We start from the raw sequence: 232,578 nt of genomic DNA, 5'->3' as shown, positions 1-232,578 counted from the left end.
TGAATAATACTGCTGTGAGCATCTGTATACACATTTTTGTGTGGACATAGGTTTAGGTTTTCATTTCTCTTGGGTTCATACCTAGGGGTGAAATTGGTGATACATGGTAACCTATGCTTAGCATTTTGAGAAACTGCCAAATTGTTTTCCAAAGCACTGAATCATTTTACATTCCTACCAGCAATATATGAGGGATCCAATTTAGGAGATTAGATTTTATACTACTAATGAGCTATTACATAGAATCGCAGTGGAAAAATGGCTGAAATTTTTGGATTAGATTGCTGCTTCTCCAGTATGGTTCAGGGCACATGCTAGGTCAGAAGGCTTTTCCTGATGAGTGACACTAAAATGCAAGTTATTTTCTTATTTCTTAAGGGCTACTATTTCATGTTCATAGTCTTTGATTTTTGTGAGCCCATTTTGCTCTTTTGCAACTGTTGCATGTATAATTCTTCATCATGGAGTTATTTTTCTTTTGGAAAATGGAAGCAGGTACTTAGGTTGGGTCTCTTGTGCCACTTAGGTGGGCCATGGTTAGAATAGTTTGAAAATAATGGAATACATAATGGAAGGATTATTTCCCACTCTAAAATTGTAAATTTGAATACATTTTTAAAAGTGGGACTTAGTGTATTTATAATTAAGAGCCTTAGCTATGGTACACCTGGGTACCTCAGTTGGTTAAGCGTCTGCCTTCAGCTCTGGTCATGATCCCAGGGTCCTCAGTTCAACCCCCCACATTGGGCTCTCTGCTTAGCTGGGAGTCTGCTTCTCTCTCTCCCTCTGCCTGCCACTCTGCCTTCTTGTGCTCACTTGCTCTCTCTCTCTCTCTCTCTCTCTGTCAAGTAAATAAATAAAATCTTTAAAAAAAAATAAAGACTTAGCTGTGGAATACATGAATCCTCTGTATTGGCTTTAGAGGTCTAAAACCTTAGGAATTGTATGCCACATTTTGTGCATTTGTGTTTTTTCCAGAAAGAGCAACTATAAGTTTGCCAGATTTTTAAGTCCATGGCTCCTCAAAATGAAAAAACTCAGATTGGTGAAGAGAATTTGTAAATTTATGTTTTCGAAGTATTTGGGGGAAGCAAGACCTTGTTTGGGTTAGGTATTAATGTTCAGAGATATTTTCTGGACACACTGTTGGTTTTGGTGGAAATAATTCCATAATAAGGTATCTCTGTCTTGCTTTGTGTTAGTTTTTCTCCCTCTCAGAGCTTGGAGTTTGCTTTTAAAATCCTCATTCCAGGGACACCCAGGTGGCTCAGCGGTTAAGCACCTGCCTTCGGCTTTGGGCATGATCCTGGAGTCCTGGGATCAGGTTCCACATCGGGCTCCTTGCATGGAGCTTGCTTCTCCCTCTGCCTGTGTCTCTGTCTCTCTTTCTGTGTGTCTCATGAGTAAATAAATAAAATCTTTAAAAAATAAAATAAAATCCTCATTCCACATTTGTTATTTTATATTTGCTTCCTCAGTGGATTGGGATGTTCTATTTAAGAGCATTCTTTTTGCTGCAGTGATAGTATATTTTCCAGTAATTGAAACATACTGATATTTTTAAAAACCCACCTTAAATTGGACTGATAGAATAGGAAAATAGATGGATGCTTTTGTACCCATCGGCTACTGGTTTCATTTTCTTTACTCTCTTGTTCTGTTTGTATTGGGTTAAGGTTGGAAACTACCTGTTGCAGATGGACTTTCTGTGTGTGGTGTTGGTTTCAGATGCCAGTCTCTTTAGGCCTCTGTAGTAGGATGTGTGTGGAAGAGTGTACTTTTTTCTCTGTAACGCTAGCACTAGATGTAGCATGGTAGGGTTTGAGAGGAGATTGATAATTTTAGTTAAATGTTTCTGTAAAACAGATTTGTTACTTAATATTGTTTATAATAGACTAAAATATAGACAAAGGCAAGGCTCTGGTTATATTTGCTATTGTGTTAAAATTAAGAGTGTGTAGTAGAATACAAAAATATATATGGTCTTGGTCCCTAGTTCCTGTCCTCCTAAAATTTTTGGAATTTCCTGAGTGGTAGAAGTGTCTTTTATTCATAGTAAGCCCTTTCCCATTATACCTGAGGTATGCTAATGAGGTGGCTTAGAGTGTTACCCCTATATAGCCTGAGGATTAGGATACCTTTCACCCCACCTGCCAACCTTCAGGAAGAGGAGATGGGCACTGGAGATTGAGCTCTATAAAAGCTCTAGAACATTGATATTCAGAGAGCATCCAGATTGGTGAATGCATTGAGGTGCTGGGAGGATGATATGCCTGGAGAGGGCATGGAAGCTCCATGCCCTGTCCCCCATACCTTGCCCAGTGTGTCTCTTCCATTTGGCTGTTCCTGAATTGTATCCTTTATATTAAAACAGTAAATGTAAGTAATTTTTTTCCTAAGTTCTGAGAGCTTTCCTAGCAAATTATCAACCCAAGGAGGGGATCATGGGAATCCCTGATTTGTAGCTGGCTGGTCAGAAGATGGCCCAGGACTAGTGACCAGTGCCTGAAATAGAGGCAGTCTCATGGGACTAAGGCCTAACCTGTGGGGACCACTTAACTCTAGATAGGTAGTGTCAGAATTGAATTGTTGGACATCCAATTGATGTCCAGAGAAAAACCCCCATAGAAGGCATTGCTCATTTTTTAAGACAAATAAATTTACCAATAGACTTCTCTTCTTTGAATTACTAAAGTCATAATATTTGTCTGTTTTTATTTTGATTTTTTTCTGTTTTATAGATCTAGTAACATTTATTTTTTTTTACATATTTTTAAATTTAAATTAAGTTAGTTAACATATAATGTATTATTAGTTGAGAGGTAGAGGTCAGGAATTCATCAGTCTTATATAACACCTAGTGCTCATTGTATCATGTGCCCTCCTTAATGCCCATCACCTAGTTACCCCATCCCCCCACCCCCTACCCCTGCCCCTCGATTAACCCTCAGTTTGTTTCCTGTAATTAAGTCTCTTATGGTTTGTCTCACTCTCTGATTTTATCGTTTTATTTTTTCTTCTCTTCCCCAATGATCCTGTTTTGTTTCTTAAATTCCACATGGATGAGACCAGATGATAATTGTCTTTCTCTGATTGACTTATTTCACTTAGCATAATACCCTCTAGTTCTATCCACGTCATTGCAAATGGCAAATTTTATTTTTTTAATAGCTGAGTAGTAGTCCAAATTTGTCTGTTTTTAGTTACTTCACATTTTGGTATATGTGTTTTATAGAGATTTTTAAAAAATAACAAAATTTGGAAAATAAAAAATTCTTCCAACTTAAGTCAACTACTTTTACATACTAATGCTTTTTTTTAAAAAAGTATTTATTTATTTTAGAGAACATGAGCATGAGCAGGAGGGGGAGAGGGAGAAGATCCTTTCCCTTAAGAGGTTTTCTTCTAATCCTTGACATGTGCATATATAATTTTTTTTAAAGATTTTATTTATTCATGAGAGAGAGAGAGAGAGACAGGCAGAGACAGAGGGAGAAGCAGGCTCCATGCAGGGAGCCTGACGTGGGACTCATGGGACCTGAGGCCTGACGTGGGTCTCCAGGATCATGCCCTGGGCCAAAGTCAGCGCTAAACCACTGAGCCACCCGGGCTGCCCACATATATAATTTTGAATATTGGCATCCATATTCTAGAATTGTGTATTTTTTTAAAATTTACTTTATACCACAAACATTACCTATCTACTACAGCCTGGAAATTATGATTTGTAATACACATGTAGTATTCTGAAATTTATTTTCTTGATTCTTTCTCTATTGAATGAATTAATCTAATTTGTGTACTCAGTAGTCAGAAAAAATTGACAAATTTTCATATGAAAATAAGGTGATATAGTAAAAGATGCCTTCAAATTGAAAGGCAATAAGCTGGATGAAAAGCATTTATGACACATGTTAAGAGTTTGGGAGAGTGAGGGAAAGAAGTGTGAAATGGTCATGGAGGGGCCAGGAGAAGGGGAGCAGATGGGCTAGGGAAACATGGACTTGTCAGGCTGGCAGGAGTTAGTGTTCAGGAGTTTAAAATGATGTCTGTCAGTCAACACCTTCATTCATGTGCCCATGGAATAGCAGTAGGGTTTTACCAGATGCATAGTATACAAGAAGAGGGGAGAGTGAACTTGAGGGTGTATACAATTACTTATTTACGATAGTGGACTGCGATACTTAATTTGGGTAAGGAGGGATATTAGGACCTAAGGAAGAGGATGTTAGGACATAAGGAAAAATAAGGGACAGTGACAAATTGCAACGACCATTATTTTGTAGGTCCTGGCAGAGTTCGAGAATTGCTGGAGTCTGGGAACTAGAAAGAGTGGGCTGTTGAATGAGACTCTGGTGAAGGGAGGCTTGAAGTGGGTTACGGAGGAGTACAGTCATCATGATAACAAGGCCTAGGGTGGGACCTGGAAGTGCCTGGCTAAGATAAGATGGAGGATAAGACATTTGGAATATATCAGGGTTCAGACTTGGAGGCCAGGATGTGAGCAGGTTCGTTTGTGTGGATATTGACTTCACCAAGAAGTATGGGAATAATGGTGGAAAGGGGATGGTGAGGTAGGTGTGAAAGCAGTTGAGGAACTGCCATGTTGATTCTAGGGAACAACTGAGGAAGAGCCAGTGGTCAAGTCAGATACACTAGGTGTCTTTTTCAACTTTTATTTATGAAGAACGTCAAACATATGAAAAGTGAAAGCAATCACTTATTTTCTATTTACCTTCATTTACCCATCTACTTTTTAATTTAACGTGTTTGTATTTTTGCAGGAGCTTTAATTCTTTTTGGAAAAAGGCAGGCTAAATAAGTCCATTTCCAGATTCCTTTCCAGAAAAGTTATTGTGCTGATTTACATTTTTATCAGCTAGGTATCAATATAATACTTATTTTTACACTATTGTTCTAGTTCCTTGCATTGTTAAGCTCTTCGACATTTCATGTGAATAAACCACCACCTATTTTCCCAGAACACGCTCTTCACTCTGTTTTTGCACATATTACCTTGGCCTAGAATGTTTTTTTCCCCACACTCAGCCATGTAACAAATGTATTTGTAAGGCGTAGCTAGGTGACCACGAGCTGAAATGCGCATACCTGGTTGATTCATGGGAACACTTGCATGCTACCTTCTCTTGTTACTTGAGAAATTTGTGCTTAGGTACCTGGGGACCCAAGAGATTGAAGTTTGTTTTCAGCCCTGCCCTTTGGACTCTCTGGGCCCAAAGAAAAGAGAGAAAAAAAAGAGTTGCAAAGAAAAGCTGTACTTACTTAACTCCTTTTCCCTCTGCTTCCAAACTTAAATATGTCTTTACTCATCCTTAACTATCTTTTTTGTCCTATATTCTCAGAGCCAGAAATATGTGCCCCATGTTCTAGCTTTATACTCTAGAGCTGTCTACTTTCTCTGGACTCTAGCTTTCATTATTAGGTAACCGTTTTTCCTTCTCCTTTTGGAAATTAAATCTCTTCCTCTTTCTCTAAAAATAGTTTTGTTCTCCCATCTAAAAGGAAAGTCTTATAACCTTGCCTCTTTCCTAAAGCCTCTTATCTCTCCTCCCACCCTTTTTCTGTCTTTTAATAACATACTTCTTGAGTCACCTACACTTCACTCCCAATTACTGCTTGGTCTACTTTATTTTGACTTTTACAGCCAGTTCCTGTACAGATTGCCAAAACTAATAATGGCTTAGTCTTGACTTCTGTGATATTTGATAATTATGACCATCATCTCCTTGAAATGCTTTTCTTTAACCTGTATTCTGATTTTTCCTTTTTTTCAACCTCTGTTCTGATTGTTCTTCTCCTGTTTCCTGTGCATGCTTTTTGTGGAATGTCATTCCCTGGTAACTACCAAATTTGGATCTGCAGCTTGGACAGAATCCTTACCATCTCATAACGTTTCCACCTGGATGTCTTTATAGGTGCATCAGATTAGGTAACCTGAAAAGTGAACATTTTGTATCCTCCAAATCTAGTATCCAAATTTCTACTTTCTTAGAGCTTCTGTCTTGGTTAATATTACAATTCTACAGTCACCCAAGATAGAAACTTATCTTAATGCTCTTCTTATATCAGCAGCATTTAGCTAATCAGAAAATGCTGTCCGTTCTAGCTCAGAAATGTCTCTTCTCTATTGTCCAAGTTCAGATCTTACCATCTGGATTATACCACTTACTCATAACTGGTGTCCCTATCTCAAGATACTCAAATCCGGTTCAGTTCCTATATTGTTTGTCAGAATTCTCTTCCTCTGCCCTTAAAAGATGAGGTTCTTCTTTCTTATATATGCTGTTCCTATATTGTTTGTCAGAATTCTCTTCCTCTGCCCTTAAAAGATGAGGTTCTTCTTTCTTATATATGCTTTCCCTAGATAAAGCCACTCACTGATATGATGACAGCTATTTCCAGTCCCTAGTGACTACCAAATCTGGGTGTCTATCTTGAATAAATACTGGCTCTCCATGTCATGCACAGGGAAATGCAAATCATTAGCATGACATACTTTGTTCCTTAAATTGTGTGATCTTGGCAAGTTACTTAATCTCTTTGGCTTCTCTTTAGTTTCTAAAATGAAGGGGATGGAATTCAGTATGCTATTTAACTCTCTTTTAAAAAATCATCACATAAAATATTATAGAGAAGCCTCAGTATGTAAAATACAAAAGCAGAGCTACTTTCATTGAAATTGATATCTTCTCCCAACCCCTCCATTCCTCTTCCCTACCCAACCTCTCTTGTATCTCTTTGAGATTTCTAGAACAGCAGGGAGCAAAATTTAAAACTATTGGGTTTCTTAAGGTCTCTTTTCACACTTAAGATTAAGTGAGCTCTTTGAAATCACATGGCTCTCAAATCACACCATCTTTGAATAGGAAAGGCTCTACTATGATACTGGCTGTATACTTTCCTTTTAACCAGTCCTTCCCTCAGATTCAGGTACTTTTCCTTTCTCTGTATCGGTGCCTATCCACACACCTATACAGCGTCTCTCACTCTGAGGATGCATGGAACCCATTTACTTTGCCACTGACCTCATGTTAGATCGTTCTCTTTTTTAAAGATTTCATGTATTCATGAGAGAGAGACAGAGAGTGAGAGAGACAGGCAGAGGGAGAAGCAGGCCCCATGCAGGGAGACTGACTTGGGACCTGATCCCGGGTCTCCAGGATCAGGCCCTGGGCTGAAGGCATTGCTAAACCACTGAGCCATCCAGGCTGCTCATAGATCGTTCTTACACAAATGTTACCTCTTTTGTGATATGTGCCTTAGTTTAACTTACCTCCCATATAGTGGTAGTTCTGTCCTCTGGGTTCTCATAACATTCTCCAAAGTCTTTTATTATAGTGATTATTCATGTTTGATAAATAAGCAAATGGATGAATAAAAGAAGGGATGGATAGGTAGGGAAGAGGTATAGAGAATATATGTACTCTGTAAATTTCATCTTCTTGGAGAAACTGTAAAGAAGTAGGTAATTTTGCTTTGGTCATTTTCTCATGCGACTGACCTTGGTCTCCTTAGGAATCAGTTGAGGAAGGAACATTTTCTCCAACTAATCAGTAAGTTTGGAGAGTTGGCTTTGTGTACATAGCACATGAAGTGGAGGAGGTACTGGAGAAAGTTTTATAAGATATGCCCTCAGGAACTTGGTTATCTTGCTTTTGAATGTCAGACCTTCAGTCAAATTTATTTAACAATGTTTAATGAACATGATGCAAAGTATAACTGAAAAACCCAAGTCTTTCTATCCCAATATAAAAGCTTCAGAATTCAACAGGCAATATACTTTCTCTAAAAATATACTTAAAAAGTAACAAGTTATGGAAGGGCCACTTGCAAAGGATAGTTGGTCTATAATCCTTAGCTCCTGATGCCTGCAGGGTTTTGAGGAAGTCGTTTGGAGTTTCTTTTCTGTATATTCAGTTCCATAGTGCCTCACTCCATGCTTCCTTTGCTTCATTTTTGTTTATCTTACCCAACTATTCATTTATTCATCTATCCAGCAAATGATACAGTATAATAAATGAAGTTACTATGGGATGAACAAGTGTCGTGGACAACGTAGGTCACCATGATTAACTGAGAGGAGAGGACACAAGTCTTTCAGATAAGAGGTCCATTGAGTTGGGAGTTGAAGAATGAGAAGAATGTGATAAATGTGACAAAGCAATTATAAGCATTTCTGCACGTAATTACAGACCATCAAAATATATGAAGTAAAAACTGACAGAATTAGGGACGCCTGGGTGGGCTCAGTGGTTGAGAGTCTGCCTTTTGCTCAGGGCATGATCCCGGAGTTCTGGGATCGAGTCCCACATCGGGCTCCCTGCATGGAGCCTGCTTCTCCTTCTGCCAGTGTCTCTGCCTCTCTCTTTGTGTCTCTCATAAATAAATACATACATACATACAGGTTTGGGATTTGCATCCTGGCTTCGTCACTCAGTATTGGCAAGTAATTTAGCCTTTCTGTTTCTTCATCTGTGAAGTGAGTACAGTATCATCTGCCTTGCAGGGATATTGTGAATGTTATTAGCACTATCTAGGTGTCTAGCAGTATCTGGCACCCGGAAGCCTATTCTACAAGTTCCTCTGTTTCTTTGAAGCTCCTTGTATATAACCTGGAACATATTAGATTCTCAGTACTAAGCATGACACATAGTAGATGATTAATAGAAGTGAATTGCATTAATAGTAAGCACATAATAAATTGTAGCTAGTATGATTATATAAAGTAAAGCAGTTGATTTTTTTAAGTATAAAGTGTCTTGAATTTTTCAAAATTTCTATTTCTTTGTACAAGTACTGTTCTGCAAGTAGAGTAGTAGAATTATTAAGCATGAGGTAATTATTTGACAACAGGTTAGAGAGAATTAATATAAATGTAGCAGATATAAAATAGTATGCTTTAAAAGCTTACTGGTTTCAACAAATTGGGCTACCATAGTCAGATGTTACATGTTACATCCATGTAATAATATGGTACCCGCATGCATGGCTGGCTAAATCCATGTATCAGGTGAAGAAAGTAATTCTAGTACCTTCAGCTTCCCTGAAGGGATTTGCCCTCCCTTCTCATATTATTTGATTCATTCTTTGGTTTTATCACAGAATTATACCTGTGATTACTGAGCATCTATTATGTAGCATTCTGCTGTATTATTCATAAAATATATAATGACTAAGCAGAAATCCTAGATAGATAATCTTTAAGTTTTAGATCTAGATCTAACTGATTAAGGCTTTGAGACTCTGGGATCCTATTCTTTGTCTTTTGGAAGTGCATGCTTTCTCTTCAAACTGTCTTTGGTAATTCACATGCTTCTGTGTACTTACACAATGTGTTGCATGTAATACTTTTGAAGGATTTTTCTCTTAACAGTTTGAAACTCAGTCTTAAGAGACCTAATAAAATAGGTCTTTGCTACTGCATATCCCTAGGTGAACAGTTTCTTTGCAGGCACGTGAGTTATTTTGATTTAACATTACTGATGACAATTTAAAATTGGAGAAGTAAAAGTTACACTTTCTTGGAGAATTTCTGTATTGAGGAAGTATCAGTCATAATTTATGAGACTTCTTCTATGTTCACTTTTTCTTAAAATGGTGACACTGCAGTTCACCCAGTCTCACAAATTCTGGGAGTCATTGCTTTGATTCCTTTTACTTCATAATCCTTCATATCTAAAGAGTTCATGAGTTCTACCTGTTTTAAACCCTTAGTTATTTTTCCAGCTCATCCCATCTGCTCTGTTCCAACTGCGTTATTTTAGTTCAGGTGCCAGTTACTGTTCTCATCTCTTCTTTAACTGATCTCCCTGGGGCAGCTGTGGCTCTTTCTTCACCGTTGATTGTCTTGAGTGAAATCTATGTCCCTCTCCTTAAAGTCTTTTAACACTCGTTGTGAACTACAAGTTCAAATCCAATGTTCTTAACATTACAATTCTTACCCTTTGTGCTCTTAACTACCCTACCATAGTTTAGATATCATTTTTCTGTGTAGTACACAGCTCCAATACCTGAACTTTATATTATCTTTTGAGAAAGGAGTGAAGAAAAAACCAACTCATACATAGGTGAAATTTACTCTTACCTAGGAGGAGTATTAGCAAGTAAAGTCTAAGTGTGGTAACAGGTTTAAAGCTCCATTGCAGGGGATCCCTGGGTGGCGCAGCGGTTTGGCGCCTGCCTTTGGCCCAGGGCGCGATCCTGGAGACCCGGGATCGAATCCCACGTCGGGCTCCCGGTGCATGGAGCCTGCTTCTCCCTCTGCCTGTGTCTCTGCCTCTCTCTCTCTCTCTGTCTGTGTGTGTGACTATCATAAATAAAGAAAAAAAAATTATTAAAGCTCCATTGCAATAAAGCTTTTTTTTTTTTTAATTCTATAGTTAACACAGTGTTATATTAGTTTCAGGTGTACCACAAAGTGATTCACCATAATAATTATACTCTTAATCCCTTTCACCTAGTTTACCCATTCCCCACCACCATCTCCACTCTGGTAGCCATCAGTTCTCATAGTTAAGTGTCTGTTTTTCTGGTTTGTCTTTTTTCTTTGTTTTGTTTCTTAAATTCCACAAATGAATAAAATCATATACTGTTTGTCTTTCTCTGACTTATTCACTTAGCATTATACCCTCTAGATCCATCCATGTTGTTGCAAATGGCAAGATTTCATTCTTTTTTTTTTTTTTATGGCTGAGTAATAGACCCTTCTATATGTATACCACATTTTCTTTATCCATTATCTGCCAGTGGACATTTGGGGTACTTTCATAACTTGGCTATTGTAAATAATACAGCAATAAACATAAGTGTGCATCTATCTTTTCAAATTAGTGTTTTCACATTCTTTGGGTAAATACCCAGTGGTGGAATTAATGGATCATATGGTAATTCTATTTTTTTTTTCGGTAATTCTATTTTTAATTTTTTGAGGAACCTGCATACTGTTTTCCACAGTGGCTATACCGGTTCTTATTCTTACCAGTAGTGCACGAGAGTTCCTTTTTTTTTTTTTTTTTTTACACATCCTCTACAACACTTGTTTCTTGTGTTTTTGATTTTAGCCATTCTGGCAGGTGTGAGTGATATCTCATTGTGATTTTGATTTGCATTTCCCTGATGATTAGTGATATTGAGCGTCTTTTCATGAGTCTGTTGACATCTGCATGTCTTTTTTTTTTTTTAATTATTTTTTTTTATTTTTCTTTTATTTATGATAGGCACACAGTGAGAGAGAGAGAGGCAGAGACACAGGCAGAGGGAGAAGCAGGCTCCATGCACCGGGAGCCCGATGTGGGATTCGATCCCAGGTCTCCAGGATCGCGCCCTAGGCCAAAGGCAGGCGCCAAACCGCTGCGCCACCCAGGGATCCCCTGCATGTCTTTTTTAAAGAAATTTCTTTCTGTCTTTTTAAAATGGATTATTTGTTTTTGGGTTGTTGAGTTTTATATGTTCTTTATATATTTTGGATACTAACCCTTAATCAGGTCATTCGTAAATATCTTCTCCCATTCAGTAGATTGTCTTTTAGTTTGCTAATGGTTTTCTTTGCTGTGCATAAACTGCACTAAAGCTTATTAATAACATTGAAAGAAAGAGTATACACTTTAAGAGGAAGGATGGTATATAGTAGTAGCATACAGAAAAGTTGGGAGTCAGAAGAGTAAAGTTGGCAGTGTCACTCAAAGCATTATTGGAGGTTTAACAAACCATCCCTATTGTGCAGCACTCTGCTTATTTTTGTTTGTAGATAAATGTATCTGTCAATGCCTGATACCATTAAGCATTCTAATCACTGGTAACTCCCTACCCTCACTACACAATGATCTGGTTGAAATTTAGTAGATGTTATAGTTTGCCTTATAAAGAAGAAAAGCTACTATTCATTTTCTTGGCTGTTAAATTTCTCTTTGTATATCAATAAATTGGATGTATATACCAGTCTTTTGTTGGTGTGACTAATTTTTGATGGTTTTACTGATACAGTTGTATTTCTCTTTGAGCACACTAAATTCACTAAGATCCAGTGCCTTATAGCACTTCTTGGCAACTGGTTAGCCAGCTCCTCTGGTGCCACTTTCCACCACGATATGGAACTCTTCTTTATGCCTTCTTTGTTCAAATGGCTTGTGCAAACGTTTTTCCTTGGGCTTCTAAAAATGTTAATATTTAAATGATTTGTGTAAATAGATGAACTACTGAATGGTCTTTTTCTCTTGTTTCTCTTGTGCAAGTGTTTCTCTTGCATTGTTTTAATTCACAGCTTTAATTACTAAGTATATTATTATAAGTTTGCTACGTCTTCACTCTCACTACTGGTCTTATCCTCAAGATTTGTGGAATAAATTTTGAATTTATTCATAGTGAAATAATGAATTTAGGGTTCAAAATTATATTGCGTTCTAACAGCCATTTATCAAAAACTCATTATGTGTCAGGCAGTATACTGGAGTATGCTTAATACTTTTAAAAATGCTCCTGCAAAGTATTTTTTACAGATGAGGAATCTGAGACTCAGGAAGGTTAAATAACTCTCCCATTGTCGTAGCTAGGAAAATAGCAGAGTTGGGATTTAAATCACAGCTGCTAGTTTCCAAAGTTGCTTTTCTTCCTAGTGCAGGGTACTTACCCAGCATATTTAGTTATGTTTAAATAAACATATATTTTAATAATTCTGGACAATTTTTATAAGCCTGCAGAACTCTGAGCCACATTTATTTTGGATATTTTTCTCATTTAGGGATTTTTTTTTTTTTTAAGAAAAAAGTGTTATGGATTTCCATGTTATTATACACTTAATTTATACAGTTGATTTCTCTGAAATAACATCTTGCCTAGTTAGAACAACCTCCCTCTCTCCCAAGTTAATTTCTACAAAATTGATTCATGCCAAGTGTTTCTGTATTCAGTATTTGCTATGAAATATGGGCCTGTTTTTCTTATAACTTTCTATTTTAAAGGCAGCACCATTACCCGACTAAGTCTCTTACCCTTCCCCAAATGTAAATCCTGCCTCTTCAGCAGCAGCAGAAGCTCTGCATTGTTTCTGTTGGAAGTGTGAGCTCAAGGGGACAGACATTCCCACTGCTTAGCTGGTGCACTAAAGCTGTGATCTGCCCTTGTTGTATTATTAATGGCACAATGTTTTTATGTTGCAGATGGCTGAGAGCTAGCCAGGAAAATTCAGTACCATGATGGCTCAGTTTCCCACAGCTATGAATGGTAAGCCGCTTTGTGCTTATGGCAAGTTAAAGAGGTTATGGGGGGGTTTTGGCTAGAGGTTATAAAATATTCATTTTGATATTTTTCCTTAAGCTTATAAATGCAAAACTTAAAGTATTCTTATTGAAAATGTTAGTTTACTTTAAAACTCTGAATATATCTTCTGTTAGAATATTATGCAGTAAATCTTGCAACTCAGTTTAAGCATGTTCTGCACTATCTAGAATGTGTGCTTCCTTGCCTTTGAGCAGTTATGAATAACCTAAAGGATTTATTGTTTGATGCATAAAATGGGAGGACAAAAAGCAGAGTGCTGTAAGTGAAGAACATTAAAGATATTTTCAATTGTTTGGAATGACTGTGAACTGATTAAGCCAATAAAGATTCATTTAGTAATATACATATAAAATTAAGTTATCCTTTTATAAAGGATTATATATGCCTATACACACAGTTGTTTAATATGAAACATTTTTAAAGAAAGTGTTGAGGTAACTTCAGTAACAAAATTTTTAAAGCATCTTTTCTGATTCTAGTTGTAATTCTTTTCCCAAATACAAATTAAGTACCCTTAATAAGTATTAAGTTACCGTGTATGTCATTTAGAATTAATTGAGAAAATGCATTATATTTTTTAATTGCTAAAGAAGTCTAAGATGGAACTTCTTAAATATGTGGTAAATTTCATTAGCCAATTATAAATAGAAGGGAATAGAGAGTCTAGTTGGTCATTCTTAACATTTAAATTGAAAGCAGTAATATTAAAGAACATTAGAGGGAAAAAGAAGCATCATGAATAATTCTACCACTTTCAAACCGCAATTCTGTTTCAATGTTACCATCTAGTATTTGATCAAGTACATCGTTTTTAAAAATATATTTTAAGTCATTGGGCCAAATTAAGCACATTGTTAATACAAAAATACATGTTGTATATCTAAAATGTTAAGACTCAAGATTGACCTTGTGAGATTTAAGGGAGTTTTGGGAAAATGAATTATTTGTGTAAAACTAAATTCTGTGTGCTAGAATTCTATGTCATATAGGGATGGACTTGAGATAAGAGTTTTGTTTTGCTTTTTGCCTTTTCAGAACTCTTATTTAAAGATTCAGCATGAGCATTGCTGGAAATGGTGTGGGATTATGAAGATTATTAGATGCTGCAGACTATTTTTAAAAATTAAAAATGGTTTTTTCCTCATAATGAGTGATAAAAGTTTAGAATCGGTAATAATTGTAGTAGTAATGTGCTCTACCCAAATTTGAGGATTTCTGCGCACCATGCAAAGGAATTTGCATTAAACACATAGTTTAGTTTCAAACTTCAACAAAATGTTAAGAAGGTTTACAAACAAAATGAACATAAATGCAAGCAGTATAGGCCTAGTCTTTCTTCATTCTGTTTCTTCCATTCCCTTAGCATTTGTGTATCTACTTTGTAGCTCACTGCATTACTTATGAAAGAACAATATTGGACAAAATGTTGGATAATTATTTTAGGAGTGATAGATAGGAACCTAGGTAGTAAAAAAAAAAAAATAGAAGTAGTAATTTTTTAAAACCTCTGAAGTACTGATAGCAAATGTAGACTGGGGTACCCCTCTACTTAGTTTAAAATATAGCTGAAGATTAAAGATAATCTTGTATATATCTAATTCAGGTCCAGTTCAGAGTTTAACATCTTATTGGAAGAGGCATTCACATATAGCACAAAACCTTCAAAAATAGTGTTTACTCTTAGTAAATGCTCAATTATAGATGGTGTTTAAATCTTTTCAATGCCTAGTACTGTTGGAACTTGTCTATAAGTGCCCTAGACCAAGCTGTGTGTCTAAATGCTTCTAATGTATTTCTCACATTTTGCCATGTCTATTTCATCATCCCAAGCCTAACCATGGATTAGATTTCTTTGGTTCTCACAGAGCTGTGCTGCCTTATATAGTAGCCATTAGCTACATGTGACGATTTCAACTTAACTTTAAATTAATAAAAAATAAATTCAATCTCTGAGTCATACAGCCAGCCACATTTCAAACTCTCAAAGCCACATGTGGCCAGTGGCCATTGTATTGGACAATGCAGATACAGAACATTTACATCATCTCAGAAAGTTCTATTGAGCAGATATTCTTTTCTTAGTCTCTTTGCTTCACTTCCCATCTCCTCAACAGAGCAAAAAAGATCAGTGCGTCATATTTTTACCACTCGTGACTCTAATTCTGGTGTCTTCTGCACCAGCAGAATCATCCTTGCCAGAGTCTTCTTTGATCATGGTAGGTTTGCTTTCTGCTTTTCAAAAATGTAATGAAATTGTAAACACAGAGAACCTGATATTTCAGTCATCAGGTGATAAGCAAGAGGCTACTTCCAATTCATGCTGCTGCCTGTTTGTAGTGTACTGTGGCTTGTTCCAGCCTTAAAACTGGGGTGGGTACTGAAAACTGGTTAAAGGAGTAAGAAGTTCTAAAGCCCATGACGATGGCTATATCCAAACTATGGAAATGGGGAGAAGGAGGGGGAGGGAGAGAACAGTTAATGGCTTTAGGAGGGGAAAAAAAATGCCATTTTAGAGTTTTATTACCTTTTCAGAATTTTAGAGTTCACTAGTTTTTTTCATCTGTGTAATTAGGAAATTGTTAAACATTGGATCTGCAGAATCAGATGTGGTATGATACTGCATTTATAATAGCCCAAGCATTTATTATTCAAGTCCCAGTTAAGGCTTTAGTTCTATCTAGACCAGTATTCTTAGTTGTGTTTTAGAGATAGAAGTTTGTACTGGGTTGACATATATCATTTGGCTATTATTTTGAACTGGACCCAGAAATAGTCTTCAGTTAATATCACAGCATACAAACCGGGTATAACATGTTTGAATCGTGTACCTTCAGAACTGTGTGTTAGAATACTACTGTGCTACTATTCAGCTGTGTTGACTTAATCTTGTGGAACGTGTGTGTGTGTGTGTGGGTGTGTGTACACCTGTATGTACATATACACATGTGTGTGTATGTCTATATATGTAAAACAGGGATGACACTATTTACTGCATGGGATTTAGCATATAGTAGACATTCTGTAAATGTCTCTTTTTCCTTCTACATAGACCATAAGTACGTTTTTGACAGAGCCAGTAGGTGACAAGATGAGAATAAGCAACAGAAATCTTTGTGAAAATACCACATTCTCAATTTAGTGATGAGTGGGGGAAATGAATAGAATTTTAATACATTTCTAAAGTGATTAGACAATGTAAAAGGTTGTTAGTTTTTCAAGGAAATATTAAACATCAACCTCAAAACAGGTTTTCCTGACTTTCTGTAAGGCTTATGAATAAATACAGAGAAAGATTGGGAAATGTTTTACTGGAAATTTAAAATAATGAACTGTTAACTCTTGGAAAGGTTCTGTTAGTACATATTCTAAGAAAGCCAGAATTGGATCAACTTTTTTTTTTTTAATATTTTATTTATTTATTTATTTATTTATTTATTTATTTATTTATTTATTTATTTATTTATTTTCGTGGGAGAGGAGGGGACAGGAAGGGAGAAGACAGCATAGGAGGAAGGGCAGAGGGAGAGGGAGAATCTTAAGCAGACTCCTTGCCCAGCCCGATCTCATAACCCTGAGATGATGACCTGAACCAAAATCAAGAGTCAGACTCCTAATTGACTGAGACACCCCAGGTGCCCTTGATCAACTATTTTTAAATGGTTTTGAAATACATGTATTCCTAGTTTTCTTATTTCTGTGTAACTTTTCCTTTTTGTAAAATTCTTAGTGCCTTAACTTCTCGTGTGTTAATGTCATTCTTTTGAGGTGTCCAGATTTAAAGATTATTTAAATATTACTTAAAAATTATCCCTTGTCATTACGCTTCAGACATTTTTTTCTATAAGTGACATTCATCATGATAATATTGAGTCATGGCTAAAGGAGTATGTGAGTTCCTTTAAAGCACATTTTATTTATCTTTTTACCCCTAGTCTTTGTACACAGTGGTGCCCCATAAGTGTTTTTTGACCGAATGTTTATGAAGGCGTCAAGGTTGCTGGAACTAAGCAAGAAACCTTATCAGATAGTTGGCCACTGTTAAGACAGATAACTAAGGATAGGTAAGGTGATAGTAGGACATAAGGAAGCACTGTCCTTCGGATGCACTGTCCTTTGGATGCCACGGAGGCCTCTGCAGTCTTAGGAAGCAGTTTGCCACTCCCTGAGGATGTACTCTTTCTGGGGTTGTGTGAGAGCAGCTTAAGCCTTCCTAACCAGACTCTCCAGATTTAAAATAGTCTTAAGGTTTCTGACTAAAAAAGCCTCACTCTCCGTATTTTCTGGCAAGGTACCTTTACCAGAAGGGGAAGAGCCTGAGAAAGATTTTAATGCTCTGACTTCTCCTTAATTATATTGTTTCCTGGGATTGGGTTGAGTAAAGAAACTAATTTATTGAATGGCCTCCATGTGGCAGGCATATATTAAATGGTATATTTTTATTTTGTTTTATTTTTAAGTTGGGTTTATTGGGGTATAATTTACCCTTCTTAAGTATATAGTTTGATGAGTTTTAACAAATGTATAAAGCCATATAAATTACGATATGAAACATTTCCATTATCCAAAAGATTCCCTCATATCCCTATACCCCACCCTTAGCCATTGGCAACCATTGATCAGATTTCTATCCCTACAGTTTTTCCAAAATGTCATATGAGTGAAATACATATACCTATTTGTGTCTGGCTTCTTTCACCTAACAAAATATTTTTGCAACCTATCCGTGTCTTTGTATATATCTTTCTATTTCATTGCTGAGAGTAGAATTCCATTGGATAAATGTGTACCACAAGTTGTTTAACCATTCATCTGTAGAAAACATATGGGTTATATCCAGGTCTCGGTGTCTAAACCAAAATGTCTAAAGCTGCTGTAATCATCAAAGGACAGATTTTTATCTGGAAAAAAGTCTTCATTTCTCATGGTAAATACCTATGAGTTTATTGCTGGGTTGCATGAAAAATGCATATTTAACTTCAGAAGTTGCCAGACAGACTCTTTTTTCTAAATTGTCTCCGTTTTCTTCTCTACCAGTAGATGTGAGAGTTTGAGTTGCTCAGCATCCTTGCAGCGGTTTTCGAAAAACTTTAGACATTCTGTAGGCATGGAGTAATATGTTACCTGTAGTTTTATTTTTTTTTTAAGATTTTGTTTATTTATTCATGAGAGAGAGAGAGGCAGAGACGTAGGCAAAGGGAAAAGCAGGCTCCCTGCATGGAGCCTAATGTGGGACTCGATCCCTGGACCCCAGGATCACAAGCTGAGCCAAAGGCAGATGCTCAACCACTGAGCCACCCAGGGGCCCTGTTACTCTAGTTTTGATATTCATTTCCCTCATGATCAGTGACATTGAACATCTTGTCACATGCTTATTTGCCATCTGGATATCTTTAATATGTCTGTTCAAATCTTTTGCCCATTTTTTTGGGTGGGGGAGGAGCAGGGATTGTATTAATGAGTTGAATAGTTTTTATATATGCTGGATGCATGTCCTTTATTATGTTTTGCAAATATTTTCTCCCAGTCTGTAACTTGTCTTTTCCTTTTTTTTAAAAAAAAAGATTTATTTATTTATTTATTTTAGAGAAAGCGAGAAAGCAGGTGCACATACAAGCATGAATGGGGGCAGGGGTGGAGGGAGAGAATCTCAAGCAGACTCCCTGCTGAGCACAGAGCCAGATTTGGGGCTTGATTTCCTGACCCATGAGATCGTGGCCTGAGCTGAAATCACAAGTCTGATATTTAACCAGTTGAGCCACCCAGGTGCCCCAATGTCTTTTTACTTTCTTAACAGTGTCTTTAAGAAAGAAGTCCAGCTTATCAAAAAATTTTAATAATTTGCATGTTTTGTGTCCTAAAATCATTTCCTAATCCAGTCACAAAGATTTTCTTCTTTGTTTTCTTCAAGAAGTTTTATAGATTGGCTCCTGTGTTTAATTTTGTAATCCACTTAGAGATAATTTTTTGTATGTGGTGCAGGATTGAGTGGTTTGGTTTTTGTTGTTGTTGTTCATGTACATGTCTACTCTTTCAGCTTGTTTCAATGAAGAGTTATCCTTTCCCCATTGAATTATCTTGACCTCTTTGTTGAAATCAACTGACAATGTATTTGTAGGTTTATTTCTTTTTAATTATCCTCAGGGCAGATAGTTTAAGATCCTCAGTTAAGTCTGTGGATTCTGATCTTGTCTTCAACACTTACCAGCTCTGGTACCTTGTGCAAATTATTTAATCTCTCCATGCCTCTGTTTCCTCCTCTGTAAAACAATGATACCAGTAATAGTTACCTCATGGAATTCTTGCGACTGTTTAGAAACAGTACACATAAAGCTCTTAGAGAAATACCTAACACGTGGCACATTAAATGCTAGCTATTATTATTTTACCAATCTAATAGATGAAGAATTATATTTAGTGTTATTTTTAGAGTAGATACACTATCTATTACATACAGTCTTCACAACAACCCTGTAAAGTTATATAATCTTCCTAATTTTTGGAGGTGACAGCTGAGGTATAGAGAACATAAGCATTTTATCCATAAATATTGAGAGACAATGTAGCACAGAGTTCAGAGTACCTGGGTTCTAATCTCAGCACTGCCACTAATTAGTTGGGTGACCACCATAAGTTTTGGTTTCCTTACCTGTGTCAGGGGTATAATAGTAGTATCTAATGTACAGGGTAGTGGTGGGGAGTCAGTGAGTTACGGCATAAAAAGTCCCTGACATAGGGTCCAGGCTCAGTAAAAGTGAGCTGCTTCCTTCTTTGTCATCCTTTGTTGTTGTCGTTGTTTTCTGTTGTCATCATCAGTTTTCCAGATTCCTATGGTAGTAAAGCAGTCTACATCCACACTCCTAGTCACAGGAATCATGACAGATTAATTTGTTCACTGATAAACCAAGTAGGTGTCTACTTTGTATGTGGTATTTATTTAGAAAGCGTATAGATGTAGGTGTTTTAGGAACTTCTTCAGTATATCTGTTTCTGTATTTTTAACTTTAATCTTAAAACTTATCTTTAAAAGAGGATGTTTCAGTAATCCATTCATTTAAGGCTAAGAAATATTTATTAAATCAGATCTATCTTAGTGTTTCAAAGTATAGTGGGAACCTACTTTTCAATGATAGTCATTCTTGGAAACAACTCTGTAGGCAGATTTTTATACCATAAACAGCAAACATGTATGAGTTTATGTATCTAAACATTTTTGGTTTCTTATTAGTGAAAGTTGGGTAAACTGAAAAGGTAGTCAGAAGTGAAGTATAGATGGTTATTAGCTATGTTGATTGTGTAAAGAGGATGGGAATAATATTTTATTAATCTTCTTATTTCTGGAATTTAGCCTATTGCCTGTATCTATTGAGTGGTATACAGTAATTATTCTATAGATGTTAATTGGTTGAATGAGCGAAGAACTTCAGGGCTGTGCCATATATATAGTCATGAGAGCTCTACTCTGTGTCATGCAGGATAGAGTACTGTCACTAAATGGACACCTGTGATCATATTTACATTTTAGAAGTATTTTGAGCATTCTCGTGTGTGTGTGTGTGTGTGTGTGTGTGTGTGTATGTATACTATAATTTCTTTGTCTTTTACTTATGGTTTAGGAGGGCCAAACATGTGGGCTATTACCTCTGAAGAACGGACTAAGCATGACAAGCAATTTGATAACCTCAAACCCTCAGGAGGTTATATAACAGGTTTGTATTTATATTTTATTTGTGAGTTATGTCCCTTTTCATTTAATGTCTTAGAATTAGTTTTAATTCGATTACCATCAAATTTGTATTACTAAGTGATAAAATTCCTGCCATTCAGAATTCATGAATTAAAAAAAAAAAATAGTGGCTTTCTTATTTTATCTGGAACTGTCTAAATTTGTTTTGGATTTGGCTTATGGAAGATCTTTTCCTAATTCTAAATTATAACCAAGAATGCTGTCTAGTTTCCCACTGTAACATTCTTTCTAGAACATTTTCAATTTATTTCTTAAGGCCGTTGGGACTTTTTTCCAAATGTATTAATATTATCCTAATAGGTTGTGCCAGTTCCCTGTATAACAGTCAGTATTACTAAGTCTAGAAGAAGTGTGCATCAGGCCCATTTCCTTGAAAATAATCTAGAATTTCGTTCCTACAATCTGTTTTTATGATGCTAGTCCTCTGTTTTTGAGAGGTGATCCCAAGTGTTGATTGTTGGCACTAATCCTTGTTTTGCAAGATGACCTCCAGAACCTAAGGAGGATTAATTTTGGTGTGCTTTCAAATTTTTTTCTATCAGTTAAACTTTTTTTCTATGCCAAAGCACCTGAGTGCTTTATTTACAGTAATAGTAACTATAAGGACTAATATTTACCAAATCACTGTATTTCAGATGCTGTACTTAAGTACATTATCTCATTTAATCTTGCAACAACATAGTAAAGTAGCTACTGTTGTCTGTATTTCAGAGTGTTGGTGTTGATCTGGGCTTTGAAACTTTTCAGTCTGATTTTGGAATCCGTCCTCTTAGCCATTATAGTTTAATGTGATTTGTACTTCTATAATAATAGCCACCTTTCCTGGTATCAGGGCTGGGATTTGATTACCCTACTTGCAAGTTAATAACGTAGTCTGTTGCTGTCACCTGGATTCGGCACAAGACCCAGGGTTCCTGAGACAGAGACCAAGGACTTTGTTAGAAATGGCACAGCTAGCAGCATGAGCATCAGCATGTTCCTATAGGTTTCTGTGTCCCCTAAGTTCCACGGGGTGATGCAGAGAGCCCAAAAGGATATTAAACATGCAGCGGGTGTTTTATAGGACAGGAACACTGAGCCTGAGGGAACCCACCATTTTTAGCAAGCAGGCTTGTTTTTTGGCCCAGGGAGAAACATTACCTAATCATGCCTCAAGAATGCTCACTGCAAACCCGACTGAGAAACCGCTCAGGTAGAGAGCAGTTAGGGTCTTTCATTCTTGGCACGCACAGCAGGACATAGGAGGATTGTGAGAGACCCATGGGGGACTAACCTTCCCAACATCTGGTATTTTTTATTTTAGAACTCTTCTAGGGAATACTGTTTTTAATTATAAATTTTATTAAATGGAAATATTATCAAATAATACCCCAGTTATTATAGGAAACCTAAGATGAATAATGTAATCTTTCATCATTGATTAATGCATATAACTTAATTTGTGGCTTTTTTGTTTTAAAACTGCTCAATCTTATTAATGTAACATAAATAATTTTGTGTATTTCTGTTCTTTAGTGACTGAAATTAAAATGACAAATCAATAGCATTATTATATTGCCCATTATTATTATTCATAGGCATTGGAGGAATTCTATCTACTAATGTGCTATTTGACTTTTGCTTTTATTACCTTCAGGGGATCAAGCCCGTACCTTTTTCTTACAGTCAGGCCTGCCGGCTCCTGTTTTAGCTGAAATATGGTAAGGTATTCTCTTTTCTAGATGAACTTAAATTTCTGATAGTCTGGTTTTGTTTTGTTTTTCTTTAAAGGTTTTATTTATTTATTCATGAGAGACAGAGAGAGGCAGAGACAAAGGCAGAGGGAGAAGCAGGCTTTCTTCAGGGAGCCTGATATGGGACTCGATCCTAGATCCTGGGATCACGCCCTGAGCTGAAGGCCGACACTCAAATGCTAAGCCATCCAGACATCCCTGTTTTTGTTTTTGATACAGTGTTAATATAAAGTTATTTTTACTCATAGTCTGCTCTTGCTAAGTATTTCTTCAGCTTTTAGGAAAATAAATTTTACTGAGTAAATGACTAAAAATAATTGAGATTTTGTTCTATTGGACAATTTTTTTTTTTTAAGATTTTACTTATTTGAGTGAGCAAACAGATCAGTAGCGAGGGGGTGGAGTGTGCAGAGAGGGAGGGGCAGAGGGAGAAAGCAGACTCTGGGTGCTCCATCCCAGCACCCTAGGCTCATGACCTGAGCTGAAGGCAGATGCTTACCAACTGAGCCACCCATATGTCCCTCTATTGGACAAATTATTAATGTCCTTTGAATTTTTCAGGAAAAATGGAAGCATCACCATTGAAAAATGTTTCTTTATAATTTGGCAGACTCTCAAAATCTTCTTTCTGTTACTTTGTAGTTATTTATCTCTTTCATCATCTATAAGCCCAAAATTAGCTCTCCCTTTTCCTGCTCCTCTCTTAATCAAAATTGTTCTTCATATTATCTAGAGTTTTGTTTTTTAATGCATTTATAATAGATACCAATCCCTACCCCATCTTTCTTTCCACTTGGAATATTCCCATACCTGGCAGAGTACTGGACACATAACAAACTTCCAGTAAATATTTGAGCAAATTAATAAATTAAATTTAGAATGATTATACTCTTGAAAGTTTCTTTCTGTCCACACTGGGGGTATCATCCCAAAGGTCTCATAGCTTCTCTACACATGGATTTCATGTAGACTGGCAATATTTCATTAGATGCTATCTTTGGTCAGTATTTCTTAATGTACAGGTTTTAACTTTGCTTGTTTATATATATGTGCTTATTAAGTATTGATCTGTGTGTGAATGCTGTGTCATTTTTTTCCATTTTATCATCCTCAAAAATACTAACCTTACATACCAATCTACCCACCTCATGGTCCTTCTAGGGCTTTATCAGACCTGAACAAGGATGGGAAGATGGATCAGCAGGAGTTCTCCATAGCAATGAAACTCATCAAACTAAAGCTGCAAGGCCAACAGTTGCCCGTAGTCCTCCCTCCTATTATGAAACAACCTCCTATGTTCTCTCCTTTAATTTCTGCTCGTTTTGGTAGGTATTTATTAAATGACAGTTAAACTTGATTCCTAGACATAATATTTAGGGATTAAAAAAGGGTTTGTTAGCCTAAAACAATAATTCTCAGACTCCACGTTAGTTCTCATGTTTGAGATAAGATATGAAACTGACTGTCATAGAAGGGGTGTCCTTGTGTCCCAGTTTTCCAGGGACAGTTCTGATTTATGCCTGTTGTCCTGGCCTCAAGTCTGGTTAGTGTTCTCTTTCACAATTCCCAGTTGGATGATAAATTATATGATCCTCCCTAGTTAGAGCTGATCTTAAATACTATTCTTAGTTTCCTCTCTACTCTGTATGAATAACAGAAAAAAATGTGAACAATTTTAAACTCACTTGAAGTGATTTAAGTTGGGAAGTAATTTAAAATTATTCCTAAGTAGAAATTTTTCTAATTTAAAGGTTAATTACCCAGCTAAATTTAGGGCTAAAAGTTGCAGACTTTGTGCTCCTTAATTTACCATATTCATCAGAGAAAATCCGTTTTCTGTTAATTTTGATTAGCCAATTTCTTATTAATTATATATGAGAAACACTCATTGGGATGGAACATTCAATTAGGTATCTCTGTGTATCTGAAGCTTGTTCTTTCATTCCAGATGTTAGATCTTAAAATACTGAATTCTTACAATGAGCTCTAGAGATAAATACCAGATCATTGTGTGACAACCATACTTATTAGTGTACCTAGTAATCTGCAGTTAGTAAATGAATAAAAGTCATCATTTTATTCCTTTTAAAGAATTGTTCTTAAATCTATGGATGTGTTACTTATAAGAAAAGTGAAATATGTGGCATACTTCTTCTTAAAAATAATGCATATGCATAAATGGGTCTACTAAAGTATCTAGTAACTAGAATATCTTTTGGGGGGAGGGGACATTGGGGGAATATGTATGTATATGTGTTGAGTAACTCAACAGGACTATATTTATTATCCTTACACAAAATCCTACATTTAATCAGGTGATACAGTCTTTCTTTGAGAATACTAACATTTAATTGGAAAAGCCTGCTTAGTTTTCATCATGGTGCTAGAAGAGAGTCTTTAACTCCTTAGTAGGCATTCCCGTAGTTCACATAGGTCAGAATATTGATATTAAAAGCAATGGTGTAATTGCTAAGTCAAAGCTGCTTTAGTGAACTTTTTAACTAAGATTGTTTGTCCGTAGTGTCTCTATAAACCTGGATGTGCCTCACTTGTACTGTCAGTTTGTTTTCTGGCATGTGTTTTATAGTCAATTGCTAGCACTGGGAAATGTGTTCTGTTTTGTGTCTAGGAATGGGAAGCATGCCCAATCTGTCCATTCCTCACTCATTGCCTCCAGTTGCACCTATGACAACCCCCTTATCCTCTGCGACTTCAGGGACCACCCTTCCTCCCGTAATGATGCCGGCTCCCCTAGTGCCTTCTGTTAGCACATCATCACTACCAAATGGAACTCCTGGCCTCATTCAGCCTTTATCCATTCCTTACTCTTCTTCAAGTAAGTAGCTAATGAGTCAGAAACTGTTGGAGAAAGAACTGTTGTGTCCTGGTTGATACAGATTTTATACCTTGTGATATTGTTTAGTGTTAACCTTTTTCTTCATTTCTTTCTTTTCTTAGCATTGCCTCATACATCATCTTACAGTCTCATGATGGGAGGACTCGGCGGTGCTAGTTTACAGAAAGCCCAGTCTCTGATTGATTTAGGATCTAGTAGGTATGAAGGCTTAAAACCTACAACTTTTTATGCTTTCAATAAGGAGTATTTAACAAAAGATTTCTTTTTTTTTTTTTTTTGGAAGCTCTGAGCTTATCCAGGTTTTACTTTATAATGCCCAAATGTAAAAGTGCTTAAGGTAAATTTACTACTTATAACTAATAGAAAATAATTTTTTATTTTTAGAATCAGTAAATGTTTGAAAAAATGTTTCACATAAACTAAAAACGTTCTATCTTTTTTTTTTAAGGTTTTTATTTATTTATTCATGAGAGACACACAGAGGCAAAGACATAGGAAGAGGGAGGAGAAGCAGGCTCCATGCAGAGAGCCCAATGCAGGACTCGATCCCCAAACTCTGGGATCACGCCCCAAGCCAAAGGCAGATGCTCAACCACTGAGCCACCCAGGCGTCCCTTCTGCTATCTTTTTAATTAGTCCGGTTTTTGCCCCAAATTATATACTCTATCAAAAAGTCTCACAAACATGGTATATTATTACTTTTTTCTTGAGCAAAGATTTTATTTATTTATTCATGATAGACAGAGAGAGGCAGAGACACAGGCAGAGGGAGAAGCAGGCTCCACGCAGGGAGCCCGATGAGGGACTGGATCCTGGGACTCCAGGATTGTGCCCTGGGCCAAAGGCAGGCACTAAATCGCTGAGCCACCCAGGGATCCCCTGACCTTGTTTTTCATAACATTACTGAGCCATAGTTTGCCCATCGAGAAGGTGGGGACAGTAATACCTTTTGAGATTGTCATGGGGATTAGAAATAGTATTTGTAAAGGCCCTAACACAGTACTCAGCCTGGCATAATGTTCTGTACTTTGTATGGTACTTGTTTTCCTAAGAGTGAGGTTAAATTATTTAAATTTTTAAAATATCAAGCACAAAAGCAATTACTGTTGTACTATAGAAGGTACAATTCTTAATGTCTCTGCCTTATAAGGTTTAACAAAATGTATTTTATTTAGTAACATAAAGATTTTAAATTAATTTTGTTACAGCTCAACGTCCTCAACTGCTTCACTATCTGGGAACTCGCCCAAGACTGGGACCTCAGAGTGGGCAGTTCCTCAGCCTTCAAGATTAAAATATCGGCAAAAATTTAATAGTCTTGACAAAAGCATGAGTGGGTACCTCTCAGGTAAGTGATATGCGGTGTTTAAGAATATGAGAGAGTTAAAGTTTTTTTATATGAATTTCTACTAAAGAACATTTATTTGAGTTTGTACTCTGTAGTTCACCTAAAATTTTAACATCCAAAAAATTTAGCAGCCATTTGATAAATACAAATATTTTAAGTTGTGTGAGAGTTCAAAATGAGATACAACCTCATTGATTTCTTCAAAGTTCTTACAGTGAAGATGAGCACACAGGTAGACAGCCAACTTTTTGGAAAAAAAGACCTCTGTTTTGAGAAGATTAAGCCTCACCCTCCAGTGCGGTAAAAGGAGAACTTCCCATGACAAGGACCAGCATGTGGCTCCTAGCCCTCCGCTTTTTCCCTGCAGTACCCTTCCTCATTGAATCTTTCTGTACTTGCCCTTACTAAAACCCCCATGAGCATTGCCTGCCCTTTAATGTTCCAACCCAGATGTGCCCATAAGACTCAATCTTAGGTCCTTACAGAACATTGGAGTCCATGCTAGAACATTATCCAAACTTTTCTAATTAAGGATAGTGAAGGGGATATAAACAGAGGATAATAGGCAAGTAGAATTCCTACCTTCTAACTTTCACCCTCTCTCTTCACTCAACAAGTAATTTGCAGTTTAGACAGAGTAATAAAATAAGTGTTTTAAAATAATAGAGCTTTAAAGTTCTAGAGAACATAAAATGGGAGATGGTAATAGTAAAAGGATCAGACAAAAATGTAGGAAGAGAGAGAGCATTTAAGCTCCATCATGAAAGGAAGAGTTAGAGTTTGGACCGATAGAGATTGAAGCTGAGAGCATTTGAGGGTGACAGAAGAACTCTTAAGAGCAAAAAGTACACAGCATGTTTGGAGAGTTTGAAAAGTAGTCTATGGAATTATGAGTATGGGGTCTGTAGTTGTGCATTGGGGCAGGGGAGCAAGAAGGCTTTCGAATTGATTGGACAAGCAAAAATACACAGTGTTTTCTTTAAAGGTATATAACTGTGAAAAAAAAACTTAATAAAAAAGCAAAGTAGGGGGTGATTGGGCCTTGGGTTGGACTGCTCCTTTCTATACACATTAGCTCACCCTGTTTGCCTCTGAGGTCATGTATATCAAAGTCACTAGAAATTGAAGGAAGAAAAAGAAAGACAAGAGAATTATGCACACAAAATTCAGGATAGTAGTTCCCCTCTCCTGGAGGAGGTGTGAAGATAAAGTTGTGGAACATAGTTTCAAAGCATTTGGTGATTTAATTTTCTTCCTCTTCCCTTCCCGCTAAACTCTTGTGATTTATTTAGATTAATTCATTGACTCGTAGTTTCTGAGCCACATATCTTTTGGGCACTCTGTGATGCACTGGAGTGCACGGAGTTGGGAAGATATGGTCCGTATCTTTGAGGAGTCCATAGTATTTAGATCACATAATCATAGTCTTTGATTAGTGGTTTAAAAATGCTGTGATTGGGACACCTGGAGGGCTAAGTCAGTTAAGCATCTGACTCCTGATTTCAGCTCAGGTCATGATCTTAGGATTGTGAGATCAAGCCCTGCATTGGGCTCCACGCTCAGCAGCAAGTCTGATTGTCCATCTCCTTTCCTCCCTGCTCACTTGCTCACTCATTCTTTTAATTTTAATAAATTAAAATCCTTAAAAGTAATAATAAAAATGCTGTGATTAATATAGACGAGAAAGTGACTGATGCTGAGGCTATGAGAGAATTTCACAGAAGAGATGACATCTGAGCTGGACCGTGTAGGATGAGTAGTCCACTAGGGAGAGAAGGAGAGACTAGCATTATAGGCATAGGAAATAAGATATCCAAAGGACTGGTGGTAGACCAACAGTGTAGAAGTTCATGTGAGCTTTTTGTAGTAGAGGACCCTGATGGCCCTCTGTAGCCCTTTGTATTATTTACACTTGCACATATTTTAGCCTTTCACCAGTAGGTTTTTAATCATTTACCTTCCTTCCTTCCTTCCTCTTGTTTACTCTGTTACCTAATGCTAAGGGATCTACTTTCAGTTGTTTTTGAGCAAAAGCTGAGACATTAGTTATTAGACCTTTTTTTTTTTTTCAGTTTGAAATAACCTTCCATTTCTTTTTATTAGAAAAGTCCTCCTTTTAACATAAAGATCTCAAATTTCACTTATGTGAGATCTACTAAGGACTAATTATTTGGGAGATGGTAGAAGCTATTTCCTGTGTTTTTTCCATATGTGATTTCTGTCAAATCACCAGGGTTTTTTTTTTTTTAAAAGACTGAAAAAGATTTTTAAGTTATATAACATAAATATCCAATTGCATGTTATAATTTCTGATGTATCTGTGTTTGTTTCATATAGTATAAATAGTCTTGATAACCCAGACCTCACGTTCAAAGCCCAGTGAAACGATGGGTTAGCAACGTTCATGCTGGCTCTGTAGTGGGAGCTGTTGCTGAGGAAGAGTGGGTGGATGTACTCTTTTCTGTGCAGGGTGGTCCTTGACTCAGGCAAAACCCTGAGTAGGGTCTGACTCTTCCAGTACCCATGGCTCAGTCATCACTGGGGAGTGGGAGGTGAGATACCTGCTTCACTGACTAGGACACCTTCCCTAGAGAAGTCATGTTATTTATCATGATCAGAAAGTCACATGCTTGCCCACCAGACATGAATGCTCCTATGAATCAGACAGGACTTTCTGTTCTAAATGAATTCCTGGAATTTTCTGTGTGACCATTATCCTGACATGAAAATGCAGGTAAAGAAGCCTGTCAAACATACTTTTGATTACTGAGGGGGAGAAAAGAAGTTGGAACAGTTTATTACATATGGTAAGCATTCAGTGAATGCTGTTCTTATTCTCAGACCCTATCCCATAAGTCCCCACTGCACCTTAGAGAATTTAGGATTACAACATTATTCGTCACTTTAGCAAATATTTATTAGGCATGTGTGTACCTGGGACTGGGTGTACAGTATGTTAGTAAATAAGGGAGTCAAGGCTTTTGTCTCCATAGAACTTAGTAGGATAGTAGAAACAGACAATAAACAGGTAAACAGGAAGCTAAATATTACATTACAGATTGTGATGAGAGCTGTGAAGGAAACAAGCAGAAGGTATGTTGGATCATAGGGTGGACAGAAAAGGCATTTCTGAGAAGGTGGCATTAAATTGGTACTTACAGGGGGAGAAGGACCCAGACATGCAGTGATGTTGGATTATAGAACGTGATGTTGGATATGGGTGTACATGAGACAGAGGGATCAAGGGTGACTTTCTGCTTTCTGGCTTGAGCCACTGGAGAAGCAGTGATGCCACTCAGAGAGAGGGGAAGGCTGAAGGTAAATGGTTTGGGTGAAGATTAGGAAGAAGGGTGTGAATGGGGATTGAGAGAGTCATTTTGTACATATTCGGTTTGAGATGCCTGTAAAATACTTCAGAAGTTTTTTTAGTTGGATATAGATGTCTAAACCAGAGCAAAGGTTTGAGCTAGGGTGTACATTTGTGAATTATCTAAATGCTATTTAAAGTCACAGATAGAAATGTGAACACACAAAGAGAACAGAGAGCCCAGGACAGAGCCTTGGGGAATGCCAGGATTTACAGGTCATTTGGAAGAGGGAGATTAGAGACAGAGGAAAGATCAGAGAGAGATCAGAAAGTCAGAAGATGCTAAGAAAGCAGTGCTTCAAGGTACACAGGGAGAACGAGGAGGCCAGAGAGCTCAGCAGCCTCCAGTACTTTCTGTGGCAGCACATGGTCCTCCGTTTTGGTCAGTGGTGTGTACTGTTATTTTCTGAAACAACATGGGGGAATGCTTGAGTTACCAATTCTTGATTTTAAATTCCTTTGGGCAACGACTGTGTTTTGGTTACTGCTGAATGCTCAGCACCTCTTTGGTAAAACCTTTTTGATGTTAAAAGTTCCCAGGATAGCAGCAGTATTATTTTATAGAATACAGTTATTTGGGTTTGCATGACTTTAAAGAGGCTAAAGAATTTTGTTTCTTTCTTTTCTGGTTTTCCCCACTCAATCAGGTTTTCAAGCTAGAAATGCCCTTCTTCAGTCAAATCTTTCTCAAACTCAGCTAGCTACTATTTGGTGAGTTTGTCCACTAATTCATGATTTTTAACGATATATCCTTTGTTGTAAGAAAAATACTGTTTCTGTAAAAGTTTGTGACTCAAAGATGTTCCATAAAAGCAGCCATTTGAAGGTTAATGCAACCTTGAAAGCCAGTAAAACTGTACAAATTGTTATTCTTGACAATGTGGCATTTAATTATTTTGCAAGTAAAACTAGTTTGCCTTTTCATAATGGCAACTATGGAAAGTTAGAGAATATCTCATTTGTTATTTAGAGCTAAATGTGATTTGAAAGGTGAATTATCCATGAAATGGAGACAAGCCACCTTTTCAGAAGGAATCTTTCCTTTTCTGTTTCAAAGTTTCTCCCCACCCTTGGGTGAGAGGACAATAAAGGGTAAAAATAAACTCTTTTCCCTATATACTTAGATTTTACTAAAATATATTAACCCAACTGCTTTACTGTCATTATTCTCATTTTAAAATTAAATATTAAACTTTTGAAAATACTTTAAGTAGACTTTGTTTATAAGCTGGTGAGCGTTCACATTTGCTTTAGGACTCTGGCTGATATTGATGGGGACGGACAGCTGAAAGCTGAAGAATTCATCCTTGCAATGCACCTCACTGACATGGCCAAAGCTGGACAGCCGTTGCCACTGACGTTACCTCCTGAGCTTGTCCCTCCGTCTTTCAGGTGGGCATTTCTTGAGATGAAGAGGCATGGTTTTGATTCCTGGGCAGACATGATTACTACATTGTGATCTCCTAAGGCCTCTGCTCTAGTTGAGTGAGAAGTTAAATATTTACAATCCATTTGATTTTGGTATTTAATGAGTTACACCAGGAAGGAATAAAAATAGGTGTGTTTCCACCACATTATAGATAAGGAAACTGACAACTACAAGATTAAGAGCAAACATGCTCATGGCCAATAATCAGTAAATGGCAATGGAAATCTAAATCTCTCTAGCTAGATAGTCCATATCCTGCTGTACACTGTGACTTTAGACCTTCTTGCATTCTAAATGTCTTTAATACTGCATTCTAAATATTAAATGGCTCAAGTCATTGGTAGTCTAGCTGTATATACAGTCTAGAAATTCCCAGACTGCATGTTGTTAAATTTGTTGTCTGCTTTTCTTAGAGGAGGAAAGCAGATTGATTCTATTAATGGAACTCTGCCTTCATATCAGAAAATGCAAGAAGAGGAACCTCAGAAAAAATTACCAGGTAACATGGAGTGTCTAAGTTGTGTATCTATAGTGGGTTCTCTTAAATTTTACTGTAAGATGTAAATGAGTATTTAGAATTTTCACATTCTTAATATTTTATATGCTATAAGAGAAAATTATTTCATAAGTTGGGTTGGATTTTGATATCAATAAAATTAAGATAGTTAAAAATGAGAAGTGTATTTAGGAAGAAGAGATAGTGTATGTATTTGGCAAGAATGTGTATATTAGACAACTTAATTAAAATGTTTATCCCACTTAAGAAAAATCACTATAGCAAGCTTTGTGATGAAATCTTCAGCTATAAATGAAAGTTTAAATATTGATTGAAGAAGCACGTGGGTAGATATTTTAAAGTATTAAGATGTTAATGAAATATATCAAATAAAACAAGTATATAGCCATATAGCTTTGTTTGTCCTTGAAGAAAATACTGAGAAAAAAGTGGCAGGAATAGTAAAATTATTTTTCTCTCTCAGATGGATTCAAACTTAGAAATTTGTTTTCCAAAAATGAATATTCTTAGATGAAAGTAAATACTATTTACATTTGAGTTAAAATTGTCCTTAGAAGAACTATCCAGAGAGAAACAGCACTCAAATGATCACAAGGCATGAGTGTGTTGAAACTGGAATCCACGTTCTTGGGCTCTTCATGTGAGAGTGCTTACAATATACTTTATTTAGTTACTTTCGAGGACAAGCGGAAGGCCAACTACGAGCGAGGGAATGTGGAACTGGAGAAGCGGCGCCAAGCCTTGATGGAGCAGCAGCAGAGGGAGGCAGAACGTAAAGCCCAGAAAGAAAAGGAAGAGTGGGAGCGAAAACAGAGAGAATTACAGGAGCAAGAATGGAAGAAACAACTCGAATTAGAAAAACGCTTGGAGAAGCAAAGGGAATTGGAGAGACAGCGGGAGGAAGAAAGGAGAAAAGAGATAGAAAGACGAGAGGTTATTTTTAAGTTATTTTTGTTTCCTAAGAAAATGATTATATTTAATAAGTGGCTCCACTCCATTTGATTTAAAAATGGGTATTTTTCTTGTGCCTCTTTCTCTGCATCATTCATTCTTACCCTCTCCAACTCTGAACCTTCCTTCCCTTGCTGAGAGGAGGAGGGCCCTTGCTTGTGAAAGGTTTTTAGGGTTGGTAACTGGTAGCAAAGGCATGTCTGCAAATGATATGTCACTCAGAGGAGTACTGATTGCAAAGCTGAGATGAGCAAAGAGCTGAGGTTAGTGAGCCAGAGGAAGGAGTCCCTCCAGGCAGATCATGAATGAAAGGGAGCTTTGGATCCAGAGTAAGAAGCCACAGAATTAGAGCAGCAGAAAGCTGCTGAGACCGTGGGGCCGAAGGTCTGGAGGGGAAACACAAGGGTGAGCTTGCACAGGTCCTTGGGATAAATGCTGTTGTGTGGTGTCCCCAGAAGAACTGGCTTTGTTTTAAGGGGCTTGGGATGGAGCACAGTAAATCATAATGACACTGAAGTAATGTCAGTAGAAGGTGTTTCTTCTCTGACACCAGAATAAAGGTACAACAGTTCCTATTAACGTTTTTATTTCTGGAATTGTCCTTTTGTTTAAGATAAAAGTTAACTACAAACAAGAAGATGGTCCCATGAAACAATCAAAAAGTCTAACGGGTAATGTTGCTTTTGTGGAAGTCTGTAGGGGTTAGGCCCACTGATAAAACTGGGTTTGCTCAGAGACCCTTAGGCTAAAGCCCACTAAGTGCTAAAGGCTGCCTCACCTTTATCTTGGTCATCCCATCAGTTTTTGAATGATGCAAAATTGTTAAGTTAAAAATATTATTCATTATTTTCAGGCAGCAAAACAGGAACTTGAAAGACAACGTCGTTTAGAATGGGAGAGGATTCGTCGACAAGAGCTTCTCAATCAAAGGAATAGAGAACAGGAAGAAATTGTCAGGTTAAACTCTAAAAAGAAGAGTCTTCATCTTGAGCTGGAAGCACTGGTATGGCTAAAGTTTAAGTGAAATTTCTCTGAATGATGCTGGAGTTACCTGTTGAAAATGTCATTTTTTTTTTTTTTAAGATTTATTTGTGAAAGAGAGCAAGCAAGCACAAGGTGGGGGGATGGGCAGAGGAGAGGGAGAGGTGGACTCACCAGGGACCCTGACTATGTGGGACTCTCAGGGTCCTGGGATCAAGACCTGAGCTGAAGACAGATGCTTAATGGAGTGAGCCACCATGTATAGCCATGTTGTAGAGCCAAGCTTAGTTCTTCTTTAATTGGAGCCTAACATTTTATTTGGTTGATGACTTGAAATTAAAATTTTTAAAAATCACATTTACAGTCAGAAAGGTACTATTTTATGCCTTCAAATGGATATAAAAGCATATCACAATTATTATTCATGCTATAGTACTAAAAATCGTTTACTTCTTTGTGTAGCTACTTAGATTTCTGTCTAAACCATTATTTTGACTATATTTGTCCTTAAAAGTATAATAGGAGGGAACCTTAAGATTTAGTTTTTTTTCCCCCCAAGAACCTGGATTACATACCAAGCAGTAGCATAGATTAATGTGCAGTCTGGAAGGTCTAGAGCCTAAAAATGCTGAAGATAGTCACATGAACTTGAGGGTGAACATAGCATATTCCTTTTAGCATGTATTTCTCAAATATAAAATATACTTTTCAGTAAAAGCTTTAATTATCAGCGATTTTTAAGCTTCATTTCTCCTCCTTACCTTGCTGTATTAGTCTGCTAGAGCTGCCATAACAAAATACCACAGACTGTTATTTTGCTAGACTGCTGTATTTTGCCATAACAAAATACAACAGAAATTAATTTTCTCACAATTTTGGAGGCTGGAATCCAAGATCAAGATGTCAGCAGGCTTGGTTACTTCTGAGACCTCTCTCCTTCCCTCACAGATGGCTGCCTTCTTGCTGTGACCTCACATGGCCTCTCCTCTGCCTGTGCATCTCTGGTGTCTGTTTTGTGTCCACATTTTCTTATGTCATAAATCAGATTATATTAGGGCCCATCCATATAACCATATTTAACCTATGATCTCTTTAAAGACCTGTCTCGAACATGAGAGACTCCTAACTCTGGGAAATGAACGAGGGGTGGTGGAAAGGGAGGTGGGTGAGGGGTGGGGGTGACTGGGTGACGGGCACTGAGGGGGGCACTTGATGGGATGAGCACTGGGTGTTATTCTATATGTTGGCAAATTGAACACCAATAAAAAGTAAATTTATTAAAAAAAAAAAAAAAGACCTGTCTCCAAATACAGTCACATTCTGAAGTCCTGGGGATTAGGACTTCAACATAATAAATTTGGGGGGAATACACTTCAGCCTATAACACTTTACCCTTCTCCTTAGCCTCCATTAAGAATCTCTGCTGGTTTTTTTTTTTTTTTTTCACCTACTTCTCAGAAGAAAAGAAAAGGAATATTTGATGTAGGAGAATAGAATTGTGGCCAAAAAGGTCCTCCTGGACCCTGTTTAATTAGAGGAAATTAGATGAAAACATGGGTAGAAACAGAAGTTTAGAGAAGGTAATGCTAAAAGTCACATGTAGATGTTTATTTCTCATTGTTCTTTGAGGCTGTCTTTATTTTAGTACTATAAATTAATGCCTAATTGTTGAATTCAGAAAAAATTCAGTGTGCTATGTTTATGCTTGCTCATCTTAACATCTGGGCTTTTAGGCTGTGAGAATGGTACATTTCCTGCTAATAATAACTGGAGTTAACAGATACAACTCTAGAACACATTCCACCTAGTTTTATTTATTTATTTGTTTTTAGGTAGGCTCCATGCCCAATGTGGGGTTGAACAACCCCCAGATTAAGAGTCACATGCTCTACAGACTGAGACAGCCAAGTACTTCATACCTAGTTTTACATATTTATCTAGACTGAGTATAAATGATAAATAACATTTAAAAGTTTTTTTTAATTTTTTTTAATTTTTTTATTTATTTATGATAGGCACACAGTGAGAGAGACAGGCAGAGACACAGGCAGAGGAAGAAGCAGGCTCCATGCACCGGGAGCCTGACGTGGGATTCGATCCCGGGTCTCCAGGATCACGCCCTGGGCCAAAGGCAGGCGCTAAACCGCTGCGCCACCCAGGGATCCCAACATTTAAAAGTTTAAATAAGAATATGATTCTCCTGATAAGAGCTCTTCTTATTAGCATTTTATGTTACTGTATATTTATATGCTCTTCCTATAGAATGGCAAACATCAGCAGATCTCAGGCAGACTTCAAGATGTCCGACTCCGAAAACAAACTCAAAAGACTGAGCTGGAAGTTCTGGATAAGCAGTGTGACCTGGAAATTATGGAAATCAAGCAACTCCAACAAGAACTTCAGGTTAGTCCTTTGCTACTGAATTGTCCATAAACATGAGCAGTTGTTAATAATTTTTACTAATAGAATAGTTTTCGCTTTTGGGGTGATGAACCTCTTTGATAGGCTTCATTCCTAGAAGGATGTAAATATACACCATCTTGTATATAATACCAGGAAACTCATATGCTACTCTACATCTGGTTAAATTCTGCTTCATATTTATACATAAATGGATGTTTATCACTTTGGTTTTCAAGTCTTTAATAAATGTATAGATATACATTGTTTATTGCTACTGCTTTCAGGAAATTTTGACTTAATGTTATTCCTTCACAGTTATGGTGAGAGTGTTGAATGTGTATGTCCCTCGGGGACTTAGTAATCTTCTTTACTTATGTAGTAGGGTCTAGGTCAGTTACTGTGGTTTGCAGAATAGGGACTCTGAAAGCATTCTGCATCTTTAGAGTCCTCCTCTCACCAAATCTCTGTTTCTGAATGGACTGGCAGTTAATTAACAGTCTTCTTACTGTGTTACAGCAGGTACAGATAGAGGCCAAATAACATTTCTTGTCTGATTTAAACCTGCTTCCCTAGTTAACTCCTGCATTTTAAGTATCTGTTTGATATTCATCCTGCAGTGTCAAGACTTGCTTACAAATACTGTCTAGTGCAAATAGCAAAGGCACCTTTCACCTTGTGCCTGCTGACATCCAGCAGTACACTGAAAATTTTAAGACTTCTAGACACACCCCATTAACAAAGATTTTCTTCACCAAACCTTTTCTTTCCAGTCAATTGTTCATAAATGGATTTATGTTTAAATATTTGTATTTTGGGATCCCTGGGTGGCGCAGCGGTTTGGCGCCTGCCTTTGGCCCAGGGTGCGATCCTGGAGACCCGGGATCGAATCCCACGTCGGGCTCCCGGTGCATGGAGCCTGCTTCTCCCTCTGCCTGTGTCTCTGCCTCTTTCTCTTTCTCTCTCTGTGACTATCATAAATAAATAAAAATTAAAAAATTAAAAAATAATAATAAATAAATAAATATTTGTATTTTAAATCATGCAGAATTCCATTCTGATTTACTCATAAGTTGTAAGCAGTTTACAGCTATGAATTATTCCTATACTTAAGTTTTTAGAGTGATTAAATCATATTTTTAAGTTTTCAAAAAATTCTCAGCATGACAGATTTTTAATTAGAGACTACTTTTTTTTTAACAAGGATTATCAAAATAAGCTTATCTATTTGGTACCTGAGAAGCAATTATTAAATGAAAGAATTAAGAACATGCAACTTGGTAACACACCTGGTAAGTCTCTAAGGTTTGTTTTACCTCTTTTGTCCTTCTCTGAATGATCATGAGTCATACTCTGTTACTTGTTAAAAGTAACTTGAAAAACTTGAAAAAAATCACAGATGTTAGAGCATTTTTAGTGATAAAAAGTAAATAAAAATGAAATAAGTAGTCATTGTGATTTGCCTTCCTATCTTGATAATATTTTATTTATATGTTTCAAGTATTAATGTTAGACTACAATTAAATCTAAGTTTGACTCTAACACAAGACTGTAAGTGCATTTTGGCAAAACTCTACACTAATGGTAAAGAACTACTGAGATTTTACCAAGCCTGTGAGATTCTGGGTGATAGTGTACAGCAGTATTAATTCCTAAGCAGAACGGAATGCCTTTCCAGACATTTCATATTGCCTGATTCATATAAAGACTTTTATAACCTTGGCCCTCTGACACCTTTGGAACAAGATATTCCAAGTAATTTGTGTGAATGTAACATTTTTCTTGATCCAGGTCTCAACCAAGATCTTAAAAAAAAGATCTCTAAATTGGATAGCATGCCAGTAATGACATAGCAGAAGAAAGGTTTATTTAAAAAAAGTAAATCTGCAAATACCATGTTAGAAAGTCAAGTATCCTAAATGTCTTCCTTTGAGTATCTATCAATCTTTCAATTCCAGGGCTCTTTATTATACTTTTGGTTCTTTAGGAAGTCCAGTAAATAGCATCCCTCATCTTTGCCCAATTCTGAACAAACAGAGAAATAAAAGCAAAGGAATAAGACACACAAGAGATCAAAATATTGCCTCATTTTTGGTAAAGCTGATATTGGACAGCTTGGCTTAGCTGTGAGGACGACAACCACCCCTGTAAAACTGGGTGTACAATGAAGTAGAACAGGTTTTCCATGGGCAGTTCAGTCTCAAGAATGCAAGGAATAGGAAGGGTCTAGGCTATGTATGCCCAAGTCCTTACCTTGAGCTCACCAATTACTGAAGGAGTAGAAAGAAGCTGAGAATGTTGTCCCAGTGAAAGGCTGTTTACGGGGAAGAAACACCAAGAATAGAGAATTTTACTTTTGTCAGCTATTTGTGCTGTGTCTCCTACCTTCCAGTGAAACAGTCTGTCTATGTTTCAGACCATCTTTCTTGCACATAATTGTTTTCTTGTCTGTTCAAAGTATATCCACCCCACCTCACCCCTTCACAGGCATTCCAGAGGCGAGATGAGCCAGCCCTCCTGATGTGTGCAGTCGCAGAAAGTATAGCATCACTCTCATTGTTTCAGTATTTGGATTGTGAATGGAATATAGATTATGTCTTATTGGGGACCTGGTAGAGCTAGTCTTTCTCTATAGAACGTGATCCAGGTCACCTGTTGTTATAGTTATCAGTTCAAAATAGGAAGCTCTTGTTTGCAATTTGCAAAGTGCCTTGTATCCCTTATATTCCTTTCTGATCTCTGTTGCCATTGCAGATTACCAGCTATGTGCCAAGCACCATACTAGGCAGTTTTCATGCGCTGTGTCTGTCGCTTAATCTTCACAGCAGCCCTGTGAAGTGGGTATTGCTATTCCCATCGTGCAGCTCACCAAAACACGAGGCTCAGAAAGATTAAGTAGTTGCCTAATATGGAGAAATAGTTATTCTCAAATTCTTGTCTGAGTCCAAAGCCCACTGTGCCACCATGTTGTCTCTCTTGATTTTTAGTTACCTAACATGGTACTCACAGGTATGATCTATTCAAATTCAGTATTAAAACATCCATAATTAGGGATGCCTGGGTGGCTTAGTGGTTGAGGGTCTGCCTTTGGCTCAGGGTGTGATCCCAGAGTCCCAGGATCGAGTCCCATGTCGGGCTCCCTGCATGGAGCCTGCTTCTCCCTCTGTCTGTGTCTGCCTCTCTCTGTGTCTCTCATGAATAAATAAATAAAATATTTTTTAAAATTAAAAAAATACATCCATAATTAGTGATGTTCATTTTGAAGAGTACTAGGAATATAAATTAACTTATTTTTTCCACATTGCTTATCTCCCAGCTTAACTAGACTCTGAACTCCTTGAGGATAGGACCCATGCCTTATCCTTCCTTTTCACCTGCTATTGAGCATAGTACAGTGCCTTGCACATAGATGTGTAATTTAACGATAACATATTTGTTGAAATACTGGAAAGCCATTAGAGAATCATAAGAGAATTTAGCAAGGTGTCTGGATAAAAAGTGAGCATATAAAATTCAGTCAAAAGTACTTAATTAGAAAAATATGAACAAAGGTTCCATTTACATTAGCATTCTCGTTATTATGTATAAAGAAATGTATAGCTATAAAATTTTACTGATAGATATGAAAAATTCCTGGATAAGTAGGTACATGTTATATTCCTGAATGATCCGGCTCAGGATTGTAAAGATGTCAGTTCTCTACTACTTCATCCCATACATTCAGTTCCATTCAGATTTCTTTAAGTGAAACCTGGCAAGAAAATTCACAGATTCACCCAGAAGAGAAAATGTGCAAGATTAGACAAGACTTGAAAAAGAATAACATTAGTGAGGGGAAGACACTTGCTTTACCAGGTATCAAAGCATGTTAGGAAAGCTGTAGTCCCTAAAATAGTGTATTATTGATCAGAAAGAAAACATAGAACATTGGAGCTGAAAAGAAGATCTAGAAACAGGCCTGTGTATGTATGACAATTTATGATATGATAAAGTTGGCATTTAATACAAGTGGGGAAAGGATGGGCTTTCAGTAATCACTGTCACTTAAGTGATTTGGGAGACAGTTGATTTCTCAGAAAGGGAGGTGGGGAAGCTCTTTTCCTCACTGTATGTACAGAAATGAATTCTAAGTAAACTAAGAGGATAAACAAAAAATACTTTCAGAAAAAATGTTAAACAATGGAAAACATTTTTGTAATCTCAGTGTCAGGAAAGTTTCTTCAAACAACCTAGAGCTATGAAGGAAAATATTTACAGATTTGATGTTATAAAAATGAACTTTTTCATGATGAAAGGCATCATAAACAGTAGAGCATTTAAAATACATACAGTACAACAAGAATTTAGAGTTGCTGCAAATCAGAAATGAAGACAACCCAGCAGGAAGAAAAACAGCAGTGGATAGGGGCAAGGCAATCCAAGAGAGTGCCAGTGAGCCAGTAGGTGTTGATTTGATTTCAGTTGTTATCAAGGAAATACTTAAAGTAACAATAAGGTTTCATTTTTTTGCCAATTAGAGAAAATGAAAAAAGATTGATAATATCCATGTTGATGAGGATATGCAGAAACAGATACTTTGGTGTCATTTTATATTAGTGCACCTTTTTGGAAAGACAGTGTGGCAGTTCCTGTCAAAATTCAGAGTGTTTAAGTCCTGTTTTTACATGACAATTCTTTCATCTCTTAGCCATGTAAAATACTTTCATGTGTGCTTTAAAAATGCACGTACAAGAATATTTATTGCAGTATTTTTATATAAATAGTAGAAAATTAGAAACAACCTAATGCCAATCCAAAAGGGGATAGTTATGTAAATTATGAAATAGCCATAATGTAGACTACCATGGAGCAATTTTAAATTTATATCTTTTTTTCCAGTGTTACTGAGATAGCATACACTGAGTTTAAGGTATATAGCATAGGGGTTTGACTTAGATATGACAGTAAAAGTCAACTACCAGTAGTGACATAAGAATTTCTACCAAATGTAAACTATCTGATGTTTGTATTTCAGATTTAGGGATTGGTTTGCTTCATAAAAAATCATTGGAAAAGGAAGAATTATGCCAAAGACTTAAAGAACAATTAGATGCTCTTGAAAAAGAAACTGCATCTAAGCTATCTGAAATGGATTCATTTAACAACCAACTAAAGGTATTTATCTTCTATTATATTCATTTTTAGGTAGCTGCCTTCTTATCCTCCTCATTTTGATTTAGTAGGATGAGTAACTAAAGCTATTATTGTTATATGGAGTATATTTGCATAATTTATCTTATAATTTGAGCTATACCAGGATTACAAGATTCCTTTTAAATGTTCTCTGTAGATATTATAAACATGGTGTTATGTAATGAAACCTACCATTTACCATAGTTCCCAGTTCTTGACTGCTTTTATTGGCATCTGTACATTTTAAGAATAAGTGCCTTTGTCAGTATAGAAAATTGGTCTCAGCCAACATGATCTTAGGCAAAATTCTAAGATGGTAAATATGGAAAACTATTTAAAATACTTGTAATGGTAGAGGCTTTTATAACCTACTAAATTCTTTTTTTCTGTTTCTTTGTTATAATGTAATTAACCTTTGTGAGGTAATGCAATAATCAGTGAAATCCAAAGCATAATCTGGCACTCAAACTTTGCATGAAAAGTAAGTTCATGATTCATTTTTTACTGCGGTGGCAGAGCAGATGTCCAAAATGTCTACTGTATGCTTACCATTCATATGCAGTATTAGTTATATACTGAAGCCATACCTATGAAAGAAGTATTAAAAGGTAAAAACCAGACTGATGACACATCATTCCAGTTTGGGAATAGTCACAGCTCTCTATCTCTTCATGTGACTTTTGCTGACTTATTTGGAATAATATTACACCAACTATAGAGTGAACATTATGAAGAAAAGAGGCATGGTGGCTTCAGTTATAGAGGGGAAGTTTTAGGTGAATAATGTTAATAATAAATTTTACATGAGCAAATATTCTATAGAAAACATTTTAAAGAAAACCAAATAATTTGTCATTGATGGACAGATAAGCCAGCCAAGTTATCTTCCCTACATAATTTTTTTTAAATCTGTACATAGTTTAATTGGCTTTTTATCTGCCTTATCTTACAGTGTGGGAATATGGATGACTCTGTTCTGCAGTGCCTTTTGTCTCTGCTAAGCTGTCTCAACAACCTCTTCCTCTTACTTAAGGTTATTTTCTAATATCTAGCTTCTTTTCTTTGAGTTACTTTACTGTTTTCTTTTCTTAAAAACTAGACTATTCTTTGCATTTATCTGAGTATCTTTGTTTGAAATAACATACACAATGTGGACCTTTTTTCTTTCTGTTTGCTTGAGTAGCCTTCTGCTGTCTAACTGCCTGTTTGAGTCTAATGCCAGAAATTCATAGGGTTGCCTGGAGTAACCTGTCTTATGAGAAGCCCAAGACACTTAGAAATAACTACCTATTTCCCTTATAATATCCCTGTGCATTGAGCTCCTGCTGGGATTATTTCTGATTCAATGAAAAAGAAAGCTAAAGGAATGTGAGATTTAATCATTTACCCATATTACTGAAAATCATTGTTTAAAATAAAATTTACACCTTCTGAAATGTGGGGCAAGGTTATGTCATGTATGTACCAGGCTGCTTCCTAATACTGCTATAAGGGAAAATCTTAGAGAACCAGTAATACAGGAGCAGCTTTAGTTACATCTAGTTACAGGCCTCATGTTGTTAGACATGCTTGCACTTCAGATAAAGATGTTTAAATCATATACATAAGTAGCTCACTTTGTCATTTGTAGCACACAGAGTATTTCAAATACTCAGTGAATTTCTGTTTTAATACAAAGAAAGGTGCTTTGTATTTACCTCTTGCTGACCCTAGATTTTGATTGTGCATTCTACAGCAATAGGGCAGTTGAATATATATGTATATGTCTTCACACACAGTGAAGACAAGAACATGATAAGTACAACTTATTTGTTATTTAAGCAAAGTGTGCAAGTTGGAAAGATGATATCAGCCTTTACTTTATGGTTGTAGCATGAATGGCCAGATCATCTCGTCTTAGAACTTATGCTATAGGTTGCACAGAAATTTCACCCTACATTTCTTCCATCTACAGAATGAGGTTTGACAATGATTGTAGGCTGTACTCACACACAAGTGATTATTTCAGTTAGCATTTGATTCTCCACAGGCCAGCAGATTATTCTTGGCTCTTGTTTTACTTTCTTCCTTCTGCTTCCTGCCTTCCAGCGTTTCACTGCTTGTTGATACTTTCATCAGAGGCAAATTTAGGATTAGAACTAAGAGGGGTTCAAAGTAGTTAGGAGACTGTGTTGTTATGGAAAGCAAGAAGAAAAGAGCCTCATGTAGTCACTCTGCAAAGCACTGCAGAGCAGTCCTTTAACATAGTGCTGAAAATATCTATGGAATTGTCACTGAGACCTTGAAGACCATTCTGAAAGTGCCGTTTTAGTTAAGTGAGCAGAAGCTGAACTGTGGCAGATAAGGAATGAATGGGAGTTGAGGAAGGGCTGAGTGAGTGTGAACAGGCTCGGGAAGGAGAGTGCAAAGAAGGCATGAAGTCAAAGGAAAAGTGTTTTTGTTTTTGTTTTTTTAATTTAAGAAAGACTTGACAAAAAGTTTCAGTTATGCAAAATGGATCAGTTTTGGGATGTGATGTACAGCATGGCTACTCTAGTTAGCAATATCATGTTGTATGCTTGAGATTTGCTAAGATAGGAGAGAAAAATGGTAACTATGTGAGGTAGATAATTGACTTAGTTATGGTGATCGTTTCCCAGTGTGTACCTACCTATATTGAAATATCTCGGTGTACATCTTAAACATATACGATTTGTATTTGTCAATTTTATCTCAAGAAAACTGAGGAGAGAATAATTGAGACCACCCTTGAAGGTGGTATCAGCTTTCTGTGAGACATATGCTTATGTGGGAGAGAGAGAGTTTCTGTCAGGACAGAGGAATGGAAAAGGAGAGACGAGAGCTGGTGAGGTAACTGACCACATCTGTACTGCCTGGCCAAGCCAAATATCTCATTGCTGAATTCCCAGCACCTGTAGGAGTACGTGGAATGTTAGTGGGTGGCAATAAATACTTGTGGAGTTAATGAGCGGTTTTGAATGTTCTCAGAAAATATGCAGCATTTTAGAGTTAACATATAGACTTTATGAAAAAAAGAAAAAGTAGAAAGGAATTAGAAAACAGCAGAGAACCATGGATCCCACATACTAGGAACATTTGTGACTCCGTGTATTTTTTCTGTTAAGGCTATTTCTTAAATGCAAAAAATTGGGGGCACCTGGGTGGCTCAGTCGGTTAAGCAATCTGCCTTAGGCTCAAGTCATGATCCAGCGTCCTGGGATGGAGCCCTGAGTTGGGCTCCCTGCTCAGTGGGGAGCCTGCCTTTCCCTCTCCCTCTGCTGCTTCCCCTACTTGTGCTCTCTCAAGTGCGCATGTGCACTCTCTTTTACTCAAATAAATAAATACAATCTTAAAAAAATACACAAAAAAACTTGAAGGAGATGGAGAGGAAGGAGAGGGAGGAAGGAAGGGAGAGCTTAATGTTGAATATATAAGGTGGCAGTGATTGATAAAACCGAGTCTGAGGGAACCAGATTGAGATATAATCCAGAGCATAGATTTAAGGATTAGATAAAGAGACCTTCAGTGTAACATATGGGGAAAAGATGAGCGTGAATGCAGCTAAATTTGCTTGTGGAGAGTAGGAAGCTGACAGCTTTAAGACTTAAAATCAGAAGCAAATTGGACAATTGCAGGGAATCTTCCTGGGTAGTTGAGGACATGGAATAAGTCCAACCAGACTAGAAGTTGGGTACAGATATAGGAAGTTTTATTGATTTTCAAAATGGAAAGATGAAGGAATTCCAATCTGATGGTTTAATGAGGCAAGATTATTAGCTGGTAGCAAGAAGAATGGATGGAAGATTAAGGAGTTTTGGGAACTCCCAAATTCCCAGATTAGGAAAGATGAGATAGTTTTGTTTCCAGAGAGAGAACTAGGCATGAAATAGACATCTTAGTGGGGATAGGCAGTCCATGTTTGGTAAAGGAAAACAGGTGTGCTGAGCAATGTTGAATGCCTGTGTGAAGTTGGAGGTCATGAATATAAATTGAAAGCAGCATGCCTAATTGTATGATTTTTTTCCCCCACCAAATTTCATCTTCTTAGATAAAAGCACAATGAAGACTGATGAAGTAGGTTCATGGGTTCATACAAGTTTAAGGTTTTAATAGACATGACAACGAGGGAGGCACAAGGGAGTTGCAGATCTTGACATGACAATTACAGTAAAGATAAACTCTGAAATATGGAATGGACATGAAAGAGTGTGAGGAGAGGAAAGGGTGCTGATGAGAGAGTGATGGAGTCAGTGAGTGTACCAAGTATAAGACGAGTTCAGAGGATAAGAACTTATGTTTGAAGAATGGGATATTTAACCAATGATAGTTCTGTTTCTAGGGATGACAAGATTCAAAGTATAAAAATGGAAATGGTGGATTAAGTGGAGTATAAAAAGGAGAGTTGAAGTTTTTATCAAGTCCATATGGATGTCAAAACCTTAGAGAGTAGTGAAGATTAATGAATGAGGATCAGACCAGATGATCAAGAGGTGACAATAAAGAGGAAGAGGAGGGTGGTGTTGCAAGAAGGTATAAGCCTCAGAAAAGCAAGACTTTGTGAGAGGGATGAGAGATAATGGTCTGGAATGGCAATGAAGAGCAAGGAAAATAACTTTAGTTATCCCCTCACCCTGATGTAAATGGAATATGTGGTAAAAAAAAAAAAAAAAAAAAACTGAGAGAGAAATAGAAGAAAAACAGTATCCTGAAGGATTAGCCAAAAGGACTAAAAGGCTAAGGGAATTTTCTTCCACAGAAGCTGTGTAGATATGCCAGGAGCTTCCTAGATCACAAACAGGGAGTTCCTAGGCAGTGGAAGGGTTTGAGGAGAGGAAGGGTGGGTTGGAGATTCGGTCAGATCAAGAGATAAACAGCATTCTAGAGATGAGAATTTGGGTGATAAAGGATGACAAGGAAGGCCAGGTGGGTTGACAGGTGAGAGAGAATTGTCCTTAGTGTTGGAGGAAGACAAGCAATGAGTTCTAATCTGTGGTCTTTGAGACAGAACATCTGGAGTGAGCACTCCTTTAGCCTACTGTGGTAGCTTGCTACTAGCATTGGCATGGTGGTTATGTAAAATATTTAAAATTATTTGAAGGAATTGTGTTCTGGACCCTATAATATTCATATACAGGATTAGTGATAATTTTTACTTTTGATCAAGTCACACCAGGACACATAGCAAAGCCTGTGGGTTCAAAGATGAGACATTTGACAGGCCCTTATTCCTTTAATAAGGACACAGTGTCCTATCTTTAGTAGTGAGTTAACAGTGAGAAAAGTACCGACTTCAGAATCTGAAGAAATGAGTTCTAGTCCTACCCATGCCACTTGCTAGCTGTGTAACTGTCATTTAACTTCCAAATTTTGCTTTCTTCATTTATAAGATGAAGCTGACAATGTCTACTCTGCCTTCTTTATAGAGTCTTAGGGCGAGTTTTGAGATAGCATATATAAGGGCTTTCTGGACTATCATGTGCCATACAAATTTTTTTGTGGTTTTTATTAGGGTAGGAATCACCCTAAATTTCCACAGTACTTTCAGTGCATTGGAAGGTCACCCCTGCTGATTTGAGATAATGACTGAGGAGATACTATTCCTTAGAGAGAAAGTAGAATCTGTAAACACCAGAATTGGGGCTTATCATAGACTTCTATCCTAAACGTTTCCATTGGGACTTTGTCATTCTGGCTTCACTGACTAGTCCTTGGTTACTCTAGACAGTGCTTCTAAAATTGAATTTTACTGAAGGCCCATCTGATTCAGGATAGAGGCAGGTGATCCCTCTTGTTGTTTAACAGGCTCTGGGCATACTAGGGTTGGTTTAGTGGTCATCACGGAGTCTTGATGTTGCCTCCTCTTACTCAGAATGCTGCTTTTGTATTCTTAACTCAGGTACCCCCCTTTAGAATGGACATGAAATACCGTTTGTCAGATCCCTTTAAATCATTTAATCTTAAAAATGTTTCCTACCTAATAAAGATACTTTAGAAATTTAGCTGAAAGTGAATTTAAGTGAAAGTAAATTTAGAATCTGTGGTATGATTTGGAGTTTGAGTGACATAGTGGAGACAGTTCAAAATTAGGCAAATCAATCTTCTCAGCCTCAGAAATGGTCATCATATCTATTTTATAAGAATGATTATCAGATTAAATGTAGGTATTATGTGTAAAAGCACTTTAAAGTGCTAGACAGATGTTCAGGGTTTTTTGTTTTGGAGGCTTTTTGGATGTTTGAGGAGCTAATTTGCATTCTGCTATGATTTTTTTTTTCATGACTAATCAAAATTTTTTATCTTGATTATATCACATTATTCAGCTGAGCTGTATTTTGTAAATTGAATATCTTTTAAGGCCTGGCCTTTGGAAAAAAAACATCACATGCTTTCTTTAAGCAAAATTAGAATATAAAGTTACTTCCTGTCACTATAGGAGGTATTCAGTATTGGTGGTTAAAGTTCAGCGAGTTAAATCTTCCATTTCTACCAGGATGGTAGAATAAGTACTCTGAGCAATGAAAACAATAAAAATAGACAATAAAAATAGATGCTGGATTTAAAAATTTTTGTGAATGCTTTGTTGAGTCATGTTGAGGTACACCCAGGCCTAAAACTAAGTAAACCAGTCTTAACCAAGTGGTCAAATTTAAGATTACCAAGATGGTTAAACCAACATTTTGTGTCTCCTGATACATTGCACTGAAAGAAATACATCACCTCTCTACTATTTTTGCCAAAAATATTTCATCTAAGTGTAAGGAAATAATTAGACACACCCAAATTGTGATTTGGTCTATAAAACAGCTGACTAACCCCACACTTTAAAATTGTGACTCTCATAAAAGATGGAGGAAATCTTCCAGATTTAAGAAGACCAAAGAACCACGACTAAAGGACACTCATGACAGTGAAATGCAGTGTATGACCCTTGATTGGATCATGGATCAGAAAAGAAGCTATTACTGAGGATAATATTTATGCTGTGGGGACATTTTTGAATATGAACTCTGTATTAAGTAATACTTCATGGCTGTGTTAAATGTAGTTTGGTACTGGCATTGGGATGGTAGTTACGTAGAATAGTGATGAAGTATCTGGGGTGAAAGCATCAGTGTCTGCAACTTCTCCCTCTACCTGTGTCTCTGCCCCTCTCTCTCTGTCTTTCTCATGAATAAAGAAATAAAATCTTTAAAAAAAAACAAAAACAAACTACAACAGCTCTGTCCATAGTGCTGTTTAGTTTACTTGTCCTCAGTTAACTCATCTATTGAACCAGGGCCTCCACGAAGCAATGACTTAATCCTGTGAGTCTAGTTGAAAACAATTGCTAAGGGTATTGCAGTCAGGCAGAGGAAGTTTCTGGCAAGCCTTATGGTGCTCTTCAATTCTTATTAATATGTATAGACTTTTTTATGCATTTTCATTCATGTAATAAATACTAATTAAATATCCACACTATACCAAGCCTTCTTGGGTGGGCATACCTTGATGAAAGTCAGCCCTGTTGTCAAGAAACTCATTCCAGTGGAGGAGGTAATCATATAGTCAGAAGACACTGTGGTAGAGGAAGGCACAGGATGCCTTGGGGAGCATGGGAAGCTCATGAACTCAGACATTAGAGGAATGGAGCTGATAAAGGAAGATTTAGAGCAGTATCTTACAGGACAAGTCAGAGTGCTAATCTTGCAGATAAGAAGATCAGGCATTAATTTGGCTCCTTTTAACTGTCCTTTTAAACTTCAATTCTTGGAGCACCTGGGTGGTTAAGCATCAGCTGGTTAATAAGCATCTGCCTTCAGCTCAGGTCATAATCTCACGGTCCTTGGATCGAGTTCTGCATTGGGCTCTCTGTTCAGTGAAGAATCTGCTTCTCCCTCTCTCTCAAATAAATAAATAAAATCTTAAAAAAAGGATAACTTAAAAAAAATAGGATAACTTATAATTCTTTTCCTTTATGACCTTAGCTAATAATAATAGCTAAAATTATTATGAACTTGGTTTGTGCCCTTCACAATTGTAATAAGCACTTTATGGATATTAACCCATTTAATCCTCACAACAACATTGTGAGGCATGTACTATAATTAACTACATTTTACAGATGAGGAAACTGCAAAGTAACTTTCCTAACGTTACTCAGCTTACCCCTGACAGAGCCAGATTCAGACCTATGTTCCCAGAGTCCTTATCACTAAGCCAAACTGCTTCTCCATAGTTTGTAACCACTATATTCTTCTGCTTTTCAGTAGAATTTAGAGAAAGACACAACTAAGAGAACTAACGAAGCTGAGATTTGTGGAAACTTTGCTCTGAGTGCATTATTTGTATTATTATTGGCTTAAGCTGCAAGTGTTGATCTCAGACATTTTGGACATAGTCTTCAGACTTACACCACATTGCACTCAGATCATATCTCTCATTTCAATCAAGTTAAAAGGGTTCACCTGTAAGATATTTCTGAAAAAAATTGAGTTTTTTTTTGTTTTGGAGGATTTTTTGGTTTAGAGTTTTGTTATTGTGTACAGGTAGACACCCAAAAACATTTTTTACCATAACATTCTTCCAAATACATATTCTACCCTTGAACAATATGGGTTAGGGGAGCCAATGCCCAATATAGTTGAAAATCGGTGTACAACTTTTGACTTCCCAAAAATTTACTAATAGCCTACTATTGACCAGACACCTAACCTATAACGTACACAGTGATAAACACAAATTTATGTTATATGTATATTATACTGTATTCTTAAAATTAAGCTAGAGAAAAAATTAAAATCATAAGGAAGAGAAAACACATTTACAGTACTATGCTGTATTTATTTTTAAAAATCTGTGTTAGGTAGACACACACAGTTCAAACCCAGTTATCTGAGGGTCAGCTGTACTGTTGAAGGCTCCACCTCTGCCATGAAACCTCTTGATTACTTTAGGGTTTTTTTTTGGGGGGGGGGGGAGTAGGTTGGTTTTGGGGTATTTTTTTCTCTCTTCCTTACTCCAGCCTTTTTATATTTTCTTGTTTAGGATTCTGTAGATTTCATGTAAAAGAAACTCAGTTCAAAATAGTTAAGTTGGGCAGCCCAGGTGGCTCAGCAGTTTAGCACCGCCTTCAGCCTAGGATGTGATCCTGGAGACCCAGGATTGAGTCCTGCTTCAGGCTCCCTGCATGGAGCCTGCTTCTCTCTCTCTTTGCATCTCTCATGAATGAATAAATAAAATCTTTAAAAACAAACAAAAACAAAATAGTTAAGCTAACGAGAGTAGTTACTGGAGCTTACCAGGACTGCTGAGTCAGTAGAGATGCTACTGGGCAGGTGCAGTTCCTAGGCACAGGAATACAATTGGAGATTCAGTTCCCTAGGCCTTCCTCTCTCTGCCTCTAGTCTTTGCTTCCCTCTTTCCTGCATTGATTTAATTTTTACCCAGGTGGCCTCACTTGGTAGTGGGACAGCTCCAGGGTTACCTTATCCCAGTCTAATGAGTTTTAGAGGAAGAAAGACTTCTTTCTCCTGTCTTCAGTCTATCTGAATCCCAGGAAAGGATTCTGGTCCAGCTTGGAGGGAGGTGGGAGTGCCATGATTGATTGTTAGGCCTGGATTAAATGACTACGCCTGAGGGGGTGTGGGTAGACTCTGACAGATCCTCACAACTGCACAGACTAGGGTTGGGGCAGATGCTGTGGGAAAGATGCTGTTAGAAGATGGAAGGAAAATGCTAAACAAATTACCACGGGTTTCTGCTAAGGTGCTTATCTCTATCCCACATTTTAGTACTTTTCTTTACTTTGATATTTTGAGCTCTTTGAAGGCAAAAACTGCAAACTTGAGAGGAAGAGGGCCCTGGATTTGATCCCCTGCATATCTCTATGGCACTGCATAGAACTAGATGCTCTTAAGCAAATGTTTATTTCAATTCCTGTTTACAATACTTTTCATTATTTTGACTTACTCTAGTCATGATTTTAGGTAGATATTATCTTTTCTGTTTTTAGTTCTAAGTAAATTACTCAATAATTGCTTCTGTGTTTAGTTCAGCATCTTATTGAACAAGTTAGAGGTACTTGGTTAAACTACATATGTAAAAAATATCAAAATTCCTCTTCAAATAATCAGATTGTTTCCCCATATATTTTTTTAAAGATTTATTCATTTATTCTAGAAAGCGTGTGCTAGTGACAGGGAGTGGCAGAGGGAGAAGGAAAGAATCTTAGGCAGACTCCACACCGAGAACGGAACCCAGCACAAGGCTTGATTGAACTACCTTGAGATCATGACCTGAGCTGAAACCAAGAGTCAGATGCTCAACTGACTGAGCCACCCAGGCACCCCTGTTTCCCCATATTTTTAGTAATTGGGGTTTTTTTATTAAAAATAAAGTATCAAATCAAAGATTTGGCTTATGAAATTGGCTTATCTTTGTTCCTTAGAAGTGAATTTGTCCTCAGTGATTACAGGACTTAAATACTTCTATTCAGGATTTTTAAATCATCTACATATTATAAAACTTTTACTCTTTTTACTTGAGTTTAACTTGCTTTCAGATTTTTGTCTCTTAATGAAAATACCACATTAGTATATAAGACAATATTTAAATCAATGGTATATTGACTTATTCTTATTTTCTCCTTAGGAACTGAGAGAAAGCTACAATACACAGCAGTTAGCCCTTGAACAGCTTCACAAGATCAAACGTGACAAGTTGAAGGAAATTGAAAGAAAAAGGTCAGAGCTAATACAGAAAAAGAAACTTGAAGATGAGGCTATAAGGTAATACAGTTGATAAATTTATTATACTATATTACTATTAGAATTCTGATTTTGTTGCCCATATCTTTAGTTTGACTATGAGAATTTAATGGAAATGAAAGGATTATTTTTGATGCTAATTAGATTCTCAATTTGGGAAATTTAGTTCTTCTTTTAGGGACTGAGATTATAGTAATCAATTTTATGTTGCATTAGTGAAAAATAGAGGCTTTGGCATCAGAACTGGATTAGAATTTTTTTTTTTAATTTTATTTATTTATGATAGTCACACAGAGAGAGAGAGAGAGAGAGAGAGAGAGGCAGAGACACAGGCAGAGGGAGAAGCAGGCTCCATGCACCGGGAGCCCAACGTGGGATTCGATCCCGGGTCTCCAGGATCATGCCCTGGGCCAAAGGCAGGCGCCAAACTGCTGCACCACCCAGGGATCCCTGAATTAGATTTCTTGATCTACCACTTACTCTTTGGATGACCTTGGTCAAGTCATTTTACCTTTTGAACCCCAGTTTCTCCATCTGCAAAGTAGAAATATTGATGCATGCTTCTTAGGTAACTGTGAATTAAATAAAAATAATGTAGCTAATGAGCCGAGCACAAATGTCTTACACTCATCCTTTCCATCTCTCCATTATAAATCTATTAATTTACTGAAAGATCACAAAACCAAATACTTTACAGGTAGAATGTGTAATGCCATGTTGATGCAAGTCTCTTTGTACCACTGAGCTTATCAATTGCCTCCATTTATAGCAAGGAGAAGTAAGACAGTCATGGAATCTGAAGCATAGAACCATTTATTTAGAGGCTTAGCATGTTTTGTTTTGTTTTTTTCTGTTGTAAGGTCCTATATCTGATATGTTCCTCAATTCCCCCCCAAGTTTTCTGGTGTCAGAAATCAGTATACTTAATAAATACTAAGGAGCCAACATTCCTTTACCTTGGAGACAAGTAGACAAGTAATGCCCATGAAAGAACTAAGAGTTCCTAGGGAGGCAAGATGTGTTGTACATTACCATATAGCAGACCTCTGTTACCACTCCCAGCAAACTTTGAGTGGTCTCTGTTTGACTGTGATGTAGGGAGACTCTGGTTTTACTTCTTGTTCCTTGAGCTCTTGTCATTCCAGTAGGAGATGGAGACAACTAAACAGATTGCTGTAGTACTCTTTACTCCAAGGCCCCTACTTTTGTGGGCTCTGACAAGAGACACTAGAATAATATAGAAGCAGAAACAGTGAAGACTTCAAATTAAGAAGACTTTTACCTGCCCCTTAACAGTGCCACTGAACATTGCACAAGGAAACTGTGAAGTGACTATGTAGGTAGTCACTGTGTTCAGAATTTTCTCATGACACATTGCAAGTATCTTGATATCTCTTCATCACTGCTCATAATTTTTTTAGCCCAGCAACCCAGATGAGTAATACATATTTTCATTTCATTCATCTTCCTCACATGTTATCCTGCTATAGAAGAGGGAAGAAATCTGAGCAGAAACACATGTAAGATCAGTCCAAAGCTGAGTCTTAGAAATATAACTTGATTTCCTAGCTATTTGCCTAGGAAGGTTCCCTCCTTGTCCCGTGCTATTGGGTTATAGTCAGATTTTTACCCTGGAGATATGGCCTCTTTGCCCTTTGTCCAGCTTCTGAGGTACATTCTGTTTCTGGCCCAGTTTCTCATCTACTAACTCCTACATAAGACAGTATACCAAAATTTAATTTTATATTCTCTTAACTCTCTAGCCTTTCTTTATCCTAGTAAACACGTAAATACTTTGATAGTGTTGTTTATAATCTATGGGAATTCAAATAAAAGCTAGATTAGGTCATTTTAAGTGTGGAAGAATATCAGAAAAGGCTGCCGAGGAACTAACTGGGAAGTGGAGATTAAGAAAGATCTGCAGAGAAGTATGACCCTCAAAGGAGAGCCAAATGTCAGTTACAAAGTGCTAGGGGAAGCACTCTTTGGAGTGAGAAAGGGTATGGGAGGATTTGCAGAGTGTCAAGAGGAAGCTAGTCATAGGGTAATGAACCAGGAGTATGAAGTCTAAGACAGTCCAGGAATGAGGAAGAAAAGGTTGCTGAGTAAGTGGGTCTGCAGTTTTGGGGATTATAGAATTTCCAAATTTCTCCAGGAATTATAGGAATTGAGAAATGGATTTAAGCCAAGATGTCCTCCTTGGTGGGGCATAAATAACCACAACTCTCAGGCTGTATTCAGCCACAAGCTCTGCTGTCCCTGATAGTGTGAGCAGAGGCTTGGAGAAGGTGCTAAATTTAGTGATGACAGCTCCGCTTCCAAGTAAGACCATAAAAATACATGCCAGAAAGAAAACTATGGTGAACATTAGTTTTAATACTGTAATAGCTAAGTCTGACCAGAGACCATCTTGCCCAGCTAAAAACCAAGCTGCAGTTATATCACATCACAAACACATATGCAAGGCATGGACCTAATAATGGAAAAGACTTCCAAGGGACAATGTAGAGAGTAGGTAATCTGCCCAGAAGCATTTCCTATTTCCACAGCAATGACCACATCTTGAAAACAGGGTTTAGCTAGAAGAGTAGGAATAAGAGCTGGAATATAGTCCTTACGAAAAATCTGGGGAGAAAGGAAGAGCATTTAGACACACTTTTTAGATATGTTTTCTGAATAGTTTAGTTTCCCTTCTTGGAATTAGGAGGTTGGCTGACAGGAGGGAATTTGAGGGTTTGGGAAATTGTTGGTCCTACTCCTCAGCTCATCTGTATGTCCAAGGGTGACCTCAAGTAGTTGGTTTTCCCCTTCATCCATGATCCCCACTGTTTTTCCACATCCCCTACTAATATGTCTTTGCTATATAATAAGTATGTAAATATATAAGATTATATATAAGTACATAAGAAATATGTAATGTTTCTATAGTTTGTGAGGAAGAAGATCTGATATTTTGCTTAACAAAAATTTTAGGACATTATACAAACTCTTTTTTTTATGTAAAGGAAAGCAAAGCAAGGAAAAGAAAACTTATGGAGGGAAAGTCTTAGAAAGGAAGAAGAAGAAAAACAAAAGCGACTCCAGGAAGAAAAAGCACAAGAGAAAGTTCAAGAAGAGGAGCAGGAAAGTGGAGGAGAAACAATGTAAGGATAAGGATAAAAATGATAGATTTTATTTTTCTGAGACAGAACAATGAAAGCAATAACAAAAAAGGTTATGATGAGAGGAAAAAAAATTTAAGCAAATGTTAACCTTTGAGTCAGAAAACTTTTTCTAAATTAAACTTGGAGAAATGCATAGGCTTTATTAAAACAGACTGAGGGTAGAAGTCTTAAAACAACATGTAGAAAAGAAGATCATAATCACTGACTAGCTATGAACAGACCCTGACATGGTTTTCATAAGTGAAGTAAACATTTGTAAATAGTTTATTCAACCAGTGTTAACTAAACTGTTTGTTTTCATGAAAAAGCAGTAAAATTTTAAATCTTTGCATATTAAAATTTTCTCATATGCTTTATGATATACCTTAGAGTCCATTCCTGAGATACTTTACATATTGCTGTATCTGTTTTGGATACACAGATATTTGAATCCTTATTAATGATACATGTGTTGAAATTTCTGTAAGCTAAAGCATTTATTCTGCATATAAAATAAAATATTTATAATCTTATTAAGGCTAGTGTATCTGTGAGCTCTTCTGTTTTTCTTTTAGAACCGTCCTGGTAAACCTACAGCTTGCTCTTCACTGAACCCTGTTCACTGCTAACCTCATTTGCAAACTTTCTCTCTGTCTCTTCCCTGGTACATTCTGAGCGCCACAGAACAAACCTTGCTGCTTGGCCGCCTTGCATGGCTTAGTCTGCCACCACTCCTCCACCTTCCCCGGCGTCCCTGAGCGTAGCACACCCTGCAAGTCATGTCTTTGTTTCATTGCCTCCTACTTTACTGAAATTGAACGTCCTTGTTTGCTTTTATATTGATTCTTTGACTATACAAGATATTTAAATCCTAACAAGCCTATATCAAATGCATTTTCATTTTACTGTTTGATATTCAGTTTTTTCCTTTTGATTTTATGAGCTCTTTATATTGAGTCATCACAAAGATGTGTGTGTACATGAAAGTAGCAAATAATGACAATTATCTTCTCTTTAGGTGAGCCAGCTAGTGCTTTGGTGAATTATAAAGCACTGTATCGCTTTGAAGCCAGGAGCCATGATGAGATGAGTTTTAATTCCGGGGATATAATACAGGTAAGAAATAGTTTTTATTGTTCATGAGTAAGCTTAATACAATGTAATATATTACTTTCTTTAATAATAATGACTATCATTTTATATAGCGATTTACCATTTAAAAAGCATATCTTGGGGATCCCTGGGTGGCTCAGTGGTTTAGTACCTGCGTTTAGCCCAGGGTGTGATCCTGGAGTCCTTGGATCGAATCCTGCATCAGGCTCCCTGCATGGAGCCTGCTTCTCCCTCTGCCTGTGTCCCTTTCTCTCTGTGTCTTTCGTGAATAAATAAATAAAATCTTTAAAAAATAAAAAATAAAAGCCTATCTTGAACTTTATCTGATTTGGCCCTGATGACATTCTGCAGAGTAGCATATTATTACTGCCGTATTCTAGGTAAGGAAGCTTAGACTTACAGAAAATGTAATAGCAGGACAGTGCCAGAGTGGGTTGCAAGTACATGCCTTTGATTTCCAAATCCCATGTTCTTTACATCATGCTGTTGCATCACATCATAAGAGGTGATGCTGATTTTGTTATTTTAATAAATTACGGATGAAATTTGAGGAAACTGATCATTTTCTGGCAACCATTAAAAAATCAAAGGAGGTAGATTCTATAGCTCTAACTAGATGCAAGCCTTTGTTCTTTGCAACAAAAGGTCTTTATTATATAGTAACAAACCACATTAAAATGGATGAATAAGAGAAGATGCAGAGAATAGCATTTGATATAACTATTGTGATATAATGGAAAGAATACAGGCTTTAGAAACATACTAACTTGAGTTGTAGTCTCTCCTTCGGTTTTCTTCTTAGTAATTAAGATAATATTACCTAGAATACCTAGCCAGTGCCTGCTTTCTTTTATCCCTGCACGGTCACCAGTTTGGTGTATTTTACCAGTTACAAAGCAGATATTTAGTGATACTTGGCATAGGATTTACCAGAAACATCTGTTCAAACACTCAAGATGGTCCCCAGCTACACATTCCTTCTGTTACCATCGCTACCCCTGACAGTACCACAGTCTGGTGGCCCTCCTGTTCCTCCTCCACCTGTTGGTATGATGAAGTTGTGTTCAAGAATGAGGAGATGCAACCTATCTCTGGGCACATTTGATCAAAAGCCTACTTATATTTTTGGTTATATCTTTTATTTATTCTGTCAACAAATATTTTTTGAGGACTATGCTAGGCTAGGAATATAGTAAATAAGACACAGTCTCTGCACATAATGAGCTGATAGTCTGATGAGAAATATATTCTAATACAGTAGAGGAAGGATGGTAGTGGAAAGCTACCAGCAGACCACCCCCATGTCATCAAGCCAGTCTAGTGGCAGTGACAACAGGAACATTATGTTAGCTGGATATTTATTTCCTTATTCTTGGTAAGATAGGAGGCAAGGTCTGATCAGTTTAATGGATGAAGGAAGCAGAAGAGATTTGATTGAAAGTGAAAAAAGATTAGATATCCCACCGAGCCCTGGTAATATTTTCCATGACAACCTGTTTTTCTAGCGTTCATATGTGTTAATGGTATTTTTGAAGTAATAGTTTACATAAACCTGTGAGAACTTAGGTAAATTTTCTAGTTTAAGTCTACGTAGATTGACAAGTAAAATTTAATTAGGGCTATAAATAACAGATGTGCAGTTGGTTAAAATTGACTCCTCAAAAAGCAAACTTGGTCAAATTCTAAAGATTAAATGAATGGGCCTTTTCTTCTTAGAAAGGTAAAAAATATTAAGAAAAAGTGTTAAAGAAAGTAGGCTTTTAAAAGTTTGTAGGAGGGATCCCTGGGTGGCTCAGCGATTTGGCGCCTGCCTTTGGCCCAGGGTGTGATCCTGGAGATGCGGGATCGAGTCCCACATCGGGCTCCTTGCATGGAGCCTGCTCCTCCCTCTGCCTGTGTCTCTGCCTCTCTCTGTGTGTGTGTCTCTCATGAATAAATAAATAAAATCTTAAAAAAAAAAAAGTTTGTGGGAAAAGGAGGAATTTAGTGTTTGAATGCCAGTATTCATACCTGTCAATGATCCTTGCCTTGAGACCAACGTTTAAATCAGGTATATTTCTGTGCATGCTTACTTTATGTTGCATAATTCCTTGGGGTCTTTTGTGTTCCTCTCTTCATTTTTAGTGCTCTGGCTTGTCTAATTTAAACTTGTCTTGGGCAGCCCCGGTGGCCCAGCAGTTTAGCGCCGCCTTCAGCCTGGGGTCTGATTCTGGAGACCCGAATCGAGTCCCACGTTGGGCTCCCTGCATGGAGCCTGCTTCTCCCTCTACCTGTGTCTCTGCCTCTCTCTCTCTCTCTCTCTGTCATGAATAAATAAATAAAATCTTAAAAAAATAAAATAAATTTAAAAAATAAACTAGTCTTAAACTAGATATACAGGATAATATTTTAGCAGTGATTCCTTTTGTTCTATTTCAGAACACTATTTTATAGTTATTACTTATGCTAGCTCTGATAGTACTAATAAGTGAGTTTAGCAGGGTTGCAGGATAAAAGATCAAAATATAAGACAAATGTTCATAGTTTTATTTGTAATAGCCAAAAACTGGAAACAACTCAAATACCCATTACTAGGTAAGTGTATAAACAAATTGTGGTATATCTATACAATGTAATATTACTCAGCAATAAAAGGGAAAATAAATGAGACTATAAATCACCTATGTGTGTTACCAGTTGAAAAATAGTATTTAGAGGAAGTTTTCTGGTTCAGATCTTAGTTCAAGAAGATTCTGTGATAGGAACAGAAAAAAACTAAGCAAAACAAAAATTAATGATTAACTGTAGGAAAATAACAAGTTTGTAAGAAAGGAAGTGTAATTATTAGAACAGTGCATGATTCAGATGTGAGAATTTATTTACATAGTCATAAAAATGTAAACATTGAATATAATTTAACCAAAAATTTGAGATAGCAGTATTGATAGAATAAGAAGATGCAGTACAAGAGAGTTAAGAATGTTGATTTTTCATAACTAAAAGCCAATAGATAATGTCTAAAATTGAAACATTCAAGAAATAGTAGTGTAGGGGTGCCTGGGTGGCTCAGTCGGTTAAGCATCTGCCTTTAGCTTGGGTCGTGGTCCCAGGGTTCTGAGATCGAGCCCCGGTCTGAGATTGAGTTCAGGGTACTGAGCAGAGAGCCTGCTTCTCTCTCTTTCCCCTTACCACTTCCCCTGCTTTGTGCTCTCCTGCTCTCTCTCTGTCAAATAAATAAAATAATTTTTAAAATAGTAGCATAAATACATTATTTAGAAATAGAGAAGATAATACAGAAAAACAACTAAGAATGGCAAGTTACTATGAGGACTGGAAATCAGGGCATAATGAGTGATGGGGTCTTCCATCATAAGCTATGTAGAATGCTGCTTTTTTTTTGTAAACTATGTATTTAACTTGGATAACATTAAAAATTAAATTTTAAAAAAGCACTTGTCAATCATTAGAGATAGTGATCTATTAATTTATAGAAAATGCGTTAGTTTTTTAGTTACATGGGCTTAATTCTGAAAATGAGGCCACTATATCGTAGTCTACATTTCCTTCCTTTGTAAACTTGTGGCATTATAACCAATATTAACCCTTCTTTTTGTTTCTGTAGGTTGATGAAAAAACCATAGGAGAACCTGGTTGGCTTTATGGTAGTTTTCAAGGAAATTTTGGCTGGTTTCCTTGCAACTATGTAGAAAAAATGCTGTCAGGTGAAAAATCTGTGTCTCCTAAGAAGGCCTTACTTCCCCCTACAGTATCTGTATCTGCTACCTCAACTTCTTCTGAGTAAGTATTCAGCTAACAGTGAGTTTTACATAGCTTTGCAAATGTATAAATACCTAATAGGTATTCATATCAGCCTGCTACTTAATCATATTATAATCTATGCTGGGCTCTTCAAGAGTACCTTTTGTTCCAAATTTCATACTGAAATTTAATAAATAAAAATGTAGATGTTTATGAATTCTTATTTCCACAGTTGTGTTTAAACAAAAAGTAAATTTTATACAAATAGAAAATTTGTAGTACTTCATTAGATTTTAAATGATTAAGTATAATTATGCGAAAATGTTGTGTTTACAGATCACTTTCTTCAAATCAACCAGCATCAGTGACTGATTATCAAAATGTATCTTTTACAAACCTAACTGTTAATACATCATGGCAGAAAAAATCAGCTTTTACTCGTACTGTGTCCCCTGGATCTATATCACCGATTCATGGACAGGTGTGTATCTTTAATTTTTGCTTTATTCTTTCTTTTTTTTTTTAAGATTTACTTATTTATTTTAGAGAGAGAGCACAAGCAGGGGAAGGGGCAAAGGGGAAAAAAACTCAAGCAGACTCCATGCTAAGCACAGAGTTTGACTTGAGGCTCAATCTCACAACCCTGAAATCATGACTTGAGCCAAAATCAAGAGTTACACACTCAACTGACTGAGCTACCCAGATGTCCTTGTGTGTTTTATTCTTGGACATTGCTCGTGTTGACATAAAATAGAATGAAGATTTTATACAAAGGCATCATTTTACTCATTTTACCAGAGTTTGTAGCATTTGGTTTCTGTTCTTATTTATGTGTGATGTATAAATAAATAATTACTTAGAAATTTCTCAACAATTCATTTTCATAGCATCCAGTTGCTATAAGCTAAGGTTTCTAAGCTCAAAATATCATCTTTACAAATCTGGTTGTGTTATTATTAATTTGTAGTTATTGTAAGAAGATATTTGGACTTGGGAGTTTTTTGTTTTTTGTTCCTAAAAGAGTCATTTGTGTGGGAACTCTGTTATATATATATATATATTTAGCTTCTGATTTAGATGTAACCATTTCAGACATTGTTACATTAACATTATTGAAAAGAAATCACAGACTTTATTAGAAAAGAGTCCAGAGATTTTCACCTTCACTCAAAATCATGTTAATTACCTGATTCTATGTTCCAGGAATTTCAATATGTGCTAGAAATTTATTGGAAAAAAAAAATCCCTGCCATTAAGAAGTCGTAATCTAATGAGACAGACACAGAAATAAATAATTGTAGGGTGCCTGGGTGGCTCAATTGTTTAAGCAAGTGCCTTTGGCTCAGGTCATGATCTCAGGGGCCTGGGATCGAGCCCTTCATCTGGCTCCCTGGTCAGTGGGGAGCCTACTTCTCTCTCTCCTCCTGCCCCTCCCCTCCCCCAGCCGCTTGTATTCTCGCTCTCAAATGAATAAATAAAATCATTTAAAAAAAAAAAAAAAGAAACAGTGGTAAAGTGTAAGAAGTATTGTAACAGATTCTACAAAGTCTTGAGATATATAGAGCCGAGAGAGAGATCTCATTCAGTCTGTGGGAATTGGAGCAGAGTTCACAAAAGGCCAAGTATTTGAGCAGGACCTTTGAAGATAAGCAAGATTGTAGCAGAGAAGGAAAGTGAAAAAATAATTTGGGGAGGATCAGTGGGACATGTTAACATAAGGAGTTTATAGGATGAGAATTGTTTATAGTATGGCTAGAGTACAGGATTCATGGAGAAAGGGTCAAGAAATGAATTTAGAGGTTGAAGTTTATTTGTGAAGTGTTTCATATAGTGCCCAGCAACCTGGCAGTGGGCAACCCCTGAAAGTTTCTAAGAGGTGTATATTTTAGAAACCTAACTCCAGCAGTAGTAGAAGGGCCAGATTAGTGGAAGGAAGCAAAGGAGGGAGATCAAGTAAGGAAGGATGTGCCAGTACTAAATAACAAGAGAGGATGATGTGAAACAGTGCCACAATAAAGAAAATGTATAGAAGAGGAAATGGATTTTCCTTCCATACATTTCCAGGGTCTTTAGCTCAAGTAACGAGTAGCATTGTCTTGGGTGGGCATTGCAAGAAGAGGGGATTCGTGGATTCTAAAAATGATATATCTCACATGTGCAACTTCACTGTTTTAAAGACAACCTGGTGAAAAGGCCCAGTGAGCAGTCTGACTTACATGTCTGGAGCTCAGGAGATAAAGTTAAAATTAAGATATATATTTGAGGGGGATCCCTGGGTGGCTCAGTGGTTTAGTGCCTGCCTTCGGCCCAGGGGATGATCCTGGAGTCCTGGGATCGAGTCCCACATCAGGCTCCCTGCATGAGGCCTGCTTCTCCCTCTGCCTGTGTCTCTGCCTCTCTCTCTCTCTCTGTCTCTTATGAATAAATAAATAAAATATTTTTTTAAAAAGATACATATTTGAAAAGGCATAGATATAAATAAGATAATTTAGGGAAATCATGTGAAACAGGAGAGGAAAGGGCCTGGACCAAAGAGAAGACCTGTCAATCACCAGAGAAAGTGAGCTTTCGGAATGGCAGGGGTGCTAAGTGATGTCAGCACTGTTCAGATATCAGAAAATAAGACTTTGGAAGAAGCTTTTTAGGCTTTGATGTTATCAATGACCTTGTCAAGGAGAGGTTCAGTAGTGTGGTGAGTGCAGAACCTCGATTAAAATGGATTGAATTTAACACTATTGTATCTTTAAGGAATTTAGAAGTAGAAGTAGAGAGGTGGAGAGATTGACTATTATAGAGAAGCACTTCACGATGTTACAAAATATTTTTAGAAAATAGAGGGCATAATAGAAGATTCAGAGCATGGGTAGAGAGATTAGCCTTATCAACAAAACACTCCTTCCTCAGAGAGGAGGCAAAGAAAGAAAAATGAGTAAGAATAGGAGGAGGAAGATCAGGGACACAAAGCAGAAAAGTGGTGGGAGACAACACAGCCGCATCTCTACTCCTGGTGGGGTAAGCTCAAGTGACCACAGCAAAGAGCCATTGGTAACTGGGGGAAAGGAAGGGTCTCTTTCCACTTGTTTACGATGTCTGCCTGATGGATTTATGAATACATTTCTTGAGTGCCCAGTATATCTTCCATCCCAGTGATGCTTAATACCAAGCTGTTGCTTTGAATGGTAGGTGTTCAGTCTTTAACTTTTAACACAAAGCTACTCAAATGTTGTCTGTCATATATAATTTTAAATTCATTAATAGGTGAAGGTTAAGTCACCACCACGCCAAATTGGTCCCTGTTTAAACAGTAAGTTATGTATTAGGAAACAGAAATTACCTTTTTTTTTTTCTTTTTTAATTTTGTGGTTTTGTATTCACAGGGACAAGTTGTAGAAAACCTAAAGGCACAGGCCCTTTGTTCTTGGACTGCAAAGAAAGATAACCACTTGAACTTTTCAAAACATGATATTATTACTGTCTTGGAGCAACAAGAAAATTGGTGGTTTGGGGAGGTACATGGAGGAAGAGGATGGTTTCCAAAATCTTATGTCAAAATCATCCCTGGGAGTGAAGTCAAGCGGGAAGAGTAAGCATTTTGTGTTTACATGAGATGTGGATGTTGGTGTTTTCAGTAATGAGTCAGCAGCCATGGAACTACTGGCTGTACCGTAAAATAAAACAATTATGCTTGAGTTTGACTATCAGAAGGGTAATTCCTAGAGTGAAAAAAGCATGCTTCAGATATTTATATCAGTTTTAGAGTATCTTTTATTCTAGTTATTTCAGATTGCTAAAGTTTTCAAAGTGCTTAAAATTTTACATCTGTTGTTTTCTTTGTGTCATCAAGTCAGTTAGAGGAGTTACATTTCATTCCTTTGGAACATTTCTCCCTTGTTTACTGCGCATTGTCGGTATTTAAATGTTCACCGAGAAGCTCTGTCTTTGTCAAAGTGTAGGGTGTGCTGTTTCTGGGCCTCTAGAATACCTTGTGATCAAACCTCTCTTGTTGCTCATAACAGACTGGATTGTAGTTATCCATTTTCTTACCCCTGTCCCTTATGAGATCGTAAGCTCCAGAAGGGTGCGATCCATGTCGTCTTCTTGTTGCTTTTCAGTTTTTCCCTGCCCAGTGTAATTTCATTGCATAATAGCCTCTCCATCATGTTGGTTCAGTGAATACAGAGAGGAGTCATGAACTGTCAGTTGAATCCGTTTTTAAGTGAACAAGTAAAAATTAGACAAGGTCTCTGGCATTTATTTCTCAGTCCATAGAGGAGTGAAATCATCAAACAGTTTAAAGGTGCCTGAGATCTTTAAGATGTTTAAGAAATGGGGAGTCTAGGGACACCTCAGTGGCTCAGAGTGAGTGGCTCAGTTGGTTGCGTGTCTGCCTTCGGCTCAGGGCATGATCCCAGGATACTGGGATTGAGTCCCCTGTCGGGCTCCCTCCAGGGAGCCTGCTTCTCCCTCTGCCTATGTCTCTGCCTCTCTCTCTCTCTGTGTCTCTCATAAATAAATAAATAAATTTTTTTTAAAAAAAGTAAGTACTGTAATGTAGCAATGGGCAATTGTTTCTGGCGTTTTATATGGAAATCGATCTAAATAGAAAAGTTATCTGATTGAATGAAAAAAGTCATTAGAAATCAAGAGGCTTGAGTTCTATTTTTTGTCTGGCTATATGGAACAACCTCCTTCATCTGCAGTTTTCTAATAAGATAAAAAGAGTAATCTTTAAAAACCCTTTCAACGCTGAGACTCTGAATTTTTAGTTGAAATGCAGAAATTTACTTTTCAGACTGACATGGAATTTTAGACTTAGAAGTAAGTGATCATAACAATTCAGAGCTGACATGTGCATATTGGCACTGCGCCAGGCCCTTTCTAGGAATTACCTTACTTAAACACCATAGCACTTTATGGAGTATAAAACTTAAGCACAAAGACAGTAAGTTTAAATGCTTTTTCCCCCTAACTTTTCGTTCAATTACTGATCTTTTCTAACAGATGAGCCATGTAACTTGAAAACCTGCAGTAATGGAGAGTTCGTGCCCTAAACAAGGCAGTCTGTTCAGCTGTGCCATGAGCTGTAGTAAGGTTCCACTCTGTTTCCCTGAGAACTGCCGTATTGTATCATTTCCTTAAGGGTCCTGGAGAATGCATCCTACAGATGTCTAGTTCTTAAATATGACAGTCTTCCAGATTTTTAAAAAATAGTTTCGGGTTAAATTGGAAATTAAAGCTTTACCAATTATGAAAAATAAAGTTTTTATTTTTGTATGTTTAAATGTGTAGTGTGCTCTAAACAGATAGTAAAACGTATACTGTCCTTGTTGCTCCCTATACCAAGCCACGCCCCCTATGAGAATATTTTAGCCTGTGTACTGAGACAATATTTGAATTAACTTTAGAAAGCCCTAGAAGAAAGTACTACAAACACCCACTATATCACCTTTCTTGGTTTTTGCTTGTTGATCTCTTTTTGTTTCATTATTATTTTTTGAAATTTGTTTGTATATTTATTTGACAGACCAGAAACCTTGTATGCAGCTGTAAACAAGAAACCTACCTCTGCAGCCTATACAGTTGGAGAAGGTGAGTTTTTGGCAATTTGTAAATTAAATGGGTGTCAAATTAGCTATTGTCTAATTATCTGACTTCCCACAGTTATTATCCCCTTGCCCCCATTTCTGTGTCTTCATTGTTAAAGTGAGTAGGAGAACCTGCCTCTTATCTATTTCATATGAATACTGAGAATATAGGGGAAAAAAACACTTTTAGAAAATCAGTGCTATAAAAATTCAGCATGGACTTGATAAATAAGATCATAAATTTAAAAATGTAGCAAGATAGCATGAAGGCTTTGTTTCCCTGTTTTTTTTGTTGTTGTTGTTGTGTTTTTTTTTCAAGATTGATTGATTTATTTATTTATTTGATTTATGATAGTCACACAGAGAGAGATGAGAGACAGGCAGAGACACAGGAGGAGGGAGAAGCAGGCTCCATGCACCGGGAGCCCGACGTGGGATTCGATCCCGGGTCTCCAGGATCGCGCCCTGGGCCAAAGGCAGGCGCCAAACCGCTGCGCCACCCAGGGATCCCTGTTTCCCTGTTATTAGATATCTAGGTTATAGATGTTCAGGATAATAATCATTAAGTAGGGTTTGAAATCAAGGTACACTTTATCATAGTTATTACAAAGAAATTTGAGGGGGATTGTTTAATAACTTATTTTTTATTTTAATTTATTAAAAAATGAAAAATTATCTACCCTAAGTTTCAGACATTTGTATTTAACACTTACATAGCTTTATAAAGGAATTATATTTGTCCATTGTAAAATTAGTTGAATAGTAGAAGTCTATTTTGTTTATATTCCTGCTCAAGAAAATCAGTTTAATGGTAAAATAAACGATTTATTCGGTATCTACTATATTAAGGATTCTATGCTAGAACCTGAAAAACACAAGGATGAAATTTCCCAAGTCCTCATAATAGACTGGAGAATATAGGCATACCATTGTAAGAAATTCTATAATGAATAAGTAGAACTTAATTTTGAGTAGGACCTATGAATTTACATGGCAGTGCTAGGAGTAGAGTTTCACATAATGACAACGGAAGAGAAAGCTCTTGTGGACAGAGGGAAAGTCATGAGCCAGAGCATGGCTATGTTAGGGAGCTCAGATCACCAGCAAGGCTGGAACCATAGGTTCACTATGGAATGAGTGCTGTGAAGTGAGCCTGGGAAGGTAGCAAGGAGTGTTTGGGAAAGACCTTGCTTATTGCAGCATACCTAAACCTTGTGGGCATTTTTGGTTTTGTTAAATCACCTAAATTGAGTAATACTGGGAACATGAACAGTAAATAAGTTGTAGTAGATGGTGTTCCTGGTCATTTCTAGTTATGATGTACAGATAAAATTCCATGTTGACAAATAAAAATATTTAGAAAAGAATGAATTAGTTTACAACCAGATCATTGACTGTTTATTCTAAGTAGAATAACTGGGGTGGAAACCAAAGCCAATACATTTTTTTAAAAGTCAGTATGTATTGAGCATCTACTCTGTGCCAAGCACTGTGCTAAGAGCTAGATCACTGTGGTAGAATTTGGCCACTAGTACTGATGTCAGCTGAATGCTGGGCATTTCCATAACTGTATATATTAAAGAATCAAAGAGAAAAGAACTTAGCATATTAAAATATATTTTGTATAAGGAAGTTGAAAAAATACTTTAATATCTTGACTATAGAGATGCTGTGTTTTTGAATTTTTTTATTTTTATTTATTTGTGATAGTCACAGAGAGAGAGAATAAGGAAGTTGAAAAAATACTTTAATATCTTGACTATACTGGAGGGTATTATGCTGAGTGAAGTAAGTCAATCAGAGAAGGACAAACATTATATGTTCTCATTCATTTGGGGAATATAAATAATAGTGAAAGGGAATATAAGGGAAGGGAGAAGAAATGTGTGGGAAATATCAGAAAGGGAGACAGAACATAAAGACTGCTAACTCTGGGAAATGAACTAGGGGTGGTAGAAGGGGAGGAGGGCGGGGGGTAGGAGTGAATGGGTGACGGGCACTGGGGGTTATTCTGTATGTTGGTAAATTGAACACCAATAAAAAATAAATTAAAAAAAATATCTTGACTATAGAGATGCTTCTGTCTATTTGTGTTTTTGAATATTTTTTTATTTTTATTTATTTATGATAGTCACAGAGAGAGAGCGAAAGAGGCAGAGACACAGGCAGAGGGAGAAGCAGGCTCCATGCACCGGGAGCCCGATGTGGGATTCGATCCCAGGTCTCCAGGATTGCGCCCTGGGCCAAAGGCAGGCGCCAAACTGCTGCGCCACCCAGGGGATCCCTATTTGTGTTTTTGGATGTGATAAGACGATGGTGATGATGATGATACAATGAGGAAAAAGAAGAAACCCCATGATAAAGCTTTATGTTAAATCAGATCTTTTTAATTGCTTCATGCTTTTGTCTATTTTAATATGTTTTTACATTAGGTTTCCTTAAATTATAAGGTCTTTTACATTTAATTTACACAAGATTTGGAGATTAACATAATTTTTTCTTTCTATAATCTTATAACCAAAATTAGTTTCTTTTTGCTTTGTTTCCTACAGAGTATATTGCACTTTATTCATATTCAAGTGTAGAACCTGGAGATTTGACTTTCACTGAAGGTGAAGAAATACTGGTGACCCAGAAAGATGGAGAGTGGTGGACAGGAAGTATTGGAGATAGAACTGGAATTTTTCCATCAAATTATGTCAAACCAAAAGATCAAGAGGTAGAGTTATTTTGGTATAGAAACAAAATAATTCCATTTTTCTGTGTTGAGAAGCATACATAAAACAGAGATTCATGTATATATGGTATTGGTCAGGCTTTGGTTTTAAGGAAACCGTTTAAGGTAGCACCAGTAAAATAGACTTTATTATAGGGATCCTATTAGCTAAGAGGGATAGGATTTGATGAAATTTCTAATACTAGGAGCTATAGGGGTAGGGCTGGGCCTCATCTCATGGTAACTGAAGCTGGGAAATAGTCTCAGATCCAGGAACACTTATAAGGGATCACCTTGAAGGAGTCTGTGAAACTTTAAGGCTCTGACATTAATGTAACTCACTCTACACTCTGAGGTCCTGCTTCTTTTCATCCTACCACTAGTATGGTACAGTGCAGTGGTTCTCAAACTTTTTGGCTTCAAGAACTTTTTTACATTCTTAAAAATTATTGGAGACTCCTGGGCACCTGAGTGACTCAGTCAGTTGAGCAGCCGACTCTTGATTTCAGCTCAGGTCATGATCTCATCAGGGTCATGAGATCGAACCCTGCGTCAGACTGAGCCCTATGTCAGGTGCTCTCAGCAGAAAATCTGCTTGAGATTCTTTCCCCTCTGACCCCCTCTCTGCTCACACACACACTCTCTCTCTCTTTCTCTAAAATAAATAAATCTTTAAAAAATTATTGGGGACCCTAAAGAGTTTTTAAAAATATATGGATTTAAAAAATATATATGTATATATAGTTATATTTTCCATATTCAAAATTAAAACTGTGGAATTTTAGAAGTATTTACTCATTTTAAAGTAACAAAAGTAACCCATTACATGATAATGTAAATAACTTACTTCTTATGAAAAATATTTTCAAACCAAAAATGTTTGGTTAAAAGAATGGCATTATTATATATTTTTGCAAATCTCTTTAATGTCTGCCTTAACTTGAAGACAGCTAGATTCTTCTCTGTTTCAGTATTCAGTCTGTTGTGATACATTATTTTGGATGATGTATATGATGAAATTCACCTCACATAGATGTGAGAGAAAACAGAGAAGTATTTTAATAAGATTTTCAGGTATCTGTGGATATTCTTTGATATTACTATACCAAAACATAGTAAGTGTTAAATTGTTATAGGTTAGTTACATATGGAATCTAAAGCCATGTCAGTGAACATTTCTTACTGTTATATTAAAATTCATCACTCTGTTTTGACATTAAATGGAATTTTTACCTATATCTTGGTCATTTGGAAAATATGGAATCACTGAACTATGCAAATATTCCTTGTATTGCACATTTCATTATACAATATCAAAAAGTTATATTTGTTAATATCACCACTGATCTCATAGGAAAATCTTCAAATACTTTGAAACTGTCAAGTTCATGGTGGTAGATACAGGTTTTCCAAAATTTCAGTTTTCTTTTGAAATCTTGAATTTGGTCCTGGGCAATAAATCCTGTCAGCTGTATTCCTTGATGTGACAGGCATACTTTATCTTTGAGAAAATACCTGCTAAATCCCAAGTCTGAATAGTTTGTGATTTAGTCATTCTTTCACGTAACCATGAAAAACTCAGTTTAGCTCACAGTTTAGTCATACAAATGCTTCTCCTTCTCCTTGAGATAGGCATCTTGCTATTTTCATATGCAGCAGAAATGCTGTAGGCTTGCTTACATTTAGTCACTCAGATTTTTTTAAAGATGGTATTTCATTAAGATTTAATAACATTTTTACTGCTTGATCAAGGACATTCTTTTTTAAATTTTTTCTTCAAAGATTTTATTTACTTATTCATGAGAGACACAGAGAGAGAGGCAGAGACACAGGCAGAGGGAGAAGCAGGCTCCCTGTGAGGAACCTGATGCGGGGCTCAATCATTGGACCCTGGGATCATGAACTAAGCCAAAGGCAGATGCTCAACCATTGAGCCACCCAGGCACCCCGATCACCACCCCTCTTAAGTGATATTGATTTTATTTATTCTACTGTTAACACTTGGCTGTGAAGAATACAATGACCGCTTAGTATAATTTGGCACCACTGTCATAATTAGTACTAAGGTATCAGTAGTTTTGCCTATCATTATAAATGTCAACACAGTGAAAGAGGCAAAATAATGTCTTTAACATTGTTGATGAAAAAGGTCTTTATCTTCCAGACCCCCAAAAGGGGCTCAAGACTGTCTCCAGGAATCCACAAACCACACAGTGATAACCATCTAGGTTGACTTCTGGCTCCAGCACTTAGAGGCCAGGGGACCTTGGACAATTATTATTTCACCTTTCTGTACCTCAGTTTCTTTCTCTGTAAAATGGGGATAATCATAATACTTAATAGTGTTTTTGTCAGAATTAAATAAGTGACTGTATATAAAATTCTTATACCAGTAACTGTTACGTTGTTAGTACTCAAAAAATGTTAGCCCTTGACTACCACCAGTTCATCTTCAGTACTTTCACTATAGCTGTGTTCACTGACAGAAAAAAACTTTCTGTTCCTTCCCTTTACTTGTTCAAATTCCTGAAAAAAAGAAAGATGGTTGGCCCAGCTATCCTGTAAAGTCAAACTGAGGTTATAGTTGCTACCCAAGGCATAGATTTTTTTTGTTCTTATGTGAGATTCAGGGGTAACATGCAAAAAATAATTTAAAATATTACCTCCTAGGCAGCAGGAGTAGAAGTCACGTATGCCTTAAGATATGTTGTATGTGGTAGGGCATTGATCCTAACCCAATAAATGAGAGGTATCTGGCCTGGATGATCACGTTTGATACTCAGGAAAGATGCGTTAAACTCTTCTTGTTGAGTCAGTGGATGCCAAGATCAGCCACTTGTATATAATGTCTGTTAGTAGACCAGATCTCCCCATAATTACGTATTGGCTTCTTCACTTACTTGGTTAATATAAAGCTACTATTGATCTTCATTTAAAGAAACAAGAATCTTGGGAATTAGAGATTTCTAATTCCTAATAATCTTTGTATTCTTACATCTGGATTATTAGAAAATGATAAAACAGTATGTCTTGGGCAGCCTGGGTGGCTCAGTGGTTTAGTGCTGCCTTCAGCCCAGGGCCTGATCCTGGAGACCCAGGATTGAGTCCCACGTCAGGCTCCCTGCATGGAGCCTGCTTCTCCCTCTGCCTGTATCTCTGCCCCTCTCTCTCTCTCTCTCTCTCTCTCTCTCTCTGTGTCTCTCATGAATAAATAAATAAAATCTTAAAAAAAAAAAAAAAACACAGTATGTCTTTTCTTTACAGAATTTTGGGAGTGCTAGCAAATCTGGAACGTCAAACAAGAAACCTGGTATGTATAATAATGAAGTTAAAAAATTACTACAGTGTTTAATAATCTTGAATTCATAGTTTCTTGTTTGTCTTCTTTTCCCAGAGATTGCTCAAGTAACTTCAGCATATGTAGCTTCTGGTTCTGAACAACTAAGCCTTGCACCAGGGCAGTTAATATTAATCCTAAAGAAAAATTCAAGTGGATGGTGGCAAGGGGAATTACAGGTAATAACCTTTAAATAACATTTATCATTTTTATTATAAAAGTATGCATGTTCATTAAAAAAATTAATAGAAATTTTAGATCACCCGTAATCATACCACTTAAGAGAGGTAATCAATATTAACATTTTCATGTATTAAGTTTCCCTCTAGTCTTTTCCCTGTTCATTTTTAGTACATTATAAGTAACAATATGAAGAATAATTTTCCCTACAGACATAACTGTTTTAAAGCAGGTAATAAACCACAGGTCACCTTCTTAAAGGAAAGCATAGCATCATTTTTGTCTAGGGTCACCCCAGGCTTGCAGTATAGCCTCTACCTAGGACAAGGAACATGATCCAGACTGCACTGAGAAAATGCTACTCATTGGACTTTCCCCAACATTAGCCTTTTATTTTTGTTTTTGTTTTTGTTTTTTTTGCTTTTTTTTTGTTTTGTTTTTTTGTTTTTTTAGCCTTTTGTTTTTGAAACAGCAGTGCAAGGAAAGGAAATGTAGGTATAAATGAACCTAGTTTTTTTCCCAAGATATTAACAGAGAGAGTTATTGCGTATGTTTTAACACAGAAAGAGAGTTCTTTTCTCCTAAAAGTTCCTTACTAGAAAAACTAAAAGGCATTTTAAGATTAAAAGATAAGAGGTATAATAGCTATATTTTTATGTAAGAGTGATATATGATTATAATGAGGGTAAATACAGCCTCATTCTTGCAATTTCTAAGGAACAGTGGAGGTTCTAAATTCAGTGTCTTGAATAACTCCGTGAAATCCTACCTTCCTGATTTGCTTTAAAGATTGACCCAACTAAATGGCAAGCACAGCTCTCCACAAATTGTATTTGTGATCTCTGTATTATTAGCAAAGCCTCAAGAGGTGTTCATTGTGCACATTTTAAGTGTTGACTTGAACTTACTAGGAGAATTCTAGAAGAATTTTAAGTTTATAAATATTATTTGTGTGAAATATGCAGAGAACTTTGAACCCCAAACACCTCCCAGTAGTCTTCTACAATAGCACTTTCAGCAACACTTTGAGATGCATAATGAGTCTTCCGCTTGTTTGATACTGACCTGGAAGGCCAGTGCAGAATTCGGTGGTTCCCAGGACCCACCCTCAAAGTCAGTAATTTACTAGAAAGACTCATAAGACTGAAAGCTATTCTTCTTATAGTTGCAGTTTATTACAGCAAAATAACTTAGATTAAAACTAGCCAAGAGAAGAGATATATGGGGCTGAGTTCAGGACGGTTCCAAAAACAGAGCTTTCATATTGTACTCTCCCAGTGGATTTGTGGATAGCACTAACTCCTAGCAACAACACATACTGAGTATTGTCAGGCAAAGAAGCTCATTTGAGCCTTGGTATCCAGAGTTTTTATTGGAGCTCCATCATATAGACATGGTTCTGCCCATATGGCTAAACTCAGTCTCCAGTCCCTCTGAAAATTGAGTTTATACTCTGTGACCTAGAACACCCACTGTAAGCCACATTGTTAGACTATCTGGCATGGTCAAGGCCCCCAGAGAAAATCAGACACTTAACATATCAGAGGTTTAGAGATTTCCTCCCAGGTGCCAAAGGTAGAGTCCAGACCTCTTTTGGGCTAAATTCTTTACTACACAGCTATTTTTAGTTTATGTCTCAATAATTGTTTTTAATCTTATCTTTCATATTCCTTCTGCTAATTTTGCAGGCCAGAGGAAAAAAGCGACAAAAAGGATGGTTTCCTGCCAGCCATGTTAAACTTTTGGGTCCAAGTAGCGAAAGAACTACACCTGCCTTTCATCCTGGTATGGCGGGTTAACTTGTATTGCATTTTACAGAAGTTTTGTTGAGACTTAACAACTTCTTAGATTAGCATATGCTTTGAAAATGTTTTTTTCATTAACATTTCAAAGCAATGTTATAATGAGAACTTCCTTTCTAAAAAATTCTATGTAGAAACGGCCAACTGTGCAGTGATACCTGAGCCACTTCATTCCTTGAAATTTTTCAAAGTGGAATTGCTTTGCTCTCATACTTAAAAGTGAAGCAATTCATGTGGATTAACTGTAGCTAGGAGATTGTTTTGTAAAATAAGGAATGGAGGAAAGAGGGTGAGAGAGAGCAGCTCAAGGGAAATTTTAGCCTAACTTTAACATTTAATGTTAGAGTAATTTAAACCCAAAAGCAGTTTTAACATGTGATCTTTGTAGGAATAATTAATTATTTTGTTCTTTTTCTGGTAGTGTGTCAGGTGATTGCTATGTATGACTATGCGGCAAATAATGAGGATGAGCTGAATTTCTCCAAGGGACAACTTATCAATGTTTTGAACAAAGATGATCCTGACTGGTGGCAAGGAGAAATCAACGGGGTGACTGGTCTCTTTCCTTCAAACTATGTTAAGATGACAACAGACTCTGATCCAAGTCAACAGTGTGAGTAATATCAAACTGTTTGTCTCTAAAACTAGTGCAAAAGCTTTAATATGCAGCACTGCACTCATTCTGTCCTGGCATATCTTAAATTCAGCACTCTTAGCAAGTACATATTAGTGATGAAAGCAGTAAGATAAAAAGGGAAATTTTTCACAAAATCAAAAATTATACTGCTTTAAATACTTTTTTATTGGCTTTAGACCTTACTATTAGACTTTATCTGAAAAAAATATATATAATTCTTATATATGTTCTTGGATATAAGCAGTCTACACTTCAACTTCCCTTTACCACCATCCTTTTTTGTCTCTAACAATCTTTTTCTGCTTAATAAAGAGCAGCCAGTGCAGCCAGTAATTACCATATTCACCTACTCAAATTACCCTATACCATGCTATAAAGGTGGTATTTTTGCAACCTTTCATTTAATATGCACATATTTCTACGTCATCCAGGATTAGAAGAAAATTTACAGCTTTTTTTTTTTTTTTTTTTTTTTTTGGTTAGAAAATTTAAAACCTGTTTAAACTGCAAAACTGTTAGGTGATTTTTTTTTTCAAGAGATGAGATACATGAGTCAAGATCTATTTCACTATTTTTAGAAAATGATCTAGATCTCAGTGTGAAATATGGTATTATACAAAATTATCTCTTAGTTGCCTGGCTTGTCTTATAATTAACATACATTGGTAATAGTTAATAAACAGCACTTGGAAATACTTCTTACCTTTATAAAATGTCACTTTACCCTTTTGATTTTGTGGGTTTTGTTTTTTGCTTCTTTACGAAACATATCATGATTCATCATGATTTATATTTTTATCATTCTTGTGAAATTATCCAAAATATTTAGCCTTTCTTTTTAGTTTAGTTTCTGAGAACATATAAATTGTAACACAGTCACACTGAGATATGCTTATGATTCAGTGCAAGTATTACGAATTTATACTATAATTTAAAATATTAGTACAATTATTTTCAACGGAGAACTTGTAGTTCTAAAGATATTTCTGATCCTGGGTGAAGACTTTCCTTTAGATAAAGCAACTAAATATCCCAATTTGAATTTGGGAGGAGTTCAGTTTCTTATGGTTTGAACATTCCCTAAAAATGTGGGCTACCTAAATGACTGTTTTTAAGCTTTGCTGATGGTTTGGCAACTTCCAGTAATTGCCAGTTTATCTAATTAATTAGACATACCTGAGGTGCCTTCTCTGACCCTGAAAAGGGAAGATACTTTTCAGACCTATGGGGTCTGGGAGCTCTTGGACTAGTAGGGGAACCTTGAAGGCACCCAGTAGAGTGGCACATTTGGCTTTTATAGTGCCCAGGATGTGAAGAGATGGTTTCCAAGTACATGGTGGTGGTTTATCTTGTTTTCCAGTGGAGGAACACTTTTTTTCCAATTAAGTCTTACATAATAAGGATATAAAGAATAGATAAAAGCTGTCCTGAAGGAAGAACAGCCAGGAGTGTATGAGTCTGTGAACACTGGTTAAATTTTAGATTATCATTTGTGTTTCTTGGGCCCTTACAATTATTATTTTTATTTTATAATGTGATTAGGATGTTTTTAAAGATGGAGAATTTTATTCAGATTTGTTTAGTTGATGTTGCATGTTACTAGTCAAATTTTTTCTCACCCACTTAATTTGCTTTATGTTCATTTTATTCCTCATTTTTCTTTTTATAGGACCCAATGTTGTCTTCCAGTGTGAAAGCACCCCAGAGACCCACTATCCAAGTTTGACTCTAGCGTGGAGGCAGGGCAGGCAGCCCTGATCAAATATCTCCTACACAATTCATTAACTTCGTTTGAATGTTAGAGCCACTTGTGATTATTTCTTTGTGTTTCTAATTTATAGTTAAAATTTATTTGTAACAAGTTAAAGGATAGTGGGTCTTTGTGTGGCTTTCCCTGCTGTTCACTCTGGCATCCTTTAGCATTTTTCTTCTTTTTTAATTTGGTAATTACAGGTCATTAGCATGCATATTGAGTTTGCCCTTACATGGTGGGAGTTCAAACACACAAAGACCCACTATTTGCACAAACTATTCTCACTGGTTTGGAATGGGCTGCCATGCTTTTCTAATGTTACTGCAACATGTATATTCATTACAATTCAGATAAAACTTGCTTATGTTTTGCTCTTACGTTTGATCTAATCCTAATCACAATGATCTCTCAACTGGTTCAGTATGCGATTTGTTCCCAAATATGCAGTGTTTACTCTGTTACTTTCTTATATGCCACCTGAGTACCAATATTTAAGTTTGTTTAAAGGCTAAAGAACTGGAAATAACCTTTTCTCTATTCTCTGTGTATTTTGGGGTGGGAGCAACAACACTTCTGAGAAGCTTTTCTCAGAAAAGAGGAAAGCAACTTGCCCCAGCAGGATGTGCAGAGTAGGCTGTTTCCTCTGTCTCAGCTGCCCACGAAAGGGCACTGTGGGAGTTCACTTAGGGTCTTTGAGCTCTGGGCTGATGAAGAGCCTGCACCATGTACTGTAGCAGTTGGTTCTTCCTTCTTTATTGGTGGCTTAAAAATGAGTTCTTTTTGAGGAATGAAAGGCTCCCGTCATTGACGGTGAGATATGAAACCTTCCCTAGCTTAGCTTTTATATTTGGAATACATTCTAAAGTCAAAATTTATGATACCTATTTTAATTAGATGACTACCTGTCCCAGATCATAAAAGGACATGCGTTGACACTCTTAATGTATTTAGTAAAAATCATAAGGAATCCTTGAAGAGTTTAAGTGCCCCTGAAGCAGGCATATAAGCTCTATCTAGTCAGGAATGAATTCGAGAGTGGACATTCTTCTGAAACTGCTCTGATGCTAGAAGATTGATTTTACCATCCAGAATTCTCTGGCTGATATTGTCTTCAGATACAAAGGCTACTGTGGCATAGGATTTCACTCCTTTTCCTTGAATGGAAAACACTTTAAAGATAATAAACATTATTATAAACAAGTAAATGATGTGAGAGTACCTAGCTGAAACAAAAAGGAGTTTTAGTAGGCAGTATTAAACTATATTTGAAAATCAATGGGAAGTTTATGCAATTTAAAATGTTTACAAACTGCAGTGCAATCTACTGTTTATGAATGTCAGAGTATTATCAGGAAAAGTGTACATACAATCACAGAGTCTTATTTCCTCACAGAGTTCTTTAAGAAGAGTGAAATATGTTCTTATATCTGAGTTTCAGTTAGAGGCATATTTTGTGCAATATTTATGTTAATGTGCCTATATATTGTGAATGAATAATTTCGGTCATTGCCTAAATCATAACTTTTTCCTTGAGAAAGAATCAACAGTTTAGATAGAACCTTACAAAGTTCAAATGTCTGTGTTTCAAAATGCTTAACATTATTGGAATGTATGATGATGTGTATGTGTGCTCCTTGGGACAGGAATTTCTAGTTATTTAGACCACCTCTATTTTTAGCATTTGACATCATCATGATACTTTTATAAAATATGACAGTAATAGGAAAGCAATAATAACACTTTACAGATGGAATAACAGATTTGCCTGGAGTCACTAAAATAGACAGTGCAAAGACAGTCCTTGTGAATTCACCTGATCTTCCACATTGTACGAATTACTTGGTCTTGCCTTTTATTTTCTGAACTTTTTTGCACTCTTTGATTGGGTTCAGATTAAGGACAGTTACTCTAAATCCATTTTAAACCCCTGAGGGTATAAATCAAACCACTATTAATTAGCTGCACAATTTGGTATAACATTTTCTCTTTATAATTTTGAATTTGGGCTTATCTAATACACTGATAAGTTATTTCGGGGGTAATTTTATAGCTCAAATTGCTTCACTGTAACACTGATAAATATAAGTTATTAAGAATGACATTCAGGTAGAGCTTAGCCTCTGTACTCAATCTGAAAAATAATATATTAATCAGGTGGACTAAATCAAATCACATAATGGCATATATAAGCTGAATGTTGGTCTGGAAAAAAATTTACTGTAGTTCCTGAAATACTACTCTTTGTGTAGGTATTTTGCCATATATTTGAGAGAAAGCTAAAAGTAAAGGAAGTTGAATGACATGGAAGAGTAACCTTAATCCTTCTTAAAAATGCATGCAATCCGTCCTTTGCAGTACCTCCTCTTCGGCCACAAATTTGCTCTCTTCCTCCTTCAGTATGAGAGGCAGCTTTCAGTTAGCTTAGAAAGCAACATTAGAAAGAAAGAGTTTATCAGGAACAGAATTTTAAAATGTGAGTAAATCTGATCCTTGTAGGAAGGATCCAAATACCTGTTTATTTTTAAAAAGAAAACCTATTTGTTTAAAGATTGTAGTATGTGATAATCATTTTTAAAGTATGTGATTAAACCTGATAGGTTTTCCAGTGATGAAAAAAAAATCAGTTCTAAAACCAAAGCTGATTTTTTAGCAAATTTGAAAGTTGAAATCAGTCCCACGCATTGTACAGTTTCCTCTGAAACTTTGAAGAGTCATTTTAAAATAATATAACTATTAAAAATGTAACTGCTATTTTATTTTAAAATACAATAAGAATACTGATAGTTTAAAAGAAAGTAGAGGAAAGAAAAGTAGAGAAAGAAATGCCAATTCCAGTCCAAAGCTTTATTTGCCAAGTTTTCTTAGAATAAATTTTACCAAGTTATAAATTCTTGTAAATAGACTCTATAATGGAAATACTGAGAGACTTTGCCTAAAGTGGCATTATTGGATGCTGCTGTGATGCTACTGTAATAAGTTATTAAATTGTTGCGAAGTGCTGTTTTGCCTTAAATTTTTATTTTGTGTGTCTTGAAACTATAGTATTAAAGATATTGAGATTGTGCAGATGCTGGGCACGCTTGGCATGAGGTCATCTGTTTTTATTTTTACAAAATTGTAATATAACTATGCAAGTGTGTTTATTAAAAGGACACAAACTACATTACTTGTATTGTGTATTTCTTTTGAAGCACCCTTTGAAACATTTTTAATTATATGCAGTTGTGATTGAATTTCTTTGAAATTTCTCTTCCTTAACATAGTCTCTGGGGACAAGCCAACGAATTGTTTTATATCACAGAAGGCAAAAGAAATTTTTAAATGGTCAAGATTGAGATAATTTGATCCAAATAATCATATGTATCTCAAAAACAAAAGAAATTTTGATTTCGATTTGAAAGTAAAAATTGGGATAATAGACTACTATGTTATTTACAGTTTTTACTCCAACTTTTTTCTAAAAAGATTAACGGAACTTACAAGTTGATACTCATTGCAAATGCAGGATAAAACATTCTTTTTTTTTTTTTTTTTTTTTAAAGATTTTATTTATTTATTCATGATAGTCACAGAGAGAGAGAGAGAGAGAGGCAGAGACACAGGCCGAGGCAGAAGCAGGCTCCATGCACCGGGAGCCCGACGTGGGATTCGATCCCGGGTCTCCAGGATCGCGCCCTGGGCCAAAGGCAGGCGCAAAACCGCTGCGCCACCCAGGGATCCCAGGATAAAACATTCTTAGTACAAAACAAGAGTCTATATGAAAGAAACTGCGGTGAATGCTTGTTTGGAGGCATCAGACCTACATAGTTTTAAACTTAAGTAACCAAGTTACTTGGTTTTCACCTTGAATGGAAGAATATGGATCAAAATCTAACCCATCCATCAATGTCTGGCTAAACAATCTCTTTCCAGAAAACATCTCCTCATCTCTGGAATTGAGTATAAGGCCAAACAAAGGACTAACTGCTGAGAATATGATAATGAGTGTCAGATAGTCCCGGGCTCAGGTAGTACGTTGCTCTGAGGGGGTCAGGCACATAGGCAGATAATTCTAGAAGAACGTGCTAATAAGCATGGTGATAGACACTGGGTACCAAGAAAGTTACAGAGGAGGAATACCTCATTCACTGTAGATTGGTGAATTAGAGAAGACCTGGAGGAGGCAACTGCAAGACCAATAAGATAAATAGGAGTAAGCAGATTGAGGTGCAGGAGGTGAAGAGTACGAAAAAGACAAGAAACAGCAGGTGGGAGTGATTTTAGAAGCAGTTCAGTATGGCTGGAGTGGAAGTGTAAAGCCAGGAAGATTGAAAGTTAGGGCTTGAGAAGCAGCCCAAAGGTTAAATCTGAGATTCTCTAGCTTGAATGAGAGATTCATTGGGATCATCTGGGAAGCTTTAAAACTATTGATGTCTGAGTCCTGATTTAAATGGGTCTAAAGAAGCATGGTCTATGTGGTCTTTTTCAGAACTCCCCAGATGATTCTGATATGAAACCCAGGTAGGGGAAAAGTGTGAAACAGCTAAGAACGGTTTCTGTGGGAACATTGGCAGTCGGGGATGAATGGGTTGTGTGGGCAAGTTTGTATCTCAGTGTCAGGTATGACAGTAGGATAGTGATGCAACAGCTACAGGAAGGAATTGGAGTTAGGGGAAGAACGTGAGTTTGGTTTTGACTACAGAGCACCAGCAGATGCTGGTAGACTGGACCAGCAGATGGTCAGGATTGAGGTGCACAGCAGCAGGACGACAGCTGGTGGGATGATGTAGGTTGATGGTGTTGAGCCCATGAAAGGTGAGCTGACTGTCTGAGGGTGTCAGCAGTTGAGGGAGGGACAGTGAAGGTGCCCACAAAGAATGATGAAGCACTGGCTGTACCACCATTGTTCATACCAGTAAAAAGAAAAGAAGGAAGATGCCCTTCTTTGAGCACTTATTAATCTTAGGTACCTTCTGAAGTTCCCAAATGTTTTACCTCATGATTATTTTCTTTTTACAGATATGGAAATTAAAGCAAAAGCTAAAAAAAAGAGAAAGAAAGAAAGAAAGAAAGAGAAAGGAAAGAAAGAAAGAGAAGAGAAGAGAGAAGGAAAGGAAAGGAAAGGGGAAAGGAAAGGAGAAAGGAAAGGAAGAAAAGCAAGCAAAAGCTAAGTAAGTTGTTCAAAGTTACACAGCAAGTGGTAGAGCTGGGTTCAAACCCATATGGTTTGGCTGCAGAGCCCATGCCCTCACCCTCTACCCTAGTGTACAGACACCACCACCCTGTTTATAGCAGTGAGGCTCCTGCAGGACAGCCATCACTGGAACCAGGGAAAAGAAAAGAGGAACAATCAGAGGCTACACAGTGTTTTCTCTTTGTAGAAAGTATACAGAAGGAGGCAGGAGGCAAAGACTGAGTATAATTAGGACAGGAATCTTTTAAGAGTGGTATCTGGAAGGGTAAAGCTGAACATAATCACTTCTTTGAGTAATAGCTTTATTGAGCTATAAATCACATGCCATACAGTTTACCCATTTAAAGCGTACAATTGAATGGTTTTTAGTATATTCAGTGTTGTGCGACTGTCACCAAAGATGGCTAATTCCAGAACATTTTTATCACCGCTAAAAGAAGTCCTGTAACCTTTAACTGTTACCCGACTATCTTGCTGTACAACCCCCACCTCCAGCCTTAAACAACTGCTCATCCCCTACTTTGTCTCCATATGTTTGCCTGTTGTGGACATAATCATATAAACAGAATCATAAAATGTGTGGGTTTTGTGATTAGCTTATTTTTATTCTGCATAATCTTTTTGAGGTATCTCCGTGCTATAGCATGTGTCTGGGCTTTATTCCTTTTTATGACTAGGTTGTATTTTGCTTGTCCATTCTTTAGTTGATGGACATTTGGCTTATTTCTACTTTTTTACTATTATGAACAATGCTGCTACAAACATTTGTGTACAAATTTTTGTATGGATATATGTCTTCATTTCTCTTGAGTATATACCTAGGTAGGAGTGGAATTGCCATACCAAATGGGAATTTTGTGTTTAACTTTTTTTAAGATTTATTTATTGCCCCAGGACAGTAGTAGTGTAATAACAGGGGTGCTTTGTGAGTACTGAAGTATATGGAACAGTCAGTATGAAATTGGCTGTTGGACACAGCTACTCACTGCATGTGTGACAGAGGAGAAGGTATGTAGATACCAGTCGTCATTTAGACACAGAAATGAGTTAAAAGAGAGAACTCTGTTGGCATTTCCAGAAAAGTGCCCTCATTTCCTTTAGAATTCAGTCCAGCAAGCTTTAGACCAGGTCAAGCTTATACACACTATCATGCATGTTTTGCCTCAAGTAGGATGACTGTGTAAGCACCACTTAAAATGGCCTGGCATTTCAAAGTGTAAGACTTGAACTAAGAGGCCTAGATATAGGGATTTAGTAGCTTTAAATTCTGCACTAAGTAGCTTAACCACCAAACTTCAGACTTTTCATACATTTACACAGCAGGGGTCAAAGTGGTATCCGTGGTTCAGAGAGTGGATCAGTGGTTGTAAATCATCATACGCATATTGGTAATGGTTATTCTTATGTTCAGATTAACGGCCATGTGTTGGGCGCACACAAGAACACTGTGTTACGTGACCCCTCTTCATAATGTTCTGTGTCTGAATAGCACATCACTTCCCTCAGTTGGGTCAGTGATAGAACTCTGGCAGTCTAGAAGGTAAAGCACGTATCAATCTGTAATGTATCAACCACTTTCTGAGCCTGAGCCTCAGAGGCACCTCTGTCTACTTACAAGGCCTTTGCTTTCTTTTAGGCTTATGACCTTTCACTGTAGATTCAAAAGTAAAAATAAAACCCATATAATTTTTCTTTGTCCACTTGCATTTATCAGCAGATTTGCTTTGGGAAGTTCTGGAATACTTCCATTTTCTGATAACCAAATAGTTTACTTTCTGATGGTCTGCAGTATTAGGATACAATACTAACTTTTCTTTTTGTGCCTAAAACAACCAATCTAACTCCTGGTGACAAAGAATTGACAGGCATCAAGAAGACATAGAGTTTAAAAGTTTGTTCAGCAATTGCTTACATTTCCAAAAACAAAATCATGAATCTGAGGCTTCATGGTGGGAGCATATTACCTGGTACCTAGTTTGTGTGCCATAATAGTTGCCAAGTGGATAAACTGCTACTCTCTCACAAAATAAGATCTCCAGTAATTTTCTCATGCCCTGACAAAGCTTCTGTTCTATAGGCAGCTTTCAGGGGTGCCTGGGGGGCTCAGTCAGTTGAGTGTCTGACTCTTGATTTCAGCTCAGGTCACAATCTCAGGGTTGTGGGATGCCGTGTGGGGCCCTGTGCTCAGCATCGAGTCTGCTTGTCCCTCTCGCTCCCTCTGCTCCCCCCACACACACTCATGCATACTCTCTCCCTCTCTCTCAAATAAATAAATCCCCTTTTTTTCTAAAGGCAGCCTTCAGAAAATGCACACAGTTTAGTCATCTGGATTTACTGTTGAAAATTGTCTTTTCACTGAGCTTCGAACAGTGAGACTGAAAAAACCATTATGTGATACTCTGGCTGCTAACTCGGGCACAGAGCATAGCGTTGTTCAGCGGCGTTGCTCTTCTCACAGTGGGCAAGCACTTTTCTGGGACTTTATGACGTAATCCCAACAAGCTCTCTTTGTACTGGTCATCACAAACCATCTTTTGTCCTTCACCTTTTGGAGTCTTCCAGAGCTCCCCCCATCCTTTCTTAGGGGTCTCTCTTTTGCTTCTTGCTCTTGTGCACGCTGTAATGTGCAGCCGCCTCCCAGCTCTGGGGGACACAGTTTACATAGCTGCCATTCACTGTGTGTAACTTGGCCATCAGTTTCTGCATCCTCACGCCAGCTGGGGAGGGGGTAGTCTTGTGGTCCTGGGGACTTTGACCTGGTCGTAGTCATGATCTCTTGTTTGTCTTGCATTCTGCTGAAGGAACTTACCAGAAAGTTTTCACCATTCTCTCTGGCCGTCTGTAGTTCACATCGAGGTACCATCTCCCTGCAGTTCAGAGCTTATCTTCATATCACATTCTGTAAATACTCATTGAAGACCTACTATGTGTCAGATACTAGGAATATGGCAGATTATAAAATAGGCAAAAATCCCTCCTCACTTGGAGCTGACATTTAAGTAGGGCAAGACAGAAGACAAACAAAATGAATAAATATGTCATGTCCTGGAAAAGTAAAACAGGTTAGGGAAAGGGAGTGATGGGTTGGTGGGGGAGGGTGGATCCAGGCAGATTTCAGTTTTATTTTCTTTTCTAAAGATTTTATGTATTTATTCATGAGAGAGAGAAGCAGGCTCCCCTCAAGGAGCCCAACTCAATCCCAGGCCCTGGGATCATGAACTGAGCCAAAGGCAGACACTCAACTACTGAACCACCCAGGTGCCCCCAGATTTCAGTTTTAAATGCGGTTCTCAGATAAAGCCTCTCTGAAATGGTGACATGTGAGCAAAGACTTGAAGGATGTGAGGGATGTCTGGAGGGAGCCATGTAAATATCTGGAAGATTATTCTAGGCAGAGGGAAGAGTACATGCCAGGGGCTCAATCAAGAGCATGACTGTAACGCTTGAGGAACAGGATGGAGGCCAGGGTGGCTGGAACGGAGGGAGAAGCAAGAGGAAGAAGTGAGTACAGGGTTAACTGGAGAAATGGGGGAGATTGTTTAGATTCTTGGAGGCTGTTTGTAAGAACTTTGGCTTTTGCTGAGAGTGACAAGAACCCATCAAAGGGCTTTAATCAAAGGAAGGATATGATCTGATGTGCTTTAGCAGGATAGCTCTAGCTTGCTAGATTAAACCAGGGGTCAGTTTGGGGGAAGGGCTCAGAAGCAAGCAGACACATTAGGAGGGTGGTTCAGTAATCCACGTGAACAATGACAATGACATGATCAGCATGATCCAAGTGGACGTAGTGAGAAGTGGTCAGATTATGGGTATATTCTGAAGATAGAGCCAGTAGGTAGATTAAATGTGGAGTGTGAAAAAAAATAAATAAATAAAAAATAAATGTGGAGTGTGAGAAGAAGAGAAGTATCAAGGATATCTCTAAAGATCTTGGCCTGAGCAACCAGAAAGATGGAATTGGCATTAAATGAAGGCACACAGGGGCAGCCCTAGTGGCTCAGTGGTTTAGCGCCACCTTCAGTCCAGGGCGTGGTCCTGGAGACCCGGGATCGAGTCCCATGTCGGGCTCCCTGCATGAAGCCTGCTTCTCCCTCTGCCTGTGTCTCTACCTCTCTCTCTTTCTCTGTGTCTGTCATGAGTAGATAAATAAAATCTTGAAAGAAAAGGGAGAAGAAAGAAAAGAAAAGAAAAAAGAGAAAGAAAGAGAGAAAGAAAGAAAGAGAAAGAAAGAAAGAAAGAAAGAAAGAAAGAAAGAAAGAAAGAAAGAAAGAAAGAAAGAAAGAAAGAAAGAAAGAAGAAGAAAGAAAGAAGAAAAGAAAAGCACACGGTGATGGAGGAAGGGCAGAGAAGATGAATAGGAGTTTGGTTTTGGGTATTACCGTCACTTACCTTTAAGATCGATAAGTGGAAATACTGGGTAGGCAGTAAAACATGGGGAGGTCCAGAGGATATATTCAGGCTGGATTATATGTTTGGGAGTGTGTCAGTGCATAGATGATACTTAAAGCCACGAGACTCAGTGGGACCACCAAGGCTGTATGTGGAGAAGAGTTCGAAGGGTGAGCCTTTGTGTTCCAACATTAAGTCTGTGTGTTGGGGAGGAGCTAGGAATGGAGAGGAGGTGACTGGCCAATGAGGTAGGAGGATATGAGGCGAGCTGGTGACCTAGAAGCCAAGTAAAGACAGATTTTAAAGATGAGGGAGTGATCCACTGTCACAAATGCTAGTGATTGGTCAAGCAAATTGACGTACCTTGTGCTAAAGGAGGGAGCTACATGGAGCTTTTAAGAACCTCTCCTTTAAACTACAACATTTGAGGGGCATCTGGGTGGCTCAGACACTCAACAGTGTCTGCCTTTGGCTCAGGTTGTGATCCCTAGTTCTTGGGATCCCTGCAAGGAGCCTGCCTCTCCCTCTGCCTATGTTTCTGCCTCTCTGTGTCTCTCATGAATAAATAAGTAAAAATCTTTAAAAAATAGTAAACTACAACATTTGAAAATAATTGTAATGTTTAATTTTCCAGCTATAACATTCGGGAAATGTTTTTACACAAACTCTAGTATTTGTTGAAATTAATTCTGTGGATATTCCTTTGCATGTGTGTTCATTATAGTAAGCCTGTTAATAGTATTCAAATCTGTCATGTTTACTAATTTTCATTGAGAGAGATTACAATCCACTACTTTGATTATAGATTTTTCAGATCTTTTTTCTTTCTTTCTTTTATCCACCTTCCCTCCCTTGCTTGCTTTTTTTCTTTCTCTTTTCCATTGGTTATTTTATCAGTTAATTTTACATTTCAAAGCTATCCTGTTAGTTGCAAATGAAATCAGAATCATTATATCATCCTAAATATTTATAATGTTTACACAGATCCATAAGAGCCTATTTTGTCTCTTGCTAATAAAACCTCCCTAGCTGCTTTTTAATATTTTATGAATGTATAGCTTTTTCCAAACCTTTTTCTAACATTTTTGTAACATGATGTTAGATGTCATTGTAAACAGCATCTAGCTGACTTTTTTTAAATTTTGATTCCAGTATAATTAACATGCAGTGTTGTATGAGTTTCAGGTGTACAATATAGTGATTCAATACTTCATGCAACAGCTGGTGCTCATCACAATAAGGATACTCTTAATCCCCATCACCTATTTCTCTCATTCCCACCTACCTCCTCTCTGGTAACCTGCAGTTCTCTATATTTAAGAGTTTTATATTTATATTTAAGAGATTTTTTGTCTCTTTATTTCTTAATTCCATATATGAGTGAATCATACAGTATTTATCTTTCTCTAACTGACTTATTTCATTTACCATTATACTCTCCAGTTCCATCCATGTTGTTGCAAATGGAAAGATTTCATTCATTTTTATGCCATTTTTATTTGAGATCTATATATATCATTTGATATATTATATATATATATATATATCACACATCATCTTTATCCATTGCATAATATGGTTATTGTAAATAGTGCTGCAATACACATAGGGGTGCTCTTGTCCTTTTGAATTAGTGTTTTCATATTCTTTGGGTAAATACCCAGTAGTGGAATTACTGAACTGTTTAGTAATGCTCTTTTTAATTTTTTGGGAAACTTCTATACTGTTTTCCACAGTGACTATACCAGTTTGCATTTCCACTAACAGTGTAGAAGTGTTCCTTTTTCTCCACTTCCTTGCCAACACTTGTTTTTTATGTTTTTTATTTCAGTCGTTCTGAATGTTGTGAGGTGATATGTCATTGTAGTTTTGATTTGCATTTCCCTGATGATGAGTGATATTGAGCATCTTTTTGTATGTCTGTTGGCCATCTGGATATCTTCTTTGGAGAAATGTCTATTCATGTCTCCTGCTCATTTTTAATTAGGTTACTTGGGGCTTTTTAGTCTTGAGTTGTATAAGTTCTTTATATATTTTGGATACTAAACCCTTTATCAGATATATCATTTGCAAATATTCTCTCCCATTCATTAGGTTTTCTTTTTGTTTTGTTGTTTGTTTCTGTTTCTACGCAGAAGCTTTTTATTTTGGTGTAGTCTCAATAGTTTATTCTTGCTTTTGTTTTCCTTGCCTCAGGAGACATACCTAGAAACAACTTGTGTGGGGCACCTGGGTGGCTCAGTCAGTTAAGTGTCTGACTCTTGATTGTAGCTCAGGTCATGATCTCAGGAGTCATGAGACCAAGCCCTGCATCAGGCTTCATGCTCAGCGTGGGTCTACTTAAGATTCTCTCTCTCCTTCTCTCTCTGCCCCTCACCCTGCTCACACTCAGGCTCTCTCTCTCTCTCTCTCTCTCAAATAAATAAAATCTTTAAAAAAAAAAAGAAGAAAAGAAAAAACTTGCTATGGACAATGTTGTCAGAGAAATTACTGCCTGTGCTCTCCTGTAGGATTTTTATGGACTCAAGTCTTATATTTAGGTCTCCAATCCATTTTGAGTTTATTTTTGTATATGATGTAAGAAAGTGGTCCAGTTTCATTCTTTCACATGTAGCTATCCAGTTTTCCCAACATCATTTATTGAAGAGACTATCTTTTCACACTGCATACTCTTGCCTCCTTTGTCAAAGATTAATTGACCATTTAATTATGGGTTTATTTCTGGGCTCTCTATTCTGTTCCATTGATCAGTGTGTATGTTTCTGTGTCAGTACCATACTGTTTAGTTACTACAGATCTATACTTTATCTTGAAATCTAGGATTGTGAAACCTCCAGTTTTGTTCTTTTTCAAGATTGCTTTGGCTGCTTGTGGTCTTTTGTGATTCCATATAAATTTTAGGATTATTCTAGTTCTGTGAAAAAAAATGCTGTTTGCTTTTTGATAAGGATTGTATTAAATCTGTGGATTGCTTTGGGTAGTATAGACATTTTAACAATATTTGTTCTCCTAATCCATGAACATGGAATATATTTCCATTTGTTTGTGTCATCTTCTATTTCTTTCATCAGTGTTTTATAGTTTTAAGAGTACAGGTCTGAAGTGTACTTCTCATTGGTGAAGTTTATTCCTATGTGCTCTCGTGTTGGGTGCACAAATATTTATAATTGTTATATATTCTTGTTGGGTCATTCCCTTTAAGATTATGTGGTGTCCCTTTTTGTCTCTTGTTACAGTCTTTGTTTTAAAATCTATTTTGTCCAATATCAGTATTACTCCTGGGTTTCTTATCATTTCCATTTGCATGATACTTTTCCATCCCTTCACTTTTAATATGCATGGTCTTTAGATCTAAAGTGAGTCTGTTGTAAGCAACATATAGATGGGTCTTGCTTTACTATTCATTATGTCATCCTATATCTTTTGATTGGAGCATTTAGTCCATTTACATTCAAAGTAATTATTAATAAGTACGTATTGCCTTTTTTTTTTTTTTTTTACCTTTTTGTGGTTGTTTTGTAACTTTCCTCTGTTTCTTTCTTCTCTTCTCTTCTCTCACAGTCTGCTGGCTTTCTATACTTGGATTCCTTTTTATTTATTTTCTGCATATCTATTACCAGTTTTTGGGTTTTGGTTACCAGAAGGCTTGTATATAACATCTTATACATATAGCAGTCTATATGAAGTTAACGGTCACTTAAGTTTTTGAACTCATTCTAAAAGCACTAAATTTTTAACCCTTCTCCCCTCATGTTTTAGGTATTGGTGTCATACTTTACATCTTTTTTATTTTGTGAATCCCTTGACTGAGTTTTATTTTTATAGATATACTTAATTTTACTGCTTTTGTGCTTCCTACTTTTCTTAATCCTGCTTATGGTCTTTCCTTTCCATTCAGAGAGTCTCCTTTAACATTACTTTTCAGGCCGGTTTAATGGTCACAAATTCCTTTAACACATTTTTCTGGGAAATTCTTTATTTCTCATTCTATTCTGAATGATAGCCTTGCTGGATAGAGTATTCTTGGCTGCAGATTTTTTTCTTTCAGCCTTTTGAATATATCATACCACTCTTTTCTGGCCTGCAAAGTTTCTGCTGAAGAATCAGCTTATAGCCTTATGGGGTTTCCCTTATATGTAAGTGTTTTCTTTTCCCTTACTGCTTTTTAAATTCTCTCTTTAAAAATAAAAAAAAAGATTTTGTTTATTTGACAGAAAGAGCATGTGCACAAGTAGGCATAGCAGCAAGCAGAGGGAAAGTGAGAGGGAGAAGCAGGCTCCCTGGTGAGCAGAGAGCCCAACATGGGGCTCAATTCCAGGACCCTGGGATCATGACCTGAGCAAAAGGCCGATAGTAACCAATCAAGCCACCCAGGTGCCTCTAAAATTCTCTCTTTATTACTGCTTTTTACCCCTGTAATTGCTATGTGCCTTGTGGACTTCCTTGGGTTGATTGTTGGAGGTTCTCTGTTCCTCTTGGATCTGGATATCTGTTTCCTTTCCCAAATTAAGGAAATTTTCAGCTATTATTTCTTCAAATGAATGTTCTGCCTCCTTTTCTCTCTTTTTTCCCTCCGGGATCCCTATAATGTGAATGTTACCACACTTGATGGTGTTGCTGAGTTCCCTTAATCTATTCTCATTTTTTATTATTTTTTTCTTCTATTCACCTAGAGTGCTTTGCATTACTCTGTCCTCCAGGTCACTGATCCATTCATCTGCTTTCTTTAGTCTATTCTTTATTCCCTCTAGTTCCCTCTGAAATTAAAAATATTCAGTTATTCTTCATCTCTCACTGGTTGTGTGTGTGTATGTGTGTGTGTGTGTGTGTGTGTGTTTTCTATCTCTGTTGAGAGCCTTGTTAAGGTCCCTGACTCAAGTCCATTGGGTCTCTTTATGACCATTACTTTAAATTCTATCAGGCATATTACCTATCTCTGTTTCATTTAACTCTTGCTGTGATTTTGTCCTGTTCTTTCATTTGGGACATATTCCTCTGTCTCCTTGTTTTGTCTAACTCTCTGTGTCTGTTTCTACATGTTAAGAAAGTTAACTGTGTCTCCTGCTCTTGAAAGTAGTGGCATTATGAAGAACAGATCCTGTAGTGCTCTGCAGTGTAATGTCTCAGGTTCACCGGAACCTACTGTTGTAGCTGAGCTGCATTTCCCTTCAGTCCTGGTGTCTATTGTGGCTCTCTCTGCCCGTTGTGGGCAGGGTTTAGTCCCTGTATTGTTAGTAGGCCAATCTGGGGCCATCTTGGGCTTAAGTCAGACCAGTCATTGACCAGAGTTGCTGTAGCACTGAACTGTAGGGCACTGTCCCTGTGTTGTCCCCTGAGAAGCTTTCATTGGTGGGCAGAGCCACGTCAGACCAGATATCTGCCCCAGCTCGCTGCTGTCCAGGCCAAGTTAGAGGGCTGGGTCCACAGGAGAACACAGGGGCAGGGTACTGGTGTTAGCAAGCTAGATGGAGAATGTTTGCAATGCACTGATTTCCACTGTGTTCATGTATTTAGGCTGGGGGTCAGGGAAGAGAACTGGTCCCACCAGCTCCCTTGCTCTAGGAGAAGTCTCCCAAATATCCCTGTCCTCCAACATATGTTCTGAGGTTAGTAAATAAATCTCCTTCTTGTAGATCCCAGGCATTTTTCAAACTGCCACTTCTGTGCTGTTTCTCAGTTAGCCTGTTATGCTGTCTCTTTAAGGGCAGGGCCTCAGTTTCCTAGCACCCTCTGGCTCTGCCACAACTGTGCCCACTGAATTTTAAAGTTCCAGGTATTAGGCCCCACTGATTGTAAGAACTTTCAAAGTTAATCCCCTCTGGCTCTTAAAGCCAAATGTTATGGGAATTTGTTCTCCTGGTGAGAGGCCCCTGTGCCTTGGGTGCCTGGTATAGAGTTTGTTTCTCTCCCTTCTCTATGTCCAGGGTATCCCTACCTCCTAAGGACAGTCCTACAAGTCACTTTGGCTCCCAACTGAGTCTCTGCCCTTCCTACCCTTTCAGTATGGCCTCTTCTCTGCACTTAGCTATGCAGAGTCTGTCCTGCCAGTCTTCCTGTCATTTCCTGGGTTATTTACACTGATGTTGGTGTTATCTAGTTGTATCTATGGGATGAGGTGAGCCTAGGATCCTCCTACTCTTCCACCTTCCCCCAGCATCTAGCTGAATGTTAAAATACAATCCAGAGTCGTCTTATAACTGACAGATTTAAGTAATTTACATCTATTGGAACAATGGAATACTGCTGTTTCTATCCATCTTATTATATATTTTCTATTTACCAGGCTTTTTTTTTTTTTTTAAGATTTTATCTATTTATTCATGAGAGACACAGAGAGAGGCAGAGAGAGAAGCAGGCTCCATGCAGGGAGCGCAATGTGGGACTGGATCCCGGGACTCTAGGATCATGCCCTGGGCTGAGGGCAGATGCTCAACTGCTGAGCCACCCAGGCGTCCCATACCATGTATTTTTTTTTTCTTCTTGTTGTTCTGCCTATACAGTACTTCTGCTGCTTTGATCAAATTTACTTCCTTTATTTCCCTTTACTGGTTTGAAAGTTATGTTTTCTGTTTCTATTCTTTGAGTAGTTACCTTTTCATTTCTAACATATGTGTTTGCCTCCACAGTCTAAATTTGATGTTTATCTTACTTCTTCTGATCAATGCAGGTGGATGCTTTATTTCTAATGAGTCTCCTCCTGCCTCTCATGTTACTGCTTCTTTGTATTAAAAAAAAAAAAAAAGTTCAGGTAAATTTAAAATCCCTCTTAACTTATACCCATCATCATTATTGTTATTTTATTCATCAGTAATTGATTTTTCACATATTTACTAGTATTTTTGTTTATCCTTCCTTCCCTCCTTCCCTTTCTCTCTCTTCATTCCTCTTTCCTACCTTCCTTCTCTTTCTTCACCACTCCTTACATCTCATTTTTCCTTCTTACTCAATTTCCATCTTCCCAAAATACACCTCTTAATAGTTCCATTAGTCAGCCTATTAGTGGTAGTTCTCAAACTTTGCCTGAAAATGTTTCTATTTCTCCCTCATCCATTAATTGTATATAATTAGAATTCTGATTTGACAGTTATTTTTGCTCTATACCCATCATTGTGTTGAGATGTGTGCAGCCAGTGTGATTCCTGTTCCTATGTTGTAGTTTTGCCTTTTCTTTCTTACTGTCTTAATCATTTTTTTTTCTCCTTGGTGTTTTGCAGTTTAGGTATTGGATTCGTATTTATTTTTTCCCTAATCTGGAATCATTATTCCTTTTGAATATATGGAGGTATATCTTTCATCAATTCCAGAAAATTCTCAACCATTATAATCTCAATATTACTTCTTCCCATTTTTTTCTGTTCTCCCTTCCTGGCCTCCCATTGAGATGTATGTTGGACCCTGTCATTCTGTCCTCTGTGTCCCTTAACTTCCATTTTATGTTTTCCATCTTTTTATCTTTCTGGGATGCATTCTTAATTTCTTTATATCTGTCTTCAGATTTACTAATCCTTTCCTCATATGTGTTTGATGTGCTATTTAATTTATTAGTTCCCTGATAATATTTGCCATTTTTATTAGTTTCTTTTTCGAGTCTGCCCATTCTTTTTTATAGACTCTATGGTTTCAAACCCCTCATGTATGTCTTGAGTTATTTTAAATATACATATTTTACCTTTTTTTTTCTTTTTCTTTTTTTTTTTTTAGATTTTGTTCTCTTACTTTATGTTCTTGGGGTTCTTTTTTTTTTTTTTAAGATTTTAAGTAATGTCTACACCCAACATGGGGCTTGAAATCACAACCTCGAGATCAAGAGTTGCACACTGGGGCCACCTGGGTGACTTAGTCATTTAAGCCTTTGCCTTCTTTGGCTCAGGTCATGATCTCAGGGTCCTCAGATCAAACCCTGCTTCAGGCTCCCTGCTCAATGGGAGTCTGCTTCTCCCTCTCCTTCTTGCTGCTTCCCCTGCTTGTGTTCACACTTACACTCTCTGTCTCTTTCTGTCAAATAACTAAAAAATCTTTTTTAAGATTTTATTTATTTATTAGAGACAGAGAGAGAGAGAGAGAGAGAGGCAAAGACACAGAGGGAGAAGCAGGCTCCACGCAGGGAGCCCGACGAGGGACTCGATCCCGGGTCCCCAGGATCATGCCCTGGGCCAAAGGTGGCGCCAAAACGCTAAGCCACCGGGGCTGCCCAATAAATAAAATCTTTAGAAAATAGAAGAATTCCAATTTATACTGACTGAGCCAGCCAGGCACCCCTCTTAAGATTCTTTCTAATCATTGTCTTTTTATTTATGGTGGAGCATTCCTTATTTTTTGTAATTTTTTACTTTGAGCTCATCTTTAGTGAGACTTGGTTTTCCTGGAAATCCTGTGGAACTGAGGTTGTGAAAGAGACCATCTGGACAGTTGTACATTTTTTTTGACCAAGCACCCTGAGAGTATCACCAGCCAGGGACCAGTTTTCTGTTAATTTATCAGTTTGGGAATTCTTGAACTCCAAATTTATATGCAATGCAAACCCAGAAAATTCTTTTCTTTACCCACCAGAGATGTAAAAGCTCTCCTATCTTCTCACTTTTCTGGCATAAGGATTGTTTTCCCAGTTTGCCCTGTAATCTCCTTCCAGGGCCTCCTGTCATTGGCCAAACCTGGGCAGAAGCCAACTAAAATGGGAGCTTATACAGGCAGCCTATGGGATTGGCCTCCCTGCAGTACAGAGCAGAGGAAAGGTGAGAAACAGGTCTGGAGACCAACCCAATAGTCTGCCATTTGGCAAATATTTCCTGACCTCTGTGGTGAAAACACTGTGTTAAATTTGATATTCAAGAACTATGGGAGACACAGTCCCTGACCTCCAGTGGGAGAGACAGACATACTGACTATATACAGATGAACTACAATGCAGGTTACATCGTGTGAAATGTTAAATACTGATGCAAACTACCCTGGAAGCACAAAAAAGAGGCAGTCTGGGGTAAGTGGGACCAGGATGGGGAAGTTTCCCCAGAGTCAGGTCACATGAGCTGTACCTGGAAGAGTTAATAAGATGGCTCTATGTGGAGAAGAGGGCCCCAGGCAGTGCATACAGTGCGTATGGTGCACCATGAGGACTGAGCCTGGACCAGGGTGGCTAGCAGGCAGGCTACATGGTCAATTGTAGGTCATGGGTGGATAATGGAGACTGGAGCCCTGTGCTACTGAGCTAGGACTTTATTCTGCAAATAGCAGAAACCACTAAAACATTCTGTTAGGGAAGAACATAATAAAAAATGTAGCAGCTGACTTAAGCTGTTCAGTAGATATATAATGTAAGTCACAAATGCAGCCCATATGTGATTTAAAGTTTTCCAAAAGCCACATTTTAAAAAGTAAAACATGAAATTAATTTGAATAATTTTTTTTGCTCAGCTCAGTATTATCCAAAATATTACTATTTTAATAGGTAATCGACATAAGAATTATTAACACCTTATTTTACATTCGGGGTTTTTTTTTTGCACTAGGTTTTTTTTTTTTTTTAATTTTATTCATTTATTCATAGAGACACACACAGAGAGAGAGGCAGAGACACAGGCAGAGGGAGAAGTAGGCTCCATGCAGGGAGCCCAATGAGGGACCCGATCCCGGGGCTCCAGGATCACGCCCTGGGCTGGAGGCAGTGCTAAACCCGCTGAGCCACCAGGGCTGCCCTGTACTAGGTCTTTGAAATCTGGTGTGTATTTTACACTTAGAGCACTTTTCTGTTTGGACTGGCCACACTTCAAATGCTCAGTAGCAGGGACCCCTGGGTGGCTCAGCGGTTGAGCGCCGCCTTGAGCCCAGGGCCTGATCCTGGAGACCCGAGATCGAGTCCCACGTCGGGCTCCCTGCGAGGAGCCTGGTTCTCCCTCTGCCTGTGTCTCTGCTGCTCTCTCTTTCTCTCTCTCTCTCTCTCTGTCTCATGAATAAAAAATGCTCAGTAGCCACGTGTTGCTAATGGCCAGCATGTGAGACAGTGTGGGTGGAGAGGATGGCAGGGAGTCAAAAGGAGAAGGTCGGTTAAAGATGCTGGCTTCAGGAAGAAACAGGACCCCCTCATCCCCATACACAGGAAGGAAGTACAGGGCTGAGTGAGCAGGGAAATGAAGGGCTGCCACGCCTCTGTTTCTTTTCCCTGACATCAGAGGTAAGACCCTTGAAAGTGAGGGTTAGGGTCAAGTTAGGAACTTGAAGAGAATAAAAGCTTAAGAGCCATTGTAATGAAATGCAAAGGGATTATTAGAAGTAGAGTATAACAGTCCTCACATTCACTCTGATAAACCTAGTGTCCTGTATGTTGTAGCCTTAGAAATGATTAAGTAGGGGCGCCTGGGTGGCACAGTTGGTTGAGCATCTGACTCTTGGTATCAGCTCAGGTCATGATCTCAGGATTGTGAAATCGAGCCTCATAGCAGGCCCCACACTCAGCACAGAGTCTGCTTGGGTTTCTCTCTCCCTCTCCCTCTGTCCTTCCCCACCCTCTAAAATAAATAAAATATTTTTAAAAGAAATGATAAAATATCTAAGACTTTTCCTATTATTCTAAGATACAGAACAGATAGGCCAATGCTTGTGGGCTTTACTGTAAATAATTGTTTCCCAAAGTGTGATACACATACCCCCATGGTACACAACGTAATAGCACACAAAATAGTATGGAGGACTAGGAGGACTTGTTGGGGTTTATTTGTTTAAAGATTTTATTTGAGAGAGAGAGAGCAAGCACAGAGGGAGAAGGAGAGACTCCCTGCTGAGCAGAGAGCCCAATGGCAGACACTTAACCAACTGAGCCACCCAGGTGCCCCTTTTGTTTGTTTTTTTGAGTAGGCCCCATGCCCAATGTGAAGCCCAGTGCAGTGCTTGAATTCATGACCCTGAGATCTAGTCAGATGCTTCCCCACCTGAGCCACCCAGGCGCCCCATAGGATAACTTGTTTTATTCTAATGGTTGTGTATTTATGTTTGTATTAGGAGAGACATAATCAGTACATAAAATCTGTGATTTCCTACATACTTAACTCACACCTGAGTAAATGTATAGAAGTATTATGTAAAAGTAGAGGAAGAATGTGACTGTGGCAGAATGTGAATGTCAGATTTGTAAAACATGAGTGTGAGAGGCAGGGTAACCTTAGAAACTGTTCTGATAGCTTCCATTAGACTCCACTGGTACCTCTGATCCGTGACCCTGGGTCACACCATGACCAACACCTCACCCCCAGCCCCCTTGTTTCACACAGCCTGGTCAGACAGGCATCTGTATCACCTTTACAGGGTCAGAACACCCTTGGTCTTCCTGCAGTTCTCCCCAGCAGAGCAGAAGACCATATGGTCCTCAGAGAAGTGTGATAATTTTGAACATGACAGTGGCACCATGGCGACTTCTTGAAAGCACCAAAACGAAACCTGCCTTATTCTATTTTTGTTTTACCGTGAGGATAATTTTTTTAAAGAACTGTTGGCAACATGTACAGAAAATAGACCAGTTGTCTTCCTTAGAACTGTTAGCCCAAATCTATACAAAACCTATAAAAACTCAAAGGCAAGCAGAAAGAGAGACCCCCTTGAAACGCCCAGTCTGATGCCTGCGTTTTCTGCCTCTGTGGCTTTATGTGTTTCCAGTGCTGGATGATCACCTCCCCGTGGGGTGCCTCTGCATCTGTCCCCACATGCCCCATCGATGAGGCTGGGGCAGGCTTACACCTTCCCCCTCTGCCTTTCACAGTTACCTCCACCTCCAGGGTCATCCACCCTCCCTCGACTTTCTCTCCCTCAACTTCTAGCTTGCTGGCACCTTCCTGCTATTAATTTTTGTCTGAGGAAGGGCTGCCTGAGGTATTCCCCTATCCCTGTGCATAAAGCAAGCCCTCGGCTACTTACCAAGCAATTCTGGAAATATGTCACTTCACAGTCTGATGTTCATTTCAGCTGCCACGTGCCTATAAATGGATCCAGAGTGAACGCAGTACCACTCACCCTGATATGAAGCTGCTAGGGACCTCCCTCAAGGTCTTCCAGTGTCCCAGAACCAGTTCTTTGTTCTAGTGTGTTAAGGCAGAGGTCTTGTTGGGAACTGCTGGATCCTGGGAATGTCAGGTTTCCTAACCTTAACACTTCACTTTGAGAAATCTAGAGAAATGTTTCTCAAACTGCTTTTTAACAGTAAGAGCTATATTCTACATACCAAACTAAAAGTGTTCACAGAATAATACTTACCAGTACTGTGCGTGATAGTTTGTATTTATTTGTTTTCTAAGGCTTAGCCTGACCCACACTTTTAAAGATTTATTTATGGGATCCCCGGGTGGCGCAGCGGTTTGGTGCCTGCCTTTGGCCCAGGGCGCGATCCTGGAGACCCGGGATCGAATCCCACATCGGGCTCCCGGTGCATGGAGCCTGCTTCTCCCTCTGCCTGTGTCTCTGCCTCTCTCTCTCTCTCTCTCTGTGACTATCATAAATAAAAAAAAAATAAAAATAAAAAAAAATAAAGATTTATTTATTTGGGAGAGAGCACAGAGGGGGAGACAGACTCCCAAGCCGACTCTGTGCTGAGCATGGAGCCCAATGCAGGGCTTGATCTCATGACCCTGAGATCATGACATGAGCTGAAACCAAGAGTCAGAAACTCAACCAACTGAGCCACCCAGGTGCTCCCTAACCCACATTTTTAAAAACAAAATTGATATAAGGATCCATGGATGGCTCATGACCTGCAGTTTGGAAAACACTGGTCTCAAGCATTTGATTCATTTAATCATTTCAATATCTTTGAAAATGTCCTGAGGTGGTGAGAACTGCATAGATTCTTCACAAGTGCAATAGAGTCATGAGCTCTCTGAGGCCATTTCTAAAAGTCCTTCATTCTGGGGACGCCTGGGTGGCTCAGGGGTTGAGCATCTGCCTTCAGCTCAGGTCGTGATCCCAGGGTCCCCGCAGGGAGCCTGCTTCTCCCTCTGCCTGTGTCTCTGCCTCTCTCTGGGTCTCTCATGAATAAATAAATAAAGTATTTTTAAAAATAAGTAAAAGTCCTTCATTTTGTCATTTATTTGGAAAAGAAGTTAGGACCCCAGGGAGATGGTACAGCCGCTGCTAATCTGCTGCTTGGAGTGAGTGGCAGGTGGGCGCCGCTTTACAGAATAGGGCGCTCTTTGGAAAGCTGTGTGGCTTTTTCAGGGCATCATTTGTGGACGCAGCACATCTGCCGATAAATGTCTGTTTCCTACAAAGACTAAAATACTTTTTTGAAACTCTACCCTGTCCTACCCCGTAGGGTGCGCGGATCTCCAGAGCCTGGACACCATGCAGCCAGTGGAGAGGAAGAGGCAGGGCTACATTCACGAGCTGATTCAGACTGAAGAGCGGTACGTGGATGATCTTCAGCTCGTCGTGGAGGTGAGGCCTGGGCCTGCAGGGCTGTGCGCGTGGTCTGGGCTGTGGGAGGCTGCCCGAGGAACTGCAGTCACCTGCCTCCCCCGGAGTGGGTCATGCAGGGTGGAGAGAACGAGATGCCACCGCTGGATGTGGCAGGGGAAGGCCAAGGGTAGAGAGTCAGCAGGAAGGCGCTAAAGGAAACTGTCCACCTCACATTTCAGCCTCTGCTTACTGTGCTCTTCTGACACCTGAGATCTTCACAAACTTTGATATTTACAGAAGGATTGTGAGACAGTGAAACATTCATCTAACGTTTGTGTCAGTTTAGAAAACCGAATAGGACCACATTGTAAAACATTTCCCAGTTACAATATATTTACTGTTTTGTGCCAATTAATGTTGCCAGTCACCCCTAAGCCAATAACAGCTGTTAGAGTAGCACCTAGAAATGATTTGTGTGGAGTAAACAAAATAAGACTCTGTACTTTGTTACACTCTTGTTTCCATGGCCTTTAGTTCCCACAAAATGTGTCAAGGCCCTCAGATGAGAAGCCCAGTTAAATAAACAAGCCACCTGAAGAGAACACGTGTGCCCACACAGGCCCTGCAGATGCCACAGAGGCCCGGCCGTGACCTCACTACAGGCACGGAGTGGAGGCTGCATCCATGCAGCTGCCCCCCAGCAAGACCTGTCCCAATTCATTGTCCCCCTTGTGCAGGCTGGGATCTCCAGACCCAGCACACTTGTTCTGCCCACAGGTACACTCTGCTGCCCTTCTCAGTTGATAAGGCTGTGAGCTCCTGACAGCAGGGACGTGTGTCCTTTATCCCGCATCCCCAGAACTTCGTCTGGTCCTTTGCAGGCCTTCCCATCAGTACTGAAGGAATTATATGTGTTCATGCCTGCACTTCTCTGACCGGGAAGGATGCCCTAGAAGAAAAGCCCCTCTTATTATTAACCCCTCTGAGCATCAGCCCTGCCGCTGGTCGGATTACAGTCCTCCGAGATTGTATATAGCCGTGGAAGTGCATCTCTGGCCCTAGCACAGAGGGTGAACACAGGACGCATGCTTGCCCCACTCATACCAGTCACTTAACCACGTGGGCCTTCGTTATTCCCACTCTGCCCACCTGCCCTCACCTGAAGAGCAGGGAGTCCTGTCAGTGCAGGGGTTTAGGGTGGAAGCACCATTCACAGGCAGGCGTTCTCATCATCGTTCCCACAGAGGTCCCTAGAGGGCCCTGGGGACCCTGGGACTGGCTTCCTCCTCTGCCTACCTCACTGAGGCTGGTAAATGGAATGAATAGACAGAGTGATATGAATTCATCAATGGGTGAAAGAACAGACCACCAGAGGCTTTCCCTCGGCGAGCCCTCAGAGCAGATCCACCACCTTTCCGGGGCTCGCACCTGTAGGAGGATCCCAATGTCTGCAGCCTGATTTTGGAACTGTGGAAACTTTAGAGATGTCCGCTTCACAGCACTGTTGCCTGAATTCTTTGAATCCGTGTTCAGCACAACTCAGTAAATAAACACTAATTGAAAATCTATCATGTACAGAAAGCACGGTGCTGGAGAACAGAGGTAGAAGACAAAGTTCCTGCCCACGAGGAGTTCGCGGTCCTGCAGAGACAGACAGACAGCTATAGTAGCAGGAGGCCGGGGCCGGGAGAGGGAGTCAGGAAGGAAGGACCCTCCCAGTTAGGCTTCAGCCAAGACCAGAAGGACGAGGATGAGTTTTCTGTGCCCGGAAGAGGAAAAGGAAGTGGAAGGGCAATGTGCCAGGGAGTTAGGGTCCTGCATGTGGTTCCATGTGGCTGGAGTGTCAGGTACTCGAGGGCCCGGCTGGTGAAGTTGGCAGGGAACAGATCAGATCACACAGACCTGGTGAACCTCAGCTAGGAGTCCGTGTCTTAACACAGGGCCAGTGAGCGATTTTAACAGGCTGACCTGTCGTGTATCTTGGAAAGATCCCACATGAGAAGAGTTGTCTCTAATAACCTCTCAGTTTCCTTAAGGTTCTTAAAGTCATTCCCTATGAATCCCAGTTGTTCAGTGGAAACTGAACACTCACTGGAGTTTTGGTTCTGGCTCCTCATTGTTCTAGGTTTGTGACCTTGAGCAGATCACTCTCTCAGCCTTTATTTCTTCATGAGTGCCCTGGGAATGATAACACATGATTCACTTTGACCTGCATGATCTGTGAAGTTTGTTCAGAACCCACCCACACCCGCGTGCACACCACACAGGCATGTGCAAATATATACACATCAGCTTTGCAAATCCTTCAGTGTTATGGAATACAGATGTAGGGCATCATTTCCCCTCCAGTCAGCCAGCCTCTGAAATCCACATCTGCTTGGGGAGTGTGTAAGTCATCACTTTTTCTGTTGCTAAGCTTCTCAGAGATTGCCTCAGGACTCTAGGGTGCCCAGCCCTTCAATTCTGCAGCTTTTATAGGGTGCATGTGCTTTATGTCCATGGTTTCATTTAACCTACCTCATCTCCTTAGAGATAAGTATGAGAATTTTGTCTTATTAAAGAGGTTACTAGACTTGATCTTTAAAATTAGCCCTAATGGGGGGCACCTGGCTGGCTCAGTGACTCTTAATCTCAGGGTCATGAGTTCAAGCCCCATGTTGGGAATGAAGCCTACTTTAAAAAAAAAAAAAAAAAAAAAGCCCTAATAACACAAGTAGCAAACTGTAAGGAAATTTGCAATTTAAAATTTAGCAATCAACTGGGTGTTATATGGAAGTGATGAATCATTAAATCCTCCTCCTGAAACCAATATTTACTCTATATGTTAACTAGAATTTAAATAAAAATTTAGGAGAAAAATTTAGCAATCATAAATAAGCTTATTCAAAAACATCATGATTGTATTAGTTTCAGGGTATGAAGATATACTGTTTACTTTAGACCACATAGGCTGTGTAGTCACATCTAAGCTAATTTATTTCTTTTGTGTCTTGAATTTAGGTTTTTCAGAAACGGATGGCAGAGTCAGGGTTTCTCAGTGAAGGAGAGATGGCCTTGATATTTGTAAACTGGAAAGAGCTCATCATGTCTAACACAAAGCTACTGAAGTGAGTTGTGAGCACCCCTTGCCACTGCAGTGGACACCCACAGACCCTAGGAGAGAGACTTTCTCTCTCCCTGCAGGGCTGTTTTGCAAAGGAACTCACAACTCTTTTCTGTTCCTTCAAGCTTTTTATTTTATTGTCATTTAATGAAATGCCCTGTAACTGTAAAATACATAACTATGGAAGTCAAGAAATATATAGCAAAGAAAATACTTTGACGAAACAAAGAAAAAAAGTAAATCATAAAATAAACAAAATTTCAAAATATACTTGTCTGTTCTGGGTAGAGTAGAAGAGAAGCTGCAGCCCGTGACCCAGACGTACTGGCTGGTCTGGCAGGCTCCTCAGGCTCCATGTGAAATTCCACTCCTTGGGGTGATCTCCTCACCACTGCTATGTCTCTGCGCCCCTTAGGGGACAGCAGCTCTCCTGGGGACAGTGCTCACCTCCACCTCCATATCTGACCTTTGTGGGCTCCTGCTCCCTTTCTCCCCCTACAGCATGTGGGAAATTCTTTTCTTGGTTCAGCTGGGAACAAGTTAGAATTTTCTAAAGGAACTTTGCTAAGAAACACAGATGAACCCAAAACAATTCCAAAGACCTAGAAATACCCCAGAGTATGAATTTCATTTCTTACTCTTCTTTGCTAACATTTTACCTAGATTGGCTTGGCCAGTGGAGCATAGGCCCCAGCTGCCTCCTCCTCCTCCTCACTCTCCCCTCACAGTGCCAGGTTTTTAGGTGACTTGCTGGTTGTCCTTATTTTAGTTTCCCATGATATTCATCCTTTATATACCAACTACATCCATTGAAAACAGAGTGTGTCGGTTGCAGGGCCTTGCGGGTACGGAAGAAGACGGGAGGAGAGAAGATGCCTGTGCAGATGATTGGGGATATCCTGGCAGCTGAGCTGTCCCACATGCAGGCTTATATCCGGTTCTGTAGCTGTCAGCTCAATGGAGCAGCTCTGTTACAGCAGAAGACAGATGAAGATGCAGATTTCAAGGAATTTTTAAAGGTAACTCCATCCTGAGATCACAGGCAGGCCCACCCCGTTCCGAGCCTACAGGCGGAGATGTACAGCTGCATTGTCAGGAAGCTCAGGATGGGGAAGGGTACTCCACCAATTTCCAGAGGAAACACCAATATGGCAAAGAATTTTCTGAATATTTGTGTCACCTTCCATGTCAAATTGATTTTTTTTGGCTCTAGGACCATAATTTTGCCCGTCTATTAGTAGAGTATTATTTAGGCCTATTTACTTAAATCAGCTGCTTTATGCTCCAAAATATCCAGAATGTCACTTTATTAAATTTGTAGATGGTGTTTATTTTGTATCCATCTTATTCCAGGAAGAGTATAAAATAGCTTACTCAAATATATAAAAAGCAACAAGATAAAACGTTGTCAGTGGATGAATACAGTGAGACAAAAGGAAATGAGAGGTGATGTAGGACGCTACATAAAATGCATGTGTATGACCCTGTCCATGTGCTGCAGGGGCACCCCTATGTCCTCAAAGCTTCCAGAAACCAGTGAGAAGAGGACACAATCGGTTCTCTGATGCTGTGGTCATAAATTAAGAACAAACATTTGGTAAAGAGAAGTATCGATAAAACAACACTCAGAGACCACTATGTGTAACATATGAATCAGCAACATCCTTCTAGAGATACAACAGTGAGCTTCGGATGGCTGCTGATTATAATAGAATGTCATGTTGTGATAACGCATTTCACTGATGTTGTTCAGGAGTAGAAACTATTACCACACATGTCAAAGTGGTGAGGGAAATGAAAGTCAAATCTGTTTTCTTGCTTTTTTACGTGTCTTCTTGTCTTTTTGGTTTCTGAAACACTACATATTGAGATCTGTATACAGCCACAGTGCCTTAAGGGAGAATGGAGATTTTTAATGTCATTATCAAAAAAGAATGGAAAAAAATAATTAAGCATAAAATATAACATGTTTAGATGGAGGATAAAAATTATAACAGAAAGGGGTTCCTGGGTAGCTCAGTAGGTTGGGTCTCTGCCTTCAGCTCAGGTCATGATCTCAGGGTCCTGCAGTCAAGCCCCACATCAGGCTTCTTGCTCAGTGGGGAGTCTGTTTCTCCCTCTCCCTCTGCCCCTCCACCCAGTCCTGCTCTCTTTCTCTCACTCAAATAAATAAAATATTTTTTTAATTTGATGTTTACATTCTAAAGCATAAGACTTTTAAAATTTTCCAAATAGTAAAAACAATAGCAATGTAAATAGGTTATCAGTGTCATCACAACTGTAACAATAGTAAGAAATAAAAAATGTATAGTCTTATAATGAAAGGCATTGTGTCCATTACATTAAAACAAAATCTGGCAATAAGCCTTGTTGTAAATGTTACTTTTTAAAGTTTTTTTTGTTTGTTTGCTTTTTTAATTTGAGATAGAAAAAGAGTATGAGGAAGAGGAAGAGGGAGGAAGCAAATTCCTCTCTGAGCAGGGAGTCCTACCCAGGACTCTGGGATCCTGACCTGAGCTGAAGGGCATAAGCTGAAGGGCAGACACTTAACTGACAGACCCACCCAGGTGCTCCCTAAATGTTACTTTTTTTAAAGTCTCAGAAAATACAGAAATAAAAAGCATGGAGATGCTTGTTATAGCAACATATATAGATATATCCAAAAACAAAAAGAGGGGGCAGTTTTAATATCCCAAAGCAGGAAATGGTTAGGTAAATTACAGTAAATATGCTTTTTGGTCATTACAAATGGTCATCCAAAAAAAAGGTCATCCAAGAGTACTAGCTACTGTGTTCGGGTACTATATGAATAATATAACTATATTATATTAGCTTATATATTATATATTATATATATTATATTAGCATATATATTGTATGGAGCTAACAGTCTGCAAGGTCACCGAGACACCTCAAACGTGATACCTCTACTTACCTTACCCATTCCAGAGGTGGTGTTATAATAAGGTGGCCATGATTATTGTGGACGCTCCAGAAGGATCACTGAAAAGGAGGGAAGGTGTCAAGAAAGGGGAGGGCCTGACCAAGAGGAAGCATAATCTCAGTCTTCTGAAAGGAGTATGAATTAGCCAAGTGAAGAAAGAGCAGAAGGAACAGTACCAAAGGCCAATGCATTCATTACCTGGCTCGTCGTAGGTGCTCTAAATGGTAGTGATGGTTTCTAATAAAGCAGAGACAACGGGCAGGCAGAGGCAGGGGAAATCAAGAGCTATTTAGAAGCTAGACTGGTGACAAAGGTGACTCCCAGGTGTGTGGAGGGAAGATGGGTGCAGGATGGTTCTGGCAGCTCAGGGATGGAAGTGGAAGAAAAGGCTTTCATGAAGGAAGATGAGGACTTTGGGGTCTGCTGAGGTGCCTGTAGGGGATCGGGGTAGGAGGGAAGGAGAGTGATGCAGCAAGTATGGAGCGCCCAAGAGGGTCTGGGTGACGCTCTGGGCCTCAGCTGTGCGGGGTCTCGGGCAGCACCCACAGTGGACAGCAGGTAGAGGAGAAGAAAGAAGTAAGGATCAGGAAGGGGCCAGCTTGGGAAGACAGCTGTCAGTGGTTCTGGAAGCAAAGGAGGAAGTGATGGCGCAGACTGCCAGATCCAGGTAAGAAGGAAAGGGCTGAAAAGCATCTGCTGGCTTTACCAAATGAGGGGGGAAACTCCTGCTGCTAATCTGATACGTATCATTTTGAATCTTGAGTTTTTAAAAGAAATTAGAAATCTAAAAGGTGGTCAATGTCAGGAGTACAGTCAGTGTTTCCTTTGTCTTCACTGATGCTATGAGTTCCTCATGAGCCTCTCAATTATCTGCAGAAGCTGGCATCTGACCCTCGGTGTAAAGGAATGCCCCTCTCCAGCTTCCTGCTGAAGCCCATGCAGAGGATCACCCGCTACCCTCTCCTCATCAGAAGTGTGAGTGCCCCGGCTGGAACAGGGTCAGGACCCTCTGAGGTCCACAGAGGCCACGCTCAGGGAGCCCCTGCCAGGTGGCCTGATAGACCAGGTGCCACGTGTGTGCGTGCACGGGAACACACACATGCAATCCCCATTAGGCAAATCACAGTCATCCGGTGTCACTGGGGTAGTGACTCCCTTCCCCCAGGAGACTCTGCGGGCCTCTCAGAGTCATGAGTGTGTGTTTCTAAGCAAGGTAAGTGCCCTCCAGGTCTGCAGCCGTGGAGCTTGTCTTGAACCCAGACAGAGGCCATTCTTAGTATGACCTTGGGCTCCAGTCTTTCTGCTGAGATCTGAATTCATCTACCAGCTAGCTAAGCACCATCACCTAGAGGTCTCAGGAGTCCCCAACTCAGCATGCCCCAGCCAGAGCTCATCACCGTCCCCTTGCCGTTCGCATCCCAGCAGTTCTAAAAGTCCATCCATCTTTGAACATAAGCTGTGTGGGCCTCTTCTAAGGAGAAGGCGTATTATAAAGTGTTTTTTCCACAAGTTATCATTGACACAATTGTAATCATCTTACAAAGAAAAATAGCCTAAATAATATGACTGTTACTTTTATTGATTATCCCTTGACCACTGGTCTCTAAGCCATGTTACCTCATTATGGACCTTATGTTACAGTTAATGATACCAAACTGACCCATTAATACACAGTAATCCACAGCCCCTTACCTGAAATATTTTGAGGCAGATGTATTTCAGAATTCAGAATGTAATCTAAATACTGTATATTATATGACATTACAACAAAGCCTGGACATCACCTTTAACCAAACACAGTAATATTCCTACAGTGAAATATATGAATAATCACTTTTAAGTAGAATAAATAAATATATCTCTTCAGTTTAGGTCAGGTTTTGCCACCAAATGAATATTGAAAGAAACTTCAGGGGTGTCTGGGTTGCTCAGTCAGTTGAGTGGCTTTATTTCAGGTCATGACCCCAGAGTCCTGGGATTGAGCCCTAAATCAGGCTCCCTGCTCAGCAGGAAGTCTGTTTCTCCTTGTCCCTCTGCTCCTCCCCCTAATCCTGCTCTCTTTCTCTCTCTCTCAAATAAATAAATAAATAAAATATTTAAAAAGGAAAAGATTCAATAAATAAATAAATAAATAGGAAAAGAAAGAAAGAAACTTTAGACTTTCAGGGCTTTGTCCCATTTTGGAATTGTAAACAAAGAACTGTGACCCCAACATGACTAGAGCCCAGACAGGAGCCATCTGCTGATGGGACCACTAATTTCCAGAGGCTCCACAGAGTTGTACCCCAGCCTCTACTCTTTTGCATTTGTAACATTAGTTTGAAGTCACTTCAGAGTGAACTGAATGTGTTTTCCTATAAGCTGATGACATGATTTGATTGTATTTTCCCTGTAGCAAACAATTCATTGCTTTCTTCATATTTTTTTAAATCAGTGACCCCCAACATACTTATATGTTGCTATCCAGCAAGTTCACGTACTTCTGAGAGCTGCAGCCAGGTTAAACTGTTGGGTTAAATGCACGTGGCTTAAATTACGGGGGGGGGAAGGTAGGGAGACACCCTTTAACACGTGTATTATTACCAAGACCCCCCAGAGAGCCATCAGACGCCCACACGTTTCAGGACACTTGATCCATGTAGCACTTGACACACCCTCTTGTAACTGAATCACCTGTCACCCCCAGAACTCTGGAGCTATGAGCCTCTCGAGGGCAAACAATTATCTTACTGTTGTTTAGCCAGTGCCCAGCACGCAGCACATACAGCAGCCAATAGAACGTCTGGGTGGGTGGGTGGAAGACACTCCACTTCCCAGATGATGCAGCCCACTCTTTTCCAGATTCTGGAGAACACCCTGGAGAATCATGTAGACCATTCCTCCCTAAAGCTGGCTCTTGAGCAAGCAGAGGAGCTTTGTTCCCAAGTTAATGAAGGAGTTCGGGAAAAAGAAAATTCAGACCGACTAGAGTGGATCCAGGCGCACGTCCAGTGTGAAGGTCTTGCAGAGGTGAGGCCTGGGGTGCTGAGCTGGGTGCCACTAGGCAGGCTCTGGGTGGGGAACCAGCTGCAGGCCTTCCCCTACTGTGGCCAGGACATGCCTCAGCCCAGGCCCCGTGGACTCACCATCCTGCCCCTTCTTGGGTTCTCATTTTCCTTTCTTATAGAGAGAAATTTGGTACTTTTGAGTTTTTTGAATTAATTTATAAAACCCCTATTCTGTGGATATAAGTAATCATTTTCACCATGCCAGTTGTTTGAACTCTGAAGGAAAAAAAAAAAAAAAAAAAAAAAAAAAAAGGCAAGGCTCTTTTGTGTCAAGGTGAATGATTACAGCCACATTCTGAACCAGAAGATTGTACCACAGCACCTCAGGTCCAGGGCACCGGCCTCTCAAGGGGCCCGGGGAGGCTTGTGCTGGGACTTATGATGCTACAATTTCTCTTTAAGCAACTTATTTTCAACTCACTCACCAACTGCCTGGGGCCCCGGAAGCTTCTGCACAGTGGGAAATTATACAAAACCAAGAGCAACAAGGAGCTACACGGATTCCTCTTCAACGACTTTCTGCTTCTGACCTACATGGTCAAGCAGTTCGCTGTTTCCTCAGGCTCTGAGAAGCTTTTCAGCTCTAAGTCCAATGCCCAGTTCAAAATGTATAAAACGGTAAGTGTCACGTTCCTGGCCGTTGCATCAGGAGCATAACGAGGTGTTTCCTTCACCTCGAGGACCTCCTTCCCCGTCTCCAGGTGGGTCACTCCTCCATTTCCCAGGGAGGAAGCCCCAGGGTGGTTGAGCCGCATTGCTCCCCCCGCCCCCGACAGCTGGATTCCAGCTGTAGCTGCTGGCCTCCTTCCTGGCAGACGTGACGTGTGATCCCACCTCTGTCCACATTCAGCATCAGGTCTCTTGGAACTGAAGCTGAAGCAGAGTGCTAAGTGTAGGTAGAAGAGGAGAGACCACGTCCTGTGAGCTCCTGTCCCCAGTCCAGTAACCTCTGATCTGCCCAAGATGTTTTCTTCCACAAAATGGACACAGTCTCTTTTTCCCTAAGTAAAAGCCTCAAGAAGTTAGACCCTTCTCTGCTTCTTAACCAGGTTCTTCAGAACAGAAGGAGGGTTCTGGCCCGTCTCACTGCCTGTGTTTTGACCCTCTTTCAGCCCATTTTCCTGAATGAAGTCTTGGTGAAACTGCCCACGGACCCTTCCAGCGATGAGCCGGTCTTCCACATTTCTCACATTGACCGAGTCTACACCCTTCGAACAGACAACATTAACGAGAGGTCAGTCCTGACCACGTGTAACCTACCTGAAGCCTGGACATCTCCCTCTCATAAATCACCTCTGGTCCTGCTAATTCTGCATGTCCAAGCTCCCTAACCAGTCCCACCCCCCTAGTCTACTGGTCAGCCTTGGTGTAGACATGCTGGGTTGCTACGATCACCTCTCCATGTGTCCCTGCCTCCAGGCCCTCCTTAGGATCTTCCAAAATGGGAGATCCAGCATCTTGCTTCCTACTAAAATCCCCTGTGCAGCAGTCCAGGCACCTTCACCCAGTTTCTGAGGCCCCCTGTGTGCATCTCAGCCGCAGTCCCTTCCCCCACCCCACATGACCTGTGCTCCAGCCAGAATATCTGCCCTCCTCCTATGGAGCACCATGCTCCTGCTCTCTGGCCAGCCATGCGTCCTCTGTAGTGGAGCTCAGCACCTCTGTGATGGCAAACGGGGGTGGAGGGGGTGCTCCTCCTTTTCTAGTGCACTTGGTTCTTTGATTTCAGTAGAATGTCCCTCTGTCATGCTGAATTGCCACTGATGGGGCACACTGCATCTTCTATTGGGGGGGGGGGGGCAGGGCAGCACAGTGCAAGTGCCTGGTGTTTTATAAGCAGTAACTGTCTAGAAAGTCTCAGCTTGATCTTCAACTAGCAAATAAGTCTTTCAGTTCAACTAATATTAGGTCTATGATTGGAAACTTGTCAAAGCCAAGGTTAGCACAGGCGTGAAGAAGGAGCATAGAGCTTTGGAGCTCCTGGTTGAGCCTGTGAGGTGTGTGGGAAAGCCGCCCCAAGGCTGTGTTCTGCTTCTCCAGGACTGCCTGGGTCCAGAAGATCAAGGCGGCATCTGAGCAGTACATCGATACGGAAAAGAAGAAACGGGAAAAAGCTTATCAAGGTAGTTGGTGGTGCCTGGGGAGTTGGGAGCAGCTGCCAGGGGACCCCAGGGAGGGGCGAGGTCCCACCCTCAGGACACAAGCTGCTGCTGCCCCTGCAGTGAGGGCACTAAACAGGGACAGCCTGAAAGACCAGACTTGCTGGGGGACCAGACAGCAGAGCCCACTTGGCTGCTGCCGCCCGTGGGAACTCCCTGAGCCCCCTAGCCACTACACGGCGGCGAGGAGCATCCAGTGCCAGCCCCAGGACCTCCCTTCTGTCTGCGGCAAAGGAGGAGGGTCCTCTGCAAAACCACGCCCACTTCTGCTTGGTCCATTTGCTTCACCCAACTTCACGTCTGTGGCCTGTTTGCCTTCAGCTCTGTGCCTTCTCTCTGACCGCAGCCTCTGCCCCAGCCCTCCTCCACATCCACCCATCCTCCCTCTCTGGACAACAGCGCCTGGATCTCAAGGCTCTCCTCCCCATCACCAGCCCTTCATCCCACTTGCTGTCCCTATCCTGTGCAGATGGCTCCCTCACTTGACACCAGTGACCTAACCCAGGGCTTGACTCATCTCCCCTTCTGAGCCCCCTGCACCCAATGGCAGGAAGTCAAGGATCTTCCTCCCATTGTACCTGGAGCTCCGCCCTTGCCTGAGCCTCTCTCTCAATTTCATGAAAGTCCTGCTGGGCTGCTTCCCTGACACCACACTCTACATACACCTCACTTCTCCCGGCCACCTGCTGGGCTTCGCACCTTGGCACCTCCTCCTGAGCAGCTCTGTGGATGGCAGTGTTGTCCTGGCCACATGGACTAGAAGCATCTCTCAGCCCTCATGCTCCACTTCTCAGAGGCTGAGTTGCACACCTTCTATCATTCTCTTCCATGTCCTGGTCCTTTCCTGGTGGCACAGCCCCATTAAGACCCTCCAGTCTCCACCCCAGCACGAGGGGCCCCATCACCCATCCCCTTCATTCCCAGAGTATTCTTATAGGGCTGAATCTCCCTGCTTAAGCATCTTCCTTGTTGCCTCCCAAATTAAGGACAAATTCTTAGCCCAGACTCAGGGTGCATCCTCAGTATTACCTGTTACGCAGCCCCTCTTCTCCTTTTCCCTCTACCTCGCCCATACCACCACTGCCTGACAGAACAAACCGCCTCTGAACCCCTGCCCACACCCACCCCCAGGCCTTCCCTATCCAGTCCTCCCTCTCATGTTCCTGGCTGCTATAGCTGCAACTCTGTTTTTTTTATTCAGGTTTCCCTAATTTTGTTATATACTCTTGAAAGGTATGTGTAAATTGGCCTTTGCTGATTGCATCGTGTTTTAATGGTACTTAAAATGCTTGCTATTGAAAAAATCAACAACTGAATGATTTGTAAAGCATATAATAATCTCTTAATTGGTAAAAGATGTAAATCAGAGTTTTTCTATTAGTTTTGCTTAACATCAATGTCTGTACATACGGTTATGCATTTTCTATGTGTTCAATTCTCTAGACATTTATTACTTACTCTGTGCCAAGCCCTGTGCTAGTCCTAACAGGCCTCTAAAGATGAATACGGCCCCGCCCTGCATTTAAGGGGAACTGGGGCCACTTCTCATAGAGAAAGTTTAGTTGCCCTAGTTTTGAAAAATCAGTAGCTCACCAACCAGCCTTTTTGTTCATTTTTAAACCCTTGAGGGCAAAACCTGCTTCACTTCATATTTACAAGATAATCTGAGTTCACAGACTTCTTTCCCTCCATATGGAAGGTTTTGGAGCACACCCTCAAGTAGAACAAAATCTTAAGTGAAACCGCTTTATAAGCTGACATGTTTACATGTAATTGGAAAGATGGTGGGTGGCTAACAGACTTTAGTACCTGGTGGTGAATTTTTTACCTTGCCACGGATAGCCTCTGTGACACGGGCAGGTTATAGTCCTTTCTCAGCCTCTGTTCTCTGGTGTGTGGAGATGGCAGTTCTAAACAACTACCATATGGCATAAGGTACGGCTTAAATAAAACTTCTGTAGAGGTCTAGCACAGGTGCCTAACACAAAGTATCCAATAAATGTTAACTGCTTTTATTTTTTATTTATTTCTTTAAAGATTTTATTTATTTATTCATGAGAGACCGGGGGGTGGGGGGGGGGGTGGCAGAGGGAGAAGCAGGCTCCATGCAGTGAGCCCGATGTGGGACTCAATCCTGGGTCCCCAGGATCACGCCCTGGACTGAAGGTGGCACAAAAAATGCTGAATGGGTATAATGTATTATTTTATTAGTATTACCATTTGCCAGGCAACCGAGGGTTAATACAAGGCTGCATAAACAACACAAGCTCTGCAGCGGCCTCTCCTGGCAGAGGAGACTGTTAGGACTCAGAATTTCTGAACCTGCAGGCTGCAGGACACTCAAGAGCTGGGGATAATGGATGTGTGGAGAGGGCGGGGGGTGGGGGGGTGAGTTGGGCGTGCATCTTCAAGGCCAGGTAAGGATGCAGACAGGCAGAAACAGTGGACAAGATATCACAGCAGGTGACAGCCTGGGCCAAGACACAGACCAGCCAGATGCTGGGCTGCCAGGCCCGGTGCCACTGCAGGGGACACTGGGGCGTGTTAGGGTTGGTTAGACTGTACCTACAGTGCAGCATCATCAGCGCACCACCTGCATGCTCAGAGAAGAAACTAACAAGACTTGTCCTTCCTCTTTTGTAGCTCGCTCTCAAAAGACCTCAGGCATTGGGCGTCTGATGGTGCAGGTCATCGAAGCTACAGAATTAAAAGCCTGTAAACCAAATGGTAAATGCTTCTCTCATTCAACAGATGTGGTAACTACCCTGTTCTTTGCTGAGGACTCTTCTGGACGTTGAATAATGGGATGCCTTTTTAAAAATCAGTGTTTCAAGTGATGGTTGTTGGACCACTGTGTTTTCCCAATAAGTACTAGTGCCTCCCTCCTCAGTGCTTCTGAGAAGTTGCACTGACACTTGCCCAAGCTCATGGGGAAACAGTTTGGGTGTCAGAGCCCACACAGTTGCTCCCAGGCTTATGAGGCTGTCAGCACTGGGGACACGGAGACCACGAGGCTCCGACAGTGGCTCCTGCTGTCATGGTTTACAGAGAAGCATCCGTTTGGATCCTGCCTCTGCTCAAGGAAGGTCCTGTTGTCATTTATTTTACCTACACATGCCACATGCATCTTTGGTTTGTTTTTGTTCAGGAAAGAGCAATCCATACTGTGAAATCAGCATGGGCTCCCAGAGCTATACCACCAGAACCCTCCCGGACACACTCAATCCCAAATGGAATTTTAACTGCCAGTTCTTTATTAAGGATCTCTACCAAGATGTGCTGTGTCTCACCATGTTTGACAGAGATCAGTTTTCACCAGATGGTAAAGTATAAATTGACCAGGGAATCCAGAGCTTCCCCAATACTCTAAAATTTGGGGTCTAGATCCAGGGTACTTGGCTTTATTTTTACCCCATGACACCTAAGGAAAATGACACAACCCCATGGGCACCCACTGCTCATGTGGGAAGCAGAGCTGGGGGAGGTCCTCTCACGGGTAAAGGTTGGCCTCCAGTGTGTTTCCAGTATGGACCCCAGTCACAACCTACACTCCTAATAGCAGCCCTGCTCCCAGCACCTACTGAGAGGGTGACACATTTTCTGACTGAAGGGCCTTGGATCCCAAAGAGGCAGTTTCAGAAGCAGTTTCCCTCCCAAAGTCCTCTCGTTCTGCATGCATCTATTCACAGTATCGAATAGCCACTAAGCAAAAGAAGTTAATTGTTCTGAATTTGAAAGTTTTAAGAATGTTTTTAGACACTCCTCCTGGGGTAGTTTAACAATTTTTATAAAGAAGAAACTTTGACTCTCACATGTCTATTCACCAGATTTCCTGGGTCGTACTGAAGTTCCAGTGGCAAAAATTCGCACAGAACAGGAAAGCAAAGGCCCCACAACCCGCCGACTGCTGCTGCATGAGGTCCCCACTGGGGAGGTCTGGGTCCGCTTTGACCTGCAGCTTTTTGAGCAAAAAACTCTCCTGTAGGGGCCTCAGGGATCTGCCCAAAAGGCTGGGGCTAGAGCCAGACGGACGGTGCTGCTCTTGGGCCGAAGGAGCACCACACAGCTTCATCCATCACAGGCCACACGCGCCGGGGCTATTTTATTGCACACTAAATTGCTAGCAATCTATGCAAACATGATCTTTCCTATAAATAAACCAAACCCATAGCACAGTGCCTTGTATTAGTGTTAACATCTTTGGCTGTGTTTAGATGCCGGGGTTTCCATTTTCAGGGCTATAAAAAGTATTAAGTGGAAATGAGGCATCAGAACACCAGACACTACCACTTGGTCGAATGTGCCCCGTCAGGTGGTAGCCATTCCACCTGTGCTGGGTCACAGGCGCTCAGGAGGTGGAGGATGGGGGAGAAACACTGCAGCCTGGGCGTGCGCACAGCCTGATAGTGAAGTAGGTCTGCTCGTGCACTGAATGAAGACACAGACTTGATCATTCTATTCCCGGTTAGACTTTGTCATCTCTGCTGAGACAATAGAGTTTGAAATATAAAGGGGAAAGCTTGATTTACTTTAAATACTGTGAACTCTAATGATATGGAAATATTTTTCAACTTTAATTTTCTGAAGTATAAATTATTTATGTAAATTCCTTGTTTTTGCATATTTCATAGGACATGCATCTTTAAGCTTTATCATTGCCAATATGTACAGAAAGAGAATAAAAATATGTTTATGAATGTAACTTCTTTGCAAATTTGATTTACTTTCCACCTAAAAGGCTCTTAAAAGGTAAGTTCAGGGGTTCCTTGTGATGAAACCAATTCCGTTCTGCTGACAGTAGTAAAATCCAAGGACTGGGTGGGGAGGGGGGAGCGCCTAGGAGCCCGGAGCCTCTCTGACTTGCTCTGGACTCTGGGGCTTGGGTTATTTGACCACTAGACTCCTGCGCTCTGTGGGTCCTTCTGCTCACAAGGGTGAGCAGGAAACTCAGAGGTAACTTACGCATCTTCAGCCTCAGCTCCAGCAACACCTCTCCCTCCTATCACCTCTCCTCTCAGAGCTGCTTGCTGGGGCTCTGGATTTGGAGTATGAAATTTGTTTTGAATATTGATAAAAATAAGGTCTTACCCACTAAGTCCCTGGGTTAATGCGTACAGCGGGACAAGGATCTGTCTTTTGGAAAGAACCATGCAGGCTGCAGGAGCCCTGATGCCCAGGGAGTGTGAGGAAAGATTCCGATGTCCCTCACCCCAGCTGCCGTTTCTGTCTCAACATAATCATTGGGCAAAAAAAAAGCTAGAAAACATAACCCAGAATATTCAAGTAAAAAAGAAAAATCCATCATTCCAGGTATTAATCCTGGGCACTGACTTATTAAAATTTAGATGTAAAAGAAATATGGCCCCATTGTCAACAGAAGAGACGCTCACTCAACATCTGAAACCAAAACAACTGGACATATTAAGGTAAAAGTTTGGCCAGTCAGGCACAGCCTCACTGATCTCATACAGGGTCTCCCATAGGGTCTTGGGAAGCAAGTTATGTGTTGGTCTCGGAGGCAGGTATGGGTCGATGTCCATGTCTGCCTCTGACTGGCTGACCTCCAAAGCCTGAGGCCGTTACTGATGGGTCAGGCTGGCTTAAAACCAGCTCTGGGATTACTTGTGACTCGAGCTACAGAATAATCCTTTTCCCAAGACTAGAATTTTCACTGAGCTGAACCGTGGCTAGAGCCATTTCTCCGTGTCTACATATGTCAGGGTTCCATTCAGATTCAGAATAGAGGAGCCTGCAGGATGTAAGTCAGACAACTTCTAGGAAACTTTAGAGCACATTCAATGTCCGTACTCCTAGCAACTCCAGTCACCCACTTTGACCTGGGAATGAAGCTACTGTCCCTTAAGAAACCAAGTTCTCTCCTGAGACGTGAGCCCAATTTTCTGAAGGGTAAGGGAAGGGGGTGTGTCCTTAGCCTACCTGCATCCCCCAGGGAAGGACTGAGGAGACCTGAGGGGTGCCCAGCAAGCGCCAACCCCTCCCTCAGTGCTCTTCAGGATCAGGACACTGTGGCAGACCAGCAAGATAACCACCCTCTGAAAGGGACCCAAATCCTGAGCAGTGTGACTGACATTACAGGGGCGAGGAGGGAGTGTGCTCTGGTGAGCAGCCCAGTGCTTTGGCACCAGAGGGCCTGAACCTGGAATCTAGACTATGCAGCTGACCTTGAACAAGCTGCTGAACCCCCTCTATGCTTCGTGTAATGAGATAATATTACCATCTTGCTGTGAAAACTTTTACATGGAATAAAACACCTCACACAGTTCCCAGTTCACAAGTGCTCACTAAATGGTAACTATTATTATTTGGTTGTTTCTCACATGTCTGGAGAGAGGAAACCTGTTGGCAGCATTTTAGCCATTGCAGACACTACAAACTAAAGCCCAGCGAAGACTTATTGCCAGTGGCCTCCTCACAGCTAGCACGATTCCTGGCAGCCTCGCCTGAGCCCCCAGCAGCCTCCCCAGGACCTCTGCTGTCATCACTCTTATTTCCACAGTCTGTGCCCCCTGCCTCTGCTGGCCTTCCCCAGCCACCCAGGATTGCGGTCTACACTGTCTGGTTCCTCAAACCTATGAACAGAGGGAAAGGCTAAGTGTAGGGTAGGGAAGAGGAACTTACGGGGGCAGGGAGGAAGGCCTCGGAGGATCCTACCCAACACTCAACCCTGAGCTGAGACCTTCCAAGCAGCCTTCCCCTCCCTGCTCCCCTGCTCCTCTGATGTCTTCAACTCCCAGCCAAGGCTTTCCATATCTTTGGACTCCACATGGTACTAACCTTTTACTGGTGGAACAGAGATGACCAGCTATCCACAAAACACTTGCTTTCCCTGCCATTGTGCTGAGAGCAGTGAGGGGCCCTCTTACCTTCTCGGGTTGACAGGAATGATTTCCCCAGGGCAGCCTTGGAATCTGGGCACTGAAGATGACAAAGTTTCCATCAGAGTCCTGAAAGGCTGCATCAAAGAGGAACAGCCTGCCAATCTACCCCATTCTGGTACCTGAGCGAGAAACTTCTCTTGTGTGTAAACCACAGTCCATTTTCTGACTCTCTTGGTAACAGTGGTTAGGTTACCTGCCAGAAGAGCTGAGCTGACTGCGGTCCCATTCAGAACTGACTGAGGGGCTTGGCTCTCAGAATTATTCACAGAGACAACTGCTGAGGAAAGTGGTATGGAAACTTACCATATATAGAGAATCTGTTTCTCTCTGAGAGACTGGGGAAAACAGTGGGATTGGGTAGGACTTAGGTCATAAACTATCTCACAAGATTTTCATGCTATGCAGAAGAACTAGTCCCTCGTCCTCTATGTGCTGGAGGCAAGAGGGGGGCAGCTGGTGAACGCAAAGATCCATTGCACCCCAGACAGTCATGAACCCTTACAGTTCCCAAGTACCTGAAGGCTTCTCTGGAAGTGTCCTCACCCTGGGGCATTAGGATATAGGATGTGGGAGATAAGAGGGTGGAAGGGAAGAGAGAGCAGGAGCTATTCATGTGCCAATCAGATTGTGAGCTTTTAATAAGAAACCTGTGTGTGGATAGGACCCTGGGCGGCTCAGCTGTTGAGCACCTGCCTTCAGCCCAGGGCGTGATCCCAGGGTCCCGGGATCGAGTCCTACATGGGGCTCTCTGCATGGAGCCTGCTTCTCCCTCTGCTTGTGTCTCTGCCTCTGTCTCTCTCTCTGTCTCTCATGAATAAACAAAATCTTTGAAAAAAAAAAAAGAAAGAAAAAGAAAAGCAACCTGTGTGTGGAAAAAGCTTACATATGAAATAACTTTCATGGGGCTGCCTGGGTGGCTCAGTCAGTTAGATACCTACCTTTGGCTCAGATCATGATCCCGGGGTCCTGGCATGGAGCCCTGCATTGGGTTCCCTGCTCAGCAGGGCGCCTGCTTCTCTTCTCTCTGCCCCTCCCCCTGCTCATGCTCACTTTCTGTATCTCTCTCAAAGAAGTAAAATCTTTAAAAAAACAAAAACCTTCATGTATTGAAACTGTCATTTGGCCTAATTTTTCATATAAATTTCATTTCAGAACATCCCCACCTATTATGACTACTAAGGAAAACAAATCTTTTGGTTTGGTTTGGATGTATGAATGCTAGAAAAATGGCAGAAGAGAAAAGAAATCTTAGAGGGCAGAACACTGTGGCCAGGGTTTCTCTCATCTTAAAAGGGCATAGTCTGTCCCCCCCAGCATTCACCAAAATGCTCCTTTTCTGAGTTTCTAGAGCCTCAGGTTCCCTGCCTCGGGCTGCCCATATGCAGCAGCACAGAGTTGAGAAGCAAACCCATCATTGTGCATAAAATAAAGCCTCTTCTGCATCCTCTTTTTCACTCCCTTCTTTGGCTCCTGCCTTCTCTGCCCTGCAGAACCCATGGGAGGAGGGATTTGTCAATGATTCAGATTTCAATATCAGGGTCTGCTATCCTGTGCATGTTGCAAACTCTTGCCACCCACCTGATCTTCCCCCTTGCCCCCAAGATCTCTTCTGCTCACCACACAATTCTTCTCATCCCTTTTATTCGTAGGTCGGTAGTCTTGTTCTCTTTATCAGGCAGATATTTATTTTCTGTATAGGTAAGTTTTTCAGGACTGCAAAGAAAAACATAAAAAAAATAACTCCAGGGATGCCTGGGTGGCTGAGTGGTTGGCGCCTACCTTCGGCTCAGGTCGTAATCCTGGGATCCAGGATCAAGTCCCACATCTGGCTCCCTGCGAGGAGCCTGCTTCTCCCTCTGCCTGTGTCTCTGCCTCTCTCTCTCTCTCTCTCTCTCTCTCTCTCTCTCTCTCTCCCCCTCTCTCTCTCTGCTTCTCATGAATAATTTTTTTAAAAAGTAACTCCATAAAAACAATTGTATTGTTCAATAATTGTCTGAACAGAACATTAATTTTACAAACTCAGTACTCACTTCATGAAAAGGCAGGCCTGAGTAGACATCACTTGGTGGCTGTCCATCAGGCAGCCTGCCCCACCCACACCTGTTGGCACAACCACTAGATGGACCATGAGTCATGTGACCCTTCTCTGCCCATGGCTGAGGTACCTGGTCCAGAGCCTTGGTCCCTACAGTTGTAAGTGGGACCAGGTAACTTCCAGGCAGTCTTGGAGTGCTCACACTAGAAACTCAGGCAGGCCTGGGGCACCCATCTTCCAGTACATGCATAAGAACACAGAGAAAGCCAGTGTGCGGAGAAAGGAAGCAACTTCACAAGGCAGCTCTGATGAAAGGCACAAAGTCCCAAAGAGGAGAGGACATGGCTCTTAGTCCCTTAAGCAGCCTGGCTGTCCTTCTGACTGCCATGGTCCCAACAAATTCATATGTTGAAACCTAACCCCCAGTGTGATGGCATTAGGATGTGGGGCCTTTGGGAGATGAGTAGGTCACAAGGACATGGCCTTCATGAATGAGATGAGTGCCCCTATGAAAGAGGCCCTAGAAAGCTCCCTCGCCCCCCCTACCATATGAGAACACAGCAAGAAGGTGCCACCTAAGGACTACACACTGAATCTGCCAGCACCTTCTCCTGCACTTTCAGCCTCCAGACCTATGAGAAAGTTCTTTTATTTATAAGGCCCCCAGTCTCTGGAGTTCTGTAATAGCAGTCAAATGGGCTGAGACAGTGACCATGGCTCCCATAATAGACCACTGCTTTCTAACCTACCAAGTCTACAAAATTGCCACCCGCTCCCCACTGCCTTTTTTTTTTCTTTTTTTCTTTTTTTTTAATGTAAGAGGGATTCTGCTTTTGGGGCATCTGGGTGGCTCAGTTGGTTAAACACCTGCCTTCGGATCCCTGGGTGGCTCAGCAGTTTAGCGCCTGCCTTCGGCCCAGGGCGCAGTCCCGGAGTCCTGGGATCGAGTGCTGCATCAGGCTCCCTGCATGGAGCCTGCTTCTCCCTCTGCCTGTGTCTCTGCCTCTCTCTCTCTCTCTCTCTCTCTCTCTCTCTCACTCTCTCATGAATTAATAAATAAAATCTTTTTACAAAATAAAAATAAATAATAAATACCTGCCTTTGGCTCAGTTCCTGGGACTGAGTCCTGCATCCAGCAGGGAGCCTGCTTTGCCCTCTCCCACTTCCACTATACATGCACACTCTCTGTCAAATAAATAAAAAATCTTTAAAAACAAAAAAAAGGATTCTGTTTTTCTGTAATTAATTGTAATTAAACTCCAATATAGCCACCTTGTCTTTAAGTCCTTACTTTACTGAGCAGCCATGTGGAGGCACCTCTAGGTGTATCCTCCCTGAGGGTCTCCCCAGGGCTGTCCCATCCCTGCCCTGGGAAGCCCAGGCCTATCACAGCATATAAGCCTCTCCTTCATTCCTCCATTCACTCCTCCATTCCTCCCTTCCTTCCTTCAACAAGCATTTTCTCATCCTCCACTGCATTCCAGCTAAGTGCTGGGAACACCAAGATAAAGACAACACAGTCCCTGCCCTCAGGGGCTTGCTGGGGTAGGAAAAGGCAAATGGAGAGTGTGGCAGTATATCCCCAGGTGATAATTTCCTCTTTTGCCAGGGTTGGGATGGCCAGCAATGCAAAGAAGAGGCAGAGGCATGAACCAGTGTGGCAGTTCAGGCACTTATAACTGTGCTGATCTGACCCTGATTTTTTGTAGTTTCTTTTCTTTAAGAGAAAGGAATTTTTTTTAGATGAAGATAGAAAGGATGGCAGTACCCAGACAGCACCTAATGTGCTATGTTAAAGTCTGGACTTCATTGTAAGGGTTATGGGAAACTTCTGAAGGGTTTTCAGTTAGAGAGGGTTGATCATTTCAGAGAGACTCCTCCAGCTGCAAGGTGAAGAATTCCCCAGAGGATACCAGACTAAAGGGGAGGAAACCATTGAAAGAGCTGAGGAGCAAGAACGGGGGGATGAGGAAATATAGCCTTTGCCTTCCTGGAGGATAATAATCATAATCATAATCATTGATGTTTCAATTAAAATATTAAAATTTATAAAGAAGCCAAGATAGCAGAAATAAAACATAAAACTTCCAAGTCAGAATTGGAAACAGAAAGTAGCATTGTTCATGCCAGCAAAATCCAGGATGAGAGACAAAAAGGAAATATCAAGAGAGCACAACAGGACTTCTACTTTTTGTTTAGGACTTACAAGTTTGCACAGGCCAACACTCCTGCTGCAACAACTAGAAAAACAGAATATTGACTACCACCACCCTTAAAAAAAATTCATAATCTTAAAGTCATTGGACAATTTCAGAGAGGAAAGAGCTTTCTCAGAATGAGCTGGCAATCTCTGACTATCTTCTCTGCTGGGGGAACTTGCCAACCTTGGGTAGCAGGGTATAGACTGACTCCTCCATGGTCCCAGCATATCCTTGGTGGATTTTTTTCTCCCAGGTATGGTTGCTATCTTAGCAGTTGGGTAGTTAACCTTGCTATCTTAGCAGTTGGGTAGTTAACCTTGCTATCTTAGCAGTTGAGTAGTTAACCTTGCTCTCAACACCTCCCTCTCAGTAGTAAGCAAGTCAAACAGTGCGTTGGGATAAGGTCCCTGGTAGGGGATGGAGACCTTCCAGACCCTGAATTCAGACAGCCTTCCCCAAACCTATCTGAAAAGGAATGAAATAAAATGCTAGAACTATAAAAATAACTCCTGAAAATAGCTTACTGATGAGCTTAACAAAAGATTATTAGATACAACTGAAGAGATAATTAGTAAAATATCTAATATCAAGTATAAAGTAACAAAAAAAGATAAAAAATACACACAAAAAGGTGTATCCAAAAAGACAAGATACAGTGAGAAAATCTAAAATATATTTAACTGGAGTACCATAGAGAGTATGGAGAGAATATGGCAAAGGTAATAAACAAAAATAAAATGAGAATGTCCCAGAACTAATTAAAGATATCGATTTACAGGTACAAGAAAACCTACGAATCCCAAGTTGGATAAATAAAAGAAAATTCACATCTAGAAACATCATATGAAACTACAGAAAATTAGACAAGAAAAAATTTAAAGCATCTAGAGAAAGATAGTTTTCTTCAAAGGATCAACAGTGAGACTAGCAGCTGAGTTTTCAACTGAAAGAGTAAAAGACAGTAGGATAGGAGGAAGGAGAACGTGGTGGCAGAGGAAGACCCTAGGCTCACTTTGTCCCACAAATACAACTAGATAACTATCAAATCATCCTAAGTACCCCAAAGTCAACCTTAAGACTGGCAGAACAACCTCCACAAATAAACGTAGAAAAGAGGCCGCATCAAAGAAAGTAGGAAGAGACTCGGTTGGGAAAGAAACAGATTGTGGCCAGTGGGAAGGGAGATGTGGTAGTGGAGAAGGATGAGAGGCAGACTAACAGAGGCCCACAGGGGGAAAACGAATCCCCACAGTAACTGGCTTGGAAAGCAGAAGTGGCCAAATTTCATGATTTAAAGCCTGGAGTTCTAAAAGTCAGCATACTTGGAAAAAAATAAATAAATAAAAGTCAGCATAATTGGCTCTGGGAGAGCTTAGAAGACATTGGGTGTGCTCTTAGAGAGAAGGCAGGGCAACCAGCCTGCAGATATAGGGCATGGAAACAGTGATCTGAAGAGCACCTGGGACACACAGTGGGGAAATTAGTTGTTTATCTCAGAATGTGTCCTAAAGGGGCAGCATTCACAGGCCCCTCCAGGAACAAAGGAACTGGCAAGCACCATTTCCCTCCCCTATCCCTCAGCATGAGCACAGGGCCTCCTGTGAGAACCGTGACACTTGCTACCTAACTTGCTTACACCAACCCCTGCCCCACCCTGTGCTCCAGTGGAACTGCCCTTTCTGAAGTCATGCTTCCCTTAGTCCCAGTGCATCAGGCTTCCTCCTCCACAAGATGGGTCCAAATTTCTGCCCATACCACATTTCCTGACCCAGGAGTTTTTGCAGAGCCTCAGTTCCAGGGGTGGTGGTGACAGGTATCATTTAACAAGCAGACCAGAGCACACCTATAACACACCACATTCAGGCCAGGGACCAAACACTCCCCACAACAGGCAGAGAGCCTCTGGAGATGACTGGCCTGAAGGATAAAGTAGTCATGACAAAAGAGTAGAGCACACAGAGAACACATTGGAGACACTCTTGGAAGTGTCAGGCCCTGGCGAACAGGAAATACTGCACAGCAAGGCATTATAGACCTCTTCTTCATAAGACCATTACCCTCAAGAACAGAAGGTGTAGCTGATTTTTATAACACACAGAAACAAGCATAGAATCTTCTCAAAATGAGAAGACAGAGAAATTTGTCCCAAATGAAAGAATAGGACAAGGCCATAGCCAGAGATCTAAGCAAAAGAGATAAATAATACGGCTAATAGAGAATTTAAAGGAATATTCAAAAGAATACACAATGAACTTGAGAAAACAATGGAGATATCTATGAGATAATTAACACTGAGATAAGGAATAACATAGAGATAACGTGCTCAGTAAACAAAATGAAACACACACTTGATGTAATGAACAACAGGCTGGAACAAACAGAGGAATGAATTAATGAACTAGAATACAGAGTGATGGAAAGTAATTAAGCTGAACAAAACAGAGAAAAAAGAATTATGCAAAACAAGAACAGACTTAGAGAATTCAGTGACTATCAAACATAACAATTGTATTATAGGAGTCCTACTAGAAGAAAAGAGAAAGGAGGGCATAAAATTCATTTGAATAAATAATAGATGAAAACTTCCCTAATCTAGGGCAGGAAACAGATATCTGGATCCAGAAGGCACAGAGAACCCCCAACAAAATCAAAAAAGCAGATCATATTGTCATCAAAATGGCAAAATATAGTAATAAAGAAAAATATTAAAGCAGCAATACCAAAGAAGAAAGTTACATACAAAGGAAACCACATCACTGGATTTTTCAGCAGAAAGCTTCCAAATCAGAAAGAGTGGCATGATATATTCAAAGTGAATGGGAAAAACCTGCAACCAAGAATACTCTATCCAACAAGACTAGGAGGAGAGAGTTTCCCAGACAGGAGTGCCTGGGTGGCTCAGTTGGTTAAGAGTCTGAGTCTTGGGATCCCTGGGTGGCGCAGTGGTTTGGCGCCTGCCTTTGGCCCAGGGCGCGATCCTGGAGACCCGGGATTGAATCCCACATCGGGCTCCCGGTGCATGGAGCCTGCTTCTCCCTCTGCCTGTGTCTCTGCCTCTCTCTCTCTCTCTCTCTGTGACTATCATTAAAAAAAAAAAAAAAAAAGAGTCTGACTCTTGATCTCAGTTCAAGTCTTGATCTCAGGATCATGAGTTCAAGTCCTGGGTTGGACTCCAAGCTGGGCATGGACCCTACTTAAAAATAATGAATAAGCATAAGTTTCCCAGACAAACAAAAACCAAAGGAGTTCATGGCCACTAAGCCAGCCCACCAAGAAGTATTAAAGGAGACTGAATGGAAAAACAACAGGGATGCCTGGGTGACTCAGTGGTCGAGCATTTGCCTTTGGCTCAGGGCATGATCCCAGAGTCCTGGGATCAAGTGCCACATCAGGCTCCCTGCATGGAGCCTACTTATTCCTCTGCCTAAATCTCTGTCTCTGAGTCTCTCATGAATAAATAAATAAAATCTTAAAAAAAAAGAAAAGAAAAACAACAAATGACAGTATGAAGGCAGGAAATACAAAAGCAGTAAAAATGAGTATTTCTGTAAAAAATCAGTCAAGGAACTCACAAAATGAAAGAGTGTAAAATATGACGCCCTATACTTAAAACATGGGGAGGAGACAAACTATTCTAAAAATAGATAAGGAAAAAAACTTCTAAATTCATTCTATGAGGCCAGCATTACACTGATACCAAAATCTGATAAAAATATCACCAAAAAAAAAACTATAGTCCAATATCTCTGATGAACATAAATGCAAAAATCCTCAACAAAATATTAGCAAACCAAATCCAATGATACATTAAAAAAACTATTCACCACAACCAAGAGGGATTTATTCCTGACATACAGATGACCAAGACACATGAAAGATGTTCATCATCAGAATGCAAATCAAAACTACAATGAGCTATCACCTTGGATCTGTCATAGTGGCTAAAATCAACAACAGAAGAAACAACAGGCATTGGCAGGGATGTGAGGGAAAAGGAATCCTCCTACCTTGTTAGTGGGAATGCAAACTGGTACACCACTGTGAAAAACAGCATGGAGGTTCCTCAAATAGAACTACCCTACGATCTGGCAACTGCACTCCTGGGTATTTACCCAAAGATTACAAAAACACTAATTCAATGGGACACGTGTACCCCTACATTTACAGATTTATCGCAGCATTAATTACAACAGCCAAGATATGGAAGCAACTCAAGTGTCCATTGAGAAATGAATGGATAGAGAAGATGTGGTGTGTGTGTGTGTGTGTGTGTGTGTACATGTGTAATGGAATTATTATTCAGCCATAAAAAAAGAATGAAGTCTTGCCACTTGCAACAACATGGGTGAAGCCAGAGAGTATAATGCTAAGTAAAATAAGTCAGAGAAAGACAAATACCTTATGAATTCACTTATATATAGAACTTAAGAATCAAATGAGCAATGGGGGGAAAAGAAAGAAACAGACAACCCAAGAAACAGACTCTTAACTATAGAGAATAAACTGATGGTTACCAGAGGGGAGGCGGGTTAGAGGATGGACTAAATAGGTGATACAGATTAAGGAGTGCACTTGTCATGATGAGCACTGGGTGATTAAAACACTTATAAAAAAATAAAATGTGTGGGAAAAAATCTTTGGAGTGTTATCATAAGAAGAAGACAAATAAATTTGCTACTAGTAACATTCACTGGGAAATTCAGTTAGTACCCTGGGACCAGCTTTTAAAAGTGGGGTGCTATCCTACAAGTGTGAATGGATTTTATCAAGCTCCTATATGTTGATTAAAATCATCTTCTGGGTAGAATTTTTTAAAAATACAGCAGGATACGTGTCAAAGGAAAATAATTGCCAACCAAACATTCTTAATCCTTTGGAAACATCCTTTAAGGATGAAAGTAAAACCTGGAAAAGGCTCTATATATACTGTCTGATTCTACCCATATGACATTCTGTAAAAGGCAAAACTATGGAGAGTGTAAGATTTGTTAGTTAGTGCACCCTTACCTGCATTTTCTATGAGTTTTGCTTGTTTCAGACCTGGCAGAGGCTTAATGCTGCTCTTCTGGAATAACACTATATAGAGTAAAATGAATTGGGGCAGTTTGGCATAAAGCCTGGCCTTCTCTGTCTTTTAAACTCTTTTAATGGGTTATCCCTGGGTGATTCAGTGGTTTAGCGCCTGCCTTTGGCCCAGGGTGCGATCCTGGAGTCCCGGGATTGAGTCCTGCGTCAGACTCCCGGCATGGAGCCTGCTTCTCTCTCTGCCAGTGTCTCTGCCTCTCTCTCTCTCTCTCTCTCTCTGTGTCTATCATGAATAAATCTTTAAAAAAAATAAACTCTTTTAATATATATCGTTTTCCTACAGGAAAATTTAAAAAAAAATCTAAACACTCTTAAAGTCAACTCCAGTCACTCTTGGGGTAAGAAATCACTGGACAATTAGGAATCTCTAAAAAATAAAGCCCAGTGATCACAAAAGTACCTGTCTTATATTAAAAAACAGCTCTCTTCATCCATCTCTTGCTGTCTTCTTGTTTTTTTTTTCTTGTTTTTTTTTTCTTCTTGCTGTCTTCTAAACAGAGGATCACAAACTGATGAGATCATAACCTACAAGAAAAATAACTCTGAGGATCCCAGTACAGTTTGTATTAAGCTAAATCTATCTTAAGCATTCAAGTATGATCCTACTGTACACCAAAGAATAAGGACCATGAATAATGTCAATCCGCAGAGCAGGGAAAGAAATGTCATCTGTCTTACTTCAGGACATTTCACTGAGCCATAAGTGACTGACCTCTATCATCCAGATAAAAGCAACAAACTCTGTCAAGAATCCTACTTCAAAAAAAAAAAAAAGAATCCTACTGCATCACTGTACCAGTCAATACATATTTGCTGACACCATCGTACGCCACATTCCATTGAGCTCCTGTCCTCAAGGACCTCTCAGTCTAGAATAAAAGTCACACACAGTGACAATCTAGTCATGAGAAATATCAGGATGCTTTAGGAACACAAGATGGGGATGCCTGGGTGGCTCAGTGGTTTGGCGTCTGCCTTCAGCCCAGGGCGTGATCCTGGAGACCCAGGACCGAGTCTCACATCGGGCTCCCTGCATGGAGCCTGCTTCTCCCTCTGCCTGTGTCTCTGCCTCTCTCTCTCTCTCTGTGTGTGTCTCTATGAATAAAGAAATAAAATCTTAAAAAAAAAAAAAAAAGGAGCACAAGGCAGTGCTCCTAAGTGGCCTGGGAGTAAGAGTGCTACCGGGAGACCTGACGACCAGTCTTTAAGGGTCCGTGAGAACAGGAGGGCAGGTGAGCCTCAGTATGGATGAGTGTTGAGACACTGGGGTACAGAGATTGCAGATAAAGGTAGCTGTCTCCTCCTCATTCCTCATTATAGGCTTTAGACTAGGGGCCATTTTCCCATTCTTTACTTTCCCCCATACACCTGACCCAATACTGGTCCCCAAAATATGTATGAGGTAAACAGTTCCTGAATAAGTGAGGCAGCAAAATGACTGACCAACATCATATTAGTGAGTCTCTCAGGGCCAAAGAGCCTTCTTATCTTCGTAACAATGATCTGCCTTTGTTTTCTGGAACAAGCAAAACAAAGCACTTCCCTCTTCAGAGCCACACACACATTTTTTTTTAATGACTTATAATACCAGCTGGCTACTTTTGCTACACAGGAGTAAAAAACTGGAACCTTCAACTCAAAATTAATTCCTATATTGGCAAGTTTAAAATGTGTAAATGTATTATAAGCCCAACTACTGGTTCTCTGGGCAGCTTTTCCTGAATCCCTCCTTCTGCCTCCCACAGAAAGAAGCTTTGCCTCTTGGGCCATGGCTCCCTGCCCTGATTCTGTGACACCTGTCACCCCCACTCCACTCGCTGTCCATGTCTTCCTCTCCCTCCTCGTCTTCCAGTTTGCTGAATGTGAGTGGAGAAATGAAAGAACAGAAAGATTATCACACACTTGTAAATTCCTCAGTAGGTGAAATTACTGCGGGTTCCTATTCTAAAACTCAGAGGAAATGCTTTTGTAGATTTTTTAATGAATACAGAGTAATTACAAGACTTCTAAATTGACTAGGTTTCTCCCAAACCTAGAGCTTCTAAGAGTGAATGAATGAATGAATCTCACTTACCTTTCCATAATTTGGGTCCTTTTTTGTCATATAAAAAGGGTTGTATACTTCAGTATCATAAAGGTCTCCAAATACAATTTCCTTTAGAAAGAAAAAATCACACCTAAGAGCAAATCACTGCATACAGACATGTTTTGCAAGATTCAAAGAGCCAAATGCTTTATTCTGTTTTTATATAAAATCATCGATTCAAAGGGTTAGAAGAAACCTCAGAAGTAATTTAGACTCCAATGAGAGCCCATCACCTTTGATGAGAAGTAATCATCAAGCTTTAGTCTGAAGTCATCAACTAGCCATAATCTGAGAACTTTCTGCTCTTTTGGTCATTCTTACCACCAGTCTGTCTATAGGCAGAGCTGAAATCTGCCTTGTCACTGCCAGGAAGAGATACTAGTTCTCTACCCCGAAGCAACGCAAAATTTATCTAATCCATCACCAATATGTCAGCCTTTTAAAGTTTTCATTCTCTCTCCTGTCATCTCTTCCTCAGGCTAAATATCCTATATTCCTTCCTAATCTTCCTCTCATGAAGTGTTGTCAAGCCTCCACCCTCTTCTAAATGGTTCTGCAACTGGTGAAGGTCCCTTCTACAGTGTGAATCAGGAGTGACAAGACAGCAATGGTGAGGGGAAGGGGAGGTTTTGATGCTTCCCACTCTAAGTACCACCTTCCTTAATATAGCCTAAGAGCCCAGATGATTTCTTAGAAGTCAGTCGACTTTACACTGAATTTATTGTCACATAAAACCACTCACACTTAGGGGCACCTGGGTGGCTCAGTCAGTTGAGCATCTGCCTTTGGCTCAGGTCATTATCTCAGGGTCCTGGGATTGAGTCCCGCATCAGGCTCCCTGCTGAGCGGGGAGTCTGCTTCTCCCTCTCCTTCTGCCCCTCCCAACTCCCACTCATGCTCTCTCATGCACGTTTTTTTTTTTTAAGATTTTACCCAGCACTTGTGATGTGACTCCGTTATGGACAATGAGACCTAAGGGGAAATCTGCTAGGAGTTTCTGGGGACTCTTCTTGCTTCCAGATCAAGGGATCAGGTATAAGAAAAGGGTACCCTGGCACCATTCCTTACCCCTTCTTCCTGCCTTGAGCACAGACAGATCTAACACCTGAAGCTGTAAGTAATCAAATGTGCTTACAAATATAAGGGTGATGAGGAAAAACTGAAAATATTAAGATAGCAGAAAAGAATTATAGGAAAAAACATGGGTGATTAATGACATTGTTATGCTGCCAGAACCCACCAGAAAACCACCTACCTCTCAATTTCTTGTTAAGTAAATAATAAATGTCCTTACGGTTTAAGCTGCTCTTCTCTTTACATTTACCTAAAAGCATTCCCGATAAATCTAGTTCCAAATCAATACTTCTATTCTCTCCTTCTGAAACTCCAAGTTTAAAAATGTGTAGGGTGTATCACAATTCCAGGAATTCATCATAAACACAAAAATGTTAGGACTGTTTGAATAACCAGTGAAAATGTTGGCTTGATTCTATAAATTATACTTTATTAAAAAAAAAACCTCACAGTACCCTTTTATTGGTGTGCTTTTAAAAATATTTAAAATTTTCTTTCATTTTTTCCAACCCTCTGTATTAAAATGTCTGTAATTCTCTGCTGAAGAGGCTCTGCAACATTTTCAATCATTTTTTATGTAACATCTCTTTTCTTCTTTCCTTAAAAATATCCAGATGTTGAGAATATGTATCCAATCTCTAATGAAATGATACAAACAAGGAAAACAAATTATTAAGAAGTTTTCCACTTACCCTCATTTGAGTAAGGGGAGGAAACACTTATTTCCACTCCTAAGCTCTCAACATATTCAGGTCACAAGGTCCTCGCATAAGATAACTGAAGAACATAGTAAAGTTCAGGAAGAGAACCTGAGAGCATAGAGGAAGAAGAACCCAGAAAAAGTTCTAAACCAGAGTGTGCCTTCAGATTACACCACATCCAAACTATTTCTAATTCATGAACCTCTTGCTTCTTTTTAAAGATTTCAAAGAGTTCCTATCACCCATTGCATGTCTCCAGCCTCCATCATCAGTAAAGTCTGTGACAAAATTGGTATAATAGAGCATTAGACTTGCTCCAGCAGGGCCTCTCTCTGAATCTACAGGAGAGCAATCCCACCTACCTTTTTTGATGCTCAAATGAGAATATATGTGAACTTCCTTTATAAATTATAAATTACAATACAAATGTTAAAGTATCATTTTAACACTAAACTTCACTCATTAAAATTCCTTAAAAAATTAAATTAAATTAAATTAAAATTCCTTTGGGGCACCTGGGTGGCTCAGTGGGTTAAGCATCTGACTCTTGGTTTTGGCTCAGGTCACAATCTCATAGGTCATGAGATGGAGTCCCTCATAGGGGTCCTCAGGGAGTCTGCTTGAAGTTTCTCTCTCTCTCTGCCCTTCCCCTGACTTACTCTTTCTCTAAAGTAAATGAATATATTATTTAAATTAAAATTCCTTTAAGTTTATTGGGGCATTGAGGTGTCTGAGTCGGTTAAGTGTTTGACTCTTGGGGATCCCTGGGTGACTCAGCGGTTTGGCACCTGCCTTTGGCCCAGGGTGCGATCCTGGAGTCCCAGGATCAAGTCCCACATCGGGCTCCCAGCATGGAGCCCACTTCTCCCTCCTCCTGTGTCTCTGCCTCTCTCTCAAATCTGTGTCTATCATGAATAAATAAATAAGTAAATCTTTAAAAAAAAAAAGTGTTTGACTCTTGTTTTCAGCTCAGGTCATGATCTCAGGGTCATGAAATCAAGCCCAGCATGAGGCTGCAGGCTCAGTGGGGAGTCTGCTTGAGATTCTCTCCCTCTTCCCTTCCCCCCACTCACACTCTCGTTCTCAAACATAAGTAAATCTTTAAAAAAAAAAATCTCCCCCCCCACCTCATACTCCCTCTCTACCTCTCTCCAACAAAAAAAGAAAAAGAAAAAACTCCTTTATTAATTTCATAGTAACTCTCAGTACTAATTAGTCATTACCCTTAAATACTATTTCTGATGGTTTTACATATCTCCATGTGATGTGGGAACAAATGAAAAAGAGGTGAGTTTTAGTCAGAAAGAATTTCTATTCGGTACTAGAACAAATAGGGGAAGCAGTGAGAACAATCTCTCAGATCCCTTACAGCCAGATCTAGGAATCCTGACCTCTCTGTGATCCTGCAAGGAGGTGGTGCAATCTCAGATCTATGCTGTACAAATAAATGAATCAGAAGAGGCTCCTTCTCCCAGCAAAATGAAGCTCTGTGATACAGTAACATCCTCTTGGCCATGCTGCTCTGCAGCACTCTTGCTTACCTAGAACACACTTAGGGTCCACAGTCTGTAGCCAACTCTTACCTTCACAACATAATTTTCTCTAAATAATATCACATGTACAGCTTCATCAATGTCTTCTCTAGCTAATGCCTAAAATTACAGAATTGAATATTAAGACATAAATCCTGAAGAAACCAACCAGAATGACAAAATTCACTGTATTTTACCAGTCATTTTACTGTGTAACTACCACCTGTACCTCAAAGAATATTTTGTAACTTTTTATTAAGGAAATTTTCAAACATGATTCTCTGTGAATCCATCACCCAGGTTCAATAATTATCAATTCAGAGTAAATCTTAGTTCATCTAAATTCCTGTTCACTCTCCCCTGCCCCCCAACCCAGAGTATTCTGAAACAAATGCCTTACATATCAGACCACGAGATCATTTTTTTTAAGTACTAGAAAGCTTACTAACTAAAGGGATCCTCTATCAAATGAATCCTCTTTTCAGGCATTCACTAGTTATGTTGTAAAGGGCTCCTGAAGTTCCTGACTTCTGCTCGGTCTCTTTATAAGTCAAAACCTCTTTTTTAGTCAAGAAAAGACAGTGGCAGTTCCTGGCCAAGGACTAAAATGGACTTACATCTAGTGACGTGCTGTTTCCACTATGGGTTTGGGTACAGCTGATGCACTTAAAATCTCACCTTAGGGCTTTTCACTTGCCACCATCTTCTAGCTTTTATGCTTATAAGGAACAAATGGGGAGGTAATAAAAATCGAGTATCTGGAAGAGAAATGCGATTACCTAAAAGAACTAGTGTAAAAAGATACAGGTTCTTAAAACTATGGTATTCAACCTCTGGCTCTTGTGCAGTTCTGCCACAATAAATGCATCAAAACAAACTGAACCCCAAACTCAAAAAACAAATCTGGGAATAAGAGAGATCTCAAAAAGGAGAGTTGTAGTTTTATCCATACATTTAACACCTTCAAATGAAATCTAAAATAATATTCAGACAGCTATTTGGGTCTTCAAAATAACACTCTTGGTAATATAAGCAGAATCTTGCTTTAAAGCCTTCTTAGACTTATTTTAGGACAGCAATTGAAAAAGTCAATTAAATGTTTTCCACTGATGCCACAAACAGAATAAATCAATAGATTTGGAGAAGTAGAAACATCTACTTTAACAAACATCTTAGATAACTACATTTTTTTTAGTCATCCTATTAACATTATTGGCAAGAGTTATAAATACTATTAGTCAGGCATCTGACTTTTGACCCCCTTTTTTAAGGAAACAGTTTTTGCCTTCGATACCTCCTTCTTCGTGATTTCACCAGAAAACAGTAAGGAAGGTGTTAAGGATTTCTGGCAGCACTTTTGAAACCCACAGCTTTCTGTGCACACACACACAAATACTAAAGGTCTCATCACTTTTTGTGCTAGCACAGCAAAAGGAAGGAAATATCCAAGAGCTTTTCTTTACAGTGCGACACATTATAGGATCACATAAAATAATGAAACTTTCTTTATGAGGATATCATTGTTTTACCCAGACCCTTAAGTATCAGAATTCACTGGCAAGCACAGCCTGGGCTCGGGGACACCTGCCTGAACCTCCTGCAGCCACAGTGGGGGACACTCAGACCACACTTTGAGCCATATTTGATCCTGGATCATTCATTCCCATTCAGTGCATTTTTTCCAGTGTCTAGTCTCCACCAGGCACTGTCCTGGTTCTGTAGTCACTACAACCATGACTGAGACAACATAGTTCTCAAGGGATAGGATTAATGTCCTATCGCCCAAATAACTGACATCCCAAAACCCCACTTTCCTTTACCTCCATGAAAGCAACTGACTGGGGCTCTGGCCATTCTTTTAATTTCTCTGGCCTGAAATGTTCACCGTAGGTGGGCACTTTCTTGGAAGCCACAGGTAATAGAATTCCTGAAGGGAGAGAGTAAACTGAAGAGACTTAGGCAGAAAGGGTTTGAATCCTGGCTCTGCCACGTGGTAGAGTTGCTAAGTAAAATAAACAGAAAGAAATCCTTGGCACCTGGGTTTTGAAAAGGGTCATGATGCTTCCTCCACATGTTGCCATGGGGTCACCTGCCCGGCCTGGGCCACCCTCTACTCCTGCCATGCCACCATTGCACCATGGAGGGCCCCACCCCCACCCTGACTGTCACCCCACACCCCTGGGGCCCCGCAGGTCTCGGTGGAGTGCCTGGCCACTGGGACCTCTATCTAACCCACCACTAACCCACTGCCAGCCAGTGAACCAGTGAACCGAGGATTGTGAGAGAGGAAAAGGGAGTGTCCTTGTAAAACCAGACTAAAGTACTGGGCTGAAACCTGAGCCCCACTTCCCTGGATGCCCCTTAGATCAGGGATCTAAGGGATTAGGGATGTCAAGGGTGGGGGAGGTCATGGAGGAGGAGAGCCCAGGGAGAGGCCGCACCCATGCACATGGAGCTTTAAACTGCCCAATCCAACACCACCCTAGGTTGTTTCAAATAAATGGACATTTTGCAAACGAATACTAGAGATATATGGTTTACCTGTGTGATCTAGGTCTACATACGATTAGGAGAGGGATGACTTTTAGTGTTCTCTTTGCCTAAGGAAAACAAAATTCTGCTCCCCTGTGTTCTAAGCCTTACTGTGTCAGACTCATCATGAGCCAGAGGATGATCTGCAGAATCAGAATCAGCAAGTGGGTAATCATACTCAAAATGAATTCTTAAATTTTCTAGACTGTTAGAAAAACCTGGGGAAAATATGCAGCAGTGGATTTTAAGGGTGCCTGACCAAAAGGGGCACTACCTTGATTTAGGAAAGATCAAGTAAATTGAGATAGGCACTCAGTAAGGTAGCTATCATTATTTTTATTGGATTTTTCAGACAATATTTAACTTCTGGGGAAAATACATTTGCAATAGCTGTCAATACATGGTAGTGTGATTTCTTAATTATCATACAAACACTGAACTCAAAAATGAAGTGTTTACTGCAGGTGCTTGAGTCCCTTCCTTGGTCCTCACCCTGAATAGATCCTGCTGGCAGACGGCTTCCTCTGGAACAGCTTTCTTTTGTGTCCTCTTACCAACCAAGGATCAGAGTGTGTGCTCTTTGGTTGCTAAAACCTTCTGAAGGTGACAGGAAAGAAGAGTTAACATGTGATAGAGGAATGGGGAGCTTATGAGAGCAGAAAGAGTTCCTCAGCCCAGCTGACCTGACCTCCCTGAAGCTTAGTCCTGCCAGAGGTGAGTGACTCCTCTCACAGGCAAAGGCCCCACCTAAACCTGCCTCAGCCTCTGCTCACTCTATCTGGATTCAAAACATGCAGAAATTCTGGGATACAACCAACCCTATCATGGGGGAGGGGAGGGCGGTCACTGATGCGTGATATGAGTTGAAGGACTCCCTATGGGGTCCTCTTTCAGATTGTCAGGATGTCTGGAGTACTAATTTACACTACAATCATTGTGACTTAGAAAAGACTACCTTCCTTTATTCCCTTTTTTCAAACCTCTGAATCTTAATCTTCCACTTTCACTATCAGCTGAAAAATGACCTTCTCACTTCACTGAGAAAATGAGGTAAACAGAAGTAAACAATGTTCCTTCACAAAATTTACCAAGCCATATCCACATACTCTGCCTTCTTTCCTTTTACAATGCATGCATGGCTTGTACTGTACTCCATTTGAGTCCTGAATCCCACCTCTTTACAAGTAAAGGGGGTAGGGAGCATAGGGGAACTATTTTAACAAGAAAAGTTAGAAAAGGCTTCTTCTCTGAGAAGGTATTTGTGCAGAGGTCTGGGTGAACTGAGGGAATGAGACATGGAGAGATCTGGGGAAAGTGTTCCAGGTAGGACTGACAGAAGCAAAAGCCTGAGATGGGAGTGAAGTTGATATGCTCAGAAAACAGAAAAAGGCTGGTGAGGCTGGAGCATAGTGCATGTGAAGAGAAGGCAGGAAGTGAGGTTGGAGGGGAGGCAGGTGCCTAATGGTACAGGGACTTAGAGACCATGGTAAGGAATTAGAATAAAATCCAAAGTGTGAAGGGAAGCCATTCAAAGGTTTTGAGGAGAGGAGAAATCAGGTCTAACAGTTTTAAAAGAATATAGCTTCTGCATGGAGAATGGATTATACAGGGGCAACCGCAGATGCAGGAAAACCAGTTAGGAGGCCAGTGCATTAGGCCAGTTAGGATCACAATGGCTTGAACTGGTGAGAGTGGTAAGAAACCAAAAAGTAAATAAGCAGACAGAGCTCAGTACCTGTTAAGACATGGGAAGGGAGGGAAAGCAAAAATCAAAGACAGCTCATAGATTTTTGTCTTGAAGGGTCCTGATTGTATTATAATCTGATTCCCCTGAATGAGGGGAAATCTGGAGGCAAAGCAGGTTTGGCAGTAAGAGGGACACAAATACAAAAGTAAACACTAATCCTTTGGGGGACTGGTTACATTCAAGATACTCATACCAATCAATATAACATATTTATAAGGTATCAGTATAAATCAACTGTTTTTTTTTTTCCTTGCTGTCCATTTAAATCTGTTCTGTTGGGGTACCTGCATGGCTCAATCAGTTAAGTGGCTGCCTTCAGCTTGGGTCATGATCTTAGGGTCCTGGGATAGAGCCCCACGTTGGGCTTCCTGCTCAGTGGGGAGTCTGCTTCTCCCTCTGCCCCTCCCCCTGCTTGTGCGCGTGAGCGCTCTCTCTCTCTCTCTCTCTCAAATAAATAAAACCTTTAATAAATAAAATAAACCTGTTCTGTTGATGTAGTTCTTCTGCCCCACTACACCTGTTTTATTTTCTTCATTGCATTCATTGCTAGCTCACATATTACATTTATTTGTCTGTTCCCCTTCCCCATCAAAATGTAAGCTCCTCAAGATTAGAGATTTACCTCTTTTGTTTACCAGTATGTCCCTCAAATACTGTCTGGCTCAGAGTAGGTGTTTATTAAAATTCTGAGGAAGAGGGAATCCTTGGTGGCTCAGTCAGCTAACCATCTGCCTTTGGCTCAGGTCATGATCTCAGGGTCCTAGGCTAGAGCCCAATTTGGGGCTCAGTGGGAATCTGCTTGCCCCTCTTCCTCTGTCCCTCCCCCTGTTCATGCTCTCTCTTTCTCTCTCTCAAATAAAATCTTAGAGAGAGAGCAAAAAAAGAGAGACAAAATGCATAGGGATGTGGGAGAGGGAGAGGGAGAAACAGACTACCCCCCTGAGCAGGGAGCCCAACATGGGGCTCAATCCCAGGACCTTGAGATCATGACCTGAGCCGAAGGCAGCTACTTAACTGAGCCACCCAGGCACCCAAAATCTTTAAAAAAATTTTGAGGAAGAAAGTAACAAGCACATGGGAAGATGCTAAAACATGACAGTAAAAGGAGTTAAACTACAAAATAAAATTTTAATAAGACATCCATGTGTGAGTAAAAAAAAGTAGCTCCCTTATCCTTTGTGGGTAGGAATAGGGAAATGGAGAGACAGAAAGGATAAGATAGAACTAACATGCCATTCCTATAATGATTTCTAACCAGGAGATGGGGAAGGTGGGCTGTGACTTCTCCAAATCCACTCCTAAAAGAAGCTCTACTCCAGGTCCTCAGGACACACAAGAGTGGAGAACTGAAGGGGAGAAGTGGCAGGTAGACCTGGAAGCAGTAGACCCAGTCACATGGCTACAAGGTTTAACTGTAGTTACCTTAGGATGAGAAACCTGTGCTGTGTGAACATCTGTATTTCTATACATTTTACATTTTTTAATTTGGGGGCTTTTACTTAAATTTTCCTACACTGGGGTATCCCTGGGTGGCTCAGTGGTTTAGCACCTGCCTTCAGCCCAAGGCATGATCCTGGAGTCCCGGGATCGAGTCCCACATCAGGCTCCCTGCATGGAGCCTGCTTCTCACTCGGCCTGTGTCTCTGCCTCTCTCTCTCTCTGTGTGTGTGTCTCTCATGAAAAAATAAGTAAAATCTAAAAAAAACAAAAATAAATAAATAAATAAATAAATAAATAAATAAATAAATAAATAAATAAGTAAAATCTTAAAAAAATTTTTTCCTACACTGAATTTAGTACACGGTCCTTTTGAAAATTTTCTGCCTGTCTTAGTTGAATTAAGGGGAACAAAATTTGAGGCCTGGCTTGGGCATGATAAGTGGTAAATGGTAAAGATGATGGTGAAACAAAAGAAGGGTTAATAACATTCATAAGAGGGAGGTGGAAAAATCTGATAGCTCACCCACCAGAGGGCATGTCCATTGTGTAATAACTCCCAGGGCAATTCTCCTCATTCCCTCTGAATAAAGGAAGCTGCTTCTCAGTTTCTTCTACCTAATCCCTTGCCTTGTTTGGGGTAAAGGGGTGCAGCCCACTGCCTCCTCTCCTCCTAAAAACCTGTCATACAGAGAAGCTCCCAGCTGCTCAGATTTTGGTATCAGCAATTGCTGCCCGTGTATGGCAAAAATGACCATCCCAGCTCTCACCGCATACTGGGCCCCATCCCTCTCTATCTTCTGCTGAGGGTCAAGGAAGTGACCTTCAGAATTGGCCTCTTTCTTCTTTCTCTCATGAAAACATAGAGGTTCTTTTTCCAGAAGGGATGATCCTTTGTTTCTGTAGGAAGGAACCAGAAAGTATTTTCTTAAATACCCAACTCAATTGTAGCATTTTTTTTTTTTTACTTTGAAGTTGCTGAGTTCAATATGAATCAATCTACACATTTTTATTTAAAAGAAACTCAAATAAATAGCATTATCTTGTTCTAAAAATAGTTTCATTTGCAATCTCTTTGCTGCTTAATCAAACAGCTAACTGAGGCTCTTTCAGAGTACATAACCCCCTCATAGAGCTGTTTGTTGTGTCTTCCTGAGGAAGGTCTAACTGCCAAAGACAAATATGCCTTCTCCACCCCCAACGCCATAACTGGGACATTTCCCTAATTTATAGACAGAGGGTAGCTCATAGACTTAAGCCTCTAGTCTAAAATATAGGCCCTAAAAAAAATAAAAAATAAAAAAATAATAAAAATAAAAATAAAATATAGGTCCTCTGGCACACTAATATGCAATATTCTCCTGATATCTGGGTCCTACTCTGCTAGAGGAGATATTTGAGGACTCCCTTTCTTTTATATCATATATAGAAATTAAATAGGATTCAAATGTTTACTATCCTAACACCTGACCCAAACAGATCCACGAGACTGTGACACTTGAGGGATTGTAGAGAAACTTACTCTTTTGAAACCTAGTATGAAAGAGTGATTTTAACTTATTCTATCTTTTAAAGGCCTTTGGCTACCAAGTGAATAGGGCTTAGTTCCAATACTTCCTATTATCCCTTAATTTCAACTCCCATTCAAAAAGCAGCCAATTGTTTGGGTTTGTTTGTTTTTTTTTTTTTTTAAAGATTTTATTTATTTGTTCATGAGAGACAGAGAGAGAGAGAGAGAGACAGAGGCATGAGAGAGAAGTAGGCTCCATGCAGGGAGCCCGAAAAAAGCAGCCAATTGTTAAACCACACCTCTAGGACACTGAGAAGTCCACAATGTCCAGCCCCATCTCTAATAGTCCTCTGTTTCTAAAATTAGTAATTAATCATTCTCTCTGCTGCCCATGCCAGCATCAAGCATCTCTGAAAGTCCTCTGGCTTCTGCCACACTGCATTTATTCATCAAATTCTGAGCCTATTCAGAAAAAGGAAAGGGTACTGCAGCTTACTTTGGGGCTTTTTTGGAACAGAGAATTGTATGCCAACCTCCTAAACAACATCACCAAAGCTCATTTTTCTTTTGCTTTAGTAGGTTCTTTTTTATTATTATCAACAGTTTTACTAGGTGTAATTTACACACCATAAAATTCACCCGTTTTACATATAGAAGTCAATGATTTTTAGTATATTTAGAGTTGTACAACCATCACCATGACCTAATTTTAGAACATTTCTGTCAGTCTAAAAACCTCATTCTCATTTACAATTACTATCCATTCCCAACCCTAGCCCTAGTCCAACAACAATCCACTTCTTATCTCTATAGATCTGTCTTTCTGGATATTTCCTAGAGATAGAATCATATATGTGGTCTTTTGTGATTGTCTTATTTCATGAAGTATATTAGTTTTTAAGTTCATTCATTTAGTAACATCTATCTGTACTTCTCTTCCTTTTAATCATCAAATACTCCATGTATAGTTATAGCACATTTTTAAATTTTATTTTATTTATTTATTTATTTAAAGATTTATTTATTTTTTATTTATGATAGACACAGAGAGAAGAGAGAAAGAGGCAGAGACACAGGAGGAGGGAGAAGCAGGCTCCATGCCGGGAGCCCGGACCCGGGACTTGATCCCGGGACTCGGGGATCGCACCCTGGGCCAAAGGCAGATGCCAAACCGCTGAGCCACCCAGGGATCCTCTAGCACATTTTTTTTCCCTAGCACATTTTTCAAAAAGATTTTTTTAAAAGCGAGAGACAGCGCAAGAGGAAGAACGGCAGAGGGAGAGGGAGAAGCAGACTCCCCGCTGAGCAAGGAGACCAACATGGGGCTCAATCCTAGGACTCCAGGATCATGACCTGAGCTGAAGGCAGACACTTAACTAAGCACCCAGGCACCCTGGATATAGCATATTTAATTTATCCATTCACTAGCTGATGAATATTTGGGTTGTTTCCACTTTTTGGCTATTGTGAATAATATTGCCAAGATCACTTACGTGTAAGCCTTTATGCGAACCTATGTTGCCATTTCTCCTAGGTAGAAGTTGAATTGCTGGGTCACATGGTCATTTAACTTTTAACGTTTTGAGAAACTGCCAAAGTATTTTCCAAAGTTGCTGCACCATTTTACATTCCCTGCAGCAACTCTGAGGGATCTCATTAGTCGCAATCAGATAGTTAAACATGTAATTATATAGAGAAATCTCTTACTTTAATTCCGTACCTAGGCAATTGAGATGATTCCCTCTGTCACACACTACTACCACTGTTCTCATAACATCTTTTCACTCTGGGTATACCTACTATCCACCAAAATTAGTCCAAAATTCCATTTTGTTTTGATTCCAATTAAAAATCTCCTAACCTTTAACTTTGAGTTGTTAGCAATTTATTTCCTGTGATTATTTCTGAATGTTTTAGCAATTTGTTCTTTAAAACCAGACAAAGTTAAGGAAAGTTGCCACTTCACCCAGTCATGGAGGCAAGAGATGCCTGAGGTCACACCACAAGACTGTGGTATATGCCTCAGTACTGCTCCAGCAACATGAAAGGATGGCAGGGGGTAGAAACACAGCCAAGCATTTTTAATGGAAAAAAAGCAAAGTTATGGAATAACAGACTTACTTGTAAATGACTGCTTTTTTTTCTTGCTGAGATTCCACAGGATGAGAAGCTCTTGTCAAAGGTTTCAAATCAAAACTACAATCATTAAAATTCATTTTCACTTTTAACCTTTAACAAGATAACATCTGTGAGGACACTTTGAAAACAAAACTATCTTACATGTATACAGAAATTATTGTTACACATTGACTGCTATATATATTGTCCAAAAGACCAAAGACCATTATTTCAAACTAGTGTACATTCTTGAGTGTTTAAGAGTTACTGAAACCATGATAGAGATTGGTTACTGAGAACCTAGAACTAGGTAGACAAAGTTGAAAGCACTCCCTCTCTACTAGGAGCTTATACTGTAATGTAAAAAGAAGCCATAGCAATTGTGTCATTTATGAGCATAAACATAAAGTGCTTTCCCAAGGGAGATCTGAAACACTCCAATTCCTATCCTATGTTACCATTTGATTCCTCCAGTCTTACCCCTTCTTGAGAGCTGACTGCAAGAGTGATACTGGCCCTGTGAGGAGCATCTGTTTTGCTGATACAGATTATGTCAGAACTGGTATGGTCCTGAGGCCAGTAGCAAGAAGAAATTTCCTGATCACAGCAGAAATAACATATACCCCTCGGCCAGGGAGTTCTGCATCGTGATTTTGGAACTTGTTTCTGAAACTCAGCCCTGTTTCTTAGGACTTCCCAATTTTTGTAAGCAGTAGAAAGCTTCAATCAATGACTCCTTTTCTAGGGTAGATTCAGTCATTTGAAAGTGAAAGTGTGGGCATTATCCTAACTTTCTCAGTTTATCCAGCATGCAAATATTTGGCCACACAAAGAACTAATGGAAAGGATCAATCTGATCCTGATTTAGTCCGAATGGATTTTCCTAGAGAATGTGAATTTTGAAATATGCTTTGAGAAAAGGAAATAAATGAGTATAGCAAACATCTGGATTAGTGTATAAAATAAAAAGATAAGGGGCTCAGGTCATAATCTCAGGGTCATGGAATTGAGCCCCACATTGGGCTCCATGCTCAGTGCTTAAGTCTGCTTAAGAGTCTCCCTCTGCCTCCCCACCGTACTCTCTCTCTCTCTCAAATAAATAAATATTAAAAAAATAAAAAGATGGAAAGATTTCCTGATCTTTCTTGATATATCTGAGAAGGGCTAATGCATTGGGTCATTTCTCTGCAGGAGCTTTTTCTAAGCAAGCCTTTCCTTAGAATCTTAAGAATGATAATAAATAGTAAAGGAATCCAAGGATAATGAAAACTTTGGAATAGAAGGGTATTATCCAATTAGACCTGATCTCAACTACCTTTCTTTTTCCTTATAGCAAACTCTTCCAACAGTCTATAATACATCTTTACCTGAAAGGACCACCAGTGTATAAAACTCAGTATGAACAAAATTGAACTTATCCACTACCTTTCTGAATCTGTTCCTCTGTGCTCCTCCCTTTTGCTAATGGCATTACCATTTTCCTAGTGACCTACAATTAAATATCAGGATCTTCTTTGACTGCCACCCCTGGTCACTATATCTAATAATTACTTGTTCATGAAGCAAACATTGACTTTGTGCCACCCAATTACTATCCTTAAGGAATTTACACTACATGTAAAGATAGAATATATATGACATGTATATATGTGGAACAAAATATATATATTAATGGCTGACTAGGAGCTCTGAGGCAGTGAACTTAAACAGTTTTGTTTATATACTCTTAAGAATTTTGAAAAATCACATATCCTCTTCTACATTTTATTATTTTTTAAAATTTATTTGACACAGAGAAAGAGACAGAAAGAACACAAGCAGGGAAGAGAGTCAGAGGGAGAAGCAGGCTCTCTGCTGTGCAGAAAGCTTTATGTGGGTTTTGATTCCAGGATCCTGAAATCATGATGTGAGCCAAAGGCAGACGCTTAACCGACTAAGCCACTCAGGCACTGCCTTCCTTGTACATTTTTTTAAAAAGATTTTTTTATTCATGACAGGGGGGCGGGACAGAGACACAGGCAAAGGGAGAAGCAAGCTCCATGCAGGGAATCCTACATAGGACTTGATCCCGGGTCTCTAGGATCACACCCTGGGCCAAAGGCGGTGCTAAACCGCTGAGCCACCAGAGCTGCCCTACCTTGTACATTTTAAAGCTAAAACCTAAAGTTTTCATTGTAAGTTTAAATAAGTTTGTTCTTGTTAAGAGGAAATTTTTAAAATATCAAGTATTTATTGGGATAAAATGAGTGTTGGTCTTACTACGAAACTTTTAGAATATTTATTTGATAAAATAGATTTTAACCATCATATTGATAAAGCACACCAAATCTGAAAGCAATCACATAACACTGTTAGATGAGGATTACAGCCAATGTATTTTGAAAATTTTGGCAGTCACACAAAATATTCCAGTTATATTGAAAAAAAGTATCACTAAATTATCTAACTTTAACTATTCCAAATTCAGAGCAACCCAACAGAGACTAAGTACTCTGGCTTGCTCTTTTTTTTTTTTAGATTTATTTAAGAGAGAGCACAAATGTGCAAGCCAGGAGAGGGACAGAGCAAAAGAGACAGTATCTCAAGTAGACTCCCCACTGAGTGCAGAGCCTGACTTGGGGCTTGATCCCATGACCCTGAGATCATGACCTGAGCTGAAATCAAAAGTCTGATGTTCAATTCACTGAGCCATCCAAGCACCCCTACTACCCTGATTCTAAGGCAAGCCTTTAAATCAGTCAACTAATTAAAGTGAAATAAAATATATATGACAAGGAAATGCAGAAAGACCTGTGGGTTAAATTTCCTTGCTTCATCATTAAAAGAAGTCTCTCTAAAGCCAGTATTTTTATTTATCCCTTTATTTGGTACCCTAGAATTTTTTTCATACCCAGGTTGAAAGGTAGGACTTTCTTTTAAAAGTGGGTTAAGAGGGCAGCCCAGGTGGCTCAGCGGTTTAGCACCGCCTTCAGCCCAAGGCACGATCCTGCAAACCCGGGATTGAGTCTCACGTGGGGCTCCCTGCATGGAGCCTGCTTCTCCCTCTGCCTATGTCTCTGCCTCTCTCTCCCTGTGTGTTTCTCTCAGGAATAAATAAATAAAATCTTTAACAAAAAGAAAAATGTGGGTTAAGAAATAATGTGAATGCAAGCCTGTCCCCAAGTAGATCAATATTTAGAAGGAGAACAAATAGACTTCAGAATCTGGAAATTGAGTCCCTTAAGACTATTAGTGAATATCTACACTATTAGTGAATAGAAGCCCTCACTATATATACTAGTTTGAAATTCACTTCTTTGAGGGAACCCACTCACTCTTTGAGGTTTCACTAATCTCACAAGAAAGAAAAAAGCTCTTTAACACACACACACACACACACACACACACACACACACACAGTAGAGGCCAGGAGTGTGGGAAGCTGGGTCTGTAGTGGGCAGCAAGAATGAGTAGAATACACCTGAAGGCACATGCCAACAACAGACTTAACAAGATACTGAGCCATGTGGGGATGCTAAACTTGAGACTGTCACACTGAGCTTATAAGCCTATGGACTTTTGAAGGGAGCTGATGCCGGCCCAGGTTGATGATATCCCAGCCACCAGCAGAGACAGAAACAAACAAATTCTCCCCCTGTTTGGGCCAATTAGATACCCAAAGATAAAACTGTATAATTAAATCACAAATAAAATTCACTAAGCAAAGCACACAAGAAGGAAAACCATTATAATTGAGAGTTAGCAGGGAAAAGCAATAGATTTAGCTTCCCCAAAAAATAAAGAATTTGAAATAATCAGATACAGAATATAGTATACCAATGTATTTTATATTTTAAAGAAAGAAATGATCCAGTCATCATGATAACAGTAAGAGCCTATCAGGAATGAACAAGCATATTGGAAGAAGGAAATTTAAGAAATTTAAATGTTAATATTGAACACAGTGAGAAAAGAATTAGTAAATTTGAAAATATATCCAAAGAAATTACCTAAAGAGATGGAAAATGAGAAAGATATTAAGATATAAGAAGATCTGGGGAAAAAAAAAAGATCTGGGGTGCTGGGGTGGCTCAGTTGGTTAAACATTCGACTTTTGATTTGGGCTCAGGTCATGATCTCGGGGTCCTGAGATCCAGCCCCCATAAGGCTCCCTGCTCAGTAGGGAGTCTGTTTCCCTTCTCTCTCCTTCTGCCCCTCTCCCTGCTTGTGCTTGCTCTCTAATAAATAAATCTTTAAAAAAAGATTCTCTCTCCCTCTGCCCCTCCTCCTCAAAAAAATATTTAAAAGTCTAATATATGTCTAATTTGAGAATTAGAATGGAAAGAATGAAGAAAAATCAATAAAGAGATCATTGCTGCAAATTTTCCTGACTGATGAAAACAGAATAGAGAGATACAGGAAGCACAATATATACCAGTAGGTTAAATAAAAAGAAACCCATACATAGACACCTGTAGCAAGAGTGCAAAACACTAAAAACAAAACAAAACAACAAAAAAATTATAAGCAGCCATAGAGAAAGGATGAAAATCAGAATGACAGCAGACTTCTTATAAACAACAGAAACCAAAAACAAGAGAATTATATATTTAAAGCATTAAGAGAAAATAAATATCAACCTAGAATTTTGTATTCAGCAAATTATCTTTAAAGAAGGAGAGTAAAGATATTTCAGGGGATCCCTGGGTGGCTCAGCGGTTTAGCGCCTGCCTTCGGCCCAGGGCGTGATCCTGGAGACCCTGGATCGAATCCCATATCGGGCTCCCTGCATGGAGCCTGCTTCTCCCTCTGCCTTTGTCTCTGTCTCGCTCTCTCTCTCTCATGAATAAATAAATAAAATCTTAAAAAAAAAGATACTTCAGATACACCAGAATTGAACATTAAAGGCTGAACTTCAGAAAAACAAAGTCTCTGAAACTATGGTATAAAATAGAAGCCAGATGACAACCATATGGATTCCATCTTCTATGTAACTGTCTCTAATCTCTACACTCCTACAGATCTGTTAACTTTAGACAGTAAGTTTTCTCCTGGATTCACCCAAACTAGAGATCATTTAAATTAATAAAACTATATAAACCACACACTGAATAATTTCAATAAGAAATTGATGTTTCTCTTCATTTTTAAAAAATTTTTAGAGAGGTAAGGGCAGAGGGAGAGAAGAATCTTAAGCAGGCTCCACACCAGCACAGAGCCTGATACAAGGCTCAATCTCATGACCCTGAGGTCTGACCTGAGCCAAAATCAAAAGTTGAAAGCTTAACTGACTGAGCCACCCAGGAGCTCTTTCATTTTTAAAAAATTTTTATCCAGGATCCTACTTTTATATTTTCTATTGGGCTGCATTAAATATTCCTCCTCTGCTTCCATAATAACCTATGTGTATCAGTATTATCACATCTGCCACTTTGTAATGGAATTCTTTAAATAGCTATCTTCTCTATTGTGAATTCTTTATTTTTTTTCTTAAAGATTTTATTTATTTATTCATGAGAGACACACAGAGAGAGGCAGAGACACAGGGAGAGGGAGAAGCAGGCTCCATGCAGGAAGCCCAACATGGGACTTGATCCCTGGTCTCTAGGATCACACCCTGGGCCGAAGGTGGCACTAAACCACTGAGCCACCTGGGATGCCCTATTGTGAATTCTTTAAAGGCAATTACAGGGATCCCTGGGTGGCGCAGTGGTTTGTCATCTGCCTTTGGCCCAGGGCGCGATCCTGGAGACCTGGGATCGAATCCCACATCGGGCTCCTGGTGCATGGAGCCTGCTTCTCCCTCTGCCTATGTCTCTGCCTCTCTCTCTCTCTGTGTGACTATCATAAATAAATAAAAATTTAAAAATAAATAAATAAAATAAAGGCAATTACAACTCAATACATGATTCTCTGATTGAATTAATTTGATATATGGGTTGAATTGTGTCCCCCAGAAAAAAATATGTTCAAGTCCTAAACTCTGACACTTAGTGTTTAGCACCACCTTCAGCCCAGGGTGTGATCCTGGAGACCAGGGATCGAGTCCCATATCGGGCTCCCTGCATGGAGCCTGCTTCTCCCTCTGCCTGTATCTCTGCCTCTCTCTTTCTCTCTCATAAATAAATAAATAAATAAATAAATAAATAAATAAATAAATAAATAAATAAATAAATAAAATATTTTTTTAAAATGAGGTCATAATGGATTAGGATGGGCTCTAATCTAGTGACAGATATTTTAAGAAGGGAAATAAGAGGAGCACCTAGGTGGCTCAGTCAGTTGAGTGTCTGACTCTTGGTTTCAGCTCTGGTCATGATATCAGGGTCATGGGATCGGACCCTGCATGGATCCCCAAGCTTAGCATGGAGTCTGTTTGTCCCTCTCCCTATCCCCACTTGTACTTTCTCTCTCAAAGAAATAAATGAAACTTTTAAAGAAAAAAAAGGTGGGGGGGATGCCTGGGTAGCTCAGCGGTTGAGCATCTGCCTTTGGCTCAGGGCATGATCCTGGAGTGTCAGGATCGAGTCCCGCATCGGGCTCCCTGCATGGAGCCTGCTTCTCCCTCTGCCTGTGTCTCTGCCTCTCTCTCTGTGTGTGTCTTTCATGAATAAATAAAATCTTTAAAAAAAGAAAAAAAAAGGAGGGAATTTGGATACCGACACAGAGGGAAGAAGACCACATGACAATGGAGGCAGACATTAGAGTGATAAGACTGTAGACCAACTAAAAAGATGGCCAGCAGCCACCAGCAGCTAGGAAAGAGGCAAGGAAGAAGCCTCCCCTAGAGCCTTCATAGAGGGAATGACAATGCTGACCTCTCAATTTTATACTTCCAGCTCCCAGAACCAGGAGAGAATAAACTTCTATTGTTTTAAACTATCCAGTTTGTAGTACTTTGTTACAATTACCTTAGGAAATTAATACATAAAATAACAATTCTCAAAACCAAATTCCTCTCTGACTCTTCCTTTTTCCTGGCCCTCCAAATCTGGCCACCAAAGTCTAAAATTCCTTTGTTTTATCACATCAATCTCTTCATTTCATTCCTTTTGCCACTATACTGAGGCCTATATCAACACAACATAGATCCTTATAAAAACTTCAAAGATCTCCAACTTCCAGGCCTATCTTATCTTTAATCATACACATCATATGCCAGATAAAATTTTCCAGCTTTTTATGCTTTCCTCAACTATCCTCAATGACTCTATATCCACATGATAAAATCTAAATTTTTAAGCTGGCATGGAAGGCTTTTCACAAAATGGCTCCAACCTAGTTTCACGGACACTGAAGAAGAACCAAACTGAGTCTATGAGGAGGCATCGCACATGATGAGATAGCAAACATAACTGACACACATATTTAAGCTGCGTGGAGATCACACGTTCTTATCCTACCAATATGGAAACATCTTTCCTTCCTGGCCAATAGACATGTCTTGTTAAGGAAATTATTTCCTGTTACTATGCTTCTATATCAGTAGGTTGGTCCAGTAATAAATGTGAGACCTTTCAGCTGAGCTGCTGTTGTGTTCTAATCTGTGAAGTACTGAATTCCCCCTCCTGTCAGATCTCATATAGCACTGTCTGATATATGTCTCCAGAGATAAATATGGCCCTTGACAACCAAGTATTTAAAGTGTGGCTAGGGGGTGCCCATGTGGCTCTGTCTGCTAAGCATCTGCCTTTGGCTCAGGTCATGATTCCAAGGTCCTGGAAGGGAGTCTGCTTGTCTCCCCCTCTCTATCCCTCCCTACCCCTGCTCATGTACTCTTTTTGTTTTTTTTAATCTTAAAAAAAAAAAAAAGAGTGAAAGCAATCAATAAAATCACATTTAGAATAACCCTAGCATGGAAACTGAGAATTTTTTTTATTTTAAAGATTTTTATTTATTTATTCATAGAGACACAGCTAGAGAGAGAGGCAGAGACACAGGCAGAGGGAGAAGCAGGCACCATGCAGGGAGCCTGATGTGGGACTCGATCCCAGGTCTCCAGGATCACGCCCTGGGCTGCAGGCGGCGCTAAACCGCTGTGCCACGGGGGCTGCCCAACTATCAGAGAATTTAAAATAACTATGACTAATATGTTAAAGAATCTAGTGGAGGGATCCCTGGGTGGCGCAGCGGTTTAGCGCCTGTCTTTGGCCCAGGGCGCGATCCTGGAGACCCGGGATCGAATCCCACATTGGGCTCCCGGTGCGTGGAGCCTGCTTCTCCCTCTGCCTGTGTCTCTGCCTCTCTCTCTCTCTCTCTCTCTCCCTGTGTGACTATCATAAAAAAATAAACAAATAAATAAATAAATAAATAAATAAATAAATAAATAAATAAATAAAATAAAATAAAATAAAATAAAATAAAATAAAATAAAATCACATTGGAGACAAAGAATTCCTCTGGCAGGCTGATCAAGAGATGAGACTCAGATGAGGAAAGGCTCTGCGAACCTAAAGATAGGTAGTAAAAATTGTGCAACTGAAATACAAGTAGAAAAAAATTTTAACACAAAAGAACAAATTAAGACCTATGGAGCTATGAGACAATATCAAATGGTCTGGGATCCCTGGGTGGCGCAGCAGTTTGGCGCCTGCCTTTGGCCCAGGGCGTGATCCTGGAGACCTGGGATTGAATCTCACGTCGGGCTCCCGGTGCATGGAGCCTGCTTCTCCCTCTGCCTGTGTCTCTGCCTCTCTCTCTCTCTCTCTCTCTCTCTGTGTGTGTGACTATCATAAATAAAATAAAAATGAAAAAAAAAATATATCAAATGGTCTAATATACATATAATTGGAGTCTCAGAAGGAAAAGAAAAACAAAGAATGGGGCATGAGAAATATTTGAAGTGATAAAGGTTCAAATTTTTCAAAAAAAATAAAAAGTAATGAAAGATGTTAAACCACAGATACAAGAACCTCAGAGAACCCTAAGCAGGATCAATAGAAAGGAAAATACGAAGAACAAAAACAACAAAAACCACCTAGACACATCATACTCTAGCTAATGAAAAGCAAAGAGAAAATCTTGAAAGTGCCCAAGAAAAAAGAAACATCAAAAATAGGAACAAAGACAAGAATTATAGAGTTCTCATTGAAAAATGAAATGTTTGGGGGTGCCTGATGGCTCAGTTGGTTAAGCAACTACCTTTGACTCAGGTCATGATCTCAGGGTCCTTGGATCGAGCCCCATATTGGGCTCCCTGCTCAGCAGGAAGTCTGCTTCTCCCTCTCCCTCTGCCCCTCTCCCTCACCCCTTGTGTTCTTTCTCGTTCTCTCTCAAATAAATAAAATCTTTAAAAAAAAAAAAAGAATGAAATTTAAAATAATCAGAACTATGACAAAAATTTATAGTCTCAAGAAGAGTTTTCAAATTCTAAGAGGTTCCATAATTTCTATTATATTAACCATTACCTGCTCCTTTTACAAAATTCACTTTCTATGTAGGTTGTAGGCACCTTAAGCCACTTATTTGGAGTCATAAAATGCCTTGAGTTAGAAATACTTGGGAATCTGGATTGCAGTTTGGCCTTTTCAGTCTCTTTAAATTCTTTCATTGTATATATCTTGCCTGCAGAAAGATTAGTAACCTAAATTAGCACCCTTAAATGCAACTCCCACTGCTCTTAAGTTATGAAATCACGTAACAATTAGGCACTAAGTACCAGTTTTACACTGAAGAAGAGTTCTTTTTTCATCATCTTTGTTATATTGTGCCTTTTTCAAAGGGTCACGAAATGGTGGAATGGTAACCTGCAAGAAAAGCATGTCTTTGAGGACAGGATTGCAGGTCTTTTTCAATCTATCCTAAGCATCTGTGTATGGCTATCATGCCAGAAGAATCAAGAATATGGTATCTACAAACTACTTAAGTAACCATTATACATATTTAACACATTACAAAGAAATGAGGGCACTCCAATACGTCTCTTAGTATGGTCCTCCAGCCATGGTTGGCTCTCTTTTAACAGCTTTTTCAGATCATTTATGGATATTCTTAGACACTATCCCCGAACTCAATAAGTGGTACTTTCTTAAAGGTTATGATGTGGTGGGCTGCCCTGGTGGCTCAGCGGTTTAGCACCCACCTTCAGCCCAGAATGGCATCCTGGAGATCCAGGATCGAGTCCCATGTTGGGCTCCCTGAATGGAGCCTGCTTCTCCCTCTGCCTGTGTCTCTGCCTCTCTCTCTCTGTCTCTCATGAATGAATAATTAAAATCTTAAAAAAAAAAGTTATGTGGAATCTGCAACTATATGAATAAATGATTCAAACTTGTCTACATTAAAATCCATTGGTCTACCTTGAACTTTGAATGGATTTTTGATCTATGTCATGGGTTGCTTATTTGAAAAAAAATTGTATCGCTGAGTTAGGTGAGATCTTCCAAATGTGAATACATTTTATTATGCTATAATCACATTCATCAAAATCATTACCAAGCTCATTAGAAGAGTCTAAGAGAATGGGGAAGCTGTCACACTCATGATATGTTTCCAAAATTCAAAATTTTTGCTTGAAAACTCACATTTTATCATTGGCAACAAATATTGCCAGTTGTTTTTCTTGAAATGACAGACTTACTTTATTAATTTTCCAGAAATTGTCTGCCAAATATCTAATACTTAATAACGAGTTTGTAAGACATTCTTTCAAGTAAAAATAATGTACCATGAAAAAGAAATTTAACCAGTATAGCTCACAATCCAATCAATCATCCTGCATTTCAAGTAGGCATCAGAAATGCTCTTGGCATGCTTCCCATTTCATCACACAGAATATTAAAAAGATGTGTATTCAGGAGTAAGATTTAATAAAATTAATAATTTTTAATGTTTGATCAAGAACATTCTTTTTTTTAAGATTTTATTTATTTGACACAGAAAGAAAGAGAGAGCACAGCAAGGGGAGCAGCAGACTCTCTGCTGAGCAGGGAACCTGATATGGGGCTTGATCCCAGGACCCTGTGGTCATAACCCAAGCGGAAGGCATATACTTAACTGACTGAGTCACCCAGCACCCCTGATCAAGGATATTCTTTTTTTTTAATGTATTCATGAGAGACACAGAAAGAGAGTCAGAGACATAGGCAGAGGGAGAAGCAGGCTCCACGCAGAGAGCCTGATGTGGGACTCAATCCCGGGACTCAGGATCACGCCCCGAGCCAAAGGCAGACACTCAAAGACATGCATCCCTGATCAAAGATATTCTTGGGATCCCTGGGTGGCGCAGCGGTTTGGCGCTTGCCTTTGGCCCAGAGCGTGATCCTGGAAACCCGGGATCGAATCCCACATCGGGCTCCCTGCATGGAGCCTGCTTCTCCCTCTGCCTATGTCTCTGACTCTCTCTCTCTCTCTCTGTGTGACTATCATAAATAAATAAAAATTAAAAAAAAGAAAAAAAAAAGATATTCTTAAATGAAATTGAATTTTACTGTGAGTGCCTGACAATGAAGAATATAACGACAACCAATATGATTTGGTGATACTGACTTAAGCCATTCTAAGATACCAGCAGTTTTACCCACCACTGCTTTTGCACCATCAGAATAAATATCAACAATATGAAAAAGGTAAATGGTATTTGGCACTATTATGAAAATACTTGGCCTAATGGATCCCAAAAGGGTTTCAGGGCTCTCAGAGATCTATATTCCTCACTTAGAGAACTGCTGTTATAATGTCAAAATGCTCAGCTTAACTTAAGAGGCCATCTATCAGCTTCATTTAGAAAGTCAGCATAGTAAAAGAACTGAAATTTTGATACAAAAAGATCTGGTTTCAGGGGCACCTGGGTGACTGTCAGTTAAGCCTTTAACTCTTGATTTCTGCTCAGGTCATGATCTCAGGGCATGAGATCAAGCCCTGAGCTGGGCTCCACACTCAGAGGGTAGTCTGCTTGAGATTCTCTCCCTCTCCCTTTGCCTCTGCCCTTCCTCCTCCACCCCCTAGGGGGTACCCGCTCTCTGTCTCTCTAAAATAAATAAAATAAATCTTTTTAAAAATCTAGTTTCAGGGATCCCTGGGTGGCGCAGCGGTTTGGCGCCTGCCTTTGGCCCAGGGCGCGATCCTGGAGACCTGGGATCGAATCCCGTGTCGGGTTCCCAGTGCATGGAGCCTGCTTCTCCCTCTGCCTGTGTCTCTGCCTCTCTCTCTCTCTCTCTCTCTCTCTCTGTGACTATCATAAAAAAAAAAAAAGTAAAAAATCTAGTTTCAGATCCTAGTTCTGCCCCTTACTAGTTATGTTACTAGCTAGCAGAACTAAAGCTCTGGCTGTTAAACTCTATTTAACTTCTACCTATTAAAATAGGGACAATAACATACACACAACCCAATTTGGGGGGGGGGGGGAGAACAAAAAAACCTACTTTGTCTGCAAATGCCAGCAGTTTAAAATGTCTATGACTCAAGCTAGGTCTATGACTCAAGGATTTTAATTTTGTTTACTAATATCCACTACTAGCAAAAGTGTGGGAAAATGGACTCTCCGGTGGAGGTATAAATTTATACAACCATTCTGGAGGACTATTCAGCAATATGAATCAAAATTATGCATAACCTTTAACTCAGCAATTCTACTTCTAGCAAGTTATCCTAAGGTAAACTTTAAGAAATAAATAGTTAAAGGGAAATTCACCATAATGTCACTTGTAACAGCAACAGGTCAAAAATAAGCTAGATGTTCAAAGTAGGAATATGTTTTAAAAAAAAGATGATGATGCTCTGCTAGTTACAGCTGTGTGACTCTGGAAAACTAACAACCAATTTGTGTCTTATTTGCCTCATCTCTAAATAACCTCATGTGGTCACAATGAAGATTAAAAAAAAAAAAAAGTCCTAACATTTGGTTAAGCCCTCAGTGCAAGTTAGTGATTATTTCTTTTTCTTTTCTTTCTTTCTTTTTTTTTTTTACAGATTATTTGAGAGGAAGAAAACAAGATGAAAGTGAGTGAAGGGAGGGGCAGAGAAAGAGAGAGAGAGAATCTCAAGCAGAATCTACACTGAGCACAGAGCCCTAAGTGGAGCTCAATCTCACAACCCTGAGATCATGACCTGAGCTGAAATCAAGAGATGGAGGCTTAACCAACTGAACCACCCAGATACCAGCTGTTATTAACAGAATACCATGCAATGATTAAAATTACATACTTATATTTATGGATAAAGAAGGAAGCAAACCATAGAACTACTGAGGAAAAAATGCAAATTATAAAACCTAATGTGTTATACCAATTTGTAAAATAAAAATGTATATATACACCTACATATAGAAAGTAGTCTTGGCTATCCAAAAGGATATACAGAAAAATGTTAATGAGTTCATTCTGGGTAATGAAAATTGTAAGTGGTTTTTTAATTCTTTTTTTTTTTTTGTTGTTGTTTTTTTAATTCTTTATTTAAAAACAGATTGAAGGACGCCTGGGTGGCTCAGCGGTTGAGCATCTGCCTTCGGCTCAGGGCGTGATCCAGGAGTCCCTGGATTGAGTCCCACGTCGGGTTCCTCACAGGGAGCCTGAATCTCCCTCTGCCTATGTCTCTGCCTCTCTCTCTGTGTCTCTCATGAATAAATAAAATCTTAAAAAAAAAAAAAAAAAAACGAACAAAAAACGATTTTGGGGGAGCATCTGGGTAGCTCAGTTGGTTAAGTGTCTAACTCTTGATTTCAGCTCAGGTCATGATCTCAGGGTTGTGAGACAGAGTCCTGCATAGGCCTCCATGCTGGATGTGGAACCTGCTTAAGATTCTCTCTCCCTCTCCCCATACCCTTCCCCAACCCCCACCCCAACCCCACCCCCCCACCCCCACCTGTTCTCTCTAAAAAAAAAAATTCATGTATTGTAAAATTTGTAACAAATTTTTAAAGTCTATGAAATTTTTTAATATTACTTGTTATAATTATTACACAATATATTCAAATTTTATAAAAGTTTAATTTACTTTGGACTTTGGCTTTTTTATTCATCTCTAAGATATGGAGATGGGAAACTATTCTTAAGATGTTACTGCATTCTGGGATCCTTGGGTGGCGCAGCAGTTTGGCGCCTGCCTTTGGCCCAGGGCGTGATCCTGGAGACCCGGGATCGAATCCCACATCAGGCTCCCGGTGCATGGAGCCTGCTTCTCCCTCTGCCTATGTCTCTGCCTCTCTCTCCCTCTCTCTCTCTCCTCTATGTGACTATCATAAAAAAAAAAAAAAAAAAAAAAAAAAAAAAGATGTTACTGCATTCTTAGGAAATAACTAAAGGACTACCCATACATTAGGGCTACTCAAAAAAACAACCACATAATACCAAAAATAAGAAATCTATCCTACCTTAAAAAAATTCGGGTCCTCTTTGCTCATATAAAAAGGATCATACTCTTTTGGATCATAATGCTCTATAAATGCATTTCCCTACAGGAAGGAAGCAAAACTATACATGACAAGAGGTACATAATTAATTTTGAGCATAACAAGACTCTAGAGTCACACAGTTCCATTCTTCTGCTTTAAAACAGCACCAAAATAAATAAATAAATAAATAAATAAATAAATAAATAAATAAATAAATAAATAAAAACAGCACCAATGACAACTGCAAAAGGGAAAGCCAAATTTGAAATTAAACTTGATGTAGCCAAGTAATAAATATTATAGTGATAGAAGGAATCTACTTAAAATTTGCAACAATAATGAATGTTGGAACACTAACAGATTTGGGAATTTTGCTCATTAGTCAAATATCTCAGATATCTTAAAAATGTCAAAACAGAAATATTTTATAGCTTTGTAAATAACAAGTTCTAGGAAAAAAAATTTATTATATATATATATATATATATATATATATATATATATATCCATCCTAAATCTAGAGCCTAAATTTCATTAGTATATAAAATTAATAATTACATTAAAAAAGCAAAGAAATATGAATCTAATATGTGCATCTAAATCTAGACCTAACCCTCTTCCCTTCATCCTTTCCACATGCTCTGGACTTAAGAATAGTATAAAAAAAAAAAATAGTATATGCTGGGGATCCCTGGGTGGCTTAGCGGTTTCGCGCCTGCCTTTGGCCCAGGGCACGATCCTGGAGTCCCGGGATCGAGTCCCGTGTCGGGCTCCTGGCATGGAGCCTGCTTCTCCCTCTCCTCTGCCTGTGTCTCTGCCTCTCTCTCTCTCTCTCTATCATAAATAAATAAAAATAAATTTTAAAAAAAGAGAATAGTATATGCTATAACAGAGTAGAGATTATACATATATAGAGTCAGAGGAGCAGGCCGTTTCGATGATTATAATCATAGTTGTGAACCAACTGAAATAAGTATCAAATGAACTCTTTGTACCTTTTTATTTACATGTTTTAAAAAACCATCTAATTCTTCTTGTCTCCTTTTTCTAATCTTCTTGTGTGAACAAACTTTTTCTATAATTTTCTTCTGGAGAGGATGTGCCACATGGTCAGCCCATCTTTTATATAACACCTCTTTTCTTCTTTCATTTAAGAAGTCATGATGTAGTAAATACTTATCTAGTTCCTAATAAACAATGATAGAAAAGACAATTATCTTAAAGCTATCTTGTTCTAAAATTTAAACTCATTTATATTCCTAATAAAAACTCAAAGTCATTCATTAATTCAATCATTTATTTGGCTTCTACTGAGTGACACACACTATACTGGAAATAATGAATAATACATAGATAAATTAGACAACATGCTTGCTCTGCCTGGAGAGACAGACTACAAAACAAATATACAAAACAATAGGAGGAGGGATAATACAGCAGGATACACACTAAAAAAAACAGAGACTCATACATCAACGTTCATAGTAACATCAGTCACAATAACCAAAAGGTGAAAGCACTCCAAGTGTCTATGAACAAATGGATATATAAACAAAATGTGGTATATACACAAAATGGAATATTAGGCAGCCATAAAATGAAGTTCTGACACATGCTACAACATGGATGAGTCTTGAAAACAATATGCTAAGTGAAATAAGCCAGATACAAAAGGACAAATATTGTAGGATCCCACTTAATGGAATTATCTAGAATAAGCAAATTCATAGAAACAAAGAGTAAATTAGAGATTATTAGAGGGACCTCTGGGGGCTGGGGGGATGAGAAGTCATTACTTCATGTGTGTAAAGTTTTGGCTGGGGTGATGAAAGTTTTAGAAATAGATAATGGTGATGGTTTCACAACATCCATCTATTTGGAAATAGTGATGATGGTTGTACAACATGTGAATGTAATTAATGTCACTGAATTGTACACTTAAAAATGGTTAAAAATAGCAAAGTTATATATATTTTACCAAAATGGTAAAAAAAAAAAAAAAATGACTAGTTTTTCTTTTTTAGGGGCACCTAGGGGGCTCAGTCTGTTGGGCATCTGCCTTTGGCTCCGATCATGACCTCAGGATCCTGGGATTGAGCCCTGTGTCAGGCTCCCTGCTGAGTCCCTCCCTCCCTCCTTCTCTCTCCCCCCCTTCCCCTGCTCATGCACTCTCTCTCTCTCAAATAAATAAAATCTTCCAAAAAAATTTTTTTCTTTCTTTTTAATTCCTAGAGTGGGACACCTTTGGAAAGGGCCTTAAAGAATGAACAGTTATCTAGGAAGAGTAGGGATGACCAAATGTGGAAGTATATTCTATGGAGGAAAAAAAAAAATAGAGAGGCACACGCATAGCACAACCTGGATGAAATGGCAAGCAGCCTGTAAAGAAAATGATTTAGACTATCAACTAAAACTTATCCACTTATCTATCTTTCATCTAGCAAATGAAATCATGTGATTCCTACAATCAACATAAAATTCAAAATGAAAAATAAATAAACTAAGAACTTTGAGAGCTTCTCTAGGTTATATCCCTCCCTAGCTTCAGGTCATAGCACTCTCCAACTATTCTTACTGAATAGCTTCTTTCATTTTTAAACAACTCTTAAAGAAAATTTTTCCTTATAGGCTACCCACTCCAATGTTTATTCTACATGGACCTTCATCTTGCCTTATAAATAAGCCCATCCTGTTAGAGTTAAAGCCTTAAAAAAAAAAAAAAAAAAAAAAAAAAAAGCCTTCTTCTTACCTATGCGTACCTGAGTAATAACTGGTCAGCGTCTTCCAAAAATAGCTCTTAAAACTTTTAAGAATACACAGTGACTCTACAGAATCTCCACTAGATGAAAGGAGTTGGGGAAAACTCTTCTATAAAAGTATCTGTGTGGGGTGCTGGGTGGCTCACTCAGTTAAGCATTTGCCTTTGGCTCAAGTCACTACCTCAGGGTCCGGGGATGGAGCCCCACATTGGGCTCCCTGTTCAGCGGGCAGTCTGCCTCCCCCTCTGCCCCTCCCCCTGCTTGTTGTTCTGTTGCTCTCTCTCTCCCTCAGATAAATCTTTTAAAAAATAAAAGTATCTGTGAAAGAATCCCCACAACATATAAAGAGAGGAAGGAAGCGGGCACCTGGCAGTCAGTTAACTGTCTGCCTTCTGCTCAGGTCATGATCCTGAGGTCCTCAGATCAAGCCTTATATAGGGCTCCCTTCTTCTCCCTCTATCTCTGCCCCCCCCCCCATGAGTAAAGAAATATTTTTAAGCAGAGAGAGAGAGAGAAGTCAATTAAAGTCTCAGAGATCTCTTAAGGTTAATCCTAAGAGCTGAGTGTTTTCAATTCTATTTTCTATATTTTCTAAAATTTGTATAATGAGGGGCACCTGGGTGGCTCCATGGGTCTACCTTTGGCTCAGATCATGATCTCAGGGTCCTGGGATCAGGTCCCACATCAGGCTCCCTGTAGGAAACCTGCTTCTCCCTCTGCCTGTGTCTCTAACTCTATCTCTCTCTTTCTCATGAATAAAAAAATTTAAAAATAAATAAATAAAATAAAATTTGTATAATGATGACGCACATCTAAAATGGATAAACAGAATTTTTAATTATGACACATTCTGTAGCCAATTCTTACCTTAATTACATAATTTTCTCTATATAATATTGATTGAATAGCTGTATCAATATCTTCTTTAGCTAATGCCTAAAATGACAAGAATTAAATTTTGAAAATCAAATCTTAAATCAAATTATTGGGGTCCCTGGGTGGCACAGTTGGTTCAGCATCTGACTCCTAGTTTTGGCTCAGGTCATGATCTCAGAGTCCGAGATCATGCCACATGTCAGGCTCCTCACCCAGATGAAGTCAGCTTCAGTTTGTCTCTCCATCTCCTTCTGCCCACCCCCCACTCACTATCTCTCCAAAATAAAAAAAAAATAAAATTTAAAACTCAAACTAGAGTTGCTATTCCTGGCAAACCTGTTGTTCTCAAAAACCAAGATAGGTACAGAATTAATATTCAGGACAAAAATATAAAAAACAACAATCTGAAAACACTGGAGTCTGACCAAAAGCAGAGAGAAACAAGAACGTAGTCAATCCTTGGAAAAAGAGAATAGCACTGGCATAAGCTTTCAGTTTTTACGGACTTTTGTCTAAAAGCAGGCCTCCATTAGAACTAAAGCAGATGGTTTAAATCAGAAACATGCTGTTTTACTGAATTCAAGAATTAGAAGACAGGGGCGCCTGGCTGGTTAGTCAGAAGAGCATGTAACTCTTGATATCAGGGTTGTGAGTTTGAGCCCCATGTTGAGTGTACAATTACTTAAAAAAATAAGCTTTAAAAAAAAAAAAAAAGAACTAGAAGACAGAGTTCAGGACAACCATAGGAGCTGGAAAGTCAAAGGAGAAATACCTGAAATGAGAGAGCCATAGAGGAGTTGCCACAAATTTCACAACATTACTGGCCAAATCTCTGGTGGATCCTTGAACTATGTATGTAGAGGGCAAACTCCTTTAGAAAACAGTTTAACAGTTTTATAAAAAGTTAGAATCACTTACTATATGACCCAGTCATTCCACAACTAGATACTTACCCAAGAGAAATGAAAGCATATGTCCATGTACATGAGTGTTGCTAACTTTATTTGTAATAGCCAAAAAATGCAAATAAACCAAATTTCCATTAGTTGAATGGACAAACTAGCATATTCGGGGGGGGGGGGTAAAAAAGCAGGGGCTGGCGGTGAAGTACTGATACATGCCACAATATAGATGAACTGCAAAATAATTATGCTAAGTGAAAGAACCAGACAAAAAGAATTCATGCTGTAAGATTACATTTGTATAAATTTTTTTAAAGATTTATTTATTTACTTATTTATTTATGATAGACAGAGAGAGAGAGAGGGGCAGAGACACAGGCAGAGGGAGAAGCAGGCTCCATGCTGGGAGCCTGACGTGGGACTCGATCCCGGGACTCCAGGATCATGCCCTGGGCCAAAGGCAGGCGCCAAACCGCTGAGCCACCCAGGGATCCCCTGTATAAATTTTTTTAAATGTTAAAGTATAGTGACAAAAGGCAAATCAGGGATTGTCTGAGGGTATGCAACGAGGGAAGGATGTCAAAAGAGACACAAGGAAACTTTGAGGGGCACCTGGATGGCTCAGTGGTTCAGCATCTGCCTTTGCCTCCGGTCATGATCCCAGGGTCCTGGGATGGAGTCCAAGTCCGCATTCGGCTCCTTACAGGGAGCCTGCTTCTCCCTCTGCCTATGTCTCTACCTCTCTCTGTCTCTCATGAATAAATAAAATCTTAAAAAAAAAAAAAAAAAGGAAACTGAGAACACTGAATATGTTCATTCTCTTGATTGTGGTGATGAATACATACATCAAAATTTATCAAACTGTACACTTTACACATATGCAGTTCATGGTCTATCAGTGAATACCTTAATAAAGATGTTTGGAAAAAAAGAAATTACAGTAGTTTTAAAAAACATCTATAATTTCAGTGATGCAGTTAAAAGAGTGCTTCAGGCCAAAGTTTGTAACTTTGTTATATAGAAAAAATAATTAACAATGAACCCACCTTAACAATCTAGAAAATGAATACCAAACACAAAGTTAGTAGCGACTGAATAAAAAGCAGCAACGAAATAGAAAACACAGGAAAAATACTAAGCACAAGCCACTTTTCAGTGCAACTACTCAAATACAAAAATGCAAAATGCCATGTTACTATTACCTCCACCAAATAAAGTGGCTGTGGTTCCAACCAGTCTTTCGAGCTCTTGGGCCTGTGAAGTTTGTCAGTTATCAGATCATCACTGACGAAATTTCTCATCGCGGTCACAAATAACACAGCCCCTAGGAAAACTTTAAAAATGCAGCTTATTCAGTTAATGAGAATTCACAACCCTCCTTTTCTGCTACTTCACCATCAATCTTTGCAACCACGAACGGATGTGGAACGGATTCTGAATTAGTAGCCACCCCCACCTTCCTTCACAAGCGGCCTTCACCACAGCTTCTGGGGAGGCCTTCAGACCTAGCCACTTTGAAGCAGAGGAGGTTCTCCCCGGGCTGACCCCGGCGTTCCGCCCCCCCCGGAATTCCAGGCTTCCCACGTCCTCCAACAGCACTGCCCTCTCGAGCCGGCGCGGCAACTACCACCCAGACCTCTAGGGGTCGCGCTGCAGCAGTTTTCAGATTCAGGACGCGGACCCCCGAGAAGAGCTGCGACTTTCTGGCTACGGAACCCGCACGGGCAGGGCTGCTTGGAGAGGGGGAGGGGCTCTCACACAAAATTTGCATCCCCCACCCCCCATCCCCTACTCACAGAAGAAGGACCGTCATCTGAGGGGGGAAGCGGTCATCAGGGCTTGCACCCGTTGTAGACCTACAGCACCCACCGCCCCGTCCCTTCCCTCCCACCCCGTCAACAAGAGGCGTGCGTGCTCCGCCCTGCCTGACAGGAAAGTTGCAGACCGTCACAGGTACCTCAGCCCCCCGCCCCTCCCAAGGCTGGCTGGGCCTTCGGCTCCCTGCAGCACGCGGGGCTCCGGCCCCACGGCCCACCGCCCCGCACTGGTCGGCAGCGACCGGAGAGCGCGCCAGCCGAGTCCCTCAGCCCCGTGAGCTCGGGCCTGTCGCCTCAGAATGACAGAATGTACACGTCCAGTGTCTCCTTGACGCAGCCGCGCGCCGCGACAGACGACAAGTCAGGATTCCGTCAAGCGGCCGGAGCCCCGCGGCTACGTCCCTAAGCTTCGCGCAACTGCGCACGCGAGCCCAGCGCCGCGAGGAGTCACCGAGGCTCCTGTGGGGGCCGACCCTGGTGGGCGGGGCGTGGTTAGCCAGCCAAACAGGAGCGCTCCTCGGTGACGGGCAGATGTCTCAGCCAATAGCTAGGCCCGTCGCCTTCCCGCCCCGCCCTCCCCCGCGTCCGTTGACCAGCCGCTGCCCGGCTACCGTGCAGACGTCGGCGGAGCGCTGGTCTCCTTGGTCTCGTCGCTGCGTGGTCCTTTCTGCTCTGGCTTCGGTCACCGCGCCCTCCCAGTCCTGTGCGCCTCCCCAGCCGGCACGACTGGACTTTAGTTAGCCCCGCGCCCCACCCCCGCCTCTAGTCCCTCTTGGAACCCCCGTGGGGTAAACCACTGCGCGGGAGTGTCCGGAAAGGGGCGCCTGCCCTCAGCATCCCCTAGAAGGAAGAGTGTTTGTGGAGGTTGTCCCTGTGAGGACGGCCCAAAACGTGCGGACTTGTACGGAAAATGCCGCTTTAAATGCCTTTTTAGTGTATTTAGACCCCTGCATCAGGGCCCATAGTAGTCGCCGGTGCCGGTCAGGGGTGAGTGAACGTGAAGACTCAGAACCCGCTGATTGCATCAGTGGCTGCACCTCGCAGGTGTTTGGGTTTATAATCTCAGGTGATTCTGATGCGAACCATTAGCGTAACTAGATAATGAAGAGCAGTGATTTTCCAAACTCACCGTGTGAACCGTGGTTTTTCCGTTTTCCTCCTGGAGTATTTATTGATGGCTATTTGATGACGGACCACCGTGTTCACTCCTCATTTTCACTACTTCCCGAGCGCACACGCTGAAAACTGTCCAAAGAAAGGGCCTTAGGGAGGTTTGTATTCAGGGGCCTTTTCAAAGCTGGCCAGAGCGAATCCTTTCAACTGTGGTTCCCTTTTTCAGAGCTGAGGGAACACATGAGTCATTTGCAGAACTTGCTGTTAGATACCCTCCTGGGAACAAAGCATGTGGACAGTGCAGCACTCATCAAACTCCAGGAGCGAAGCTTGTGTGTGGCATCGCCAGGATTTAGTGTAAGAAAAAGCAAGTTTGGGTGTAAGCATTTTAACCTTTTTTTTTTTTTTTTGGAAAAATCCATAGTAAACATTTTAGGTTTCTGGACTATATGACCTGTGTCACAACTGCAATGCAGTTTTAATAGGAAAAGGGGCATATACAATACATAAAAGAATGGGGGTGACTATGTTCCAACAAATCTTTATGAACACTGAAATTTGAATTTCCTGTAATTTTTACAAATCACACAATACTATTCTAGTGCTTTTTTATTTATTTTTTATTTTTTTAAAGATTTATTTATTTATTCATGAGAGACACAGAGAGAGAGAAACAGAGACACAGGCAGAGGGAGAAGCAGGCTCCACGCAGGGAGCCCGACACGGGACTCGATCCCCAGGACTCCAGCATCACGCCCTGAGCCAGAAGGCAGAAGCCCAACCGCTGAGCCACCCAGGCGTCCCTATTCTAGTGCTTTTTAAATCTACTGACTTAAAAATGTAAAAACCATTCTTAGCTTGCAAGCCTATAAAAACAAATGTGGGCCAAATTTGGCCAGCCTGCCACAGTTTGCTCACTCTTTACTTCTGCAGGTAATGCCTGGTGATGTCCGAACACTTGTGAATGGATTCGCCAAGAACCCTTTACAAACCAGAAGAGAAGGATTGTATTTCAAGGAAAAGGATTACAAATGTATCCGGGCAGATGACTATTCTCTTTATGCTAAGAATGTGAGTGTTCAGGATTTGAAGACAGCTCGGTAAAACCTTAAGAATTTGATTCCAATTTGTTGATCTCGTTTATAAAACATTAGGCCTTTTACTCCAGTGGCAATGTCTGAGACAGAAATCTAATGCTAGAAAGGAATATGTAAAAGAAAGTACGAACGGAGAGCTTAGTTGAGAACTATTCATTCCAGAATCTATCAACTGAACCTTGCCTGAAGTATCTCTTTTCAGTACTCTATACTCTACATCCTCCTTCATCTAAAAAAAAAAAAAAAAAAAAATTATAGCATTCTTATATTTAAGACATCTTCAATAAGGAAATAAGGAGATGAAATTCACGTTTACTGGATGCCCTATCTTATGGGTTAAGCACACTTCATCAGCATTATAAAGTAAGTAGCCTCACAAGGTTAAATAACTTCCTTAGTCATGCTGCAGAAAATGGAGGCACTGGGATTCAAGCCCAAAGCTGTCCAATTCCAAAATGTATTACCTTCTCATTATATCAGTTCTCACTAGGATAGGGGTATATTACAGTCAGTTGGGGAACTTTTTCTAAATACACATACAATATTACAAGTTCGCAATTTTTTTAGAAAAAACAACTAAGTTAGTGGAAAATAGTGAAGAGTCCAAATACAGATAGGAGTGTATGGAAGTAAAGAAATGGCACAAGTGTGACCATAGTATAACTGCTACTCCTGTGACTAGAATCAAAAGAAAACAATCTGTTTTACTTTTATCCAGGAAAAAACTGGTGTGGTGGTTGTGAAGACCCATCTATATCTTCTGGTGGCAACTTACACCGAAGGCATGTATCCTAGTGTTTGTGTGGAAGCCACAGAGAAGCTAGGGTAAGTTTGTCCCCCTCTCCCCCATGCCTCTTTCCCTATGGTAGTCAGATCTTCTCACTGTCAGTAACTAAGAGCCAATACAAACCACCTAGGGTGGAAAGGAGGAATTTATTGGAAGGATACTAGGGTTACTTACAGATCCACTGGAACAATGGAGTGTAACAGCCATTGCAAAAAATGGACTCCAGGTGATGCTGTTTTGGAATATAGGTGAGGTTTGGTGGGGTGAGGTCTAGGGCCTATGGCCAAGAAAGAATTCTTGAGACATCTTTGGTGCCAAATGGTGGTTTTATCAAAGCATGGGGACAGGACAGGTAGGCAGAAACAGCTGCTACCCTGGGGTCCTGAGGAGTGGCCCATTATACACTTTCAAGTTGGGAGGGGGTTAGAGGTAGCGTAAGCCTCCCAGGTATTTTGGGAACAAGGTTTCCAGGATTTTGAGGGGATTAGCTATTGTTAGGAAAGATCATTTATTACTATTGAGTAAAAACTCAGTCATGAGACCCTTCAGATGTATATCAGTGGGTCATATGCTTGGGGAATGATTAACAACATGTATCTTGGGGGAAGGATAGAGATAAAGGAGGTTTCCAAAGGAAATTTTACATTTGGGCAGCCCGGATGGCTCAGCAGTTTAGCGCTGCCTTCAGCCCAGGGTGTGATCCTGGAGTCCCAGGATTGAGTCCCAAGTCTGGCTCCCTGCATGGAGCTTGCTTCTGCCTGTGTCTGTGCCTCTCTCAATCTCTCTCTCTCTCTTTCTTTGTATCTCTCATGAATAAATAAATAAAATCTTAAAAAAAAAGAAAGAAAGAAATTTTATGTTAAAGTAGACTTACGGGGTCATGGGGTTTGGGCTAGGATTGCCTTTTGTCCTTGGCAAAGTATTAACATCGAGGCAGTTGAGTCCCTAGAAGAATGTCACTGCCTATTTCAAAGACTTGTCAAGGGATCCCTGGGTGGCTCAGTGGTTTAGCGCCTGCCTCTGGCCCAGGGTGTGATCCTGGAGTTCCGGGATGGAGTCCCACATCAGGTTCCCTGCGTGGAGCCTGCTTCTCCCTCTGCCTGTGTCTCTCTCTCTGTGTGTCTCTCATGAATTAATTAATTAATTAATTAATTAATTAAATAAAATTATCTTCAGGGCATGTGGGTGGTTCAGTGGCTGAGCATCTGCCTTTGGTTCAGGTCATGATCCCGGGGTCCTGGTATCAGGGTCCCACTGTCTGCAGGGAGCCTGCTTCTCCCTCTGCCTATGTCTCTGCCTCTCTCTCTCTCTCTCTGTTGTCTCTCATGAATAAATAAATAAAAATATTTTTAAAAATAATAAAAAATAAAAAAATAAAATCTTCAGGGCCACCTGGGTGGCTCAGTCAGTTGGGCGTCTGCCTTCAGCTCAGAGTGTGATCCCAGGGTCCAGGGATCAAGCCCCACACATGGGGCTCCCTGCTCAGCAGGAAATCTGCTTCTTCCTCATACTCTCCTTCTGCCACTCTCCCCACTCCCATCCCACTCGTGCTCTCTCTCTGTCTCTCTCTCTCTCTCTCTCAAATAAAGAAAATCTTTTTTACAGAAAGTCTTTGGGACACCTCAGTGGCTCAGCGGTTGAGTGTCTCTTTTCCATCCAGGGCATGATCCTGGAGTCCTGGGATCGAGTCCCACATCAGGCTCCCTGCATGGAGCCTGCTTCTCCCTCTGCCTATGTCTCTGCCTCTCACTCTCTCTCCATGTCTCTCATGAATAAATAAATAAAATCTTTAAAAAAAAATCTTCAGGGGATCCCTGGGTGGCTCAGCAGTTCAGCACCTGCCTTTAGCCAAGGGCGTGATCCTGGAGTCCCAGGATCAAGTCCCGCTTCAGGCTCCCGGCATAGAGTCTGCTTCTCCCCCTGCCTGTGTCTCTGACTCTCTCTCTATATATATATATATGTCTATCATGAATAAATTTTAAAAATCTTCAAACAAAACAATTGTGTCTTAATCTCCTATCTTCAGTACCTAAGACAGTGTCTAGTGTTGAGTAAGCAATAATACATATTGGATGAGCAAATAAATGAGTGACTTTTGCCTAACAGAATCAGGGAAGACTTCAGAGAAATGAATCTTAAAAAATTGAGAAAATAAGTACCATCACAGAAAAAAATACACACAAATGTATGTATGCACAGACCTTCCCAGTCGTTATAAATATTTCCTGGCATGGAGTTTCATAAACCATGCTACATAGCTGGCAATGAGGTATTCTAACAGTAAACAGGACTGAGCCTGGACAGGACACAACTTTGGAAGCATCTAATAGAAGGAACTCTATCCAACCTGGAAGAAACAATCTATTAACAACAACCTTTTTCTGAACACATGTCAAAATTTGAGGGAGGTTCAGTTTCAGTAGACTAGGGTTGGAGCAAGAAGACAAAACAAACCTGTAGGGATGCCTGGTGGCTCAGCAGTTGAGTGTCTGCCTTCGGCTCCGGTAGTGATCCCACATTTCTGGGATCGAGTCCCACGTCAGGCTCCCTGCATGGAGTCTGCTTCTCCCTCTGCCTCTGCTTCTCTCTATGTGTCTCATGAATAAATAAATACAATCTTAAAAAAACAAACCTGTAGATTTGGGCTAATTAAAAGTATATAGAAAATGAGGCTAGGAAAATGGGCAATTAAGCTATCAAGAGGCCAGATTCTATCCTACCAGTTAGGGCCCAGAGCTAATTCCCCAGGTCTCCTGTGGTGACCAGGGATGTTGCCTGACCATGTAAAGTAGATTCTGTGGCTGGCAGTAAAGGTTTAGATTCTGGTTTAGGATCACAAAAGACTCCAAAGAGTATGTACTAGTTAGAAGGAGATAGCTGGTATCATGCTACTAAAATCCCACTGCTCTAGGAAGGGACAGGCTATCTCGGAAGGGGTTGGATTCTCATGAGGGATGGTTGAGGCTAACACCTACTAAGGAACCAGTTACTTGTCTCATTACTTCTGTTTCCTTTGCTTCTGTTTTCTTATATTTTTCTCTATCAAAAAATTCTACATGATAATTATAGAAAATTTGGGAAATGAAGAGTTATGACTATTTAAAAATGTTTTATTATGAAAGATTCTAGGAGATATATATATATCTTTGAGAGCAGAGATTGGGTCTTAGCTATCCAGTCATCCTTGTATCTCTCATCTCTAGCACATGGTAGTCACTCCCAATGTCTGTGGAATAAGGTTTTTTTTTTTTTTTTTTTTTTTATGATAGAGAGAGAGAGAGAGAGAGAGAGAGGCAGAGACACAGGCAGAGGGAGAAGCAGGCTCCATGCACCGGGAGCCCGACGTGGGATTCGATCCAGGGTCTCCAGGATCACGCCCTGGGCCAAAGGCAGGCGCCAAACCGCTGCGCCACCCAGGGATCCCCTGTGGAATAAGTATAATGAAGCATGTTGTATTGACAATTCATTGCTCACAAATAATAACCAGATTCTGTTTCTTTTCAGGAGAATATCTAAGAAGAAAAGGAAATTAAGTCATCAGAGGACTATGAAAGACAGCTTTTATTATTTTAGGGAATAGATCCTGAAGAAAAAGTAATGCCTTAGTTTGTGGTTGAAACACTAGGAAAAAGATACTGAAAGGGAAGAATGAGTTAAGGGAGCAATTTTTCTTATTTCAAGAGATCCTCTTCTTTAATTGGAATTCTTCAATAAGCTTTACATGTTTTTTGCTCTTTGTTTTTAAGTGTTGGTCATTGGCTTGAGTGTGAGAACCCTGATAGCTGCCTGGGGCATATATTTTGAGAGATTCCTCCATGAGTGTTTTGTACTCCCATATGTCTTGCTGGGTATGCCAAGAATGTAAGGGCCCAACCACTGTTCATCCAAGCCATTTCTCAGGGCAATGTTTCAGGAAGCAACCTTGAACAATGAAGTAATGCCTCACTTCAGAACAAAGAGCAGACTATCTTACTGCTTGCTATAAAAGAGTTAAGCTCCCTGAACTCAGTGGTCCCATCCTGCAATGCAGCTTACTACGAGTGTGACATCCATCTGGTCCACCCCTGTGGGACTTTTGGAGGAGGGCAACACAAAGGCCACACTTTGGGCCACTAGTCAGAGAATTTGGTGGACATTCCACACTCCCTACTATCTGAGGGCATCTAATTTTTGTTGACCTTTGGAAAGGCCTTTCAAAAGTCAAAAGAGTTTTTTAGGAATCAACTCAAAAATATTTTTAACTCTATCTCCCTGCTACTTTACATTACTTAGTGTGATTAATGAATGCACTCTTCTCCAGAAAGGGTTCATCTCCTTTCCTGGTCAGGACAATAAGGGTGGAGAGTTATAGGACCTGTTTTGAAAATTCAGGATTCTACCCTCACCATTTCTGAGCATGATGGATCTTTCTTTCCCCTAATAGCAACTCCAGACCAGTCTGGTTGGTGCAGTTTCAGGTGTCCCTGAGAAGGTAACACCTTACACCACTGGCATCAGGTCCTAGACCTCTTATAGTTCTTGGTCTTATCAAGCAGCAAGGTACAATTTTCTGAATTCCAAAAACATGCCACCTGGGGCTTTCCATGTAGATCTATGTATAGATTTTAACATCAGTCTTCATGCCAATGACTTCTCTTTATAAATCAGTACACTGACATCTAGATTTTATAACTTAAGTCATGTGGATTATATACCCCCTCCACATGCTGTCAAGCTGGGGTTTTGAGCCTGCAAGGCAAAAGGTCTGACTCTGGACCACAGTGATCTCTAAAGTGGTAAAGGCCATCATGAAGCCTCTTGCCTGCTCACCAGCTGATCAGCCAGCCTTTCCTGGACACACACCCATGGCACTGCTGGGTGCCTAGTAGGGGCCCTTTCTGTAAACCTCCTCAAGGCAACTGCCTCACTGTCTGGAGCCCTCCTATGCAGATCTGTCCAGTTATTTCCTGTAATTCTCATTACAAAACTGTGTCCAGCTATTCAGAGAGACCCACAAAAGTGACTCTTTGATGGTAGGCACCTACCTAGTAGCTACCGAGGAACCCGGGGACTAGATGATCTTCTGAAACATCAGGGGTTTCCAAACTAGAGATTTGTGTCCTGGAGGTCCACAAAGACTTTAGAAGGGGGGGAGGGGGGGACATGAATGGATTTAAGTAATTAACTTTTTCCCAGATCCTCAACTCTCATATGTACTTGCGTAAAACTGCTGTGACTGTCACATCAGCTCTAGCTTCCCACCTCCCCTCCCCAAGCTCCCTTTCCATATGAAAGAAAGGTCTACTCTCATCCAGCCCCAGTCTACTGTGATGCTTGGCTTGGAGTGCAAAAATTGCAGTGTGCCAGAGGAAAGGAAAATTCAAAATATTTGTAATATTTTGTATGTCTGAAAACCCATCCTCTGGAGGCACCTGGGTGGCTCAGGTCATGATCCCGGGGTCCTGGGATGGAGTCTGCATCAGGCTCCCTGCTCAGCAGGGAGTTTACTTCTCCCTCTTTCCCTCCCCCTGCTCTCTCTCTCTCTCCCTCAAGTAAAATAAAAATCCATCCCCTGTTGTCAAATTTTACATCATATATATGTGAAGTAGAGTTCCATGAGAATAAAGTAAAAAGAGCATTAGTGAGAAATAGTGCAAATCTTTTTATCATTTGTCTAGGAGAGGAAGGCTCTATGTCTTATCTATTTCTTAAAATTCAGAAGCAAGATGATTGTCATAAGACATGTATTAACATGATTACTTAAAAAATGAGAAACCTTCTCTGATAGAAAGTAATTTTATTTGGCTGATTATTTAACAACGAGGACTGACTTTGCCAATAAGAACGTCACAGATGTTTTTCATAATTAAGTCTACAGCTCCAAGATGTTAATGAAAATATATTTGAAGTATATGATAAGGTAGAAGGATTTGATTTTTTAAATTGTCTTGGCAAAAGTATATTAAAATTAACATTTTTGCTTTCTGGATCCTTTGTGAGCATATCAATTTAAACAAGGTGTCTCTAAGTGGAAAAAATAGCAGATATAATTAATAATCATTTGATAAATCTTCACAAAACTTTGTTGGTATAAACCCAGAAGCTAAGAACCTGAACAACACTTATGGCTGGGTAACAAATCCTTAACAGGTTGAGTGGTTCCCAAGTCTTTGCTTTCAAAAAAATTGAAGAAAGACCAAATTAAGTTGCCAGGTAATAGATCACTTGAAAATAATTTTTCATGATAGATCATTATATAGTTTTTAATCATATAACTCAGAGCTATTCAGAGAATTGGCTGACATTCCTATAATGAAATTCTCTTTCCCCATCTAATTTATGCAAATTAGGTTCACCAGAGCTTGTCTATAAAAATGAAAAATAGGAAGAGAATTAATGTTGATCCCAGTCTCATTCCAGCAATGAGTAATATTCATCCACAGACGTAATAATTACTTGGAAAAATTCAACCCCTCCAATGGTCATTAAGAAATGTCTTTCCAATAAAATTTTACTTTTCATGTTCAATAATTATTAATATTTAAAATAATACTTAAATTAATATAAAAATTCAAAATAATGTTTTGATCAACTGTGGACTAAGAATATTGTCATATGGTAATGATAATAAAATCCAGAAGAGGGACGCCTGGGTGGCTCAGCAGTTGGGCGCCTGCCTTGGGCTCAGGTCATGATCCCGAGATCTGGGATCGAGTCCCACATTGGGCTCCCTGAGAGGAGCCTGCTTCTTCCTCTGCCTGTGTCTCTGCCTCTCACTCAGTCTGTGTCTCTCATGAATAAATATTAAAATATATATAAAAAATAAAATCCAGAAGAAATTTAACACTTAGAGCCCTATGGTCACAGGAAATAACTTTTTTTTTAAATTTTTATTTATTTATGATAGTCACACAGAGAGAGAGAGAGAGGCAGAGACACAGGCAGAGGGAGAAGCAGGCTGCATGCACTGGGAGCCCGACGTGGGATTCGATCCCGGGTCTCCAGGATTGCGCCCTGGGCCAAAGGCAGGCGCCAAACCGCTGCGCCACCCAGGGATCCCAGGAAATAACTTTTTAAATTAGGGTCAGTTTTCATATACATTTTTGTTCTAGGTAAAAATGATCAATAAAGCATAAAATACAGCAGTATAAAATTCTCTGAGAAAAGTAGAATCAAAATATGAGTACTAGAAGAAAAATGACATTTTAAAACTTCCAACTGTTAAAGAACTGTTTTGTGCATTTTTAGTGGATGATTATAAATATCAAATTATTCTGAAATCTGGATTCTACTTGATACATTTAAAAGCCTGATACAGGGATGGTTGGGTGGCTCAGCGGTTGAGCACCTACCTGCCTTTGGCCCGGGGCGAGATCCTGGAGTCCCGGGATCGAGTCCCACTTCGGGCTCCCGGCATGGAGCCTGCTTCTCCCTCTGCCTGTGTCTCTGCCTCTCTCTCTCTGTGTCTCTCACGAATCAATAAATAAAGTCTTAAAATAAGATTAAAATAAAATAAAATAAAATAAAATAAAATAAAATAAAATAAAATAAAAGCCTGATACAGGGCAGCCTGGGTGGCTCAGTGGTTTAGCGCCGCCTGCAGCCCAGGGCGTGATCCTGGAGACCCAGGATTGAGTCCCACGTCGGTCTCCCTGCATGGAGCCTGCTTCTCCCTCTGTCTGTGTCTCTGCCTCTCCCTCTCTTTCTCTGTGTCTCTCATGAATAAATAAATAAAATCTTTAAAAATAAATAAAGAAAAGCCTGATACAAGTTTTTAAATGTTAATATTTATGACCAGAGATCATATCTTTTGCACTATTTAAATTTAAGATTAAATATTTTAGGATATCAACTTTAAAATTTTGTCTAGTTGAGAATAAAGTGTGAAGACCACTGCCCAGAGAAAGAAGTGCCTTGGACATTGAATCACATGGATGTGTGTCCAGGAAGATGACAGGGACGGGTAGCCAAAGAAGCAGGCCCCAAAAGATGGGGACAGAGGACCCTACTAGTCTGACTCCAAGCCTACTCTCTCCCAGAGCTTTCCCAAGTCCCTGCTCCTGGGATTTGCCCCACCAACCTCAGTGAGGAGTTCCCAAGGAGAGAGGGAAGAAATAGCCCAGAGGAAGTCATGCAGGCACGTAGCTGGCATGAACAACTGAGACGTGAGCTATTCCAGCTCCTCCAGGGAAAATTGTCAGCCCTTACTCTGCTCCAGAACCACAAGTCATCACTGAGCTGCTGGGCTGCCAAAGCTTAGGCTTGGTCACCAGAGCAGCTGTTGCCTCAAGGTGACTCTGTGGCACTGTGCAAAAGCCTTTGAAGGAGCTGGGACCCCGCTGGACATCTGGAAGACATTATTCTGGGCCCTCAACACCGTTTAACTTAAAGCAGCAGCAACAGCAACTGAATGTCAGATCAGTGCCTCCATCTCATTCCTAATGCAGAAGATCTTATTTGTTCTGCTAAAATATAAACCTTTGAGGAGACTCTAGAGGCCAGAGATGTGGGAGACCATGAAATACTGCTGCAAAAATCACCACCCAATCCCAAAATTTGGATCTTGACAGAAAGGGAATTGGAGTAGGACGTGCTTTAAGAAAAGCACCTGCTTCATGGGATGGCCATCTGCCTTCAGCAAACAAGAGGACTGACATTGGACCCTGGACCCCTCTTATTAGACCCACTTACTCCCAACCTCTAGGAGCCAGCAGCATTTTGGGACTCTAGACATCTAGACACTGGGGAGCGCTAAAGCCCCCTGCCAGGGGCACTGGTAGATCAGGGACACAGCAGGTTTTGCTGCCTTGCAGGAGCCATGCTCAATATGTCACTGTCCCTGAAGGGCTCCTCATGCCCATGCCACCATGGTAAGACTGACCCTGCCCTAGGCTGCAGCCATCCTGGAGGCCTGGCTCACTGCTTTCCAGCTGCTACACTGGATGAGTGAGGAAGACCCTCAACCCCTGGAGACTCCTCCTACCAGTCGTGCCCTGTCACCTAAAGCTAACTGCTGACACCAACTCAGACCTCTAACTGCCCTAACCCTCATCTCTGAGTCCCTCACCGGTGCACTGACACACTCTGGCCTCTAACCCCAATGTCAATAGAACCTGTTCTCCATACAGACAACAATTGTGGGCAATTTTTATGACTGATGTGAGGCAAAACCAGGTTTCTCAGAGCAGTTCCAGTTGCTTGTCTTCATCCCCAGAAGGGAGGAAACTGTCCTTCAGTCCTTCTGGGTCCTTTGCAGGCAGTGGAGGATAGACTCTTGTTCCACTTATCTTATACAAAGAGGGTATCAGAGACACCTGGGTGGCTCAGTGGTTGAGCGTCTGCCTTTGGCCCAGGGCATGATCCCGGGAGTCCCACGTCAGGCTCCCTGCGTGGAGCCTGCCTATGTCTCTGCCTCTCTCTCTGTGTCTCTCATGAGTAAATAAATAAAAATTTAAAAAAAGAGGGTATCAAACTGGCCCAGGCATCTGTCCTAGGGCTGGCTGTCCTAGGAGCCCTCTAGACTCTTGGCTCAGGAGGCCCCTTCAGAACTCTCTGATCCTCAACTCTGTTTGCCTGCTGGATTGATTTTGCACAAACCCAGCTCTGAAACTCTGGATGGCTCCTCCCACTCAGTGCCTTCTGTGACCCAGGCCCAACCTGACCCTTGACTTGTCTCTCAATACACCCTCAGTAAAATAGATAGTTTATCTTTCCAAAGCCAACCCTATATCTTCTCTCCCCTGTGCCTTTGCTGGCTCGGTGTATTTTTTTTTTTTTTAAGATTTTATTTATTCATGAGAGACACACACAGAGAGAGAGAGAGAGAGAGAGAGATGGGCAGAGACACAGGCAGGGGGAGAAGCAGGCTCCATGCAGGGAGCCTAATGCAGGACTGGATCCCAGGACTCCAGGATCATGCCCTTGGCTGAAGGCAGGCACTAAACGACTGAGCCACCCAGGTGTCCGGCTAAGTATATTCTAACTTAGATTGTTGCCATAAGAGGTATATAAGAGGGGGTGACAGTGCTCATTCCTCTTGACATTGGAGATGTGGGCACAGCTGCCCCATTCAGTTGACCAAAATGTTTAGAGCCATTTCCCTGGTGACCACAAGCTCCAAGAAGGAAATTGAGGTGGTTCAGAAGCTGGGTGCCACAGTGGGTTTGATTATAAGAAGGACTTCTCTGTAGGTGCTGAACACCATGCAGGGTATGGATATATATGTTTCTACAGGGAAACATTTGAAGGGAAGGCCAAACTAATCTTATTCTCTGGCTCAACCCTTTGTGTCTTGGCCTACTTCCTCCTCTTCCAGAATCTTTTCCACTTTTCTCTCTTGTATTAGTTTATTATTAGTTTAGTGCCACCTTTGGTCCAGGGCCTGATCCTGGAGACCTAGGATGGAGTCCTGCATGGGGCTCCCTGCATGGAGCCTGCTTCTCCCCCTGCCTGTGTCTCTGCCCATCTCTCTCTCTCTCTCTCTCTCTCTCTCTCTTTGTCTCTCATTAATGAATAAATAGAATCTTAAAAAAAAAAAAAAAGATTTCGTTTATTTAAGAGAGAGAGTGAGATCCCTAGGGAGAGGACGCTTTCTCTGCAGGCAGTGAGGGCTGAAACATGTCCTGCAGCCGGAAGAAAGACGGGTTTCCCAGGCCGAGAGAGAGAGAGAGAGAACCTGATTCGCTGTCACTAACTTTGCATCTTAAAAGGGGAAGGAGGAGCAGGACTGGAGGTCGGTTCGGGCCAGTCCCACCGCTGGCACGCTGCCCGGAGCCCCGCGGTCCTTGGCGCTCGCAGCAGAGGCAGCCCCGGGTCAGGGCTCTCCTCCAGGCGCCCGAGGGCCGCGAGCGCAGGACCGCGCCGCCGGAAGCGGTGGAAGAGTGGGGCCCCAGTAAGTGTCCGGGAACCCACGCCCGGGCCGGTGGGGTGGGGTGGGGTGGGGTGGGGGTGGCTCCCAACTCCGAGGGAGCGCAGCTTGCCTCACGCTCTTCCGTGTCTCCCCGTCCGCTGCAGCCAAGCCGGGGGCTGTCCCCGTCCCATCGGCCCTAACTGGTGTCCTCGGCGAGGGATCTGTCCGCAGGCTGCAGGGACCCCGCAGGAAGGAGGGCGGGGCGCGGCGAGGGCCAGACCCTCTGGAGACCCAAAGGGAAGCCGCTGGCCGGCAGGGGGCGCTGCGCTCCGCAAAGAGCCTCGGGCTCCCTCCCTTGCTTCTAGGGTGTCCTCGGAGAACATGTTAGCTGTGCACTTCGACGAGCCGGGAGGACCCGAAAACCTTTACTTGAAGGAGGTGGCCAAGCCCAGCCCAGTAGAGGGCGAAGTCCTCCTGAAGGTGGCGGCCAGCGCCCTGAACCGTGCCGATTTACTTCAGGTACCCAAGAGTCAGGCTGTGGCTGCGGCAGGGTGGGACTCCAGAGCCTTCTGTAAACATTCACCAGACGGATGGAGGAATGACCTAGGGCACTGCCAGTCACACGCATCAAGACGTGTCTGCAGAATGTGTGCTGGGGCTTCTAAGACCACATACAGGGATAGTTACAAAGCAGCAGCCACCCTGTGCTAATCCATCATCCGCTCCAGTTTCCAGATAAGGAGATGGGAACTACCATTTGTTGAGGGGGTTGTGGCTCTAGGCCTTGCTCTATCACATTTACCCCTCAGGCAACCCCGCTTACCATTCCTATTATTCAGATAAAGAAACTGAGGGGCAGAGGTTAAGCAATACGCCCAAGGCCACACAGGGCTGCTGTAATTCAAATCCAGGGCTTTGTGGTTACAAAGTCTGCATTCTTTCCACTCTGAGGGCCCTGGAACTGGCAGGGGACTGTACTCGAGGAATCTTCTGTTTTTTTGCTATTTGAAGTGCTAAACTGAGCCACCTGCATCAATTGGGGTAATTGAGAAATGTGTGCCAGAATCAACTGGGGCACTTTTCCAAAATAAGCATGACCAGAACCCAGGCATGTATACTCTGAAAAAGCTCCTCAAATGGTTCTAGTGCACACTCTTTGCTCACGTTCTCTTCTTCACTTTACCCTGAAACCTCTAGTCAGAGGCTTCTGAGGATTGCAGTGAGTGAATACAAAGCCTGGCACTTAAATATATAAGAACTATCATTAAGGAGTTCACGGTTTTGGGATCCCTGGGTGGCGCAGCGGTTTGGCGCCTGCCTTTGGCCCAGGGCGCGATCCTGGAGACCCGGGATCGAATCCCAAGTCGGGCTCCCGGTGCATGGAGCCTGCTTCTCCCTCTGCCTCTCTCTCTCTCTCTCTCTCTCTGTGTGTGACTATCATAAATAAATAAAGAAAAAAATATTTAAAAAAAAAAAAAAAGGAGTTCACGGTTTTGTTCCGCAGGTTTCAGTTCCTCCATTTGTAAAACAAGGCATTTAGATAAAGTCAATAGCTAATAGCTCCCAATTCTGACATCCACTGATTATGTGACCTTCAGCGTCTTTTTTTTTTTTTTTAAGATTTTATTTATCCATTCATAAGAGAACAGAGAGAGAGAGAGAGAGAGAGAGGGCAGAGACACAGGCAGAGGGAGAAGCAGGCTCCAAGCAGGGAGCCTAATGTGGGACTCAATCCCGGGTCTCCAGGATCACGCCCTGGGCTCTTTGGCAGTGCTAAACTGCTGAGCCACCCGGGCTGCCCCCGACCTTCAGTGTCTTATTTGAATTACTTCTCCTGTCTCTTTTCCTGATTTATAAAACCTGACTTTATCCTGATTTTTCTGAGAAAAAGGGGGGCTATTGGTAGAGGGTCAGGGATAGTGACATACACATTTCTGATCTTGCTCACCACTTAGTGCACCCTTTTTTTGTGCAGAGACAAGGCCGATATGCCCCACCCCCAGGAGCCAGCAGCATTTTAGGACTGGAAGCATCTGGACACATAGCAGAGCTGGGGCCTGCCTGCCAGGGGCACTGGAAGATTGGGGACCCAGCCATGGTTCTGCTGCCCGGCGGGGGACAGGCTCAATATGTCACTGTCCCTGAAGAGCTCCTCATGCCCATCCCAGCAGGACTGACCCTATCCCAGGCTGCAGCCATCCCAGAGGCCTGGCTTACCGCCTTCCAGCTATTACATCTCTTGGGTGAGGAGGCCCCCCCCAAACTCACTCTATACAGTGTGGTTCAGTTACTTCATGACTCCCCCACCTCAAAACCCAGCAGTCCTCTGGGGCACCTTTGGGCTGGCCGCCAAGCCATACCCAACCCCAGCACCTCATTCTAATGTACTACTAGTAGTATCAGGTCCTCATACCATGTTAGCAATGGCCTGATGTTGAGGCTGAAAATCACGGTTAGCAGATAGAAAGTCTGGAAAGCACTGGATAGAAGGCATGTGCATATCTTCACATCATAGGCCCACCAGTCATCCCAGCCGCACAAAGTCCTGCTGGGCTTCTCTCTGCGAGCCCTAGTGCAGTAGAAGGGGCCAATCAACTTTTATTCCTCCCCACTGAAGCCAGCCAGGGGCTAATGGGAGGGAACCTAAGATGATTTGTCCCTGCTGTCAGAGAGCTCAGTGAAACTGGGAAGACAAGACATGCACAGGAATTAGACAACCACAGAGTTCAGACGATGGCCTTGTTTCCAACTACAATAGAAAGTCAAGATGGGAAGAGTTAGTGTGGCCATGGGTGGTCAGAGAGAGCTTTCTGGAAAAGGAGGACTGGAAGGATGGGTAAAATTGAGATGGGACAGAAGACAGGCCAAGGTGGCTTAGGAGAGTGTCAAGGTGAAATCAGCTGCTCCACTCGGAAGGATGATGATTATTATCTGTGAAAGATGAGACTGGGACTGGCTTTTAGTGGCCTTGAATGGTACATTGTCTGGACTTGATGCAAAAGCCCACTGAGAACCACTTTATATCTTGAGGAGAAAGTGAGGTAATGAAAGCTCCATTTTAGGAAGAGGAGCCTGGTGATTGTGCGTGGTGCCTGGATCAGTGAGACCAGCTGGAGGCCAGTTTCAGACATAAGAGGAACTGGCTTCAGATGGTGACAGTGAGAATGGCGGTTATTCTTATTAAGGTATATGTCAGATGCATGTCTCAGTGTTATTCCATAAGTAAAACGTACATTATGGATGTGGCTGCTTCCTATGGAGGAAGTATTTCAAAAGGTTGTTTCCCACTTTGACAAGAGGCAGGAAAACAATAAAGAGCTGTCATTATGCTCTCTTAAGAGAGCAAGAGATTTGGCATTTGGTGGGCCAGGGCAGGTGCATGGGGTATAATATGCCTGCATGGGGAATGTGTAGCACTTGTAAAGACAATGGTTCCTGTACTTTGTGTCACAGGAAACGTTCAGGCTGGAGACTCTGTGCTAATCCATGCCGGAGCAAGTGGTGTGGGCACAGCTGCCATCCAACTGGCCCGGATGGCTGGAGCTATTCCTCTAGTCACAGCTGGCTCCCAGCACAAGCTTCAGATGGCAGAAAAGCTTGGAGCAGCTGCTGGATTCAATTACAAAGAAGAGGATTTTTCTGAAGCAACACTGAAATTCACCAAAGGTAAACAATAGCTTCTGCAGACCAATAGGAATTTCAGAGATGATTAAATCAAACCCTCACCAGCCTGGAGTTTGCCAGTGCTCTGGATCTGTCTTGCCTCTGCTAAATGCTCTGGATCTGTCTTGCCTCTGATCTCCATCAGCTGTCCTAGCCAAATTCTAGTACTCCGGTGTTTGATCTCTGGAGACAGGCAGGCACTGTTTAGGAATAAAATGTTTCTGTGTGCATTCTTGTAAGTGATCATTGATACACATTTTAGAGACCAAATGAATCACAAAGTGTTGGATTGGAATTATCCAAGACCTCTTCTTCCAAGTCACTCTGCAATGGGTTATCAGGAGTGTGGGGCAGAGACCAGTTTAGTGCTGGTCATAGTAGGGTTAGGATGGTAGCTCCCTAAATGGGTGAGCCTCTGTATTCCAAAGCCAAATCTGTATATTTTTGGCTCATCCCTTTCAATTTTTCCATGAGCCAAAAAGGAGAGATGAAACCAAAGCTAGCAAAACTATGTATCAGATAACCCAGTGCAGAAACTTCATAATTTATTTTTTTTAAGATTTTATTTATTCATGAGAGACAGAGAGAGAGAGAGGCAGAGACAGGCAGAGGGAGAAGTAGGCTCCACGAAGGGAGCCCAATGTGGGACTCCATCCCGGGACTCCAGGATCAGGCCCTGGGCCAAAGGCAGGCACTAAACTGCTGAGCCACCCCGGGGATCCCAGAGACTTCATAATTTAGATGTGAACCCACCTGCCCTGTAGACTCCTGTTCTATTCTCATTCATGACTGGGTGTCAGTGGGTTCTGTACTTACAGGGGGATCAAGAGAGATATCAGGTCATGGTATTGCCCCATTTCCCCCTTGCTGTGGCTAGGAATCATAAAAGATGAACTGTAGAGCACACATGTATTATAGAGTTCAGCTACCTAAACTCCATCAGCAACAACGTTTCTATGAGCAATGTTTCTATTTCCAACCTATAGATATACCATTTGCACCTGTCTGTATACCCATATATTCACAAATGTACCCTGGAATCTTATTTTGCACAAAGCATTCTGTGTCCGACGAGCATTACAAATCTGTGTTTCGTATGAAAGGTGCTGGAGTCAACCTTATTCTAGACTGCATAGGTGGATCCTACTGGGAGAAAAACGTCAACTGCCTGGCTCTTGATGGTCGCTGGATTCTCTATGGCCTGATGGGAGGAACGGACATCAGTGGACCTCTATTTTCAAAGCTACTTTTTAAACGAGGAAGTCTGATCACCACTCTGCTGAGATCCAGGGACAAAAAGGTAAATGAGTAAAAAGAAAACATGCAATTTAATTATTACCCACAAAAGTGTGATGTGTTTACATAGCTGCAAGAAAGGAAGATTTCACACATCTTAATGTTAGAGAGCCTATGTAGAAACCCCCCCCCCTTTGGGTAAATAAGTAACCATTTTCACAGAACTAATTAAAAGTGGTCGATAGAAGTCTCAACATCTCAGAAAGAAGGTAGCTAATACTTCATATGTTTTTTAAACTTTCTAACAGAATGAAAAAAGCATTGACAATATTAGGAGATACTTCTAATAGTGCCAAGATGTTGCCTTCAAAGGCAGAACTCAGTGTGATTAAAAAAAAAGCCTCTTAGGTGAGTAAGGTTAAGGTTCTACCTTCAACAGGTTACATGTTATGGAAATCTGTGTGGCACTCTAGCAGGTGCTAGATTGGGGGATGTTTCCCAGCCTAGGGTTTCACACCCGTGGGGCCTCAGAGCTTAAACATCCCTTTTGAACTCAGCTTGTATAGTCCTGTCTGTGGTCACCCCCTGCTTTACATTTTAATATTTTAGTCCAGGATTCAGTCTTTCTCTGGTACAGAAGTGAGGTTCTACATTTGCGGGCATGCACAGCGTGCTGGTAGTGAAGGGGTTAGGTACCGCCTGTGCGCATTTTCAGCTGTGTACACGGTTCGGAGAGCGCACAAAGGCCAGGCCGAGCAGGGCGGGGAGCGGCAAGGTTAGGGCCCTGCCTGGACTGATGGCCTCCTTTTCCTGATCTAAGTACAAGCAGACGCTGGTGGAGGCTTTCACAGAACACATCCTGCCCCACTTCTCCACGGAGAGCCCCCAACGTCTACTGCCGGTGCTGGACAGGGTGTACCCCGTGACTGCAATCCAGGAGGCCCACGCGTACATGGAGAGCAACCAGAACGTGGGCAAGATCGTCCTGCAGCTGCCTCGGTGAAGGAGGCCCTGGAGAAAGTCCGCGGTCCGAGGAAGGAGATCGGGCGCGACCGCAGGCCGCCCCGGAACCCACTGGCCCACCTAAAGCCCATCTAAGGAAATAAAGAGTAGATGCGAAGGGCGGCCGTCTCACTGTGGCAGCCCCCGACCGCGAACTGAGGCCGCCGAGGGGCGGGGCGGGGCGGGGCGGGGAGGCGGGAGGCGGGAGGCGGGGCCGCCGGCGCCGCTGGGACAACTGCAAAGCCCCGAGCAGTGGGGACGCTACGGGGCGGGCAGTTCCGGCTGCGGGAACAGCGCAGGCCACCACCCCGAGGCTCCGCGGGGCGCACCTGCCCGAGGCCCCGGCCGCGAGGGCCAGGCCCCGCCCTCCCGCCGCCCACCTGGGCGCAGCCCCGCCCCGCCCCCTCCGGCCCGCTTCCTTCTCTCAGGGCCGCCCCTCCTTAAAGCCCACGCCCCGCCCCTTCCGGTGCAGTGCTCGTAAAGGCGTCTCGAGTCCTCGCGTCTTCCGTCTTTCCGGCCTCTTTTTTTCCTCCTCGGGTTCGTTTTGCCCCGGAGTCTTTTCGACGGGGGCTATTACGTCAGCACGTCTCGGCGTGGCGCGGCGATAATCCGACGCGATGTAAAGCTTCCGGCCGTGGTTGGAGGTGGATGCCCCGGGCTTGACGCGGTGTCCTGGTGCAGTGGGGCGCGCTCCGGAGCTCTCCGGAGGAATTCCGGTCTTTGTGGCAGTAACCTCATCAGCCCGCCAAGATGGCTATGCAAGCGGCCAAGAGGGCGAACGTGAGTATCGGGACCTTCTGCCGAAGAGGGGGAGGGTGTCGCTGCTGGACTCTTCACGGTGTGGGGCGGTATTTTGCCCGTCCTGGGTTCTGCAGGCCGGAGTAGCCCAGAATTCGTGGTGCTCTCACTGGGGTTCCACCCTGGCCCCGTCCTTACGGACGGGGATGCCCCTAGAGCCGCAACTCCGCCTCAGCCCCTCGTGAGCGTCTCCTCGGGCTCTTATTCTGGTGTCAGTGATAGTGTTAGCCCTACAGCCTTTGTTGCTTGATGGGCACCTAGGACCAGGCGACAGAATCTTCTTCGCCCAAGTCAGTGACACAGACGAGTCCCCTGTAAATAACCTTATAGCTCGCAGGCAACCAGAGCCTGAGATTCTCCTCAAGTCACGGAGCTTTGCGGGGCCCTTCATTAATGCCGTGGCAGTATTTTTGAGCACCTGCTATGTACCAGAATTGCGAGATAGGAAACAGTTCAGAAGTTAAATTTATCGAACTGTTGTATGCCTGACAATAGTCTATATATTGAGGATACGACAGTGAATAAAACAAAAAGCCCTGCTGTGTACATTCTAATGTTAGAGATGGGGTATTATTACAGAAACCTAAGAAAAACTGTCTCAGGAAAAAGGGTAGGTCAGCTGTAATGTGATGACAATTGAACACTGTGACCGAAAGGTCTTAGTGCCGGGGCTCTGGGTGGCTCAGTCGGTTATGTGTCCAACTCTTGGTTTTGGCTCCAAATTTGATCTCAGGGTTGTGGGATCCAGACCCACTTTGGGCTCCTTGCTCAGCGTGGAGTCTGCTTGAGATTCTCTCCCTCTGCCCCTCCCCATGCCTGTCTCTCTCTAAAATGAATACATTTTTAAAGGCCTTAGCATAAAAATATTTTCTTCAGTGCTGGGGTGGAAGCTGGGTTGTGGTAGGTTGGTGTCAGTAAAGAATATGAGGTAAGTGAGTATAGACTTTAGCTTTCCAGACACTTGACTGAAAGAAGAAAAAAAGCAAAACTTCCCTGATAAGTTCAGGGAAGACAAAAACATTGCTTTTTTCCTTCACTGTGTAATCCTAATGCCTCGCCTGATAGATGAATAAAGAAGGTACTCAGTAAATATTTGTTGAATGAAGGAAAGGAGATCCAAATAACTATTTTGTTTTGTATAACAATTGTCAGGATATAAGCAGCTACTCACCTAAGGAATAAAAGCCAATGATTAAGGAGAGACTATATTCAAGAGAAAGAAGATATCATTGATATAACAGTCTCTTGAGAAAGACCTGATAAGAGTCATCAATGGGAGTTTTATGTCTAGGAAACAGGAACAGTACCTTTTGTTCTTTCCCATATATGTCTAAAGCATTGAGGACTTTTAAATGAGGTTGGAAATCCTGTTTAACTGTAGAGCCTGGAAGCCTGGGTTTTATGTAGCCCCTTACTAGTTGCTACTAATAGTCTTCCCTAAAACTAGTGCCCAGTTGCTTTTCTGAAAGCCATGCCATTTTCAGGAATATCAGATTATATACTTTTTAAAAATAATTCTTATTCTTGACTATTAGGTGGATTTTTTTGTTGTTTTTACTGTGAGAATTTATTATGATAATTTTTTTTTTTTTTTTTTAGGTCGTAGCACTCCTGGCCCTGATTACAATAATAGTATGTATTTCTCATTTTAGATTCGACTTCCACCCGAAGTAAATCGGATTTTATATATAAGAAATTTGCCATACAAAATCACAGCTGAAGAAATGTATGATATATTTGGGAAATATGGACCTATTCGTCAGATCCGAGTGTGAGTCTTACTGAGACTTTTGAAATGTTGTTTCAAAGAAATGACTGTATAATCTTAGAATTATAGCTGACATGCACCTATGACAAAAAAAAGAATTAATTAATTAATTAATTATAGCTGAAAGCAAGGCCTAACCAATCCCAGAGACTAAATAGATTGAAATCTGGGAGATGAGATTATTTTTGTATGGAAACAAATAAGACTCTCCTGATCTTGCTCAGTGAGAGCCAACAGTCGTAGTTGTGAAATTAGAGAAGGCATGAAGTAGTAATGAAAGGTTTGAAGGGAATGGGTGAGCAAAGAAAGAACTAACATTTATTATATCACTATTATTTGTAAAGTCAGATATATAATACTGTGTTTTTTATACGTATCAACTCTTAATTTGCTTTGCTATCGCCTGATTCCAGAATTTCTGAATAAACTAAGAAAGTATACAAGTAACTGAGAAAAGTGAATTTTTTTCCAACTGCAGCTTTCTATTGAAGATTTGTTTTTTATTCCTTTTTTTTTCTATTGAAAATTTAAGGGTTTATGGGAGAATAATTGCAACACAAGTTCAGGTTTTAATTTAATATAAAAATTGGGGTTTGTATCTTCAGGTGATATTTATTGAACATCTACAAAATGCCAGTTATAATAGGTGCTTTTATTTGTATCACCAACAAGACAGCCCTGTGTGGAGGTGATAATTGTCTGGGTTTTGCTTTCTTTTGTTTAAAGATTTATTATATAAGAGAGAGAGAGAAAGCAATCAAACATGGGAGCAGGGGAGGGGGACAAAAGGAGAGGAAGAGAGAATCCTCAAGCAGACTTCCTGCTGAGCACAGAGTCCAACACGGGACTTGATCCTAAGACCCTGAGATCAGGACCTGAGCTGAAACCAAGGGTTGGACACTGAACTGACCAAGCCACCCAGGCACCCCAGTAATTTGTTTTACAGGTGAGACTACCAAGGCTCAGAGAGTACAAGTACCTTTCTAAGTTCACACAGCTATTTAATGATAAAATCTTCTGATTCTAAATTATTTACACTACACAAATTCATAGCCACTGACACTGTAGTTAGTATGATGGGCCACTTACATAAGAGGTCATCTGGAAGGATTTCTTTTTTTCTTTAAGGTTTTTTTTTTTTTTTTAGTTTTATTAATCTCTATACCCAACATGGAGTCTTGAACCCAAGAGTTGAGAGATCAAGAGTTGCACACTTCCCCTACTGAGGCACCCCTAAGTATCTAAGTATCTTTTTTTTTTTTAAGAGAGCGAGCGAGCGAGTGTGCACGCACAAGTGGGAGGGGCAGAGGGAGAGAGAATCCTCAAGCAGACTCTGCATTGAGTGCAGAGCCCAACACAGGGCTTTATCTCATGACTCTGAGATCATGACATGAGCTAAAACAAAGAGTTGGACACTTAGCCAATTGAGCCATCCAGGCGCTCCTGAATATCTCTTAATAAATTTTCTTTTATGACCTGAGAGCTTCTTGGCTTTTAGAACTCAGATCTTGAGGACTCTCCTTTTAAGTCATAATTTTCCCTCCAGAGAGTAAACCAAATGCTAGCAATACATCATCACTGGTACTTAAGTGGGAATGGAAATGAAGTGTTAGGGATCCCTGGGTGGCGCAGCGGTTTGGCGCCTGCCTTTGGCCCAGGGCGCAATTCTGGAGACCCAGGATCGAATCCCACATCGGGCTCCCGGTGCATGGAGCCTGCTTCTCCCTCTGCCTATGTCTCTGCCTCTCTCTCTCTCTCTGTGACTATCATAAATAAATAAAAATTAAAAAAAAAAAAAAAATGAAGTGTTATAGACCAGCCATCTTCTTTAGGGAGTCTCAGTCGTTGATAAAAGCTTTGGACTCTTTCCACATAACAGTACACAAAACATTTTGCAGATGATTTCATGGGTACATTAAACACAGGTTAAGAAACCTTGTTCTAGACATCGAAGAATGGTATACAGAAGGTCCCCTGACTTGGAGATCAGGAGATAAGATTCTGCTTCAGGCCCTGCAACCCTAGACAACTTGTTGGTTTTTGGTTTTCTGTTCCCTCACATGTAAGATAATCTAGATAGACTATGCCTTTCAGCTTTTAACATGGAGGCAGTATGATAAATTTACTGACTTGGTTGTAAGACCTAAGTTCAAATACTAGCTGGACATTTGCTAGTCCTATACAACTGGGCAAAATATTTAATCCCTCTGAGCTTCAAATTACTTATGAAACACAATCTTCCTAACCTGTCTTAAAAGAATTTTAGTAAGGATCAAATTAGATCATGCCTGTGAAAGCACTTTGTTATGGAATATTTTCGTGCTGGTGTGCATTAGCCACCACTCTATGCTCCCACAGCACCTTCTGTGAACATCTTTTAGCACACCTTTTTGCTGTTGTCTGTGTGCTTATCTCCTCCCAGCCTGTGAGCTCCTCCAGGACAGGTGCCTGTCTTTTCATTTGGGGTTGACAGCTGTGGTGCCTAATACATGGTAAGCACCTCATGTATATAAATAAATGAATAATACAGAAAATGGTTTTGATCGACTTATGAAAGTGTTACAAAACTTATTGCTAGTACACAACTAAGAGATGCTTATGTCAGTGAAGTTAGAGCGTGTTTCAGAAAGCCAAGGTAGAAGAATAGAAAATCAAACAGTGGCATCTTTAGAAGGGTACAGAGTAGCTCAGGCCTTTGTACACTGATCCCTCCTTTTGGAACAGTTTTCACCTGGCTCATCTCCTATCTGGCTCCTCATTTGTCATGTCTCCACTTGTGTCACCTTTTCAGAGGTTTATCCTGACCACCTGATCTTTAGGTCATCCTTGGCCTCCCAGTAATCTCTGCCACAGCTGTCTACTTCCTTTATAATATTTCTCATCTGTATTTATCTTTCTCCCACTTGGATAAAGTTCCTTGAAGGAAGGGATGATGCTTGTCTTTTTCACTATCCTTTTCCAGTGCCTGTCATACAGAAGGAACACAATATTATATTTGTTGAATAAATTCATAAAAGTTTGGTGTGCGGGAATTTAGGTCTAAGTTATAGATGGAGAAACAGGTGTGTTTTTGCTCCCTAGCTGTGATCATGCTTTATCACATATTTAGCCCCTAGAACTAGGGTGACCAACCTTCCCTGTTTGTCCAGGACCAAGGGGTTTTCTGGGATATAGACTTTCAGTGCTAAAACCTGGACAGTCTTTTTTTTTTTTTTTTTAAAACCTGGACAGTCTTAAACTGTGATAAGTGATGACCCTTCCTGGTATATATAGCAGACACTTGGTGCTTGGAACTTTTTAAAACCCTTTCATACCTTTTAACTCTTTTGATTATTCAAACATGTAAAATGTAGGGCAAGTGATAGATCCTGATATTGCTGTTTGACACATTAAGCAGCCGAAGCCCAGAGAGGTTAATGCACGTGATTAGGCAAATCTTTAAAAAAAAAAAGATAATAGCCACTGGGACACTTTTGAGATGAGAATCTTTAAAATGGGATCAATGGGGTAGGCAGCCCAGGTGGCTCAGTGGTTTAGCACTGCCTTCAGCCCAGGGTGGGGTCCTGGAGTTCCAGGATCAAGTCCCTACCTGGAGCCTGCTTCTCACTCTGCCTGTGTCTCTGCCTCTCTCTCTGTGTTTCTCATGAATAAATAAATTTTAAAAATCTTTAAAAAAAAAAAAAATCTTTAAAAAAATAATAAAATGGGCTTAGTGCCCATCCCTATTCTAGTTCCTAAGAAGATGTAAGAAAGAGATACTTTTGTTTTGGATTTTTTTTTTTAAGCTTCCAGGAGAAAGGATGTGTGAGAGAATTCGTGGGAGAAAGTATATCTCCACTGTTCTCTCTCTCTCTCTCTCTTTTTTTTTTTTTTTTAAGATTTATATTTATTTTATTCATGAGAGACAGACAGAGAGAGAGAGGCAGAGGGAGAAACAAGTTCCATGAAGGGAGCCTGACGTGGGACTCGATCCCGGGTCTCCAGGATCACGCCCTGGGCTGAAGGTGGCGCTAAACCGCTGAGCCACTGGAGCTGCCCAGATCTCCACTTTTCAAATGCTTATTAGCACTTGTGTGCATGGTGCTATGAGAGAAAAATGAAATATATAGGACCTTCCTTGCCCAGTTAATAAAAACTAAAATGGGCAGCCCGGGTGGCTCAGCAGTTTACTGCTGCCTTCAGCCCAGGGTGTGATCCTGGAAACACGGGATCGAGTCCAACATCGGGCTCCCTGCATGGAGCCTGCTTCTCCCTCTGCCTGTGTCTCTGCCTCTCTCTCTCTCTTTCTCTCTTTCTCTTTCTCTCTGTCTCATGAATAAATAAAATCTTTAAAAATATGTATATATTTTAGGGGATCCCTGGGTGGCGCAGCGGTTTAGCGCCTGCCTTTGGCCCAGGGCGCGATCCTGGGGACCCGGGATCAAATCCCACGTCGGGCTCCGAGTGCATGGAGCCTGCTTCTCCCTCTGCCTGTGTCTCTGCCTCTCTCTCTCTCTCTCTCTCTCTCTCTGTGACTATCATAAGTAAATAAAAATTTAAAAATAAATAAATAAAATAAAAACATATATTTTTAAAAAATAAAAATAAAAACCAAAATATTATTAAGTTTAAACTTAAAATAAAATCTCATGTTTTTATTCCAAATGGAGAAATAGGTAGGCTTTTTTTTTTTTTTTTTTAAATATAGGTAGGCTTTTTGGCAAAGTCTTTGGGGCAGTGTTTTTTTATTTGGGTAATCTCCAAATTTCATAGCTAATGCACTCTTGAAAATTAAAAGTCAAAAGTCCAGAAGTTGGGGTGTCTGTCTGGCTCAGTAGGAAGAACACACAACTCTTGATCTTGGGGTTTGAGCTCCATGTTGGGTGTAGAGATTAAAGTCCAAAAGTTGTTAGACTATTCCCTGAGAGTAAGGAATATTATAAAATCCCTCATTGGGCCCATTCAGCCTGATAGCCTGTAAGCTTTCAAGGACATTGGCACCTCCTGACCACCCCACCACCCTGTACCTCTCCCATCCCCCTTTACAAGAAGCATAGCTCTGACCAGGGTCCAACACTAGTCCTGTCATGGATCAAATTTAACAGATACCTCCCCTTCCCATGGCCTACTGCCTTTGCTTGACCCTATGCAGGAACTATGGCAGATGGAGGGGCAGCCCACGGTCTTAAACCTTACTCCACAGTTGGCACTGAGTGACTAGAACACAGATGGAGGGGTCCATCTTTATCACACTGGGAGCATAAGCTGAGTGGGACCTGTGCCCACTGCCCCCACTGACAAGCACTTGGCCATCTGCTGCCTGCAGTTTGTTGCTCTTCACACTTCCCTACCTCCCTGTGGAAGGAAGCTGGTGAGGTGAAGAGAGGAGGTGGCAAGGAAAACCTACACAAGGAGCAGCTCAGTATCCACAAGCAAGGTCCAGTTTCCACTTCTAGCAACCTGCCCTGGCCTGCAGATAACCCCACCCCTTCCCTGCACAATCCCTTCCACGCATCTCTGTCAAAGCTCAGCCCTTCTCCCAAGCCAAACAGACCTGTGTAATGCATGGGAGTGCATATATTAAAAATGAATGTATGAAAAGTTGAGAGCTGACCATACCACATTTTAGAAAAGCAGTGAGTCTTCTGTGGGAGAAACTGCATTAACTCTTTATATCCTTTCCTGGCCATAAAGGATAATGGTTGGCTGCTTTCCTAGATATCACTATTTTGCCATCATCTTGGTAGTGGCTTCCACACCACCCCCTCTAGAGACACAAAATAGGTTTTATTTTTATGGATTTGATAAACCTTAGTAAAATACTGCTGAGAAATAATTATTTCCAGGGCACCTGGGTGGCTCAGGTCATGATCCTGGGGTCCTGGGACCAAGTCCCACATCAGGCTCCCCGCAGGGAGGCTGCTTCTCCCTCTATGTCTCTGCCTCTCTCTGTGTGTGTCTCTCATGAATAAATAAAATGTTTTTTTGGGATGCCTGGATGGGTTAGCGATTAAACATCTGCCTTTGGCTCAGGGTGTGATCCTGGAGTCCTGGGATCGAGTCCCACATCGGGCTCACTGCATGGAGCCTGCTTCTCCTTCTGTCTATGTCTCTGCCTCTCTGTGTGTGTCTCTCATGAATAAATAAAATATTTTAAAAATATATTTTTTTAAAAAAGAAACATTTCCTACATTGATGGAGACTGTCTTGTTTTTAACAATTAAAACTAAAATTAGAGGTAGGGAAGGGTGCCTGGCTGGCTCAGTCGGTGGAGCACGTGATTCTTGATCTTGGTCATGTATTCTAGCCTCACATTGAGTGTAGAGATTGCTTAAAAATAAAATATTAGGGATCCCTGGGTGGCGCAGCGGTTTGGCGCCTGCCTTTGGCCCAGGGCGCGATCCTGGAGACCCGGGATCGAATCCCACATCGGGCTCCCGGTGCATGGAGCCTGCTTCTTCCTCTGCCTGTGTCTCTGCCTCTCTCTCTCTCTCTCTCTGTGACTATCATAAATAAATAAAAATTAAAAATAAATAAATAAATAAAATAAAATAAAATATTAAAATTTTAGGGGATCCCTAGGTGGCTCAGTGGTTTAGCGCCTGCCTTTGGCCCAGGGCGCAATCCTGGAGTCCTGGGATCGAGTCCTACATCGGGCTCCTGGCATGGAGCCTCCTTCTCCCTCTTCCTGTGTCTCTGCCTCTCTCTCTCTCTCTCTCTCTATGTCTATCATTCATAGATAGATAGATAGATAGATAGAGTAAATAAATCTTTAAAAAAATAAAATAAAACATTAAAATTTTAGAGTGAGGGAGGGCAGCCCCAGTGGCTCAGTGGTTTAGCATAGCCTTCAGCCCAGGGCCTGATCCTGGAGACCCGAGGTCAAGTCCCGTGTCAGTCTCCCTGCATGGAGCCTGCTTCTCCCTCTGCCTATGTCTCTCCCTCTCTCTCTTTCTCTCTCTCTCATGAATGGATGAATAAAATCTCTAAAAAAATTATAGTGAGAGAGAAAATTTAAATCTTTAGAAACAAGGGACTAGTTACAGGTAATAGTATGGTAAATAATTTAAGTATTGGTTCTGTTGCATAAATGTGCAGTAAGAAAAACCTCATTCTAGACATTGCTGACGTTTACAAGCCATCTCTCCAAAATACTATCTTTCCAGCTTAAGATTGAGAATTGGAGGCACCTGGGTGGCTCAGTTAAATGTCTGTCTGCCTTTGGCTCAGTAATGATCTCTGGGTCCTAGGATTGAGGCCCATTCAGGCTCCTTGCGCAGTGGGGAGTCTGCTCCCTCTCCTTCTGCCCCCCCACCTCTTCATTTGTACACTCAAATAAATAGATAAAATCTTAAAAAAAAAAAGATTGAGAATTGGTTCTTAGCGTGAGAAGTAGGAAGGACTAGAACAGTAAATATGAAGACTCAGACAAAGTTTCAAGCTAGTTGTTTGCAGCTAGTGCTTTGGTAGCTGTAGTAGTCATCTTGACACAGAGCAAGTTTAACCTGTAGCTCTTTTACTTAAAAAAGAGAACAAAAATTACCTCAATTCAAGAAATAGTAGGCTTATCCAGCATACCTATCCATAATGCTTACTTATTTCCTCTAACAGTGTTCAGGTTGATCTCAAAATATAAACTTCACTTACTGTCTTTTAAAGACAATACTGTTATTTAACTATCAGTGCTCTGGTAAATGTGTATTTTTTTCCACAGATTTGTTAGTAGTTTATTTATAAAGAGAAACTATTCCATAGCTCAGCATTCATAGTTCAGGAACACAGGTCAGGGACAAATTTCCATGGAACTCAATCCAAAGAAATTCTTTACATTCCAAAATCACTTTGCATTCTGGAAGATACCAGCCTTTTCATCTCCTCAAACTCTTTCATGGAATCATTTCTGTAGAAATCTGCATATCCTCCTTTCTTGGTTTGACCACAGGAAACTTCTAGAAACCTGCAACCCTCAGGGAATGCTCCAATAATATGAAATCGCAGATGCTTGGCCAGAAGGCCTCACATCTGAGGTTTCATCAAAGCACTGGAGGTCATGGTAGTTATTCTCCTCAACACTCAACCTCAAACCCAGCCAGCATCCTTCCTATCTTGAATAAATGTGTATTTTAATTAAGTCTTATTTCACTCCGCAGGGGGAACACACCTGAAACTAGAGGAACAGCTTATGTGGTCTATGAAGACATCTTTGATGCCAAGAATGCATGTGATCACCTTTCAGGATTCAATGTTTGTAACAGATACCTGGTGGTTTTGTACTATAATGCCAACAGGGTAAGTATTAGCCACAGTCCTCATTGCAGGGGGAGCATGTTAAGAATTAATATACCGGAAAAGGAAGAGTATACTAGGAATTCTTGTCTGGCTAGTGCTATTGGTAAAATTCATTTGATTATAGATCAGTAACTGTTAACTTTGGTGCTTACCACATTTCAGGCATTTCAGAAGATGGACACAAAGAAGAAGGAAGAACAGTTGAAGCTTCTCAAGGAGAAATATGGCATCAACACAGATCCACCAAAATAAATATTTTCTGCATTTTCATTTTAGACTACATCCCATAAATGACTACCATCACCCTTTTCTTGTTTTTAATTAATGCTGAATGTTGTGATTTCTTATTCAAGATTCAAAAGGACCTACTTAAAACTTTGATACATTTTAAAATATGTTATGTGAATAAACTTGTAGCTTTTTGTAAAACTTGTAGCTTTTGTAAAACATGTCAGTGTTTTCTCTTAAGCTTCCTCTCATTTGATACCGGAAAACAAATTAGCAGTCGAACTGTATCAAGAATTGTTTGGTGGTAGTGACGCCTGGGTGGCTCAGTGGTTGAGCATCTGCCTTCGGCTCAGGGTATGATCCTGGAGTCCCAGGATTGAGTCCCACCTTGGGCTACCTGCATGGAGCCTGCTTCTCCCTCTACCTATGTCTCAGCCTCTCTCTCTCTCTCTCTCTCTCTGTCTGTCTCTCATCAATAAACAAAAGTACAATCTTTAAAAAAAAAAATTGGTGGTAGGTGGTCACAGAGACCATGCTTCTTAAGAGCAGGGAACTTTTTATATTCTTAATGCCTCTGATGTCCAGTTTAGTGCTTAGCCATCAAGGGAAATTTTTAGAGTGCTATCATTTGTTGAATGTTAACAACTCAGTGAAGGTATTTTGCAGATAAGGAAACCAAAGCTCATTGTATTGGTTGGATGAATAAAATGTTTACATAAAAAGTTGATGTAACATCAACCAGTATTAACCACATCAATATATTTAAATAATAATTGCCTTACAGTTAACAAAACACCTTTGTCAATATGAATACCCCATCCTTAAAATAGAAGTCAGTTCTAGAAGTGGCCATTCAGATGACAGCACATTGTTAGAAATTTGAGAGCATGCTTCTTGGGTAGTGGTGGAAGTTGTTACAAGTCTAAGATTGGATTATGCAGTCTTTTCCTTTAGGTAATAAGTGTCTATGGATATCTTGGTCCTTAGCTCATAGTATATCTTTGCCCTAAATAGAATATTTAATGCTAAAAAAATTTTTAAAAAGAATATTTAATGCTTATTCTTATAATCATACGCTCCCATGGCATTGAAATAGTATGGTTATTACCACATTCATCATAGCCTGGCAGCTTGGAGGAGATAGCTATAATTTTCTTTTTATAGTTTAGGCATGGGCCAAATGGAAAAAACATGGACCAATTGTTTTGTATATAACTATAACCCAAAATCAATTTGAAGGGTACAACCACTGAATCATTTAAATGGACAAAAAACATCTGTTCTACTATTTAAATGCTAGCTTTGATATCTATGCTTGCTTTATTTTTTTTATGCTTACTTTAAAATAATATGCTATTTTATACTTTTTGTACTGTCTTCTCAAAGCCTGCTATTGAAAATGAAGAACTTCTTTATTATGTCCATGCTTTTTGAAAGCACTGTAAGACTAGAAAGAACTATTTCTAAGAAGGGCAAGGAGATAATAAAGGAGCCATAGCTTTTTCTTCTGAATGCTTTTATGAATTCCTTATTAATTTGTGTAATTCATGCTGTGCCTTTAGGTATTTACCAATGTAAAACTAATTTTCTAAAAGACTTTTTTTGTAAGAGGAAAACAGACTTCTAGTGTGTTTTGTCTAAGTGGCAGACTGGCTTGCTCTAGTGCAGTTGTTTTAAGTTAATAACAAGGGGAAATTGCTTCCACTGACAATTATGACCAGTCCCATCATTTGGATTAGTACATCTGTTAGCTGAATTTCATGACCTAAGGCTGAGTTTTAAAAATTTCAATTGTCTGGGGCGCCTGGGTGGCGCAATTGGCTGAGTGTCCAACTCTTGGTTTCCAACTAGGTCATGCATGATCTCAGGGTCGTGAGACTAAGACCCATGTTGGGCTTGGCTCTCAGCATGGAGTCTGCTTAAGTTTTTCTCTCCCTCTTCCTCTGCCCCTCCCTGGTGCACATGTGTGCACAAGCGCACTCTCTCAAATCTTTTAAAATATTTTAAACATTAAAAAATTCCAATTTGGGGGCACCTGACTGGCTCAGTAGAGCATGCAACTCCATCTCAGGGTTGTAAATCTGAGCCCCACACTGGGTGTAGAAACTACTTAAAATCTTTAAAGATTCTAATTGGCAATTTTGTGGCCTGTTACACTTAAGTTATAAGAACTTGAATTCTGGAGGATCCCTGGATGGCTCAGGATAGCGCCTGCCTTTGCCTTCAGCCCCATGTGTGATCCTGGAGTCCTGGGGCTGAGTTCCATACCGGGCTCCCTGCATGGAGCCTGCTTCTCCCTCTGCCTGTGTCTCTGCCTCTCTGTGTGTGTCTCTCATGAATAAATAAATAAAATCTTTTAGAAAAATAAAAATTAAAAGAAAAAGCACTTCCAATTCTCATTTCTTTTCCTCCATCTTGAAGCAGAGGAATATGGCCAGGACTTTCTGGAGACAAAGGGAGTAGATAAGTAGCCAAGATGTTATGGATGCTCATTTCTTTTCCTCCATCTTGAAGCACTACTCCTTAACTCCTCAGCAGAGGAATATGGCCAGGACTTTCTGGAGACAAAGGGAGTAGATAAGTAGCCAAGATGTTATGGACGCATATCATATGTATGACATAGGACATGTACCAATGAATCTATGTGGGAAACTAAGTACTAACCTACCAGCCTCTCCTCAATCTTAATTTCAAATCCTCACTGATAGAATAACCCTATGACTAAGAGCTTTTCTCACTTATGTCAAAAGAAAAATCTTAGCCACATTGCCCCGGACTCCTCTGACAAACACACAACCAGTAAGTGGGCTGATTTTAAAACCTAACTGAGGGGGATGGCTGGGTGGCTCAGCAGTTGGGCTTCTACCTTTGGCTCAGAGTGTGATCCTGGAGTCCCGGGATCGAGTCCCACATTGGGCTCCCTGCATGGAGTCTGCTTCTCCCTCTGCCTATGTCTCTGCCTCTGTGTGTGTGTGTCTCTCATGAATAAATAAATAAAATCTTAAAAATAAATTATAATAATAAAAACCTAACTGGGAATTCCCATAAGTTACAGTAAATATAGATGAAAATAAGCAGTATATGCATAAACAAGTTCAGAATCATACATTCTTTTCAGAAATCATACCCCAGTGTAAGAGCAAATCTAGATGAAACTAAGTAGTAAATATAAAAACAAACTCAGAATCACACATTCTTTTCAAAAGTAACTTCCCAGTGTGAGTTAGTATATGGCTCCAAGACCTAACCCACTTCATTTGTCCAGGCACAGTGTTCCTTTCCTTCTGGGCGAGGTGAAGGAACTTGTCCCTCTTAAGTCCAAACAAAGAGAGACTGCAAGGTCACATACAGTGCTCAAGTCCTATGTTGGGTTGCTAGGCTATGAGGTTTGAACACAATATATTCCTTCAGTTATTCAGAGGAGAATTCTGAGCCTATGAGGCAAAGGGCAAGTTAATACCTTGTAGGGCTGCTTAGGGGGTTGGTGGCAATTTTATTTAAAAACACGTTGAACAAGGCCCAGCATGTACAAAATTCACATCATAGCTATTATGTTTATTATCATTCCTGGCTATTTGGAAGGCTCCTTTCTACTCCTTCCCAAGGGCAACTGGTTTATGCAGTCCTTAAAGCACTTCCTTCCTATAATAAGGATGGACAGGAATTTGTCAAGCACAGAGCCTTTATTTTACATATCATTTCCAAAGAGGACATTGTGTAAGTCAGCAGCCAACAGAATTTGTAAGAGAGAAAGTGACAGCAAAGGTAACTGGCTCAAGTCCCTCTGTGTATACCATGTACATTTCACGTCTGAGCACCTTGTGTGTCTGGCTTAAGTAAGGCAGTGTAGATTGTGCGAACAAGAAATCTGTATTCTGTGATCAGAAATGGCTACTACATGCATCACGCAAAATGCACAACCTGAAATGTTTTGATCTGCAACCAAAGTTTCCTCAAGCAAAGATGTGCGTAAACGATGAACACATACAGAGCAACTTGGTCAGAGAATGGATGATGCTGTGGGGCAGTGACGTTAGCGCACTGATCAAGAGCCCCAAGCAGGAGGAGCCGTCCCAGTGGCAGAGCAGGCTGGGAGGGTGAGTAGCAGCCATCTCCAGCCACCTTGCGTTCTTTCCTGCCTTCACTCTAGGTTGAGCAGCTCCACGTCAAAGATGAGGGTGGCATTGGGAGGGATGACACCAGGGTGGCCCGTGGCTCCATACGCCACATCGGGGGTGCAGGTCAGCTTCGCCCTCTGCCCCAAGCTCATCTAGCAGGGATGGGGGCAGATGGGAAGAGGAGAAAGAGGACCCAGCTTGATTTAAAAGAAAAAAGTAAGATAACTATGGCATTTTCCCAAACCATCCTCAAGGTAACTCTGAAGATCTGAGATGAATTTTCTATGTTCACTTCATACTGAAGTGATGCAGAACTCAGATTCTGCCTCAGACCAGCAGAGACTTCACTGTAGGACAATAACATCCACAAAGTAGTCCCAAATTCATTCATGCAACGACCATTGCTGGTTATTCAATTAGCGCATGGCCCCAACACTTCGATTTGTTCATTATTGTTCCTGACTCTCTTCCAAAAGAACCTAAAGAGGGTGTATAGAGAGCGCATGTACTGTACACTTTCCAGGAGGTAACAAGAGCAGTCCATTAAAGACATGAAGCAATCAGAGGCCATCACAAGGTCGGGAAGGCTAAGAGAGCTACTCTAACAGAGCATGGTCTGTCCTCAGAGACCAAGGGAGAAGAGCATGAACCAGGGCTCATCCCAGCAGTCATCAACAACACCTGGCGCTTGTGGGACAACTGGTGAGATTTGAATAAACCGATTTTTAAATTTTGAATAATAACCAACTCAAAAATTTGAATGGATCACTTGATAGTACTGTATCCATGTTAATGTGCAACTGATCACAAATTAATGTAACCTGATCATTGTACTATGGTTATGTAAAATGTTAACATTTGGGGAAACTGGGTAAAGAATATATGGGAACTATTTCCGTGATATTTTTGCAAGTCTGAAATTGTTGGTTTTTTTTTTTTTTTAAGTTAAAAACAAACAAAAAAAACCACCTTGGCCTCCCCCATCCCAAGTCTCCTGCTGCGTCAGTCCCAGACAGCTGGTAGCTCACAGCCCTCTGAAGCTAGTTTTGAGCAGGCCTGGAGGGATGTGCATGGAATGAGAGACCCCAGTGACTTAAAGGGGTCATGCTGGCAATGAAAGGGAAGGGGTGGGGGGCACAAAGCCAAGGACTGAATCTCGATGGTGTAACCATGCCCCGGCAGTGGAGTCAAAGTGGCAGCGGTCTGTGATAGGTCAAGAGCAGCGTACCGAGTCCGGACTCTTGACTCCTCAAATCCCCCCTAATGATTAGAATTCCCATCCTACCTGGGCTGCACCCTCTTCAAAACCCTTGATGACTTCCTGTTTGCCAATTCTGAACTTGAAAGGTTTGTTTCTGTCTCTGGATGAATCAAATTTCTTCCCATTTTGGAGCATTCCTGTGAAAGCAAGAAGAGGATGGAGAAGAGCTGTGGTCATGAATTAACTCCCAGGTCTGGGTCCACATGTCTAAAATGGAATTTCTGTTCCGCACAAACCAGTGCCTCTTCTCATCTCTCCACCAGTTCTGTTGCCCAAGCAAGCAACCCGGATACTTCTCTCTGCCTTACCCCACATAGAGCCTATCACTAAATCCTTCATCATCTCTCTACCTCCTCCATTTCTACTGCCACTGGCCTGTGACTGTACCATGTCACCATCATGTCTCACCTGCATAAGGAACGCCCTCTAACTGGTCTTTCTACTTCACTCTCACTCCTCCATTCCAGTCTCCACACTATACCCAGAATGACTGTCTTTTACAAACATATATAGGATATTACTCCCTTGCTTACAATACGTCAATAGCTCCCTGTGGCAGCTTCCAAATGCCTACACTGTACTTCAAGACCTGGAGACTGCCTGCCTGATAACCTCTCTCTGCTCTCCCTTGCCTTTCCTTCCCACCATGTCCTATTCAGGTCACACCTTTCTCAAATACCTCTGCACTGTACAACCTTTACTGGTTTTCACAAGGTCCCCCAACATATAAAACCCAAAGGCCTTATCACCCCTCCTGCAAAGAACAGAGCGAAGTGACCCAGTCATTGGTGGACCCCAGGAAAAGGGCCGGTTTGAACCAGAAACACTGATGCTGTCTCCAACAGTAGGGACCATCCCTGAGCTTCCAGGGGTAGTTGCTTTGTCATCTCTGAAGTACAAATCCTGTGTTATCCTTGCCGCCTAAGGCTCAAGAGCTGTGTTTCTGTTTTTAGTTCTTATTGGTGATTGGCTCAAAGATCAGACCTTCTGTAAACAATGGTCTTCCAAATATTTCTCCCTGCAGCCCTCAGACCACAACAAAAGGCAGTTTGAGACCACAGAAAGATCTGGCCTATAGATTGGATTCTGACTTCATTCTGGCACAAAGTCATTGTGTAAAGTTAGGCAAATCACTTCCTTTGTCATGGCCTCAGATTTGCCATGTTTAACATGGGAGGTCTGGATAAGCTTAGTGTCTGAGCATCTCTGACTCCACTTCCTAATTCCTACCATTTAAATGTATATAAGGGAGAGTCTCATTTTCTTGCTTTCTGGGTATAATGAATTGGACTCTTGCCCTAGGTATGAAATCAAGCAAAGGAGAAAATCCTGTGGCTACACAGATGGATACTAAAGAGATCAAATACAAACTCATGCACAAATACAGGTTGCTAAGATATTCAGACACACAGAGATACTCACGGGCACTTATGCACACACATTCAGAAGAAAAATCCTAATGGTGAAACAGATGCTAAGAAAATATTTAAGTCCACGAATCTACATCCATTCACACAGACACATACTTGGACAAATACACACATATGGATAAGCACACACACACACTCCCTTTGAAGAGTGGCTTTCTCATTCCTCAATTTTTTCAGGTTTCATATGACTCAATATACTTCAGACCATATACAGTTATCTACTGCTACAAGTTCAGCCAAAACCATGCAGCCCAGAAACAGACCCACATATATATGGTTACCTGATTCAACAAAGGTGTCACAGCATTGCAACAGATAAAGGATTTCTTTTTTAAGATTTTACTTATTTATTCATGAGAGACACAGAGAGAGAGAGAGAGAGAGAGAGGCAGAGACATAGGCAGAGGGAGAAGTAGGCTCCTCACAGGGAGCCCGATGTGGGACTTGATCCCAGGACTCTGGTATCACACCCTGAGCCAAAGGCAGACACTCAACTGCTGAGCCATCAAGGCATCCCAGGATGATTTCTTTTTTTTTAATTAATGTTGCTGGGTCAATTGCATATCCATATGGAGAAAAAAAAATGAATCTTGACCCCTATTTTATGCACACACAAAAATCGATTCCAGAGGAATCACAGACTTAAATATGAAAAATAAAATAATAAAGCTTTACAAGATAATAAACAGAAGAATGTCTTCATGATCTAGGGACAGACAAAGATTTCTGAGCTGAACACAAAAGTACTAACTATAAGGGAAAAGATCGATACATAAGACTTCATTAAAATTAAGAACTTCTATTAAAAAAATGCCATTAATAGAGTAAAAAGACAAGCCCTGGCATGGAAAGTGATTAGAATCAGTACAGCTGGGATCCCTGGGTGGCGCAGCGGTTTGGCGCCTGCCTTCGGCCCAGGGCGCGATCCTGGAGACCCGGGATCGAATCCCACGTTGGGCTCCCTGCATGGAGCCTGCTTCTCCCCCTGCCTATGTCTCTGCCTCTCTCTCTCTGTGACTATCATAAATAAATAAAAATTAAAAAAAAAAAGAAAATATATTAAAAAAAAAAAAAAGAATCAGTACAGCTAACAAAAGACTCATATCCAGAATATATAAAGAATTCCTGGGGTGGCTGGGTGGCTCAGTTGGCTAAGTGGTTACACATCTGACTCCTGATTTCTGCTCAGGTCATGATCACAGTCATGATCTCAGGTCGTGATCTCAGGTGAGACTGAGCCCTGGGTCAGGCTCTGCTCTGGGTGTGAAGCCTGTTTTTAAGATTCTCTCTCTTCCTCTTCCCTTGCCCTTTCCTCCTCCTCCCCTGTCTCTCTCCCAAATAAATAAATAAATCTTAAAAAAAAAAAAAAAAAAACCACTCTCACTGACATAATATTGAGTAAAGTAAGACAAACCCAGAAGAATACATACTCTATGAGTCCACTTATATGATATTTAATAACAGGCCAAGCCAATCAATGGAGACAAAAATGTGACTGCTGGTTACCTTCAGGGAGGTGTAATGACTTGGGGGAGGCATGAGGGAGATGCCTGCAGGTTCTGGAAGTGTGTTGATCTGGGTGGTAGTTACAGAAGTGTAATCACTTTGAAAAATTTCATGGAACTGGACATCTTGGATTTCTGTTCTCTACTGTATTTATATTTAATTTAAAAATTTACCAAAAAGTCCCATACTGTCTCTGGCTGGGTTTGATGAGATGATCCCCCTCCCCAAACCAGAGGCACTCATGGCTCTTAGTGTTTAACGCACATTGCCTGCTCTCTGTATCTACTATGAAAGTCTTTGTAAAAGGGTGTTGTGGTTTTAGTAACTTGATAAGTACGAGTCTGTCTACAACATGTAGAACAGATAAATCAATTACACAGGTCAGAGGCCCCAGAGGACTCATGGTAATTAGGCCACATCACCGGGAGATAAAACAGCTCTAGCGCCCTGACGTCAGCGACCCGCAACACAGCTGTTGAGAAATACCCACACTGTCTGCCTAGATTTAACCTGGCACTTCACACTGGCCCAGAGAACTGCTAAAAATGGCCCCATCTGAATACGTCCTAGGAATTAAACTGGCCTTGCTGTCTGCTAAGTGGCTGTCACCAACTTTGCCACATTGGGAAACAGGTCACAAGGCAGAGCACTCGCCCCTCTTGGAACAAATACCTGCTCGTGATCTTCCTGCCAGCAGTCCTCAGGAACTCCAACTAGAATGTTCCTCAGCCCACCTGATCTTCCAATACAGAGCATCCAAGAGGGATCAGCGAGATGTGGGCCCTCCTCCAATGCCCACAGTACCCTGAGACAGGCACTGCTGTCACCACCACCCGCCCTGGCTCTCACACTGCATCAGAGCCTCTGGATCACTGGTCTCCCCCACTTCTCATAGCCCCAAAGAAGGAAGGAATCCTCTCTATTCATCTGTGTATCTCCAGTGCCCAGCATAGCATCTTGCACACAGTAGGTGCTCAAAAATAGTAGGAGAATTGGATAGTCTATTTTTGAAAAAAGAAAAGAAATGCTGAGGAGACCAGGGGCCTCCTCTTCTCTAATAATATTGTAGGAGTAAAAAGGAGTCCGCAGGGAAGATCAAGTCTCTCAAAGCTTTAAGAAGGGATTTCTAAATATCAGACAGAACCAGGAAGGCCGGGCTCCATGCTGCCCACAACAGAGGGAAGAGAATGGAGGTGGCTGGCTCAGTTAGAGGCTAGCTCCAAGGATGGTACAAGTGTGGAAGGGGTAATCTTGCAAGCCTCCTTTCCCATGCCCACAAGACTGACTTGAGAAGTGGGGGACAGCCGGTCAGAGGGAGACTTGGCTCTCTTAGGGTTTGGGCCTGATCCAGGGAGCAAATATCTCTGGAGGGGAGTATCAGAAGAGGGACCTCTTTGGGAGGGGGAGGTCTGGGTGAAGTCTGAGGGAGCAAAGCCTACCTGTGTAGTGCACCACACACGTCTGTCCCTTCTTGGGGAATGTCCTTCCTGCAAGGAGACATGAGGGCAGATGAATGAATAACGTATTGGAAAAAGTCACCTGGGACATTCAGCCCAGAGGTCTGGCCCACATTCCCCTCCACACCAAGGAGATGCCCATGGTGCTAGTTCTGGCTCTGTGCCTTGTATGAGCCAGATCAGTCACTTCACCTCTCTTTATGTGATTTGAATTTTATTCCCTTGGGTTCCTCAATTCCACTCTCTCCTCATTATTCTCCTTTCTTTGATTGCTCCTTTTGCTTTCCTTCATCCATTCCACAAACATTTACTGGACTAGATTCCAGAAACAGAGCAATCTATGAACTCATGGTGAAGTCAGGGAAAGAGACACATAAATAAATGATAGATTATAATGCAGGATAATGACTGCAATCAAGGATTAATAAGCATACTCATTCACAAATATTTACAGAGTACCTACTATATATAAAGCCTGGGCCTAACTTCAGGGCTACAGTAGTAAACCAAACAGACAAGATACCTACTCCTTTGGAGTTACATTCTAATAGAGGGAAACAAACAGGACTCAAATAAACAAGACAGTTATAAATTATAATAATTCTCTAAAGGAAATAGACACAATGACAAGTTAAAGAGAGACACACAATGAGGGCGCCCGGAGGATCCCTGGGTGGCGCAGCGGTTTGGCGCCTGCCTTTGGCCCAGGGCGCGATCCTGGAGACCCGGGATCGAATCCCACGTCGGGCTCCCGGTGCATGGAGCCTGCTTCTCCCTCTGCCTGTGTCTCTGCCTCTCTCTCTCTCTCTCTCTGTGTGACTATCATGAATAAATAAATAAAATCTTTAAAAAAAAAAAAAAATGAGGGCGCCCGGGAGGCTCAGTTGGTTAAGCATCTGCCTTGGGCTCAGGTCATGATCCCGGGTCCTGAGATTGAGTCCCACATCATCAGGCTCTCTGCTCATCGGGGAGTCTGCTTCTCCCTCTGCCATCCCCAACCCCCACTCCACCCCATGCGCTCACACTCATGCTCTCTCTCTCTCTCTCTGTCAAATAAATAAATTAAGTCTTTAAAAAGAGAGAATAAGGGAGAGAGACACAATGGACAGACCACTTTAGAAAGGACCATCCAGGATGGCCTCCAAAAAAAAAGGTGACATTTGGGCTGGATCTTGAAGGATGAGCAAAATGCTGGGAAAAGCACTGCAGGAAGAGGCAGCTGCAAGTGCATAGACCTTGAGGTAGGAATGGATTGGAGCATTTGCAGAATAGAAAGAAGAAAGCTGGGTGACTGGAAAGAAGGGAGGGAGAAGGAGACAAGTAGGAAAGAGCAGGATCATGCAGATCATGCCAGACATTGGACATCGTGGAGCTAGATTTAACTCCAAGCGCAATAGGAAGGCACTGGAGAGTTTTAAGCAAAAGGATGACATAATCTGAATTAAGATTTTATAAGATCACTCTGGCTGCTGCCTGTAGGATGGACGATTAGGCGCCTGTTGCAATAATCCAGACAGGAAATCAATTATGGCTTGAATTAACGTGGTGGCAGCAGAGAAGAGAGCAAAATAGATACGTTTGGGAAACGGGGCTGACAGAGTACACTAATGGAACGGAGATGGGGTCCAGGAGGAGGGACAAGGAGAAATCAAGTACAATGCTTGGGTTTTCAGTTTGGGCAATTGGACGTATGGTGGAACGAACTAATTCCAGGTGGGGAAGACTGGGGAGGAGCAGATTTGAGCAGTTGGCAGTCTTGAAATGCCTATTAGACATCTGAGTTTATATTGCAAGTAGGCAGATGGAGGGTCTGCACTGGAGGTATAAATCTGGGTGGAATTTAAAGCCACAGGCCTGGATAACAAATCTTTGGGAGGCAAACAAGTGAGCCAACATGTAGAGGACTCTGTGGGAGTCCAGGAAAGCATCAGAGAGGAGATAAGGTTAAACCAGATCTTAAGAGATGACTAGTTTGCCAGAGGAAGTTAAAGGAGATAATCTGGGAAGAACTGATGACACATTCAAAGGCCTGGAGTCTAGCACTAGTGGGATCCCTGTCTGGCTCACTGCTGTTAACCCCAGGGCCTAGCACATAGTACATGTTCAATAAATATTTGCGGAATGATTGATGTGTTTTAACAACTTTGCAGGAAGCTTGCTGAAGCTACAGAAAAAGGTGGTAGTGGGGGTAGGGGCTGTAGTAAGAGACTGCCCTAGTGTGGAAGGTAAGACCAGGCTAGATTACTATCTGTCTGAGAAGAAAATGGAAGATTCATTAAAGCACAAGGCACGGGGATAAGGTAAGAGGGGAGCAGAAGGGAATGGGAACCTAAAATAGGCATTTTAAAGACTCCTCAGGCTATGGTGTGGAAAATAGGTAGTGAGTTAGGGAGGCCAGATGGAAGGCAGAGAGGTCAGACTGGATGTGTGGAGACCAATGTAGAGGATGTGCAGAAAGCCTGATGAGAGACCATCATCTGAACCAGGGCAGGGGCTAAACGGATGTAGCCTAGAGAATTTCAGCAGAAGGACCAAGTCCTACCAGACTTGCTGCGGGGCTTCACTTAGAATGGTGCCCCCAGCCTAACAATACAGTAGCTTGGCCCTTCTATGCCTTCTTGACTCAAGGGTTTAGACTGTTAAAGCAGAAGGCCAAAGTTTTTTCAGGCTTTCTCGAAAAATCTAATCTCCCTCAAAAGAAAATGGCCCTTGTCCTTGGCCAGAAAGGGAGGATAAGCAGAGAAAACTCTAAAGGCTACTTTGAGTCAGGGGAAAAGAGAAGAGGCCTCCAGCTCCCTGGGAGATCTCAATGGCAATTTCCCTGGGGTGTGACAAGGTCTCAGAGAGATGCTTCCTGGGACCCAGCACTATTGTTCTCAGTGGGGGCAAAGAAGCCTGTACCTGCAGGGTGACAGGGATCGGGACTGGGACCTCTAGGGACCACTGCCTTTTAACAAGGAGGGTGGCCTAGAACCAAGAGGTCTTCCAATTTCCTAGAGAGGGTGGGGGTTGTCAGACATGTCTCACATGAAGTTTGTCTGTCAAATTCTGCAGAAACGGGGGCTCTGGACTGGATTAAGTGTCATTTAAAATTTTTTAAAATAAGCTATTCCTTGCACATCCAGACCCAATTATACAAGAGATGTCTGGCTGGGGAAAGTGAGTGGTGCCGCTCCTGACGGGGGGGGGGGGGGGGGGGGGGGGGGGGCAGGGAAAAGGGAAATACAGAGGAGTGCTTGGGCGTGGGGAGGACAAGGAGCTCGAGTTGTTTTGGACTCGCTGAATTAGGTTTCCATGGGACATCCAGGTAGAGGTCGAGCAGCAGCTGGATAAATGGGTCGGAGATCTGGGCTGGAGGCTTAAGTTTGGAGGCCATCGGTTTGCAGACGGTAATGAAAGCCATGGGAGTGTACAGGATGGCTGGAGAGGCGGAGTGGGGCGGGGAGGATAAAGCAGGATGCAGAGGCGGCGGAGGGAGCGCTTCTTCCTCGCAGACGGGCTCGGTCCCCCCACAACGTCTCCCCGCCCAGCCCACGGGGGCCGCGGGAGCCGAGGCCCTCAGGGGGGCGCGTTGGAAACGGGTTGCCCCAAGAAGGGAACCCTTCCAGCGGTCCCCGGAGCTCACCTAGCAGGGCAGGGAGAGCAGAGCCAAACCCCTGCCCTGGGAAATTAGCAGCGGCAGACAACTGAGGGGCTCCCGCGGCGGCGGCGGCGCCCGAGGCCCCCGGGGCGGTGGCGGGCCCAGACCCCCGCCTGCGGCCGCCGCCTCCGACGCCCTAGGTGAGCCGGCGCGGGGAGGGGGGCGGAGGGTCGTCGGCCAGAGCTCCGACAGTGCAGTCTGGGGTCTCCCCCGCCGCCCCACCCTGCGCCCGCCCCCGCGTCCTCACCCTCCGCGCCACCTCCGACCCAGACCCCCGCCCGCCCGGCTCCGCCCCGGGACCCTTCCTCCTCCCCCGGCTCCGCCGCCCGGTACCGTCTCCCGGGGAGATGGTCTCGATCTCCACGCCCATCGCAGTCCCACTGGCCCCGCCTCTGAGGGTCCCGGCTGCTGCCCCGACCCCGGCTCGGCTGCGGCTCCGGCTCCGGCCCCGGCCCCGGCCCCGCTGGCGCTCCGGCTCGCCTCCCCGCCGCCACTGCAGAGCCGGAGGAGGTGCGGCGGGAGTCGGGACCTGCGCGGGGAGGGGCCACGGGGAAGGGGGCGGCGGGGCGGAGCGGGGCGGCGCGGAAAGGTGGGGTCGGCTGGGGCGGGGCCCGGGGAAGGGACCCCGGCGCCGCGGCTCCCGGGCCTGGCCGGGCCGACCGTCGTTCACGGGGGTGGGGGGGGACGGAGGGGGAGGCAGAGACCCCCGCGCATCTACGCACCCGCCGGTGCAGCCACCCCTCTATGCATCCGCTCATCACAGATTTATCTAGCATCTACTCTGTGCTAAGCTCTGGGGAGTCAACCCGGTCCCACCGACTAGGCGAAAGCCAGCAACTAAACCAACACTTTAAATAGATGCGCTCACTGCCCTGGAGTCCAGAACGTTAGGGCAGCACCCGTTAGGGTACTCGCCCTGGCTCGGCTGCCGGACTGTAGGAGCAGCCTGGGGGTGCGCGCGGGCGGGGGGAGGGGGCGGGGGGGAGGGCACCGGCCATTACCCCACTGCGATCTCCCTAAACCCCTGGTCGCCGTCCCGCGTAGTTCTCCAGCACTCACAGGTAGATGCCCACCTTCAAGGCAAAGAACAGAGCCCTGAGGATACCAATTTAATTAAAGCAGAATCGCTGTCGTCAAAGAATGAAATTTTGTGACGGGCGGGGACGGGGAGAGTTAGTTACAGCGTGGAGTGATTCGTGCTGTGGGATGAATGAATAAATTATACCTTGAGCTCCTCTTCCACGCTAGACCCTTCACCTCCACCCAAAAGAGTTCCAGGAATCTAGAAAAACATCTTTGGAGGAGATGACATTTGCTTGAAGAATGAATGGAACTTTATTTTTTCCCCTCTCTTTTTCTCTCATCTTTCCCTGCATTGTTCTAAAAATCGACGTGAAAGCATGGTTCTGACCAGTGGCACTGGAATATAGGCACGAGGAGAAAAGCCTGAGCAAAGGCACCCAGAGTGGACCCTAGAAATGTTCTTCTTCCACCCCCACCCCCAAGGCTCCCAGATGGTTAGGTCAGACTTGAGGATATCAGCATCACTGAAGGAGCACTGGCTGTTTTGTTCAAGAAAGATGATGGCCAACTGTACTATGAGGGTCAGCATCCGAAATTCCCCATGGACTGCTTCACGGCGTGGCCCAGAGTCTCCCAGGTATGCAGCTAGTCTAAAATCTAGTGATGCACCGGGTCCTTCCTTGGACTATGGTCCATGGGGAGGCACTCTTGGGGAAAGTGTAGGACAGGGGTTTGTAACTCGGATAGGTCCATGGAGCAGCTTCAGTTGAATGCACAATATTTAGGATAGGGATAAGTACATTTTTCTGGGGGGGGGGAGATTTTTATCACATTTTAAAGAAGTGATACCATCCCACCTCCTGACCCCCTTCCCCGCCCGCCCCCCCCGAAGAAAAGTTAAGAAACCGTGTAGACTCTAGGAATCCTGTACTCTTTCTTAGACTCAGAAAATCGAGGAGAAGTGGGGGAAGGCTCTCCCCTTCAGGGAGGGCGAATGTGTGGCTGGTTTACTGTAGATGGAGTTTCACAGAAACTACTACTCCCAGAGATCCATGCAGCGAAGCCCGAGCTTATTGGTCAAAGGGAAGGACCCTCCCCTAACGTGACACAAGTAAGAGCCAATAGACAGAGGGCATTGTGGGACTTGCCCGGCTACCGCTGTCCTATCAGGAGCCTGGGGGCCGGTGCTTCCGGTATTCGCTCCGGGCTCGGGATCCCGCGGCACCCGGGAGTCTTATTTTCTGTGGGCAGTAATCCCGAAGGTATTTTGTCTCCGCAGCTGCCCAGCTTACCTGGTGTCGGGAGGCTGAGGGTGGGCCCGGAGGGAGGTGGAGGGGCCGGCGCTTGCTGGGGAGTGGGCTGGGCCCAGGTGTGCCGAGAGGATGGGGAGAAAGGGAGGAGGAGGCGCGCGGGGGGCCCGGGCGGCGGACCGCGAGGGGGGAGGGGCTGAGGGTTTGAATGTGTTCCACGTGACTCGCTAGTGACACTTCTGGGACTATGTCCCGGGGCAGCCACCCGGGGTGAAGAACGTGCTTTATGCATAAAGAGCCTTATCACAGCGTCACGTACAAGAAGGTAAAGTTGGCTTTAAAGCCTCAGAACCAGGTGTCTCCACAGTGAGGAAAAAGTATGCGCCTTCGCGGAGTGAATATGATTAAGTGGCTTCTAAAAATATTTATAGAATTTAAATGGCATGGGAAAACGCTAATATATAAGTGGAAAAAATCGTGATGTGAGATTGGACAGTATGGTTGGAAAATGTAATCATTTTCCATAGAAAAAAAGTCCCAGAGGGATTTTTTTTTTTTTCCGTTGGATGAATATGCTTTTTTAGGAATTTACCTTTTTGCCTTTCTCCTGTGTTGACTAAAAAGAAAAAAAGTGTAAAGCACTTGAAATTATTTTATAGTGGAAACACAATAAACAGAAAAACAAGTTGGAGGTTGTGTAACTCTGTTTAAACCTACTGGAGGGGGACCCCTGGGTGGCTCAGCGGTTAGCGCTGCCTTTGGCCCAGGGCGTGATCCTGGGGTCCCGGGGTCGAATCCGGCATCGGGCTCCCTGCATGGAGCCTGCTTCTCCCTCTGCCTGAATATGAACAAACAAACAAACAAATAAATCTTAAAAAAAAAAAAAAAAAAAAAAAAACCTACTGGAAGTGGTCCAGTTCGCCTAAGCGCCTTGATTCTCACCTGAGTTGTCTTGAAAACAAGAATTAAATGGCCATAGGCTGAGTACCAGGTCCTGGTTCTGGCCTTCTCTTCCCTGAAGTAATAAAACAGTGAACTTTTCTTTCCCTAAAACTCCCTGAAATCTTATAGTCACAAGGATACAGTTAGCATCAGGGAGAATTTAAATATTTTTTAATATACAGAATAATTGGGGAACGTCTGAAGGCTATTTCAACTTTTGTTCTCTTGGCTCTGATCTTTCACAGCCAGGGTGTCCACTGCTTTGGTTTTAATTACCTACATTATGACAGTGACTTCCAAACCCTTAACCTCTGACTGCCTAAGGTACATTGCTACCCTATAGACATCTTAGATGAAGCAGATCTTTTTTTTTTTTTTTTTTTTTTTTAGATTTTTACTTATTTATTCATGAGAGACACACAGAGAGAGAGAGAGGCAGAGACACAGGCAGAGGGAGAAGCAGGCTCCATGCAGGGAGCCTGACGTGGGACTCAATCCCGGGTCTTCAGAATCAGGCCCTGGGCCAAAGGCAGGCACTAAACCACTGAGCCACCAGGGCTGCCCACATGAAGCAGATCTAATACAAAATTTATCACACTGCACACCCTGAAGCACACTCTGCCCTATATATCTCTGATTACCTTTGAAGCACACTCTGCCCTATATATCTCTGATTAATGGTTCGACAATTTTTTAAAGATTTTATTTATTTATTCATGAGAGAGAGGCAGAGACATAGGCAGAGGGAGAAGCAGGCTCCTTATGGGGAAACTGATGCGAGACTGGATCCCAGCCCCCCGGGATCATGACCTGAGCCAAACGCAGACTTTCAACCACTGAGCCACCCAAATGTCCCTCAACAATTTCACATCTCCTTTCTTCCTCACCACTCTTATCTTACCTGATACCATTATCTGTCCCATTTGCCTTAGAAATATCTCTTGAATCAGGCCCTCTTTCTCTACTGAAGTAGCTACAAACTTGGCTCACTGTGACATTCAAACTATCTCATGCCCCTATTAAACTTATCAGCCTTCTTCTTTCTCAGGTCCATCCTGCACATTATCACATGAATGTATGGTAGTTCTTCCAAATTCCTCAGCGGCCCCTTTATGCTCAGGGAAACAAGGTTGGAAAGGTATGTTGATCTCAAAAAATAGAAGGCCTGAAATACCTTGCTAAGACATTTTGAAGGAACTTTTTTTATATATATGTAGACTGTAGAGATAGTATTTAGCAGAAGAACAAATTGACCATAGCTGTAATTTTTTTTTTTTAGATGATTCTGCCCTGGGGCACCTGGATAGCACAGTCATTTCAGCCTCTGACTCTTGATTTGAGCTCAGTCATGATCTCATGGGTCATTGGATCAAGCCCCCTCCCTCAGAGGACCCCCCCCCCCCGCACTCAGTGAGGAGTCTGCTTGAAAATTCTCTCCCTCTACCCCTACCCCCCATCTCGTGCACATGCAAACACATACACTCTCCCTCTCAAATAAATAAATCTAAGGAACACAAAGATTTTGCCCAATCACATAGAGCATCCAGGCTCTGTGGGAAAAACGAGACTGGTGTCCAGAGGACCTCTCCTTGACCTACCCTACTTAAAAGGGAGAGATGATCAAGACCTGAACTAGCAGTAGAGTACAAAGGTTTGGAACTGAGTTTTGTAATTTTTGTTAGGTTTTTGAGAAAATATGCCAAATTCTTCTTGTTACTGAGGATGAAAATACTAAAATTGATTCTTCTAAAAATCTCAGTAATGTTATTATATTTGTTTTTCTCTTATTTACAAATCCTTACCCTATGCTACCCCTGGCCTTATATACCCTCAGTAATATTAGACTGACTTGGGTGGCCTAAAACATATCATATAAATTGCCTTTGATATAATTGGCCCATTAGGAATTTTCTCTGCCTGGGAAAATGTATCATGCATTATTTATCAATAAAAGTCTTTTAAAAGTGCATAAGTAGATATTAGAGGAAAACATATATTATCTTATATAAGACCAGTGAGTTAGAGATGGCAGTTTTCTTCATTAGTAATGACAGGTGACTTATTTCTCCATTTACCAAGCCAGCACAGACCCACTTAATCTGACATCATGTGTGGAAGCATAATAGACCATTCCTTCTTAGTAAAAGGTTCTACAAGCTAGGACAAGGCTAGCAAAGACTATGAGAAATAAGCTGCAGATAAGTTAAAAGCCAATCACCGGGCAGTTTGGTAGAGAACACATTTTTTTTTTTTTAATGTTTCTTTATTTGAGAGAAAGAGCATAAGTGGGAGCAGAGGGAGAGAGAATCTCAAGCAGACTCCTCATTGTGTGCAGAGCCTGACAGGCTTGATCCCAGGACCCTGAGATCACCACTTGAGCCGAAACCAAGAGTCAGACGCTTAACCAACTACCACCCAGGTGCCCAGTAGGGAATACATTTCTGTGGATTTAGAGACTTCTCAACGGCGACCTCTCAAGTTCTGTCTTTGACACCTACATACTACTCAGTAAAGAATGGTTTAAAAATGTCCATTGGGTTCTGTGGCATAGATGGCACTGGTGACTTGGTGAAAGCTATTTCAAAAAGGTGATAATAGAGACAATATGGAGTGGGTTAAGAAGAGAATGGTGAGGAGGTGCCTGGCTGGTTTAGTCAGTGGAGTCTTCGACTCTTGATCTCTGGGTCATGAGTTCAAGCCTCACCTTGGGTGTAGAGATTACTTTTTAAAAAGTGGCGTGGGCAGCCCAGGTGGCTCAGCGGTTTAGCACCACCTTCAGCCCAGGGTGTGATCCTGGAGACCCGGGATCAAGTCCCGTGTAGGGCTCCCTGCATGGAGCCTGCTTCTCCTGCTGCCTGGGTCTCTGCCTCTCTCTCTCTCGAATAAATAAAATCTTTAAAAAAAGTGGTGAAAGAATGGATACTGCAAGTTCAGACAATTCTTTGTTTACTAGTAAGATTAAACATCACTATAAATATGTTTATTGATGGGAATCCCTGTGTGGCTTAGCGGTTTAGTGCCTGCCTTCAGCCCAGGGCATGATCCTGGAGTCCCAGGATTGAGTCCCGCATCGGGCTCCCTGCATGGAGCTTGCTTCTCCCTCTGCCTATGTCTCTGCCTCTCTCTCTCTCTGTCTCTCATGAATAAATAAATAGAACCTTTAAAAATAAATAAATCTTCCTTTCAATCACAAAAAGGCCATTTGAATACATGTTTATTATAAAACTTTTTTTTTTCAAAAAATACAGAAAAAGAGAGTCCCATTTTAGCTCTTACAACACCCCCACTCCATTTTAATTACCAATATTGAACACTTTAGGTGTGAATCATTCCTGATTTTTGTCTGCATCTTTATGTAAATATATACAAGTACCCATGTTTAGGGTTTTTTTTCCCTCTAAAGAAAGAATATAGATGAAAAAAACTATTTGAAAACTTTAAAAAGGAGATCCTTTTTTTTGTTTGTTTAAAAATTTTATTTATTTGACAGAGAGAGTGAGTGAGAGAGAGACCACAGACCTGGGAGAGGGGCAGAGGGAGAGGGAGAAGTCGACTCCACCCTGAGCGGGGAGCCTGATGTGGGGCTCAATCCATGACCCCAGGATCATGACCTGAGCAGAAAGCAGACGCTTAACTGACTGAACCACCCAGGAGCCCCAAAAGGAGATGCTTTTAAGACATCTTGGATCCTGGACTGCAATAAAAATGTGATCAGTCTGTCAAATAACATGATGTGTTTTGGAATTAGATTTTTGAATTTTATAAGATTTAAATCTTTACATACATTTATGGTATTATATATAATTGTTACATAATCTATTTACATTTTCTTTTTTTTTTTAAAGATTTTATTTATTTATGAGAGACAAAGAGAGAGGCAGAGGGAGAAGCGGGCTCCATGCAGGGAGCCTGACGTGGGACTCGATCCCGGGTCTCCAGGATCACGCCCTGGGCTGAAGGCAGGCTCTAAACCACTGAGCCACCCAGGGATCCCTCATAATCTATTTACAAAAAGGATTTGTGGTACCCATCTAATGTATTGATAGACTCCATGATGAATTGATTCATTTCAGGCTTTCAGTGCATCTGGCATTTTTTTTTTTTTTAAGATTTATTTATTTATTCAGAGAGAGAGAGGCAGAGACACAGGCTCCATGCAGGAAGCCTGACGTGGGAATTGATCCTGGGTCTCCAGGATCACACCTTGGGCTGCAGGCGGTGCTAAACCGCTGCGCCACTGGGGCTGCCCAATCTTGCATGTTTTATTGGCTCTCCCTAATTCATCATAGCATCATAGCATCATAGCAGGGCTACACCCAAAAATTGTGATTACATTAACTTACAGACACAGGATTAGTAGTAGAGTGCACATTTTTTGTTTACTTGATTCCTGTCACTGTCTTGAAACTTTGAACCGAGAACTGCTATCATAGGCATTGCTATTATTTTCCCTAAATTACTGATTTCTACTATCCTGTTTGTGATCAGGGAAGTTTGAACTAGAGGTGCCCAATAAATGTATTTGAGCTGCAGAAATGGCCAAAAACTAGTATTCTACAGAGGCAATCATAAAATGAACCTGTGAGACAAAATAAAAATCTGGAATTTCATTCCTATTATTGAAGACTTATTATTAAAACATTATAGCCATTACATTTCAAAGGTTTGACCTTATTTTACAGGAAAAATAATTTCTCAGGAATGCTGGTTCCTGGATTGTACTTGTGCTCACCATGCAACACAATTTTATTTATTTATTTTTAAATATTTTATTTATTTATTCATGAGAGATACAGAGAGAGAGAGAGGCAGAGACACAGGCAGAGGGACAGGCAGGCCCCATGCCCAACGTGGGACTCGATCCTGGGTCTCCAGGGTCAGGCCCTGGGCCGAAGGCAGGCACCAAACCGCTGAGCAACCCAGGTGTCCACAACACAATTTTAATGCTAAAAAACCATCTCCTTTCAGCTGGGATTGTGGAGGTGCAAGATATTTTGGGTACCTCATTTTTATTTAACACTTTTTTCCTTCGTTCTCTTTTTCATTATGTCTGGACAGAAAAATGATTCATCAGGAATTTTGGAGATTTTTTTACCTCATGAAAACTTGTGACAAGTTCACTGTCTGCCTTTAATTCCTTCTCAGAACTGGTGAATATTCCCACTTAGGGTGTTTTCTTAAAAGACCCATGGCTAAATAAATTTAAAAACTAAAAGTTAGAAGCACCTGGCCGGGTCAGTTGGTGGAGCATGTGACTCTTCATCTTGGGGTTGTGAGTTCAAGCCCCTTGTTGGTTGTAGAGATTACTTGTTAAAAAATCTTAAAAAAAAAAAAAAAAAAAAAAAACCCTAAAAGTTAAACAGTTTTTAACATTTTTTGTTTAATGAATACCAATATAATGAATGAGTTTACAAATATTAGAATTAGAATTAATTTCTATTACTGTGCTTTATATTTTTATTTAAATTTCATAACATTGGGCAGCCCCGGTGGCTCAGCAGTTTAGCGCTGCCTTCAGCCCAGGGCCTGATTCTGGAGACCCGGGATCAAGTCCCACGTCAGGCTCCTTGCATGGAGCCTGCTTCTCCCTCTGCCTGTGTCTCTGATTCTCTGTCTTGTTCTCTCTGTGTCTCTCATGAATAAATAAATAAAAATAAAATCTTTTTTAAATTTTTCATAAGTGTTGGGGCAACTAGGCGAGTCAGTTGGTTGAGTGTCTAATTGGAGATTTCAGCTCAGGTCATGAGCTTATGGGTCATGGGATGGAGCCCTGCATTGGGCTCTGTGCCCAGCAGGGAGTCTGCTTGAGATTCTCTTTCCCTCTCTCTCTGCCCCCATCCCCTCTCTCTCTCTCTCTCTCTTTTTTTTTTTTTTTTTTTTGTAGTTTTATGGTTGTATTAACACAAATATGACATGCACATAAGCTGTCTGTCTATTCATTTTCTTCCCCACGCAGCCTGGCATTGGGATTGGTGAATCTGATGGCCAGCTGGGCTGTCCTTTCCACAATAACTTTATGGTTCTTGGAGGATACATTGTAAGCAATCTCTGCATAATAAGATTTGTTGCCTATCAGCAGCACTTCAAGCTCCTTGACATTGTGGACTAGGAACTTCCAGAAGCCACTGGGCAGCATGTGCTTTGTTTTCTTGTTGCTCCCATAACCAATGTTGGGCATCAAGATCTGGCCCTTGAATCTTCCACATACCCTGTTGTCAGTGCCTCTGGGTTTCCGCCAGTTGCGCTTAATTTTGATATATCTGTCTGACTGGTGCCGGATGAACTTCTTGATCCTCTTTTTAATGATCTTGGGCTGTACCAGAGGTCTGAGGATAGCCATGAGGCCTTCAAGAAAGAGACAGAGATGGTGTCAAGCAGTCCCAGCAATAGATGGCTGCCACCTCTGCAGGCAGCGGTGAGGAAAAGAGCCCCATCCTTTCTAAATAAATAAATCTAAAAGAATAAATTTCATAAACATCTTTTGGTCAAAAAAATATAATGTTTTTCTTTAAGTTATCTAGCTAATGTACTCTTTGTTAACGACTATGTGAAAGTTCTTAATTGTTTTTGTCTAAAAATCAGTCTTGCACATTTATTGTTGCAACATTTTATTCCTGCAGCCAATATTTTATATATATATATATTTAAAAATATATATATATATATAAACTCACTGATAGAATTTTGAAATAGGATTTACCTGAGGCGATTTTTTTTTTGCCTTTTAGATAAAGATTGCTTGTCATGTTTATCTATATTTGAAAATGAATACTCATCTTTGAGATAAGTTAGAATATCCAACTTATTCTCGTTACTGCCGTATTCTCATCTGACCTTATGTATCTTAGATATGTGTGAACTCACCATCCAGGGATGCTAGAAATGACGTTAGAGCTTAGGCTGTTCGGTTTTCCAAAGCCAACTTTTTTTTTTTTAAGATTTTATTTACTTATTCATGAGAGACACAGAAAGAGAGGCAGAGACATCGGCAGAGGGAGAAGCAGGCTCCCTGCAAGGAGCCCAATGCGGGACTTGATCCCAGACCCTGGGATCACACGCTGAGTCAAAGGTAGACTTTCATCCACTGAGCCAGGAGTCCCTCCGAAGCCAACTTTTAGTGCATCTGAACTTGAAGCTCACTAAAGCAATGTAGACCAGGTTCTGTACATAAGGTGATTCAAGGAAAGATTTTCATACTGTGGCACTGATAGAGTCTCTGCATTATAATAATCACTAGAAATAAAGATCCCCCCCCCCCCCGGAACTACTCTAGGAAGAAACATTTCATTGTTACGAAATCCTACATTAGTTTTATAAAATGTTGAAATTATATCATACAAATATATGATTTATTAACATTATTTTTTTAAAAATTTAGGGATGCCTGAGTGGCTCAGCAGTTGAGCATCTGCCTTTGGCTCAGGGAGTGATCCCAGAGTCCTAGGATCGAGTCCTGCATCAGGCTTCCTGCATAGAGCCTGCTTCTCCTCTATGTCTCTATCTCTCATGAATAAAATCTTTTAAATTTTTTTTAAATTTTAAACACTTTTAAAAGATTTAATTTATTTATCAGAGAGTGAACAAGAGTGAGAGAGAGAGAGAGCACGAGCTGGAGTAGGGGCAGAAGGAGAGGGAGAAGGCCCTCCGCTGAGCAGGGAGCCCCATATGGGGGCTTGATTCTGAGACTCCAGGATCAGGACCTGAATCCAAGGCAGCTGCTTAAGGGGCTGGGCCACCCAGGCACCCCTATTAACATAGTTTGATTGTTTGTCCTCATGGTTTAAATGACAGTATGAGTTCTTTAAGACCTGGGAACTTGTCCTAATATGTATGGTTGGTTAACCTTTTTCTTTTTTTAAATCATACAGAAAATGAGAAATGCTGGTGTATGTCTGTATTAGGACTCTGTGGCCCAGTAGGGGAGGGAAATAGCTCTTAATATATATCCCCCATTGTTTTGATTGTTAGGAAGAGGCTGGATTATTTAACAGACTTGGAAAGAACGTCCAATGCAGTACAAAGAGATTTACTGACAGTATCATAAGAGCCTAAAGCAACAAACAAAACTGATGACAACACAACCCCTGGTGATACCATGACCCAATTGGAAACTCCTTTTATGATGTAATGAATACAGAGCAATCCATCTGAAAGTACTTGCCAGCACTTATGAAATGCGCTAGGAACTGACAGGCAAAGAAGCTTAGTTCCTACTCTCAAGGCCTTTGTGTGTGAGTTGTGAATTGAGAGCTAGGACATGAAAGAAGGACTGATGATCACAAGTAATAAACTGAAGATGTCACAGGAGTGCTTTGGACTGTAAGGGCTATAGGAATTAGGAGGAAAGGGCAGCCCCCGTGGCGTAGCGGTTTAGCGCCGCCTGCAGCCCAGGACGTGATCCTGGAGACCCTGGATCGAGTCCCACGTCAGGCTCTCTGTATGGAGCCTGCTTCTCCCTCTGCCTGTGTCTCTGCCTCTCTCTCTCTCTCTGTCTGTCTCTATGAATAAATAAATAAAATCTTTAAAAAAAAAAAAAAAAGGAATTAGGAGGAAAGTATCACCTTTGTAGGATGATTCAGGAAGACTTCTCGGAGGACGTGGTATTTAAGCCGGGCCTTCAATTCACCTGTCATTTATTACATGTTTTGAATGGGCCAGGCATTGTAACTATGAAGATGAATAAATAGAAGACCTGGGGGGTAAGTATGTCCACACTTGGGGTTTGAATGCCCAGCCGAAGAGTTCAGATGTGATCCTGTCAGCCAGTGCTGTCCATCAGAACTTTCTTAACTGATGGAAATGTTCCGTCCTGCCTTGTCCAATATGAGAGCCAATAAGCCACATGTGACTTTCAACCACTTCAAAAAAGGGCTAGTGTGACTGAGAAGCTGGATTTTTTAAAATTTTTAATTAAATTTACAAAGCATACATGGTTAGTAGCTACTTTATTGAACAGCACAGCTCCAGGCAGTGGATAACATCTGTCGATTTTTAAGCTGATAAATGATATTCCTAAAAGGACCTTTTAAGGTTGGTCTTGCACAGATGGACTAGAGAAAGACAAGTTGGGGAACCACACTAGAGGAGATTTTTGCAGTCATCTGGGCTCGAGGTGACAGTGATGTGATTCAGGATGGTGCTGGTAGGAATGACAAGGACTGGATTCCCAAAGAGTTCTAAGAACTAATAGGACTTGGTGACTAACTGAGAGTACAGGAGATGAGTTTTTAGCCTGAGTGAATATGACAACAGTGATATCCATTAAGGAGCTGCTGTTGATGGGGATCCCGGGGTGGCTCAGCGGTTTAGTGCCTGCCCCTTCGGCCCAGGGCCTGATCCTGGAGACCCGGGATCGAGTCCCACATCAGGCTCCCTGCATGGAGCCTGCTTCTCCCTCTGCCTGTGTCTCTGCCTCTTTCTCTCTCTCTCTCTCTCTCTCTCTGTGTGTGTGTGTGTGTGTCTCTCATAAATAAAATCTTAAAAAAAAAAAAAAAAAGGAACTGCTGTTGAGAACAAAAAAGCCTTTTTTTTTTTTTTTTTTAATGCACATCCAGTTTGAAGTCAATGTGGGCAGGGCTAATATCAGCCATCATGTGAAGCCTAACAAATCTTTGAATAGCATTGCAGCTCAGCAAAGGAGCCAGGAGAAGAGTGCAGATGTGGGACACCTGGGTGGCTCAGCGGTTGAGCATCCGCCTTCAACTCAGGTCATGATCCTGGGGTCCTGAGATTGAGTTCCGCATTAGGCTCCTTGCACAGGGAGCTTTCGTCTCCCTCTGCCTGTGTCTCTGCCTCTCTCTGTCTCTCATGAATAAATAAATAAAATCTTTAAAAAGAAAAAGCCATCTTGAAGGGAGTTAAGGAAATAAGTACCAATAAAATCAGGGATGTAAATATCAATTAATGTGATTTGGCAGTGAAAGAACAGAAATTGGATGGTGAAAGAGGTCTTTCTCGGGTTTTGTTTGTTTGTTTTTAGAGCGAGCGAGAAAGGGAGAGCATGAGTGAAGTAGGGGCAGAGGATAAAGGAGAGAGAGAATCCTCATACACACTCCCCAGTGAGTGTGGAGCCCAGTGTGGGGCTCGATCTCACAACCCTGAGATTGTGACCTGAGCTAAAATCAAGAGTTGGATGCTTAACCAACTGAACCACGCAGGCACCCCTCAATTTTTTATTTTGAAAACTTTTTTAGATTTAAAGTACTGTCAATACAGGGATCTCCGGGTGGCTCAGTGGTTTAGTGCCTGCCTTCTGCCCAGGGCATGATCCTGGAGTCCTGGGATCGAGTCCCACATCGGGCTCCCTGCATGGAGCCTGCTTCTCCCTGTGCCGGCTTCTTCCTGTGCCTGTGTCTCTGCCTGTCTCTCTCTATGTCTTTCATGAATAAATAAATAAAATCTTTAAAAAATAAAAATAAGGTACCATGAATACCAATATAGCCTCAATCTAGATTCAAGAATTATTAACATTTTGCTACATCTATTTGATCTTTCTGCATTTCTATATAAAATGTATGGAGTTTGGTGTTTTTGTTTTTTTGCAAAACCAATTGAAAGCAAATTGTAGGCATCATCTCATTTTACCCCAAATGCTTAAGCATCATATTTAAATGGTAAGGACCTTCTCCTTCATAACCGCAATACCATGGTCACACTTAAGAAAATGAATAACTCTACTATATATTCTAATATCCATTGCATATTCATATTTCTCTAATTATAAAAATATCAGGGATCCCTGGGTGGCTCAATGGTTTGGCGCCTGCCTTTGGCCCAGGGTGTGATCCTGAAGTCCTGGGATCAAGTCCCACGTTGCATTCCCTGCATGGAGCCTGCTTCTCCCTCTGCCTGTGTCTCTGCTTCTCTCTCCCTCTCCCTCTCTCTCTTTCTGTCTCTCGTGAATAAAATATTTTTAAAAAAATAATTATAAAAATAACTATTTTTTATAGAAAATGTTATTTCCTCAATTCAAGAACCAATTAAAGTTTACAAATTGTGTTTGCTTGTTATGGCTCAGTAGTGTCTTTTAACCTGTCACATTCCTTTGTCCTTTTATCTCCTTGAAACATTGACCTGTGAAAGGCCTAAGCCAATTTGTCTTGTAAAATGTCCTATGTTTTGGATTTGTCTGATTATATTCTCCCACTAAAACTTTCCTTTTTACTGATTTCAGACAACCTGTATCCAAAAGGATGGAGTTGGGAGAAGGAAGACTTCTCAGGACAGGGATGAATGCATTGTACCAGGCAGTACACCCAGTTCATGGCCTGGTCTGGACTGACGGGAATCAGGTAGTCCTAACTGATTTACAGCTTCACAGTGGAGAGGCCAGGTTTGGGGACTCCAAGGTCATCGGACAGTTTGAACATGTATATGGGGTGTCCTGGGCCCCGCCTGGTGTAGCTGACATGGCTGCTCTGCTCGCTGTCCAGCACAAGAATCATGTCATTGTGTGGCAGCTGTGTCCCAGCACTACGGAGACGATCAAATGGGTGATGTCTTGGATCTGTGAGATTAGACAGTCACTCCCTGTCCTTCCCCAGGGCTGTGTGTGGCATCCAAAGAGTGCTGTCCTGGCTGTGTTGACTGCACAGGATGTGTCAGTCTTCCCAAGTGTTCACTGTGACTGCTCCAGGGTGAAAGTGGACATTGACACCCAGGGCCTCATTCACTGTGCCTGTTGGACCCAGGATGGCCGGAGGCTGGTGGTGGCATCTGGTAGCAGCCTGCATTCCTATATTTGGGACAGTGCTCAGAAGACTCTCCACAGGTGCTCCTTCCATCCGGTGTTTGATGTGGACAGCCATGTGCGCTCCCTTAGTGCCACTGTGAACTCACAGGTTGCTATAGCCACTGAGCTTCCACTAGATAAGATTTGTGGCTTAAATGCATCCGAAACCTTTGCCATTCCACCTGGTGGTGAAGACACTCATTTGTGTACTTCACCAATTACTGAGGAAGTACCCATTGGGGATGAGGGAGCAGTTGCTTCTGAAACAAATTTTGAAACATCAGTGTCTCCTGTTTCTTCCTCTTCAGATCCTCTGGATCTAACTCATATACATTTCAATACAGCTACGTCTGAGAGTAGTTCTCTTATTTGCCTAAGAAAAAAGGACTTCTTGACAGGAACTGGCCTGGATTCTTCACATTTGGTCCTTGTGACCTTTGAGAAAGAGGTCACCCAGACCAAAAAAGTCACCATTCCCGGCATTCTGGCTCCTGATCTAATAGCTTTTAATCTTAAAGCACAGGTGGTGGCGGTGGCTTCCAATACTTACAATATAATTTTTATCTATTCTGTCATTCCATCGTTCACACCAAACATCCAGCAAATTCAATTAGAGAGAAATGAAAAGCCAAAAGGTTTATGTTTCCTGACAGATAAGTTATTATTAATTTTGGTAGGAAGACAAAAATCCACTGATTCAGCATTTCTTCCTTCTTCAAAGACTGATCAGTATACCATTCATTTGATTGTTAGAGAAGTAACATTGGAAGAAGAACTTCCAGTCACATCGAGTGAAAACCGGAGTGGATACTCTACTTTCAGCACTCTGTTAAATAAAACAGACAGAAAAAAACTAATTGAAAGTCTTTCCCCAGATTTTTGTTACCAAAACAGAGGGCTCTTAACAGCTAAAGGCAGCAGGCAAAGTGGAAAGCCTGAAAGAACCCTTATTAAAGAAATCAAAAGTCCTCCAACCAGTGTCTGTGATGGCTTCATCACTCTTAAAACTCTAGATGCTGAGCCTGTTAACGGCTCAGTATCACTGCCCAGATCCAGGAGCACACCCAACCACACCCTAAGTCCAGAACCTCCTAATTTGCTTCCAAGAAAGAACTTACCAAGGGAAAAGGAAATTTACCAGCTGTCTAAGGAAATGGAAATTTTATCTAGGACCCTGACTGAAGTACAGCGATGTCTTTCTGAACTCACAGATGCTCTACATCGTGAGAAGTCCTCTCCTGTGTATCCGCCCTCTCAGGATCTGCCCTATGTGCACATCACTTATCAGGTAACTTCTTTGAGGAGCTACCACTGTACGTAAAAGTTCCTGCAGCCAGTGGGTACTGGTAAGAAAAATTCATTGATGAGGAAGATGGTGTTCTAGCTGAACTTCACTGAACTGGGCATGGTACATTACAGGCAAGTTGTTATACCTCTCTGGGTTGGTTGGCTGCCAACCAGATGGGCACACATGCCAGCATACACTGTGATTATATCACATGCGTGGTATAAAATATGAATGAGTGTACTCATCCTGGCAATTTATATTTAGAAAAAAAAGAATTTTCCTTATGTGGTATTTCACTGTGGGAAACTTTTCCTTATGCAGAGAGAAAGGTTAGGTTGATTTTAAAAAGTTTAATGCATCTGCAAACATACAGTATTACACAAATGGGATTATATCTTATCTGTTTTTATCATAAACATTTTTTCTTTCCCATTGAACTTGGCCCTGCCCCCCACCATAATCCGCTTTAACCCACGGCTTAATGTGGCTCCCTCCACTATTTTAGGTCATACTCATATAATCTTACACACTTCTTTATATACATAGGTCTATAGATGTGGGAGAGGTTGTCATTGTTGTACAAAACAGGGTCCTAGGGTACATTCTTGGTGCTGAGAGTGCACTGTTGATGTAGCTGGTCCCGTGTTGGTGGATATTCACATTGCCTTTGGCTTCTTCACTTTTGTGTCTTCAGTCACTCCAAGTCGTGCTGTAGTAGTACTCTTCTGTGTATCTATTTGTACTCCTACTTTTATTTCTGTTGGGTTGGTTCCCAGAAGTGGAAGTGCTAATTTGAAGAGTATATATATGTTTCTACTTTTAACAGAGCTACCAGATTGCCTCTCAGAGATTTTGTACTTAATGTATCCTCACATACCCATCCTCAACCTATGGGACTGTCCTTTCCCTCAAATCCTCATCAGTCTGATAAGTGTGAAGTGCTTTTCACTTTTATTCCTTTTTTTTTAATTTTTTTTTTTTAATTTTTATTTATTTATGATAGTCACAGAGAGAGAGAGAGAGAGAGGCAGAGACACAGGCAGAGGGAGAAGCAGGCTCCATGCACCAGGAGCCCGATGTGGGATTCGATCCCGGATCTCCAGGATCGCGCCCTGGGCCAAAGGCAGGCGCCAAACCGCTGCGCCACCCAGGGATCCCTCACTTTTATTCCTTTGTATTTCCTTTACTATTAGTGAATTTGAGTATGTCTTCATGGTGTTTGGCTAATTAAGGATTAATTGCCTATTGCTCATTTTTTTCCTATTGAGCTATCAGTTTATAAGAGGTTTTTTGTATATTATAGAAATTAATGTACATGTAATAGTCTAGATTCTCTTACTATTTTATTATATTAGTTTTTACATTGAAGTTTTTAATCTTTCATTAAATTTTGGTGTATGGCCCACTTTTATTTTCTGAGAGATAACCAGTTGTGCTGGCAGCATTATTAAAAGTCCATCTTTGGGACACCTGGCTGGCTCAGTATATGGAATACGCAGCCGTTGATCTCAGGATCTTGAGTTCAAGCCCTACATTGGGCATAGAGCTTACTTTCTTTCTTTTTATTTTTTTAAGATTTTATTTATTCATGAGAGACAGAGAATGAGAGGCAGAGACATAGTCAGAGGGAGAAGCAGGCTCCCCGCACAAGGAGCCTGATACGGTTTGTGATTCCAGATTCCAGGATCGAGTCCCACATCGGGCTCCCTGCGAGGAGCCTGCTTCTCCCTCTGCCTATGTCTCTGCCTCTCTCTCTCTCTGTGTCTCTCATGAATAAATAAATCTTTAAAAAAATAAAATAAAATAAATTCATCTTTAATCCCACTGAACTTGATCTACCACCACATTTGTCATCTATAAATTTATATACTGGGATCTAATTCTCTGGGTTCTCCATACTCTAACTACTATAATGCTGACCTCTTGTCTAGAATTTTACCAATATCACACTCATTTGATAACTGTGGACTTCTATATCTTCATTTTAAGATATTTGTAGAAAGTTGGTATCGAATCATTGATAAATAATATATAAACTCTTATTTAACAGTGATCAAGGGCAGCCCGGGTGGCTCAGCGGTTTAGCGCTGCCTTCAGTCCAGGGCCTGATCCTGGAGACCTAGGATCAAGTCCCATGTTGGGCTTCCTGCATGGACCCTGCTTCTCCCTCTGCCTGTGTCTCTGCCTCTCTCTCTCTCTCTGTGTGTCTCTCATGAATAAATAAATAAAATCTTAAAAAAAAAAAAAGATGAAGAAGAGGTATTTTAGTTTTTTCTTAAAATTTACTAGTGTTTAATATATAGGTTTGTATTATTTTTTAAAATTATTTTTTACAGATTTTACTCATTTATTTGAGACAGAAAAAGAGAGAGAGAGCATGAGCGCGGGGGGCGGCGGGGAGGGAGAAAGACAGACTCCCTACTGAGCTGGGAGCCTGATGTAGTGCTCCATCCCAGAACCCAGAGATTATGACTTGAGCTGAAAGCAGACACTTAACCATCTGAGCCATCCCAGTGCCCTTTGGATGTGGTTTTTAAAGGAACCAAAAGTAGTTTAAAGCTGGATTAAAAATTTTTTTATTATGAAAAATCTCTAACATATATTTTTATTATGGAAAAATTATACACATAAATAAAGACTACATAATGAACTCCTTTTTATATCTGGCATCTGGATTTAACAGTTGTTAGCATTGAGATACCTGGGTGGCTCAATGGTTAAGTGTCTGCCTTTGGCTCAGGGCATGATCCTAGGGTTCTGGGATCGAGTCCTACATCAGGCTCCTCTAGAGAAGTCTGGTTCTCCCTCTGCCTATGTCTCTGCCTCTCTCTTTCTCTGTCTCTCATGAGTAGATAAATAAAATCTGTAAAGCAAAACAAAACAGTTGTTAGGATTTTGTCATAGTTGCTTTTTAAAAATTTCCTAAAATATTTTAAGTAGGAATGTCATGGTAATCTAACCCATAAATATTTTGTGATCTAATCCTTTTGTTGTATTAAATAATGTAGCCCAAAGCTCCTTATTTATAACTGGTCCAGTTATAGTGATAATATTTTTAAAAACTACTTATACATTCTATTCTTAAGAAATGTTAACTCTGTTGCTTCTGCAGTCAGTTTAACCACTTTTATTTTTATATTTGAAGAAATCTTATAATGTAGGTCCTGGTGTTGAAAAAAGAGCCATTCTCCTCTGCAATGGCAAACTAAGGCTCAGTACAGTCCAGCAGACTTTCGGCCTCTCTCTTATTGAAATGCTTCATGGTAGGTAGAATTGAGAAATTGGCTGTACCCCTCACCAACCTCCTTCTACCATCTATTTTGTAACTGTCACTGATAATGAAGATGAAGTATATGAACCATTCAGTGATTCACTAGGTAGTGAATTCTTGTTCATTGCCTACAGTATACCCACGTCTATTATAGGTGCCAAAAAAACATGGAAAATATGGGTTCTACCCTTAAGAAACTTAAAACTTAACAGCCTAGCTGGAAGACCTAAATGTACACATGAAAAAAAAAACAAAGCAATGTATAACAACTGCAAAGGAGTGACATAAAACCTCATATATACCTGTGGCACTAAACAAAGATCATAGCAGCATTGCAAAATATTTAAAGGAGTTGTCATTTTAATATACAACAATCACGGGAATGTGAAGGGCATCCCTAAATGCCAGTGGACTGAGCCATATGCCCCTTCCATCAGGTACACAGCATGGTGGTTTTTCATGCCTCATTCTTCTATTGGTAGCCACCACATTGAACATGAAATCGGTTTCATTTTTTCCTCCCTTGAACATTGTAGCGCCAGCACTTTTCTGTTTTGACACATGTGTTTGTGATGTGACTTAATAATTGTCATTTGTCCTGGGTGGGGTTAATATTCCATTCTGGGTGCACCATATTTTCTTTGACCTTTAAGTGGTTTCCAGTTTTCAGCATCATACATAGCACTAATAAAAATGTCTCTGGATGTTTTACAGGCTGTTTTTAAGCCACTGGTCCTAGGTTACCCCAGAACAAACCATTCAGGGTTTTCTGGACCATTCTTGTCTAGCAGTAGTCAGTTCAGCATGCTTAGATGTCTAGAGGTTGGCATGGATCTAAAGAATAAAGGTTCCTCCAGAGAGTAGCTATTTCCACCTTCACATAGTTTCTGGAGAAACTGCTAAAGAACGTGTAGATAGGGATACTCCACACAAACCCTAACACGTGTGTGCATAGCACTGAGTAATACATGCCTCTCTCCTGGTTAAAAATGGATGTCCTCTAGCTATGCCTACGTCATCATTACCCATTCCTGCCGTATAACCTCACCCTCCGTAGTACTGTCCTTCAGTCTCCCCATCCTCTTCTTGGTCTTATGATGATCAGTTCAATATTATCAACTACTCTATTCCTACCCTCAAAAAAATTTTTGTCTTATTTTTCTTTATAGAATAAGATGAGATACCCTAAATTGCCTATGTTTATTTTCCTTGCAGACTCACACTGGATCCTTCTCTGTGCTGATAGCGAAGGCTTCATCCCATTAACTTTCACGGCCACTCAGGAAATAACCATCAGAGATGGCAGCACAAATGTCTTCACAGACTCTGTCTCAGAGTCTTAATCCTGCTCCTTCTCTTGAAGCCTTTAAAGACCTGACTGTCCAGAGTCCAGATGCCACTGGCTGACCTGCCCGTTGAAGCAGCACTGCCTGATACTTATTTGTGGAGTATTTGCTGCATACATAGCTTTTCAGATGAGGCCATTACAGACGAGGTCTCTTTTCCGCCAGGGACTCTCCTCAGCTGGGGTTGGCGCTGTCGCTCAGCGAGGAAGCACCTGCCACCGTTGGCTGTTTTTCCCTTTTCCCCACCCCGGGCTGAAGCTCACTGCTCTGGAGCAGAGCTCAGTCTTTGTTAGATGGCTCAAAAAGTGGTTGTTTATGTATTCGTGACTGTGTGATTTTGTCTAAGGGCAAAATTCCCAGAACAAAACAGTATTATGGTGCCATATGGATTGTGTTTTATGGTTTCTCTGAGGCTTTCTGTCCCTTGCCCAAAACTGTTAAAGCTGTCTTAGAAGCACTTAAAAGGTACTTCAGCATTGTTATAGATCATTTCCTTGGCTTAAAGATGATAATGAGAGGTACTGGAGAACATATGCTCCAACATATCCTCCTTACTCAAACCAGCAGGAATCAGCAGAGCTCAAAAGAAGACAAAAAAATTAAGTGGACTTCTGTCCCCAGAATAGGCAGTTGTTCTAATGTGGGCTGGACCTGCCAGGATCTAAACCTAACTCAACCAGCTTCCTTAAAAAATTCTGGCTAACCAAGGTCCAGATACTCCTAAAAAGTAGCCCCAGGCAAATTTCAGATGAACTATCAAGTGCTTTGACCCCTGTGGACCCTACTTGAGGATGTGCTTATGTTAACGGTACAACGCCAAGCTCTGGTGCGGTCTAGGGCATGATTACATGCTGTCACTACTCCTGATTTTCTCCCTAGAATGCCCGCCCCCCAGTTTTAGGATCATAAAAATGTCCTATTTTTGTCCAGTAGTTAGCTCCCTCAGTTAAGTTGTCACTTTAATTTTGATGTTCTCAAGTCTTAGAGACCAGCATAGTCTGTGAGAGAACATAGTTCAGAGAATTGGAAATTTCACTCAATCTGAGGTAAGTTAAAAGTACCAACTTATTATAATTATGGGCAAAAGTGCCGAGTTAGTAAAGTGGAAAGAGCCCTGATTGCAACTTCAGATAGACATGCCATTTCTCGAACAGAATCATATATTTCAGTGACGGCATCATGACAAATTGATGAGTGTGTGGCTACTCAGGGTACATCTGCAGATAAATTGTTTCAGCCATTGAGGTTCCATTAGCACATATGCATCTTTTTGCCCCCTTTCCTTGAAAATTATCTGGAAAAAAAACAACTCCATACCCTTGGGGACTCCTGTCTGTCTGTTACCATTTATGAAGATGAAGCTGGAATAGGAAAGAAGTGAGGGCACATTTTGTGGTTCAGATGCATTAGGCAGCTGCTGGGATAATGGAAGTGGAGGCCGTTGGTCTGTAATCAGGTGCTTGAGAGCAGTGGCCGAGGACAGTCTTGAGGCCTGGTTCTGTCTGCAAAGGAAGTGTCTGGGCGAGATGAAAGACTATTATAAAGCCTGAGGGGCCTGGGGACCAGGCAGTAAGATCAGTGCGGGTGCCTCAAGGTACAGGTAATAGCCACCATTTCCCTGGTCAGTCCTGTGAATGAGTCAATAAAATCACTAATGGTTGTTGTGGCCGTTGTGAATGTTCTGATGTTATTTTCTCTGTGATTATCGCTCGTATAAAGACAATTTCTTGATTTTATGTTTGTGTACGTTGTCTCTGTATTTCTTCTGGTGGACAGTCTGGCACATAAATTAGGTATTTCTTTACAACAAATGTGATTCCATGACAACTCTCATACAAAAGACATTTCCTTGGCCTCTGCTATTATTATAGTCATTGGAGCTATAGAAGATAATCCAGTATTTGCTGGCTTTGGAAACAAGGACAGAAGAGCTATAATCTTTTAAGTATTGTTTAATGTTCTGTTGAGAATATTTTGCATAAGGAAAGACGTTATTTACAAATCTCATTTGGTACCCAAATTTTTCTGAATTTTGTATGGGTATATTATTTGATGCACACAATACATATAAAGGCTTAATTTATTTATATTTATATATTTTTAAAATATTTTATTTATTCATGAGAGACATAGAGAGGCAGAGGGAGAAGCAGGCTCCATGCAGGGAGCTCGACGTGGGACTCGATCCCACGATTCCAGGATCACGCCCTAGGCCAAAGGCAGCCGCTCAACCACTGAACCACCCAGGCGTCCCAGAAAGGCTTAATTTAAAAAAAAAAAAAAAAAAAAAAAATTTTTTTAATTGGAGAACACAAGCAGGGAGAGAGGCAGTGAAAGTGAAAAACAGACTTCCTGCTGAGCTGGAAGCCTAGACCCTGGGATTATGACCTGAGCCAAAGGCAGATGCTTAACCAACTGAGCCATCCAGGCAGCCCAGGAAGGCTTACTAATAAAATGAGCCACTTACCACCTAATTTAAGAATCAGAAAGTTGGGCAGCCCAGGTGGCTCAGCGGTTTATAGTGCCATCTTCAGCCCAGGACTTGATCCTGGAGACCCAGGATCAAGTCCCACGTCAGGCTCCCCTGAATGGAGCCTGCTTCTCCCTCTGCCTGTGTCTCTGCCTCTCTCTCTCTCTCTCTCTCATGAATAATTAAAATCTTAAAAAAAAAGAAATCAGAAAGTTGCTAGAAACCATTCTGGATCCTTCTCCGTAGAGATAACTCCACCCCAAGGGAACTAATCTCTTGATTATTGTAATGATCATTCATTCCTTTTTTTTTTTTTTTTAAGATTTTATTTATTCATGAGACACACACACACACAGGCAGAGACACAGGCAGAGAGAGAAGCAGGCTGCATGCAGGAGCCCAATGTGGGACTCTATCCAATGTGGGACTCATCCAGGACAACAGGGTCACGCCCTGGGCCAGAGGGAGGCGCTCAACTGCTGAGCCACCCAGGTGTCCCCATTCCTTTCTTTTTTTTTTGCCACAACCACCTATATACATTGGCCTAAACAATATAGTGTTTATATCCCCTTATTTTTGAGCTTTATACAATAGTGTGATATTGCATATAGTCCTCTGCAACTTAATGCTTTTCTCTCAGTATTGTTTCTAAGAACCATGCTTGTTACATGTTTGTTCTGTTATTTTCACTGTTTGGAGTTACTGTAATATATCCATTTCCTGTTGTGCATATTTGCACTGTTCCCTGGTTTTATTTTTGTGATTATAAACAATATTACCTGTAATTTTTTTAGATTATTTATTTATTATTTATTTATTTATTTATTTACTTATTTATTTGAGAGTGAGAGCGAGAGCAGGAGCGGGATGAGAGGTAGAGGTAAAAGCAGACTTCCCACCCAGCAGGGAGCCTGATGCAGGGCTCAATCCCGGGACTTTGGGATCCTGACCTGAGCCACCCAGGTGCCTGTGCCTTGAATATTCTTGCTAAGTATGTCCCATCCTGTTTGAGAAGTCTCTAGGGTCTTTTTTTTTTTTTTAAGATTTTATTTATTTATTTTGAGAGAGAGAGTGTGTGTGTGTGTGTGTGTGTGTGTGTGTGTACATTCAGGCACCCATGTGAATGGGGAGAGCAGAGGAAGAGAGAGAGAATCCCAAGCACACTCCTTGCTGAGCAGAGAGCTGATGCAGGGCTTGATTCTGTGACCTTGAGATCATAATCTGAGCCAAAATCAGGAGTCCCTGGAGCACAGGAGGTGTGTAAATTCAAATTAGTTTCCCAGGTGGTCGTATCCATCTTCACTCCCCACAGTGATGTATCAGAACTCCTATTGTCCTACATGTCCAAGGCTTCTTAACTTATGACATTGTAGTGGTTTTATTTTTATTTTTTTAAATTTTTATTTATTTATGATAGTCACACAGAGAGAGAGAGGCAGAGACACAGGCAGAGGGAGAAGCAGGCTCCATGCACCGGGAGCCTGACGTGAGACTCGATCCCGGGTCTCCAGGATCGCGCCCTGGGCCAAAGGCAGGCGCAAACCGCTGCACCACCCAGGAATCCCTGTAGTGGTTTTAAATGGTTTCTCATTGTGATCCTAGTTTTTATTTCCAGACCACCATGAAATTGAGCATCTTTCATGTGTTTATTGGCCATTTGAGTTTTCTTTTCTGCAGAATCCTTGTTTTGCCTCAATTTCTATTGGATTATCTTTCTCTTGAGTTGTAGGGATTCTTTATATCCTAGATGTTGTTAATATATGTGGCTAACATCTTCACCCTGTTGTGTCTTGGCTTTTCTCTTTATGGTGTGTTTTGTTGAACAAACTTAATTTTAAGGAAGTCACATTTGGGACACCTGGGTGGCTCAGTGGTTGAGTGTCCGCCTTCGGCTCAGGGCATGATCCCAAGATACCGGCTCGAGTCCCACATCAAGTCCCGCATTGGGCTCCTTGCGGGAAGCCTGCTTCTCCCTCTGCCTGTGTCTCTCATGAATAAATAAATAAAATCTGCCTCTCTCTCTCTCAATGTGTCTCTCACTAATAAATAAATAAAATCATTTAAAAAAGGAAGTCACATTTATCTTTCCTTTTATGAAAGTTTCGCCTTTCACATTTATTTCTTTAATCAACATTCTGTTGGATACTTCAGGGGAACCCTCTGAGTTTTCTCTCTGTGTAGCTCACTCACTCCTGTCCAATAGTCTGTCCTGCAAACTCTAGCCACTTTGGTCTCTCCAAACTCAGCTTAGCTTAGAGTACTCTGGGCTCCAAATGGTTCTCTTCACTGTCATCTGGAAACTCTCAAGGCAATAAGCTGGGATAATTGTAAGACTCACCTCATTTGTTTCCCATTTTCAGAGATTCCTCCTTTGTTGCTTCATATCCAACGTCTTGAAAACTATTGTTTCATATATTCTCTCCAGTTTTTTGGGTCTTTTTTTCATTGCTTCAGCTGAGAGGCTAGGTCTGGTCTCTACTATTCCATCATGGCCAAAAGCAAAAGTCCTTCCACATCCTGTTTATTTGCTTCTAGGTATTTTATATTTTTTTGTTGCTACTGTTTAAAAATTAGGCTTTATAATTGTTGCTGGCATATATAAATGTAACTTGTTAGTTTTATGTCCGCCTATCTGGCTATACTCCTTTATTCTAATACTTTATCCGTAGATTCCTTTGGGTTTTCTGTGTAATCATATCATTTACAAA

At 40.9% G+C, this 232,578-nt stretch overlaps 8 protein-coding genes and 1 long non-coding RNA gene across 37 annotated transcripts; 5 read left to right on the top strand and 4 right to left on the bottom strand.

The window, feature by feature from the left end:
• The first annotated feature begins 13,208 nt into the window (after positions 1-13,208).
• ITSN2 (intersectin 2) lies at positions 13,209-115,435 on the top strand. The gene is given in 40 exon segments (XM_038560916.1): positions 13,209-13,239; positions 20,910-21,002; positions 22,677-22,740; positions 23,935-24,098; positions 25,403-25,609; positions 25,732-25,828; positions 26,839-26,978; positions 30,993-31,056; positions 31,600-31,737; positions 32,188-32,273; positions 32,962-33,224; positions 34,096-34,245; positions 36,486-36,626; positions 37,828-37,915; positions 41,638-41,777; positions 42,748-42,828; positions 52,425-52,561; positions 55,546-55,660; positions 55,662-55,683; positions 56,702-56,799; positions 60,398-60,573; positions 60,871-61,015; positions 63,912-64,117; positions 66,059-66,123; positions 68,672-68,838; positions 72,100-72,145; positions 72,230-72,351; positions 74,041-74,137; positions 74,576-74,767; positions 99,398-99,519; positions 102,481-102,587; positions 103,419-103,602; positions 106,404-106,502; positions 108,369-108,536; positions 108,977-109,192; positions 109,687-109,808; positions 110,615-110,697; positions 113,377-113,460; positions 113,882-114,055; positions 114,561-115,435. Coding segments are annotated over 40 exon segments (5,052 nt in total). The 3' UTR covers positions 114,719-115,435.
• Positions 115,436-127,395: 11,960 nt separating this feature from the next.
• On the bottom strand, positions 127,396-162,799 carry FAM228B (family with sequence similarity 228, member B). 16 transcript variants are annotated; one of them, XM_038560917.1, is made up of 11 exons: positions 162,490-162,798; positions 162,329-162,345; positions 161,732-161,865; positions 159,622-159,690; positions 156,991-157,182; positions 155,975-156,055; positions 151,328-151,415; positions 151,077-151,233; positions 141,694-141,801; positions 138,833-138,962; positions 135,195-135,475 (listed from the first exon to the last, which is right to left on the bottom strand). In XM_038560917.1, exons 3-11 carry the CDS (start codon positions 161,831-161,833, stop codon positions 135,443-135,445), a joined length of 960 nt encoding a protein of 319 aa, XP_038416845.1. In that variant the 5' UTR covers positions 161,834-161,865; positions 162,329-162,345; positions 162,490-162,798; the 3' UTR covers positions 135,195-135,442. The 16 variants fall into 16 exon arrangements, 14 of the variants coding, with proteins under 14 accessions (XP_038416845.1, XP_038416846.1, XP_038416847.1 ...); XR_005372214.1 differs by lacking the exons at positions 135,195-135,475; positions 138,833-138,962; positions 162,329-162,345; positions 162,490-162,798 and adding exons at positions 127,396-127,478; positions 129,028-129,108; positions 130,806-130,922 and having other exon boundaries at positions 161,732-162,322; XR_005372215.1 differs by lacking the exons at positions 135,195-135,475; positions 138,833-138,962; positions 162,329-162,345; positions 162,490-162,798 and adding exons at positions 127,396-127,478; positions 129,028-129,108; positions 130,806-130,922 and having other exon boundaries at positions 141,694-141,768; positions 161,732-162,322.
• A 125-nt stretch (positions 162,800-162,924) lies between these two features.
• PFN4 (profilin family member 4) lies at positions 162,925-171,309 on the top strand. Of its 6 annotated transcripts, none has more exons than XM_038560905.1 (5): positions 162,925-163,052; positions 163,689-163,819; positions 164,396-164,533; positions 165,278-165,384; positions 168,851-171,309. In XM_038560905.1, the coding sequence occupies exons 2-5, from the start codon at positions 163,703-163,705 to the stop codon at positions 168,924-168,926; spliced, it is 438 nt and encodes a 145-aa protein (XP_038416833.1). In that variant the 5' UTR covers positions 162,925-163,052; positions 163,689-163,702; the 3' UTR covers positions 168,927-171,309. The 6 variants fall into 6 exon arrangements, with proteins under 6 accessions (XP_038416833.1, XP_038416835.1, XP_038416836.1 ...); XM_038560907.1 differs by having other exon boundaries at positions 162,938-163,085; XM_038560908.1 differs by having other exon boundaries at positions 162,948-163,069.
• A 4,611-nt stretch (positions 171,310-175,920) lies between these two features.
• Positions 175,921-182,193, top strand: LOC119877152 (tumor protein p53 inducible protein 3). Its single transcript, XM_038560902.1, has 6 exons — positions 175,921-176,216; positions 176,540-176,693; positions 178,150-178,417; positions 179,628-179,840; positions 180,941-181,137; positions 181,894-182,193. Exons 2-6 carry the CDS (start codon positions 176,556-176,558, stop codon positions 182,074-182,076), a joined length of 999 nt encoding a protein of 332 aa, XP_038416830.1. The 5' UTR covers positions 175,921-176,216; positions 176,540-176,555; the 3' UTR covers positions 182,077-182,193.
• A 418-nt stretch (positions 182,194-182,611) lies between these two features.
• On the top strand, positions 182,612-193,344 carry SF3B6 (splicing factor 3b subunit 6). The gene is made up of 4 exons (XM_038560910.1): positions 182,612-182,855; positions 184,526-184,644; positions 192,771-192,909; positions 193,072-193,344. The coding sequence occupies exons 1-4, from the start codon at positions 182,826-182,828 to the stop codon at positions 193,159-193,161; spliced, it is 378 nt and encodes a 125-aa protein (XP_038416838.1). The 5' UTR covers positions 182,612-182,825; the 3' UTR covers positions 193,162-193,344.
• Positions 193,345-196,801: 3,457 nt separating this feature from the next.
• On the bottom strand, positions 196,802-207,489 carry FKBP1B (FKBP prolyl isomerase 1B). Of its 5 annotated transcripts, none has more exons than XM_038560915.1 (4): positions 207,397-207,489; positions 202,892-202,939; positions 198,541-198,653; positions 196,802-197,407 (listed from the first exon to the last, which is right to left on the bottom strand). In XM_038560915.1, exons 3-4 carry the CDS (start codon positions 198,649-198,651, stop codon positions 197,279-197,281), a joined length of 240 nt encoding a protein of 79 aa, XP_038416843.1. In that variant the 5' UTR covers positions 198,652-198,653; positions 202,892-202,939; positions 207,397-207,489; the 3' UTR covers positions 196,802-197,278. The 5 variants fall into 5 exon arrangements, with proteins under 5 accessions (XP_038416843.1, XP_038416840.1, XP_038416839.1 ...); XM_038560912.1 differs by lacking the exon at positions 207,397-207,489 and adding an exon at positions 207,272-207,377; XM_038560911.1 differs by lacking the exon at positions 207,397-207,489 and adding an exon at positions 206,883-207,045.
• A 45-nt stretch (positions 207,490-207,534) lies between these two features.
• On the top strand, positions 207,535-229,136 carry WDCP (WD repeat and coiled coil containing). 5 transcript variants are annotated; one of them, XM_038560897.1, is made up of 4 exons: positions 207,535-208,209; positions 220,938-222,783; positions 225,929-226,046; positions 227,270-229,136. In XM_038560897.1, exons 1-4 carry the CDS (start codon positions 208,028-208,030, stop codon positions 227,395-227,397), a joined length of 2,274 nt encoding a protein of 757 aa, XP_038416825.1. In that variant the 5' UTR covers positions 207,535-208,027; the 3' UTR covers positions 227,398-229,136. The 5 variants fall into 5 exon arrangements, with proteins under 5 accessions (XP_038416825.1, XP_038416827.1, XP_038416828.1 ...); XM_038560900.1 differs by lacking the exon at positions 207,535-208,209 and adding an exon at positions 208,709-208,834; XM_038560898.1 differs by lacking the exon at positions 207,535-208,209 and adding an exon at positions 217,935-218,083.
• Positions 207,550-208,632, bottom strand: LOC119877153. The gene is made up of 3 exons (XR_005372213.1): positions 208,479-208,632; positions 207,775-207,968; positions 207,550-207,622 (listed from the first exon to the last, which is right to left on the bottom strand). It is a non-coding gene; the product is annotated as an uncharacterized LOC119877153 (long non-coding RNA).
• Positions 215,697-216,104, bottom strand: LOC106559895 (60S ribosomal protein L32-like). The gene has a single exon (XM_038560909.1). It carries the CDS (start codon positions 216,102-216,104, stop codon positions 215,697-215,699), a length of 408 nt encoding a protein of 135 aa, XP_038416837.1.
• Positions 229,137-232,578: the final 3,442 nt, after the last annotated feature.

Source organism: Canis lupus, chromosome 17, assembly GCF_011100685.1.
Source record: "Canis lupus familiaris isolate Mischka breed German Shepherd chromosome 17, alternate assembly UU_Cfam_GSD_1.0, whole genome shotgun sequence".
In the NCBI taxonomy this organism is placed as follows: Eukaryota; Metazoa; Chordata; class Mammalia; order Carnivora; family Canidae; genus Canis; species Canis lupus.
Note: the sequence above shows the minus strand (reverse complement) of the source record. Positions and strands in the feature narration are given on the sequence as shown.

Bases quoted from the DNA above. Each gene is read 5' to 3' on its own strand.
- FKBP1B (XM_038560911.1), bottom strand. From the start codon at position 206,919: ATGGGCGTGGAGATCGAGACCATCTCCCCGGGAGACG. The intron at 202,940-206,882 runs GTACCGGGCGGC...GTCTCCTTGCAG, and splicing joins GACCATCTCCCCGGGAGACG to GAAGGACATTCCCCAAGAAG. The intron at 197,408-198,540 runs GTAGGATGGGAA...CATCCCTGCTAG, and splicing joins TTGAAGAGGGTGCAGCCCAG to ATGAGCTTGGGGCAGAGGGC.
- LOC119877152 (XM_038560902.1), top strand. From the start codon at position 176,556: ATGTTAGCTGTGCACTTCGACGAGCCGGGAGGACCCGAAAACCTTTAC. The intron at 176,694-178,149 runs GTACCCAAGAGT...TTTTTTGTGCAG, and splicing joins ACCGTGCCGATTTACTTCAG to AGACAAGGCCGATATGCCCC. The intron at 178,418-179,627 runs GTGAGGAGGCCC...TTTGTGTCACAG, and splicing joins CCAGCTATTACATCTCTTGG to GAAACGTTCAGGCTGGAGAC.
- SF3B6 (XM_038560910.1), top strand. From the start codon at position 182,826: ATGGCTATGCAAGCGGCCAAGAGGGCGAAC. The intron at 182,856-184,525 runs GTGAGTATCGGG...TTCTCATTTTAG, and splicing joins AAGCGGCCAAGAGGGCGAAC to ATTCGACTTCCACCCGAAGT. The intron at 192,910-193,071 runs GTAAGTATTAGC...ACCACATTTCAG, and splicing joins TGTACTATAATGCCAACAGG to GCATTTCAGAAGATGGACAC.
- LOC106559895 (XM_038560909.1), bottom strand. From the start codon at position 216,104: ATGGCTATCCTCAGACCTCTGGTACAGCCCAAGATCATTAAAAAGAGG.
- WDCP (XM_038560897.1), top strand. From the start codon at position 208,028: ATGTTCTTCTTCCACCCCCACCCCCAAGGCTCCCAGATGGTTAGGTCA. The intron at 208,210-220,937 runs GTATGCAGCTAG...TACTGATTTCAG, and splicing joins CGTGGCCCAGAGTCTCCCAG to ACAACCTGTATCCAAAAGGA. The intron at 222,784-225,928 runs GTAACTTCTTTG...TTATATTTGAAG, and splicing joins ATGTGCACATCACTTATCAG to AAATCTTATAATGTAGGTCC.
- FAM228B (XM_038560918.1), bottom strand. From the start codon at position 161,833: ATGAGAAATTTCGTCAGTGATGATCTGATAACTGACAAACTTCACAGG. The intron at 138,963-141,693 runs GTAAGTCTGTTA...TCCTTCCTACAG, and splicing joins AAAAAAGCAGTCATTTACAA to AAACAAAGGATCATCCCTTC. The intron at 135,476-138,832 runs GTGAGAGCTGGG...TGTCACCTTCAG, and splicing joins GGGATGGGGCCCAGTATGCG to AAGGTTTTAGCAACCAAAGA.
- PFN4 (XM_038560905.1), top strand. From the start codon at position 163,703: ATGAGTCATTTGCAGAACTTGCTGTTAGATACCCTCCTGGGAACAAAG. The intron at 163,820-164,395 runs GTAAGAAAAAGC...TTACTTCTGCAG, and splicing joins TGGCATCGCCAGGATTTAGT to GTAATGCCTGGTGATGTCCG. The intron at 165,385-168,850 runs GTAAGTTTGTCC...GTTTCTTTTCAG, and splicing joins GAAGCCACAGAGAAGCTAGG to GAGAATATCTAAGAAGAAAA.